We start from the raw sequence: 252,380 nt of genomic DNA on the forward strand, positions 1-252,380 counted from the left end.
TTCTTGAATGTTTCATATAGGTGCATCGAATGAATCACTGGTCATATATTGATACCACCTAGCACATGTTAATACGATAGCGAACTGAAAATTACTGGGTCTAGCACAAATATAGCGTTGAAATCAACAAAATGTCGGATTTTGTCTGTTGGTACATGTTTGTATAACTTCACATAATTCATTGTTTTAGACAGACAACATGATAAATTCACTCGAACACCGGAAAGATCTGTAAAGCGTCTGTTCCTTCATTTTCAACGAGTGAGAAATGAACAGCTGAATTCAAACGTGGCTGCATTTTCTTGACGATAATCTGCGTGAAAGAAGTCCCAACGTTGCAGCTGCAGACAAAAACATCGAGAAAGTGTACAGTGTGGCGCGTGTTTTGCATGATAGATGACAGTACGTACGGTTACGTCAGAAGAAAAATGGAATATAAATGATAAGGCTTCCTACTTGAGGGGTGCCGTATTAATTGAGCGCTGGCCAAAAATAAACGTCACAATGAATTTCTTAGCGATGTTTAGCCGTTTCAGAAATAATTCATCAAAGTGGTTACTGTGTATTAGATGTGGGGCTACCAATTCACGCCAGAGACGATCAGCAAACTAAACAGTCTACAGTATCTGGTAGCCCCGTACAAAAAAAAGTGAAGTCGATTATATCTGCCTCTAAGGTCACGGGCGGTGTTTTCTAGGAAGCAAAAATAAAACATAAAACAATAGCTATCAATTTTTATGTTCGTCCTGTTAACCAACAGGATGGAAAAATATACGTGAAGAGACCTGGACAGCTAAAGAAAAGGTAATTACAGACGCTTTTCAAATTTGTAAACTGAGGAAACTAAAATAACCTTTGTTGGGACAGTCATCCCATTAACCAGATTTAGCTCACAATGACTTTTACCTACTCCTGTATGTAGAAATACTTGTGGGTGGAACACTTTCTCAATCCAACGAAGAGTTACTGCCAGCCTGAGATCAGTACCTTGCAGATCTTCCAGAAACGCACATTGGGGTTAAATCTGATTATTGGAAAAACGTTGGTCTTAGTGCATTGAGTTAAAAGGGGGTTTCGTTTAAAAAGAAACGCGCGAATCATCTGTAAACAGTCTTTCACTGACAAACCGAGAACGTTGACCCATGCGTGAGTACAGTAGAAAGGTTTATATTTTTGCATATATCAATTTCCAAATTTCACAGCAGCAAGCAGCATGTGTGGTGTCACCGCAAGACACCACACTTGCTAGGTGGTAGCCTTTAAATCGGCCGCGGTCCGTTAGTATACGTCGGACCCGCGTGTCGCCACTATCAGTGATTGCAGACCGAGCGCCGTCACACGGCAGGTCTAGTCTAGAGAGACTCCCTAGCACTCGCCCCAGTTGTACAGCCGACTTTGCTAGCGATGGTTGACTGTCTACTTACGCTCTCATTTGCTGAGACGACAGTTTAGCATAGCCTTCAGCTACGTCATTTGCTACGACCTAGCAAGGCGACATATTCAGTTACTGTGAATGTATTCTAAACAAGATCATATTGTGAATCATGTACCGTGAAGAGCGACGTTCATCATTAATGGATTAAAGTTAAGTATCAAACTAATTACGTCCGCTTTCTGAATTCCAATTCCTTGTCATGTTCCAGACCTCACGTCAGTATAATTCTTCCCTCCCCTCGTAACACGGTGTTGGCTCTTCTGCCAAGACAACAGCACGGAGACTAAAAGTCTCGAAAAAATGCAAGGAACTCTACAACATGCAAGCTAAATTTGACACAGGATTGTTTTCAATTGGTTACGTGAACGCCTGCGCTAACCTGTCTGGTGACATCCCAGCCGTGTAAAGGCGCATATGCACAGCGGTGTCCGGACATTTGCCACACCGGACATTTGCCACGGTTTTACCTGCTCCGAAGGGTCGGGTCCCTTGTCCCCCCGCCCCTCCTCCTCCTCCTCCTCACTCGGCCGCCCAGTTTGCTTTCGAATTCCGAACGTGACATCAGTATGGAAGATATTACAACAAACAAAGGTTACGCGTATCTTAAACAGAGGGAATCTAAAGAAGGTGTTGTTACATGGATGTGTTTACCCCGAAAAGCGGATCATTGCACGGGAAAGCTGCTTTCGAGGAACGCAGAAGTGTTGAGCGTATTAGAACATCTCTGTGGACCACCTGACGATGCAGCTCTGAAAGTGAGAAAGCAAGTGGAAAGGGCGGAGAGAAAGTCTCGAGAAGAACACTACACAGTTATCGGAGATATGCGCGGATGAAATGGGAAATCTACATAATACAGTTTGTGACTTTGTTACAGTGATGCCTAATTCAGAATCTATGAAGAGAACCATGCGTCGTCGACGGAGTCAAGAGCGGGGGAACCAACAACAGCCTAAGAACTCTTATGAAATTGATCTTCATGAAGATCTATTAAAAATGGGTGATGGCAGTAGTTTTCTTCTGGAAGACTATCGATTAGAGGCGAGAATAATGATTTTTAGTGGAAGCAAAGGAAAAGAAATTTTAAAAACATGTGCACATTTTTTTATGGATGGAACATTTAAGAGATGCAGCAAGCAGTTTGTACAGACCTTCACCATACACGTAGACTTAGGTGGCCCGATTAAAGAAACAAACATTCTTCCTATTGTATTTGCAGTGCTCCCTAATAAGAAGAAAGACACATATGTTCGTCTGTTTCGTCTGATAAAACAGGCAGTGTCTGAGTGGTGTCCTAAACAAGTAAAGGTGGACTTTGAGGCAGCTGCGATATCGACCATTCATCAAGTTTTTCCCACAACTGAAATATATGGATTCTATTTCCATATGAAGAAGAGTTTATGGAGAAGAATTAAAGTTCTCGGTCTAACTGAGGAGTACCGCTAGAACGAGGATTTAAGACTTCACGTCAGCGTGTGTGCAGCGCTGGCAGTTGTAAAACCGGAGGACGTAAGCAATGGATGGATTGAGATTCATGCAGAAGCTCCTGATAACGGAAGGTTCTCTCATTTTCTTGACTACTTTGTGGATAACTGGCTATAGAATGAGGATATCGCAATAGAAACGTGGGACTGTTGCGGAAAAAGGCAACGAACGACGAATGCTGTTGAAGGGTGGTTCAAATGGTTCTGAGCACTATGGGACTCAACTACTGAGGTCATAAGTCCCCTAGAACTTAGAACTACTTAAACCTAACTAACCTAAGGACAACATACACATCTATGCCCGAGGCAGGATTCGAACCTGCGACCGTAGCGGTCGCGCGGTTCCAGACTGTAGCGCCAGAACCGCTCGGCCACCAGCGGCCAGCTGTTGAAGGGTGGCAAAACAAAATAAATAGTATTATTGGAAACCCTCACCCTAGAATCAACTATTTGGTGGAGTGCTTGAAAAAGGAAGCAGAGCTCACAAACTGCATGTACATGAAATTGGAAATGAATCTTGAAGGTAAGAAGAGGAAGAAGAAGTACTTGGAGCTGGACGACAGGATAGAGAGAATCGTAAAGAATTATGAAGAGACTGGCAACATTAGGCCTTGCTTGAAAGCCATTGCCCATATTCAGAAACTGGACTAAAATACGTTAAAAATGTATTAAAAGCTGTGAAGACCACTGAGTCCTCGCAGATTACTAAGATAAAATTATTAAAACATTGAAGCAGCATTATCGGAGCTAATATTAAGTTGTAATCGTAAATAGAGTGTACATTAGTTCAGCGTGTTTAGGCTGATTTTACACACGCCAGAATGGTAGATGGTCATTTATCATTTTCACGGTCCAAAGCCTGTGCAAAGTGTGATGCGAATCAGCCTTTAATGTAAAAATTTAAAAGTATTTCAAGCCTCACGAAAGTATCCCTATTGTTGTCACGTTAAGATAACTTTTTTCTACCTTCCAATATTATGGCCATACTATTAAATAATTGTGAGTTCTAAAATAATTTTCTGAAGCTTCAGAATCGCGGCTATCACCTAAAATATCATGGTTTGTAAACTGATAGTATACGCTTTTGTGAAAGAAAATGGGAACTTAACCTTTGAACTGCACCTAAAATTGACATCCCAAAACTGATCTGATCCTAAGGTTGACAATTTAGGCACCTCAAATATTTTTTTTATTTAAGTTTAGCTGCAAACATTTATACTAGATGTAAATCTACTTAAGTACATTTAAATATAGTCCTTTAAAAATTAAAATTTCTTACTAAATTGTTGATTATCTTTAAACAGGTCAGAAAAGTAAGGAGCTTACTACTGAAAATTAATTGTTACTAAAGAACATCAGAATCAAATGTATTAGACCTACTTTTCTTATACATTACAGACTTTTTGAAAAGATATTTGATCATTTCCTCTGTCACTGACAATGTAATTTCAGTTGCTTTGCAACACCAGGGATATCTACTCCTAAATTATGTTTCCAGCTGTTCTCATTTCGAATTCTGGAATATTTACTTCGTCTTCTTTGGTGAAGGAATTTCGAAAAATGCATTTACTAACTCCACTTTAGTGGCACTGTCTGCAGTAACATTACCATCGCCGTCGCGCAGTAAAGGTACTTACTGAGCCTTTCCGCTGGTTTATTTAACATGGGAGCAGTATCTCTTTGGATTTTCCGCCACATTTCTAGAGCGATTTTCGTTGTGGAAGCTATTAAATGCATCTCGCATTGAAATCCGCACCAAATTTCGAGCCTCAGTAAAACTTCACCCATCTTGGAGATTTTGCGTTCGTCTAAATTATACGTGCCTTTTGCGGTGCTCCTGCAACAGCTTTCTGTCGTGTTTTGTGTACCATGGGGGATCAGTTCCGTCTCTTATTAATTTATTTGGTATGAATATCTCGAGTGCTGTTGATACTATTGCTTTGAACTTAAGCCACATATGGTCTTAATTTACATAGTTTGGAAGGATTGGAGACTACCTCTTGGAAAGACGTCACCCGAATGTTTAGCTGCTTTTGTAAATAGATATATTTCGCGTTTAGTTGTGGTGAATTTTTTTTGTTACGGAAGTGAGCCTCACTACGACTGCGTGTTCACTAATTCCTGTATCCGTCGTGATGCTCAGGATTATTTGTGGCTAAGAGTTCAAGTGTGTTTTCGTAACCATTTACAAATGGTTCAAATGGCTCTGAGCACTATGGGACTTAACATCTGTGGTCATCAGTCCCCTAGAACTTAGAACTACTTAAACCTAACTAACCTAAGGACATCACACACATCCATGCCCGAGGCAGGATTCGAACCTGCGACCGTAGCAGTCGCGCGGTTCCGGACTGAGCGCCTAGAACCGCGAGACCACCGCCGCCGGCGTAACCATTTACAATTTGAATGGCCTCGTCAACTAATTGTTAAAAATAATTTTAAAAAAAGCATTTGAACAATTACGGAAGTTGTTTTCTATTTACAATAGGGTATGAAAATGTATATTTGTCGGTCCGCAGCTCGTGGTCGTGCGGTAGCGTTCTCGCTTCCCGCGCCCGGGTTCCCGGGTTCGATTCCCGGCGGGGTCAGGGATTTTCTCTGCCTCGTGATGACTGGGTGTTGTGTGATGTCCTTAGGTTGCTTAGGTTTAAGTAGTTCTAAGTTCTAGGGGACTGATGACCATAGATGTTAAGTCCCATAGTGCTCAGAGCCATTTTGTATTTTTGTCAACATGCGGAAGGTAGATTGAAGTAACTGTCAACTATAATTGTATGAGTAGGGTACCTATTTGTGATGAGACTCAAGTTTTCCTTTCTTTGAACTGTTCAGCAAGTGTTTCATGTGAGACAGTGGGTCGGTAAAAGGAGCCAGTTATTAATTTATTCCGGTTGTCGAATATAACCTCTGCCCATACTAAGTCACAGGAACTATCTGCTTCAAAATCGATTGTGAGCTTACATTATTTTTCCTTAAGTTGTCCTTCTTGTTTCTGTTGTAGTGCAGATAATTACAATTACGGCTTTTCCCTCCAGAACCTAAGATGCTTTCTCTGTGACCCTGTGAATACCAGAGCTAAACAATGTAGAACAACAATATACGTTACAAGCGTAACATTCTGTATTACTTCATTTCCTTATTTCTAACATTTTAAAATTGTAAGTCGACTTTAGATGACATGTCAATCATAGATGTTCTTATCTCTATTTAGTGAACGTGTTTTCAGTTACGTTTTGAACATTGTCCCGCTACACTTCATTAACTAATGTTTTTAGAGAGTAAATTAATATGGAGTACGTCGTTCTTCTTTTCAAACATTCACAAACCCATTTATTCTTTCCCTATTGTCTTTTGGGTATGCAGTTGTACTAATTAAAGTAGGCACAAATGCAGTGATCAGAAAGAAATGATTAGCGTACATTCGCATTCTCGTTTCATCGTGAAAGGAAGCTACCGTATAGACAGAGGAATCTATATTTATACTTGGCAGAACTAATTACATACTGACATAATCGTCGGTATTGCTTTCGTTTCCCAAAAGTTATAAATATTTCGATTTCGGAAAAGAAGCTCTGTATTTGGCCAAGATGTCGAAGAAGAAGGTCCCTTACGTACTGGTTGTATCGAGTAAGATGTGGAGACGGCGGTTTGAAAGCGGGCAGAGGTAGTGCGGGGAAGGGCGTCCCTTACCTGAGGGATCGCTAAAGCTACCTGGCGAAGGGGCATGTGTGGCAAATGTCCGGCGTTCATGCACAGCACGACCTACCTGCTGTCAACAGTAAATCCGACGCGGGTCGTGAATTCGGAGGTACACCCAGCAAACCATATGAAGCTCAGTAAGGGAAGACGAAGGCAAGTGTCCTCCACAAAAAATTAGTATTGAAATCTTACAAATTCGTGGTATGTTAAAAGTGGCGTTGAGGAAAACAACTGGACCCTGAATAAGCGCCTGCGGCGTATGAAATTTTTGTCGCTTCTTAACGTTTGTCTGCTTCCTCCAGAAACTGTCCGCATACTTACAGGCTGCATTAGATAACTAGACTGCTGGCTTAATATGACGGTTTAACAAATAGGAAAAAAGTACGTGCTTCCGGATACAGTAAGAAGTGCTGTGGGAACGCACACACCTTATTACTGTAGTACATCGCACGGTAGCGGTTAGAACACAGTGCACTGTTATTGTTGCAGCTGTGAGATAACTGGCTCTCGTTTGTGATTTACAAAGAGCGACTGAATAATTCTGTCGAAAATGAAAATTTTTGAAACTTGTTTATGACTTCGAAACTGGTAGTTCTACAAGCGAGCGTCCCCACGCAGGATACGGTAGTGCTGACGCTAATCCCTCTGGAATCAGTGTTGTAGTTTCCGTAGCGGTTTAGACTTTAAAGGTAGGTGTCTGGCGGCAGCTAGGGAGTACGAAGAGGCGGCACGGCCTCCGGCTCCTCGAGGGAGGGAACATCACGTGTTGACAGGCCGAAGACAAAGAGGGTGAGCCACCCGTGCCCACGCAGCCAGCTGCCTCACAGCAGCGGAGACTTAGACGACCCCGGCATGCCGCTGCATGCAGTGGCTCGTCAAATTAGTTAAACTGTTTTGTGCTTAAGTACTGAATGGTAGTAGAAATTGTCACTATTTTTATTCTCTTTATTTGATGGACTTCAGTTTTGATCTGCTGCCTACATGTTATAACAGGTCGTGTTACAGCTGTCATTACAAAATTTTAGATTATTGCACTTGTATTCAGCCCTGCAAAGTAACGTTACTATTGTTTATGTATCATGAAATTACAACTACGTTTCTTGTTGTAATAGTCAGTGTGTTAGTATAATACAGCTAAGTTAGAAGTATGCTACATGCTTAAATTATATTTCTACAGGGTGAAGAAAAATTCGCGCACTCGGACTTCGCCGCCAATTCCTCACATACTGACAGTACAAAATTGTCTCTCACAAAAGTTCGTACTGCGCATTTTTCGGGCAGTAAATGGACGTTAAAAAAATGGTTCAAATGGCTCTGAGCACTATGGGACTTAACATCTGAGGTTATCAGTCCCTAGAACTTAGAACTACTTAAACCTAACTAACCTAAGGACATCACACACGTCCATGCCCGAGGCAGGATTCGAACCTGCGACCATAGCGGTCGCGCGGTTCCAGACTGTAACGCCTAGTACCGCTCGGTCATATCGGCCGGCTAAATGGACGTTAAAGATCGGCAATCTGGCAACACTGTAATAACGTGTACGGTAACTATAACTACCTCTGTCAGAATATAGCAGTAGTGCTGTGCAGTTGATGCAGTGGAGAACATGCAGCAAGTCGAGGGTTCGATTCAGACTCGCGGATTACTGGTTTTTATTTGCTAAAAGTAGTCTGCGTGATACGGTATCCGGCTTCTTAATCGTCATACAGCGATTGCAGTGGGTCTTCGACAAAACATTTGCAATTACGTATACGAAAGCAGACATGGAAATACAATCGTTTTCATTGGTCAGCCTTTAAAGAAATGTCGTGGACGCGAATTGTTTCGCACCACTGCATCTACTCGATTCTAAACCTGTTTTCTGTGTACCCTCCCAATCTTAACGCGGTTTATTACCTACTTCGGAAAATACTGTTTTGTCTGACTGGACGATCTTACTACTTTTGCTGTTTCTATATCGAACTAGTTAACGCAAGTTGCTTGCTTCATTTAATCCAGTATGCTGGAAGACCATAAATTTTCCATTGTAGTTCAAGCTAAACTACGTGCAAACAAATTTAACTTACTTACACCAGGGAAACACGAAAATTTTTCAGCCTGGCTGTGAAATATTGAAAAAATGCACTCAGGTTCGTTATAGTCGACATTCAGTTCCCGCATTCGGAAGAACAACGATTCAAATCCTCATCTGGATATCTAGAACAAGGTTTTCCGTGTTTCCCTAAGTGGCTTAAGGAAAGTGGTAGCATTGATCCCCCGGAAAGAAAACCAGGACCATTCTCCTTACTCATCGTTCTCCAGCCTGTAACGACGTCATTGTCGCTTCGACTCTTCCTTCCTACCCCTCCTATCTCAATTCACTTTTTCCAACGGTTCCTCAGAGAGGATGTTCGGGCTAAATGGCTACAATATTTCTTCATTACTGACGAAAAGCAAGTTCCTGGCATGTACCCACGTGCCTGCATTCCACAGCAGTGAAGTGACTGCCTTCCATCTGCGTTAATATTTTGGGTCACGTTTTTGATTGGAAGCATATGAGCTGTAGCCCATCGTGATGGGTTTGTGAGAGAAAACTAATGAGCAGCTCTGTCCGTAATTACTCGTGTAAGACCCAGGCTTGGTCTTCGTACACCTCCGGTCGTATGAAAGCTAATTCACAGCCGAGATGGCATATTTTGGGACGCTAGCTTACGCTGAGACGCCGGCCGCTGTGGCCGTGCGGTTCTAGGCGCTCCAGTCCGGAGCCGCGCTGCTGCTACGGTCGCAGGTTCGAATCCTGCCTCGGGCATGGGTGTGTGTGATGTTCTTAGGTTAGTTAGGTTTAAGTAGTTCTAAGTTCTAGGGGACTGATGTCCACAGCAGTTGAGTCCCATAGTGCTCAGAGCCGTTTGAACCATTTTTTTACGCTGAGACTATCTTATGCGCTACCAGTGTGTATGAAATTTCTCTCTCTTATCGTTTATCCCGCCATACGGGTTCTGCTGTTTTTCATGATTTATAAAATTTATATCAATTTAACTATGTAGCCGGATGTCTTCCTGTCGCCGCGGTCGTCAGTTAACCTATGCAAGGGAAGTTTGCGCCATCTGACCATGAAACACACAAATTTTGTTCCGTGTCTTTTCAAATTTCATCTGTTGCGTTTCGCATTCTATTAGGCGTTGATTGCGGATGTGCCAAGCGTTTGCCTAAAAGAGCGGAGAAAACCTCTTTAAATCAACACTCAGACTGGCCGGTGTACTGGACCAACTGTCTTTAATCCATCGCGAGTATTCGATCGCGGTATGGGTCACCGCGAGCGTTAAGCTATACTACAAGGTCCAAGGTCACTAATGCGTATTTAACAATTACTGCAGAAACAAGATATTTGATGATTAAACTTGACGTATTATTATTATTATTTCTTTACTTTCTCAGACGTTAAGTCTGGTTGAGAATGGAAAGTGACGCGGACCTTGATCAAGCGTCACTTCCTATTAACTGTACGGTATGTGTTATATTGCATTTAGGAACTTTCGGGTAATTGAACATGTATCAATAATTACGGATTTCTGTAGTTGTATATATGTGTTTGGATGTAGCTGTATTGCATTGATGTACTGGTGGATATTGTGTGGTATGACTCCTGTAGTTGATACTATAATTGGTATGATGTCAACTTTATCCTGATGCCACATGTCTTTGACTTCCTCAGCCAGTTGGATGTATTTTTCAATTTTTTCTCCTGTTTTCTTTTGTATATTTGTTGTATTGGGTATGGATATTTCGATTAGTTGTGTTAATTTCTTCTTTTTATTGGTGAGTATGATGTCAGGTTTGTTATGTGGCGTTGTTTTATCTGTTATAATGGTTCTGTTCCAGTATAATTTGTATTCATCATTCTCCACTACATTTTGTGGTGCATACTTGTATGTAGGAACTTGTTGTTTTAAAAGTTTATGTTGTAAGGCAAGCTGTTGATGTATTATTTTTGCGACATTGTCATGTCTTCTGGGGTATTCTGTATTTGCTAGTATTGTACATCCGCTTGTGATGTGATCTACTGTTTCTATTTGTTGTTTACAAAGTCTGCATTTATCTGTTGTGGTATTGGGATCTTTAATAATATGCTTGCTGTAATACCTGGTGTTTATTGTTTGATCCTGTATTGCAATCATGAATCCTTCTGTCTCACTGTATATATTGCCTTTTCTTAGCCATGTGTTGGATGCGTCTTGATCGATGTGTGGCTGTGTTAGATGATACGGGTGCTTGCCATGAAGTGTTTTCTTTTTCCAATTTACTTTCTTCGTATCTGTTGATGTTATGTGGTCTAAAGGGTTGTAGAGGTGGTTATGAAATTGTAGTGGTGTAGCCGATGTATTTATATGAGTGATTGCTTTGTGTATTTTGCTAGTTTCTGCTCGTTCTATAAAGAATTTTCTTAAATTGTCTACCTGTCCATAATGTAGGTTTTTTATATCGATAAATCCCCTTCCTCCTTCCTTTCTGCTTAATGTGAATCTTTCTGTTGCTGAATGTATGTGATGTATTCTATATTTATGGCATTGTGATCGTGTAAGTGTATTGAGTGCTTCTAGGTCTGTGTTACTCCATTTCACTACTCCAAATGAGTAGGTCAATATTGGTATGGCATAAGTATTTATAGCTTTGGTCTTGTTTCTTGCTGTCAATTCTGTTTTCAGTATTTTTGTTAGTCTTTGTCTATATTTTCCTTTTAGTTCTTCTTTAATATTTGTATTATCTATTCCTATTTTTTGTCTGTATCCTAGATATTTATAGGCATCCGTTTTTTCCATCGCTTCTATGCAGTCGCTGTGGTTATCCAATATGTAATCTTCTTGTTTAGTGTGTTTTCCCTTGACTATGCTATTTTTCTTACATTTGTCTGTTCCAAAAGCCATACTTATATCATTGCTGAATACTTCTGTTATCTTTAGTAATTGGTTGAGTTGTTGATTTGTTGCTGCCAGTAGTTTTAGATCATCCATGTATAGCAAATGTGTGATTTTGTGTGGGTATGTTCCAGTAATATTGTATCCATAATTTGTATTATTTAGCATGTTGGATAGTGGGTTCAGAGCAAGGCAGAACCAGAAAGGACTTAATGAGTCTCCTTGGTATATTCCACGCTTAATCTGTATTGGCTGTGATGTGATATTATTTGAATTTGTTTGGATATTAAGAGTGGTTTTCCAATTTTTCATTACTATGTTTAGGAACTGTATCAATTTAGGATCTACTTTGTATATTTCCAATATTTGTAGTAACCATGAGTGGGGTACACTATCAAAAGCTTTTTGGTAATCAATGTATGCGTAGTGTAGCGACCTTTGTTTAGTTTTAGCTTGATATGTCACCTCTGCATCTATTATCAGTTGCTCTTTACATCCTCGTGCTCCTTTGCAACAGCCTTTTTGTTCTTCATTTATAATTTTGTTCTGTGTTGTATGTGTCATTAATTTCTGTTTAATGATTGAAGTTAATATTTTGTATATTGTTGGTAGGCATGTTATGGGGCGATATTTAGCTGGGTTCGCTGTGTCTGCTTGATCTTTAGGTTTCAGATAAGTTATTCCATGTGTAAGTGTATCAGGGAATGTGTGTGGGTCTGCAATGTAACTGTTAAATAATTTAGTTAGATGTGAATGTGTTGAGGTGAACTTCTTTAACCAGAAATTTGCTATTTTATCATTTCCAGCGGCTTTCCAATTGTGAGTAGAATTAATTGCTTGGGTGACTTCATGTTGCAAAATTATCACTTCAGGCATTTGTGGTATCATCTTGTATGTGTCTGTTTCTGCTTGTATCCACCGTGCATGCCTGTTATGTTGTACCGGGTTAGACCATATGTTGCTCCAGAAGTGTTCCATGTCTGTTATGTTTGGTGGATTGTTTATTTTAATGTGTGTGTTATCTATTGTCTGGTAAAATTTCTTTTGGTTTGTGTTGAATGTTTGGTTTTGTTTCCTTCTATTTTCACTTTTTTTGTATCTTCTGAGTCGTTTGGCTAATGCTTGTAATTTCTGCTTCTTTTCGTGTAATTGCTCGGTCGCTTCTTGTTGTGAGATTTTACCTAACCTTTTTCGTTTTTTTTCCGAGATTTCATTTCTTATAAATTGTGTTAGCTGTCCGATGTCTTTTCTCAGTTTTTCTATTCTGATCTGTAACCTGTGTTGCCATGCTGGTTTTGTGGGTTTCTTCTGTGTGTTGGTTGGTTCTGATCTCTGTCTAGTGTGTATATTTAGTGTAGTGAGTGCTCCTATATAAACCAGTAGTTGTAACTCTTCCATAGTTGTGTTTTCATTTATTTTGTTGTGTATGATTGTGTTGATAGTTTTTATTGTTGTTTCGACTTGTGGGTTATTTGGTGGTCTATGCAAGAATGGTCTTATGTCTGTATTTGTGTCTTTGTATTCTATATATGTTAGCTGAAATTTTTCTTCTATATTTAACATGTGTGTCACTTCGTGTTCTATTTGTGCTTGTTCTGGTGGCTGTCTTAAGATTTCGTTTTCCTCTGATTGTTTAATTGGTGCGTGTTGTTCTTTGTTTGTTTGCTCTGGGATGTTTGAGTCCATTACTGTATTTTCTTCTTCTTCTGATTGCACATTATTTTGTTCCAGTATTTGTTGTACTTGTTGTTTGATGTTTTCTAATTCTGACTGGGGTATCCTGTTATTTTTATTATTACACGGATCTGATCAGCTAGTCGTTGTTCTGTTAAAAAATTTAATTCTGGGTATCTGGTAATAAATGTTGTGTATACTTGTGATCTGTATCCAGTTGTGTTGGTTCCTAGGTTTGTTGCTTGGTAATAACAGAACATGAGGTGTCGATTAACTTCATCTGACCATCTCATCCTCTGTCTTTGTTTTCCTTCTAGGGTGGTTGCAGGAAGCATATCCTGCAAAACACTTCTATTTGGATTTAAATCATTTTCCAGTTGGCTAGCAGTGTCGTTACCATTGTGGGCGGGCATAGGGTTCAAGCGTCGTCCCCGACCATGACGGCGCTTGTCCGAGGCTTCTTTAGTTCTGTCCTGAACCAACTAATCACACTAAAGGGGGGTTAGCCCTATTAGTGGTTTGTTCTTTTCGTCGCCTTTTACGACTGGCAGAACATACCGGAGGCCTATTCTTTTCCCGGGCCTCCACGGGTTTTATTATTATTATTATTATTATTATTATTATTATTCTCATTATTGCATAACCAGTCATAACAGCCTCCTCCCCCCCCCCCCAAAAAAAAAAATTAACCCATTAAATGGATAATATTTATCCTCAACAATTCATATCTTCTGCTGCTACATATAATAACGTTCGAATCAAGAAGGAGATGGTGGTTTACGTTGGATTTATCATTTGCTCCAAATTCATTAAATTCTACCCCGCGAAGATGGAAGACTTTTCACCCTTCAAAAAACACAACAGAACGCTTAGTAGTACTTCCCTAGAATTCGTATCGCAACTTGAAACGATACTATCAATTCAGAAGTTCCATTCTAGTACTACACAAACCAATTGAGGTGCATGCTGAACTGCTCGGAGATTAGCGAGTAATAATCAGTAATAATGGAGTAATAAAAGTATTTTCTATAAACATTACCACACAGCTTCAATGTATTTAAAGAACGGTATCACGAAACCACCAAAAGTTGCTGTAATGTGGTTTTAGTCACAGACATATATTACGTCTAACAATAGTTATGTATTTTAACATACATGAAATATATTGTCGCGTCGGCACTTGGAGGAACATAAACATATTAAAAACTTAAATACACAGGATTAATGTCCCGCAATGCTTAGTTTATATTGCGTTGTGGACCGCCAGCGTGACTTGAAGTCATGTCCGTTGACTTACCACGCATTAAAAACTAAACTCCTCCCGAAGAGGTCACATGAGCCCAACGACCGACCGGCCGCCGTGTCGTCCTCAGCCCACAGGCGTCACTGGATGCGGATATGGAGGGGCATGTGGTCAGTACGCCGCTCTCCCGGCCGTATGTCAGTTTACGAGACCGGAGCCGCTACTTCTCAATCGAGTAGCTCCTCAGTTCGCCTCGCAAGGGCTGAGTGCACGCCGTTTGCCAACAGCGCTCGGCAAGTTCTAGTCCAGCCCGACAGCACTTACCTTCGGTGATCTGACAGGAACCGGTGTTAGCACTGCGGCAAGGCCGCTACCACACCATACCTCCAGGAGTAATACCGCTGTGCCTATGCAAAACATTGGAAAAATGGGACCTCTTCCTACGTCGCCGTCGTACTCGCCGACGATGGTCACGCGGGATGGTTGATAACCGAGGTTTTCCCTGAACAGAAGGTGTCGCCATTCATCTGTAGTCCGTGCTTCCCGGTCACGGCACCACCCCAAACGCAGCCGCTCGAGTTTCGGTACAAACGACGCACTACGCAGTGGACGATAATCCTGTAGCCCGACTGCTGCTGCTCCCCGACCTATGGTGTAGCACGACACAAACGTTTCAGGGAGTCCATTACATGTTCTCGGATGGCAGGCGCAGTAGTGAAGGGCATGCCGCGTGCTCGGTGTACACTACGGAGATCCTCCGTCGTAGTACTCAGATGTGATCGACCAAAGCCTTGGCGAGGAGAATGGCTGACCTCACGTTCCCATGAAGTCCAACATCGGTCCTTTGTCTTCCGGATACTGCACGATTCGACAAGCCGGCCAAATGGAGATCCACAATGAGACCCATTTAAAATTCCGTCGATTACTGATAACGACTACGCGTCATCTCCGAGTCCTTCGTAGTGATCGTACGACATATGACGCTGTTCGAGCCCCTTAGATAGCCTACTAGACTTGGTAACAACACCAATGCACTGTGGTAGCCGTACTACCCGTCACAGAGCATTGCAGCTCTAAACAGTTACATACCCGCTGCTGGTGTGTACGTGTACAAAGTTGTGTTCACATCCGATCGTGTCTTCTGGATGCTTTACTCTTTTGTCAAGTGGTGTATTTTCGGGCATGTCCCGAATAAGTGCGATAGAGTACTGCTGTTCATATTATAAGGGTATAAGTTGCAATTTCACGCGTTTTTAGAGGAAAATGTAGTAACATCCAGGTAAATCTCGAAAAATTTAGAGTCTCGTACTAAGAATGTCAGAGAACTGTAAAGTTGTGTATGTCATCAAATAATGTAGTCGCCTCTGAATATAAGATTAATACGTCACAACTAAGTGCATTCACAAGAGAGAATTTCTGGGAGTAATAATGCGTGCCGATATGAAGTGGAAAGGCCACAAAGACCCATAAATTAAGAGACTCAGCAAGTTTAGTTTAAAGGTACTTGTTACTGTTCTGCAAAGCGTTGCACCAGCCACAGTGCAGCCTCCACTACGAATGCTGCTCTCAAGGGTGAGGTAGCTGGTGTAAATCGCCCAGAATACTGTCAAGCGACTGAAAGCTCCTGTGAACGGATGTGTGTTGGTGTCTTCCTACAGTTATACGCCAGAAATGCCAAGGTACCGAAAGCGCTACCATCCCCTGTGAATACATAGAAAGAAAGATCCCTTATCATTTAGCTACAATATAGCAAGTCAGCAACTGGAAGCAGTTAATTCCATAAATTATCTGGGAGTAGGCATTAGGAGTGATTTAAAATGGAATGATCATATAAAGTTGATCGTCGGTAAAGCAGATGCCAGACTGAGATTCATTGGAAGAATCCTAAGGCAACGCAATCCGAAAACAAAGGAAGTAAGTTACAGTACATTTGTTCGTCCACTGCTTGAATACTGCTCACGAGTGTGGGATCCGTACCAGATAGGGTTGATAGAAGAGATAGAGAAGATCCAACGGAGAGCAGCGCGCTTCGTTACAGGATCATTTAGTAATCGCGAAAGCGTTACGGAGATGATAGATAAACTCCAGCGGAAGACTCTGCAGGACAGACACTCAGTAGCACGGTACGGGCTGTTGTTGAAGTTTCGAGAACATACCTTCACCGACGAGTCAAGCAGTATATTGCTCCCTCCTATGTAAATCTCGCGAAGAGACCATGAGGATAAAGTCAGAGAGGAGGCATACCGACAATCCTTTCCACGAACAATACGAGACTGGAATAGAAGGGATAACCGATAGAGCTCTCAAGGTAGCCTCCGACACACACCGTCAGGTGGCTCGCGGAGTATGGCTGTAGATGTACGAGGGCCGTTCAGAAAGTAAGCTCCGATCGGTCGCGAAATGGAAACGACTATGAAAATCCGATAAAGCTTTGCACAGATGTGTTGGGTAGTGTCTCTAGTATAACCCCAGTTAGCATCACGTCGCTCTTCTCATTTCTGAGCTCGCAGTGAGTGCGTAAAGATGTCTAGAAAATAGTGTCTGCCGCCAAGTACGAGGGCCTGGTGAGAAATTTCGCCTGAAGCTATGCAGCTAACATTACATAACTGTCGTGCTGTTTCTTCTTCAAGACAATTCTCAGCCGCATTCTGCAGGGGCAATGAAGATGCTCCTGCATCGTTTTCAAATGGAAATGTGAGATTACCCACAATACAGTCCGCAATTGTCTCCCCATGAGTTTCATCTCTGGTCACATGAACCGCTGTCTTTGAAGACAACATTTTGACACAGACAACGAGGTGTAGGCCAGCGTGGAGAATTGGCGGAAAGCACTGGCGGCTGCCTTCTATGATGAGGCTATTGAAAAGTTGGTACAACGCTATGACAAAAGTCTAAGTCAGAACGGCGACTACGTAGAGAAGTAGCTGAAAGGTGCAGCTAATTGTTACAAGTAAAACATTTCTGATGTTCACTGTGGTTTCAATTTGGCAATCAATCGGAGCTTACTTTCTGAACAGGCCTCGTAGATGTACTGTCTCCTGTTTAGGAAGCGCAAGATCTGTGACAAGTCGTCCACTCGAGTATGAGTGCCGTGTCGATTATAGGGCTAGGCGCGCTGAGCAGGGAATTCAGAGACCAGGAAGAACCCAGAGTGTTATATCCACCAAGTCCTAGCTACTGTCTTCCACTGAAGCAGAAACTGAGCTAGTAAGACTCACTTCACCTGTTGTGTTTGAATGCCTATCGAAACGATAAGTTGATGGGAAATGTAGTTTGTGTATTTATCACAGCAAACAAGAAAATTAAATCCACAGAGATAAAAATTCGAACTGTATGAGAGATTGTTTGAGTAATACTCAGTATCGAGGGTGGACATAAACTTATAACTTGGTCTCTTTATCGACTACCAGACTCACCCCCAGAAGTAACAGGAAACTTTAGAAGAAGCCGGCCCTAGGTGGCCGAGCGGTTCTAGGCGCTTCAGTCTACTGCTACGGTCGCAGGCTCGAATCCTGCCTCGGGCACGGATGTGTGTGATGTCCTTAGGTTGGTTAGGTTTACGTAGTTCTAAGTCTAGGGGACTGATGACCTCAGATGTTAAGTCCCATAGTGCTCAGAGCCATTTGAACTTTAGAAGAGACTTTAGTTCGCTAGTACGTAAGTTCCTCAACCATATTGTCATCATCGGAGGAGACTTTCATAGTCTGACAATCAATTGGGTGGGCATGACAAGACATCCTATGAAAAATAAGTAAATGCCTTCTCTGAGCAGTACCTCAGCTCGGAAGCCCACTAATGATGGAAATATATTGGATCTAGTAGCAACAAACAGACCTGACCACTTTGAGGATGTCCATATCGAAACTTGTATCAGTGACCGTGACGCATTTGCAACAACCGTGATTACCAAAGTTCAAAGAGCAACTTGAACCAGTAGAAACGTTTATATGTTCAGAAAATTAGATGAAGAGACACTTGTGTCATATCTCAGTGAGGAGCTTGAAACATGTAACTCTGGGCAGGATCATGTCGAAGAACTGTGCCTCAAATTTGAAATGATAGATAATTTATGTGTCAGTTAGAACAGTTCATGATGGGAAGGCCCTTCCATAGTATAAACTCACTGTGAAGAAACTTTCAAAGAAACATACCACTGCATACTAGGTAAAAAAAAAACAAATATAGAGATATGCTGCGTGAAACGAGCTTGGCTGTCAAGAGTGCCATGCGTGAAGGTATCAAAGGCTACAGGAGCAGATTCCAGTATTATCGAAAGATGTCACAAAATCCGAAGAAATTCTGGTCGCATGTAAAGGCCGTTAGTGATCCCAAAGTTAGTGTCCAGACACTTGTGGGTAAGACAAAAACTGAAACTGCGTGTAACGAAGCAAAAGCTGACATGCTGAACTCCAGTTTCAAATGTTACTTCACAAAAGAAAATCCAGGAGTATTGCCAAAAATGAAATACAGGATGAGTCAGGAGGAAAAAACTTCATATGGACGTATGCCCTATTCCGAACGGTTTCCGAGATAGAATACATTAATATCACTTTTGTACGTTTTTCTTGAATAACTCGAAAACCGCAACCTCCAGCGCAAACGTGTCGCAATACAGAATTAAACTATATTAAATTTCCTACAAAAAAAGTGCTACTCATTTTTTTCTTTAAAACTGATGGTTTATGCGAAGCGAGCGCGAGATTGTTGAAAAACTCGTTCGACGCGCATGCGCTGTAGCTTACTTAGTTTTTCTAGGTCAATTTGAGGTAGTTTCCCGACTCGATAGACCACAAGTGTCCCGTCTCAAACCTTGACATAAGGGAAGCACTCTCATAGATTATAGTGATTTTTAGATGTCGTCTTTTCCATTTTGTTCATCTCGTAATTGTTCCCTGATTAATGGGTACACAAAGCTTACATAAGTTAAGAGCAAACATTAGATGATTACATAACACAGGACAAAATACTTAAGCAAAGTGTTTTATACACTCATGTTCAGAAAAAACAGAACATCTTGAACTACTAGAGATAGGACGTTCGTATTCGCAGAGAACGATTAGCATTTCAACCACCTCGGTTCAGATGTGTCCTGTTGTCTAGTAGGCACAGGGTCCGCCGTGGGCCCTGATAACTTCTTCCATGCGTGATGGCATCGACGCGTATAAGGCGCGAATGGCGTCTTGTGGCATAGCCATCCATGCTGTATTCACATGGTCCCAAAGTTCATCTGTGGTGGCTGGCATTGGACCTCGAATGAAGTCGCCAGATATGTTAGTATATCAACGCGGACTGTCCAACGCGTGAACTCGCAGCACGTAGCACGGCGTAAGATCTGTGGTCGTAAAAACATTCTAGCCGACAGGGACCATTGCTGACTGTCACGCCCTGTCGATGATAATGGCCTTCAAATCCTACACGAATTTCCGCTGTCAATGAACCTAGGTCCATCTCAACCAGTATTCGATCAAACGTGGCGAAGGGAACTGTACCTACTTTATGGACATTTGGAGTCGGGTAACACGCAATACGCCAGTGCTCACAGCGGCTCATAAAGCCAAACTTCTTCAGTGGTCTAATTAACACAGAAGCTGGACGTTAGCTGACTGGAGGAGTCACGATTTTCCTCTTTTTTTCCAAATGATTCAAGGCCCCGAATGAACCGACGTCCGAATGAGGCGTTTAACAGGAAGTGGGTGCAGCTAGTAGTCGAGGGTAGAAGCGCTTTTGTGATCCTTTAGGGGCGTTTCTCGTACCATTTCCACGTTCAGGTTATCCCGAACATGTACGAGGATGTTTAAATAAACATTCTTGGTGACTGTTAGCCATTCTTCTACATGTCCATGATAAGTGTGTTGTTGGTCTTCCGGCCTTCAAGAATAAGATCAGCCGTGTTCACAGAGTTTGCACGAACTCTCAGGCGCTGTATCACTAAAGCAGCCAGCCTTAATCCCGTAGAACATCTCTGACTATTTTGAAAGGCGAGCGGAACGAAGCAGTCAACATTCTCACAATTTCGTAGCTCTGTGGAATCCACGAGGGTGTGCTGAAAAGTAATGCTTCCGAATTTTTGTATGTGAAAGCTCTTAAGGTTTTTTAAATAAAACAAAAGTTTTTAACATTCTGTATCTTTATTCATCATATGTACATAATTATTTCTCAACATAGTCACCCTGCCGATGAACATATTTCCCCCAATGAGAGACCATTTAGTTGATATCGTATTGTAGACTGACTTTGTTGACGGAGCGACTACTTCACCTCTGCTTGCACCGCTGCATCACTATCAAAGGAAGTCCTTGAAAGTGTTATTTAAGTTTTGGAAACAAATGAAAATCGGATGGGCCCAACTCGGAGCTGTATGGAGGATGATGGATGACAGGGAACCCAAGGCGTCGGATTGTTGCAGATGTCGCAGCGCTCGTGCATGGTCTGGCATTGGCATGCTGAAAGAGAGAGTGACCCATGTGTGGACAAACTTTTCGAATTCGAAACTTGATTACAGCGCGATGTTTCTCATGTTAGGTTACACATCGCCGTGGTACACGATAGCATTCGGAGCCCTCTAGCGGCAGAAAGCCGACCGATACTGAGAACAGAATAAAAAATTCGGAGGCGTTACTTTTCAGCACGTCCTCGTAATCGTCAATGAGTGGTCTGAGTTTGATGTCACATATCTGAAGACGTTTGTGGACCCTCTTGCTCGACGAACTTAGGCCATTAACATGGCCAGATACTGTGTTACGTGGTATTAGATTGATGTCTCCTGCGGTGATAATTTTTTTTTTACCAGTATGCTTATATTGATGTGAAAAGAATTTCATAATCTGTGGGAGAAAAAACAAATTTCTGGCAGTGCAGTTGTACGATGTATCATCAGCCTCAGTACCCAGAGATTTTCGGTTGGGCTTCTGTCGCTTTCATAGCCTCATTCAACATGAACAATTATGGACCTGGCGTTATTCCCTGAGGCATTGGGTAAATTACATCTGTGTTGTGGAAGACTATCCTTCCGGGATAGTTCCGAATTCACAACCGACTCGCACTGGTTTCGTGATGTGAAGGAAACGTGCCAAGCTGGGGACCCCGCGTGTGTGACTGCACAGCACTTAAGTCGGCTCGCTTTGTCCCCCCAGCTGCTAGCCGCTGGCGCATCATGCAAGGCCGGCGACGTGATATCTCGGCCACGATCAATACCCTGGCTTTTACGACGAAAGCGTCCGGTGCTTATTTTGGTGTTTAACGTCCTCTCCACGCCGAGGTAATCAGACACAAAATTTGTGCCCCGGAGGTTAAGGACGAGGCAATGAACGGTCCGCTGGCCTTAACTCTGACCGAGTTAGCGGCGCGCTGGACCCCGGAATTGAGTGTGACGTCCGGCTACGTAATTAATTCCGCGTGTAATCACGACTCATCTCGTACAGCAAGGTCGGCGCTCCGCGCTCGCACGAGCCCGCTTTCGCTTTTTAGCGTTCTCGGACGCCAGCAGGAGATGTGCTGTTCATTCGGTAATGGCTTTTTAGCTCGTCTAATCACGAGCCCGACGGCATCCTAATTTTGAGTCACACGAAGTGCGACATTTCCAGCTTCCTCATTACTACACCAGCAATTTCGACAGTAAGAAGGAGCCGTAAGCATTCTCGGACGCCGACAGGAGATGTGCAGTTCGTTCGGTAATAGCTTTTCAGCTCGTCTAATCACAAACTCGACGGTATCCTAATTTTGGGTCACACGAAGTGCGTAATTTCCAGCTTCCACATAATTGTACCAGCAATGTTGACACTATTGACAGTAATAAGGATCCGTAAGCACTGAGGTATATCGCACGTTGAAGGTTAATATTCATATAAATATGTTATTCTTTTAATTAAATATGAAAACAAGCGAAGTATTGGCTGAAATGGTAAGAATTAATCGCTACTTTGCCAAATAGAGCGAAATTACTGTGCACAGTCCAAGGGACGGCGCTGGGGGGTGTTGATGGGGGTTGTGACACCCTTCCCCACCCCCACCCCCACCCTCCGACCCCCGCCATTCTCAAGAACGATGACTAAATAGTCTCTAGACCAGTGTTCACAGTGGTAGTCAAAGGGAAGCACTGATGAAAGTGAGTCAACATTTCGGATTTATATCGTATAAAATATGACACTGCCAAAGGTATGACAGATTGTTCTGACTGTCTTGAAACAATTAAATTACATGTATTTCTCAAATTTTCAAATGGTGTTTTTCTTCAAACTGCTGAGTCTTGGAATTTGTACAAAAGCGATTTGCCATTGATTACACAAATTATTATTATTATTATTATTATTATTGTTATTTTTTTATTAATGCATCTGTGACACTTTAACAGTGAGAGTGACAGCAAATTATATATGGTCTGTGCGTGTGTGGGTGGTAGGGGGGGGGGCGGTGGGGGGTGAAGGGGGTCTGGGTAGCCATAATAAACTGCTGTTCCAGTCCTCAGAACCGAAACCGGAGTTCGCGCCGGCACCATCCTGTGAAATGTTCTACATCTACGTACGTGGGATAAGTCATAAATGATAAAATATATTTCGTGCATAGTGACACACTTTGAGGTGCAAACACAAAATTATCTTTCCCATGTTCCTGCGTACACTTAAATTTTATAAATCGTGAAATTGAAGGGAGCCCTCGGGAATTATGCGCTGAACTTGAGCACGTTGTAGTAGTCGATGCTTAGGGAAAGCGATACGGTTTTGTGTAACGCGCCGTGCGTCTGAATGCAAGCGAAGACAGAAACCTCTCTCTCTCTCTCTCTCTCTCTCTCTCTCTCTCTCTCTCACTCACTCACACATATATTGTCAGTGTAACACCATAATAATCAGTTTTTTACATAAATTTGCCACTGTTAGCAACAAGAATATTTTATACCTTATTTACACTTACTTATTTCCAATATATCTTTGCCAATTTAAACCTATCCAAATTCAGTGTTACGCTGTGTGCCAAGTACATTCCCAGCTCTGCACAGTTTATGTTCTATGGGCGGTACAACGTATATTAACAGTTTGCCGTTTGTAGCTGGAGTTGAAGGATGGATACGGAGAGCGGAGAGCATTCGCATACTGCGTGAATATGTCACAGCAGATTAGATGACGCCGAAAGCAGTGAAATTTTGTTGGTAACGATGGATTGAATTTGCACTGTTCTGGAGCTACGGCAAAAAAAGAGGGCAGCACCGCTGAATTTTTGAAGCCGCAAGAATTATTTGCAGAACGCCAGGAATTTTCGAGAGGATGTGCCCATAATTTCATCGACGGTATGATCTTTGAAGTGATTTCGGAGCGAGATATTTTGAGTATTTTCTGTTAATATGTTATCTGAAAAAGAAACAATAGCGCTTTTATGTTCTGCTTCATTTTCCTAGAGTGTATTAGATTAGGCGCAGTTCTCACAGATATGACAGTATATGACACGTTGCAATAAAGCTGGCGCCATACCATGGCTATACATGCGACACTCGTGTTCCTATAGGGACGAAACAAGTGAATAGTCTTGCATATGTTGCATCACTGCCAGGCTCGTCGCAGACAACTTCCAAATATGTCAGGTACTTACTCGAGACTGGAAAGGGGTATGGCTGTTCCCGTGTTAAAAACAATTTCAGTACGTTTGTTAAGGAGCGTTGTACGGACTGAAATGCAGCAAATGTAAACTGGCCAGCAACTACATTTTGTACTGCAAACTTTTCAAAATCTGCACAACGTTTTACTTAACTTCTAAGTAGCTCAATAACTAAGGGCAATGGTGAAAAGAAGAGCAGTTTATTATCAGTCTGTGAAATCAAACTATAATATGAAAATAGTCACTTTTTTATCGAATAGTTTCCTCAGAATATACTGCGCAACAGAATTGAAGGATTATCTCCCATTGCGACTCGTAAGTTTGAAACTTGGCTCAAAGGTATCTGCAACCTTCTTCTGTAATAGTGCAAAAGTTTAGCGCCCTGCGACGTCGCCCACGTACTCGACGACGCTTCAAACTGCAGACATCGACACATGCGGAAAAATTACAGAGCTCAGAAGGTCATGTGAGGTGTAACTTGGGTTAATGCTGTCACATTGGCGCCAAAGTTCACCAAAACCCTGACCAACGCCACCGTGGACATATTACACGGTGGGAAGGTCGTCACAGCCACTCTTGCCCACATTTCACCCCTTCTTTTGACGCCTCTGCGATAGAGATGAGAACCGCGACGCTCTGCGTTGAAATCACGCGGTTTTCTAATGAGTGGCCGAGGAAAACATTTCGGACACACCGCCACTCAGAATCTAAACGAAGAAGCCTCGTGCGGTGGTATAAATGGCGTCAACGAAACCATTCATTTCCTTGGGATGTTGATTCCTACACATTTCTCTTTTGGAAAAAGACAGTTCGAAGTGCGATGAGCAACAGAACGAAGTTCTTGGCAATCTGTGGCACTGTTGACACCTCCTGGGCGATTCAACCTTTCTCGACGGACGTCACGTGACTGAACGTGTTCTCGCGCCTTCTGAGTGCAGTGTGACCACAACTTTTGCTCTGGTGTACAGGGTGGAAGACTAGGGAAGGTTCAAAACAATATATGAACATGATATATGATACGAAGCAGCAAAGGGTGCTTACGGTTTATCTGTGCTCCTGTTTCACACCCTCCTGTGGCGACATCACACACGACTGCGACATTGACACATGGGTGAATGCAATGTCAAAGAGTCCCTTCAAGCCCCCTCCTCCCCCAGCCCCCTCCAGTTCGGCGATAGGCTCGGTGTCACCAATCCACATTTATTAAGAATTTTTAAAAACGGTCCTTCATAGAGAAAACCTGCAAATCAATCCTAGGCGTCTCGAGGGAGGCAACTGTCAACAGAGCTGTGTCAAGTGGTTGCCTACTTGCAGGTGCCTAGCATTACTTTGCAAGTTTTGTCTGTAAACGCACATTTTTAAAATTTTCAACAAATGTGGGCCGGAGCCACTGGGGGTTGCTGAACTGGGAGGTATAAGAAGGACCTTTTGCCATTTTATTCGTGCATGTTTCAGTGTCACACACCTCCGTTATCACTCCACAGGAAAGCGTGAAACAGAAACACTTAGAAAACATAAGAACACTTCGCTTCTTCGTATCACTTTCAAGATTCGTAGAATTGTTTTGAACGGTCCCTTGTGGTCCCACCCTGTATATCAGAGCAAAAACTGTGGTCTGAGTGCACTGCAAAGGGGTGGGGTCACACTGAATGAGGTTGTTATCCCACGATGTGCTTAGAGAAGGGCTGAAAAGTCAGGGATATGTCACCAGTATCATAGATTGTCAAGAACGTCTTTCTGTTGGTCGCCGCACTGCGAACTGTCGTTTTCCACAGCGACATGTGTGGGAGTAAACACGCCAAGGAAATAGGAGGTTTCGTTGAGGCGCTTTAGGCTACCTCCTGAGGCCTTCTCGTGTCGATTCTGAAGTGCAGTATGTCTGAAATGATTCCTGGGGCCACTCGTAAGAAAAGTGCGCGATTCTGACCGCCTTCCCAAAGGGGCGAGGGGCTGTGGCGACCTCCCACGTTTACGTTGGCACTGCAGAGAGTTGCTATTATATTTGGTGGTAATGTGACATCGTGAACCAAATTCACACATCACGTGAACTTGAGGTGTGGCGTTCTCTTGACACGTGTCGACACCTTGCCGATTTGAAGCGTCGTCAGCCGGCCGATGTGGCCGAGCGGTTCTAGGCGCTTCAGTCTGGAACCGCGCGACCGCTACGGTCGCAGGTTCGAATCCTACCTCGGGCATGGATGTGTGTGATGTCCTTAGGTCAGTTAGGTTTAAGTAGTTCTAAGTTCTAGGGGACTGATGACCTCAGATAGTAAGTCCCATAGTGCTCAGACCTATTTGAACCATTTGAAGCGTCGTCGAACGCTAAGGTGACGTCGTAGGGCGCCATGCTTTTGCACCAAATGTCAAACTTCGTTTGTTGCAATGAGAGTCAGTTATGGTTTTCGAAAAAGTAATCCTGTAATTTTCTGTAGCGCAGTGTAGAATGAGAAAGACTGCACAGCAGAGAACACACGGGAATCCCGAAACACTGGTTTTTAATTTTTTTTTACACGAAAAGTAGAAGTTTTACTGAGAAACTAAATACAAAGGCGGATGGTGCATTGCTTCATATACATAAATCAATTTTTAGGCAGAGCAGATGATTCGAAAAATTTCCCTCCCCGTGTATCTACGATAGAAACACGTGAAGCAACCAGCATTCCGTGTTGCACCGGACGATAAGACAGAGTGGCACCTGTGTTGTATAGTGGTTGTCACTGTGTGAACTAGTTAAGTCGTTTGAACTACGTTTCTACGCTCTCCACCGATGTAAGTAGCGTCTGCGTCGTCTCCGATCCACGTACGAGGGCGTGCTGAAAAGTAATGCCTCCGAATTTTATATTCTGTTCTCATGATCGGCTGAGGTATTACATGTCACGCATATTACTCGGTCGACTTTCCCACATCTCTGATGCAAGTTGCAAACCTCTGCTGCTAGAGGGCTCCGAATGGTAGCGTGTAACATTGCGGTGTGTAACAAAACTACGTCAGCACCAGAGAAACAGCGTGATGTAATCGAGTTCTTAACAGCAGAAAACGTGCCTCCAGTTAAAATTCCTAGGAGAATGAAAGCTGTATACGACAGAGGCCTGCGCGACCGTGGGCACGACAGCGGGGCGAGTTTGGACTCGCGCTGCCCGGCCAGCTGGTGAAGCCGCTACATCCCTGGACTGCTCGAGCCGGCCGACAGCCACGCACGAAACGAAACCTCTGTGGCCCGTTTGTAAGCAGTTTTTTAGTTCGCACATTATTTACCGATACAGTATTTCACCTTCGGTCTTATATTAAATTAATTGAAGGCTGTAACATCAGAAACAAAATGGTTCCTTAAACCTCCTCCGTTGCTTGTAATTGGTAAATTAATGTATTGTTACGTGCATGTGGAAAAACTTCGTACCTTACGACGCTGTAAAAGTAATTAATTTTACTAAAGGGTGTCCTACTAACTATCCAATTTTTGCAATACTATATGAGGAAATGGCAAGTTTTTAAAATTATTGACACACACACGGAAGTTAGGTGGTTATTTCGCAGCGAAACCGTTCTCATATTGTATGAATTTCATCATTCTTTTACCATTTACACCTTTCCGAAGGCGAAGTCTGGCTTCAGACTTGTTTATTTGGCACCTTTTTTTTTTTTTTTTTTTTTTTTTTTTTTTTTTTTTTTTTTTTTTTTTAAGAAATCGACAGTTTATTATTTCAGGGACCAAACACGAACCTTTGTACTGTGCAACACGGTATCGAATCGTTCATTAAAAAAAACTTACAGTTTGAGAAGTTTGTTTGAAATCCAGTCAAACTGAGCGCTTCGATACACTTTACGATTTGCTAGCTGAAATTCATCTTCCTCCCGACGAAACTTTCAAGAACATAATTACAGAACAATTGAAGGGACTTGAAAAAACTTCCATAGACTATTTCCCTGCTCTGTCTAGTAATAACAATCTGGTTCGCAATCTCTTGGAAGTACAAATGATTTTGGAATCTACACGAATTGTAAATTAAAGCGAGTTGTTTCTGGAAACTTCCAGTGATTTTAAGTCACAGAAAAAGTATATTCGTCATTGAAAAGTTTCTGGCTAATCTTAAATGCGAAACTCCCAATTCTATTGAATAAAGCGGTGATAACTTTATTACCTATCTCGTCCACTGGTATGTACGAAAATGATGTTCCTTCTGACTCTGATATAAAAAAGTAAATACAGAATGGAACTTGTCACCGAAAATAATTTGAGGCTGTCTAGTGTCTGTAACTTTCATGGTTGCTGACTTCTGAGTTATGTTCCATGTAAAGCAGGCGGATCCTTCTCACCGAATTCCAAAACAGGGTTCAGCGTGTTAATTCAATAATGAAACCTTGTAGGTTAAGTGGAAAATGTAAAATACCTTAATATTGCATACTAGACCTATCCCTTGTGCAACAGCCTTCATCAGCTCTGTGGCGGATACGACTGAAATGAAAACCATAAAAAGCATTGGGGCTATTAAACCACTTGCTTGGACTTCAGTTACTTGTCTGTTAAAGTACGTACGTTTCTTTATATGCCGGGGATTCGTATACATCAAACTTTTGTGAAAAGGGTCAAGGTCGAATAAGTTTAGGAACCACTGCTCTTAGATATCTGCAGAAATATACGACATCACATTTGTACTATAGAGCCACTAAGTTATCTGCTGGATGCAAAAATGTTTGTTAAAATTGAAACAAAGTAATAAAGGAACGCGAAAGCCAGACAAGGAAGACATACGAAGTTCACTTGAATTTACGTCTTTTCGCTACTATACGATCAGTCCTTTAGGACCTCAGTATTGATAAAATATTCACTCAGTAAATCTAGATAACTTCGCATTTACCTTGAAGTGCAGCACATCTGGAACGTGCTGCGGCAAAATCATACTCTTTTTAGCTACCGAAAATTGCTTCAGATTACGTGCCTGTGGTACTAGAAATAATGCAGCCAAATCGATATGTCTGCGTAAGTAGAAGAAACTAAAGATCAAGTCGGAAAACAATTTATTGCACTGTTCAATTAACCCAAACAAATTCTCCAAGTATAACACCAACACAAAACAGTGATCCGTCTTCGAATCACAACTACATACAAGAAAAATATAGAAAACTACTGAAATAATTTCCTACTAGTCTCCGCCAGAGACTTCTCCGATATACCAAACCCAATCCAGAGATCAGCGAGAAGATCCAAGCTGGGCTGCGGGGGCGGCAGCTATCCATCTCTGCTGGTGGTGGATGAACTGCCGATGTGTGTGTTTTTTTTTGTTTTTTTTTCTTTATTGTTATTTTAACACCTGAACAATCAGGTAGGCTGGCAGCGGCATGCTACGCCGCTCTTCAGCCATAGTGTTGACAATAACAGTATAATAATGGAGAATTAAAATGAACATAGTGACGGGCAAAAAATAGTGGTCACAGATACACAAAAAACACGGAGCCGTTCACACTCGACGATAACGACACTGAAAATACGTTGACACGGCGCACATAACACTGATGAATCCGACGGCACAAGTGAACGTAGAACCGTGACGGCAGACACTAAAAACACAAAACGACGTCACACACACAAGACACTGATGGCGATGATTTCTGGCGCGCGAAAGTCCACGTAGCGTGTGCGAGTCCGGGGACCTGCCAAGAGGGGAAGAAGGGTGAGGGGGGGTGGAGAGGGTGGAGAGGGGAGAACAAAGATGCCAATGGCTGAGGAGATGGGAGGAGGAGTGGAGGGACAGGGGAGGGGAGACCTGGGGGAGGAGTGGGGAGAAGGGGAGGAGGGACGGAGGGTGCCCAAAGGAACAGACACAGGAAGAGGGAGGGAGGATCAAAGTTGGTAGGAGGGGTAGATGGAGGGGAGGAGGACATCATCAGGGAGGGGGAGCTGGCGCAAGCCACCTTGGGAGAGGGTAAGGAGGGTGGAGAGATGGAGACCGGCTGGGACGTGGGAATACAGGCGCGGCAGCGGGCGGGGGCGGGAGAGGATGGGCGAGACAAGTGGGTGAGGAGGATCGAGTTTGCGGGAGGTGTACAGTATCCGTATCCTTTCAAGGAAAAGGAGGAAGTGGGGGAACGGAATGAGATCGTACAGGATCCGCGTGGGGGAGGGGATACGGATGTGATAGGCAAGGCGGAGAGCATGGTGTTCAAGGATTTGTAGGGATTTATAAAAGGTAGGGGGGGGGGCAGAGATCCAGGCCGGATGGCCGTAACAAAGGATAGGGCGGATGAGGGATTTATAGGTGTGGAGGATGGTGGAGGGGTCCAGACCCCACGTACGGCCGGAAAGGAGCTTGAGGAGACAGAGTCGGGAGCGTGCCTTGGCTTGGATTGTCCAGAGATGGGGAGTCCAGGAGAGGCGACGGTCGAGGGTGACGCCAAGGTACTTAAGGGTGGGAGTGAGGGCGATAGGACGGCCATAGATGGTGAGATAGAAATCAAGGAGGCGGAAGGAAGGGGTGGTTTTGCCTACAATGATCGCCTGGGTTTTGGAGGGATTGACCTTGAGCAACCACTGGTTGCACCAAGTGGTGAACCGGTCAAGATGGGATTGGAGAAGGTGTTGGGAGCGCTGCAGGGTGGGGGCAAGGGCAAGGAAGGCGGTGTCATCGGCAAACTGGAGGAGGTGGACGGGGGCTGACGGCGGCGGCATGTCCTCCGTGTACAAAAGGTACAGAAGGGGGGAGAGGACGGAGCCTTGGGGCACATCGGCGGAGGGGAAAAAGGTGTAGGAATCAGTGTTATGGATGGTGACGTAGGAAGGACGGTGGGAGAGAAAGGAACCGATCAGACGGACGTAGTTAATGGGAAGGACGAAGGTTTGGAGCTTGAAGAGGAGACCGGAATGCCATACGCGGTCATAAGCACGTTCGAGGTCCAGGGAGAGGAAGATGGCGGAGCGACGGGAATTAAGCTGTTCGGAAAGGAGATGAGTGAGGTGAAGGAGAAGGTCGTCGGAAGAGAAGGACGGGCGAAAGCCACACTGGGTAACGGGAAGGAGGCGGTGCTGGCGAAGATGCTGGTCGATGCGTCGGGTGAGGATAGATTCCAGGACCTTGCTGAAGACCGAGGTAAGGCTGATGGGACGGTAGGACGAGAAAGCGGACGGCGGTTTGCCAGGCTTAAGGAACATCAGCCCGATGTGTGGCCGAGCGCCGGCCTTTATAGCGCTTCGGCGGATGAGTACCTCGGAACTATTTTCCATCACGTGGTTTGACGTGTGAAAATAGTTCCGGGATCTGCAGCGACCTCTTCCTTATGTTTATGTGGGCCGGTAGTGGCCCCTGGTGTCTTTTCTGTGGTGGTGGTGGTGTTGTTGTGGTTGTTGTTGTGGCCGTTCATCAATATTGCCTGTCGGTTGTGTAGTGCTTCGGTGTGCCTGCGAGGCGGGCAACCGCGGCTGCAGGCTGTCAGTTTGGTTGCTGATACTGTAGGCGCCGTGATGTCTGGTGGAGAAGGTCACAGCACAAATAATCTGGCTTTATTTCAATTTTGTCGCTTAAGAGGTTCGTAGCGCGTGATTTCAGCAGTACTATTTCCTACAAGTGACTGACAGTATTGAGGTACACAGTCTTCCTAAAATACGGTCTCTTAACGGGCTCCGGAAAGCCCTGTCTTTCCAATGTTAAAATAGCGCTTATAAATTACATGTTTTCTCAGAAAGTGTTTGAGCTACGAGGTTGAAATTTTTACAGGTTATTTACTGGCGTATTGGCTACAATTTGACACGGGTATTTTTAAAAATTTGAATTCAGTTGTGAGAGATTAATTTTTTCTATTGTAATGAAAATTCACTATCTTTTGTGCCATTTTTGTTTATAAATTCAACAGTATAAAGGTTTTTAGGAAAAAGGTTGTGTTAAGTTACGCAGAAGGGACTGTGTAACATTTCCTGAAAATTTGAAACAAATTGGTTTGATAGATCCTGAGAAAACACGTCATTTGTATGAAAAAATAAAACTTTTGGGAATCGAGCGATGAAGTTTGGATTACCTTTTTAATGTATTCCAGTTCCACAGCGTGAATTATCTTCATCTCCTGCAAGCTCCTGCTCCTGTCTACTCTGGCTTGTATTTCTGGGCTATTTACAGCCCTTTAAGCAGCTGGAAGACGTTCCTTGTCTAAAGCAAGTATCGTTCGTACTATGTTGAAAGCTATCTTCATTCCTCTATTTCGAAATACTTTGCAATGAAAGTAGCAGCAGCATCATACACGTAAAAGTGAAGTGTTTCTATTCCAACAAACACAGTTTTGCGGCTTGTTGACCATATAAACACTGTTTACACTTTCACTGGGCTTTTGAGTTTTTCCATGGACACACTTTTTCAACAGTTCAGATGCTGCTAAGTCTGTGGAAATAGGTTTTATCACTTCCATTACCACATCAGGCAGACCATGTTTATGAGTGAACACTTCACCAGTTAGCAATACCCGTTGTAATTACACCAGCTATTTTCTCCTTTGGGACAGAAGTAATAATGGGGACTTTTATCAGTTGAAAAAGTGTGTGTTTTGCTTAATAGCTATTCCATGATAGTTCTGTATTTTGTCAATTACACTGTCAGTTAACGTTCCCTTCCCATGCAACCCTTTACCATCACTGAGTTTTTGTTTTTTGTACGAAGCTTTCAGTCGCCGAAGTCTTGATCCCATTCGTTTCTGTACGTGTCCAATACACCCAAATTTCTGCAGTGCAAGATCATCACAATAGGCTTCAGTTCTTGAATATGTTTGAAACTTTTAGAATCTGCGTCACCAAGGTATATCTAAAACTTTCCCTGTATGCGTGCTGGTGGCACATACTACACCATGATGAGATATGTGCCCCGTTTATGCCAGCTACCATCGAATGTAGCAGTCAAGTCTCTATTACCACTGTTTTCTATTGCTGCGTCTTCCACAGCTTTCTTCGTAGATTCTATACAGACATCTTCTACTTTAGACCCTACAAATCTGTTATAGTTCGTAAACTTGGTTGGGAGATTTGGAAGATTCCATCATGCCAACACATAAACAAATCTAATGTTGTGTTCATAGATTTTGCTACCAGTTTCTTCATTTGGAGTTACTGCAACACTGTTCCACAAGTTGGTCATGTGTGAACATTTACCATACATCAGTTCCATTTCACTGGCAATTCCTACGTGAGTTTGATTTTTTATAGAGAGTTCCAGACCGACGTCACTACTCTGAATACATCTTTTACAGTTTGCAAAAATTCCGTTGAGAACTGACGTATCAAATATTTCATTCACACTCGATTCGCCCATAAAACATTCATACATTTCACTAACTGAACCAAACTTCCTCTGCGAAGTACTTTCTTTCTCACTTTCATTGCAATGGGCAGGTGTACCATCAAGGTTAGGTTTACACACTTGGTTATCGTCTTTATTGTTTACGGTCATAACATCTACATTTGGCTTTCCAACATCTCTTCTTTCCTTAAAAGCCTTCAGAGAATTTCTAGTCACTTTACGTTTACCCGTGATTATCCTTCAACAAAATAGAGACTTCAATGAATATAATTCACTACGAATATTTTCAGGATTACATAAGAGTAAATAGAAATGAAACACACGACAATCGAGCGAGCGATATATATCGAACTATCACATATTAACCACAACATTTATTTTGTAACAGTTATTTTCTCTCACATCACTAACATGTACATGATGAGCATGTACATTCACGAGTACAACATTTGACAGCAGTTTAACAGCGCCATAGTGGGGCACGCCCATGCAGAACATATTTCAAAAATATTTTAAAAACAGTTGTAATCTTCTGAACTGAATATATTATATATCAATTGAAAGGGAAAAGTCTGTACATTTTTGAAATGCAAAAAAGTAAAAATTGAACATTTCATGATCTTGAACTTTTTCGGAACACCTTAATCCATTTCTCGGTGTTTAAGATATATAATCAAAAATTTAAATTTTATTTGTCTATACATGCGTCGTTTTACGTATATGTCCGCCGCATTCTCAGTACAGTGTTCTTGTAGCTGGTACACCCAATAAACTGCAGCGTCGGGCCACAGCTTCTATAGCCTTGGTAGCTTCTTCAAATACTTCGAGAAACTGAATTAATTTGTCATCTACCTGGTAATGCCAGTTCTCAAACAAGTGTGTTTTCCCGAAGTCTGGTAAAACTTGAGAAATTTGTTTATGCTGCCTAGATACGGATTTTAGCATGGCAAAGTATTCCAACGAGTATCAACGTGGTGCTTTACGGTAAACTGCACCCGCGAGTCGTTCATAATATGGCCACTTCTTTTTAAATAAGGTAAGGCATTTTCCGTTGCTTTCAACGATGTCAAACATTAGGACAATATTCTTGGAACCGTTTATTTTCAAGGGTGTGGCTTACAACAGTGCTAATGGAGTGGATGTTGCACGGAAGGCGACAATAGTTCGCAAGTACCTTTTTTACATTTTCCCCCTGATCGATAACGAACGTAACTCTCGACAGATGGCTTGTAACCATCCCTAACGTTCTCAGGTTACTTTCAGTTTCCTCCCGCATATTTGTAGCACTTTAATCCATATCAGATAGGAACACTGCAACAAACAAGACCCGATTTTTATGTTGCAACTCTCGCGAGATTGAACGTGTAATAAGAGTCAAATCAAGTGTTTTAGTGCGCACGTCTATCCACATGTCAGCTGTACATGGCACGCACCATCCTCCATATGCTGCAACACGTGGGGGACCATAGGCACGCGGCATTCGTCTGTAATTTTTTTTTCTTTTTGCAGTTCGAGAAATTGTTGATGGGTGAGGAAGCACGTCTGTTGTACTTGCAGTTGGGTACTGTGTTCATCTATCCAGCAGCGCCTGTGCAAGGTCGAGAAAGCCTCCTCCTGCAACTGCGCTGAACGGCCGCAGATCTCTTGCACACATTCTTACACACTTCACTGGGACAACAGATTTTACCCGGAAGAAACTACTACTACTGATATGATTAATAGGAGAAGCTTGGCAGGTACTGAAGTGTCGCAACAAAACCGGTACTGCCATCAAGGGAAGCTAATTACTTAAGTCACTACACAGTGCAAAACTTACAGATCTACATCTACATGATTACTCTGCAATTCACATTTAAGTGCTTGGCAGAGGGTTCATCGAACCACAATCATACTATCTCTCTACCATTCCACTCCCGAACAGCGCGCGGGAAAAACGGACACCTAAACCTTTCTGTTCGAGCTCTGATTTCTCTTATTTTATTTTGATGATCATTCCTACCTATGTAGGTTGGGCTCAACAAAATATTTTCGCATTCGGAAGAGAAAGTTGGTGACTGAAATTTCGTAAATAGATCTCGCCGCGACGAAAAACGTCTTTGCTGTAATGACTTCCATACCAACTCGCGTGTCATATCTGCCGCACTCTCTCCCCTATTACGTGATAATACAAAACGAGCTGCCCTTTTTTGCACCCTTTCCATGTCCTCCGTCCATCCCACACAACAATATTCTAACAGAGGACGAACGAGTGTAGTGTAAGCTGTCTCTTTAGTGGACTTGTTGCATCTTCTAAGTGTCCTGCCAATGAAACGCAGCCTTTGGCTCGCCTTCCCTACAGTATTATCTATGTGGTCTTTCCAACTGAAGTTGTTCGTAATTTTAACACCCAGGTACTTAGTTGAATTGACAGCCTTGAGAATTGTACTATTTATCGAGTAATCGAATTCCAACGGATTTCTTTTGGAACTCATGTGGATCACCTCACACTTTTCGTTATCTGCAGCTTGTGTAAAATTTTGTCATGCCGTGCTATATCCTGATTTCTTCAGACGAGTGTGGGTTCCCTCCTCCAGGTTCAGGAACACGACTTTTTTCTCCTCCGTACATTCTCTGATTCTTGGCCGTTAGGAGGACCTTTGTCTTTTGATCGGTATAATGTACGACAACCTAAGAGCGCTATGGAGAAAACCAAAACAATTGCAAATTGCTTACAGTCTAATCGCTTTAGTGTGTTGCGCTGAACTATCTGTGTAGGGCTACACTTCCCATTCCCAATGCTGTCTGTCACCTTGCTGAATAATAGGGATGAAAGGAATGGAAAGGAAACGGGATGGGAAAGAGGCAGGAAGAAAATAGCGACTCCCAGCCGCAGAGGGCATTGCTGCAATGCAACGGCGTGAGTTAAAACTTTGTGCCCGACCGGGACTCGAACCTAGATGCTCCGCTACTTTAGAACGGTTGCCGTAACTGCCTGGACCATCCGGACACGCTTTCCGTCAGACCAAATTTCGCAACTTCTCACTCGCTGCACCGCCACGACCCTCACCTACTAACCCCTATTCGCAGATTTTTGATTCCCGTCAGAGTTCGGTCGTCGGCTGGGCATCCGCACTGAAACGTTTTCATCAAACAGCCGCGCGTCCATACAAAAATACATATGAGTGGTATCTGTTCTATCGGACACGTCGTAGCTTGTAACTTTATTGAGACTTGATCGCCTGCGAAACCTGATACTGAACACCCGTGCACTCTTTCCTCCCGATTTCAGTTCTTAATACTAATTTTCCAGGTTGGTTGTAAATTTTTAATGCAGAGCTCATTTCAGTTACTTAGTCAAATTTGGTTCAAAATGGTTCAAATGGCTCTGAGCACTATGGGACTTAACATCTATGGTCATCAGTCCCCTAGAACTTAGAACTACTTAAACCTAACTAACCTAAGGACATCACACAACACCCAACCATCACGAGGCAGAGAAAATCCCTGACCCCGCCGGGAATCGAACCCGGGAACCCGGGCGTGGGAAGCGAGAACGCTACCGCACGACCACGAGCTGCGGGCAGTCAAATTTGGGCCTCTCCCATTGTTATGATTGTGGTGCGGTCCTTTTTGTTCACCCTTTGATGAACCGACGTCCACAATGACTGTTGAATTCACGTCTGAAGAATTGAGTCGGACGCCTCCAACACCACACCGTACGGCATCGTCTTCTTTGGGTTCCACTTGTTACAGTAAGTGGGGGGGGGGGGGGACAGGGTACAGGGTGTATGACCACTAGTCGTAAGCATCCAGTAACTCACCTCTAGCATTCCACACCACCCGAAAGACACTGCATCATCCCGGACGCTCCCGAATTGTATACAGCGCTTTGGTTTGAAAGAAACTCCGTCGAAACTGAGTGCAGCCGTTTTAATAGATTTTTACTGGGAGTTCGCTTACTATCTTCAGTTATTTTTAGTGGCATTTTCTGTTGTTTTAAGACTGTATCCACGTTTTGCGTACAGGACCCCAAAATGAATGATTCCACAGCTAAAGATGGAGTGCATATAGGGAAAGTATGCAAGTAATAAGGAGAGCAACGCACTCTTCTTGTCGCTAGTCCGCTTCGTATGAGAAGAGGAGCGTGCTCAGAGTTTGACAGAGCGTGTTTGTGTTGTGTTGCAGAGGGGACAGCCAACCAATGCTACGTGTGTGTGTCGCGGGAGTGGGAGACAGCTGCGTACGTCCGCTCCCGGCACAACACAAGCATCGAGCTCTGCGACAACTTCAGGGTTGGCGACAGCCGCTTCATCCGCAACTGTCAGCCGCCGTTCTTAGGATGCCTTACAACAATCAACGGTAATAACTACGGCACGTCTCTCTGCGTTCTACCCAATTTCCTTTCCTTATTTTTATTTATTTATCTATTTTACCTGTACTTTTACTTCTGCTAATGTTGCCACTAGTAGTGATATTAGTAATAAAAATAATAATAATAAGAAGAAGAAGAAGAAGAAGAAGAAAAATAGCATAGTCAAGGGAAAACACACTAAACAAGAAGATTACATATTGAATAACCACAGTGACTCCATAGAAGCGATGGAAAAAACAGATGCCTATAAATACCTAGGATACAGACAAAAGATAGCAATAGATAATACAAATATTAAAGAAGAACTAAAAGAAAAATATAGACAAAGACTAACAAAAATACTGAAAACAGAATTGACAGCAAGAAACAAGACAAAAGCTATAAATACTTATGCTATACCAATATTGACCTACTCATTTGGAGTAGTGAAATGGAGTAACACAGACCTAGAAGCACTAAATACACTTACACGTTCACAATGCCACAAATATAGAATACATCACATACATTCAGCAACAGAAAGATTCACATTAAGCAGAAAGGAAGGAGGAAGGGGATTCATCGACATAAGAAACCTACATTATGGACAGGTAGACAATTTAAGAAAATTCTTTATAGAACGAGCAGAAACTAGCAAAATACACAAAGCAATCACTCATATAAATACATCGGCTACACCACTGCAATTTCATAACCACTTCTACAACCCTTTAGATCACATAACATCAACAAATACGAAGAAAGGAAATCGGAAGGGGAAGGCACTACATAGCAAGCACCCGTATCATCTAACACAACCACACATCGATCAAGACGCATCCAACACATGGCTAAGAAAAGGCAATATATACAGTGAGACGGAAGGATTCATGATTGCAATACAGGATCAAACAATAAACACCAGATATTACAGTAAGCATATTATTAAAGATCCCAATACCACAACAGATAAATGCAGACTTTGCAAACAACAAATAGAAACAGTAGATCACATCACAAGCGGATGTACAATACTAGCAAATACAGAATACCCCAGAAGACATGACAATGTAGCAAAAATAATACATCAACAGCTTGCCTTACAACATAAACTTATAAAACAACACGTTTCCACATACAAGTATGCACCACAAAATGTACTGGAGAATGATGAATACAAATTATACTGGAACAGAACCATTATAACAGATAAAACAACACCACATAACAAACCTGACATCATACTCACCAATAAAAAGAAGAAATTAACACAACTAATCGAAAGATCCATACCCAATACAACAAATATACAAAAGAAAACAGGAGAAAAAATTGAAAAATACATCCAACTGGCTGAGGAAGTCAAGGACATGTGGCATCAGGATAAAGTTGACATTATACCAATTATAGTATCAACTACAGGAGTCATACCACACAATATCCACCAGTACATCAATGCAATACAGCTACATCCAAACTTATATATACAACTACAGAAATCTGTAATTATTGATACATGTTCAATTACCCGAAAGTTCCTAAATGCAATATAACATATACCATACAGTTAAAAGGAAGTGACGCTTGATCAAGGTCCGCGTCACTTTCCATTTTTAACCAGACTTAACGTCTGAGAAAGTAAAGAAATAATAATAATAATAAAGTGGTATATATATAAAAAATTATGGGTGAACAAAATAGATGCTTTCTTATATAGCTAGTTCTCGGGAAAGACAATTTAAGGAGACTGCTGAATGATGGAAGGGGGCGGGAAGGATTTGGGTTTTGATGGGAACGGCCGTTTCTGCCGTGTTGTTCACACAAGAGGAGACATGAGGGACAGTGTATGTTGATAAGACGGTAGAGAAGATAGAGGGTATGCGTATCTCTGCGCTTTTCAAAATGGTTCAAATGGCTCTGAGCACCATGGGATTTAACATCTGAGGTCGTCAGTCCCCTAGAACTTAGAACTACTTAAACCTAACAAACCTAAGGACATCACACACATCCATGCCCGAGGCAGTATTCGAATCTGCGACCGTAGCGGTCGCGCGGTTCCAGACTGAAGTCTGCGCTTTTCTGCACGCAGCACGGATAGCTGTGCATCTGATGGTGGAAACTGGTAAAAGACTCAAATATCACGGATATATCGAATACAGGCATTCACTACCAATTCCAGGCGCCGACAACTTCCCTGGGAAAGAGCATGCAGGATCACTGTCATCAGTAATTGGAAGTATAAGTGTTTGTACAAGTTTCGTTTTTCAGGTCAAGAGGGAGGAGCTTTCTATTTTTTTCTAGGGCATGGAGAGATGCTGATGCCTTCCTGCATGTTGTAGTTACGTTCTCAGTCCAGTTATGATTTCTGTTTATTATTACTCCTAGACTCTATGCTGGGGGAGATAAGTTGATATTTGTCCGACTTAGGATTAAAGATGGTAGGGATTCCCGATATTTTGGCCAAATGAGCCTAGAATGACCAACCAGTACCGCTTGGGTGCCCATTTTGTCCATTTTGATGGTGCACACATGTCGGTATTTAGATTCCCGATAGCTGTCTTCAGGTTTATTGGTTATGCATTTAGATACAACTGGAAGCTATCAACGTACATGTGGTATTTGCAGTTGGACAAAACTGATGACACATCATTGACATACAATGAATAGAGTAGAGGACCTAATATACCGGAGTTTTGGGGACTACCTCGCGGTTCTAGGCGCGCAGTCCGGAACCGTGTGACTGCTACGGTCGCAGGTTCGAATCCTGCCTCGGGCATGGATGTGTGTGATGTCCTTAGGTTAGTTAGGTTTAAGTAGTTCTAAGTTCTAGGGGACTGATGACCACAGCAGTTGAGTCCCATAGTGCTCAGAGCCATTTGAACCATTTTACCATACTACCCACCTCCACTGTGACTTCACGGTGCCGGACGTGACGCATTGCTGGCGAGACGTCAGGTATGAGCGAAACCATTGCACTGCACTTGGTGAGAAATTTAGGCAAGTAACACGTCGGAGTCGACAGTGTCAAACGCTTTGCTTAAGTCTAAGAAGCACATGACAGTCGCCTCCTGTCCATCCACGGAAAGCTTCAGGCCGTTTGTTACATTAATTTAAGTACTACAGTACATTTATGTACTCATAAACCAAGGAGTACATTAACTTCACTGCGTCATTGCATTCACTTACTTTACATAACAGTAAACGATTTTCGTCTATCATATAGATTAGCATGACTCTCTGGATGTCGAGACTCATGATAAATAGTCGAGGAGCGCAGGTCCAGGTCACCGGTGAACTAGAGGAGATGGAAGACATGCATTTTTCATCTATTTTGGGTCAACCACCTGCGACAAGAAAGTTCTGAAGATGAGATAAGAAGACGGATCACGCTAGGGCGCGTGGATCTGAAGAAATTGCCGAAACCTGGCAGAACAGAGCGATAATGAACAGACCAAAGAACCTGCTTGTTGGAACACTCGTGTTCTCCGTCTTCTGTTACGGTTACGAGAAGTTGGACCCATAAGACCAAGGACAAGCAGCGTATTGATGCATCCAGGCTTCGATTATGGCGCAGCACGCTGCGCATAAAATGGACAGAAATAATAACTGATGTCTTCATTACTGAGTAACTCAATGTATCCAGGTTCCGTAATCCTCGTGTCGACCTAAAAATTCTCCAATTCTTTGGCCATACTGGAAGACAATTTGGAGAAAATCTAGAAAAAATAATCGTGGAAGGAAAGACCGAGGGCACGAGACCGTGAGGGAAGAGCAGCGAACAGGTGTCGTACCAAAAATCACGAAGGTGCCCGCAAGGGTATCAGACGGATGCCATATTCCGGAAAGCGTTTGACTCGGTGCCCCACTGCAGACTCCTAACTAAGGTACGAGGATATGAGACTGGTTCCCAAATATGTGACTGGCTCGAAGACTTCTTAAGTAATAGAACCCAGTACGTTGTTCTCGATGGTGAGTGTTCATCGGAGGTGAGGGTATCATCTGAAGTGCCCCAAGGAAGTGTGGTAGGTCCGCTGTTGTTTTCTATCTACATAAATTATCTTTTGAATAGAGTGGATAGCAATGTTCGGCTGTTTGCTGATGATGCTCTGGTGTACGGAAAGGTGTCGCCGTTGAGTGACTGTAGGAGGATGCAAGATGACTTGGACAGGATTTGTGATTGGCGTAAAGAATGGCAGCTAACTCTAAATATAGATAAATGTAAATTAATGCAGATGAATAGGAAAAAGAATCCCGTAATGTTTGAATACTCCATTAGTAGTGTAGGAAGTGGGACAAGCATGTAATGGCAGTTGTGAGGAAGGCGGATAGTCGTCTTCGGTTCATTGGTAGAATTTTGGGAAGATGTGGTTCATCTGTAAAGGAGACCGTTTACAAAACACTAATACGACCTATTCTTGAGTACTGCTCGAGCGTTTGGGATCCCTATCAGGTCGCATTGAGGGAGGACATAAAAGCAATTCAGAGGCGGGCTGCTAGATTTGTTACTGGTAGGTTTGATCATCACGCGAGTGTTACGGAAATGCTTCTGGAACTCGAGTGGGAGTCTCTAGAGGAAAGGAGGCGTTCTTTTCGTGAATCGCTAATGAGGAAATTTAGAGAGCCAGCATTTGAGGCTGACTGCAGTACAATTTTACTGCCGCCAACTTCTACTTCGCGGAAAGACCACAAAGATAAGATAAGAGAGATTAGGGCTCGTACGGAGGCATATAGGCAGTCATTTTGCCCTCGTTCTGTTTGGGAGTGGAACAGGGAGAGAAGATGCTAATTGTCGTACGAGGTACCCTCCGCCACGCACCTTATGGTGGATTGCGGAGTATGTATGTAGATGTAGAAGATTTTACGCTCTAATACTACCAAAAAAAGATCAACATTAATAGTTTCCTGTGATCTCATGTGATTTGACACCGTGGGAAGTTTGAAATTTAGTTTAACATTTTGGCATAAATGTGACTATCAAGAATTGCACGCCAGTGTGTAGCCTGGTCTGCGACCAAATACTGACGACCGCAGGTCATCGTCTGACTTGGTGTCAACCGCCTCCATTAGCAAGGTTGTTAAACCGCTGCAGTCCCAGAAATCCAGTGTGAATCCTACTAGTGGAAGTAATTTTCGTGACCTGGAGGCTCCATTACAGTTCCTGTTCACGTGACTGGATGCAGGTCCCGGTATTCAGCCCCAAATCTCCCATCAGCATATCGCAAAAGATACGGTGTGTGAAGTTGTTGATTGTGATCCATCCGTCGAAACATGGGGTTCATGTCGGTGCCCGCTGTGGCATTGCAAAAGAGTTGCCTCCCTGTACCGTCTTTAGCCTCTTTATTTGTAAAGGTCTGTCTTGATCATATCAACTGTTTAATCTCCTCCCTTCCTGTAACTGTAAATATATATAATCACCTGTAACAACACAAAAAATAGGACACTAAATAAGCAGTAATCATAGACAAGCCCAAGATACAGATGCTAACATACTACTCTTGATGAAAAAAGGGAGACTTCCTTATACTATTGTTGTATCTAGTATGCAGTGTTAATTAGTGCTTTGCCAACATTGTTGTGTCACAAATCACAATGGAGCAATAGCTCTACATCAAGTGTTCCAGACGTTCTACAGAATGTTTTTAAGAATAGAAGAGAAAAGTGTGTGCAAAGGCTCCCTCGCACAACTGGGCGCCTGCCCTGGTTTGACTGAAATGCGAAACGCGGACAATTTTTTTCTGGAAAAAATTATCACGGGTTACGAGACTTGCTATTATCAAGACACACCTACCACAAAATGACAAACTGCAGAAATTCACATGAAGGGTCAAGCTCTGACGACATAATCGAGCCGTCCGAAGTGGCCGAGCGGTTCTAGGCGCTTCAGTCTGGAACCGCACGACCGCTACGGTCGCAGATTCGAATCCTGCCTCGGACATGGATGTGTGTGATGTCCTTAGGTTAGTTAGGTTCAACAAGTTCTAAGTGACTGATGACCTCAGAAGATAAGTCCCATAGTGCTCAAAGCCATTTGAACCATTTTTTTTCCTTTCTCAGTATTCTTATCTTATGCATCCTCCTTAAATTTCCTTTCCCCAGAACTCGCTGTATCAGAAAATATCTATTTTGTACATATATAAATTCTTTTTATGTCTGCCATTATCGATATTATCATTATCATTATTATTATTATTATTATTATTATTATTATTATTATTATTATCACTGTTAGTGGCAGCAACAACAGTAGCAAAAGTACTGTCAGTGTTAACTTTATTACTTCATAGTCAGTATTATTTGCACAGATTGTCTCTATAGACACGTAAATCATTTTAGTGCTACTTGTCATATTCAAATTATTATTTGTTAGGTAACTATGATATAAAAAGTTATTGTATGTATGAAATCCTAGTCCAAGTTAAGAAGCGCCCGATGGCGCTAATCAGATCAGGTTAAATAAATATATAAATAAAATTATTCACCATTTCCTGTAGCTGCTGAATGTAGCTACCTTTGCGATTAGGATGTTGTCCATTGTAAGTACAAGCAGCAGACTGAAACTCTTTTGCTTCACATACATTTGTTTCTTAATGTCGTAATGATTGATATTTTGAGTTACCTCAGGAGTATAGTATACTTTAACCCAAAATCGAGCGATCCGGGCTCTAACACAGGCTCTGCGATTGGGCCCAGAGGACCACATGATGCGAAGAGCCGCCGTGTCAACCTCTGCCATATAGCATCATCTGCATGCGGTATGCAGGTGCATATTACACGTAGCGTAGTGATTATGCCAACTATTACTATTGTATAAATATTTCACCTTCCATAACTTGTTTAATAATTTCGCTCAATTTATATCATGTTAATAACAGTCTATAAAGGCTTGACCTAAGATTAATACAGAATCACACCTACCATAAGGCTATAAGATTCAATTATGAATAAGTAGTGTAGCTATGTAACTAAATCTTTTTTTCATTTTGGGGACAGGCTCGCATGTTGCCAAGGTTGTTTCGACCACGCTGCAGAAGCAAGGCTGGGAAGGCTTGACACATCTTCCATATAGTACTCATATCTCCCCACGTGATTCCTATATTTTTGCACTTCTAAAGAAAGACATTCGTGGCCTTCAGTTTGCCTCGGTCGAAGAGATGCACGCCTTGGTACAAACGTAGTTCCGTAGACAACTTCGAACATTTCTCCATGAAGGCACTGACCGTCTTGTCTCACAGTGAGATAAGTAAATTAACAGTTGCGGCGATTACTTTTGAAATAAGTTTACTTACTTTTTTTCCATCTACCGCGTTTCCATGTGACTGCTCCTTATACAGGGTTAACTAAATACCTTTTTTCAAATTTTGAGGACACGTTCCTTACACCATTACAAGAAAAAAAATCCGGTAAACGAGGGCTCTAGAATGCATACCTTAAGAGCCATGAGCACTTTTTCATCTTCGATATTGTGAAACACATCTCTTTTACCGCACGCTCCTTGCCATCCGATTTTGAGAGGAGGCAGTATAAACGAAAACAAGAAAAAATGGCGTGTAAACGCGGTCTCTAAAACGCATATCTTAGGAGCTATAAGCACTTGTTCATCTTCACTGCTGTGAAACACACCTCTTTTACTGACCAAGTGTTGATACCTCTTAAGTTATGCATTTTAGAGCTCATATTTACTGGACTTTCTTTCTTGTTTCGTTCCATACTACCTCCTCCCAAAAGAAGGAAATCAAGGAGCGTGCGGTATAGCAGAAGATGAAAAAATGCTCGTGGCTCTTAAGGTACGCATTTTGGAACCAATATTTAGTGGACATTTTATTCTTGTTTTGGTGTAAGATGCCTGTGCTCAAAGTGTGTAAAGGGAATTTAGTGACTCCCTGTATAAGCACGGCACACTATGTAGGTACATGCACTTGCATTGTGTAGCCACAAACACGTATACAGTTTATTCTATTTTGCCTTGTTACTAATAGGCTTTCACTGTTACAGTATACCATACTTTTAGGAATCCCACTCCAGATCGCGTATTTGTCTTAGCTGTACGAAGTGTGTAGAGCATCATAGATAGCCATGTTAACCTCATGCGTTACAAATAATATTTCTACCCTATGTGGATAGTTCTTTTACCATATATTTCAGTTTCAATCCGCTTAACTATAAGCGTTCTGTTATATGTTTATATCCGACCGCATGCAAGTGACATATTTACACCACAGCATCTGAGTGTTTTATATGACCAACACAAGAAGAATACAGTCCTCCTCCTAAGGTTATTATAGGTTAATAGGTTTTACACACTGCTGAACAACACTATGTACCTAGAATATAGGCTATTTGGCCTTCTGACAATTATTACAATTTTTTTTTGCAGTTGAGACACTACGTATAGTTGATGTCTTGATAGTTGTAGTACTATACAGATCACACATACACAATGGGTGCTCGGAAATTTCCACTACAAACTTCTAGGATTTGTAGAGGGGAATGAGTACATAATATTTTGAATAGCAGCCCATGTCCGGAAAAGCACCATTTCCGTTCTACGACGGTTTCGGTCCAGATGTTTAAAGCATCCAGTTCTGCTTCGGGAACTGAACTAGGCGTGACGCAGTACAATTAGTAGATAACAATTCGAAAGGAAACATAACAAAACATCCATTTATCATTTAAGCAAATTTGTTTGTATTAACACTTAAATACAGCATGTTTACATTATTCGAAAACAAAAAAGAAACCCAGCATATTATAGGTACATAAAAGTACTGATCCATTACAACAGCGGCTCGATGTGGAGACCACCGACGTTGTTACAGACATTGTACCTACGAAGCGTGTTCTGGCACACACTCTCCATCCCACCTGGTGTCTCTTCAAGTTCTAGTGCAGCGGCCAGAGCTCCTGCCAGTTGATCCTCCTCTGTCTCTGCAGAAGTCTCGTAAATTAAACTTTGCATAAACTGCGATAAATGGATGTTTCGATATGTTTCCTTTCGAACTGTTACCTAAGAATTATACTGCCCCACGCCTAATTCAGTTCCTCAAGCAGAAGTGGATGAGTTAAACATAGAACGGAAACGGACATTGGTTCCTATTCAAAATATTAAGTACTTACTCCCCTCTATAAGTCATAGAAGTTTGTAACGGAAATTTCCGAACACCCTGTATGTAATGAAATATAGTTCAGTCTAATGCAGTTAACGTTTCATCATTTAAAATATAGATACAATGATGTTGTCTTTGGTATAGTACGATAAATGATACGTTTGCTGTATGTAGTAGCCTGAAGACAGTGGATTGTATTACCGAAACCGGTCGCTAATAAATAAAAACTGATACGTACAACATCGTTATTGAGCATAAATATAATAGCTGCTATCCCAGTGCCCACGAGGAGAAGGTTGCACGGTAATTTTAATCAGTCTCTATAACACCAGGCCTCGCTTCTCTTCTTCTATGATTTCTCGAAAAGCCCACGATTAAGTTCCGTACATGGACCTTACGAAATTCGTGCAGGAGCGAGGTAATTACGTCACTGCTGTTAAAATGCGTGTTCATAGTCGTAAATAGTCGAATGTGAGGGCCACTGTATGAGTCATGTATGAGACTAATGAGCCCCGCAGGCATTGGAAAGTGACACCTAGAAAAATATTTTTCCTCGTCTTACAGAATTTTGCAGATGGGAGCTTGCACTACAGAGGCAACCGTAAGGATGCCCCCACAACATGCAACGAGACAGCTGTTATAGGAAATGGGAAAATAGAAGCTCCAGTGATAAATAGTTATGAGTCAAAACATTATCACTATTACCCACCTCGGACATGAATGTTGTGTGCTGGTGACGCGGTAACGAGGGGAATCACATTCGTGGCCGGAGTCCACGCAGCGACGGTCGTTGGTCCGTAATAAAGCAGAATGAAATGGAATTATCGCATAGTATTGATAGCCGGGAGACCCCACCCGGGGTAGTTGGACCGCCGAGTTGTAAATCCTTTCAGGTGAGGCCACATTGGGCGGTTTACGTGTCCATGATGAGTAAACGATTGTGAGGGCATCACAACACCCAGTCCAACAGCGCACAAAATCTCCGACCCGGCCGGGAATCGAACCTGGGCACGTTGTATGGCAATCAGACGCACTGACCACTGAGCTAAAGAGGCGAGCCGGCCGGTGTGAGCGAGCGGTTCTAGGCGCTACAGTCTGGAACAGCACGACCGCTACGGTCGCAGATTCGAATCCTGCCTCGGGCATGGATGTATGTGATGTCCTTAGGTTAGTTAGGTTTAAGTAGTTCTAAGTTCTAGGGGACTGATGACCTCAGCAGTTAAGTCCCATAGTGCTCAGAGGCATTTGAACCATTTTTGAAGGAGGCGAACTGTAAAGCAGAATCATCGTGCCGTTCTCTGCACAGCTTGCTATGTCAGATATTAGGGCCCTAATGGGTGATATATCCGGACTAGCTGGATATAGAGACGTCAGGTACATGAAACTTCCCTTCGCGTAGAATCAACCCGCGGACTTTAAGGACGGCACCACTTTAAAAACAACAATAGCCCAACGAGCACGTCACATGCCCCCGTCGCGAACGCGCAGTTTACTCAAAGGTATACACAGGAATATAAACAGTACTTGAAGAAGTACAACCATCCCGCATCTAGCAAACATAGAATATCCAAAAAATGGTTCAAATGGCTCTGTGCACTATGCGACTTAACTTCTGAGGTCATCAGTCGCCTAGAACTTAGAACTAATTATACCTAACTAACCTAAAGACATCACACACACCCATACCAGAAGCAGGATTTGAACCTGCGACCGTAGCGGTCGCTCGGCTCCAGACTGTAGCGCCTCGAATATCCAAAAGATGAGCGGAACACCAAATTGGACGAGAATGCTGCAGGAAACAGAGAACTGGAAAAAAAACAAGACGCGTTCAACATCACGAGACGACACGGAATGATTCCGACTCACCTAGTGATTCCGAGGACTCTACATAGGTGGATCGGAAAACAGTGGGACCAATGAAGGGACAGCATATGAAAATATGGATTACCAGAATGAAACAGACGACAGAGAGCAACATTTGCAAGAAGTGGGAGGAAGGAAGATCCTCCGCCGGCCGCGGGTGGCCGAGCGGTTCTGGCGCTACAGTCTGGAACCGCGCGACCGCTACGGTCGCAGGTTCGAATCCTGCCTCGGGCATGGATGTGTGTGTTGTCCTTAGGTTAGTTAGGTTTAAGTAGTTCTAAGTTCTAGGGGACTTATGACCTCAGCAGTTGAGTCCCATAGTGCTCAGAGCCATTTGAACCATTTTTGAAGATCCTCCGCAAGAAGGCAGCACAGCGACTTCAAAAAGGAAGGAAAGAAGATTTACTTATTTATTTATTACATTATAGCCTGCTACCGGTAATTTAAACAAATCGTATTCATTGTTACGCAAGTTATTACTTTCAACAACAATATTTTTACTATATTATCTATCTTCAGCAAGTGTACTTTTATTTCTTGAAATAATCAGTAACCAACTGCACAAAAGAAATTTTATTTCTTTACCTGTGTCAGGCACCTAGTGCCCTTCTTCAGAAGGTTATAATCATCGCATTATTTGCATGCGTCAAACATAAGATGAATGGAACATATTGCAGCATTCCTGTGTTCCTCAATGACAATATATTCCTTAGTAAAATTGTGGTTGCAGCTCTTGAAAGTTTGTTTTGCTTTCATACGTACATGGTTCTTTGCACCTAGCTTGACGTTTAAATTTAGTATTTTATATATCTTTACTATGAACATTTTTATTTGTTACAATAATCTGATGTGTCGGCAGCTGGGCCAACACCTTGTAGATAGAGCTGGCTTAAAGGCACGCTAGACTAACGCAGACGGGCGTGAAGTACTGGAACAGGATACGTAATTAATGCTATGAAGAAAAGTACGTAGCTGGTATAATACTTATCTTTACTCATTCATTGTGGTACATCGCACAAAGAAGACTTTAATTACAATCACTGTAAGGCTAATGGCGCCTTGCTAGTTCGTGGCCATTAACTTAGCTGAAGGCTATTCTGTCTCTCGGCTAATGAGAGAGAAAGGCTTCGTACGTCTAGTCGCTAGCTCTGTCGTCCGTACAACTGGGCTGAGTTCGAGTCAGTCTCTCGAGACCTGACTTGTGGTGGCGCTAGGTTTGCGATCACACAGTGGCGACACGCGGGTCCGACATGTACTACAGGACCGCGGCCGATTTAAGCTACCACCTAGTACGTGTGGTGTCTGGCTGTGACACCACATTCCTCCCCCGCAAATCGGCGAACGGTCGTGAGATAAGGCTTCCGCCCGCCGTGGGGAGGACCCCATGTTGACGTATGCGATGAGGTGGGGAGCCTAACAACAGGCGAGGCTGTGCCACCCGCACCCGGCCATTCGGTCCGAGGGGAGCGAGGAAACGCCTGAAAACCTAGTCCAGGGTGCACGTCAACATGCGGTGTATGCGCCCGTAAAGAGACAGGAGGGGCTGAAGGGTCGACCTCCATGTGGTCGGAGAATCCGACGCGCGATGACGACATCTGGTCCGGAGTGGGCAAGAGTTCCATGGCGGAGGACAGCTGGTCACGGGAAGCGATCGGCGGCGCGTGACCCAGGGAGGCGCGCGGCGGCTGCAGCGAAGCGTCCACTGCGGGCGGCGCCGGAGGCGGCTGCGGCGGCGGCGCGACGCCATGAGGCAAAATGGAAGGCAGCGTCGGTAACACCTGGGGATGAGGCGAGCCAGTAGATGGGTCCCCAGGGCGCTGACCTGACGGCCCCGTCGCTGAAAGCAGACGGGGAGCGGCAGAACCCAGGCGACGACAGAGGCGCAGCTGATTGAGATGCCGACGCACCTCACCAGAGGCCCCCAAAACCAAATACATCGCGCGGCCGAGGCAGCGAAGAATGCGCCCTGCGAGCCAACGCCGTGAACCGCGATAGGTGCGATAGAAGACAACGTCGCCAGGAGCAAAAGCAGGAGTCTGCCGCTGCACAGGAACCTGATGCGGCGGATGCAGCAAAGACATCAAGGTTCGATGAGAACGACCATGGAGCAACTCAGCCGGCGAGCGACCATCGCGGGGCTGAGAGCGATACGAGGACAAAAAGAGCAATAATGCGTCCTCCCGAGAATGCGACTCTTTAAATTTCAACATCTGTGACTTGAAAGTCCGGACCAATCGTTCCGCGGCACCGTTTGACTGAGGCGAAAACGGCGCGGACGTCAGATGTTGAATACCATTGGCCTTGCAGAAGGACTGAAATTCTGCGGACATGAATTGTGGGCCATTGTCGGAAACAATAGACTGCGGAAGACCTTCAATGCAAAAGATAGCAGACAAGGCTTGGATTGTGGCAGAAGACGTCGTGGAAGACATCCGGACAACAAAAGGAAAATTACTGAAAGCATCGACCACAACCAACCAACGAACATTCCAGAATGGACCAGCAAAATCGATGTGCAAGCGTTGCCAAGGGGAAGTGGCTTTCGGCCATGCAAAGAATTTCCGCGGCGGTGCGGATTGTTGTTCGGCACACGCCACGCAAGAGGAGCACATATTCGTAATCGCAGCATCGATTCCGAACCAAGTACAGTGCTGACGAGCAAGTTGTTTCGTTCGCACTATACCCCAATGTCCTTGGTGAAGAAGCCGTAAGACAGAGGACTGTAACGAACGTGGGACCACGACTCGGGACTGATCATTATCAGAACGCAACAACAAAACACCACGTCGTACAAAAAGTCTCTCCTTGTGAGCAAAAAATCGGCGAACCAACGGATCCGCGATCCGTGACTTTGACAAGGGCCATTGCGTAGCAACAAAACGCAAAACAGTAGCAAGGACAGGGTCAGCAGCTGTGGCTGTAGCGACACGACGAAAATCAATCGGAAACGATTCGACCACGTCATCGGTTTCCGCATCAATGAACATGCAAGCAAGTTCGGAAGAATCGAATGCTTTATCCTCAGCAACAGGCAAACGGGACAACGCATCAGCGTTTCCGTGCTTAGCAGTGGACCGATACAAGATATCGTAGCGGTACTGCGAGAGAAAAATAGACCAGCGAATGAATTTCTGCGCCGTACGCGGAGGTACCGGCTTGTTCAGATGAAAAAGCGATGTCAAAGGTTTGTGGTCCGTGATGATGGTAAAGTGACGACCATACAAGAAATCGTGAAACTTAGTAACACCAAACATGAGAGCTAAAGCCTCTTTCTCTATCTGTGAATAATTTCTTTGCGCAGATGAGAGCAATTTTGACGCAAAGGCAATAGGGCGATCATGCGATCCATCTTTGTACGCAAGCACTGCACCGATCCCGAAATCCGATGCATCTACCATCAACAAAAGGGGTTTTCGGGGATCGAATGGCGTAAGGCAAGTATGTGAAAGCAACGCCGATTTCAACTGGCGAAAGGCGCGTTCGCATTCCGTCGTCCAGACGAACGGAACACCTTTACGGCGTAAGCGATGAAGCGGAGCTGAAATGGAAGAAGCATTGCGCAGAAATTTATGATAATAATTAATTTTCCCCAACACACTTTGCAGCTGTTTCAAGTCCTGCGGTGACGGCAAATCCTGTATGGCACGGAGGTGCTCTGGACTCGGATGTATTCCCTGGGCATTTATGACATGTCCCAGGTACGGCAAGTCACGAGCAAAAAACACACATTTGTCCTTCCTCAAGCGAAGACCATTTTGTCGCAAGACCTGAAGTAATGTTCGGAGATTTTGCAAATGTTCGGCTCCTGTCTTTCCGGAGATCACAATATCGTCCAGATAGTTCGCAGCAGTAGGGACCGACGCACAAACAGTTTGTAAATATTGCTGAAACAATGCAGGTGCGGACGCACACCCGAATGGCAGTCTTTTGAAGCGATACAAGCCAAGATGCGTGTTTGCCACCAAGACGCGCTGGGATTATTCGTCCACAGGTATTTGCAAGTACGCATCTGCTAGGTCCAACTTTGAAAAATATTTTCCCGGGCACAGTTTGTCAAAAAGATCTTCCGGGCGGGGCAAAGGAAAAGTTGCAGTCACAAGTTGTGGATTCACAGTTGCCTTGAAGTCCACACAAAGTCTCAATTTTCCGGAAGGTTTTGGCAAAATTACTAAGGGTGAGGCCCAGAGAGAAGCCTGCACACGTTCAAGTACACCTTGAGATTCTAAATCGTTTAATGTTCTTGCGACCTCATCACGCAATCCGTGGGGAACAATGCGCACTCTGAAAAACTTCGGTTGCACGTTCTCTTTCAGTTCCAAATGTGCTTCATAGTTCTTAGCGCAACCAAGGCCCGGTGCAAAAATGTCTGCAAATTCTTCACATAGACTAGAAACAGTGGCGGAAGGCACAGTCTGAATCACTGAGAGGACCTGATTTACTATAGACAAATTAAACAACTGAAATAAATCTAAACCAAACAAGTTCACTGCAGTAGAAGAACGAAGAACGTAAAATGACACAAGTTTTGTCTGTCCCTTGTATGTTGCAAGAAGGCTGCACTGTCCTAACACTGGTATTTTCTGGCCTGAGTAACTATTGAGCTGAACATTTGCGGCACGCAACGGAGGTTTGCCCAGTTGGTTGTACGTGTCGTGATTGAGCAATGAAACTGCAGCTCCGGTATCGAGCTGGAATGGTATCACTTTGCCTGCAAAGGCTAAGTCGACAAAAAGTTTATTGTCCTGCTGACGACAAAAGCGACTGTTTTGTGCAACTGGAACAGACACTGGGACAGAATCACGTGCGACGTGACGGGACTTCCGTTGACGTCGACGCACACTTTTTGTGGAATGAACACTGTCACCGGACGGGGTGGAATGAACTACATGAATATCCATGGGCGAAGGTTCACGAGCCTGAGTTTCCTTGGTTCGATTCTGGCGCGAAGCAAAGGGCCTGGAATTGGTGGGAGTGTCTGATCTGAGCTTTTTCTGGCAAACACTTTGGACATGTCCTTTCTTATGACAGTAAAAGCAAATAGCTTGGCGTGACGGGCAATTTTCACGCGAATGTCTAGTTGCACACCGCGGGCATGATTTCACTGCATTAGCTTGCTTACGCGGCGCACGTGTTTGCGAGCTAGGCTGCCGCTGCGCTGACGGGCGCGAGGGCCGCCTAGCGTCCCGTGCAGCGGGCCCGGCGGGCCGGTTAATGTGACACACTGCTGGCGAAGTTTCAAACGAGTCCTGAGCAAAGTCAAGTGTGTCTTGCCTATCCAATATGTCCAACACTTGTTGAAGGGAGGGATTAACTAGTTTCAAAATCTGTTCCCGTATGCGAACATCAGAAACGTTCTGTGCTATTGCATCACGCACCATAGTATCTGAATAAGGAAGTCCACATTCGCATTCAAACGCACACTCCCTAGTAAGTCCTTGCAATGTCGCAACCCACTCCCTATTAGTCTGACCGGCCATACGTTTTGTACGAAAGAACATATACCTTTTTGCAACGACATTTACTGTTTCCTTGAAATAGGCATCTAAAGCAGACAAAAGTTCTTCGTAGGACAGAGTGGCTACGTCGCGCCGGGGAAACAACTTCACTATCACTCGGTAGGTGGACACACCGACACAAGAAAGCAAAAACGGCTACCGCTCAGTACCTTGAATTCTGTAGGCTGCTAGATGGAAGTCGAACTGACGGGACCACTCTTGCCAGGTCTCTTGGGTTGCATCAAAGGGTCTGAATTGAGGTGCAACAGCATGTTGTGGCTGCGGTAGCGATGAAGCGGCGGCGGCCGCATCGGTGTGCAGCGCACGTTGACCCTGGACGAGCTGTCCAAGAGCATCCAATAACGCCTGCGTCTGCTGATTCTGCAAGCGATAAAATTCGGACAGTACATCTGGAGATTGTGGCGAAGCCATGACGCAAACAAATTAGGGCAAAGGAAAACACAAGATCCTTTGTAGACTCGTCGCCATGTGATGTGTCGGCAGCTGGGCCAACACCTTGTAGATAGAGGTGGCTTAAAGGCATGCTAGACTAACGCAGACGGGCGTGAAGTACTGGAACAGGATACGTAATTAATGCAATGAAGAAAAGTACGTAGCTGGTATAATACTTATCTTTACTCATTCATTGTGGTACATCGCACAAAGGAGACTTTAATTACAATCACTGTAAGGCTAATGGCGCCTTGCTAGTTCGTGGCCATTAACTTAGCTGAAGGCTATTCTGTCTCTCGGCTAATGAGAGAGAAAGGCTTCGTACATCTAGTCGCTAGCTCTGTCGTCCGTACAACTGGGCTGAGTTCGAGTCAGTCTCTCGAGACCTGCCTTGTGGTGGCGCTAGGTTTGCGATCACACAGTGGCGACACGCGGGTCCGACATGTACTACAGGACTGCGGCCGATTTAAGCTACCACCTAGCACGTGTGGTGTCTGGCTGTGACACCACATAATCAGCCACAAATTGCACAAAATCCTGTAGCGTTTCAGGCACTTAATGCCCTTCTTCAAAGGTTATAACTATCGCAATATTTGCGAGTGTTAAACTTAATATGTATGCAGCTTATTGCTGTGTTCCTCATTGGCGATACATTCCTTATTAAAATCAATGTGGTTGAATATTTCGAGGGCCTTCAGTTTCTTTCTCCCAAGTAGATGGTTCTTTGCATCTGCCTTGAAGTTAAAAAAATGGTTCAAATGGCTCTGAGCACTATGCGACGTAACTTCTGAGGTCATCAGTCGCCTAGAACTTAGAACTACTTAAACTTAACTAACCTAAGGACATCACACACATCCATGCCCGAAGCAGGATCCGAACCTGCGACCGTAGCAGTCGCGCGGTTCCAGGCTGTAGCGCCTAGAACCGTACGGCCACTCCAGCCGGCCCTTGAAGTTAAATTTATTATTTTATCCATATTTAGCAACTATTTCTATTCGTTGAAATATTCGGCAACCAGTTACAGAAAAGAAATTTTGTTCCTTTACCGGTTTCAGGACCTAATGGCTTTCTTCAAAAGGTTATAACTATGGCATTATTAGCGTGCGTCAAAAATAAGATGTATGCAGCATGTTCCTCTTGTCCTTAATGGCGATACATTCCATATTCAAAATGGCTCTGAGCACTATGGGACGTAACTTCTGAGGTCATCAGTCGCCTAGAACTTAGAACTACTTAAACTTAACTAACCTAAGGACACCACACACATCCATGCCCGAAGCAGGATCCGAACCTGCGACCGTAGCAGTCGAGCGGTTCTGGACTGACGCGCCTGGAACCGCTCGGCCACTTCGGCCGGCTTCCATATTCAAATTAATGTGGTTGGATATCTTGAGAGTATTCTGTTTGATTTTCCTGTAAAAGTAGATGATTCTTCGCGTCTGCCTTGACGTTAAATTTAGTATTTTATCCATCTTCGGCAAGTATGTTTCTGTTTGTTGAAATATTCAGCATCCAGTTGCACAGAAGAAATTCCATTCTTTACTGGTAGCGCCCTTCTTCAGAAGGTGATAATGATCGCATTATTAGCGAGAGTCAAAAATACACAGTTTTTTTTTCTATAGATCGGCAACTAATTGTATAATATACATTATTATACCCAACACAATACCACTTGCGATCACTATAACTTAATCTGCCGTTAATAAAATATATGCCTACTACAAAATCTGTGTCTACTACTATAATAATGTCAGTTCTGGTCTGTCACATTCCAAAATGCACTCCCTCGCTCCCCGTTCCGAGGCATACCCTGCTGGTTCCTTGGGTACTGCGGACTGAGCTGTGGTTACATCTGCTTTTTGACGACTCCATCGTTGCAGCGGTCAACTCCCCTGGTAGCATCGCTGCTGCTGGTGAGAAGTGTAGCCTCGCGCCAGCCAACATCGCCCCACTTCTGGTTCTTCGGGTGGAGAGACACGACACGCGCTGCGTTTCCACTCCGGTGTTGTCAGAATCGCCGTGCACGCGTGGCTGTTCGACTTCAAGTGGCTGTGAGCACTATGGGACTTAACATCTTAGGTCATCAGTCCCCTAGAACTTAGAACTACTTAAACCTAACTAACCTAAGGACATCACATACATCCATGCCCGAGGCAGGATTCGAACCTGCGACCGTAGCAGTCCCGCGGTACCGGACTGAAGTGCCTAGAACCGCACGGCCACCGCGGCCGGCTGTTCGACTTCCGCAAGTGTTGACCTCAGCTGTCTTCACTGCGTTGCTTCTCGATTTTCTGTCGCAACGTCTTGTAGTGGAGCAGACGAGGGTTGATTGATAAGTTAACTCGCTGTCCAGGCTTATCCTGAAGTAGCGTCGCAATATTGTCCAGGATCTGCTATTCTGTCTCACAATGCTCTATGTCCTTGCCATCGAGTCACCCAAGCTGATTCTTTATCTGCCGATTAGTATGAGCAACACTGGCATATAGCGGACATCCGCAGACACTATGCTCTGCCTTCATCACCACAGGCACATTCGGAGGTTTGTCTTCGACTATTTCGATGCCGGTAGCTGGTACAAGGCCCGTGACCGGCCAGGCCTCCTCTTGAAGCAATCAGGTGCCTCACTTCCAGTCTCTGTTCTATATTTTGGAGATAACCGTAGGTGCGCCTCGTTGCTTGGCCATCATCTCATCGTTTCTGACAGGTGAAAGATCCGGCTGCGAATTTGCTGTTTGCATGTAGCCCGTATTCCTATAAAATTCTGCGCTTCTTTGTATGTTCTTCCTTCAGGGAATACATCGCTGCTCTTTTTCGTATCTACAGATCGAGTGGACCTGCAACGCCTCAGCTGACACAGTACTAAAAGCTCCCGTCACCGAAATAGTATTCCGCGTTGCACCTTGTTAACTACCTGCGTTGCTACTATGAACAAAAGCACTCGCACAGTACCCCATGTTCGCAGTTAGGATGTCGTTATGATACGCTATTATTGCTTGCATTGGTAGTTTGAAATCGTAAAAGGCTAGCTAGTAACATTGTTCATCATTTCCCTGCTTCTCTTGCTCATTTCTTTAATATGTGCGCTACAATTTTGTCACTCGTCGAGGAAGACGCCTAGATACCTGGTGACGGACTTTCTCTGTATGAGCCTGTTGTTTATTTCATGATCGGGTCTCTTAAAAGATTTCCTTTCAATAAAACGCTACTGGCCATTAAAATTGCTACACCAACAAGAAATGCAGATGATAATAGGGTATTCATTGGACAAATATATTATACTGGAAGCGACATGTGATTACATTTTCACGCAATTTGGGTGCATAGATCCTGAGAAATCAGTACCCAGAACAACCACCTCTGGCCGTAATAACGCCCTTGATACACCGGGGCATTGACTCAAACAGAGCTTGGATGGCGTGTACAGGTACAGCTGCCCATGCAGCTTCAACACGATACCACAGTTCATCAAGAGTAGTGACTGGCATATTGTGACGAGCTAGTTGCTCGGCTACCATTGACCACACGTTTTCAATTGGTGAGAGATCTGGAGAATGTGCTGGCCAGGGCGGCAGTCGAACATTTTCTGTATCCAGAAAGGCCCGTACAGGACCTGCAACATGCGGTCGTGCAGTATCCTGCTGAAATGTAGGGTTTCGCAGGGATCGAATGAAGGGTCGAGCCACGGGTCGTAACACATCTGAAATGTAACGTCCACTGTTCAAAGTGCCGTCAATGCGAACAAGAGGTGACCGAGACATTTAACCAATGGCGCCCCATATGATTGTTGTCTTGCAAACGTCCCCATCTGTTGACTCAGGGATCGAGACGTGGCTGCACGATCCGTTACAGCCGTGCGGATAAGATGCCTGTCATCTCGACTGCTAGTGATACGAGGCCGTTGGAATCCAGCACGGCGTTCCGTATTACACTCCTCAACCCACCGATTCCATATTCTGCTAGCAGTCATGGATCCCGACCAACGCGAGCAGATAACTGCAATCGCGATAGGCTACAATCCGACCTTTATCAAAGTCGGAAACGTGATGGTACGCATTTCTCCTCCTTACATGAGGCAGCACAACAACGTTTCACCAACCAACACCGGTCAACTACTGTTTGTGTATGAGAAATCGGTTGGAAACTTTCCTCATGTCAGCACGTTGTAGGTGTCGCCACCGGTGCCAACCTTGTGTGAATGCTCTGAAAAGCTAATCATTTGCATATCACAGCATCGTCTTCGTGTCGGTTAAATTTCGCGTCTGTAGCACGTCATCTTCGTGGTGTAGCAATTTTAATGGCCATTAGTGTATCTTCGTGGTCTTTTCGGGCGCAGCAGACAGTTTAACTCCTAGGCACCAGTGATGTAATTGTTGAAGGGCTATGTTACATCCACTTACAGGATTAGCAAGGAAGACTAGAGCTAAGCACCAATTAACAACGAGTTTATTACAGACGGAGCACAAGCTCTGATTGTTTCAAGAAAGGGGAAGGAAATCGGCAGTGCCCTTTCAAAGGAAACATCCTGGCGTTTGCCTGGAGCGATTAAGGAAAACCTAAATCACGATGGTGGGACGCAGATTTGAACCATCGTCCTCCCGAATGCGAGGCCAGTGTACTAACCACGGCGCCGCCTCGTAAGGTCACGGAGACTAGAGATACAACAGAGTAGAAAAAAATCGTAACCCCAAACTAGTACGACAACTGCGGCAAGAAGCAGCGGATAACACAGCCTAATACCAAGTAAATGCTCAACTTTGCACGTTTCAGGGTAGCTTCAAAAATGGTTCAAATGGCTCTGAGCACTATGGGACTTAACATCTATGGTCATCAGTCCCCCAGAACTTGGAACTACTTAAACCTAACTAACCTAAGGACATCACACACATCCATGCCCGAGGCAGGATTCGAACCTGCGACGGAGCAGTCGCGCGGCTCCGGACTGAGCGCCTAGAACCGCTAGACCACCGTGGCCGGCTCAGCGTAGCTCCTCTTGTTTTATATCATGCCACGAACCTAATAATATGACGCGAGAACTCAAAAATACCATCAGCGGCAGCCTGCAGTATATACAAGGTGAACATTAATAAAAACGGCAAACTGCAAGAACGGATTCCTAACTGGAAGTCGCGGAAAAGGTCCGAAAATGCGCCGTTGCCACGTTAGATGGCGCTGACGAATTAAAGTTCCTCCAAGACGTGCCGCGTGTTCCTTTTGTGTAGCAGGCTGTGAGATTGACGCAGCGTACTGTAAGCAGCAGAATGGTCCGGTATTCATGTCGGGAACAAGCCGAGATGGTGCTCGTGTACGGCCAAGCAGATGCAAAGGGTAAGCAGCATGGTTATATCAAACCAAGTACCCTCACAGACACCAACCAAATCACACAACATTTCAAGCCCTTTTTGGGTGTTTGATCATGCGTCCTTTCAGACAGACGAACGTGCAGGGAGGCGGTGGACTGTCCGTATACGTACCAGATTTGGAGGACCAGTTTGTACCGGATAGTGAGACGAACCCTTATACAAGCTCCAGTCAAGTGGCCCGCCAACATGGTGTAAGCCAAAATACGATTATGTGTACCTTTCATGACAACCGCTACTATCCCAATCACCTCCAACGAGTGCATAACAGCAGCAGATTTCCATCTACAGGAAGGATTTTGTTGATGATTTTTGCACCAGACCAGCACAATTATGAGGTTTCTGTCATCAGTGTTTTTTTACCGCTGAAGCAACCGTTACCAGCACCGGCATCACCAATCTGCATGATCTTCATCTGTGGGCTACAGACAATCCTCGGGGAATGGTGAGGCGTCTCATCAGCATCGATTCAGCATCAGTGTGTGGGCAGGGATTGTTGACAACCACATACGGGGACCGTTTATTATTCCACAGCGCCTCAATGGAGGAACAGATACTGTCTCTGCTGCTTGAGAATGTTTCTTTAGCAATACGACAGGTTGTATGGTTTCTGCATGACGGAGCATCACCCCACTTTTGCATTATAGTTCGCCGACACTTCAACAACATCTCCAGACGTTGAACATGACTCGGAGGCACTGTAGTATGACATGCTAGATCACCGGGCTTAAACCTCTGGAATTATACTTCTGGGGGAGCTGAAAAACGTTGTGTATGCTGAACCAGCTCCTGATGTGCGGCCTCTCAACAGCGTGTTCACAACGCCTGTGACGCTGTTCGGGGAGAGGCCGAAACGTGCGAAAGAGTGCATAGCATATCATGGATGCCGCTTTGAACCTCTGCTGTGACGTGGATGCGATGCAGTTCCATACTGTATCCCGAGACAATTTTTTTGTCGTTGCACGTTTCTGGACACACGTTCATAGGACCTTCTCCCTCCGTTTCGAATCAAGAATCCGTCTGTGCAGTTTGTCGGTTTTATTAATGTTCATCCTGTATATCGAGGAGGCTGTATCAGACACTATGTGGACAACGTGGAAGGTTATAACGAGATGTTTAAATATTGTCAAGACACAAAGCATGCACTTCACTCCTGTGAAGACTCGTATAAAAACCTAAAGAAGTTGGTGCTGAAAGACTTACCACACGAGGCCAAAGACGAAGAAGTTAAGCAAGATCGAAGTGACAACTCGTCGACGTGCTAGGCGTCCACACTTCAAGCGCAGGGATCCAATTGCAGGGCTACTCAGCCTCAAACCTTACCAGATACTATGGCTGCTGACGCCGTTTATGCCGTCAGATATGTTCTGTAATGAGAGCACAAGACTACGCCCCACACAACGTGCCAGGTCTGTGCAAATGCTGCCAAATTAAACGCGTGCCACAAACTGTTGTTGGTTTCCAGCAAGATCATGATATATGAGAAGGAACATAACAGCAGGGACTGTCCAGTACCACAAGCCTCTGTCAAATGCGTAAACTGCTTGCAAAGTCACACAGCTTCCCACCTGCTACTCCCGAAGACGCATCTCGGACCGACTGAAGAGTTTCACTTATGCAATAGGGTCGGATACAGCACTGACAGGAGACAACGAAGGAGAGGAGGAATTGCCTGTCTTCCTTCGCCAGACAATTACTCACCAAGTCGAAAAGCTCTCTCATCTGCAACAACTGGAAGCAGCAGCAGTAATAGCGTGGACCAGGATGGGACCAATCAGTTTTACTGCGACCTACTGCCCGATTGCAGAAACAGGACATTCATCAAATAATAACTAGCTCAGACAAAGCCTTCGGAGGTGGTGATATCAATGCAAAGCGCTATTCGTGGACCTCCAGATGACTTAACCCCAAGGGACTACAATTAACAGGGTTGAAACAGCAGCTAGATATAGAAATGTGGAGTCCCGAGGAACTGAAGCGTATACTCGTTCCAACAGTGGGCAACAATTGTCCCGGTTTTAGATATTCCATTTACGAAGAACATCAGAAGAGATTCGGAACTGCAATAGATTGATGACCTTATATGAGACCACAATCCGGTCTTGTGCACTGTCCTTCGAGCTACCACGGTCCTAAAGCGGTGGATGTGCAAGAAAACAAATTGTGACCAGTTTCCAAGCTACCTCAATAACGACACTGTCCCACACTGGCCGTCAGCAACGCAGAAGATACAGACGCAGCAGCTGATTACCTAACTACCAGAATCAAAATGTCATATAAACTAGCGTCCATGACGACAGTCCACCATACTGTCCACGAAGACCCCTTACCACCGTTGCTCGAAGAACTAGGAAACCAAAACAGGCTGTGACAGGAAACGAGGAATCCCAGGTACTGGCGGACAATGCACCGCCTACAAAGGGAGCTACGAAGACGCCTCCCAGAAAAAAAGACATATATGTGGGAAGACTAAACGTCAACCTTTCGTAATGCAGACTAATGACAAATGGGGCTTGAAAAGAAGCTAAGAGCAGATAACGCCCCCAAAACTCCATTGCTTAAACCTCAAGCCCAATCCACATATCCCCTGGGACAAGCGGAAACCGTCCCCGCGACGTTTCAACCACAACTGGCCACGAAATTATTGGAACAAGAATACGAGTTCACAACGAACGAACTGGCGGAGCGCATCCGGGTCAACGAAACGCAGGCTCAGCCACAACCCTCAACGCCATCGGAAGTGAGAACTGTTTTCCGCGAGGTGAACAACACAAAGATGTCCGGCCCAGACAAGATCACAAATACGCAGCTCAAGAACTGTAAAATTTTACCATGAGTGAGAAGTGGGGGCTCTGTCGTAGGTTTGTGAGTAGTGGGTTACGGTGTGGGATTTGTTCAAAGTATTTTCATTGGGGGAAACGCAGTGGGGAAGCCAGTGGGCATTCTAGCGAGATCCTCTCCTGGGAATGCAGAATCTGTAGTAGAAATAAGTTGACAGAAGAGCAGAAGCGTAAGATATCTGCCCTTCAGGTGCAGTTACAACACGAAAAAGAGGAACTAGATAGGTTGAGGAGGGTGAAGGGTGGTGGAAGATGGGAACTGTCAGTTGGCAAGAAGGCAGCTAGGAAGAGGAGTTATTCAGACAGTTATACTTTGCGTATATGCAATAGATCTGACCAACTGTCAGAGTTGAGTGGAGAGGAGCCTCGTGCAGCTGTAGATGTAGGGAACATGCGGCAGTCCTCAGCAGTCAGGAGGCCTAGGTCAGTTGCAAAGCCTAACAAAAAGAAGAAGGTTCTGCTGCTAGGTAGTTCGCACAGTAGAGGTGTGGGCCAGCAGTTGCAGGAAGTGTTGGGGAGTGAGTACAAGGTCACCATCATTGTGAAGCCTAGTGCAGATTTGGCTCAAGTGACTGGCAGCATAGGGAATTTATGCAGGAATTTTACGAAGGAGGATCAGGTAGTGATAGTGGGTGGAGCAGGAAACAGTCTTGATAGGGAATATGATGTAGGTGGTGACCTGGTAAAGATAGCTACTCAAAGTAGTGGCACTAATTTGCATTTCGTGCAATTGTTTCATCATCATGATTAGCCTCATCTTAATGCGGCTGTTAGGCGCGTTAACAAGGGGCTGGGGAGGGCGCTGATGGCAGAGGGCATGGGTCACATCTCGGGGGTGCCAGTTGGGTCTATCAGTAGATCGGGTTTCACAAGGCATGGCCTGCGCCTCAGTAGGTATGGGAAGGGGAGGCTGGCAAAGCTTATAGGTGACAGTGCAGTGGGTGGTGGTGGTGGTGGTGGTGGTGGTGGTGGTGGTGGGATCACTCATGGAAAAATTCCTGTAGTAGTTGGTGTTAGAGGTGCACCTTTTTTAGATCGAGGTCAGCTGATAGGTATACCTGCTTAAAGGAAGTCCTTCTAACTAAGGGCTCACCTTCAGAGGATGTAATGTTTCCAAGTAGAGAAGGAATTAGCATATTTCATCAAAATATAAGAGGTATTAGAGATAAAGTTAGTGAACTACTTATAGATGTTGACTCTGAAATTATTGGTGTAACAGAGCACCACTTAAATAATTTGACAATTCAGAGGCTTCCTTTACCAGGATACGGATTAGCTGGCTGTTTTTCAAAGAGTTCCTTGTGGCGTGGGGGAATGGCGATGTACGTAAAAAACAGTACTCCATTTGAGTCCATAGACGTATCATTGCACTTCACTGAACAGGTATTTGAATGTTGTGCAGGGGCATTTGAATTTAGTGAAGTTAAACTTCTAATCGTTGTTGTTTGTAGGTCCCCTAACTCTGACTTCAGAGCATTTCTGTTCAAGCTAGATTCACTTTGTAAGAAGCACCAGAAATCAGTTATATGTGGTGACTTCAATATAAATTTTGTATATGATGGTGCAAGATAAAGGAATTTTGTAGATCTCCTAAATTCATATGATCTGATGCAGATTGTGCTTTTTCCAGCTAGGGTGCAGGGGAACAGTTGCACAGCCACAGGCAATTTTTTTTTATTCGTTCTTCATTACTAGATGGGCATTCTGTTAGTAAAAAAATGGCCTTTCCGACCATGATGCGCAAATTTTAATACTAAAAGGCTTTTGTACTCAAACAAATGTAACTTATAGTTATAAACTATCTAGGAAAGTTAATCCAACGGCAATAGAAAATTTTTTAAAACTCGTTAAGGAACAAGAGTGGTAGGAGGTTTATAGTGCCGATAACATAGATGACAAATATAATGTTTTCCTTAACACATTTCTCATGATCTTTGAGAGTTGCTTACCATTAGAACGTCCTAAACGGGGTATTAGCAGTAAAAGGCAGCCTGGGTGGCTGACTAGTGGGATAAGGGTATCATATAGAACAAAGCGGGAATTATATCAAAATGTTAGAAGTAGTCACAATCAAGCTACAGTTCCCCATTACAAAGAGTATTGTAAGGTGCTTAAAAATGTTATAAGGAATGCAGAGAGTATGTGGTGCGCAAGTAGAATTGCTAATTCACAGGATAAAATTAAAACTATATGGTCAGTTGTGAAGGAAGTGTCTGGCCAACAGCACAAGGTCGACGATGTAAAGTCAGTTCACAGTAAAAATATTTCTGTTACTGATAAATCAGATACACGTACAGTACTTAACAATCATTTTCTGAGCATTGCTGGTGAATTAAACAAAAATTTAGTTTCTACAAGGAATCATGTAACTTTCTTGGCAAATGCCTTTCCGAGATTGACGTCGGAAATACTTCTCTGTGATACAGACAAGAGGGAGATTGGGTCAATAATTAAATCACTGAAGACTAAGGACTCTCATGGTTATGATGGAGTACCTAGCACATGTTAGCCCTGTATTTAGCCATATTTGTAATTTTTCCGTTAGGAATGATCAGTTTTCTGAGCGATAAAAGTATTCAGTAGTAAAGCCACTTTATAAAACGGGAGAAAGGGATAATGTGGGTAATTTTAGACCTATTTCTATGCCATCAATGTTTGCTAAAGTTACTGAAAAGGCTGTGTATGTAAGGATAATGGATCATTTTATATCACACGATTTGCTCTCAGATGTACAGTTCGCCTTTAGAAGTCGTTTAACAATTGAAAATGCTATATTCTCTTTCCTCTGTGAGGCACTGGGTGGGTTAAACAAAAGGTTTCGAACGCTTGGCATATTTTTTGATTTAACTAAGGCGTTTGATTGTGTTGATCACAAAATATTGCTCTAGAAGTTGGACCATTACGGAATACGGGGAGTAGCTCACAATTAGTTCACCTCTTACTTTAGCAACAGGCAGCAAAATATCATTATTCACAATGTTGATAACGGCTGTGATGTGGGGTCTGAGTGGGGTACAGTCAAAGAGGGGGGGGGGGGGGGGGGGCAGGCATCAGTGGTGGGGCCACTCCTGTTTCTTATTTATATAAATGAATGATATGCCCTCTAGTATTACAGGTAACTCTAAAATATTTCTGTTTGCTGATGACACTAGCTTGGTAGTAAAGTATGTTGTGTGCAGCATTGGCTCGGTTTCGAATAGTGCAGTTCATGATCTAAGTTTCTAGAAAATAAACTAACGCTAAATCACAGTAAGACTCGGTTTTTACAATTTCTAACACACAATTCAACAAAACCTGACGTTTAAATTTCACAGAATGGGCATATGATTAGTGAAACTGAACAGTCGAAATTGCTAGGTGTTCAGGTAGACAGTAATGTGTCATGGAAAGCCCACGTCCAGGATCTTGTTCAAAGACTTAATGCTGCCATTTTTACTATTTGAACGGTATCTGAAGTGAGTGATCATTCGACGCGAAAATTAGTCTACTTTGCTTATGTTCATTCACTTATGTCGTATGGTATAATATTTTGGGGTAACTCTTCCCATTCTAAAAGGATATTTTTGGCTCAGAAACGGCCGGTTCGGGCAATAAGTGGTGTAAGTTCACGAACCTCTTGTCGATCCCTGTTCACGAGTCTCGGTATTGTGACATTGGCCTCTCAATATATATATTCCTTATTGTCATTTCTTGTTAACAATATTGCCGGCCGAAGTGGCCGTGCGGTTCTAGGCGCTGCAGTCTGGAACCGCGAGACCACTACGGTCGCAGGTTCGAATCCTGCCTCGGGCATGGATGTGTGTGATGTCCTTAGGTTAGTTAGGTTTAACTAGTTCTAAGTTCTAGGGGACTAATGACCTCAGAAGTTGAGTCCCATAGTGCTCAGAGCCATTTGAACCATTTGTTAACAATATTAGCTTATTCCCAAGAATTACCAACTCTCACTCTGTTAATACTCGGCAGAAATCAAACCTGCATTTGGACCGGACTTCCTTAACTCTTGTGCAGAAAGGTGTGCAGTATACTGCTGCATCCATTTTCAATAAGCTACCACTCGAATTCAAAAATCTTAGCAGTAATCAACCCGATTTCAAATCGAAACTGAAGTGTTTCCTCATGGGTCACTCCTTCTATTCAGTCGAGGAGTTCCTTGAAAAATTAAGCTGATTCTTGTTGTATTGTTGATTGTATTTACTTAAACTTATGGACTGACTTTTTTTGGGTTCATAAACATTTATTTTTATCTGTTATTACTTTTATGTTGTAATTTCAGGTACTGACACGTTCCATAGCCTTGGAGATTTGCTTCTCAATTTGGTCCTACAGAACTTGCGTGTAAATAAATAAATAAACATAGCCGCTAGTAGTACTGACCGGGATATACATTTCCTATATTTATCCCCTTTCTTTTAGGAGATCAATAAAGTTCGCTAGATATTTTTTATGTTTCAGTTCTGTTTGTTCATTAACAATTCGATTCCATGGGTGTAGTTTCAAGTTTTTACAAAATATTCGTTGTATGTCCTTTGCGTATATGGAATTTTTGTTGCATTTTATATTTTTTCTGCTCTGTGTTTTTGGTTTAGTAGGTGCATGTGAAATGTAGATTGATTGCTGTCACAGTTCCGGGTGCGTTCCTTGAACATTATTCTGAAATTTTTACCTGTTTGTCCGATGTAAAATTTGGTGCAACCGTTGCAAAGGATTTTGCAAATTGCTGGATTTGAGAAAATAGGGATTGTGACTTGTGTTTTTGTTTTCAAATTAATAATAATTTGAGCCTTTTGCAATGGTGTAATATACGTCGTAACATCGGAGACGTAAAGCAAAAATATTAATAAAATATACGCCAGCCATATACCTTTATACTATACCGCTGTATACTGAAACATAAACTAAACAACCATTAACCTAGAAATAAGCCACCTGCTTTTGTAGCATAATAATTTATTATGGCGTACGCTGTAGAACAAACAACTACGGACCCAGAGGTAAGCAATATACTTTCATGCAATGGGATGCAATGCACGCGTTCCCACGAAGCCTCGATAAACAATTATTTCCGAGAATGTGAAGGTCTTACAGATCAAAACCCTAGAAATTGCAAATTCTTTATTAGAGGCGTACCAAATATGGCTACGAAACTAAGATTAGATAAGAGTACAGCATTTCAGCGTTTTCAAAAATACCATACGGAAGCTGTGTCTGAGACTTAGCCAGTTAAACGCGCCTACACGACATACAGGTGACGGGCACAAAACAAATGTGTATGGCGGATCTAATGAGGAAACAGATTTACCCGAGAACGGACCTGAATCTCAACGCTCACAGAAAAATGCTGAGAAAGGGAATTCAGAGACATTGTACAACACTTCACCACAACACCGAAGAGGTCCGAGGGGCGGTTAGGCAACTACAACGTATCGGCATCACGGAATCTCGATCTAGGCACAGATATAAACGGCTAATAGGATTGCGGACCCTAAATTGGCCCTCATACTCTGCACCATAATGAAATTAGAAAAGAGCCTAAAGTTTCCTTAGATGCCGCAATAAAGTGCAGGAGCTTCACGCACAGAAAGAAGGGAAATCATTCTACCTACGATACGGGGATCTAATGTGGAAAGCCACTGAGATGAGCGACTTTGTAAAAGAGAAGGTCCTTATGGTTGGTTGATTGACCAAACAGCGAGGTCATCGGTCGCATCGGATTACGGAAAGATGCGGAAGGAAGTCGGCCGTGCCCTGTAGCAGGAATAACAGGGACTATCCAGGCATTTACCTGAAGTGATTTAGGGAAATCACGGAAACCCTAAATCGGGGGGGGGGGGGGGGCGGACATGGGTTTGAACCGTCGTCCTCCCGAATACAAGTCCAGTGTGCTAACCACTGCGCTGCCTCTGTCGGTGAAGATTATTACGGTCCGGCGCTATGAAACGAGCGTCTCGGAAACGGAGAAGCTGGTCAGGTGCTCGTGTGATACTGTCGTGAGCATTCATAGACAATGGTTGAAAGACCGTTGAACCACGACTACGCGACAAGGTGTTAGACGTCCACGCCTCATCACAGAATATGGCGGTCAGAGACTTGCACACACTGTAAAGCAGGATAGGCCACGATCTGTAGCAGGTCTGACGACAGAGTGCTATACCGGCTAGACAAAAGTGTTTTGGAACGCACCGTTCAGCGCCCATTACTGAATATTGGGTCTCCACAGCAGGCGACTCCTATGTGTTCCCATATTGAGCCAACGACGTCGTCATCACGATGGCAGTGGGCACTAGATCATCGAGACTGGGCTGTGGAACAATTCAAACGTACATCCTGTGAGGTTTCGGCATTGCAGCTGGATCATGTTGACTTGTTGCCACAATATTTCGACTCGCGATCGCCCAGCCATCCTCAGGTGAGTGTCCGCCACTGGAGACTGCCTGTTCCCCCCCCCCCCCCCTTTATTGTGATTTCAATTCCCCATCTGGGGCGGGCTGGCAGCAGCATAGGCGTTGCTCTTCAGCCTAGAGATGGTACAATTGTACAGGAGGACATTTAAACAAGGAAAAGGAAAAACATGGTTGAACATAGATAGAAACAAGGGGGAACATAATGGGAGAAAGCATACAAGAAAGGGTGACTGTACAATGGAGATAAATAACAAAAAATATTTTACACAAAAAACCACACATTGAGAGAATTTAAAAGACACAAGTCCAAGTATGGCAGGAGCGTAAAAAGTCTCAGAACAATTGAAACAGCCATGTGATTGGTGGCACCGCATGGAAAAACCATGGACAGCAAAACTATACACAAGTCGAGCACACAATTAAAAGCCACATCACTTGATGACAGTTTAGAACTGCACAGAACAGAACACTGATGCAGCACACTCGATGATGAATAAAAAACTGGGAGGATCTGGCAGGTGTGGGGATACGAGAGAGACTGGAATAGGGGAGGGGAAGGGGTGGTGGTAGATGGGAGGGAGAAGGAAAACAGAAGAGGAGGGAGTGCAGAGACTCCGGGGGATGGGGGGGGTGGAGGAGGAGAAACCGCTCAGGGAGGAGGGGATGGGAAAGGGGGGCCCTGGGGAGGGGGAGAAAACAAGGCTGCGCTAGAGTTGGTAAGAAGGGTAGACGTCATGGCAAAGTTCATCATCCAGGAGGAGGGGGTGCTGGAAATTGCCCTGATGAAGGATATGGAGTGTGTGGAGGTGGAGAGAGGGTGAGATACAGTGATAAAGGCGCGGTAACAGGCGGGGGGGGGGGGGGGGGGGGGTGGAGAGGAAGTGGGACACCAGGGGGTGCGATGGATCAAGCCTACAGACAGTGTAAAGGATGTGGATACGTTGGAGGAAAAGGAGGAGGTGGGGGATAGGGATGAGTTCATACAGGATCTGTGTGGGGAATGAAAGGTGGGTATGGAAGGCAAGGCGGGTATGGAAGGCAAGGCAGGGCAGATGGCGTTCTAGGATTTGGATCACCTTATAAAAGAGGGAGGGGGGTAGGAGAGGTGGGGTAGAGTAGATCTAGACAACACCATCATAACAAAGGATACGATGGATTATGGATTTGTAGGTGTGGAGGATGGTGGAAGGATGCAATCCCAGTGTCTGGCCAGACAGGATGGTCAGAAGATGAGGGTCCAGGTGAAGTGACAGTCAAGGATGAGGCCAAAGTATCTCAGGGTAGGGGTGAGCTGGATGGGATGACCATAAATGGTGAGGTAGAAATCATGGAGACTGAAGGAGTGGGTGATGCAGCCTATGATGATTGCCTTGGTCTTGCAGGGGTTGATACAATGAACCACTGGTCGCACCAAGTGGTGAACTGGTAAAAGTGGATTTGGAGGGTTCGTTGGGAGCATTGAAGGGTAGGATAGAGAGCAAGAAAGGCAGTGTCTTTAGCATATTGGAGGAGGTACACAGGCAGTGGTGGCTTGAGCAATATTGGCGGTGTACAGGAGATAGAGGAGAGGGGAGAGGATGGGGCCCTGGGGGACACCAACAGTGGGATAGAAGATACGGGAGTTGGTATTGTGGAGGGTGACATAGAAAGGACGGCGTGAGAGGCAGAAAGCGACCACATGGAAAAAACTGATAGGCAGGGCATAGGTTCGGATTTTAAAGAGGAGACCAGGATGCCACACACGGTTGTAAGCATTTTGGAGCTCGAGGGAAACAAAAATGGCGGAGCGACGGGCGTTAAGTTGGAGGGAGGGAAGGTGGACAAGTTTAAGGAGGTGGTGCTGATTAAGGTAGTGATGGATACAATGGGAGAGGATGGATTCGAAGACCTTATTGAAACGGAGGTGAGGCAGATGGGACATTAGAAAGAGGTGGCGGAAGGGAGTTTGAGGGTTTGAGGAACAAGAGGATGCAGGAAGTCTTCCAAAAGTCACGGTAAAAGCCAGTCGAGAGGATGCGTTGTATAAAGTGGCAAGGACAGTCCAGTAGGAAAAGGGGCGTTCTTAAAAGGGTTGAAAGCTGACATAGTCATGACCAAGAGCCATGTTGCATTTGGACTGGAGGATAAGTTTAATGTCTTGTGCTGTGATGGGAGTGTTGATCTTGGAGGGGTTAACTACCCCAAATACTGGAGACTGGAGCGAGTTGAGTGACCAAGGTATCGGAGTGTTCCATGATGGTGGGGAAAAGGAAATAATCAAAGTGGGGATCAAAAATGGTTCAAATGTCTCTGAGTACTATGGGACTTAACTTCTCAGGTCATCAGTTCCCTAGAAATTTACTTAAACCTAACTAACCTAAGGACATCACACACAGTCATGCCCGAGGCAGGACTCGAACCTGCGATCGTAGCGGTCGCGTAGTTCCAGACTATAGTGCCTAGAACAGCTCGGCCACTCCATCCGACAAAGTGGGGATCATCAGGGATGCAGAAGACTTCAGAAAGTTGGGAAGTGCGCTGATTGGCCTTACTGAGGTTGTCAGGAAGGGCATGGTCATTATGGAGAAGGGGATAATGGAGTGCAGAATGCGAACCAGTAAGGTGATGGAAGGCAGACCCATACTTGGTGGAGTTTATAGGGAGGGTGGCATTGAGTCATGTACAGGTCTGACGCAAGTCCCAGCGTTTCTTTGCTGTAATGAGGTTCCGAACATATCATTGTAGTTGTTGGTGGAGTATATCCCTGTCATGAGTGCACAGGAAGTAGCGATAGATTCAGTGGGGTTCATGGAGGAAGAGGATGGCCGTGGAGGGAGAGTGGGATGGTGGGGTGGGATGGCTGAAGTAGGGAGATGGGCCTCCTCAGAGTCAATAATGGTCTTCTGGAGGAAGGACGAGGAGTGAGTGATGTCGTTGGGATGGTAATAGGTAAGAGGGTGGCATTCGACCTGGGTGGCGATGGATTCCCAGTAGCCATCCCAGTTGGCACAACAGTAGTCATGGACTACGTTGGAAGGGGTTGCAGGGCGGGGAGCTGGAGGCGGGAGGTGAGCAGAGGTGATGGTGAGAATGATGCGAAGGTTGTCGCTAACTGTGGGGTAAGGGATGTCTATGGCAATACGGTGCTGGTGGGGAGGCTGGGGGGAAAGGTGTGTAGGTGGGAGTAGACAGCTAGGGAGGAGATGGGGCAATGGGTGAGTGGGGGGAGGAGTGGCGAGGTGTAAGGGGGGAGGACATAGGCAGCCCTCCAGTATGTGATAGTTGAAGTGGGGGAGGGGGAGATATAGATTACAGTAGTAGTGGTAGGTCTCATGGCAAAGTGTGGGGCCTACTAGCGACAGGTGTCGCTGAGGCATGAAGATGAGTTGAAAACGGAACCAAGGAACGTGGACAGGCAGGACAAGGAAAGGGGACGACGACAGTAACAGCAGGCGGCGATGGACGGACAGCTGGCAGCGATAGACAGACAGTAGGCGGCAACAGACAGTCAGCAGGCAGCGATGGACGGATGGACAGATAGCAGGCGGCGACAGATGGACAGAGAGCAGGCGCTGACAGACGGACGGGCAGCAGGTGGCGACAGACGGATGGACGAACGGACAGATGGACGGACAGACAGACAGCAGGCGACAATGGACGGACGACAGGCAGTAACAGATGGACAGACAGACGACAGGCGGCGATGGGTGGACTGCAGGCGCCAACGGACAGACAGCAGGTGGTGACGGACAGCAAGCGGCGGTGGAGAGACAGTGGGAAGACAACAGGCAGCGACGGACGAGCAGCAGGCGACGACAGACATAACAGCAGACGACAGCCAGCGAAGGAGAGGATCTTCGAAATTGGCAAATCAGGTCCGTGGGGGTAGCCCTAACAACTGTATTCTTCCGCTTGGAAGCTGAGGGTTTCCAACCCTCGAGATGTGACTGCTTGTTCACAATGTCAGCTTTATAGCAGAAATTGGTGCAGAAACGCATGCACATTGGTGGCCGTCACATGAGCGTCCCCTATCGAAATCCGCGCCCTCTGCAAATACTGTTCCATCTGTGGCGTGTAGGCACATGTGTACAGCTGAAACTACATGTCCGCTCTTTGTCGGAATGCGCGCTCGCGTCGCTAAAAACAAACATCAGATGTTTTCAGACATGTCACTATGAATAAAATGTTTTCTTTCAGAGGAAATTAAAGAGATCACTTCGTCCCTGGCCTTGTCCAGCTGAAAGCCATCTGTCGACTACTGGTGTTTGTTTTTAGACCCGCGAGCGCGCTTTTCGACAGAGGGCGGACATGAAGTCTTATCTTTATGCGTTCGCCTGCGCGCCACAGGTGGAACAGTATTTGCAGGTGTCTCGGATTTCGATAGAGGACGCTCCTGTGACGTCAGCCAATGCGCGTGCGTTTCCGCACCAGTTTTTGCTATAAAGCCGACACCGTGAACCAGCACTCTCCGACGTCAGTCAGCTTGGAGCCCTGACAGTGTTTACTTACGAGTACGTGCGCGTCGTTCGTTACGGTCACGAGTGCTGCTCAGTGTTGTTTAGTAGCAGTGTCTGAGTCAACGTTGATTTGTCTTTCGCCTTCTAAAGCACCATTGTTTTTTCGTACACATCCCATTGTACCAGGCAATTATAGGCGACATGCATTAGTAATTTTGTCTGCCAGGACCCTGGTTACGCCATTCGGGCAGAGGCAAAATATGAATAGGGCAAAGGACAGGAATCCGCGGCTAGGCGACACTTCCGCCGCTCCTTTGTGCGACAATGTGGTACCGGCAACTTGATGGTCGTCCTGGCAAGCTACCAGAGGCGCCAATACTGACACCACCCAGCGGGCTGAGGACTGAGTGCATCGAGCCTCCCCCCACAAGTTACCCGTAACCACTGACACTGATACTGATTCACGTGAACCCTGTCCACAGCCTCACATAAGGGACCGATCTTCCTCTTCGCCATCTGACAACTCCCTTGGCCGCCAGGTAATAGACATTTCACCCACTGCAATCAAGTCATGTTGGCCCGCAACACTGACACAACAACCGACCACCACATGGATACCCCATCAGGTGCTGTTTCGCCTACACCATCTCATTGGCCAAACAGGCCTTCTGGATACACCGACCCTGTCGGTCCTCTTCCCCCCCCCCCCCACTCGCGCCATTCACAGTGGCCATGATTCAGATTCAGATGCCCCCACACCTGGAGCAGCTGCACCTGTTGGTGCCATTGACCAGAACATCGATCTCTCTCCAGAACCTTCTCAGAATCCATCGCCACCACCTCCTACCATGATTTACAATCCCCTGAACTACATTAAACTGACCACTGAACTGCAATGCTTTATTGCAGACCAGCTGTTGGCAGTTTACCAGAAAGACCACGTCAAGTACTGTCTTGAGACAAAGGACGATTATCTCCAAGTCCTCAAGTTTGTGAAGTCGAGGGTTATGGACTACTACATCATCAGGCTTCTGGCGACAGACGAACAAAAATCGTCATCAAAGACCTTCGCTGCGAAGTTACAGAAGCAGACGTCAGGGATGAATTACTCCATCTCAATTTTCTGGACCCTTTGATCCATCAATACAAGAGGAGGGACCCTGAGACCCGTAAGTTAATCCCTATGCTCACCCATGTTGTCTCCCTTATTAGGAGAGAGTAATTCGAATGCACTTAACAAATCAGGTACCTTCTGTGCACCAAGGTGCATATTAAATCATATGAGAGCAGCAACGGCCCCTCCATCTGCCATAGGTATCAACATTTGCGACACACCAGCAATTATTGGTCACTGCCTTTTCCCTGTGTCAAGCGTGCCGGCTCACATGTGTCAGAAGCCTGCAAATTCCTGGCCTCAGAAAAACCCACGTGCGCCATCTGGCTTCCTGGAAAGGTTGCCCTATATACCAAAAGTCTATGAAGTCTTTCCACCCTCCAAGAAGGAAACCAGGTGCCTGCCGCATCTGTAACACAGGAGCCCCCTCTGGCTCCTGTCCCCTACGATTATTTGCCCTGCTGCAGTTCAGTCTACTCCTGCTCATCCGTCTCCTGTGGCGAACACCAACGCCCACCAAACAGAAAGACTGTCTGGAGCCTCCTCACGCCCCCTGTTGAAGTGCTACAGTCCTCCCTTGTAGCACCTACTCCATCAGTCACCACACCCACCCTTTCCCGCCACAGGGTCAAGCAGTCCACCCGGGATATTCCCCTAGTGGTGGAGACAGATGCTTCTTTCTAGGATAACATGAGAGAGATCCTCCAGCTCATCTCTCTCTGTTCTTGAAGCCCCACATCTTGGCTCAAAAGATCCATTGGTCGGAGGACGGGTTCACAAAGGTCATCGCCCTTGTTGGCGGGTTCAGTCAGATTTTGTTATAATGGCGAATCGCCCACCACACAACCATCAGCCCCATGGGGCTCTGTTTGTTTGTATTCTTAGTGCTAATGTCATTAAATGTATGAAGACTGAACTGTGTATCTTCCCCTACGACCACCACGTGGACATTTCACTTGTCTCAGAAACCCATCTGAAACCCGCAGACAATTTTCGTCTCTACAACATGGTTTGCAATTGTACTGACTGACTCCATCCCACAGGTTGGGGCACGACAATGTTCCTACATAAGACTCTCGTCCATAATTACTTTTGCTGCATCGTATTTGAGTCCTAACCTACCACTTCTTGAAGCAGACTTCTGCATGTTGACATCATTTAAAGAACTCATTGTTGGGACAGATCACAAGCACCCAGCTTGGCATTCTCACATTGCTAATCCCAAGGGCAGACCCCTCATTGAGCTGGATGATCCTCTAGCACTGTTGGTCTATGGTCCCCACACTCCCACCTATATACCAGTTCGTTCCAACTGCCAACCAGATGTTCTGGATCTGGCCATTTTCAAGAACATTCTGATACAGTTTTCATTGGAAACACTCCACGAACTGGCCTCCGACCATAACACTGTGCTCCTGCACCTTATCAACGTCACTCTCTCTTTAGACATCCGTTCTACCTTGAGCAGCATGCACTGAGACAAATTTTCCAGGATCCTCAACAATATCACTTTGCAAAGCCTTGACCTGCCAAGGCCTGCCAATCTGGTTAGTGCTGTTGGTTACCTAACCACAAAAATCCAGAAGCCATTGAAGGCCTCTACTTCTGATGTCCCAAGGGCTTTAACCCCACAGTATGACTTGCCTCCCCTACTTCTCAAACTGAAAATCCGGAGGAACTGCTACCGCAGGCGGTGAATACACTTTTGAGACCCTTGTGATAAGCATCACATGAGACGTCTCCAACGTAAATTCTGCCACTGCCTTGCTGATTCGAAAACATAACAATGTGAGGACAAGATGTCCGCCAACATAAATCAGAATGGGCTGTTGTCCAAGAGCTACAGCACTCCACAGTGAAGACCAACCATCCCATATGCACAGTGGATGGCTTCACTTATGATGCGCTCCATGTGGTTGAAACTCTGGCTGATGCATCTGAGGCCCAGAACCAATTGCTCTCCCAGGACCTTATGCCTGATAAACTCTAGCATGAATGCGATATTCTGGCGGACGTTAATGCTTTCAGACGAAGGCCATCTCTTTGTAGGCTTCACATTACATCCCCAGCGGAAGTCTAGCAAAAGCATGGGCAGTCGACTCCAGGTTTGGATGGCATCTTAAATGAACACCTCTGACAGCTCCCACACAAGCCTCTGGTCTTATTTCCCAACATCCTTAAACTTCTGTCTCACAACTGGCCTTCAATCTGCAGTGGACGTAGGTCAAAGTGATTGCCATCCCCAAGCCCTCGAAGGATCCTATGGTCCCTAATAACAACAGGCCCATTAACCTTCTGAATACCATGACAAAAGCTCCTAGAATTTTTGATCCTCACTACCTTTCCCAGCCATTTACTCAGCAAGGCAAATGCTCGAGCTTACGTCGCATGTTGATGGGTACCCCTCAAGGTTCTGTATAGTCTCCTATCCTCTATAACATTTATGTTAATTATATGCCAGTCATCCCACATTGCCATCTGGCTCAATACGCCGCTGATATGGCGCTCTATACGACCAGCCACAACATGAACCAGCTCATTACTCGTCTTCAGGGACAAGTGAACACAATAGTCACCTGGCATCATTCAAACAAGATTTCCCTCAATGCTGTCAACTTCACCAAACAGCGCCCAGTCCTCCACCACAACATCACTATTCCAGGCATCCAGTTTCCAAGATCCCCCAATACCAACTATCTAGGTGTCCGCAAGGATAAAAAGCTGCTCTTTCATCGATCTGCAGAATATGTCACCCAAAATGGACAGAAGCTGATAAGAGCGTTGTACCCACTCTTCAACAGCAGGGAACTAAACCTAGAAACCAAGCTCCGACTGTACCAGATGGTTTTCCACACTTCCCTCACCTATGGTTTCTCTGTGTGGACCACGATTAGTGCCTCCTTGATGCAGACTCTCAAATGCCTCCAGAATAAGGTGCTTCGGTGGAGCCTGCATGCCCCTCCCTCAGGAGGGTAATTACCCTCCATGAGGAAAGAAACATGGTAACGCTAAAGACGTTCATTGTAGGGAAGGCAAGGCGTCTCTATGACAAAGTGGAAGCCCTGGGCAACACGGTCACTGGCTTACACTATATTGGCACCACGACTCCCTGGCACGGGCACCGCCATCCTGTTCCTCTGACCATCCAAGAGGAATCAGATTCAGACCATGGCTAACGATAGCCCATTTATGGCCACTAATAAAGTATCAGTCTTGATACGACCACTCATTAAGTGTCGACCATCATATGACCACCAATACCAACACCTATGTAGTTGTGTTACCTATTGCCTGCTACCTTGAACTTCCACTGTCGGAGGGAGGTATAGGACTTCAGGCCTCACTGCCACACCTTCAACGTGCACTCCAATGATGTCATTGGAATGACGTCACTGTGGGATAGAACAATTTTATCCTTACACCAAAACAGTAAGACAGAGCCCACCGGTAATGCTGTCCCTCAACCTATCGCAAAAAAAGCACTCTCCAGTGGTGGACACTCACCTGGAGATAGCTGGACGAGTGCCATCCGAACTAGTGTGTCAAGAAGTCAACATGATCCGGGTGCAATCCCGAAACCTCATACACTACTCAGTACAGTGGGAAAACTTTAAGGATCAATTCAAACGTGTCACCAGGTCGGATAAATCACTATTCTTACCATATAAGGCCGATGGTCGCGTCTGGATACGCCATCACCCAGAAGAATGGCTGCTCCAAACATGCACCGCACCTCGGACTCTCACGTGGGTGGGGGGTGGGGGGGATGGGAGGAGGTGGCAGTATTATGCTGTGGGGAACATTCACCTGGGCTCCCATGACACCTGTGGTGGTAACCAAAGCCACCAAGAGAGCTGCGAATTATGTGAACATTATCGCAGTCTACCTGGATCCCTTCATGTTAGACGTCTTCCCCGATTGCGTTGGCATCTTCTAGCAGGATAGCTGTCGATATCATAAGACCATAATGGTGCCATAGCGGTTTGAGGAGCATGGTAGTGAACTCCAGTTGATGCCTTGCCCACCAAACTGGCCTGAATTAAACCCGACAGAATACATCTGGGACGCTATAGGGTGCGCCCACAAACAACCGGCCATTAATTTACGGGAACTGCGTGACCTGGCGTAGACATCAGATGCCACATTTCTACGGAAACCTGCAAAGGACTTTTCGAATCCATGGCACAGAATCACAGCTTTTTAACGTTCCAAAGGCGGATCAACACGCTACTAAGCAGGTGGTCATAATGCCTTCGCTGGTCAGAGTTCGTTCGTATACAGGGTGGTCTATTGATCGTGACCGGGCCAAATATCTCACAAAATAAACGTCAAACGAAAAAACTACAAAGAACGAAACTTGTCTAGCTTGAAGGAGGAAACCAGATGGCGCTATGGTTGGCCCGCTAGATGGCGCTGCCATAGGTCAAACGGATATCGACTGCGTTTCCTTTAAATAGGAACCCCCATTTTTGTTACGTATTCGTGTAGTAAGTAAAGAAATATGAATGTTTTAGTTGGACCACTTTTTTCGCTTTGTGATAGATGGAGCTGTAATAATCACAATCATATGACTCACAAGTTTAGACGAACATTTGGTAACAGGTAGATTTTTTAAATTAAAATGCAGAGCGTAGGTACGTTTGAACATTTTATTTCGGTTGTTCAAGTGGCTCTGAGCACTATGGGACTTAACTGCTGAGGTCACCAGTCCCCTAGAACTTAGAACTACTTAAACCTAACTAACCTAAGCACATCACACACATCCATGCCCGAGGCAGGATTCGAACCTGCGACCATAGCGGACGCGCGGTTCCAGACTGTAGCGCCTAGAACCGCTCGGCCACCTCGGCCGGCTTCGGTTGTTCCAATGTGATACATGTACCTTTGTGAACTTATCATTTCTGAGAACGCATGCTGTTACAGCGTGATTACCTGTAAATACCACATTAATGCAATAAATGCTCAAAATGATGTCCGTCAACCTCAATGCATTTGGCAATACGTGTAACGACATTCCTCTCTACAGCGAGGAATTCGCCTTCCGTAGTTTCCGCACATGCATTGACAATGCGCTGACGCATGTTGTCAGGCGTTGTCGGTGGATCACAATAGCAAATATCCTTCAACGTTCCCCACAGAAAGAAATCCGGGGACGACAGATCCGGTGAACGACGACCAATCCACCTGTCATGAAATATGCTATTCAATACCGCTTCAACCGCACGCGAGCTATGTGCCGGATATCCATCATGTTGGAAGTACATCTCCATTCTGTCATGCAGTGAAACATCTTGTAGTAACATCGGTAGAACATTACGTAGGAAATCAGCATACATTGCACCATTTAGATTACCATCGATAAAATGGGAGCCAATTATCCTTCCTCCCATAATGCCGCACCATACATTAACCCGCCAAGGTCGCAGCCATCGTGGATTTTCCGTTGCCCAATAATGCATATTATGCTGGTTTACGTTACCGCTGTTGGTGAATGACGCTTCGTCGCTAAATAGAACGCGTGCAAAAAATCTGTCATCGTCCCGTACTTTCTCTTGCGCCCAGTGGCAGAACTGTTCACGACGTTCAAAGTCGTTGTCATGCAATTCCTGGTGCATAGAAATATGGCACGGGTGCAATCGATGTCGATGTAGCATTGTCAACACCGATGTTTTTGAGATTCCCGATTCTCGCGCAATTTGTCTGCTACTGATGTGCGGATTAGCCGCGACAGCACCTAAAACACCTACTTGGCCATTATCATTTGTTGCAGGTCGTGGTTGACGTTTCACATGTGGCTGAACACTTCCTGTTTCCTTAAATAACGTAACTATCTGGCGAACGGTCCGAAGACTTGGATGATGATGTCCAGGATACCGAGCAGCATACATAGCACACCCCCGTTGGCCATTTTGATCACAATAGCCATACATCAACACGATATCGACCTTTTCCGCAATTGGTAAACGGTCCATTTTATACGGGTAATGTAGCACGAAGCAAATACCATCCGCACTGGCGGAATGTTACGTGATACCACATAATTATACGTTTGTGACTATTACAGCGCCATCTATCACAAAGCGAAACAAGTGGTCCAACTAAAACATTTATATTTCTTTACGTACTACACATTTAAAAAAACGCAGTTGACATCCGTTTGACCTATGGCAGCGCCATCTAGCGGGCCAACCATAGCGCCATCTGGTTTCCCCCTTCAAGCTAGACAAGTTTCGTTCATTGTAGTTTTTTCGTTTGATGCTTATTTCGTGAGATATTTGGTCCGGTCACTATCAATGAACCACCCTGTATATGTATGTGTTAACTGATTTGACATTAAAGCAGGAAATTAATCGACTGATGAGCAGTTAACAGGCAGATTTTCTGATTGATTAAAACTGTGCTCCAGTTCAGGATCCAGACTCTGGTCAACGCCTTTTCTGGGCAGTACTATCTGAGCTGTCGACTCGACTCATATTTTCTGTCTGTACCTCTTCCGAAGTCTTCTAAACACGACAGCCATTCTCCATAGCTTGCTGGACCTGCAGTACTAATACACGATATACGGGAGATAATGGCTTAGCCGTGGAGAAGCTGTTGTTTCCAAAGAAAATCAAATGCCCTATACACAGCCTTAATCTGTCAAAGTTTCATTATAGTGTAGACTCTAGTGGGATAATATTTTCTTTCATACAGCTGGGCAACTTAAAGTAATAGCCAATAGTCTCTTTTTCGCAATAACGAAACGAGTTCTCTTAATGTACCAGTAGTAATATTAATGTGATCTTTCAGGTTTTCTCGGCGTAACTGATTAATAGTTTGCTGCCGGTTACTCTGTCGAATTGCTTCCATTTAGTGCACAGTGTTTCGACGACTGACACAGCCGTCTTCTCGGATGCTACGAGTTTTACTGTTACGTGTACTCGCGCCTGGACGCCAACCATATTGTGAAATGTTGTTGATCTCAAGCCGATGGGATTTACGTTTCACGGAATAGCTGTGTAAGCACTGAAAAACAAAAGGGCTTCAAAGGGCGTAGTGGGAGTAGGGATTCGAACTCGGTTATAAATATCGGCGTGCGATCGACAATAGTTCACAATCTAGATCGAGCTCCAGGCAGCACGTACACGTAATAGCAAAACTCGCAGCGCCTTGAGAAGACGGCTGGGTCGGTCGTTGAAATAATGTGCATAAAATGGAAACAACAACTGGACAGAACTCGCAGAAGCTCGCTATTATTGAAGTTAATGCTCTGCGCTGTCTTCACTAACTGCTCACAACAGCTGATTTACCCTGTTATGGACCAATGAAAACTGGAAATCCATAAATTATTTGACTTCTTTACTAGCAATTGCCACATACTGTTTCTCACCAGTGATGTTCAAATGTGTGTGAAATCTTATGGGACTTAACTGCTAAGGTCATCAGTCCCTAGGCTTACACACTACTTAACCTAAATTATCCTAAGGATAGACACACACACCCATAGCAGGGAGGACTCGAACCTCCGCCGGGACCGGCCGAACAGTCCATGACTGCAGCGCCTAAGACCGCTCGGCTAATCCCTCACCAGTGATTATAAGCAACAATCTCACTATTCGTTCAGGTAATCGTACATCTGTCATGTTACATTTAGATACTACATGAATATCTAAACGAGGTGGACAGAGATCATGAAACTTTGCACTGACACATTTACTGGTAAAGCCTCGAAGATCGAGATACCTCCAGATCGGATTAATGTCGTCATACGACGAAGGCATAACTTTGAGTACAGCTGTATTCATTTAATTTATGGGTCATTGTGAAATGCTTTAAAATTTAACCGTTGATACACGATCTTTTATTCGAGAACTTTACACCACCACCTCTCTCCAATCAACCTACTTGTGCTCCGAAAGCAACTGTCAATCACGGTAGGATGTCCTGCAACACGATACGTGATGCAGTATGTGATTAGATGAAGATTTTACAGTGGAAAAGACAGCGTTTGTATTGAATTAAGCATCCAGAAACGTACATTAAGCTTGCAGTATCGTGTAGAATAGGTCAGTGCAAGCACTGACACCTTATATCCAGCGGATTTAGGTTGTATTCTCTGTGAGTTGTCCTTGTTTTAAACAATCAAAGGATATCAAAAGAACTTTCGTGAAGGTTACCATTTGGAGTTACGTTAATGTCAAAACCTCCTGAACCCCCCCTCCCCCCACCACCACCACCACCACCACCTCCCCTGAAGTCTAGAAGACAACGTGCAGCAGAAAATGTATTTATATCGTAGTACTGATTGGGCGCCAAACTTAATAGTACACGTGATATGCGGTATTTGTCTCAAAAATATTATCATTATGTACATTGCACCAGGTTTTCTCTGGTGTTTCTGAAACATTTACTATTTCGTTTTGCAATGTGAAGGAGTCAGCTCATTATGGGTTCCACGCAATGCCTTGTGTCAAAGAGAATATCGGTTTGTTTGTCTTGGAGGAGGAGGAGGAGAAGAAGAAGAAGAAGAAGAAGAAGAAAGAAACTTTACTTAAACCTTCTCGTCTCGTGTGCCCGATAACACTATGCACGAGCTCCAGTTTGTTGCTAATGGAGTACTGGTTATTCTTCGTGTTGTACTGTCCGCATTAACACATACTGTGGAACCGAATAACGCAGGGGAGTATTTTCATGTCACTCTATCAAACGAGAACATACTATTCCGCATAAATTTTATTTCTACGAAAAACAAACTTCGACACTAACAAGAAATTGACGAATCATTAGCGAAAATAATGGTGTTAAGCATGTGGCGTTACCTTCAGTTGCTAAGAATTTCCTCACTTACTGGTGGTCTTTGCGGAATAAAGTGTCTTATTAGCAAGTTTCTTTTCACGAGTGTATCGTCCCTTAGTTTTTGTGAGTTTCATTTTCTTGTGAATAACGGTAACGTACCGTGAATCTGATATCAGCAGAATCTGAATTCAGTGTGAAACTTATTAGGTAACATGTTTAGACATCGATGTTACATTTCCCGGTACTTCAGCACAAGAAACCGTACTATAAATGACGCGTTTAGGTTAGATATTTTATGCAGTGCACAGTTTCATAATACGCAAACCACCAAATATAGCATGTTAGCTTCACAGTCACTTAAATCAACATAGCACCTGTTCAGCCAACTACAGCTAAGTACCCGGGACTTCACGGAAACGTCACTGCTCCGTCGCGAAAACTCATTATGCCACAACTAAACACACATGAAAATCATCGAAAGCCACAATTTCAGAATTAAAAACGAAAACGGTAAGAGTGCAGTGAAGCCAACATGCCTCAACGATGGTTTCCGTATTTATAGCCTGCGTATTACGAAAATATACAGTTTAAATCATACACGGCATACTGTATCATATTATTTATAGCCATTTACCGACACCGACTTTTTAAAATGTTTCAAAGACTTTATACTAATCCTTTATGTGTGGGATTCAACAATAGCGACGTATTTGTAATGAGGTATGGATGAGGTATCGAATATATTGCTTCCCCCTACTTATACCACCCGAGGAGATCACGAATGTAAAATTAGAGAGATTAGAGCGCGCACGGAGGCTTTCAGACAGTCGTTCTTCCCGCGAACCATACGCGATTGGAACAGGAAAGGGAGGTAATGACAGTGGCACGTAAAGTGCCCTCCACCACACACCGTTGGGTGGCTTGCGGAGTATAAATGTAGATGTAGATGGATGACATGGAATCCGCGGAAACAGCTTCACCATGTCCGTGCAACCATAACGTTGTTAGTCTTGACATGACTTCCAGCCTTACGAAATCTGCGTATGCATATCGATAGCTTATTCCACTGTAAGTGACTGAGATCACTCTTACCAACAGCAGTTCTCACGTCACTGTTTAATTTTTGGTAACCGGTGAATTCGAGTTACTAAGTGTCTTGAAAGGAGGATATAAGATGAACATCAACAAAAGCAAAACGAGGATAATGGAATGTAGTCAAATTAAATCGGGTGATGCTGAGGGGATTAGATTAGGAAATGAGACACTTAAAGTAGTAAAGGAGTTTTGCTATTTAGGGAGTAAAATAACTGATGATGGTCGAAGTAGAGAGGATATAAAATGTAGACTGGCAATGGCAAGGAAATCGTTTCTGAAAAAGAGAAATTTGTTAACATCGAGTATAGATTTAAGTGTCAGGAAGTCGTTTCTGAAAGTATTTGTATGGAGTGTAGCCATGTATGGAGGTGAAACATGGACGATAACCAGTTTGGACAAGAAGAGAATAGAAGCTTTCGAAATATGGTGCTACAGAAGAATGCTGAAGATTAGATGGGTAGATCACGTAACTAATGAGGAGGTATTGAATAGGATTGGAGAGAAGAGAGGTTTGTGGCACAACTTGACTAGAAGAAGGGATCGGTTGGTAGGACATGTTTTAAGGCATCAAGGGATCACAAATTTAGCATTGGAGGGCAGCGTGGAGGGTAAAAATCGTAGAGGGAGACCAAGAGATCAATACACTAAGCAGATTCGGAAGGATGTAGGTTGCAGTAGGTACTGGGAGATGAAGAAGCTTGCACAGGATAGAGTAGCATGGAGAGCTGCATCAAACCAGTCTCAGAACTGAAGACCACAACAACAACAACATTATAATTATACAAAATCGTCTCTTCCCTCTGTAACTGACGTGTTGTCTGTTGGCGCCAACGTCATTCCCCTTCCTGTGGCAAAAAGGATAGATGAAAAAACGACTATCTATAAGTCTCTGTACGAGACCTAATTTCTCTTAACCTGTCTTCACGGTCCTTAGGCGAAATTTACATTGGTGGCAGTATAACCGCACAGCAGTCAACCGCAAATGACGGCTCTTGAAATTTTGTCGTTAGAGTTTCGCGGAAAGAAGGTTCTCTTCCCTCGAGGGCTACCCATTTTGGTTCACGAAGCATCTCCGTAATACACGCGTGTTGACCGAACCTGCCGGGAACAAATCTGGCAGCATACCTACAGAGTCTCTTGGGGCAAGAATAAATATCTGTCATTTGGTATAGGCAAATAAGCATAACAAAAGCTGTAAAACTTAATGCCATTTACTTAAAACGAGTATATGTGCACACAACAAAAATGTGCACCAGATATTGCTGCTTATCGGACTCATCATTAATTCCCAAAGTGGTCAGTATCGACCCCACGATTGTCTTCCCTCTCGGTGGAGCCACGCGGCCATCCAAAGCCGGGTCATCTTGGGATCGTAAGTTCTAGTGACCACCGCTGCCATCAATAGTATACAGTGGCTAAATTCTTGCTAAGTTTTTTTGCAGTTCACTGAAGGAACATTCATCTTCTCGTAGCCCTATTACACGACCTCGTTCTAACTTAGTGAGGTGTTGATAATGGCGTCTTTACCATCTTAGAGGAATTGTTGACTAACATCAACTCACAATGCCCAATCTCAAAGTTAACTACCGCTCAGGAGCGTTACAGCGTGTATTTAAAGCAAACTTGATTTGAATCCGCGACTGGTGCGAAATCTGAAAAGAAAGATGTCACCTTTCAGATGTAGAAACACGTCTACTAACTTTCTTCTATGTCGCACAACTCCTTCTTGGTGCTGCGATTTTTTTCTTCCTTCAGTGTATGTAGATCTAGGTGTAGATGAAATCAAAATAATTAATTGTAACCTCATTTTAAACTAAATCAATCAAATAGCTTTGTCCATGATTGTGGTGTGCGTATTGTAAGACCTTCGGTACACACACCATCAGATTATTGGACTTGTCGCTCAAACGAAGTAGGCGAGTGTCAGCAAGATGTCTCGTGGTCTTATCGTGGCGTGTTTATCTTCTGCCGTTAGGTCAGACGATAGAAATGCCACTTGCACGCTTAGAGTAGCAGATTGATGGTGACCAACTTTAAACAGAACTTGATTAATTTTCACACACATTTATTAAAATAATAAAAAGCATAGACATTACGTAACTTGTTTCTGGATGCTGTTTACAATTGACAATCTGAAGTTCCCTTGGTATTGGTATGTTAATCTTATTCGCACATATCTCTGATACTTGACGAAAGTGTCTATACATTTATCTTCATGGCTATGTACTGGAATATGGTAATCTTATTAGGTGCAGACTGAAACTTGACTATAGACTGGTACAGACTAATGCAGACTGGTACAGACTAATGCATACTGATACAGACTAATGCAGACTAGTACAGACTGGTGCAGACAAATGCAGACTACTGCAGACTAGTACAGACTGGTGCAGACAAATGCAGACTAATGCAGACTGACTAATCGGAGGTCTGTACACTCGTTATAATACCTCGAGCGTTCAAGTATCACTGCGCGAGTGTGATCCGCGAGGAGAAAAGGTTCTACGTTAGCAGCAATCTCATTGGCTGCGTTACATATTAATACGCGCATCGGCGGAAGCAGAATTTGGTCCGTCTCTAAAGCAGCGCGATCTCGTAGTGCGGAGACGGACGAGCGCTGCGCCTGCGCTGTTGTGCTTAGCGGGGCGCGCTCTAGTGGGAAAGTTGTGTGCGCGCTGACTACGCGGAACTATGTACACAACAATGATATCGCCGAGCGAGGTGGCGCAGTCGTTGGCACGCTGGACTCGCATTCAGAAGGACGACGGTTCAAACCCGCGTCCGTCCATCCTGCTTTAGGTTTCTGTGATTTCCCTAAATCGCTTCAGGCACAAGCCGGAATGGTTGCTTTGAAAGGACACGGCCGTCTCGCTTCCCCATCCTTATCTAATCCGAGCTTGTACTCCGTCTGTAATGCCCTCATTGTTGACGGGACGTTAAACACTGATCTCCTCCTTCACGATATCAGACGATCACTTTAAGAAAGCGTCCACAAATTACTAGGTCCAATGGACAAGTGACGAACAGTACCTTTATCCGAGCACGCCCACCCTATGTGCGGGGATAGGGAGATTCTAATTACCAACTGCCCATCTGTGCCCTGCAAAAACTTCTGTCTGAGGCCACTGACCAATCTCTCTAGTTTCAGCACTACCCATCTACAAGTTGCGGTGGCAATACTATACCACTGCTCTATGAAAATTCTGGACGTACCATAGCGAACTTAAAAATACTGGCATTCACTCATAAAGTGGGAAACAAAGCTTACTGTGCAAGGGAAAATACATAAACACAGATGCTTTTCTCTTGTCCGGAGGCTACGTGTTGCTGTGGCAGCGTAAAATAGACTTTCGCTGCCAGCATTCTAAGGCGCCAGGCGCATTCAGAAATGGATTCTATTGATCTGTTTCAAGGTGGTATCGTTAGAGGTGGACTAGAAGCTCTGCAAATTGTGAAGGATGAGGAAAGAAATCAGCCGTGTGCTTCCCAAATTGATCATTTAGACATTTGCCTCGAGGGATTTAGGGAAAGTAAGTAAATTATGAAATGGGTGGCCGGATGGAAATATGAACAGGTGTTGTTCCGAATACAAGTCCAGTGTCGTTAGCGCTCCGCCTCCTCACTCGGTTCCACTTATTCATAAGTAACAGCTGCATCCATTCTATGAATGCCTGACACAGATGTTCCGTACCTCAATCGGCAGAAACGGAACGTTTATAGGGTCAGTTCGTTGTCCGTTTGTCCGTCTAGCCCTTTTTCTCCCGAAAGGGTACACGTATTAACTTGAAATTTATGTCACATACTGAGGTCTATGGTCCCTTGGCGGTGTAAAACATTGAAGCTTCCAAGTCAATACAACCAAAAGATACGGCCATTTATGTCACATATTTTAATAATCGTAAACTCACTGATCAAAACCTGTAGGGTACTTACCCTTGGCCGAGAATCGTGAAATTAGGCAAATGTAAGATATCACAATTCAAGTAAAGGGAAAAAATCCGAAAATTATTAATTTGTAATTATATTACATTAAAAAAGATTTCATTTGTTATCCGACGTTAGACTTGAAATTGAAACAATTCTTCTGAATGCAAGTTCTGCATTCAGGCTGTCTTGGTCGCAACGGTGAAAGTCAAACATCAGGCAAGGATTGACTTTATTGCTCGTATGGCGCGTTTCGGATTTTATCCACCATCAGATCTCCAGGAACGGCTACTACACGGAGGTATGGTGTTTAAACGTGTGTGTGAAACGCCGTATTTAGTGAAGTAATCGCTCCTGAATATCTGATAATGGATAAATTCCTAAACGCGTCATATGAGCAATGAAGTCATTCCTTGCTTGGTTTTTGACTTCGGTCAGCTATCTCCGGCATGTCTTTATGTCACATTTATATTACTGAAATTAAAACATTCTCGAAAGCCTTGGAATCCCAGGGACCGATATCTTGCCAGTATCAATGTCGATAATAGGCAAAACTGGTCGAGATTCTCAATGTACTAACTATATACATAATCAAGTTTGCACAGAGCCCTCAGTGCGCGAGTCCTACTCCCACCTGCTGAATTTTTTCTGATTTAGAAATGTATGCATAATTCTGCAACAGATACTTTCAAACGCCTTCTGCAAGTATTGAAGGTGGTGAGTGTCTTAGCCACTGCGTCCCATCACTCGGTTTCAGAATGCAAGTCCGTTGCTATAAGCAGATATGTCACTTCGTTGAGTAGGAGATATATTGGTAAAGGTGATGACAGACTTTGGTGGAAAACGGTTACCAGAGTGAGCAACAGTCTGGTGCGCAGGTAGTTGATCTGGCCATGGAAAACTGGAGGAGGGGAAAAATTAAAAAGGGTGCAATTATGTAACACATATTTGTTAAGTGCTTTGGTCGTAGTAGGCCAATAAAACTGCATCTACATCTACATCTACATACATACTCCGCAATCCACCATACGGTGCGTGGCGGAGGGTACCTCGTACCACAACTAGCATCTTCTCTCCCTGTTCCACTCCCAAACAGAACGATGGAAAAATAACTACCTATATGCCTCTGTACGAGCCCTAATCTCTCTTATCTTATCTTTGTGGTCTTACCGCGAAAAATAAGTTGGCCGCAGTGAAATTGTACTGCAGTCAGCCTCAAATGCTGGTTCTCTAAATTTCCTCAGTAGCGATTCACGAAAAGAACGCCTCCTTTCCTCCAGAGACTCCCACCCGAGTCCCTGAAGCATTTCCGTAATACTCGCGTGATGATCAAACCTACCAGTAACAAATCTAGCAGCCCGCCTCTGAATTGCTTCTGTGTCCTCCCTCAATGCGACCTGATAGGGATCCCAAACGCTCGAGCAGTACTCAAGAATAGGTCGTATTAGTGTTTTATAAGCGGTCTCCTTTACAGATGAACCATATCTTCCCAAAATTCTACCAATGAACTGAAGACGACTATCCGCCTTCCCCACAACAGCCATTACATGCTTGTCCCACTTCATACCGCTCTGCAATGTTACGCCTAAATATTTAATCGACGTGACTGTGTCAAGCGCTACACTACTAATGGAGTATTCAAACATTACGGGATTCTTTTCCTTATTCATCTGCATTAATTTACATTTATCTATATTTCGACTTAGCTGCCATTCTTTACACCATTCACAAATCCTGTCCAAGTCATCTTGTATCCTCCTACAGTCACTCAACGACGACACCATCCCATACAAACCGAGCGAGGTGGCGCAGTGGTTAGCACACTGGACTCGCATTCGGGAGGACGACGATTCAATCCCGTCTCCGGCCATCCTGATTTAGGTTTTCCGTGATTTCCCTAAATCGCTTCAGGCAAATGCCGGGATGGTTCCTTCGAAAGGGCACGGCCGATTTCCTTCCCCATCCTTCCCTCACCCGAGCTTGCGCTCCGTCTCTAATGACCTCGTTGTCGACGGGACGTTAAACACTAATCTCCTCCTCCTCCATCCCATACACCACAGCATCATCAGTAAACAGCCGCACATTGCTATCCACCCTATCCAAACGATCATTTATGTAGATAGAAAACAACAGCGGACCTACCACACTTCCCTGGGGCACTCCATATGATACCCTCACCTCCGATGAACACTCACCATCGAGGACAACTTACTGGGCTCTATTACTTAAGAAGTCTTCGAGCCACTCACATATTTGGGAACCGATCCTATATGCTCGTACCTTAGGAGTCTGCAGTGGGGCACCGAGTCAAACGCTTTCCGGAAGTCAAGGAATATGGCATCCGTCTGATACCCTCCTTCCATGGTTCGCAAGATATCATGTGAAAAAAGGGCGAGTTGCGTTTCGCAGGAGCGATACTTTCTAAAGCCGTGCTGATACATGGACAGCAACTTCTCTGTCTCAAGGAAATTCATTATATTCGAACTGAGAATATGTTCGAGAATCCTGCAACAAACCGATGTTAAGGATATTGGTCTGTAATTTTGAGGATCCGTCCTTCTACCCTTCTTATATACAGGCGTCACCTGCGCTTTTTTTTCAGTCGCTCGGGACTTTACGTTGGGCAAGAGATTCGCGATAAATGCAAGCTAAGTAAGGAGCCAATGCAGTAGAGTACTCTCTTTAAAACCGAATTGGAATCTCATCAGGACCTGGCGATTTATTTATTTTCAACCCATTCAGCTGCTTCACAACCCCAGGGATGTCTATCACTATGTCCTCCATATGGGAATCTGTACGACACTCAGACGGCGGTATGTTTGTACGATCCTCCTGCGTGAAAGATTTCTCAAATGCTAAATTTAAAATTTCAGCTTTCGTTTTGCTGTCTTCCGTTGCCAGGCCAGACTGATCAGTGAGTGATTGGATGGAAGCCTTCGACCCGCTTACCGATTTTACGTAACACCAGAATTTCCTTGGGTTTTCAGCAAGATCTTTTGCTAAGGTAAGGTAAGACACTAGGAAGAGAAGCAAATATCGAAATTTTACGTATTGTGCGTATAAAATATAGTTCAAGAATATACAGGGTGTTTCCGTAAGAGCTTGCAAAAATTTAACAGGACATAGAAGATGCTCCACTGAACAATTTGAAGTAGGTGGCCTGGGGTCGGAAAAACCAGCTTAAGGAGATAATAGGAATAAAATCACATTTCTGTGTACGTTTTTACTTGCATTAGTTACAGATAACTGCAAGTACCATTACTGATACAATGAAGGCACCGTTTGTACTGTATCTTACAAAACGTGCTGAAGCTGACGACCATCAACCTGAATGCAAGCGTGACATCGGCCAACAAGATTCAGACGCACGCTGACAAATATCCCTGGTGTGCTTCGAATCTCATCACAGGCAGCTACAATTCTGACAACTAATTCCATCTCCTTATCCACTGGGGTCACATACACAAGCGACTTTAGATATCCTCATAGGAAATAATCAAGCGGATTCAGGTCAATGTGACCCTTGGTGCAAAGTCAATCACAAGAGTTGCACGGACTCATTGTGGGCGATATGGGTGTAATTGTTGTTCGTGGAGTACACGCACAAGCTTGTATGTGCAGCGCTCACTTCACGTGCACTACGTCGAGTACTTGCTCCACGCTCCAGCACCTCCGCTTCAAAATAGGGTGTGCGAGTGGTCCTCATGTTGCCACACCCATCGTTTCTTCTTCCCAATGAACCATTCTCCCGCATTCATCGATCGAGAGAAATAAACATTCGCCGTAATGGATGATGTTTGTTAGGAAATCGTTCCCTGTACAGCCTTTCAGCAGCGAGAGCATTGCAACGTACTTTCCCATCACAAGGTGCATGTGACTGAGTTCTGCGAAACTGTACCGGTACTGCTCCATCATATTGTACTGTACATCTCTGAATAGCATTGGGCCATGAATCGGTCTGTCGTTGATTTATAGTACATTCTGTCATGAGAAAATGTAAATACGATACGACAGAGCCACCTCGTTGACAAGCAAAGTAAACAAAACCCGCATCATGACTTCGAAGTAATAAGGCTACTCCTCCTTGTTTCCTCGCAGGAAATAAAGAATGTACATGTAAATAAACAGCGCAGTACATGTAAACTTGTACACATTTTAGTTGTAAATAAGCTGGAAAACAGTAATGCTGGACAAAGCAGTAGACAAGTTTACTTGCATATCTCCTTGAGCTGGCTTCTCCGACCCCAGGAGCATTCTCTACCTCCCTTTGCATTTTTGCACGTTCTTACGAAAACAGCCTGTATGATTAAATCTGTAGGTTATGTGTGGGGTGTACAGAATGCGGAATTTAGTTGGGAGAGCTGCCACCGCTGGCACCAATAAATGCCCTAAGCTATACTCCTGGAAATTGAAATAAGAACACCGTGAATTCATTGTCCCAGGAAGGGGAAACTTTATTGACACATTCCTGGGGTCAGATACATCACATGATCACACTGACAGAACCACAGGCACATAGACACAGGCAACAGAGCATGCACAATGTCGGCACTAGTACAGTGTATATCCACCTTTCGCAGCAATGCAGGCTGCTATTCTCCCATGGAGACGATAGTAGAGATGCTGGATGTAGTCCTGTGGAACGGCTTGCCATGCCATTTCCACCTGGCGCCTCAGTTGGACCAGCGTTCGTGCTGGACGTGCAGACCGCGTGAGACGACGCTTCATCCAGTCCCAAACATGCTCAATGGGGGACAGATCCGGAGATCATGCTGGCCAGGGTAGTTGACTTACACCTTCTAGAGCACGTTGGGTGGCACGGGATACATGCGGACGTGCATTGTCCTGTTGGAACAGCAAGTTCCCTTGCCGGTCTAGGAATGGTAGAACGATGGGTTCGATGACGGTTTGCATGTACCGTGCACTATTCAGTGTCCCCTCGACGATCACCAGTGGTGTACGGCCAGTGTAGGAGATCGCTCCCCACACCATGATGCCGGGTGTTGGCCCTGTGTGCCTCGGTCGTATGCAGTCCTGATTGTGGCGCTCACCTGCACGGCGCCAAACACGCATACGACCATCATTGGCACCAAGGCAGAAGCGACTCTCATCGCTGAAGACGACACGTCTCCATTCGTCCCTCCATTCACGCCTGTCGCGACACCACTGGAGGCGGGCTGCACGATGTTGGGGCGTGAGCGGAAGACGGCCTAACGGTGTGCGGGACCGTAGCCCAGCTTCATGGAGACGGTTGCGAATGGTCCTCGCCGATACCCCAGGAGCAACAGTGTCCCTAATTTGCTGGGAAGTGGCGGTGCGGTCCCCTACGGCACTGCGTAGGATCCTACGGTCTTGGCGTGCATCCGTGCGTCGCTGCGGTCCGGTCCCAGGTCGACGGGCACGTGCACCTTCCGCCGACCACTGGCGACAACATCGATGTACTGTGGAGACCTCCCGCCCCACGTGTTGAGCAATTCGGCGGTACGTCCACCCGGCCTCCCGCATGCCCACTATACGCCCTCGCTCAAAGTCCGTCAACTGCACATACGGTTCACGTCCACGCTGTCGCGGCATGCTACCAGTGTTAAAGACTGCGATGGAGCTCCGTATGCCACGGCAAACTGGCTGACACTGACGGCGGCGGTGCACAAATGCTGCGCAGCTAGCGCCATTCGACAGCCAACACCGCGGTTCCTGGTGTGTCCGCTGTGCCGTGCGTGTGATCATTGCTTGTACAGCCCTCTCGCAGTGTCCGGAGCAAGTATGGTGGGTCTGACACACCGGTGTCGATGTGTTCTTTTTTCCATTTCCAGGAGTGTATCTGGACATCGAGTGGCACTGAGCTTGAATGACAGATACGGGTACGTCATTCCATGCTGGCAACCCACGATGATAGGTATTCCACGGGTGAGGGATCTAGAGAACGTACTGGCTAGGGCAACAGTCGAACACCGTCTCTACTGAGGTAGGTCACGACAGCGCGGTCTGGAGTCAACTTGTTCAAGGATAACGTCCGATACCGAGCGAGGTGGCGCAGTGGTTAGACACTGGACTCGCATTCGGGAGGCCGACGGTTCAATCCCGCGTCCGGCCATCCTGATTTAGGTTTCCCGTGATTTCCCTAAACCGCTCCAGGCAAATGCCGGGATGGTTCCTTTGAAAGGGCACGGCCGACTTCGTTCCCCATCCTTCCCTAATCTGATGAGACCGATGACCTCACTGTTTGGTCTCTTCCCTCAAAAAAACGACCTGACGATAACGTCAGATAACTCAGATTCGGCACAGCCACCGGCGTTAAGGGGTTTTCCGATCTTGGAGCGTTATTTCATGCTCGTGTTTAACATTTTTCTCTGAAAAACATTTTTTCGTACAAAACTTTATCAACAAACAAAGGAACATATTCTAAATACTACGTAAATAATTTTTGGCCGTTTAATTGATGAGCCGAAGCAGCACAAAATGGCGGCCAAAATACCTCTGCGCGCAATGGGCAAATACACTGTTCGCACGATTAAGACTGAAGTAAAGGACTGCAATCAAAACGAATGTGCGTTATCAGAATTAAATTCTCTATGGCCTGAATCTCGAAAATTTCTTGAAGTGAATATTAAATTTCTTGAAGTGAATATTAAATTTCTTGAAGTGAATATTAAATTTCTTGAAGTGAATATTAAAATGGCGGCCGCTTGAAAACGTAGGTACTAAAATCGACCAATTTTGTTGCCTTTAAATGTAAATAAATAAGAAACATTACAAAAAATGTATTGATGTTTGAGGTTCATGCCAGAATTGCAAGTGTCCGTTTTATTAATTCCAAAACGGCATCCAGTTTTTTTGTAATCGTGCAAATGTGGTTAATGAACGCTATCTCGAGTAGAATGCATTTCAAGTTTTGAGTTCGACTTTTGTGTATATAACTTAAAACTTTTTCAACTTGCCATGAATCTGCTATTCCTGGGCAATGCAGTAAACCTTTTCTAAAGCACAAGTCCCTTTAGCCGCTGCTTGGAACGCGAGCCGGTCCGAACACTTGAGGCGTTTCTCGTCCATTTTCGTGACGAATGAGCAAACGATGGTGCCGATAAAGACTTCCATGACTTTCATCTTACGCACAATACCCTTAAATCTGTCGTTAAAACTGACACACTCCCGATTGTTAGATATCTGAACGACTTCTACACTCAAAAACACCTATTTTGGAGCATAAGTCCAAATTAATGAGTTGCGTGATTCATTGTTATTGTGCTTATAGGCGCCAAGGCATCTCTCCATCAAATTGTTGTCAGTCAGATGTTTGTACGCATCAACAATAGCTTCAGTAACTTGACTCCTCAGTGGTGGGTGACCAAAAGTATCTAGTGTCCCGTTCATCTCTGTCTGCATCCATTGAAACCAACTTGCAGAACAGTAACCATGCTGCGAACTGTCATTCGCTCAATTCCTGGGATAAAGTATCGCCGTAATCGCTTTTTTCATCTCACTTTTGTCTAAAGCATATACTTGAGACATCTGCTGGGCAGGTACAACACCTATATCGATATTTTCTTCGATGTAGAATGTTATAATAGCTTTATTGAGAAGAAGATATCGATCGGAGGCCCAAACGGCCCAAGTGCCGAGAGCGACTAGAGTTGGCGTATGTGAGCTTCCATTGAAGAATAATTACGCTACAAAATCCTTTCTATCACATATTCTTAAGACTAGGGGAAAGTTGCTATCGTTGGGCCGGCTCCATAGATGGGCCAGCTCAATTGCTCTGTGGACAGTGATAAAGGCACATCTAGCAATAATTAAGTGTGTCCCCTTTGTCAAAAGATTCGCCATCTTAGTGGAAAGTTTTTTCACGTAGACACGAAGCAACAGTGAAGAAAGGTATGCTTTTCACTATTTTCTTGTAAGATACAAATATTAATAGTTTAAGCGTCGGAGTGATGTGGTAATTAAACTTCTGCAGCCATCAGTGTAAAGCATGAGCAGTTCACACTGTTTCGCCATATTAGTAATATAAAGTTACGTGCTGTGAGCGGGGGCTAAATTGTGTTACACTATGCAATTTGAGTTGTCTTGAATGAGCCTCAGTAGGCCACTATGAAGGAAATTTAAGTAATGGTTTTCGTTATATCTTTTCTAATAGTTTATGTTTTAATAATCAATCAAATGTGCTTTTCTTCGAAGGCGATGTTTCTACCTCTAGCCTCCTCGGTTTCGAATACATGTTAATCGGTCTGAGATTAAAACAAAAAATTCCTAAAAAAGACATGAAATGTATTGACACTTAGTTGGACATGCGCAATATTTAACAGCTAATACGCTATACCCCATTCACTCATACTCCCTGGTCCAATGAAGGAAACCAGTCCCCTTGAGTGACCGATGACGCATGTTTCTATTTTTCGAATACAGGGTTATTACAAATGATTGAAGCGATTTCACAGCTCTACAATAACTTTATTATTTGAGATATTTTCACAATGCTTTGCACACACATACAAAAACTCAAAAAGTTTTTTTAGGCATTCACAAATGTTCGATATGTGCCCCTTTAGTGATTCGACAGACATCAAGCCGATAATCCACACTCGGCGCAGCATGTCCCCATCAATGAGTTCGAAAGCATCGTTGATGCGAGCTCGCAGTTCTGGCACGTTTCTTGGTAGAGGAGGTTTAAACACTGAATCTTTCACGTAACCCCACAGAAAGAAATCGCATGGGGTTAAGTCGGGAGAGCGTGGAGGCCATGACATGAATTGCTGATCATGATCTCCACCACGAACGATCCATCGGTTTTCCAATCTCCTGTTTAAGAAATGCCGAACATCATGATGGAAGTGCGGTGGAGCACCATCCTGTTGAAAGATGAAGTCAGCGCTGTCGGTCTCCAGTTGTGGCATGAGCCAATTTTCCAGCATGTCCAGATACACGTGTCCTGTAACGTTTTTTTCGCAGTAGAAAAGGGGCCCTAAACTTTAAACCGTGAGATTGCACAAAACACGTTAACTTTTGGTGAATTGCGAATTTGTTGCACGAATGCGTGAGGATTCTCTACCGCCCAGATTCGCACATTGTGTCTGTTCACTTCACCATTAAGAAAAAATGTTGCTTCATCACTGAAAACAAGTTTCGCACTGAACGCATCCTCTTCCATGAGCTGTTGCAACCGCGCCGAAAATTCAAAGCGTTTGACTTTGTCATAGGGCTTGTAGTAATTGTAAACGGTAAGGCTTCTGCTTTAGCCTTTTCCGCAAGATTTTCCAAACCGTCGGCTGTGGTACGTTTAGCTCCCTGCTTGCTTTATTCGTCGACTTCCGCGGGCTACGCGTGAAACTTGCCCGCACGCGTTCAACCGTTTCTTCGCTCACTGCAGGCCGACCCGTTGATTTCCCCTTACAGAGGCATCCAGAAGCTTTAAACTGCGCATACGATCGCCGAATGGAGTTAGCAGTTGGTGCATCTTTGTTGAACTTCGTCCTGAAGTGTCGTTGCACTGTTATGACTGACTGATGTGAGTGCATTTCAAGCACGACATACGCTTTCTCGGCTCCTGTCGCCATTTTGTCTGACTGCGCTCTCGAGCGCTCTGGCAGCAGAAACCTGAAGTGCGGCTTCAGCCGAACAAAACTTTATGAGTTTTTCTACGTATCTGTAGTGTGTCGTGACCATATGTCAATGAATGGAGCTACAGTGAATTTATGAAATCGCTTCAATCATTTGTAATAGCCCTGTATTTCATTAACAGTGAATTTTTATTACTTCTGTGTCTACTACAGTGAAAAGAAAGAGATAATATTCAAGTTACACTGAAAATAAAGTATTTATTGCAATGTCCGAGGACTTTATAACACATTTTCTTTGGGTTGTCCATCGATGGCAACATTCCCTCATTAGGAGTCAAAATCTCGAGACCGAAAACCCCCTACCACGTCAGAAACGTAACGGCGCTGTCCAAATTAGCAGATATGTAAACGAGTGGTGGTCGCATTATGTAACAAACAGCATCTCACACCATCCCAGCAATGCTGACACTGTATGACGATGATGACTGCAATGTGGAAACGTTCGTGCCACTCCAGCATCCAGAGTTGTGGCTGGGCGCACCCTCGTCTGTGCGCCTCTATGCAGCCGCGTCGAGGATTGCCACAACAATGGTCTCTGCGTTGGCAGTCCGTAGCGCTGCAAACGTCGAACTGTCCGTGTGGATACTCGTCTTCCAGCAAGACAGAGCATTCCGTGATCTGACCGCACAATCGAGCGAACAAACGTCTGTCGCCGTGTCGTGGAGCCGTTGAGATCATGTATGCCGTTAAGTATGATCCTAATGAACCAATGGATTACACATTCGCAAGGACGTCGTGTGACGCCGCCTAATGCGAGCAGCAACGATAAACCGCAATGACGATATGCCGCAATCATGCCACTGTTGAATTCCTTCTTCCACGATGTGGAACACGATTTTCTCACAAACAAACAATATTCATTTGTGATTTCTGAATGGGAAACTAGCTTTGTAATCTTTCCTTGTATACAGGAAATAGATGGCGTTATTCTGATCGACTTTGTGTAGTTGAGCTGAAATGCTAATCATTTTTATGTAGTACCCACTATGACATCTGTTGCATGCCACCTTCACGGTGCTCTAATTTCAATCGAAAGCAGTATTCTTGTCCTCCTCTATTCACTGAGTTTTCATGGTATGGTCATGCCGGAGACTAAGAAAATGAAAAAACACAACTAGGCTCGCACAATACTTGGGAAGCAGCAGAGACGTGTTGACCCATTGACTTACTAACACTTTTCCACATAGTCGACCGTATATTTACTATTCAAATTTACGAAAATCGGCATACTTTGTCTTACACACTTTTCTCAAAATTATACAATTTTTGATAGGAATTCTTTATAAATCTATCCTTGCCATTTATTGAGGTGATGAGGAGTGAAGGTAATACTGTTTGTTAGTGTGATAAACCCGGAAAAACACAGGCATGTGGAGCACCACGAGATATTTCTCACACTCGCATCGTGTGCAACTTTTCTTCTCCCTTGCTTTGAACACTACACAATTTCTGCTGGGTTGATGGGATTGGAGGGTATAAACCTAACAAAACTTGAAACGATTGCTTGTAACTCGCAAAATATCGAAAGAAATCGAGTGGTTTACGTACCACTAAATAAATCGATTTTCTCAGCTTCCAAAAGGTACATAACATGTCATGTCGCCTATTAACAGAGAGGAAGAAATACTAAGAAGAAGCTACAGCTGCTCGGCCCGCCTAAGAGCCGGACTTGAATCCTGCCGCCGGCTGTGAGCCGGGTTAACGAAACTAGAAACTTCGATCCATCTGAAAACACAGAAAATCTTCGTTCGCAACGATCGTGACTAACTTTATTAAATACAAGTTTGTTTTTCTTTTATTTCGTAAAATTTAATCAGCGGATTTTCAGACAATTTTGTCAGTGGCTATCTCTCTTTGTTTGAATTAAGTTCTACCAGCGTTGCTTTGTCAGAGTAAGAAGGAAACTCATTTCGTCTGTAAAAGTCGTTGCAGGAATATGTTTTCCAACGTAATATAATCAGGTTGTCAGTGCCTGTAATGAGCATAGAAACGGACGAGCTGTGTACAATTCCGAGCATACGCTGGATCTCGTCGTGTCGACACGGTTCACAGAATCACCGGCGACTTGCATTTTGTTTACAGAGCTGACGGCGGGGAGCCTCTTCGATCCACCGCCAAGTGACTCGTCCTTTCTTTTGTGTTTGTCCCTTCCTGTTTACGAAAGAGCATGTCTCTAGGCTGCGAGATATAATAACATAAATCTTCCTAGGAAATCATATTTCTGCGAGCCAAACATAATTGCTGTAATGACAACTTCCCCGAGAAGCCGCATACGGAAGAAAATTGAAGTTATTTCCTTGTCGAAGGATGAGTCGTAGGCATCGTACTTTCTACGATATTATTCATTCATTTACGGGCAGTCCATTGTGGCCTGGAGCCTAAATAAAAAGAATGTTTGAAAAATTAACTTTTAAAATCAGGTGTTTGCAGAATAGCAGACAAATCGAACGACAATAGTGAAGTTCTGAATACGAAACATAAAAAAGGAAGGGGGATTTAACGTCCCGACGAAGAGGAGGTTATTAGAAATGGAGTACAAAGTCGAGTTGTACGATGATGGGGAACGAAAGTGGCTGTTTTCCAACGAAAGGTGTGGGCCATATGCAATTTGAGGAATCCGTAGCCTACATTATCAGACGGCGATTTGAACCCTGTCTCTTCCGAAAAGGAGTCCATTACGTTAGCCACTACGCCTCCTCAGTCGGCGATTACGGGAACTGAGGCAGACCCTTTATTAAAAAAAATTCGAATAAATTAAATGGATTGCGGTACCCGTTCGTAAAGTGCATACATTTTGTGCCATATACATGACTACTCTTCCCCCATGAACCATGGACCTTGCCGTTGGTGGGGAGGCTTGCGTGCCTCAGCGATACAGATGGCCGTACCGTAGGTGCAACCACAACGGAGGGGTATCTGTTGAGAGGCCAGACAAACATGTGGTTCCTGAAGAGGGGCAGCAGCCTTTTCAGTAGTTGCAGGGGCAACAGTCTGGATGATTGACTGATCTGGCCTTGTAACATTAACCAAAACGGCCTTGCTGTGCTGGTACTGCGAACGGCTGAAAGCAAGGGGAAACTACAGCCGTAATTTTTCCCGAGGACATGCAGCTTTACTGTATCATTAAATGATGATGGCGTCCTCTTGGGTAAAATATTCCGGAGGTAAAATAGTCCCCCATTCGGATCTCCGGGCGGGGACTACTCAAGAGGACGTCGTTATCAGGAGAAAGAAAACTGGCATTCTACGGATCGGAGCGTGGAATGTCAGATCCCTTAATCGGGCAGGTAGGTTAGAAAATTTAAAAAGGGAAATGGATAGGTTAAAGTTAGATATAGTGGAAATTAGTGAAGTTCGGTGGCAGGAGGAACAAGACTTTTGGTCAGGTGATTACAGGGTTATAAATACAAAATCAAATAGGGGTAATGCAGGAGTAGGTTTAATAATGAATAAAAAAAATAGGAGTGCGGGTTAGCTACTACAAACAGCATAGTGAACGCATTATTGTGGCCAAGATAGACACAAAGCCCATGCCTACTACAGTAGTACAAGTTTATATGCCAACTAGCTCTGCAGATGATGAAGAAATTGATGAAATGTATGACGAGATAAAAGAAATTATTCAGGTAGTGAAGGGAGACGAAAATTTAATAGTCATGGGTGACTGGAATTCGTCAGTAGGAAAAGGGAGAGAAGGAAACATAGTAGGTGAATATGGATTGGGGGGAAGAAATGAAAGAGGAAGCCGCCTTGTAGAATTTTGCACAGAGCATAACTTAATCATAGCTAACACTTGGTTCAAGAATCATAAAAGAAGGTTGTATACCTGGAAGAATCCTGGAGATACTAATAGGTATCAGATAGATTATATAATGGTAAGACAGAGATTTAGGAACCAGGTTTTAAATTGTAAGACATTTCCAGGGGCAGATGTGGATTCTGACCACAATCTATTGGTTATGAACTGCAGATTGAAACTGAAGAAACTGCAAAAAGGTGGGAATTTAAGGAGATGGGACCTAGATAAACTGAAAGAACCAAAGGTTGTAGAGAGTTTCAGGGAGAGCATAAGGGAACAATTGACAGGAATGGGGGAAAGAAATAAAATAGAAGAAGAATGGGTAGCTCTGAGGGATGAAGTAGTGAAGGCAGCAGAGGATCAAGTAGGTAAAAAGACGAGGGCTAATAGAAATCCTTGGGTAACAGAAGAAATATTGAATTTAATTGATGAAAGGAGAAAATATAAAAATGCAGTAAATGAAGCAGGCAAAAACGAATACAAACGTATCAAAAATGAGATCGACAGAAAGTGCAAAATGGCTAAGCAGGGATGGCTAGAGGACAAATGTAAGGATGTAGAGGCTTGTCTCACTAGGGGTAAGATAGATACTGCTTACAGGAAAATTAAAGAGACCTTTGGAGAGAAGAGAACCACTTGTATGAATATCAAGAGCTCAGATGGCAACCCAGTTCTAAGCAAAGAAGGGAAGGCAGAAAGGTGGAAGGACTATATAGAGGGTTTATACAAGGGCGATGTACTTGAGGACAATATTATGGAAATGGAAGAGGATGTAGATGAAGATGAAATGGGAGATAAGATACTGCGTGAAGAGTTTGACAGAGCACTGAAAGACCTGAGTCGAAACAAGGCCCCAGGAGTAGACAACATTCCATTAGAACTACTGATGGCCTTGGGAGAACCAGTCATGACAAAACTCTACCATCTGGTGAGCAAGATGTATGAGACAGGCGAAATACCCACAGACTTCAAGAAGAATATAATAATTCCAATCCCAAAGAAATCAGGTGTTGACAGATGTGAAAATTACCGAACTATCAGTTTAATAAGTCACAGCTGCAAAATACTAACGCGAATTCTTTACAGACGAATGGAAAAACTGGTAGAAGCGGACCTCGGGGAAGATCAGTTTGGATTCCGTAGAAATGTTGGAACACGTGAGGCAATACTAACCTTACGACTTATCTTAGAAGAAAGATTAAGAAAAGGCAAACCTACGTTTCTAGCATTTGTAGACTTAGAGAAAGCTTTTGACAACGTTAACTGGAATACTCTCTTTCAAATTCTGAAAGTGGCAGGGGTAAAATACAGGGAGCGAAAGGCTATTTACAATTTGTACAGAAACCAGATGGCAGTTATAAGAGTCGAGGGGCATGAAAGGGAAGCAGTGGTTGGGAAAGGAGTGAGACAGGGTTGTAGCATCTCCCCGATGTTATTCAATCTGTATATTGAGCAAGCAGTAAAGGAAACAAAAGAAAAATTCGGAGTAGGTATTAAAATTCATGGAGAAGAAGTAAAAACTTTGAGGTTCGCCGATGACATTGTAATTCTGTCAGAGACAGCAAAAGACTTGCAAGAGCAGTTAAACGGAATGGACAGTGTCTTGAAAGGAGGATATAAGATGAACATCAACAAAAGCAAAACGAGGATAATGGAATGTAGTCAAATTAAATCGGGTGATGCTGAGGGGATTAGATTAGGAAATGAGACACTTAAAGTAGTAAAGGAGTTTTGCTATTTAGGGAGTAAAATAACTGATGATGGTCGAAGTAGAGAGGATATAAAATGTAGACTGGCAATGGCAAGGAAATCGTTTCTGAAGAAGAGAAATTTGTTAACATCGAGTATAGATTTAAGTGTCAGGAAGTCGTTTCTGAAAGTATTTGTATGGAGTGTAGCCATGTATGGAAGTGAAACATGGACGATAACTAGTGTGGACAAGAAGAGAATAGAAGCTTTCGAAATGTGGTGCTACAGAAGAATGCTGAAGATAAGGTGGGTAGATCACGTAACTAATGAGGAGGTATTGAATAGGATTGGGGAGAAGAGACGTTTGTGGCACAACTTGACTAGAAGAAGGGATCGGTTGGTAGGACATGTATTGAGGCATCAAGGGATCACAAATTTAGCATTGGAGGGCAGCGTGGAGGGTAAAAATCGTAGAGGGAGACCAAGAGATCAATACACTAAGCAGATTCGGAAGGATGTAGGTTGCAGTAGGTACTGGGAGATGAAGAAGCTTGCACAGGATAGAGTAGCATGGAGAGCTGCATCAAACCAGTCTCAGGACTGAAGACCACAACAACAACAACATGACTACTCTGCAGGTCACATAAACAGTAACAACAGAATGAGTCGGTCACGGGAGCCTAGTGATTTCAAATGATTCAAATGGCTCTGAGCACTATGGGACTCAACTGCTGAGGTCATTAGTCCCCTAGAACTTAGAACTAGTTAAACCTAACTAACCTAAGGACATCACAAACATCCATGCCCGAGGCAGGATTCGAACCTGCGACCGTAGCGGTCTTGCGGTTCCAGACTGCAGCGCCTTTAACCGCACGGCCACTTCGGCCGGCCCTAGTGATTTCCATCGTGGACTAATCATTGGGTGTCACGTGAGTAACAAATCCGCCAGGGACATTTCAACCTTTCTAAAGCTGCCCAAATCGAATGTAGGTGACTGTGAAGTGGAATTGCGAAGGAAGAACCACAGCTTAAACGTATACCAGGCAGATCTCATGTACTGACGGGCAGCGACCGTGGAGCATTGTGGTGGGTGGTTGCAAAAAATCGCACGAAAGCAGAGAAAGGAATCCAAAGTGCTAACACAATGACTGTGCGTACGCAATCAAAATGCATGGAACAATGATCGAGCAGCGTCTCATGAGCCACACATGTTTATAGTCAGTGCTAAGCTATGATTCAGTGAGGTTACTGGACAGAGGATGGCCGGCCGGGGTGGCCGAGCAGTTGTAGGCGCTACAGTCCTGCCTCGGGCATGGATGTGTGTGATGTGCTTAGGTTAGTTAAGTTTAAGTAGTTCTGTTCTAGGGAACTGATGACCTCAGAAGTTAAGTCCCATAGTGCTCAGTGCAATTTGAACCATTTTTTGACAGTGGATGACTCGAATCGAGTGTTTTGGAATGATGAATCACGCTATACACTGTGACGATCCGATGGAAGATTTTACGTTTGGCGAATGTCTCGAGAACATCCCCTGTCATCTTTTTTGTAGTGCCACCAATGAATAATGGAGGAAGTGGTGCTGCAGTATGGAGGTGTTTCCGTGTTATCGCACTTAAGGTAACGTGATATGAACACATTTTAAAGCATTGCGTACTGCGAACAGTGGGGGAACAGTTCTGAGATGATATTTGTATAAGCATGACAATGCAGCCACTCAGAAAGTAGCGTTTGTGAGGCAATGGTTTGTGGACAATAACATTCCAGAAATTGACAGCGCTGCCTAGAGGTCCGATCCGAGCCCAGTGGAACACGTTTGGTGTGAATTAGAACGTCGACTTCGCTCCAGACCGCAGTGTCTTATATCACTACCTTCTCTGGTTTCAGCTCTGGAGTAACAATGGGCTGCCAATCCTCCACAAACGCTGAAATACTTCTTTCAAAGTCTCATCATCAGAGTTTAAGTCGTCATAAAGGCGAAGGGAAGACACACCCCATATTAATGTCCATAATACGTAGGTACCCGGATAAGTTTGATCAGATAGTTTAATCCACTGTTGACATTTCACGACCGACTGTCAATGAGGGAGCATTCCTCGCCACAGGAACTTCCAGAAGTGTATTTAATGTATGGTACAGCTGGGTTTAGTGCCTGAGGATTCTCACAAGTGAGGCCTCTCGCTCCAGTGATAGTGTTTTCAGTTGGTACTACAGTGACCTCTGGACCGAAGAAAATTTGTCCATCTTAGAGTACCAAAAAATATTCTTTATCAATCTTTGGGCCGAAATTGTACAAGATCATACAGAGAAATGTTTCGTAATAGGATTCATCCAAACCGGGAGAAATTTATCTCCGTGAATAAAAACTTAAGAGAAACTACACACATCAAAAAAGTTTTGCATCACCCCGGTTCCCAAAACTCCTGAAGGCAGACGTTGACTGTGGATATTGTATCAGAGACACAGTCCCTTTGACTGCTCAGAGATGTCACTAAACCCACAGCCATGCATGAGCAGCGCCTATCAGGCAGATGGGGTCCGACAGCCGATCACTTCCAGTTATTCCACCAGGAAGGAGGTACACGGCTCGTGTTGTCTGTAGCTCAACCATGTCTAGACGGGCAGTACCGCGGCTCGATCGCGTCCGCATTGTTACTTTGTGCCAATAAGGGCTCTCAACAAGGGAAGGGTCCAGGCGTCTCGGAGTGAACCAAAGCTATGTTGTTCTGACATGGAGTAGATAGAGAGAGACAGGAACTGTCGATGACATGCCACACTCAGGCCGCCTAAGGGCCTACTACAGTGGATAATCGCCACCTACGGATTATGGCTCGGAGGAACCCTGACAGCAACGCCACCATGTTGAATAATGCTTTTCGTGCAGCCACAGGACGTCGTTTTACGACTTAAACTGTGCGCAATAGGCTGCATGACGAGCAACTTCACTCACGGCGTCCATGGCGAGGTCCATCTTTGCAACCTCGACACTATGTAGCGCAGTCCAAATAGGTCCAACAACATGCCGAATGGACCGCTCGGGATTGGCATCACGTTCTCTTCACCTATGAGTGTCGCATATGCCTTGAATCAGATAATCGTCGGAGACGTGTTTGGAGGCAACCCGGTCAGGCTGAACGCGTTAGACACACTGTCCAGCGAGTGAAGCAAGGTGGAGGTTCCCTGAAGTTTTGGGGTGGCATTATGTGGGGCCGACGTACGACGCTGGTGGTCATGGAAGGCGCCGTAACGGCTGCACGATACGTGAATGCCATCCTTCGACTGATAGTGCATCCATATCGGTAGCATATTGGCGAGGCACTCGTCTTCATGGACGACATCGTGCACATCTTGTGAATGACTTCCTTCACGATAAAGACATCGCTCGACTAGAGTGGCCGGCATGTTTTCCAGACGTGAACCCTATCGAACATACCTGGGGTAGACTGAAAAGGGCTGTTTATAGACTACGTGACCCACCAACCACTCGGAGGGATCTACGCCCAATCGCCGTTGAGGAGTAGAACAATCTGGACCAACAGTGCCTTGATGAACTTGTGAACACTACGCCACGACGAATACAGGCATGCATCAATGCTACTATGTTTTAGAGGTACCGGTGTGTAAAGCAACCTGGACCACCAACTCTGAAGGTCTCGCTGTATGGTGGTACAAAATGCAATGTGTGGTTTTCATGAGCAATAAAAAGGGCGGAAATGATGATTATGTTGATCTCTATTCCAATTTTCTGTACAGGTTCCAGAACTCTTGGAACCGAGGTGATGAAAAACTTTTGATGTGTGCAGTTCGTTCGAGCCACAGAGGAAAGGCCAAGGTTCTTGACAAAAAAATTTTCGAACAGAAGAATTTGAGATGTGTTCTGACCGGAAGGTCAATGCGTCACGTTTAGGCGTTGCGAGGTGTCGGCACTCATCTGCTGTAAGGTTAACGCCGAAAGCTGAGGTGGCTGTGTGTACTTACCATAGGGTAGACATGTACATGTACATGAAATGTTAGGGAAAAGAGAAATGCGTGGGAACCAACACTAAAGTTCAGTAGTTACGTAGTTTCTGTCTTTAAGTATAAGAAGCTATACAAGAATGGCGTAGGTCGTGCAGGGGCACTGTGCAAAAAATTCGAGTCCTACGAGAGGTATAGCGTTGCCAGTGCTCGCTGCGGAGAGGCGAGACGCGAAAATGCGAAGCTCTACATGAAATGACAGTTTCGGCGCACGTATGGCTGACACCGGGAGAACTCGGTTCAAAAAAGTTGCAACGTATGTGGGGTTTATTGTATAAATATCGATATATTGAAAAATATCTGTTGATAGTCTTAGTCGACCTTGAGTTGCTATCTGACTTAAGTTGGCTCTGTTTAAACGCGCGGTTATGCCCCCAGTATCATCTGCATCGAAATTATCATTACACTCTAATTATTAAACAAAAATATGGTGATTGCTAGCTACGAAATCAATAATGCGGTGATTAGCATATGATACCAAATTAAGATTTATTCAGAACAGGATGAGCAATATTTCTAGCATAACATGGCAATACAATACACTCGCTAACCTAACTAGCCTATCATTGGCACAAACTATCCTCTTTTCCTAACTACTTAAGTCAGCACTGAACCCGCAAGTCACTCTATTGCAGTTCTGCCTGAACGGACACAGACTCAGAGAGCGCCAGTCAAAGAGCTAGCGGAATACGAACTCATTTAGAATTACAGTGCCCTACTTTGCCTGATGATTGCTAATATCACCGTAATTCTCCGTGATGATTACGACGGTCGGCCCAGTCAACGTCGTGATGCCGTCTTTCCCGTGAGCGAGCTTTGCTTTAATCTCCAACGTGGACGTGGTTTGCGTCCGTAAACTCCTGTACGCAAGTGTTCAATTGCGGAGTCCGTCACTAGTCAATACTCAAGCTACTTGCACATATGCCAAGAGTAGTTGGTCGACTCAAGTGCGCGGCAGCAAAGGTACACTTTAGATTGCTTATGAACACCACATGTTTGTACAAATCTGTTTCTCTCCTCAGAGGAGCAGATAATGCTACGTGTGTGGAGTCATACGCTCTACACTATTCAGACTTGGAGAGTAACCACTGGATCAATGCCGGTAACTTCTCCAACCTACTTCTCTCCACGCTCTCCAAGCAGGGCAGCCAGACACCGCGACTGCTCTCCTCCACAGCCGACCCCAGAGTCGTCCTTCAGAGTTTTTGCAAACCTGGCCGTTCTTCGCCGCATGGATCCGTGCGCGTTGGTAGCCAATCACGACGCAGAATTTTCCCGCGGTTACTGTTGCCACCAAACTTTTAACACGTATCTCTACGCGCTCTGCGCCAATCCCGTCACAGTCTTCCGCAAATTTGCCACTGTGGCGCGAAATCGTCTTTCTCTCTTTCGCATATAGCTCCTTCTCGCTTCTTGTTGTGATGGCCCAGCCTCTCCGAACGTCTTTGGTGGTCTGAAGTGCCAGCCGACAAAGGGGTCCGGACGCGGCCATCCCGTTAGTTTGACATGACATAAACACCTTCCTTAGGGATTCCGGCCGTGTTCCAGCCTCTGAGGCCATCTCGTTAGTCTGACATGGCACACACAACTTCCTTTTCTGTGTCCATTCTCTCCTGCCGGTGGGCCAATTATCAATTATTATTCGGTGTATTAGTACTGATTTAGCATCATGTAAAGTGAAAAAACTGCTACCATACAAAGTACAGGGTGCTATAGGCAAGGATCTCTGTACATTATCGTACCCTGAGGTGGGGACTGTAGGCCAATTACACGTGACGGATTTCCGAAAGCATCACCTAACTATCCGGAGTATGTCCATCTCACTTCGTGTACCGCCGGGAGGGAGGGTTCCGTGACTTTTTGGTGTAAGAAACATACTGCCTCACAAAACAAGTGAAGCATCCAGAAGACATGGTCAGATGCCAACGTAACTTCATACACATAGACTCCATCGGCGCGTATGTAAATGATTAGAGTTGCAATTCTCTGTGACAGGAGGAACTGCCATTAGTGTATTTCGTGTTTAGTGTTGTTACCAAACCTGGTACAATATGTAATGGGTGTGTCAGGTATTGAGTGATTAATATGATGGTCATTCAGATCCAGCGTACTTGTGCGGAACAGCGTTATCAGCAGCTGACGTAATTTGAAATGGGCCTCATTGTTAACCTACTTTTAGCCACTTGGTGGAATCGTGCAGAATTCAGATTTTTGGGACATTCGGAGGTGACAATGGCCCGATGTTGGACTGCGCGGGAACGTGAGGGCACATACTCGTCATCAAGACTCCAGTCGACCACAAGGGAAGATCGCCAAGCACGTAGTACCCCGACACGTCTGTGCCTACCATCCGAGGACAAGAAATGTACTCCCTGCAGCGTTCTCTGTCATCCTGTATCGTTGCTTGGAGATTAGCAGCGGGGGGGGGGGGGGGGGGGAGGGGGGGGCAGGGAATTACCGTCCCATGCGTAGGTTGCTATCATTTTTTATTTTTTTATTATTGTTCACAATTTCGACATCTGTCACCTGGAATCCAATGCTGGTCGTATTTTCCTGTAGCTACAGAAAGTTGTATACGACTGTTATAAACATTCACTTCAATATTTGTAATTTAAGTACTTTCATCAACCAGTAAAACTAATTATAAAGGAAAGAGAAAAGTAATAAAATATGTAATGAAAAGGAAAACACACAAAATCCTTAAATCCTGATACTACATTTATTCATCATCTTCAGTACCATCGCAGTTCATAATCTTAACCCCTGAGAATTGTCACAGTGAAATAAGATACACTCCTGGAAATTGAAATAAGAACACTGAGAATTCATTGTCCCAGGAAGGGGAAACTTTATTGACACATTCCTGGGGTCAGATACATCACATGATCACACTGACAGAACCACAGGCACATAGACACAGGCAACAGAGCATGCACAATGTCGGCACTAGTACAGTGTATATCCACCTTTCGCAGCAATGCAGGCTGCTATTCTCCCATGGAGACGATCGTACAGATGCTGGATGTAGTCCTGTGGAACGGCTTGCCATGCCATTTCCACCTGGCGCCTCAGTTGGACCAGCGTTCGTGCTGGACGAGCAGACCGCGTGAGACGACGCTACATCCAGTCCCAAACATGCTCAATGGGGGACAGATCCGGATATCTTGCTGGCCAGGGTAGTTGACTTACACCTTCTAGAGCACGTTGGGTGGCACGGGATACATGCGGACGTGCATTGTCCTGTTCGAACAGCAAGTTCCCTTGCCGGTCTAGGAATGGTAGAACGATGGGTTCGATGACGGTTTGGATGTACCGTGCACTATTCAGTGTCCCCACGACGATCACCAGTGGTGTACGGCCAGTGTAGGAGATCGCTCCCCACACCATGATGCCGGGTGTTGGCCCTGTGTGCCTCGGTCGTATGCAGTCCTGATTGTGGCGCTCACCTGCACGGCGCCAAACACGCATACGACCATCATTGGCACCAAGGCAGAAGCGACTCTCATCGCTGAAGACGACACGTCTCCATTCGTCCCTCCATTCACGCCTGTCGCGACACCACTGGAGGCGGGCTGCACGATGTTGGGGCGTGAGCGGAAGACGGCCTAACGGTGTGCGGGACCGTAGCCCAGCTTCATGGAGACGGTTGCGAATGGTCCTCGCCGATACCCCAGGAGCAACAGTGTCCCTAATTTGCTGGGAAGTGGCGGTGCGGTCCCCTACGGCACTGCGTAGGATCCTACGGTCTTGGCGTGCATCCGTGCGTCGCTGCGGTCCGGTCCCAGGTCGACGGGCACGTGCACCTTCCGCCGACCACTGGCGACAACATCGATGTACTGTGGAGACCTCCCGCCCCACGTGTTGAGCAATTCGGCGGTACGTCCACCCGGCCTCCCGCATGCCCACTATACGCCCTCGCTCAAAGTCCGTCAACTGCACATACGGTTCACGTCCACGCTGTCGCGGCATGCTACCAGTGTTAAAGACTGCGATGGAGCTCCGTATGCCACGGCAAACTGGCTGACACTGACGGCGGCGGTGCACAAATGCTGCGCAGCTAGCGCCATTCGACGGCCAACACCGCGGTTCCTGGTGTGTCCGCTGTGCCGTGCGTGTGATCATTGCTTGTACAGCCCTCTCGCAGTGTCCGGAGCAAGTATGGTGGGTCTGACACACCGGTGTCAATGTGTTCTTTTTTCCATTTCCAGGAGTGTATATCCACTGCGTCTTGTAGTCCTCTGTGTAGAAATTAACTCTGGCGTCGGTGAATCCTCGGTGATATCCATTATCTCATTCACAGTATTTACTTCAGCATTATCACTTACAGTTGGCTTTGTCTTATAATTAAAATACTTTCTATGTTCGTTCCCAGATGTCTTCTTGCCTGCCTCGTTCACCAGGTGCCTATTGTCCTTGCCACTAACAACGTCAAGTAGCATACCAGTGCAACTTATGAGTCCGCAAATATTCATAGGCCGGACACTAGTACAATATGGTCCGTTGTGCCAATGTCACCATATGTACACATACAGGGTCGGACAATTCTTTATCTTGTATATACATTCAGGGAATAGTTCATGGCCTGTCAGACATCGAATCGTGCCTCCATATGAATTTACATGGTTCATAATCATCCTCTCCTTGTTGTTTGGAAATGTGCCATATGCTCTGTTGTAACATTGTTCCAGTCTCTCTGCCACATATGCACTTTCATTACTTTTGGTTCTCGTTTGATTGTTATTTCCTGACCCACAATTTCTCTCACCTTGGGAAGATTTCCTTTGCGAAGCCAGTACAGAACCCTCTCTACCTGACAGTAATGCGTGGTGGGCACATGCCTAGTGAGACTAATAGTGCCTCCACCGGTGTTTTCCCACTGGTTCCTGTGGGCCTCAGCAGCACACTGCTCTGTGTATGCCTAGGATTCACTTATCACGATTGTATCACAGATTGTGAACCCAGACGCTGGAGGCAAATCCTACAGTAGCAGAGAGGAATGCATCATGACACAGTCTAAGCTGTTGCAAATGGATCTTAAAGTCAATGGTGCCCAGTCTTGTCAATCTGTCTGTAGCTTCGGTAGCTTTCTGACATATCTGAGGGATACGTGAGAGAAAGTTTCCCTTCTCGACCAACACCACAATATAAACAGCTGCGTGTGGAGTGGTGCCATAGCGGGAAGCAAGTTCTGCTGATGAATGGCAGAGCGAGTGATAAACAACTGGTGCACAAGAGTGTTTAAAAGCTGTACGTTCAGAAAGTCGTAACTCTGTACTGTCAGAATTATGGTCCAAATTTTCGCGCTGGGTGGTTGGGGCTGGTATCTTGCAACTGTGTTTTTTCCCCTTAAAATATCAGATCAAATTGGTGATGTTCCCTTGTAAGCCCAACCGTCCTATATATTCTGTAACAGTTTAGTCTAGAAAACGTCACGATGCTGTAGCTAGAAGTCTATGGATTCGACAAGAAGGAAAAGGAGAGCGTTAATGCTTATAAAATTTTCGAATGACTTAAATCTAAAAATGTGCGTAAACTGCATCTTGAAATTTATTAAAAAAAACCTTAAGGAAGGTGCCATGATTTGAAAGCAGTTGACTATTAATCGTTTCCTAAACAACTGAAGCCTTTTTTACGTAATACTAGCTGTCTGGGTACGTATTTATTCCAATCTTCTGTTAGTCCAATTCCTCCTTCCCCCTCTCTCTGTTCATCTCCTGCTTCCCCCCCCTCTGTCCATCTTCTCCACCCACTCTCTCTCTCTCCATCTCCTCCACTCCTGCTTTCTGTCCATCTCCTTTGGCCCATCTCTCTGTTCATCTCATCCTACCGCCTCTCTGTCCATCTGCTCCTTCTCCCTTTGTCAATCTCCTCCTTCTCCCCCTCCTCCTACCCCTCTCTTTGTCCATCGCCTCCTACCCCTCTCTGTGTTCACATCCCACTCTCCCTGTCCATCTTCTCCTCCCCCCTCTCTCTCTCCCTCCTCTCTCTCTTCCTCACTTTCTCTCTCTCTCTCTCTCTCTCTCTCTTCCTCACTTTCTCTCTCTCTCTCTCTCTCTCTCTCTCTCTCTCTCTCTCTGTCCATCTCCCCTTCCCCATCTCTGTCCATTTCCTCCTCTTCGCTATCCATCTCTGTCTATTTCCCCCTCCCCTCTCGCTGCCCATTTCCTCCTCCCCCTATCTCTATCCATCTTCTTCTACACCTTCTCTCTCCACTTTATCACCTCTAGCCCAGTTGGAGGCTGGTAGTTCTTACCTCCACAGTATTCCTTTCCAGATTGTGACTAATATGTGTACTAAATTTGACTGCAAAGCATTCCAGTTGTTTAGGATAAGCTTTTTACAAATACATTTGCCCATGCCAAATATATTTCGCATATATTTAAAGTATTTCAAACCTATTTGTACACATTTTTCATCTGTCTCTCTAGCGGATTTCACCGTGCAGTTTCATTTTTACACAGCTCACTGTTTATTAGTTTCTTATATCGATGTGTCATACATTGATATAATATTGCAGATAAGTCCAGTGGTGTATGTGTTGTGGATTGGCAGGAGAGCCAACCCACGAATTTTAGAGGAAGCCGAAAGGCACGCGTTTAAGCTCACGCAGGCTGGCGTGAGGTCTGGAACAGGACAACGAATTTAGACTTCAGAAAAAAGGAGGTAACTGGTGGAATACTTAACTTTAATCCATTAATGTTGAACGTAGCTCTTGTCTGTACATTATTTACAATATCAATAGTAACTGAACATGGCGCCTTCCTAGGTCGTAGCAAATGACGTAGCTGAAGGCTATGCTAACTATCGTCTCGGCAAATGAGAGCGTATTTTGTCAGTGAACCATCGCTAGCAAAGTCGGTTGTACAACTGGGTCAAGTGCTAGGAAGTCTCTCTAGACCTGCCGTGTGGCGGCGCTCGGTCTGCAATCTCTGATAGTGGCGACACGCGGGTCCGACGTATACTAACGGACCGCGGCCGATTTAAAGGCTACCACCTAGCAAGTGTGGTGTCTGGCGGTGACACCACAGTATGTGTCAACTGTCGCCGGCCAGTGTGGCCGAGCGGTTCTAGGCGCGTCGGTCTGAAACCGCGCGACCGCTACGGTCGCAGGTTCGAATCCTGCCTCGGGCATGGATGTGTGTGATGTCCTTAGGTTAGTTAGGTTTAAGTAGTTATAAGTTCTAGGGGACTGATGACCTCAGATGTTAAGTCCCATAGTGCACGATGCGGTAGTTTTTCATGCATCTCTGTGATTATGACGTCATATCTCCTGAACTGTGAGCTGTACAATGATATATTTTTGCAGGTTCATTCAATGATGTACGTGAATAGCGTCTCCAAGTGTGTCGTGAATACAGTTGGTAGTAATGAAATAATCAATTAAAGCGTCATGCCAGATGCGGAAGTTTTACTGCACCAACGGCGAAAATGTAATGGCTCTGATGAGTACGATGGGACTTAACTTCTGAGGTCATCAGTCCCCTAGAACTTAGAATTACTTAAACCTAACTAACCTAAGGACACCACACACATCAATGCCCGAGGCAGGATTCGAACCTGCGACCGTAGCGGTCGCGCGTTTCCACACTGTAGCGCCTAGAACCGCTCGGCCACCCTGGCCGGCGGTGAAAAAACTTTTCCCTTCAGTCAATTCGTGGAGGTTGTTAGCGAGAAAAAGTTTCGTAAAGATTTGAAATTATGTGTTAAGTTTGTTACAAGTCACTAATACTCTCATTCTCAAATACTGCATGAATGAAGTATGAGTCGTATGCTACACTTCTATTTCACCCCCATCCTCACATCTTTGATAGGAAGGTGGTTCTTAACCCTGGAGCCATTCTTTTCAGACAGTAAGTGATATATGTACGAAGTTCGGCTGAAATCGGTCCAGTGGCTTAGGAGGAGATGTGGAACATATATATGTACAGCCATACATGCATACATTCGTACACTGAAGCGCCAAAGAAACTGGTATAAGCATGCACATTCAAATACAGATACATGTAAACAGGCAGAATACGGCGCTGCGGGCGGCAACGCCTGTATAAGACAACAAGTGTCTGGCGCAGTTGTTAGATCGGTTGCTGCTGCTACAATGGCAGGTTATCAAGATTTAAGTGAGTTTAAACCTGGTGTTATAGTTGGCACGCGAGCGATGGGACGCAGAAACTCCGAGGTAGCGATGAATTGCAACCCTTCCGCAGATTGTTGCAGAATTCAGTGCTGGGCCATCAACAAGTGTCAGTGTGCCAACCATTCAAAGAAACATCATCGATATGGGCTTTCGGAGCCGAAGGTCCACTCGTGTACCCTTCCTGACTGCACGACACAAAGCTTTACGCCTCGCCTGGCCCGTCAACAACGACATTGGACTGTTGATGACTGAAAACATGTTGCTTGGCCGGACGGGCCTCGTTTCAAATTGTATCGAGCGGATGGACGTGTACCGGTATGGAGACAACCTCATGAATCCATGGGAATATTCAAGCTGGTGGAGGCTCTGTATTGTTGTGGGGCGTGTGCAGTTGGAGTGATATGGGACCCCTAATAGGTCTAGATATGACTCTGACAGGTGACACGCACGTAAGCATCCTGTCTGATCACCTGCATCCATTCATGTCCACTGTGCGTTCCGATGGACTTGGGCAATTCCAGCATGACAATGCGTCACCCCACACGTCAATAATTGTTACAGAGTTTCTCCAGGAACACTCTTCTGAGTCTGAATACTTCCACTGGCCGCCAAACTCCCCAGACATGAACATTATTGAGCGTATTTGGTATGCCTTGCAAAGAGATGTTCAGAAGAGATCTCCACCCCCTCGTACTCTTACGGATTTATGGACAGCCCTGCAAGATTCAAGATACCATTTCCTTCCAGCTCTACTTCAGACTTTCGTCGAGTCCGTGTTGCGACACTTCTGCGTGCTAGCGGGGCACCTACACGGTCTTAGGCAGGTGTACCAGGTTCTTTGGCTCTTCAGTGTGTAATATGTATGGATTTCTTTTCAAGACACTATCGAATCCGTTCAACTATTCTTCCGAGTCGTTTGAGGTCTCTGAGTGAAAAACCCTCGAAGTTTTTACTTTTTCTCCTTGAACTTTAATTCTCTTTCAAGTTACCCACTTCGTTCCCTTTACTGCTTTAACCAAGTACAGATAGAATGAAACTGGGAATTGTCTATAACCGTGTCTCACTCCCATCTCAGCTATGATTTCCCTTCAATGTCCATCGACTCTTACAACTGCAATCTGGTATCTCAGCAAACTGTAAATAACCTTCCGCTCGCTGTATTTTATTATAGCTTCCCTGAAAATGTCAGAGTGCATTCCAGTCAACATTTCGAAAGCTTTACCTAAATATTCTTCTGATGCTGTAAATGGATGCTTGTCTTTTGTTAATCTGTCATCTAACAAGTAAACGTACCGAAAGGATACCCTTCGATTTTGATCGGCTTTCAATATATTGTAGTGTAGAGCAAAAATGAGAGACACGTATTTTTTTATACGTGCACATACGGCCGTTATGGGGGTGAAACACCCCCTTGAAAAAAAACTGAGTATAATATTTTTGAATGAATACCGTTGAAATGGGAACAGATACAAAAAGACACTTCAAATAAATGTTCTGTCGTTTTTAATGTACGCTACGACGTCGCACCCAAATTTATCGAGAAAGCCATTTATTTTCGAAATCCCCCCACACTTTTTTGTTTCTCATTTCGGCAAAAATGGTTCAAATGGCTGTGAGCACTACGGGACTTAACGCCTGAGGTCATCAGTCCCCTAGAACTTAGAACTACTTAAACCTAACTAACCTAAGGGCATCACACACATCCATGCCCGAGACAGGATTCGAACCTGCGACCGTAGCGGTCGCGCGGCTCCAGACTGTAGCGCCTAGAACCGCTCGGCCACTGCGGCCGGCCATTTCGACATTTGACTAATAGCGAAACGTATAGCATCGTTATTACTAAATTCAGTCATATATGATGAAGTGGTATACCAAAGACGCGTTTGACAGAAATAAGCTTAGAAATACACCCATATCGCTGTACGCGCGACCGATATATGTCGCCTTCAGTGCCAATTGTCGTGTCAGGTTGCTGAATAAGTATTTCCCAGATAAATACGTTCTAAATGTATACTACACATACATTGTTCTGTACATAAATTTTCTTGCAGTTTTATTTATCTTTTAATCGTGTGTTGTATTTGTGTTTTCTTTTTACATTTTCCGGTTTTTTTGTTGTAACATTTTAAGATTTAATTATTTTATATTTGAAAGTGTTTTTACATTATTGTTGTAGCTTTATTACAAACGTGTTCAATAATGAGAAAGTGCAGAATTGTTCGGGTAAAAAAATGCTAAAGGCACTTAGATTTTGTGCACGAAGCACAGGGAGTTTCGGAAAAAATTACTTTTTCGACAAATCTGGGTGCATCGTTGTAACGTACATTAAAAGGACAGAATTTTTATTTTGTATATGTCAACATTTCAACGGAATTCATTCCGAAACATTGAACTCAATTTTTTCAACATTTTGTTTCAACCCCTTAACGGCCGTACAAAAAAATTTGTGACTCTTACACTGAAGAGCCAAAGGAACTGGTACACCTGCCTAACATCGTTTAGGGCCTCCGTGAGCACACAGAAGTGCCTCAACACGACGTGGCGTGGACTCGACGAATGTGTGAAGTAGTGGATCATGGATGCTGCAGGGCTGTCCATAAATCCGTAAGAGTACGAGGGGGTGGAGATCTCTTCTGAACAGCACTTTGCAAGACATCCCAGATATGCTGAATAATGTTCATGTCTGGGAATTTTGGTGGCCAGTGGAAGTGTTTAAACTCAGAAGAGTGTTCCTGGAGAAACTCTGTAGCAATTCTGGACGTGTCGGATGCCGCATTGTCCTGCTGGAATTATCCAAGTCCGTCGGAATGCACAATGGACTTGGATGGATACAGGTGATCAGACAGGATGCTTACGTGCGTGTCATCTGTCAGTGTCGTAGCTAGACCTATTAGGGGTCCCATATCACTCCAACTGCACACGCCCCACAACATTACAGAGCCTCGACCATCTTGAACAGTCCCTTGCTGACATGCAGGGTCCATGGATTCATGAGGTTGTCTCAATACCCGAACACGTCCATCCGCTCGATACAATTTGAAACGAGACTCGTCCGACCAGCCAACATGTTTCTAGATATCGACAGTGCAGTGTCGGTGTTGACGGGCCCAGGCGAGGTGTAAAGCTTAGCGTCTTGCAGTCATCAAGTGTACACGAGTGGGCCTTCGGCTCCGAAAGCCCATATCGATGATGTTTCGTTGAATGGTTCTCACGCTGACACTTGTTGATGGCCCAGCATTGAAATCTGCAGCAATTTGCGGAAGTGTTTCACTTCCGTCACGTTGAACGGTTCTCTTCAGTCGTCGTTGGTACCGTTCTTGCAGGATCTTTTTCCGGCCGCGGCGACGTCGGGGATTTGATGTTTTACCGGATTACTGGTATTCACGGTACACTCGTGAAATGGTCGTACTTGAGAATCCACACTTCATTGCTACCTCGGAGATTCTGTGTCCCATCGCCCGTGCGCCCACTATAACACCACGTTCAAACTCACTTAAATGTTGATAACCTGCCATTTTATCAGCAGTAAGCAATCTAACAACTGTGCCAGACACTTGTCGTATATAGGCGTTGCCGACTGCAGCACCGTATTCTGCCTGTTTACATATCTCTGTATTTGAATACGCATGCCTATACCAATTTCTTCGGCGCTTCAGTGTATTTTGCTGTACACTAAAACATATTCAAAGTAGATCAAGATCTAAGTGTATCCCTTGGGTAGGTTTACTAGTATGATAAGTCTTAGCGTCAGTATTGTCTCACGTGTACCTACATTTCTCTGGTATCCAAAATGATCTTCCCCGAGGTCGCATTATACTAGCTTTTTCATTCTTCTGAAAATAATTCGTATCATTATATTGCTGCCACGACGTACTAGACTGATGACTCGGTAGAAATCTTACACCTCCCTTGTCTGGAATTAGAAATGGAAATGCCGTGTGGCTAGGGTGTCTCGTCGGGTAGACCATTCAAGTGGTGCAAGTCTTTCGAGTTGACGTCACTTCGGCGACTTGCGTGTCGATGGGGATGAAATGATGATAATAAGGACAACACAACACCCAGTCTCTGAGCGGAGAAAAACCTCCGACCCAGCCGGGAATCGAACCCGGGCCGTTAGGTATGACATTCCGTTGCTCTTACCACTTAGCTACCAGGGGTAAACTGTTTGGAATTGGAATTATTGCGTTCTTCTTGACGTCTGAGGGTGTTAGCCAGTCGTATCTCGCATACTAGGTGGAATAGTTTTGCTACGGCTGCCTATCCCAAGGAACTGAATAACTCTCCGGGAGTGTCTCTACTAGGGACCTTGATTCCACTTAGGTCTTTCAGTGCCCTGTTAAATTCTACTCGCAGTATCGAATCTCCCATCTCATCTTATACATAAAATAACATCTGTGATACTGCAAGGGCACGACAGCAGTTTTGATTTAATAAGTGCTTGCAGTATTTGCCTCATTACTTCTCTTCTCGACGCTCACATACCATACATAGCCTTTCCTGCTGTCTCTTCCAGGCCACAACACAGCTCGTCATTTTTAGCTCGGCGAAAACGACTGCATTTCATCTCTAGAAAGAATAACGTTCGAGACTGGCAAAATAAAAATATTTCGCCATCACGTTCATAAATAGCCGGCCGAAGTGGCCGTGCGGTTAAAGGCGCTGCAGTCTGGAACCGCAAGACCGCTACGGTCGCAGGTTCGAATCCTGCCTCGGGCATGGATGTTTGTGATGTCCTTAGGTTAGTTAGGTTTAACTAGTTCTAAGTTCTAGGGGACTAATGACCTCAGCAGTTGAGTCCCATAGTGCTCAGAGCCATTTCAACCACGTTCATAAATACCAGTAAAATTATGTTGTATTATCACCGTGACACACTCTCTCTAAATCAACACAATCCTTTCTCCTTCACATACTTTTTAATTGCAAGGTAACATTGGTACGACGTATTTCGACACCACAGTGTCTTTTTTTGGTGACTTAAATAAATAGTTTACATAGAACTAAAAGTATTGACAGCATATATTTTGTTTCTAATGCAATATTTTTCTGATAGAAGCTCGACAGTTCTTTTATGAAGTAATGTATTTGTTTTCTATCTCCTACCGTGTGGGCGTCACCGCTATAAACCCTAAATGACACAGTTAGCAAAACCACAGCTATTAAGACCAAAATACACCCACTAGCGGCATTTAATGGAATGAAAATTACTTATGCTGGTACTTCAAAAATTGTATCGTGATGCAGAAACACATCATGGCAGTCATAGATTCCCAATAAGAAGTAAACGAGCAAGAGAACATTGTACTGATTTAGTGAAATTTTCAAAAATCGTGTGGGCCATCTGTAGACCACGGTGCTTGTGCTTTCGTTGTGCTGTGGTTTGGTTAAGTTTCTTGTCAGTACCTTGAGTTTTTCTGTTAGGCCAGTACTTCTTCGTTTTCCTTATCTTGGATTCCTCGGACCATTTCCTAGTCTCACTGTGATTAACTTCCGTAAGGGATGTTAGGAATGTCTGATTTCAACAGCTATATGGCAGTTGCTCCTATTAATTATTTGTCTAATATGAAGTCCTACCAGGTCTTTCTCTGTCTGCTTGATCCACAGGGATCCAGCTGCTGTACCCTTCTTGGATAGTTTGAAGATCTTATAGGACAGCCTGTGAGGATCCTTTCTGTACAGGTGGCTATAGAAAGCTAGTCACCTTTTTATGATAGCATTGTTACGGTTTTTTTGGGTTGGTAGAGTTCACAATTGAGTTTGTATCGTCGTCTCCCATCTGGTAGGCACCTTAGCCCCACTATCTTCCGCAGGAATATCCTTTCTCGTAATTCGAGGATTCTCATTGAGGTCTTCTTGATTGGGGGTAGGCACTCTGCTAATTAGAAGACTGACGGTCTGACTACTGTGTCTGTTTGATATTCATCGATACATGTTCTGAGGCATACATTTGTCTGCAAACATAGTATGACCTACCTAGCTTGATTTTCCTTTATTCAAGAGCTACAGTTTCACTGAGAACATGTGGGACCTATTCTCCAAACTACTTTAGGGATTTCACTCTGCTGATATGCTTGGTAGCACTGATTCTCATCGTTCTAGAGACGTCCTTAATATTGGTAGTCTGCCCGATATTGATCAATACACCTGTTTTCTCTGTTATTATGATAACCCACGTAGATGAGAGTTCAATTTTCCACTTTTTCATTAACAATGAATTTCATTTGTGTGAATTAAAGTGTGCGAAGGACAATGAAGTCAGTTTTTTTTATTCTTTCTGCTTGTCAGGTTGAAAACTGATAGATTAATGTGCATCGCGCAAAAGCAAAAAAGACAAATACTTTTAAGCATCTGCCTTTTATCGTCCATCGAGTGAAATGGTCTCGTATTCGGGACTAGCGGGTTTCAAATTCACATTCAGACTTAAGTTTTCCATAATTTCCCCAAACTATATCAGACGATTGTCGATATGGATCGTGTTTGCCCTGTGTTATGCTTACTGCGAATACCGAAATATTTCCTCGGAGGAGGTCACGCAGATAGCCCGTGCCATCTATGCCAATGCGTGCCCCTGCTCCGTATCTAATCACCTAAACGTCGACTGTACCTTACACACTATTTTCCTTTTCTTGTTGTCTATTTGGATCGTTGTTCAAAACTGCAGTCGAATTCGTTCCCCATTCTTCTGTGCTGTAGCGAGCGTAAGAGCTTCTGTGTCGACAGGATAGCTGTCGCATGCATACAGAATCTGGCAAAAAGCGGAACGTTTCAAAATGTTTGTAATTTTGCAATCACTTTTGCCGTGCCGTGTGGCGTTCGGTAGCACACGTAGTACAAATGTACCTCTGTGCTTTTGTAATCGAGACGTGTTTCAAAAGTGACGGCTGTGCAGCGCGAACGCAGGACCAGTTTCGTTCTTGTTGTAACGTGACACTTAATGAAAAAGTTCCCATTCGCAATGCGATATTACTGTGCGTATAAAACTTGATCGGTCCGTCAGCGCGCAAGAGAAACCGCCACGAGATGGCTGAACTGACCGATGACGCAGTGTGACGTGTGCCAGCGAAGAATTACTGACGTTCCACGGGAAAGCAGCCTGTGTACAGGGTGATTCCATGCATACTAACAGTACAAAAACGTCTATAACGAAGTATCGTCCCGAGTTTATTTTCGGTAGAAAACAGACGCCAGGAAAGGTAATTTGGCAACGCTCTTAAATCACATGTACGACAAGTATCTTCATTCAGCACTGTTTAGCAGTGCAGCCGAGTTACTGAAGCGGGTACAATTTGGCGTTAGAATGCTCGAGTTAGAGAGTTTGATTCTGGATCAAGGTGTAACTCTTTTTATTTTATCCTTTTACTCTGCCTGACATGGTATTTGTCTTCTTATTTGTTATACAGCAATTTTTGCAGTTTTTATACAAAACATATACGATTATTTAATACTAACACAGAAATGAGAGTAAAATGAAAGGCATAGTATATTTAAAGTGTTACAACTTGTCACTCTTAGCCCGCATCTCGTGGTCGTGCGGTAGCGTTCTCGCTTCCCACGCCCGGGTTCCCGGGTTCGATTCCCGGCGGGGTCAGGGATTTTCTCTGCCTCGTGATGGCTGGGTGTTGTGTGCTGTCCTTAGGTTAGTTAGGTTTAAGTAGTTCTAAGTTCTAGGGGACTTATGACCACAGCAGTTGAGTCCCATAGTGCTCAGAGCCATTTGAACCATTTTTTTGTCACTCTTACTCAATGCTGTATGCATATTTAACATTTCCAAACAGATGAGTTAGGTAGTTATTTGTGTTCTATGACAGGGAATCTGTTTTTAACTGATCACTACTCTTCATGAATATCTCTGACATGATTGACCAATAACTCATATTGTCGGCGTTAAAAAAAACTGTTGTTGTGGGTTACGTATTGTTTAAAGACTAATGCATGCTACAATGTTATCTGATGGATCAAAAATAGAAAATAAAAAAAAGTTACACCTTCGCCTATAGTCCAACGCCGGTATTGAAAAACGCTGTTTACAAACCGGGCAGCTCCTCTACACAGTGCTGAATGAAGATACTTGTTGAGCATTCGCTTACAGTGTTGCCAGATTTCTTCACTGATTTCCTTTCTCTACTAAAATATGCACCGGACGAAATTTTCTTAGGGAACCTGTGTCGTATGAGTGCGCGCATTTTGGTTTACCATATACATACACTGCCTGCAAGGAAATGCGAAGCGCCCTGAAGGCGAGCAAGAAACGAAATGAAACTTCGAGGGTTGAGAGGGCATGTAATATTATTTCAGTGATTGCAAAAGCCGGCTGTTGTGGCCGAGCGGCTCTAGGCGCTTCAGCCTGGAACCGCGCGACCGAGCCGGCCGAAGTGGCCGTGCGGTTAAAGGCGCTGCAGTCTGGAACCGCAAGACCACTACGGTCGCAGGTTCGAATCCTGCCTCGGGCATGGATGTTTGTGATGTCCTTAGGTTAGTTAGGTTTAACTAGTTCTAAGTTCTAGGGGACTAATGACCTCAGCAGTTGAGTCCCATAGTGCTCAGAGCCATTTGAACCATTTGAACCGCGCGACCGCTACGGTCGCAGGTTCGAATCCTGCCTCGGACGTGGATGTGTGTGATGTCCTTAGGTTAGTTAGGTTTAAGTAGTTCTAAGTTCTAGGGGACTGATGACCTCAGATGTTAAGTCCCATAGTGCTCAGAGCCATTTGAACCATTTTTGATTGCAAAATCGAACCAAATTTGCGAAGAACTTAGTAGCATGAGCCTAGTTATAAATATGACGTTGCCCCGCCTGTGATTGAATGCAGTACAGTGATCCGATTGTGAATGCCGTTGCACCCCTCCTGAGCTAAGCTGGTCCACAACTCTTGCAACTGGTCCTCGATATCCTGGAGGCTGGCGCTGGGCCAGAGTTGACGTCTAAGCTGGTCCCACATATGTGCTATCGGAGACACATCTGGAGGTGTTGCTGGTCACGCAGACAGTTCAGAGAGCCACATGCCGCTTGTGGACGAGAGTTGTCCTGTTGAAAAATTTCGACCACTACTGTCGCATGAGAGATAACACGTGAGGATGCAGCATGTCCGTGACGTACGGTTGTGCCGCCAGATTTCCCGCAATTACCACCAGCCGTGACCTGTAGACCTATCCGATGGATCCCCACACCCTGACACCAGGAGTACCACTGCTGTGCCTGTCAGAAACATTGGAGGAATGGGATTTCGCACCAGGTCACCGCCATACTCGCCAACGATGGTCATCCGGTGTAGTGCAGGAGCGCATTTCATCTGTAGTCGTCGGCACACTGGACTCGCATACTGGAGAACGACGGGTTCAGACCCGCGACCGGCCATCCAGATTTAGGTTTTCCGTGATTTCCCTAAATCGCTCCAGGCAAATTCCGAGATAGTTCTCTTGAAACTGCAAGGCCAATTTCCTTCCCTGTCCTTGAAACAATCCAAGCTTATGCTCCGTCTGTAATGACCTAGATGTCGACGAGACATTAAATCAGTCTCCCTTCCTCCCTTCCTTCCTTCCTTCCTTCCTTTATCTGCAGTTCATGCTTCTCGGGCAAGGCACGACTTCAAATGCAGCCGCTTGTGTTGCTCTGTTAACAGAAACTTACGCGTGGGACGTAATTCCCTAGTGCGACTGCTGCTAGTCAGCAACCAATGGTGTGGGATGACACAGAATGTTACAGGGAGTCGATTACTTGGTAGCACAGATGCGAAGGAGTTGATGCACAATACGCCGATCCTGCCTTGTGGCCGGCCGAAACCTTGACGACGATTATGCCTGCTCTCGTGTTCCCAGGCAGTCCCACATCGCGCCACTGTCGCATTCGAGTGCCCTACAAATCTGGATATTGCGCAACTCGATCATCTGACCAAACGGAGACCCACAATGGGGATCCTTCCAGACTTTCTCAGTTTGTATCGAACTTACGGAAGTGAGACATAGTTTTTGAGCGGTTTTTACATTACAAGCCTAAGAGTTCCTCAGCTATCACTACAGAATTACTAGGTGCTGCAGGGATGTCCCGTCGACAGCGAGGTCGTTAGAGACGGAGCAGAAACTCGGATTATGGAAGAATGAGGAAGGAAATCTGCCGTGCCCTTTTCAAAGGAACCATCCCGGCATTTGCCTGGGGCGATTTAGGGGAATCACGGAGAGGCTTGTCGGAGGGGCATTTGAGCCGTCGTCCTCCCGAAGGCAAGTCCAGTGTGCTAACCACAGCGTCACCTCGCTCGGTAAAAGAAATGGAAATGGGTAGGACAAGTAATCAGGGGTGTGGATCGTGGATGGAGCACGGAAATTCTTTGTTTGATTCCAAGATATAATAAAAGACCGCGACGGCGGCCTAATGGATAGGTGGTGGGGGGATGACATTATAAAACGTGGATACATTTTTCTGCATATCGTAATTATAGCGCAGGCTGTGGGAGGCCTTTATCCAACAATATATGTCAGATGACTGATGATACGTTTATCTGTAGCTATTGCACTATTCTGTGATGATTATAAAGTGCACCGATTCTTTCGTATAACAATAGTTTTTAGAATAAGCACTAGCATGAAACAACTGTACTTAATAGTTGCACCTTCCTTTTGACGAGATTTTCCAATCTAAAATGTTCCAACTGCGGCGGGGCTGGGTCGGTCGTCTGCATTCTCTCTTTCACTTATTGGAAATCCACCTACCTCGATATGCTTCTTTCCGACGTCCCTTCACTCTGTAATAGCAGATACGTGCTAGGCAGTGTGAAGCAGCGTTGCTGAAACCACTGCCTAATACCTACCACACAGACGCCGCATAACTCGAGTTGAAAGTCAGTTCCTGAAAGTTCATATTTGGAAATCGGACGTTCGGAGGATGCAGTCTACTAGCAGAAAGCGTTTAAAATTAGATTGAATCTGCTTTTTATTCATATGGAAACACATGAATAGGCTATCAAGTCCATATTTAATATGGTAATGCTCTACCATTCGAAGTTCACTGTCTGTTCAACATAGTTTCACTCGAAAAGCAGCCAGAACTTTAGCAAGTCCGACCCGACTAATTTTCACGATCTACCAGTCACCGACCCACAACTATTCGCGAGATAAAACATTCAGTCATTTCAGTGGTCTTCTTTGAGAGAAGTGCTCCCCAAAGTATTTCGTACAGAGCACGAAACATGCCACGCGGAATTGTTACTACGACCAGAAAGTTCACACGCTCATAACTTTCAAATTATTTAGTTTAGAAACACCAAACTTTCATTAAAATATTCGTAACTCCAGTCACTTCAGCCACAAGGTATTCGAACCTCAATTAACTCACTATTTCTTCATTTTACAGAGTATTTTTACGGAGCTATCTAACATGATGTTATCCATAGGCCGGTTAGCGACTCTCTCGAACTACACTACTCACTGCCCACACCACTATATTCGCGCGGGAACAGCTTAATTCTAATTGGCTGTTGATCTAAACGACCAATCAGAATGTTCCTCCCAGATCATTCTCGCGGCAAAACTTGCCATATCCAATCAATAATCTGATAGTAATTAACGTCATTGAAACTTCAATTTCTAGTATATTGTTTAATCAAAATAAGCGAAGTACGAAATATTCTCCAAATTGGTAAGTGAACTTTTCCGCCTCTAACTTTCATTCTGGCTGCTTTTATACAAAGCAAGCTCACACCGACATACATCTGAATCATGGTTGCACCATAACTTTCCCATGGTCTGTTTCTACGAGGTTTTATGAAAAATGACATATTAAGATTTAACGTATGCCCCACATTCACTCTCTCAGTCATTCTCACGCACTCACACAACAAAATACAATCAAATAAAAATTTTGACCGATTTTTGTATTAAGTAATGCACAGTGACTAACGAGTTAGAAAAGAAAATTATAATTAATTGATTTTTATGCACTGGTAACTTTTTAACGGCTTCAAATGATAATGCAAGTCAATCTGTATTTGTTCCTAATTTGGTTTTAAAAAACAAGCGTTGGTTTTAGGACTTTTAGGTAATTTTCTTTATCTCCGGCACTATAATAAATAAACATCTGAAATTTTGACAGCATCAGTCCATTAATAACAAAAGGCTGTGTACCAAATTTGAACAAAATCGGATAATAACTAATATGTATTATTTAGGTTTGTAGAGGGTATGAATCTCCGTATTGACTGACTGTCACGCTATACAGTTTACACGGCAGGCAGCGTCAGCTGCGCTGTTAATAAAGCCACAAAAAAAACATAGCCATACTGCAGCCACCGTACCAAACGGATGCGTGCCTTACTGCAACGAACGTCATCTCGTAAAAACTTGCTACGTTACACCAGCGTTGCTAGTTTATCTTTAATTTGGTACTGAACTGTAAATTCATTACTGCCATATTGCAATTATGGCGAAATTACATATTTAATATTTTTCAACGTAGACTTTTTTTGGCAAACAGACACAAATGTGTTCTTGAAACGATACTGCAAGCAGTGCGGGATTTAGGAATAATAATATCTCGGCAAAAAGCGTAACCAGTTCCAAAATAACTAACGCCTGATAAATTTCGATATTTTGTTATTACTTTTTTTCGCAGTCGCACTGGTAATAGGGTTCAAATAGTCTCACCAAATTCGGACAACCAGTAGTCGCCGTTAGTATTTTTTTCGTTATCAAAGACGACATTTGCTCTAAGTGATGACTCTGGTTTTACTGCAATGTTTTGTAACTGTGCTCTTATGAAATTCTGCCAAGATAATATTATTGAATCGTGCACAGTGGATCAAAATAAGCTTATCCCGATGGCGGGCGTCGGAATGACCACAGTATGCATCTCTTCTGGATTTCATGGAATAAAAGATCAACTTTCAATAATTCACCAGTAATAACTACCCGTACGGTAACTGGAAAGTAAGTAAAATAAAATAATCTGTATCATTTTATATAAATCCACTTAAGAATTACATACTGTTACTAGTAACCGTGATCCAATAGATTTTTAGAAACGTCTCTTAATACAGGAACTAATAACTTCACTACACTCAAGTCGCCCTTGTTTCTGGGGAATGAATACACATTGATAAAACTTTATTAGTTCATCAGCACACCTTTTGCGAACACAAGTTTCGTATGTCCAAAACATTCCCATTTAACGAACACGTAGGCAAAAATCCTAACATCTCACGTAATTTTATGTATTGGTTTCCATTGCAGTCTACCAGTTTCCTATATGATGTTATCGGTGCTACGAAGTCTGGCATGACCGTTTTCCTGTTTGATTTTCATACCTTTCACCTCGACCCTTTAAACTGGTTATGCTTGTTTCCGCTTAGTCATTAATCAGTTCTCCAAATACCGCGATACGTTTTTATGCGTGTTCGTGAAACTTTCTGAAATATTGAGCTACAGCCCTTCTTCTTTCCTTCCTTGTTTAATGACTGACGTTGACGGTAGATTAAACCATAATCTTTTTTGTCCATTCAGTTTCCTTGGTATGCTAGGTCAGCTGTGTCGAATGAATGATTGTGATGGACTCTTATTTAGTATAGTATTAGGACTGTGTAAAATGATTAACAAATGTAAGTTAGTGATTGATACCAAGAGTTAACACATAGTCTGCAAGTACAAAGATGACTGCTGAACTTTAACTTATTGACAGTGTCACTCACCCTCGCTCCGAGATGCACTGTGCAAAGCTTCGTAATAACCTGAAACGCTGGAGTCCACTGTGATGATCAGGGACTACAAAAAAATGGCTCTGAGCACTATGGGACTCAACTGCTGAGGTCATTAGTCCCCTAGAACTTAGAACTAGTTAAACCTAACTAACCTAAGGACATCACAAACATCCATGCCCGAGGCAGGATTCGAACCTGCGACCGCAGCGGTCTTGCGGTTCCAGACTGCAGCGCCTTTAACCGCACGGCCACTTCGGCCGGCCCAGGGACTACAGTTTATTCTTTGTTGCCATAGTGCTGATGACTAAAGTTTCTTCCACCTGCAGAAATCGAACCAGCACCCTTCGAGTTGAGCGCTTCACCAACGTTGGCTATGGATGCGGGTAAGAAGGCTATCCAAGGCTATCACTTTTTCGTAATGGGTGTTCCTCACTTTAGCAGACGTATGAATATGACCACCTAAACGCTAACCCCCACCAACCCACATGTTCAGCCCAAAATAATGTAATAGGATGACCTTGTAAGTCGTGGTTTCTTCTAACATTTAAGTGTTGGATGCCTTCATTGGCTTTGTTTCCCTTTCCAACGGCCAGACATTATTACATCTGGTCTTTCTGCAGTAGCATTGTGTACGCTCTCCAGCGGTAATGCACAGAGAATCTTCACACGGCTACTTCCTGGTTCATATCATGTTCACAATGAATCTTTCACTCCATAACAGAGTGCAGTGAGTGCCGAACCGAGACTCGAACACAGTCCATTGTCGTGCCCGGACGATGCTATTGCCAATTGAGCTATCCAGAAACGTCTTTTAGCATGGTTTGCAGCCTAAATTCTTCCAGTATCTGTCTACTATTTTACGAACTCTATTAAAGTTCTTCTGCATTCTTTGCTGTAATCGCTCGTCTACTGCCATGGCACACAACACAGTTTTTTGCTGTCCAATTTAAGACTCCTATTGACTTTCTCCTTACTTTGTTGTCATGCCTTCAGGTTCCATGGTCCGACAGGATGTAAAGGCATTGCAATTTATTTCCTATTATCACAGAATTTGTCTTATTATTCTTCAGAAACAAAGTTTAATATCAATTTTTAAATTGTTAAACAATATTTACGAGATTTTAAACGTTCGTTAGAACCAACTACTACCATGTTACAAAAAATGTTACTAAATTGTGAAACTTTTTTGTAAGTAAAACACAATTAAAATTCCAGACTTACACATACCTAATTTCTTATCTGGTAACAAATACACCTAAAGCTATGACACAAATTTTACAAGGCTGTGGCACACATTTTTACAGTCAGAGGAATCAGCCAATAATCAACACGATACTCAAGTATTAGTAAGTACGTATTTCCCTCACCCACAGACTTTTAAATATATCGCGTGAAGTAAGTGAGCAAAGATACTGGTTGTGTTTCAGGCGCGATACTTAGTTCAAAGGAACTATTTGTTTCACTTGCCTAAATACTTTTGAGAAAATTCTCCACATTATGTGCAAAACAGCTGATAACTATGAGAACTGTGCCTGCAGACAATATTTGTGGATACGTTGCTGTAATTCTACACGACAAAGAGCAGAATTAAATGCAGACAAAAGGGTGAAGTGCATCAAAACTTTTAACTAACATGTCTTTCAAACCTCCGTAGGAATTTTCAAAAGGCGGTAGCGAACAATACCTACATAAGGATTTAACGACTATGAGCCACATAAAGGTTTAAATAGTGTGTTACCATAGTAGGGAGATGGGGTCACGACTCCAATTTTGATATCAAACTGATATGCAAATTGATTAATTTGATCAATTAATAACCCCCACCACCGCCAACCCCCGCCCAGACCACGCCCACTCCCGCCCTCACAATACGTCACGTGTTCTTCTCAGCCTGCAAGTGAGCCCAGCCCCCTCATCTCCGTCCTCCCCCCTTTGCCCCCCTCAACCAACACTATTGGTGGGAATTTCTAATTTTGGCCGGAATTTCGAATTTCGGTGGGAATTTATTTGTCCCACCCCATCTCCCAACTCGGGAATTGACGGGAAATTAAAATCGGCAGTACCCTTCCCGGGACTCGAACACTGCTCCTCCTGGGCGGAAAGCCCCAGTGTACACCCCTAACACAATTAAACCACCAGAGGCGCTTAGAATTGATGGGAAATTCAAAATGGCTGTGCCCTTTCCGGGACTCGAACACTGATTCCACTGGATGGAAAGCCCAAGTGCTCCCCCCACCCCACCCCTCCTCCCAACACATGGAAACTGTCCAGATGCAGGAGAGGAAGATTAGGTTAGTGTACTTTATTTATTGTGGTCGGGAAACTGACACAAAGATCAATCCTAATTACGTAATTAATCACAAAAATTGGGCCTAATTACACAGCTATATGCATAGCGGTTCACAAGGATGGGATAAAAGCGCAATACAGCTCAAAAGCTGACGATACCATACAACTGGTCTTATCCTACTGTGAAAAAATTTCGCAATAGTACTCGAAACTAGCGACAGACACACTCAAACTTTACCCTACACCTACAAGCTGGCGCTACAAAGGCAAGGGTGTAAGGTACTATCTTTATTCTTTTTGGTGGCAAATATAGCTGACGGGAGGCTGGTGCTGGACAGAGAGGAGTTTAAAAAGCGTATTACCTGTAAGCATACAGTATGTATTGCTGTTTAACATCAGAGGTCACTACAGATGCCTGCTCAAAAACCATCCTGCAGCCTAGGTAATCGAATCCAATACACGCTACCACAACTGATGGAAAAAAATGCGTCACAATTCCAATTACACTTCGAAATTGTCGTGAAAAAACCAGCACTCGTAATGTACGGGTCATAATGCAGCACATGTGCTGGGGAGTAACGGCCGACCAAAAAAACTGCAGAGTGCAGAGGGGATGGTAGTTGAACGTGCGTTCTTCTCCATGTAGACTCACAAACTGCCAAAAACCTGGGCCTTCTCACTTCTCCTCACGCCTCCCCCTCCCCCCCTTTACGATGCTCTGCCAAGCGTCTCGCGCCCCCGCTACCACCCTCTAAGGCCGCTGCCCTCTCTCAGCTTTCAGGCCACCTATTTAATGCGACGCTCCTACGCCTGCTCCTAGTCAACCAAACAATAGGAGATAAAAGGACAGCTGCCTCAAGTGCAACTTGTTCGTCTAAAATACAGCGACAGAGCCCCCATGCACTGCAGACGCGCCCCCGCTGCCGTTCCCTTTGCGCCACTCGCGATGCGGCATGACCTCAGACGACGGTCCTAGACAAGACAAAAGGGAAATTAAGTAGCATAACCCCACCCATCCGGAGCACGGTCCAGTTGGTCCGCAAAACTCGGCTTTCCACCATCTGGCTGTCGCCTTAAGGAGACGCTCCTATACCAACATTGTAGGAGATGAAAGGACAACCGCTTCAACCGCTTGTTCGTCTAAAATATAGCGAAAGAACCACCACACGCCGTCCCGCACCCCCTTCCAGATAGAGAGCAGCTGTGTCCGACGACCGCCACAGCAGACACCCCTACGACCCCTAGCCCGCAGCAGCTCGCCGTTCGGCAATGGAGAACAATTGTATTTGACGTTAATGCATCTATAACCAAGCATCTATTAAAAAAAGCAAAACACATCTGCGACCATAGTATATGTTCTCTTTCTACGAAAATAGATAAAGTCCATTTTTTTTAAAGTTTTGTGAGCAAAATCGGTATAGTTTTTACACTCGAGTGCAGTAGCACCTAATTATTTTGTGACGTCCAGCAAAGTGTACCGCCACCGATCACAAATGATCAGCAGAGATATACCCACCCTGAGAAAAATCAGAAAAAAATAAAAACTTCGTCTATTTTGATGCAAGAACTACCGATCACCGCAGAATGGCCTTCTTATTTCTAAACCGTCATCGGAGTACAGAAAAAGCGAGAATTTACACTCCAAAGAAAAATAAATCAATATTAAGCAATTTCTTCCAGCTTATGAACAAATTACACAAATAAACTGTGATGCACGTGTGTATTACAAACATTTGAGACAATCTTTCACGTCATTGGCACACATGTCAGAAAAATCACACATTCATTTTACGTTTGACAACAAGAAGCTATAATTCAAGAGAACGTAGCTGTTTTGTACATTGTGACAAGGCTCCTTTTACCAGTGCGATGTGCAATGCTATATCATACTAGTGTTTACTAAACAAATTAACAAATTCTGAGAGCTTGTCTTCTTACCCTGTGTAGCTGGGAGATTGAAATTACGCTAAAAGATATCGCCACAAAAAAAAACACGCTTGTCAACAATCATTCCGCGGTGCTCCAGCCATCTCTTCCTCCCGTCAGGTGGAATGTCATTGATATCAATTTGATAGGCTAATTAATTAAATTGATCATGAGAGTCACTTTGTATGGCGAGTAATTTTTCTTTCAGCAGTCAGATTACACTCACCAGCTAGGACAACTGGGAATCCATGGAGGGAACATTATGCTTCTTTCGAGGAACACTATTGAGAAATGATGGTTCAAATGGCTCTGAACACTATGGGACTTAACATCTGAGGTCATCAGTCCCTTAGAACTTAGAAATACTTAAACCTAACTAACCTAAGGACATCACACACATCCATGCCCGAGGTAGGATTCGAACCTGTGACCGTAGCGGTAGCACGGTTCCAGACTGAAGCGCCTAGAACCGCTCGGCCACAAACCGGCCGGCTTTGAGAAATGACATTTGAAGCTGACCACAGAGGGATTCTACAGCCTACAACATACATTTCGCATAAGAACTGCGCTATTAAAAAGCGATTATAACGCTTATGTTATCATCAACCTGCATAAAAAGCGGTCTCAAGTCTACAGGCACACACATACACACACACACACACACATACACACACACACACACACACACACACTCGAATCGCTGATAGTGTTACGCTTTCAGGTAGAAATGCCGTCTGCGATTTGGAATCGTCCTACTTCAATATGCTGTGATATCCTACGCATGTTTTTATTTTAATTTTTTTCCACCAATAAGACGCCAGTACCTCGTTTTATTTGTGATACCTCACGCGTGTTGTGAACAGCACCTTCCGGCGATGGTCAACACCGGAACAGTAATCATGTACATGACTGCAAAATGAAGGAACAATGGTTTTCGAAACGGAGCACCGAGACATCCGTTACACTTTCGATGGGAAGATGAGATTAACTCTACAGTAATCACCTTCGAATAGTTGCTAGCAGCAGCTGACACAGGTCTCTAAGTCATGGTTCAAATGGTTCAAATGGCTCTGAGCACTATGGGACTCAACTGCTGTGGTTATCAGTCCCCTAGAACTTAGAACTACTTAAACCTAACTAACCTAACGACATCACACACATCCATGCCCGAGGCAGGATTCGAACCTGCGACCGTAGCAGTCCCACGGTTCCGGACTGCGCTCCTAGAACCGCGAGACCACCGCGGCCGGCCTCTAAGTCATGGTAGAAAAACAAAGTGTATGGCGGTGATCACTGATTGAGTGTGTTACAACCGAAAAAAACAATGTATTAAACTGCTTATGAAGCAGAAATACAGGAACCCTCTAATGTGATTGATAGTGTGTTGGATATGGTCATTCTACAGTACAGGTGATGAAACTTTACACTGGTCGATCACAAACCACCTGCTCCAATAAACCAATACCTGTATATTGAATAGGATGGCCACATATGTTTGGGTGATAGACATGAATGCACCCTGAGAGACACAGATCTCCTTCGGACTACCTGTATATAGTTTGGAGATGCGTCGCAAAATCTTCGTCCTTCCTCCATGCCATGTATGATGTGTAGTCTTCCTAATTTTCCCAACAAGAAACACGACCGTAACTGCTCCTACTATCTCTTCTACTACGTGGCCTTACACAGTGTACACGGTTGGCAGAGCTATGACACCATGTTCCCATTTCCACCGAGTGGTCAAAACACGTTCCTGCCGCATTAGCTCACCTCGTCCTCTTTCCCCACAGGATGCAGAAGGTCTTACATATTGTACTCTCTGACTTCCCCACATGTCAGACTTAAACTAGGACAATCACATGGACTAAGCTGCAGGGAGGGCAGGGCAGAGACTTAGGAGCAGTTACAAGATGCAGAGGGACTGTCTAAAAACAACGCTGGAGTTCTTGGTGTATGGGATCCACAGCAGATAGTTTCGAAAAAAAAAGGGTGACTCGGTTCGTCGTACGAGAGTGGCACGAATGTGATCACCAGTGGCTGCAACCATTAAAAGACGTCTTTACAAGATACAATTTGCGTACGTGGTAGTATGCATAGACTTGATTCCAAATCGCAGACGGCATTTCTACCTGAAAGCGTAGCACTATCAGCGACTCTCGTGTGTGTGTGTGTGTGTGTGTGTGTGTGTGTGTGTGTGTGTGTTTGTGTTTCTTTGTGTGTGTGTGTGTGTGTGTGTGTGTGTGTGTGTGTGTGTGTGTGTTTGTCCCTGTAGAACCGAGCGAGGTGGCGCAGTGGTTAGCACACTGGACTCGCATTCGGGAGGACGACGGTTCAATCCCGTCTCCAGCCATCCTGATTTAGGTTTTCCGTGATTTCCCTAAATCCTTCCAGGCAAATGCCCGGATGGTTCCTTTGAAAGGGCACGGCCGATTTCCTTCCCAATCCTTCCCTAACCCGAGCTTGCGCTCCGTCTCTAATGACCTCGTTGTCGACGGGACGTTAAACACTAACCACCACCACCACCTGTCCCTGTAGAAGACTTAAGACCGCTTTTTATACAGGTTGATGGTAACATAAGCGTTATAATCGCTTTTTAATTACGCAGTTCTTATGCGAAATGTATGTTGTAGGCTGTAGAATCCTGTCAGCTTCAAATGTCATTACTCAATAGTGTTCCTCGAAAGGACATTGTGTTCGCTCCAGGAATTCCCAGTTGTCCTAGCTGGTGAGTGTAATCCGACTGCTGAAAAAATTACTCAGCATACAAAGTGACCTTGATGATCAATTTTATTAATTAGACGTGCCTCCTGACAGGTGAAAGAGATGGCACAGAATCAGTGTTACAAGCGTTTTTTCCTCTGCGGCGATATCTTTTAACGAAATTTCAATGTTCCAGCTAAACACCGCGAGACAGGCTCTCACGATTTTTTTCGTAAACGCTAGTATGATATAGCATCGCACATTGCACTGGTAAAAGGAGCCCTGTCATAGTGCACAAAACAGCTACGTTCTCTTGAATTATAGCTTCTTGTTGTCAAACGTAAAATGAATGTGTGATTTTTCTGACATGTGTGCCAATGACGTGAAAGATTGTCTCAAATGTTTGTAATACACACGTGCATCACAGTTTATTTACAGACACTGAACGCGAGAGACGCTCTCAGGTCGTGTAATTTGCTCAAAAAGGGGGGGGGGGGGCTCTTGAGGTGGTCGTGCTTTTATCTCCTACTGTGTTGGCGTAGGACCGTCTCCTTAAGGCGGCGGCCATGTAATGGAAAGATAAGTTTTGCGTTTCAACTGGACCCTCCTCGTGATGGGCGGAGTTATGCTACTTAATTTCCCTTTTGTGTAGTCATCGAAGGGCATGCCACATATCGCGAGTGGCGCAAAGGGAGCGGGAGCGGGGGCGCATCTGCGGTGCGTGGGGGCTCTGTCACTATATTTTAGACGAACAAGTTGTACTTGAGGTAGCCGTCCTTTTATCTCCTATTGTTTAGTTGACTAGGTGCAGGCACTAGGAGCGTCGCCTTAAGGCGGCGGCCAAATGGTTGAAAGCCGAGTGCGGGCAGTGGCATTAGAGGGTGGTAGCTGAGGTCCGAGACTCTCGGGGGAGCATCGTAGGTGGGGGGGGGGGGGGGGGAAGAGGAGGCGTGTGGGGAAGTGAGAAGGCCTTGGTTTCCGGCAGTTTGTGATTCTACATCGAAAAGAATGCACGTTCAACTACCACCCCCTCTGCATTCTGGAGTCTATTAGGACGATGATTTTCTCATAGTACATGTGCTGCATTATGACCCGTTCATTACGAGTGGTGGTTTTTCTCGACAATTTCGAAGTGTAATTAGAACTGTGACGCATTTTTTTCCATCAGTTGTGGTAGCGTGTATTGGCTTCAATTACCTAGGCTGCAAGATGGTTTTTGAGCAGGCATATGTAGCGAACTCTGACGCCAAACAGCAATACATACTGTACGCTTACAGGCGATACACTTTTTAAACTCCTCTCTGTCCAACTCCAGCACCTCGTCAGATGAACATATTTCCCACCAAACAGAATAAAGATAGTACCTTACACCCCTGCCTTTGTACCGCCAGCTTGTAGGTTTAGGGTAAAGTTTGAGTGTGTCTGTCGCTAATTTCGAGTGGTATTGCGAAATTTTTTCACAGCAGGATAAGACCAGTTGTATGGTATCGTCAGTTTTTGAGCTGTATTACGTTTTTATGCCGTCCTTGTGTAGCGCTATGCATATAGTTGTGTAATTAGGCTCGCTCTTTGTGGTTAATTACGTAATTAGGATCGGTATTTGCGTCAGTTTCCCGACCAAAATAAATAAAGTACACTAACGTAAACTTCCTCTACCGCATCTGCACAGTTTCCATGTGTTGGGGAGGGGGGGGGGGGGAGCACTTGGGCACTCTATCGAGTAGATTCAGGGTTCGAGTCCCAGAAAGGGCATAGCCATTTTTAATTTCCCGTCAATTCCAAGCGCCTCTGTGGGTTTAATTGTGTTGGGGGGGGGGGGGGGGGTACACTTAGGCTTTCTGACCAGGAGGACCAGTGTTCGAGTCCTGGAAAGTGTACTGCCGATTTTAATTTCCCGTCAATTCCCGGGTGAGGGGTGAGATGGGATGTCAGCACAGCCCTGGGACAAATAAATTCCCGCCAAAATTCGAAAATCCCACCAATAGTGTAAGTTGGGGGGTGGGGGGGGGGAGGGGGCTGCGGCACACGTGCAGGCTGAGAAAAACACGTGACGTCATCTGGGGGCGGGGTTGGGCGTGCTTGAGGCCAGGGGTGGGCTGGGGTGGGGGTGATTAATTGATCAATTTCATTAATTTGCATATCAATTTGATATCAGAAGTGGAGTCGGGACCCCATCTGCCTACTACTTATTACCAAGAGATTAAAAAGCTGTGTTTCAGCATCGGTATGGGAAAGAAAGTTGTATATCATAAAACTTCAGTCTTTGAAAGTGAAATACTATGTAAATGAGATGTAACTGGGTAGCTTTCCTCGAGAAAATGTTGGAAATAAAACGACGAGATACAACATAAAAACTTCATAGAGGAGTATCACTGGGGTAACGCTTGGAAAAATTCTCGAAAACGAAATGGAAGGACTTCATACTGCCCAGGTTCCCAGATATAGTTATTCCTGGTAAGATAGGCAGGAAGGAGTGGTCCAGTTAAACAGGTAGTTTTCCTGATATTTAAGCCTCTGTAATTGTTCCTGGACTGCCTGGTGCTTTTGGTATTTGTATTCAGCAGTGCTTGCAATGTCGTATACAGAAACGTTATTGCTCAACGTGTTAGAGTTACAGAAAGATTATCTGCGAAATCATTCTCACGTCGAATAGTTTCTCGTAAAAATGATAGCATTTGCGGACATTTGTATTTAGCTCATGGGGATGGATGGGTTTCTGAGTGGGCAGGAAAAATACAGAACATTACTTAATCCTCTTGGAATTTTTTCATATCGTTCGTGTCTATTGTAAAATAAATAAGCTGCTTGCTTCCCGAATAAATCGTCAGAGGTTTACAGAGTTTTACTGCAATGTTTTCAACCTTGCAAAAATGAAATATGAGGAACGTAGTGTGCAATCGAAAACACCTTCTTCTCCTGAACACCTACACATGCGTTATTTATTTGTTAATTTCTTCGACATTCGAATTCAAATGGCTCTGAGCACTATGGGACTTAACTTCTGAGGTCGTCAGTCCCATAGAACTTAGAACTATTAAACCTAACTAACCTAAGGACATCCCACACATCCATTCCCGAGGCAGGATTCGAACCTGCGACCATAGCGGTCGCGCGGTTCCAGACTGTAGCACCTAGAACCGCTCGGCCACCCCGGCCGGCGACATTCATTCGGATGATGTAGACATTTCGTTAGAAATTGTGGGAATATCATTATTAGAATAAACAGGAAATAACTTGGACGATTCCGTGAATTATAGTTTGAACGATGAGTGTTGTGCTAATTAAAGTCCAGGACATAAACTGGCTACCTTACAAACCCTAAGAAAACATGTGCAGTAATAGCTTTCAGTGACAAAGAAAAGGCCACAAATAGTTCGGGTAAACGAAAGGGGAACATACCACTTAATCTTATGGATGTGCAGAGGCAGTAAAATCTGAACATGAATTGTATAAATGGAAGAAGATTTTTACACGAAGTACGCAATATGCACCAAAATGAAACTCAGAAAAGTGTGAAAGAAGAACTGTTCGAAAAATTTAGAACTGCTCGTGAGAGTCAGAGATATAAGAGACTGGACGCTCTGAATTACAAGTGAGGTGAGCATTACTGATTTCCAGACTTCTTCGATCTGGTTAAACAGATATAGGAAACAGTGCGAGAAGGAATTCGCAGAAGTACGAATTTTACGTCCAGTAAACGTGTAGAGGAGATGTCGTTAATAGGTTATGCTATAGAGAGATTCGTAGCTGACGTGAAAACGAAGCCTTTTGTTTTCCCTGAAAACGCTGTGTAGAAAGCCAGTTAGTCAGATTTAGTGCAAGAACTGCGTGCTAACTTTATCATTTCAAGCGAAAAAAAGACGAGTCATTTGTGCGGTCAATGAATGCCGTGACACATTCATGTACAACAATACCAGTGACAAGTATCTGTGGATTACTATTTTCGCTGCTTTATAGTTGTATTCAGGAATTAGGACAATAATTAGGAAAACATTTAAAAAAAAGACGACTGTTGACTTGCAAAAATCTTGTAATCTATGACGCAAAATCTGGAAAAATGTGAGAGAATAATTTTTCAGTGTTACAACCCAAATGCCATTTTACCATTTGCAGAAAATAACTCATTGCTTTTCTTGGACTCTTGGCCTGGACATAAAGACACCTCTGTCTATAGGAGGACGACGTTAAGACTTTTAACATAATCTGGATTCCCTGGAAGCAACATTGTGATTCAATCTCTCAACAAAGAGAAATTTCAACAGTGTAATGGATTTTTCAGTAAATTGTCGGACAATATATTTTCCGACAGCTCTTTGCCATTTTATGTTTGTCACTGGAACAGTATTGGTAAACTTCAGTCATTTCTGCATTGTCAGTTTGCATTGCAATATTTTACAAATTTGATGAAATATGCCTGGTACGCAGTACAATATGCAGAACAACGACCGCAACTATTTCTTACTCCATTCCAGTTCTGCCTAAATAAAAATAACAATTACTGTGAAGTTCCTGAAGGCATAAATTTTTCTTTTATGAGATGTGCCTGGTGTAAGGCAAATGTTTGTTTTTACTCATCCAATAGACACATCGCATTTTTGTGAAGACTACGTGGAATAAACAAGGAATTGTTTCATTGTTAGTAAAATATACATTATTCAAAAACTATTGTAAGAACTGTCCTACAGGAATTGTTATAAAGTACTTAATGTCAAAAAATTAAAGTCCCGACTGATGGAAGTCGTCTGTAATGTAACATTGATTTTCTTTCCTCCGATAATCCTTGTGTAACAAATACATCTGCAACAGTTTAGTTGTCGATACGAACTGCAGGTTATTCAAAAAAATTAATTTGAGAAGTGTTCGGAATGGTTTAAGTGCTTAAAATTAGCCTGTGTGCACTTTGGATTTCGCACTACGCTGCTCTAAGTTCTCATGTCACGACTGCCTCTGCTTATTCGCCGGTCGCGCGCCAGCCAGGAAAATGCCAACGACAATGAGTTTTTAACAACGTGGGAATGTCGGATGAGGATAATTTCCATCTTAATGCATTTATTAATAAACTTTCGTTACTGGGCACCAGAAAATCCTTCTCAGCTACACCATCACCCACTGCTCAGCAATAACGCTGCCGTGTAGTGTTCCGTGTCATCGTATGGCTTAATAGGCCTGGAATTTAGTGGATTACTCCTACTACCTTTCATGAATATTAGTGTGACCTGTGCAACTTTCCAATCTTTGGATACGGATCTTTCGTAAAGCAAACGGTTATATATGACTGTTAAGTATGGAGCTATTGCATCATCATACACCGAGCGAGGTGGCGCAGTGGTTAGCACACTGGACTCGCATTCGGGAGGACGACGGTTCAATCCCGTCTCCGGCCATCCTGATTTAGTTTTTCCGTGATTTCCCTAAATCGTCTCAGGCAAATGCCGGGATGGTTCCTTTGAAAGGGCACGGCCGATTTCCTTCCCAATCCTTCCCTAACCCGAGCTTGCGCTCCGTCTCTAATGACCTCGTTGTCGACGGGACGTTAAACACTAAGACGAGAATGACCTTGCGACTACACTCACATCAGATCGGAACGTCAGCATGTTCTAAACCTTTGTTTCGGAAAAATTACAGTCATTTCTACAAATTATTGACTACGATTGGTTTCACCAAGAGGTGTCAACGTCACACACAGCACGAATATTGTACTCCAGTTGTTTGGCAACAGTATAATTTCGGGAAACTGTGTAATTCCATGGCCTCCCAGATCCACTCATCTGTCAGCGTGCGATTTCTTTTTGTGAGGTCACCTTAAAAACAAAGTGTATCGTAGTCGACGTGATACAATAAAAGGATGGAGAGCTAAGATCCGAGGAGCAATTGCCGAAATTCCTGTTGAAAACCACGCACACTTTATCTATGGAACTGCAGGAAAGTTAATGCAAAATTGGAGTCGTCTACAAATAAATTTTCTTTATGTATTCTTAAAATGCATGTTTCGTACTCGTAAATGAAATAAATAAATTTGTTTAAAAAATTTAATAACAGCATTTCATTTTTTCTGTTTTTTGTTTCTCCGAATCACTTTGTAGTCTATGAAAACCTAAAACGGAACGCGGGTTACCGTTTAAATCAGCCGCCGAGCAAGTTGGAACAGTGGTTAACTCACTGGACTAGCATTCGGAGGACGACGGTTCACACCCGCGCCCGACCATTCCGATTTAGGTTTCCCGTGATTTCCCTAAAGTGATGTGAATCAGGCGAATGCCGGGATGGTTCCTTTGAAAAGGCACGGCCGATTTCCTTCCCCGTCCTTGACACAATCCGAGCTTGTGCTCCGTCTCTAATGATCTCGATGTCGACGGGACGTTAAACCCAATCTTCTTTCCTTCCGTCCTTTTACATCAACCAACATCTTTTACATGTTGTAGGAGTTTGTAAGCTGGACATAGAAACGCGCCCTAGAGTCGATACAACTACGGCAGACTGAAAACTTCGAAGGTAGCTGAGGGCATGGCGGATTTATATGGTAGAATAAAGGAGAGGGGGATTAGGTTTTAAGGCCTGACGACGACGAGAACATTAAAGGCGAAGCATAAGCGCGGATTTGGGAAGGAAATCTGCTGTTATTGTTTTCAGACTTCAACTATCCCAGCACTTGCCATTTTAGAAAAACGAAGGAAAACATACAACTGTGTGGTCGGGTAGGGATTTAACCCCGGTTCTGCCGATGGCGAGCCCAGGTCCATCTCAGCGTCATCTCTGTATCTATCTCTACATCCATACTCCTAAACTGTATTATGGCTTGTGGCTAAGGGAACTTTTGATACCACTATATTTTGTCCGCTTTCCTGTTTCATCTACATCTACATCTACATGGATACTCTGCAAATCACATTTAAGTGCCTGGCAGAGGGTTCATCGAACCACCTTCACAATTCTATATTATTTCAATCTCGTATAGCGCGCGGAAAGAACGAACACCTATATCTTTCCGCACGAACTCTGATTTCCTTTATTTTATCGTGGTGATCGTTTCTCCCTATGTACGTCGACGTCAACAAAATATTTTTGCATTCGGCGGAGAAAGTTGGTGACTGGAACTTCGTGAGAAGATTCTGCTGCAAGGAAAAACGCCTTTGTTTTAATGATGTCCACCCCAAATCCTGTATCATTTCAGTGACACTCTCTCCTCTATTTCGTGATAATACAAAACGTGCTTCCCCTCTTTCAACGTTTTCCATGTACTCCGTCAATCTTATCTGGTAAGGACCCCACACAGCGCAGCAGTATTCTAAAAGAGGACGGACAAGCGTAGTGTAGGCAGTCTCCTTAGTAGATCTGTTACTGTCTGTCCTGCCAATAAAACGCAGTCTTCATTTAGCCTTCCCCACAACATTTTCTATGCGTTCCTTCCAGTTTAAGTTGCTCGTGATTGTAATTCCAAGGAATTTAGTTGAATTTACGGCCTTTAGATTTGACTGATTTATCGTGTAACCGAAGTTTAACGGGTTCCTTTTAGCACTTATGTGAATGACCTCACACTTTCCTTTATTTAGGGTCAATTGCCAATTTTCGCACCCATATATCTTTTCTAAATCGTTTTACAATTTGTTTTGATCTTCTGATAACTTTACTAGTCGATAAACGACAGCGTCATCTGCAAACAACCTAAGACGCTGCTCAGATTGTCTCCCAAATCGTTTATATACACTCCTGGAAATGGAAAAAAGAACACATTGACATTGGTGTGTCAGACCCACCATACTTGCTCCGGACACTGCGAGAGGGCTGTACAAGCAATGATCACACGCACGGCACAGCGGACACACCAGGAACCGCGGTGTTGGCCGTCGAATGGCGCTAGCTGCGCAGCATTTGTGCACCGCCGCCGTCAGTGTCAGCCAGTTTGCCGTGGCATACGGAGCTCCATCGCAGTCTTTAACACTGGTAGCATGCCGCGACAGCGTGGACGTGAACCGTATGTGCAGTTGACGGACTTTGAGCGAGGGCGTATAGTGGGCATGCGGGAGGCCGGGTGGACGTACCGCCGAATTGCTCAACACGTGGGGCGTGAGGTCTCCACAGTACATCGATGTTGTCGCCAGTGGTCGGCGGAAGGTGCACGTGCCCGTCGACCTGGGACCGGACCGCAGCGACGCACGGATGCACGCCAAGACCGTAGGATCCTACGCAGTGCCGTAGGGGACCGCACCGCCACTTCCCAGCAAATTAGGGACACTGTTGCTCCTGGGGTATCGGCGAGGACCATTCGCAACCGTCTCCATGAAGCTGGGCTACGGTCCCGCACACCGTTAGGCCGTCTTCCGCTCACGCCCCAACATCGTGCAGCCCGCCTCCAGTGGTGTCGCGACAGGCGTGAATGGAGGGACGAATGGAGACGTGTCGTCTTCAGCGATGAGAGTCGCTTCTGCCTTGGTGCCAATGATGGTCGTATGCGTGTTTGGCGCCGTGCAGGTGAGCGCCACAATCAGGACTGCATACGACCGAGGCACACAGGGCCAACACCCGACATCATGGTGTGGGGAGCGATCTCCTACACTGGCCGTACACCACTAGTGATCGTCGAGGGGACACTGAATAGTGCACGGTACATCCAAACCGTCATCGAACCCATCGTTCTACCATTCCTAGACCGGCAAGGGAACTTGCTGTTCCAACAGGACAATGCACGTCCGCATGTATCCCGTGCCACCCAACGTGCTCTAGAAGGTGTAAGTCAACTACCCTGGCCAGCAAGATCTCCGGATCTGTCCCCCATTGAGCATGTTTGGGACTGGATGAAGCGTCGTCTCACGCGGTCTGCACGTCCGGCACGAACGCTGGTCCAACTGAGGCGCCAGGTGGAAATGGCATGGCAAGCCGTTCCACAGGACTACATCCAGCATCTCTACGATCGTCTCCATGGGAGAATAGCAGCCTGCATTGCTGCGAAAGGTGGATATACACTGTACTAGTGCCGACATTGTGCATGCTCTGTTGCCTGTGTCTATGTGCCTGTGGTTCTGTCAGTGTGATCATGTGATGTATCTGACCCCAGGAATGTGTCAATAAAATTTCCCCTTCCTGGGACAATGAATTCACGGTGTTCTTATTTCAATTTCCAGGAGTGTAGATAAGGAACAGCAAAGGGCCTATAACACTACCATGGGGAAAGCCAGAAATCACTTCTGTTTTACTCGATGACTTTCCGTCAATTACTATAAACTCTGACCTCCCTGACAGGAAATCACGAATCCAGTCACATAGCTGAGACGATATTCCTTAATCACGCCATTTCACTGCAAGCTGCTTGTCTGGTACACTGTCAAAAGCTTTCCGGAAATCCAGAAATATGGAATCAATCTGAAATCCCTTGTCAGTAGCACTCAACACTTCATGCGAGTAAAGAGCTAGTTGTGTTTCACAATAGCGTTGTTTTCTAAATCCATGTTGACTGCGTGTCAATATACCGTTTTCTTCGAGGTAATTCATAATGTTCGAACACAATATATGTTCCAAAATCATGCTGCATATCGACGTTAATGACATGGGCCTGGAATTTAGTGGATTACTCCTACTACCTTTCATGAATATTAGTGTGACCTGTGCAACTTTCCAATCTTTGGATACGGATCTTTCGTAAAGCAAACGGTTGTATATGACTGTTAAGTATGGAGCTATTGCATCATCATACACCGAGCGAGGTGGCGCAGTGGTTAGCACACTGGACTCGCATTCGGGAGGACGACGGTTCAATCCCGTCTCCGGCCATCCTGATTTAGGTTTTCCGTGATTTCCCTAAATCGTTTCAGGCAAATGCCGGGATGGTTCCTTTGAAAGGGCACGGCCGATTTCCTTCCCAATCCTTCCCTAACCCGAGCTTGCGCTCCGTCTCTAATGACCTCGTTGTCGACGGGACGTTAAACACTAACCACCACCACCACCATCATCATACTCTGAAAGGAACCTAAATGGTATACAGTCTGAACCAGAAGACTTGCTTTTATTAAATGATTTATGTTGCTTCACTACTCCGAGGATATCTACTTCTACGTTACTTATGTTGGCAGCTGTTCTTCTTTAGAATTCTGGAACATATACTTCGTCTTCTTTGGTGAAGGAATTTCGGAAGGCTGTGTTTAGTAACTCTGCTTTGGCAGCACTGTCTTCAATAGTATCTCCATTGCTGTCGCGCAGAGAAGTCATTGACTGTGTCTTGCCGCTAGCATGCTTCACATACGATCAGAATCTCTTTGGATTTTCTCGCGGGTTTCGAGACAAAGTTTCATTGTGAAAACTATTATAAGCATCTCACATTGAAGTCCGCGCTAAATTTCGAGCTTGTGTAAAAGATCGCCAATCTTGGGGATTTTGCATCTGTTTAAATTTGGCATGTTTGTTTCGTTGTTTATGCAACAGTGTTCTGGCCCGTTTGGTGTACCAAGGGGCATCAGCTCCGTCGTTTGTTAATTTATTTGGTATAAATCTCTCAATTGCTGCCGATACTATTTCTCTGAATTCAACCCACATCTCGTCTACACTTCCATTGTTAAATTTTGAAGGAGTGGCGATTTTCTCTCAGGAAGGCGTCAAGTGAATTTTTTTCTGCTTTTTTGAATAGGTATATTTTTCGTTTATTTTTGGAGGATTTGGGGGTTACAATATTCAGTCTCGCTACGACAACCTTGTGTTCACTAATCCTTGTATCCGCTTTGATGCCCGTTATTACCTAAGGATTATTTGTTGCTAAGAGGTCAAATGTGTTTTCACAACCGTTTACTATTCGCGTGGGCTCATGAACTAACTGCTCGAAATAATTTTCAGAGAATGCGTTTAGCACAATTTTGGATGATGTTATATGCATACCTCCGGAATTAAACATGTATTTTCGCCAACATATCGAGGGTAAATTAAAGTCACCACCAACTGTAATCGTATGAGTCGGATACGTGTTTGAAATCAAACTCAAGTTTTCTTTGAACCTTTCAGCAATTGTGTGGTGTTACCGCTAGACACCACACTTGCTAGGTGGTAGCTTAAATCGGCCGCGGTCCATTAGTACATGTCGGACCCGCGTGTGGCCACTGTCAGGATCGCAGACCGAGCGCCACCACAAGGCAGGTCTCGAGAGACGGACTAGCACTCGTCCCAGTTGTACGGACGACATTGCTAGCGACTACACGTACGAAGCCTTTCTCTCATTTGCCGAGAGACAGTTAGAACAGCCTTCAGCTAAGTTAATGGCTACGACCTAGCAAGGCGCCATTTGTACCATTGCATGTACCTCAAGATAGGTTCAAATGGCTCTGAGCACTATGGGACTCAACTGCTGAGGTCATTAGTCCCCTAGAACTTAGAACTAGTTAAACCGAACTAACCTAAGGACATCACAAACATCCATGCCCGAGGCAGGATTCGAACCTGCGACCGTAGCGGTCTTGCGGTTCCAGACTGCAGCGCCTTTAACCGCGCGGCCACTTCGGCCGGCACCTCAAGATAGAGTCTCACTTGTATCATCCAGAATGCTGTATACCAAAGGACAATATAAAAGTTAAGTGTTCTAGTAGCTACGTTCTTTTCTTTATCACATTCATTACGAATCCTGTTCCAGACTTCGCGCCAGTCGGCGTGTGTGTACGTGTGCCCTTTCGGCTACTTCACTGTGGACTGGCTGCCTTAACAGTCCACTACAAATTGTATCATCCGAATTATTAGGTCGGTAAAAGGATCCAATTATTATTTTATTCCGGTTGCCAACAATGACCTCTTCCCATTCACGAACGGTGCCTGGGAAGGATATTTGTCGGTAAAGCTCCGTATGACATTCTAATTTTTCTGATTTGCTCGTCGCAATCATTTCGCTAGACGTATGTGGTAGGAAGTAATAAGTTACCTGACTCCTTTTGCTCTCTCGAAATTTCAACAATAAACCTCTCCTCTCTTGTATCGTCCGCCACTGGAGTTTGTTGAGCATCTGCGTGACACTCTAGCGCCGAAATAACGACCCCGTGACAAGACGCGCGGCTCCGCAGAGGGGCCGATGACCTCCCTGTTTGGTCTCCTCCCCCAAATCAACCAAACAGTCTTCAGTGGATCTTCTCTCTCTCTCTCTCTCTCTCTCTCTCTCTCTCCTATTAATCCAGCTTGGTAAAGGCCGCATACGGATGAACAACGCTCAATAAACGACTGAAAGAGTGTTTTGTAAGCCATTCCTTTCGTGGATGAATTACTTTTTTTCTAAGATCCCTACTATTAATCTCAGTCAGGCATCTACTTTTCCAGGGTGTCCCCTCAACCTAGAAACCGGGATATATCATAGAATTGTAAAACTCCGGGAAAACGTATGGAAAAATCAGGGATGTTTTAGTAATGTCATGCAAATCTCATGTAAAAGACGCTAACAAATTTGAACTGCGCTACTGGTAGCGAGTGGTGAAAACAAGAGTTTTGCCGAGTGGCAGACGAAAATATTGTGTACATGTGAGCCTTGCAGCCAGGTGGTGTCATGTGAAGCGAGATGTTTGTCCGGCAGCGCGACTGCCATCCGTTAGTTTTTTGAACCAGGTGACGTCACAAGGTGCGCAACAATGTGACTATGTTGTTGCATGCTGTGGCAGCCTTTTGGCTATACGCCAGTAAATTCATTTGGTGACATGTACTGCTGCGAGGTTGTGGGATGGTAACTCGCTCCAATGCTCTGAAGACGGCTATTTATAGCTCAAACTGCTATGTTCCTATCCTTCCCTAAACAAATCTACGATCGCTGTGCACAGTTGTCAATTGTGGAACCAAAGGTTATTGACAGTTTTTGATGGTCAAATCAGTTAATTTAATCTTATTTCAGGGTTCGATTTAAAATGTGTACATTTCATATCTTGAATATTTCTTGTCTGATATATTGCGCTTTATCTGGTGTATTGTAATTCACCAGCCCGCATCTCGTGGTCGTGCGGTTGCGTTCTCGCTTCCCGCGCCCGGGTTCCCGGGTTCGATTCCCGGCGGGGTCAGGGATTTTCTCTGCCTCGTGATGGCTGGGTGTTGTGTGATGTCCTTAGGTTAGTTAGGTTTAAGTAGTTCTAAGTTCTAGGGGACTGATGACCATAGATGTTAAGTCCCATAGTGCTCAGAGCCATTTGAACCATTTGTAATTCACCTTGCCATTTGGTGGTTCATTGAAATGTCAATCTGCCCGAATATGTTCGATATTTTCAGTTATGCATTAACATTTGAAACCAGCAATTTTTTTCCTAAAAAAGGCAATAAAAATATTGAATATCTGAAGCATCCTCAACATTCAGTTTCCACTCCTAAAAAGTCTATTCGGGAAAATATAATAAAACTCTGGAAAAGTCCTGGAAAAATCAGGAAATGTAATCAGCCAGTAGTGTCCACACTGTTTTCCTTCTATTTGTTTTATGCGGTCATTCCACTTCAGGGCGCTCCGGGTGATTTCTTGTAAGTATTTCACGGCAGTTACCGCTTCGGAAATTTGGAAATTTGTGGTAAGGACTATGGGACCAAACTGCTAAGGTCATCGGTCCCTAGGCTTACGCGCTACTTAATCTAACTTACACTAAGGACAACATACACACACACCCCTCCGACTGGGGGAGCCGCGCGAACCGCTACTAGACGTCTAGACCGCACGGCTACCCCGCGCGGCAGTAACCCGCGTCGAGTGATTTGTCGCAATTAATGCAATCGAACAACAGTGGGTCTCTTCACCTGTTTATGCGCAGTACGCTACATTTATTTACGTTCAGAGGCGATTGCCAGGCCCACACCAATCGATCCTATGCAGATATTTCTGCATTTCACTGCAATCGTTTGGCTACAATACGACCAGTTATTACTGTGTGAGTAAACTGCCGATGATATTGCTCCTACGGTAGGAATTTAAGCTGAGCGTGATCGTGTGTAATGGAAGGGAATCATACTAAGTTTCGTTACCTAAAAGATTATGTTTTGACAGGCAGCAGTAGTTAAGTTGAGGTGTACTGAACCTGTGTTATTCAACTTTTAAAGTGAAACTGCGGATGTGTAAATCAAAAGGTCGCCAGCCCAATTAGGAAAAATGATTCCATCAAAATGTAGTGTTAATCAAGATATCTAACTGCTATCTATAACTTGACTTTAATCTGGAATCTGTTTTAAAATTGGATACAAAGTAATGGCACATTCTAGCAAGTATTTGTAATGTAACTATTCATGAGTAACACACATAAAAGCTTAAAATGTCTTGGCAACAGACTATCTGTCACTAAAGTACACTGTCTGTTGCAAAGCAAGAAAGATAAAATTAGCCGGCCGCTGGTGGCCGAGCGGTTCTGGCGCTACAGTCTGGAACCGCGCGACCGCTACGGTCGCAGGTTCGAATCCTGCCTCGGGCATCGATGTGTGTGTTGTCCTTAGGTTAGTTAGGTTTAAGTAGTTCTAAGTTCTAGGGGACTTATGACCTCAGCAGTTGAGTCCCATAGTGCTCAGAGCCATTTGAACCATTTTTTTGAAAGATAAAATTCATTACACTGTGCTTCTTAATAAGGGAGGAGTACAGCTAAACTGGACAAGGCATGGCTTTAATACTTTGCTATAGTAAGACAGTAATATACAAATGATTATCAAACTGTTTTGCTAATTGATGTTATTACTATACGTTTTCAGAAGGAACATGTATGTGCTTGCATTATGCATAACACAAGTGAAACATGGGGGTCCTGTATCTGTCAGCGTCTTGCTAAATTGTAACCAGTTCTGTTTATAAGAACACAAATGTATTTGAATGACCACTACTCTTCATGAATACTTTCACTGGAAGAATTATTGAACTACTGGCTCAAGCTAAAGTAGGGCCCAGAAACTGTACTGTCAGCTAACTAAGTTTAGTACTGCTATTTCGAAACAGACACAATAAAGATACATACATAAGTGGAGACACAAGGATAAAAGCACTGTTACAAACCTGTAAAATGAAGAATAACAGATTAGGCTCTTTAATTGTAATAGTCAGCAAATACTTCTTATAACGACAAACATATTATGTTACTGTAATAGTGAGCAAAGTTTCTGATAAGAATGAAAATTAAATAACGTAATTAGGCCTTTTCCTTCACTAGATCTTTTGGAACTCTTTAACTATTCTCTTTTAGCGATCACATGGAGCATTTCATATCAAAGATTATCTGAACACTTGAGAGAATTAGAATTCCACTTTTGCAACAGCAGTGATTCTGTTGTTCATTAGTAATCGGACGCTCGCTTTTATTTTAGCTCTAGCTCTGTTCAGGTGAATGACCCGGGAATAAATCAGTGTTCTTAGCATACATTTTAAATTGAATTACGTATTATTTGCACGTTAAGCAGCTTACTGGCCCATGCAAATAAATACAATAGTAAACTTCACTTGAAGTGAAGATGGTGACTGTGGCGATCTTTTGTGGCACAAGTATGAAGTCATATATGAACATGGCTCTTGACGTAAAATAGCTCTGTAAATAATTTAGAGCAAACCAATAAATTCCGTGAGCTAGTAGCTAATATACATCCATATCCGAGGCATAATTATTCTAATCTTGCTACTATCATTGTCTCGTTTTGCACTCAGAATGTTCACCGTTTGCACGCTAGCCCCCTGTCTATTTCTCTGACAAAGACTTCTTACAGTACTTCGCTCCAAACCACCTTCATAGTTTCGTTGCTAAGGGAATTCCCTCCACGTTTTACATCTGTATAAGTCTACGTATCTTATTCATGAACCAGGTTTTTACATAACATTTAACATATTCAAATTATAAAAGAACATAGTTTTGAAAATTACATTCAAAATCAATTCTTGTAAAATAACTTAATAGAAAATAAGAACAATTAATTACACTTGTGATGTATCGAACGTGTTACATATCTTTGTAACCTCTCCAGTGAACTTTTAAGATCAGTCCGATGGTGCTACGTAAAGGATGAGACAATTCTACTGTGACCCTCTGGAAGAAAAAAATTGTTCAAAATGGCTCTGAGCACTATGGGACTCAACTGCTGTGGTCATCAGTCCCCTAGAACTTAGAACTACTTAAACCTAACTAACCTAAGGGCATCACACACATCCATGCCCGAGGCAGGATTCGAACCTGCGACCGTAGCAGTCGCACGGTTCCGGACTGCGCGCCTAGAACCGCGAGACCACCGCGGCCGGCCCTCTCTGGAAGACAAACGTCATACAATACATAATGAGCTAACTTTAGAATTCTGAGATTATGTTATCAATTTTCCTTGATCGTGTTCTGTCCGTAGTTGATACCCGGTGACACAGAACGCTACAGGTACTTATTAAATGAATTAAACACAAATATATTTATTTATCTATGTACAAAGACAAGCACGAGGGGATACCCAAAAAAAACCGGAATAGCATTGCCTTGGCCGGAGCTTGTGTAATTCGCATTTCTACCCCTAGGCACGCATAGCGCAACTCATTGCCAGTTCAGTGCCGTCTGTGTTGTCAACCTGGCTTATGGTGTTCAGCTGCAGCGATTGTTTTTGCTAGCGCTGTTTTGTTCTTGTTTCGGTTTTTATGACGGCAAGTTTAAGTGAACAACGTGCAACTGTGAAATTCGGTTTTTAACTCGGCAAAAATGCTGCTGAAACTTTTTAATGTTGAAAACAGCTTACCAAGATGACGCTTTAAGACATACTCAAGTGTACGAGTGGTCTGATCGATTTAAAAATGGCAACATGTCGATTGATGACAAACCTCGTTCAGGACGTCCATCAACTGCCTGAATCGACGAAGATGTTGAAAAAATTGTTTCCCCAGGTCAGACCATAAATCAAATCTTTTATTTGGAAGTTATAAGGAGACTGCACAGCAGCGTTCGTCAAAAAAGACCGGATTTGTGGCAGACAGGAGATTGGTTTTTCCACCATGACAACGTACCTGCACACACAGTCTTCTCTGTTAGACAGTTTTTGGCTAAAAATAGAACAGTTCCACTGCCCCACGCACCACACTCACCTGATCTGGCTCTACGTGACTTTTTCTTATTTCCACGCATGAAAAGGAGCATGTAAGGACACCTATTTGACTACTTTGAAGAAGTCAAGGGAAAAAAACGAGGGAGGAGCTGTCAGCCATTTCTACAGATGACTACAAAAAATGTTTCGAACAGTTGAAGCACCGGTGGGACAAATGTATTAGTTGTAATGGAGAGTATTTTGAAGGAGATAAGGTTGTTTTGTAAACAGTTTGAAAATATATGGCTTTTAAAAAAATAATTCCGTTTTTTTTTTTTTTTTTTTTTTTTTTTTTTTACCCCGTCGTACGTTATACATACATAACCTCGGTTTCTCGGTTGTATGTTCCACACTGATTCTCAATACTCTCAATCAGTGAACTGTCTGTACAGTAATGTTGCTCACTTGCTGTCAGTTTCATCACTGAATTGCCAGTACGCAGTTGTCTCAATGCAAGTCTTCCGGGAACTGGCGGGAGCTCGGAGAAGACGAGCGTACCGATACATTTCGAAACAGACAGGAGAAGCGCAGACCGCGTCCTCTGGTTGCAGCCGTAGCGCCACAGATACCAAGTAGGACTTATGATATTTTTAAAAATATTGGGGTTTAGGTATATCGATATTTAAAAATTATCGCTTTCATCCCTCGCTATATTGAAAAAATTATCGATGTACCCACGAAAGAAATATCGACGTACCGGCCTATAAAAATATCAGCTGCACATTGTAAATATACTGCCGGTTTTAGTGGTGTACATTTAAGTACTGGTTTATTATTAGATATTCTGTACATGGCGGTCTCGTAAACTGACAAAACGGTCGGGAGAGCGGTGTGCTGACCACATGCCCCTCCATATCCGCATCCAGTGACTCCTTTGGGCTGAGGATGACACGGCGGCCGGTCGGACCCTAGGGCCTACGTTGCCTGTTCGAACGGAGTTTAGATTTCATTCAGTACATCAACCAGCTAGCAGCCTGGTTATCCCGCTTACATCGAGAACTGAAAGAAAACGATGTATGTTCATGCTAGGCGATAACCACTTTGCTCAGAATAGTAACTGCATGTAAGTGACACAATAAAGGTGTCCGATGGGTCCGTCGTTCCGTTTCGTCACATATCGGATTTGGTCGGAACAATTCATGTCGATGGTTCAAATGGTTCAAATGGCTCTGAGCACTATGGGACTTAACATCTATGGTCATCAGTCCCGTAGAACTTAGAACTACTTAAACCTAACTAACCTAAGGACATCACACAACACCCAGCCATCACGAGGCAGAGAAAATCCCTGACCCCGCCGGGAATCGAACCCGGGAACCCGGGCGTGGGAAGCGAGAACGCTACCGCACGACCACGAGATGCGGGCAATTCATGTCGACATGCATGTTTTTTTTCACTTCTGCAAACGCTAGCGACCTATCAGTTGTAGTGTCGAAATTGCGTGGTGAAAATAAACGCCGCAGTTTCTGTTAGTAACATCGAGTGCATTCCCCCTCACAAGCCTTCGCCCACAGCAAAAACCAATCTTGTCATTTAGAGTTTTGTTCACGATTTTCAGCAACTGTTGTTGAAGAATGCCGATGCGAAGAAATAGCACACTGTTGCTTTTTAACGCAACTGGCGTGCTATTTCCTCCTTTGGAAATATTATTCATTGGAAGCGCCCCCCCCCCCCCCTTTTCACAGTGCAATCGGACTTCTTCTTTGTGCCATCTGTACTTGCTTCACACAGTCAAAGAGAAAGATTGGAGGTGAGGAAAGCTCAAAAAGTAGAAAGACTCCTTCACACACAGTAAATTATATTCTACTACAATTTCAAAAAAAAAAAAAAAATTCAAATATTTTATAATATAAACGTATATGCTCTAGATATTGCCATTTCGATATAGATGTATCGGGAGAAGTATTAGCGCTGACATATATCAATATTTTAAGGGAAAATATCGATATATCGATATTTGTTCAATCAGCCCTAATAGGAAGACGACGAGTCCTAGAGGGAACGACGTTCGCGGAGCCACTCTGGCCGCCTGTTTGAACGAGTCTTCTTCCGCGAGCGACTCGCGGCGCGCTGTGTTCAGGCGACAGAGACACTATTGATACCGCAGATCGTATAAGAGCCTACTAGATAGAATTCATTGAGACAATGAGCGGCCACAGTGAGGAGCAGTATGGGCGACTGCCCGTTTGTTGAAGCAGTGTCACTGTCCCGAACATATAATAAGCATTCTTAATTCAGATACGATGGGATAAAGAAACGAATAGCTCGCAGGACGCTACAGACTAATTTCATCTAAGAAAACTATATGCATTGTACAGCGTGACTCTGTACTGTGCCCGATCAAAATTATCCGGAGACCTATTAGAGGACTTTAATATGAGGCGTGTTCACCCATCAACTTCATGGAGGCTCGAACTATGCCGGCGATACTTTCAATGAGGTTTCTGGAGGAATGGTAGCCAATTCCCTCTCAAGAGCCGTAACCACAGAAGGTAGTGATGTCGGGCACTGCGGTCGGCGGGGAAGTCGACGTTCTAAGTCATCTTCCGTTTCAGGAATGTTATTGTGCGCAAGCAATTGCCTTCAGATGTTCCTTTATGACAGGATCCAAACAATCATCGTCTGCGAACTGTTCCTCTACTGTACACAGCACACAATGCTGTATAATGTGTTCAGATCGCAGCCACGGAAAACACCCACATATCGAAACACCACGTCCTCCATTCTTCACTGCACGTGGTATTAGGTAAGGTTCTCCAAGCATTCAACAAACCCAATCCCTTCCACCGGATTACCGGAGGTTCTAGCATGATTCGCCACCCGAAAGTACTCGTTTCGAGTCAACCACTGTCCGGCGGTGTCGCTCTTTACACCACCTCGAGCGGAACCCCGTCTCGTGTAAGCACTGGTCAACTCCGCATTAGATACGGGCTTCTGAATACTTTTGATCGCATGCTGTGCACTTAACACCAACCGTACAGACTAAATAAAGTCCTATTGCAAAGCGTATTGCAAATTTGGAAATATTAAATTTTCGCAACGAAAGAAATGGCTTCTGAAGCGCCTTGTATCTTATATTTAGAAGTGTTTTACAAGTAGCAGATGGAAATATAAATGTACACTACTGGCCATTAAAATTGCTACACCACGAAGATGACGTGCTACAGACGCGAAATTTAACCGACAGGAAGAAGATGCTGTGATATGCCAATGATTAGCGTTTCAGAGCATTAACACAAGGTTGGCGCCGGTGGCAACACCTACAACGTGCTGACATGAGGAAAGTTTCCAACCTATTTCACATACACAAACAGCAGTTGACCGGCGTTTCCGGGTGAAACGTTGTTGTGATGCCTCGTGTAAGGAGGAGAAATGCGTACCATCACGTTTCAGACTTTGATAAAGGTCGGATTGTAGCCTTTCGCGATTGCGGTTTATCGTATCGCGACATTGCTGCTCGCGTTGGTCGAGATCTTCTAGGCTCTGACCACTATGGGACTTAATATCTATGGTCATCAGTCCCCTAGAACTTAGAACTACTTAAACCTAACTAACATACGGACATCACACAACACACAGTCATCACGAGGCAGAGAAAATCCCTGACCCCGCCGGGAATCGAACCCGGGAACCCTGGCGTGGGTGGTCGAGATCCAATGACTGTTAGCAGAATATGGAATCGGTGGGTTCAGGAGGGCAATACGGAACGCCGTGCTGGATCCCAACGGCCTCGTATCACTAGCACTCGAAATGACAGGCATCTTATCCGCATAGCTCTAACGGATCGTGCAGCCACGTCTCGATCCCCGAGTCAACAGATGGGGACGTTTGCAAGACGACAACCATCTGTACGAACAGTTCGACGACGTTTGCAGCAGCATGGACTATCAGCTCGGAGACCGTGGCTGCGGTTACCCTTGACGCTGCATCACAGACAGGAGCGCCTACGATGGTGTACTCAACGACGAACCTGGGTGCACGAATGGCAAAACGTCATTTTTTTCGGATGAATCCAGGTTCTGTTTACAGCATCATGATGGTCGCATCCGTGTTTCGCGACATCGCTGTGAACGCGCATTGGAAGCGTGTATTCGTCATAGCCATACTGGCGTATCACCCAGCGGGATGGTATGGGGTGCCATTGGTTACACGTCTCGGTCACCTCTTGTTCGCATTGACGGCACTTTGAACTGTGGACGTTACATTTCAGATGTGTTACGACCCTTGGTTCTACCCTTCATTCGATCACTACTCTTGATGAACTGTGGTATCGTGTTGAAGCTGCATGGGTAGCTAGCTATACCTGTACAGGCCATCCAAGCTCTGACTCAACGCCCAGGCGTATCAAGGCCGTTATTACGGCCAGAGGTGGTTGTTCTGGGTAATCATTTCTCAGGATCTATGCACCCAAATTGCGTGAAAATGTAATCACATGTCAGTTCTAGTATAATATATTTGTCCAATGAATGCCCTTTTATCATCTGCATTTCTCCTTGGTGTAGCAATTTTAATGGCCAGTAGCGTATTTTTGCGAAAATTGGGTGAAAAAATCTACGTTGTAATTGAGATAGCGTCGATTAAATATAACGTTCGTTTTATGCAATAACCAATACCCAGTGTGAACTTGACCTGCGGAATGGCTCTGTTTTTTGCGGATTTTTGAAGTAGTCATGTTGTATGTGTTTCATTCTAAGGAATAAATTGGAATACCGTGTCATCATAAAATTCTTTGTACTGGGCGGTTCACTGCCAATGGAACTTCGACAAAAATTGCAGAAGTTTGTAAGAGGTTGCTCCGAGGTTAAGAAACGGACAGCAGAATTCAAACATGGCGCGACCACTCTCGAAGATGATCCTCACGAAGGAGGTCACAAACCTGAATCCAAACCGTAAGTGTTCACAATATGAGTGTACGAAGTAGCTGACCACACAGAAGTATGGCTCTGAGCACTATGGGACTCAACTGCTGTGGTTATCAGTCCCATAGAACTTAGAACTACTTAAACCTAACTAACCTAAGGACATCACACACATCCATGCCCGAGGCAGGATTCGAACCTGCGACCGTAGCAGTCGCACGGCTCCGGACTGCGCGCCTAGAACCGCGAGACCACCGCGGCCGGCCCACAGAAATATCGGAAGAATAAATACTGTACATTTTACGCTAAGAATTATCTATGAGAAAGCAGAATGCGAGATGAGTGCTGAATTTGTCGATTGCTGACTCAGAGCATATGCGAAAATTAATTTCTCAGAAGCAGATATGGCGTCTGCAAAAAATCCACCTCATTTTGGGTGTCATTGCGTCGTTACGGATGACACGTGGGCCGTAACGTGATGCACTAAACGATGTAGCAGATGAGCGGCCGGGAACCGTCTCACTGTTACAAAAGAGACGAAATGGATTTCATCTACCGAAAGTTTAGGCTACTGTTTTCTGGGATGCAAAGGAGGGACTTCCTATTCATTACCTTTTAAAAGGTAATATAATAACGAACTACTACTGCGTTCATTTTTCTGGACCCACTGGAGAACAATGTTAAGTAAGAAGAGGATTTGACTATGCAAGAAAAAGGATAAACAGGTCGATGCACCTACTTACAAAACTAAAGCTGTGACGGGCAAACTGAGAAATTTAAAGTACTAACTGTTGCAACATCCAAATTCTTCCAGATATTTGGCTCCTTCTGATTCCCATCTATTCCGACTGCTAAAGAAATTCGTGGCTGCGGAATGCTTTTTGTATATTGCAGCATCACACAACAGAGATGGAAGCTGCCCACTTGAAAAAAAACACTGGCCATTATTCATTGTACTAAAACAAAACTACTTCCAAAATACGGGACATTTCTGCATAAAAACGAAGACCTTCACCGTCCGGCTCAAAATTTTCACCTTACCGGCATATTTGAAGAGAGAGAAACAATACTTTTCGAGAAGCCAGCTACCCATTTTGTCTGAGGAAACTAGAAACATTGTACAGACAACTATGCACACCTACATAAAAAATACATTCGGAGAAAGGGAGTCTGTAGTGCGCGTTCTATGAGCGGTGAAGTAACCATTTTCCCCGGGAGCGGAATAGCTTCTGATGCCCACTGGTGTACACTCTGGTGTGCAAAGCTTAAGGAAGAAGAAACTTCCACATGTTGTGTCACTGACAAATAAGATAGCTCGCTGAAACTTGGACCAGCATAGAAAGAACTGCTACGGTATAGTACAGAAGGTAACTGCAATAAATACGCAATGACACGAACAGAAATGACACTTTTATTCGAAGACAATAATTACTCTGAAGACACCGCAATTCATCATGGTGACCCGGACATTACAAAAAAATCAGGACACGGTTGTTAATGGATTACGGTCACCACGGTCGGTAACGCATGCTCTGCAGCGAGTTCTGATGCTGGCCACAAGGTTGGTAAGGAATTCTTGTGGTAGAGCTTTCCATCGCTCCCCCCAGCGTGGTTGAAAACTTCTGGATGATCGCCACTGCATGTGGACATGCTGCAGTGCGTGTCCCCAACGTATCCCACACGTGCCCTGCGGGATTTATGTTGGGGAAACGGCAGGCCAGTCCATTCGCAGAATATCAAGTCATTCCAAGAGCTCTTCCTCCTGCGCTGTTGCTGTTGTAGCGGATTGTCATTCATAAAAACTAAGTCAGAGCCGAAGGTTCCCCTGAAAAGAACCACATGGGGGAGGAGTTCAGTGTCACAATAAAGCTGACCGGTCGGTATACCGTGTTCAAAGGTTTGGAGTTCAGTACGCCCCCGCAAAATTATACCTTCTCATACCATAACACCTGAATCACCAAAACGTCATTTTCGACATGGCGAGAGATCGGAACACAAATGCACCCAGGAACATTGTTGATCATGACCGTCTACAAAGTCTATAAAATTTAGAAAAATATAAATCATTAGAACATCGACCACAGACGACAATATCCAAGCAATCGAGGAACCCTTTATAAAGAATCGCAGCGTGACTATGTGGGCATTACTCGGAAGATACGCATCTCAATAATCAGTACTCATTCCATCGTCCGCAGTCGTCTACAGTATCGGAGACGGTGCATGCGCTGGGCTTCGGGATCACTCTCACCTGTACATACAGGAGCAAAGTCTACTTCTAGATCTACATCGATACTCCGCAAGCCATCATGCGTGGCGCAGGGTACCCTGTGCCACTGCTCATTTCCTTTCTGTTAAACTCGCAAATAGAGCGAGGGAAAAACGACTGTCAATGTGCCTCTGTACGATCCCTAATTTTTCGTATCTTATCTTCGGGGTCCTTATGCGCAATGTATGTTTGCGGCAATAGAATCGTTCGGAAGTCAGCTTCAAATGCCTGTTCTCTAAATTTTCTCAATAGCGTTTCGCGAAAAAAACGTCGTCCTCCCTCCAGGGATTCCTATTTGAGTTCCCGAAGCACCTCTGTAACACTTACGTGCTGTTCGAACCTACTGGTAACAAATCTAGCAGACCGCCTGTGAATTGCTTCGATGTCTTCCTTTAATCCGACTTGGTAAGGATCGCAAACACTCGAGCAGTACTCAAGAATGGGCCGCACCGACGTCCTATATGCGGTCTCTTTTACCGGTGAACCACTCGTTCCTAAAATTCGCTCAATAAATCGAAATCGACCCCTTCCCTACCACAGTTCTCACATGCTCGTTGACTGTGTCAAGCAGGATACTAGCAGTATTGTATCCGAACATCACAGGCTTCATCTTCCTACTCATACTCATTAACTTACATTTTTCCACATTTAGGGCTAGCTGCCATTCAGCACACCAACTGGAAATTTTACCTAAGTCGTCTTGTATCTTCCTACAGTAACTCAATTTCGACACCTTACCGTACACCATGGCATCATCAACCAACAACCGTACATTGCTGCCCACCCTGACCGCCAAACCATTTATACGAGGTGCGGCTAGAAAAAACCGGACTGATGCTGGAAAAAACATTTATTTACAATTATTTACAATTTCATGTTATCTCCTTCAATGTACTCTCCTCCTCGGTCTCTACACCGCTCCATACGAATTTTCCACTGTTCGTAGCAATGCTGCAGATCATTTTCGGTAAGTCCATACATTACTTCCGTCGCTTTTTCTTTTACTGCTTCAACAGTCTCAAATCTAGTTCGTTTCAAAGCTGACTTGACTTTAGGGAAAAGAAAAAAGTCACAGGGGGCCAAATCAGGTGAGTAGGGTGGATGATCTAAGATGGGAATGTTGTGTTTTACCAAAAACGTCTTCACTGACAACGCACTGTGAGCTGGGGCATTGTCTTGGTGAAGGATCCATGACTTTTTTCTCCACAAATCGTTCCGTTTTCTCCGTACTCGCTCACGTAGGGTGGCCAGGACGCTAATGTAGTAATGCTGATTCACTGTTTGTCCCTCTGGTACCCAATCAATGTGCACAATCCCTTTGATGTCAAAAAAAACAATCATCATTGCCTTGAATTTCGATTTTGACATTCGTGCTTTTTTTTGTCGTGGAGAACCAGGAGTTTTCCAATGCATCGATTGGCGTTTAGTTTCGGGATCGTAAGTAAAAAACCACGATTCATCGCAAGTAATAACATTTTGTAAGAAGGTGGGATCACTTTCAATGTTTTCCAGGATGTCAGAACAAACCATTCTTCGGCGTTCCTTCTGTTCAATTGTGAGACACTTTGGAACCATTTTTGAACACACTTTGTTCATGTTGAAACTTTCATGAAGAATCTGCCTAACACTTTCCTTGTCAACTCCTGTTAACTCAGACACTGCTCTGATTGTTAAACGGCGATCTTGTCGAACAAGTTTACCGATTTTTTCAATGTTTGCATCAGTTTTTGCTGACAATGGTCTGCCAGTGCGAGTGTCATCACTGGTGTCTTCGCGGCCATCTTTAAATCGTTTAAACCACTCAAACACTTGTGTTCGCGATAAACAATCATCGCCGTACACTTGTTGTAACATTACAAACGTTTCACTTGCAGATTTTCCTAGTTTGAAACAAAATTTGATGTTAACACGCTGTTCTTTCTGTACACTCAACATTTTCCGACGCACAGACAAAACGTCAACTACTTAAAACAGACGCCACGGGCAGACTGAGTGCAGGAGGCAGATGAAACTCGAGCAGTAGGCGGAGCGAGAGTCACGTGACAGGCCACGCGACTTTCAGCCTTATTGCATTCGTTTTATTGTTTCACCAGTACTAGTCCGGTTTTTTTCTAGCCACACCTCGTATATACAGAGAACAGCAGCGGTCCTATCACACTTCACGGGGGCTCCTGACGATACCCTTGGCTCTGATTAACGCTCGCCGTCGAGGTCAACATACTGGGTTATATTATAAAATGGTTCAAATGGCTCTGAGCACTATGGGACTTAACTTCTGAGGTCATCAGTCGCCTAGAACTTAGAACTAATTAAACCTAACTAACCTAAGGACATCACACACATCCATGCCCGAGGCAGGATTCGAACCTGTGACCGTAGCGGTCGCTCGGCTCCAGACTGTAGCGCCTAGAACCGCAAGGCCACTCCGGCCGGCGTTATATTATATAAAAAGTCTTCGAGCCACTCAGATATCTGTGAACTTATTACATATGCTCGTACCTTCGTTAACAGCCTGCAATGGGGCATTGTGTCAAATGGAGTCCGAAAATCTAGAAATATGGAATCTGTCTGTTGCCCTTAATCCATAGCCTATCACGTGAGAAAAGGGCAAGCTGAGTTTCGTACGAGCGATGCTTCCTAAAACCCTGGTGATTCGTGGACATAAGCTTTTCAGTGTCAAGGGAGTGTTCGAAATGAGAATATGTTCAAGGATTCTGCAGCAAACAGAAGTTAGGGACATCGGTCTGTAATTTTGCGGCTCCGCTCTTTTACCCTTCTTATATGCTGGAGTCACCTCTCGACTTGAGCGTTACTCCGTGGAAGGCAATGATTTCCTAAGCCGCATCATTACGGGCTATGAGACATGGGTACACATTTCACACCTGCAACAAAGGGCGAGCGTCTATGGGTTAGAGACACTGCCCTCTGGCCCCGCGGAAGGAATGCAAAGCTGCACCAACGACGGGCAAGGCTACGAGTGTGGAAAACTAAGCAAAGGTAATGTTCTACTGCACGACAGTGCAACAGTCCATACGGTGCACACAAGTTTTGCTTCAACATTTTCGATGGGAGGTTTGGAAATATCTGTCAATCTGGCACCTCCTATTGCTACTTTTTTTGTTTTATGTGGTTGTTCCGCCGGCCGGGGTGGCCGAGCGGTTCTAGGCGCTACAGTCTGGAACCGCGCGACCGCTACGGTCGCAGGTTCGAATCCTGCCTCGGGCATGGATGTGTGTGATATCCTTAGTTAGGTTTAAGTAGTTCTAAGTTCTAGGGGACTGATGACCTCAGAAGTTAAGTCCCATAGTGCTCAGAGCCATTTGAACCCTTTTTGTGTGTGTGTGTGTGTGTGTGTGTGTGTGTGTGTGTGTGTGTGTGTGGTTGTTCCACTTAAGGTCGCTCTGGATAGTTACTCCGATCTCGCACGGTGAGATTCCCATTTTTTCGTCAAGCTGGAAAAACGTCTGGAGGGAAAGAGATTTGCGACCGATGAGGACGTTCACACAGTGGCCCCATGACCGAGGAGCGGGTTTCTAACATCGAGGAATTCGACGATTTGTAGAACGTTCCACCTGTTGTTCGTAGAGACGTGGTGACTACGGTGAAAAATAGGGTCACGTATCTGTGTCACTTTGAACTGTAGTGCGAATTTCAATAAAAGTTGCTTGTTGTGCTGTAATAATGTGCAATTCACTTTTTGAAGTCCCCTTATAACGGTCCGAAAGTTATTCAGGAGATCTGCAAAAGATCTGAAGGAAGAATGGGTACTAATTGGGCCTGAGTACATCATAAAACTGGTTGGTAACATGTAGACCTAAGAGCGTTTGAAAGCGGTTATGAAGCACAAGGGATTTCCACAAAATATTGACCCCCAATACTGTTACAGCCTTCGAGAAAAATTATATCACCGAATATTAAAGAGGCTGCAGTGTCAAACTATGATATATTAAATAAACAATTGTCTCGCTGTGTTACGTCAGAAATTATATGCACAGTTTGCGGTTACAAGGAGAACTCTCGTTTCGCTTATTGAAATTTCATTTATTATTAAATCTATATATGAAATTAATACTCTACGACTAATACTGTGAAGTGGCTACATATTAGCGAAACCCACAGTAAATTAATTTTTACATTTTCATTTGTGATCTGTAAAACAATATTTTATGCCGGTGACAAATAATTAGGACATTAAAACGAATCTGCTCAATGCAACAGCAGGCATCTTCTACCAGTTGTACTCTTCCCGTTCTTGGTGGCAAGCCGTGCTCTACCCAGGGGATTAATACACTCCTGGAAATTGAAATAAGAACACCGTGAATTCATTGTCCCAGGAAGGGGAAACTTTATTGACACATTCCTGGGGTCAGATACATCACATGATCACACTGACAGAACCACAGGCACATAGACACAGGCAACAGAGCATGCACAATGTCGGCACTAGTACAGTGTATATCCACCTTTCGCAGCAATGCAGGCTGCTATTCTCCCATGGAGACGATCGTAGAGATGCTGGATGTAGTCCTGTGGAACGGCTTGCCATGCCATTTCCACCTGGCGCCTCAGTTGGACCAGCGTTCGTGCTGGACGTGCAGACCGCGTGAGACGACGCTTCATCCAGTCCCAAACATGCTCAATGGGGGACAGATCCGGAGATCTTGCTGGCCAGGGTAGTTGACTTACACCTTCTAGAGCACGTTGGGTGGCACGGGATACATGCGGACGTGCATTGTCCTGTTGGAACAGCAAGTTCCCTTGCCGGTCTAGGAATGGTAGAACGATGGGTTCGATGACGGTTTGGATGTACCGTGCACTATTCAGTGTCCCCTCGACCATCACCAGTGGTGTACGGCCAGTGTAGGAGATCGCTCCCCACACCATGATGCCGGGTGTTGGCCCTGTGTGCCTCGGTCGTATGCAGTCCTGATTGTGGCGCTCACCTGCACGGCGCCAAACACGCATACGACCATCATTGGCACCAAGGCAGAAGCGACTCTCATCGCTGAAGACGACACGTCTCCATTCGTCCCTCCATTCACGCCTGTCGCGACACCACTGGAGGCGGGCTGCACGATGTTGGGGCGTGAGCGGAAGACGGCCTAACGGTGTGCGGGACCGTAGCCCAGCTTCATGGAGACGGTTGCGAATGGTCCTCGCCGATACCCCAGGAGCAACAGTGTCCCTAATTTGCTGGGAAGTGGCGGTGCGGTCCCCTACGGCACTGCGTAGGATCCTACGGTCTTGGCGTGCATCCGTGCGTCGCTGCGGTCCGGTCCCAGGTCGACGGGCACGTGCACCTTCCGCCGACCACTGGCGACAACATCGATGTACTGTGGAGACCTCCCGCCCCACGTGTTGAGCAATTCGGCGGTACGTCCACCCGGCCTCCCGCATGCCCACTATACGCCCTCGCTCAAAGTCCGTCAACTGCACATACGGTTCACGTCCACGCTGTCGCGGCATGCTACCAGTGTTAAAGACTGCGATGGAGCTCCGTATGCCACGGCAAACTGGCTGACACTGACGGCGGCGGTGCACAAATGCTGCGCAGCTAGCGCCATTCGACGGCCAACACCGCGGATCCTGGTGTGTCCGCTGTGCCGTGCGTGTGATCATTGCTTGTACAGCCCTCTCGCAGTGTCCGGAGCAAGTATGGTGGGTCTGACACACCGGTGGCAATGTGTTCTTTTTTCCATTTCCAGGAGTGTATTTTGCCAGCATCGAGAGACAGTGTGGCGCATTTCTCAGCACGCCAGCGGCAGCAATCTAATAACGTGCGGTGTCACCGGCTCGGCGGTATTCGAGCTGCCTTCGGACCTCGGCGCAAATCAATCGCCCACTACTGAATTGGAAAATTCGACATTTATCGCAGCGCGCTAGTGAGCCGTGACTCTGCGAAATATGAAGGCCCGTGCGAGAGCACATCGGTTGAGCTGCGAAGTAAAGGGCAAGAGTTAATCACTACCGCGTACCCCTTAAGTAGCAAGGGCGTGGCAAACTGCTCAAAAAAATGTTTTGCACAACCCGTATGACTTGCACGGTCTGTGTTGTTCTTATCCGGTGCCGCACTCTTCATACCCTTGTGAGCACTGGAAATCGCTACAAACAGCCACCTCTGTAATGGAAGTAAAACTGCTTTCTCAGTGCAGAACACGTTGCGTCATAAATCGTGAACGAGACAAGGCGGCGTGTGTACTCTGTTCTTTCGGTCGTGATGCAGCAGTCTGTCAGGATGCTGGCTACTAGAAGCCAGTAACTATTATCGTGGATCGTGTTGGAGAGCCTCTACGCAATTTTGACAGCAGCTAGTGTTTACCATTTGAAGAAAAGTAGCTGAATAGCTACCACACGAACCTTCTCTAAGTGTGCAACTATAACGCCGAAGTCGATTTATTATGATGAGGGACAGGTCGAAATGGGACCTGCCTCCAAACACGACAGTTTGCCAATACACTGGATATGGCGTTCACTTGCCCATTTACTGTCTGAGGAGTTTGCCATTTCTGAATAGTGGAAGCAGACGTGATGGCAGGTACCGTCTAACAGTCGGCGCAGTCGAGATGACGCGCGGGATTAGCCGAGCGGTCTCAGGCGCGGGAGTCATGGACTGTGCGGCTGGTCCCGGCGGAGGTTCGAGTCCTCCCTCGGGCATAGGTGTGTGTGTTTGTCCTTAGGATAATTTAGGTTAAGTAGTGTGTAAGCTTAGGGACTGATGACCTTAGCAGCTAAGTCCCATAAGATTTCACAAACATTTGAACATTTGAATTTGAGTCGAGTGAAACTCGTTGTACTGCCCCGGAGAGGAGACAACACTGTGGAAGAATCTGGAGGTTTTGTCAAGACTGCGAAGACAAACTGCCGGCCATCCCGTGCTGTGGTGTCAGTTTGTGGTCTGCTTCCCACTCTTCTGCCCACTCACCCCACACACGTACCTGTGTTGTATTTTCATGTCCTGTACGAGAGGTACTCATATACACTGAAACGCCAAAGAAAGTGGTATAGGGATGCCTACTCAAATACAGCGATATGTAAACAGGCAGAATACGGCGCTGAGGTCGGCAACGCCTATATGAGACAATGATCTGGCGCAGTTGTTAGATCGGTTACTGCGGCTACAATGGCAGGTTATCAAGATTTAAGTGAGTTTGAATGTGGTGTTATAGTCGGCGCACGAACGATGGGAACAGCATCTCCGAGGTAACGATGGAGTGGGGAATTTCCCGTACAACCATTTCACAAATGTACCGTGAATATCAGGAATCCAGTAAAACATCAAATCTCCGACATCGCTGCGGCCGGAGTAAGATCCTGCAAGAACGGGACTAACGACGACCGAAGAGAGTCGTTTTACGTGACAGAAGTGCAGCCCTTCCCCAAATTGCTGCAGATTTCAATCCTGGGCCATCAACAAGTGTCAGCGTGCAAACCATTCAACGAAACATAATCGATATGGGCTTTCGGAGCCGAAGGCCCCCTCGTGTACACTTGAGGACTGCACGGATCTAAGCTTTACGAATCGCCTGGGCCCGTCAACACTGACATTGCACTGTTGATGACTGAAAACATGTTGCCTGGTCCGACGGGTCTCGCTTCAAATTGTATCGAGCGGTTGGACGTACGTGTACCGGTATGGAGACAGCCTCATGAATCCATGGGCCCTGCATGTCAGCAGGGGACGGTTCAAGCTGGTGGAGACTCTGTAATGTTTTGGGGCTGTGCAGTTGGAGTGATATGGGATCCCTGATAGGTCTAGATACGACTCTGACAGGTGACATGTACATAAGCATCCTGTCTGATCACCTGCATCCATTCATGTCCATTGTGCATTGCGACGGACTTGGGCAATTCTAGCAGGACAATGCGACGTCCCACACGTCCAGAACTGCTACAGAGTGGGGCCAGGATCACGCTTCTGAGTTTCAACACTTCTGCTGGCCACCAAACCCCCCAGACATGAACATTATTGAGCATATCTGGGATGTCGTGCAAAGTGCTGTTCAGAAGAGATCGCCTCCCCCTCGTAATCTTACGGATTTATGGACAGCCCTTCAGCATTCGTGATGTCAGTTCCCGCCAGCACTACTTCAGACGTTAGTGGAGTCCATACCACGTCGTATTGCGGCACAGCTGCGTGCTCGCTGGGGCCCTACACGATATTCGGCAAGTGCGCCAGTTTCTTTGGCTCTTCGGCCTAGTTTTAACTATCACCTCGAAAAAATAAAGTCACCTAATTATTTTTTTGTTACAGCTGTATGGCTGCTTTTCTAGTAAAAACTGAAATCTCCACGCCACAGTTTTGCAGGTACAGAAGCCAAAACAAAATGGTGGAGCCCATTGATGAAGTGTAATATCGTGCGGTATTTCATTTTCTGCATTCGAAGTAGGGCTCTTGATAAAATATCGATGCACTGATATTTTTCCATGAAATGTCGATATATGTTGCCGATACAAAATATCGATATATCTATATCAAAATAATAATATCGAGTGCCGAAATTTTTATTTTATATTATTTTTTTTCGAAATTTTCTGTAAATAATCGAAGTTGTTCTTTTGAAATTGTTGTAGAACATAATTTTCCTGTTACTGTGTGAAGGAGTCTTACTATTTTTAACCTTTCATCACGTCCAATCTTTCACTTCGACTGTGTGAAGCAAGTACCTTTGGCACAAAACAAGAAGAAGTCAGATTGCACTTGGAGGTGACGGTTGACAATTTTTAACGCAACTAGTCTGCTATTTCTTCATGTCGGCATTCTTCAAAAACAGTTGCTGAAAATTATGAACAAAAATGACCACATTCCAAAAGCCACAGTTGTCTTCTTAGTGTGCCATTTAATTGTCCACGTTTCACTTCCGTATAAGGCAACATAACAAATAAATACTTCTAAAACTCGTCATGCCTGCCGGAGTGGCCGAGCGGTTCTAGGCGCTACAGTCTGGAACCGCGAGACCGCTACGGTCGCAGGTTCGAATCCTGCCTCGGGCATGGATGTGTGTGATATCCTTTCGTTAGTTAGATTTAAGTAGTTCTAAGTTCTAGGGGACTGATGACCTCAGAAATTAAGTCCCATAGTGCTCAGAGCCATTTGAACCATTTTGAAAACCCGTCTTAACATCTAAATTTTTATCAAATGTTGTCATAAGGACACCAGATAAAAAATTAGTCACCTCCTTAAATCAGCACACAAACAGATTTGTGTTGAACTGGTGCTCGGCAGTCACGTGTCCCTCACCACTGACCTAAGTCATGCCAGTGAATTGCTGTGTGTACAGACACGTGATTGAGGCTCGAAACAGTTCAGAGAGGTAAGATAGAGGTCGGATGACTGTAGCCTGTCCTACACAACCAGCCCCCACCACGACTACCCTGTTGCATACCTACCTACCAAACACGTTTTCTAACGGCTGTAGAACGGAAGCGGTAGTTTTTTGGAGATGGGTTACCTATCCAAAATATTATCTACTCACTCCCTTCTACAAATCCTAGAATTTTGCTACGGGACTTCCCGAAAATCCTGTATACGCACCAGTACTGCATCACCGCAGGTAGACGCGTCGACGTAGAAATGTGACAGAATAGTAAAAAAGAGGACGCACAGAATGAAGCAGGCCAACTTGTTGGTCTATCGACGCGAATTGTCCAACGTTTCTTCAAGGAATGGTGTACCATTCGCAGCCGCGTAACTCGGAGTCGTAAAAAGGATCGTAATCGACAGGGACCAGGACCAGCGTCACCCCTTATCAATGACATTGGGTATCAAATCCTTGAGAAATTGCTGCTGTCAGTGAATACAGGTACACCACAACCAGTTTCCAACTGCACAGTTCGAAGAGAACTGCATGCAATGGACATTTGAGGCCGAACGCATAGCATAGAGCCACATTTCATAGCTTTACCTCTTCAGTGGTCAAACATCACAGAAACCGGACAGTAGGTTACTGGAGGCGTATTGTACAATCCGAGTAGTCGCAATTTTGCCTTTATTCAAAAGATGCAAGTCGTCGAGTGTATCGCACTGCGTGGATGGTTTAAGGAACACTCTAGCACCATACAGCACCTCTGCTAACTCGCTTAATGATCGGACGACTCGTAGGAATCAACATTCCCGCAATTTGATAGGTCTTCGGGTTATAATCGTCGAGGAGTGGGGCCGGCGTGCGTGTTAACGCGGCCGCTACCGGAGCGGTTAGGTATGCCAGCCCCAGATCGCATTGACGACGAGGGATCGGTGTGCAGGCCAGCGTGGATGCCGTTTTTAGGCGGCTTCCCTCCTACCACTAGATGAACACCGCGCTGTTTCCCATATTCAGTCTCAGATACACTTTCTCCCATATGCACACACAGTTTATTCTATACACAGACAGACTGGATCCACTGCTTCTGTCCTGGGAAGTGGAGAGGGATCTGTGACCTCAGCTGTTTGGGCTCCTTAAATATTGTATCCTGGCAGTGCCTAAGTTTTGACCGATGTACTTCTTTCTTTTCTCAGAAAAACACTATTGTCAGTCTCTAGTTTATATTCTTTTCAATTTTGCCGTTATCAGTTACTTTGATCCCCTATTAATAAAAATCGCCTACTATTCCTGGTGCCTCATTCCCTAATCCAGTTCCCTCAGGATCATCAAATTTCATTACATTACCCTTAATTTTAAATTATTGATGTTCACTTGATTACCTACACTGTCGGAAAAAATTACACCACCTTCGTGGGCTGTGTTCAGTGCCTTTACTTGACAGTAAAGTTTTCAAATTTATAGAAAACCAAAATTTCAACAAAAATTACTCAACGACATCTACTCTTAAGAAGAAATATGTATAAACAAAAACAAGTCAATCTGCGCTGCAAAAACGGTACGCAGAAATGTTTAACTGTTACACCGTCAACGATTAGATATGGAAGTACACTACTGGCCATTAAAATTGCTACACCAAGAAGAAATAAAGATGATAAACGGGTATTCATTTGATAAATATATTATACTAGAACGGACATGTGATTACATTTTCACGCAATTTGGGTGCATAGATCCTGAGAAATCAGTACCCAGAACAACCACCTCTGGCAGTAACAACGGCCTTGATACGCCTGGGCATTGAGTCAAACAGAGCTTGGATGGCGTGTACAGGTACAGCTGCCCATGCAGCTTCAACACGATACCACAGTTCATCGAAAGTAGTGACTGGAGTATTTTGACGAGCCAGTTGCTCGGCCGCCATTGACCAGACGTTTTCAATTGGTGAGAGATCGGGAGAATGTGCTGGCCAGGGCAGCAGTCGAACATTTCCTGTATCCAGAAAGGCCCGAACAGAACCTGCAACATGCGGTCGTGCATTATCCTGCTGAGATGTAGGGTTTCGCAGGGATCGAATGAAGGGTAGAGCCACAGGTCGTAACACATCTGAAATGTAACGTCCACTGTTCAAAGTGCCGTCAATGCGAACAAGAGGTGACAGAGACGTGTAAACAATGGCACCTCATACCATCCCGCCGGGTGATACGACATTATGGCGATGACGAATACACGCTTCCTATGTGCGTTCACCGCGATGTCGCCAAACACGGATGCGACCATCATGATGCTGTAAACAGAACCTGGATTCATCCGAAAAAATGACGTTTTGCCATTCGTGCACCCAGGTTCGTCTTTGAGTACACCATCGCAGGCGCTCCTGTCTGTGATGCAGCGTCAAGGGTAACCACAGCCATGGTCTCCGACCTGATAGTCCATGTTGCTGCAAACGTCGTCGAACTGTTCGTGCAGATGGTTGTTGTCTTGCAAACATCCCCATCTGTTGACTCAGGGATCGAGACGTGGCTGCACGATCCGTTACGGCCATGCGGATAAGATGCCTGTCATCTCGACTGCTAGTGATACGTGGCTTTTGGGATCCAGCACGGCGTTCCGTATTACCCTCCTGAACCCACCGATTCCATATTCTGCTCACAGTCATTGGATCTCGACCAACGCGAGCAGCAATGTCCCGATACCATAAACCGCAATCGCGATATGCTACAATCCGACCTTTATCAAAGTCGGAAACGTGATGGTACGCATTTCTCCTCCTTACACGAGGCATCACAACAACGTTTCACCAGGCAACGCCGGTCAACTGCTGTTTGTGTATGAGAAATCGGTTGGAAACTTTCCTCATGTGAGCACGTTGTAGGTGTCGCCACAGGCACCGACCTTGTGTGAATGCTCAGAAAAGCTAATTATTTGCATATCACAGCATCTTCTTCCTGTCGGCTAAATTTCGTGTCTGTAGCACGTCATCTTCGTGGTGTAGCAATTTTAATGGCCAGTAGTGTATATACTCGACACACTGTTCAAAACCAATCAGATGTATAAGGTAAAAATGGTATATACCAATAGTGCTGTATAACTGCAGATAGCTTGAAAGCGGCAATTCAGCCGAAATAAGCTTTTCGCCTAACTTTACAGCCCTCGAATAAAGCTTCAAAAAACAGCAGCTGAAACTAAGTGAAATTAAGCCTTTAATTAGTTTTATCATTTACACACTGATCTAGAGAATTTTCCCGACAAAGACAACTCAACCTATTCATTTATTACCCACAACATACAGGCACAACGCAATCTGACTGCTATAAGTGACAACATGACTTCCAATAATTAACACAAAAGAATATCCCTGAATTGCAAGAAATCCTAACAATAATTCAAAAAATATGAAATTAAATAAATATGACACTACCTCCAACTCTGTTAATTGCCTGAACTCATTTCAATCACGAAACCCATTTTCTTATATATAAATCACTTATCTCACAGAAAAGCTTCATAACACGAACTACAGCAGTTGCAGCAAGCAGCAACTACAGCCAGCTAAATAAAAAGATTCTGACTACTATAGACTCTGACTAGTAGGACGAATATTTTTAGCAAAAGAAAGATTTTGTTGAAGAGCAAACAATGTATTTAGAAAATTTTACCTTGTTCATGTGACAACCAGTTCCAAAAATTATATGATTGTCAATAATTCCACTGGCCAAATACTATCAACAACATCCATTATCCTACATTTCCTTCCGTCTCACTTTACAATGCATACGCTACCAACACAGAGTCTCCACTAAGAAAAACATGTCCATACACTTCTCTATCCACTCGCTAACTGCTAGTCCGTCCAACCACAGAATCTCTTGCCGAGAGCACAGAGCGCTGTCAGTGATATTAACACAGTCTGTAGCGCTGTTAACATACAAATAGGCTACTTACATAGCCCCCCTGCTCCCCTCAAAAAATTTTACGAAGTGTTTTGGGCAATGGTCAAGACTAAGTTGTTACAATTTTTTATGTTAACAATATCATATAGATCAGAAGCACTCAATGGTCAGTAATATGCTGATGGCCAATAAAGTAAAAATTCTCCTCACAGTCCCTAAAGACAGTCCTAATAATTCATCAGAAGAGAAGTCTGCACAAGTTTTACGCTCAAAGACTGAGCAGCATATGAAAATGCACAAGTAAGTAGTGGACAGCCATGCAGTCTTGAAGGAGTACTGTAGCCCTCCCCATGGAAACACAGTGCTGACTCTTCCCACAGAAGTATCAGTCGAAGTCTTGAAGAATATTGGTAGAATTGGTGGGTCACCACAGAGCAGACCCACTACAGTCTTAGTAGAGATTATGATAGTGGTGGGTCACCAAAGGTGGAGACCCACTGTAGTCCTTGTACAGATGGCCAGCAGCCATCCGTTGCGACTGTGCAGGTGCACAGTCACAATTGAAAAGTCTTGAGGATAATATAGCAAGTCCATGAGTTACTACAGTGTAATTAGTGTTGATGCATATTACAAGTCCCTAAACCACCACTTGTGCACTCACTAATATATATATATATATATATATATATATATATATATATATATATATATATATATTGCTATATTCTTACAACCAGCAATGCTGTTAACCAGTCTCTTGCTGAATTATCAACACATGTGCAAGCACTAACACAGTCATATAATCTCTGAGATTTGATACATATAGTATGACCAACAGACAAATGTTTGCAGTTAAAAGAATCACTACTATCTACCTAACTTGAAGAACTGGTGTCTATACAATTACAGTTTCACAGCATAAGAATACAATTAAATATGTAAAGAAAACATCATTATAGTAAATAACATGATAATACATTTGTAGTAATACAGGCTTTACAAAGAGGATATGAACAAGCGTGTATATGAGTATTACAGGAATTATGACATAAGTAAATAAATGAAAAATGAGAATATCAGTAGAAGCATAACAGAATAAATAATGTCTGAACATCTTCCTAAAGAAAAAAAATGATGCCAAAACATAGATTAGGTTTGAAGATAACAGTATTTCTCATCATAGTGAATGCATCCTAGTATTAGAAGGGAAAAAATTCTACCAAATTTATCTTATCATTTAAACACAAAGAGATTGGAAGAACCCAGAAACACAAGGGTGCACGTAAACATAGCGTAATAACACAAAAGGAAAGGATACGATCTGTTTGCAAGTGTATATGTGTCAAAGTATAAGTGTAACATTAGATACTGTGTGGGCCGCGCGGAATTAGTCGAGCGGTCTGAGGCGCTGCAGTCATGGACTGTGCGGCTGGTCCCGGCAGAGATTCGAGTCCTTCCTCGGGCATGGGTGTGTGTGTTTGTCCGTCGGATAATTTAGGTTAAGTAGCGTGTAAGCTTAGAGACTGATGACCTTAGCGGTTAAGTCCCATAAGATTTCACACACATTTTTTTTCCTCGACTTTCAACCAAAACTACTTCATTTCCAACAAAAACTGCATTTAATTCTCGTAAACGTCTCTTACTTCAACATTTGTTTCCACACAAAAAATTCTATCTAAGCATGCTATCTGATTTATACTTTCAACCAGTGCTTATACTTCCATATTTTTCTTACTTCATCATTTGTTTCAAAGAAGATCCTACCTAAACCTGTTGTCACTATACCCTACTTATATCTGTTCATTTCCTCTTTCAAAATAATTGTTCCTCATTATATAATAATATTTGGCCAGACCTTTTCCTAATAGCTTTTCAGTGCATTTCTTCCCAACTCATCAAAACCGATTCTTTTATATAGCATACCCTCTCTTAAGCTAACTTAAATCCACTGAGCTCAGAGTCATAAACTAGAAAACGAGCAGCACAAAAAATTTACACAAACAACGACAAAAATGCGAAGTGGCAAAGCAAACAGCATCATATCTAAACTAGAAAATCAAATGCAACATTACAATTAATGTAAGGCAATATGCAGCAAACAAGGAAAATAAATCAGTGGTAAAACTGGCTTAGCGCGGTTAAACAAAATTATATTCAGTAGGACACTGCCTGACAAATAGCAGCAGCAAATGCAATAACTTATACCTAAACATGGCAAAGCGCAATCAGAAAAAGTATTACACTAAAAACAGCAATGCAGATAAGGAAAATGTATGTGTAAGCTTACAATAAATCGCATGTGTGCATCTGTGATCATCGAAACTGTGCAAAGCACCAGCACAAGGAACAAGATCTATACTATCTCCCATGTTAAATGCAATGATTATATATCACATCTTAACACTAAAGTGGTGCACCACAACTTACTCTACCAAAAAAATTACAAAGTCTTTGAAAAGAAAATTATACATACAATTCTCGTTACTAGTCCCTTCTCCTTCTTATTGTTCTTTCCTTTCAAAGTGCTTTTTTAAAATATGAATCATAACATTATTATTTAATGGATCTGTTTATAAAGTGTTCACATTAGCATATGTATTGATCTTTATTTTATAAAACGAATAATGCAGGGCAGCTAGAAACCAGATATCAAATAAAATAAGCAAATATGTATAAAGCAAAAACATAAAAACATCATTACATAGCCATGTGGCGTTTTATAAGTCAGTAGAAATTCTCTCAACTCTCATAGAGAGACACTTGTCATAATCAGGTGTGTAAACGTAAGAAAATTTCTCATCAATTCATAAGCATTTCAGTAAGTAGCACAAAGTTCAAACTCCAAAGTGTAATCATATGTTTACAAGCAATCGTGTATGTCGTGTTTGTGGTGAGTTCTGCAAAGAAATGTCAATAGCGAGGTCAACAGTCTCTCTTTTCTGCAGCTATACGAGCACTTCTGGAAGTGCGGCGAGCTTCGAAGCGGCTACAACAAGCGGCTACGACAACAGTTTCAGCTACAGTTACAGTTTCATACAAATAAAAAATTTCACTGGTTGAAAAATTACAGGAGAATTGTATTTAAACGAAATCTCATCAATAACAGTGTCCAAAAATTTCCGTCAGCATTCTGATTCAAATGGTTCAAATGGCTCTGAGCACTATGGGACTCAACTGCTGAGGTCATTAGTCCCCTAGAACTTAGAACTAGTTAAACCTACCTAACCTAAGGACATCACAAACATCCATGCCCGAGGCAGGATTCGAACCTGCGACCGTAGCGGTCTTGCGGTTCCAGACTGCAGCGCCTTTAACCGCACGGCCACTTCGGCCGGCTCAGCATTCTGATACTCACATTCAAATATATACTCACTTTTCATATTGATCGTAACCAGGCTTGGACGTCATAATACACATCGTCGTCGTAATAATATCATCATAACACATCAATGAAATCTCAAAATCGTTGTAGCTTCCTTCAATAATCTCAAAACCTGTAAAAAAAATGCTCTCTGCTCGTTTCAATAGTGTCATCTACCTCAAACGTGCTTCAAAAATCATCACCACATATAATATACATCACTCAAATCTCTTGCAGTATCACAATGGTTCCGAAAATATATGTGAACAGTTCACAAAATGCAGACAAAGTACAATTTCATAAATGCGAAGTAATCCAACGGTGTAATTACCTAGATATGTGTCAGGGACATAGTAAAAATGTTCATTTCTCTCTGGTAAATGACCAGATAGATGTGTAATTCTGTGTTAGAGAAATATGGTACCGATGTATAAAACTGTATAAGCAAATACTATACCAGCTAGGGTTCCTTGCACTTGCCACTCACATGGTACACAAAGTAGGCGTACCATCATGAGAGATGATGTAATTATACCTCAAATCTTACAGATTAAAAGTGCAGAATGAAATGTATCACTGAGAACCTTCTCTGTATCAATGTAGTCAAAAAATATTTCTAATAATGATTCAAGTACAAAAAGTAATCACTCAAATGCGTGTCCTGTAGCAATAAACTGTACTTCTTGCTGTAAGAAAACTTCTGTCATTGCTTAACGGTAAAAATGTGCCAAGTTTCGTAGTTATCGTCGTTCATAAGCAGAGTTCTCCAAAAATCAATGTACTTACTCTGTCATATACAAAAGTAAAGTGCTAGGCGTATAAATGTCGTAGTTATTACGTTCATTTCCATGATCTTGAAAGTACTGTACTGTAACGTACTGTTGAGTTACTAAAATAACTCTCTCACTGTACCCAGGCCACAAAAGTCATTACCAAAACGTGTTTTGCTTTCCAGAAGAACATAGAAAAACTGTGCACACACAAAACAGATACAGCGTAAAAGCAATAATGAAAATTGTGCCACTCATAAGTAGTGTTGTAATATAATCGTGTAGCTGCCAAACAAACCAAATGCTGTGTCATCTGTGACCTCCCAGAAAGTACTTTAATTAAAACTGTCTTTTCAGGTAAACCAAAATGTTGCCGTAAACCTCATTAGCAGTATAATTATGTTCCAAGAATGTGAGCATTATAGTCGTGACATAATCGTGCAACAGACAAGCGAAAATGTACATACAATAAGACTGTGTCGTCTGTTCCCCGTAAAAGAGTACTCGTAAAATTACTGTGTTAATATGTTCCATAGCTTCTTGATTGGATAGTTGGCTTCAAAACATTGCTACATGCTAACAGTTTCTAAATGTGACAACACGTAATAGTAACGTGAAGAGAGAGAATTTTATAGCAAAGATTAAATCAGAAAGCAAATTATTTCTCAATAAACCATTTTACATGAGAAACGTGGTGTAATCCTTTACTTTTCTTGGTACGCAGAGTTTTAACTTCAACGCATTTATCATGCGGTACACGTCGGATCCCATAAGGGAGTCAAATGTTTCTTCTTATGTGACAATGAATGGGCTTTAATGAGAACTTTTTGACCAATGTGTAGTTTCTTTGTCGTACCGTGTAGTTTTCTCCTTTTGTCTACAGCAGAATTTATATTTCTAATAGCCAAATCAGTTATGTCTTTATGTCGAAGTTTACGTATACTCTACAGTACAAGAATATGTGGTAAAGCAGTAGAGTCACGAGGCATTTCATTCAGTATATTTTGAAATAAGTGTAAGTATCTGTCCCAATACTGGTGCTTCCTGTGACAATAAAGTCTGCAAAGCTTATTAATTTCTTTCATAATGCGTTCAGACGGGTTACAATGCAAAGAGTACAATGAAATAAAAGCAGGTTTGATTTTACGATTCCGAAGCATGCGTGACCAAATAACAGATCTGAATTGTGGTCTGGTATCTGAAATGACGTTGTCAATATGTCCAACTTCACGTCAGAAATTTTTTCCAAAGGCGTTGGATACAGAACGTCCAGTGGCTTTGCACAAAGGTGTGAAAGAAACAGATTTTGAAGTAAGTTTAACAGGAACGAGAACATACGAAAATCCATTCAATCTTTTAACAAGTGGTTCCAGAAGATCAACAGCAGCTAATTCTTTTAATCTAGTAGGAATAATAGGAAACAAAGGAACACGATGTCAGATGGTAGACGGATTAGCTTTCTGACAAAGTTCGTAAATAGACAAGACTCTTCTAGTTCTCTTTTCCATGTTGTTAAAATAACAAGTCGTATGAAGAATATGATAACATTTTCGTGGACCAAAATGTGCGTAGCTGAAATGAATGTACCAGAGGAGCTTATTAACAAAATCGTCAGGACTTCAAAGTACCCATAGCTTGTCATCAACAGTGCAACGTTCGAAGAGTATATTATCTCTAACCTGACAATAATGACGAATCTGCGTGTGTGTCTTTTCATGCCACTTACTTTTAATATCTTTCCAAATCGGATCCTTGTCTTGCTCATGAGCAATGGTCTTTAATGATGCAGTGACGAAGTTTTCAAAAGCTACGTTTTGAATGTAAAGCATACTGACATATTTCTCAAGGTTAGCTTCTGTGTTGCTTTTCTCAAGGCACGTGAAAGTGCGTCCGCAACAATGTTTTCCGTATCAGGTATGTAAACTATTGTGAAGAGAAATTCTTGCAGAAATAATGCCCAACGTTTCAACCTGTCATGATTTAATTTTGAAGACATAAGAAATTGCAATGTTCGATGATCACTATAAACTTTTACGTGTTTGCCAGAAAGAAAGAAACGAAATTTGTCAAATGCTCAAACGATAGCTAAAGCGTCCAATTCAGTGTCGGAAGAATTTTTCTCAGATTTTTTTAGCACGCGGCTGCAAAAGCGATGGCATTCTGAACAGTAATGTCATTTTCTATAGCTTTTTGAAATAAATGGACACGCAAGACAAGAGTCCGTGCCAAGACAGAAATCCTGTGACAGCTGGGTGAGCTAACGTTGGGCGCGTTAAGTAGCGCTTCTTTCAGAGAATCAAATTCCAACTCGGACGGCCGAGTTCCAAATAGTGTTTTTGCCAGTGAAAGAACAAAGTTTTGGAGTTATTAGAATTTGCATTTTCAGGAAATGACGGTAGAAATTCACGAGACCTAGAAAACTGCAAACTTGTCTTTTTGCGGAAGGAACAGGAATAGCTCGGATTGCTTTCAACTTTTCAGGATCCTGCTGAATGCCCCAAGAAGAAATAATGTGACCCAAAAACTTCACCTTTGTCTAACCGAATTCAGATTTTTCCAAGTTAACTGTAATTCCAGATTCAGCAAAAATAGGTAACAAACTGTTGAGGATACGATTATGTTGTTCCCAAGAGGCTTCTGCTATTAAAATATCGTCCACGTACGAGGTGATGTGTTGTTGTAAAAACTCAGGTAATATGGAATCTAGCCCACGAATTAATACTGCCGAAGAAATGTTCGAACCAAAAGGAAATTTCCGAAATTGATAACAAACGCCGAAACAAAGAAAAGCATTATATTTTCTATATTCCGGATTAAGTTCAGTTTGATAAAAGCTGGATCTGAGATCAATAGAAGACAACTCTTCTACGCCATTGAAATTTCGAAGAAGTCTACCTACGTTTGCGGCCTGTCTGTTTCAGGAATGATTATGGTATTTATTTGTCTAGAATCTACACTCCTGGAAATGGAAAAAAGAACACATTGACACCGGTGTGTCAGACCCACCATACTTGCTCCGGACACTGCGAGAGGGCTGTACAAGCAATGATCACACGCACGGCACAGCGGACACACCAGGAACCGCGGTGTTGGCCATCGAATGGCGCTAGCTGCGCAGCATTTGTGCACCGCCGCCGTCAGTGTCAGCCAGTTTGCCGTGGCATACGGAGCTCCATCGCAGTCTTTAACACTGGTAGCATGCCGCGACAGCGTGGACGTGAACCGTATGTGCAGTTGACGGACTTTGAGCGAGGGCGTATAGTGGGCATGCGGGAGGCCGGGTGGACGTACCGCCGAATTGCTCAACACGTGGGGCGTGAGGTCTCCACAGTACATCGATGTTGTCGCCAGTGGTCGGCGGAAGGTGCACGTGCCCGTCGACCTGGGACCGGACCGCAGCGACGCACGGATGCACGTCAAGACCGTAGGATCCTACGCAGTGCCGTAGGGGACCGCACCGCCACTTCCCAGCAAATTAGGGACACTGTTGCTCCTGGGGTATCGGCGAGGACCATTCGCAAGCGTCTCCATGAAGCTGGGCTACGGTCCCGCACACCGTTAGGCCGTCTTCCGCTCACGCCCCAACATCGTGCAGACCGCCTCCAGTGGTGTCGCGACAGGCGTGAATGGAGGGACGAATGGAGACGTGTCGTCTTCAGCGATGAGAGTCGCTTCTGCCTTGGTGCCAATGATGGTCGTATGCGTGTTTGGCGCCGTGCGGGTGAGCGCCACAATCAGGACTGCATACGACCGAGGCACACAGGGCCAACACCCGGCATCATGGTGTGGGGAGCGATCTCCTACACTGGCCGTACACCACTGGTGATCGTCGAGGGGACACTGAATAGTGCACGGTACATCCAAACCGTCATCGAACCCATCGTTCTACCATTCCTAGACCGGCAAGGGAACTTGCTGTTCCAACAGGACAATGCACGTCCGCATGTATCCCGTGCCACCCAACGTGCTCTAGAAGGTGTAAGTCAACTACCCTGGCCAGCAAGATATCCGGATCTGTCCCCCATTGAGCATGTTTGGGACTGGATGAAGCGTCGTCTCACGCGGTCTGCACGTCCAGCACGAACGCTGGTCCAACTGAGGCGCCAGGTGGAAATGGCATGGCAAGCCGTTCCACAGGACTACATCCAGCATCTCTACGATCGTCTCCATGGGAGAATAGCAGCCTGCATTGCTGCGAAAGGTGGATATACACTGTACTAGTGCCGACATTGTGCATGCTCTGTTGCCTGTATCTATGTGCCTGTGGTTCTGTCAGTGTGATCATGTGATGTATCTGACCCCAGGAATGTGTCAATAAAGTTTCCCCTTCCTGGGACAATGAATTCACGGTGTTCTTATTTCAATTTCCAGGAGTGTAATACAAACCTGATCGATCCGTTTTTCTTCTCAGCAACATGTAATGGATTATGTATTAGCTTACCACTGGTTCAATAATGCCCTCGTCAAGCATAGATTGACCACTACTGGCCATTAAAATTGCTACACCACGAAGATGACGTGCTACAGACGCGAAATTTAACCGACAGGAAGAAGATGCTGTGATATGCAAATGATTAGCTTTTCAGAGCATTCACACAAAATTGGCGCCGGTGGCGACACCTACAACGTGCTCACATGAGGAAAGTTTCCAACCGATTTCTCATACACAAACAGCAGTTGACCGGCGTTGCCTGGTGAAACTTTGTTGTGATGTCTCGTGTAAGGAGGAGAAATGCGTATCATCACGTTTCCGACTTTGATAAAGGTCGGTTTGTAGCCTATCGCGATTGCGGTTTATCGAATCGCGGCATTGCTGCTCGCGTTGGTCGAGATCCAATGACTGTGAGCAGAATATGGAATCGGTGGGTTCAGGAGGGTAATACGGAACGCCGTGCTGGATCCCAAAAGCCACGTATCACTAGCAGTCGAGATGACAGGCATCTTATCCTCATGGCCGTAACGGATCGTGCAGCCACGTCTCGATCCCTGAGTCAACAGATGGGGACGTCTGCAAGACAACAGCCATCTGCACGAACAGTTCGACGACGTTTGCAGCAGCATGGAATATCAGGTCGGAGACAATGGCTGCGGTTACCCTTGACGCTGCATCACAGACAGGAGCGCCTGCGATGGTGTACTCAAAGACGAACCTGGGTGCACGAATGGCAAAACGTCATTTTTTCGGATGAATCCAGATTCTGTTTACAGCATCATGATGGTCGCATCCATGGTTCAAAGGGCTCTGAGCATTATGGGACTTAACTGCTGTGGTCATCAGTCCCCAAGAACTTAGAACTACTTAAACCTAACTAACCTAAGGACATCACACTCATCCATGCCCGAGGCAAGCTTCGAACCTGCGACCGTAGCAGTTGCGCCGGTTCCAGTCTGTAGCGCCTAGAACCGCTCGGCCACCCCGGCCGGGTCGCATCCACGTTTGGCGACATCGCGGTGAACGCACATTGGAAGCGTGTATTTGTCATCACCATACTGGCGTATGGTATGGGGTGCCATTGGTATGGTATGGGGTGCCATTGGTTACACGTCTCGGGAACCTCTTGTTCGCATTGACGGCACTTTGAACAGTGGACGTTACATTTCAAACGTGTTACGACCCGTGGCTCTACCCTTCATTCGATCCCTGCGAAACCCTACATTTCAGCAGGATAATGCACGACCGCATGTTGCAGGTCCTGTACCGGCCTTTCTGGATACGGAAAAGGTTCGACTACTGCCCTGGCCAGCACATTCTCCAGATCTCTCACCAATTGAAAACGTCTGGTCAATGGTGGCCGAGCAACTGGCTCGTCAAAATACGCCAGTCACTACTCTTGATGAACTGTGGTATCGCGTTGAAGGTGCATGCCCAAGCTCTGTTTGACTCAATGCCCAGGCGTATCAAGGCCGTTATTACGGCCAGAGGTGATTGCTCTGGGTACTGATTTCTCAGGATCTATGCACCGAATTGCGTGAAAATGTAATCACATGTCAGTTGTAGTATAATATATTTGTCCAATGAATACCCGTTTATCATCTGCATTTCTTCTTGGTGTAGCAATTTTAATGGCTAGTAGTGTATTTCAGTTCTAAAATGGTCCCTATAATGTGCCGGAATTACGTATGCTCTGACGCAAAATTTTGTATGCCCACGAATACGAAATTTGTTCTGAAATCCTTTAATTGTTCCTGTTTCGTGAGTGAAAACTGTGGAATATGATTGTAAGATGTCTAAAAAGTCCTGCCTATCAGTGTCATTACAGTTCTCAATTGTTTGATTTTTTTCTGATTTAAAACGTTAGTATCTAATACGTCATCAGTATCATTCCTCTCAGTACTTGCAGAGTGATCATTAGTGTCAAATTCCGTCGAAAGTTCCAAACGGTGATTAGACAAAAGGTAAAGCCGATTGATTTCCTCGTCATGGTTTGGAAGCTAATCTTCAAATTTCAGAGCTGTTGACTTATGTTCTTTCTCTAAACATATTTCAGCGTCGTGAAAGTTTAAAATTGCTTTATACTTAATCAAAAAATCTACACCTACTATAATCTCCGTTGACAATAATGGAACAATAACAAAATTCATAAAAAGTCAGTGGCTTTGACAAGAGAATTCTAAGTTAGTTTGTTGGCGTACATCTACACTTTTTCCAGAAATTGCGCCTTGTAATTTAATCTTCCATAAAGGAAGAGTGGGGCAATCGTTCGATTTGTTGCATTTACTGAAAGCTATTTCACTAATTATCGAAATAGGCCTGCCGAAGTCATCTACTGCGCAAATTTTAAGTCATGTGTTGTAATGTGAATTACAGGATATGCAATATTGTTCTGTTTCATGTGGAAATGAGCGTATGGCGTCATTGGCCGGGAGGCCCCTTACGGGGCAGGTCCGGCCGCCTTGGTGCAGGTTTTATTACATTCGACGTCACATTGAGCGACCTGCGCGCCGGATGGGGATGAAACCATGATGAAGACGACATAACACCCAGTCCCTGAGCGGCGAAAATCCCCCATCCAGCCGGGAATCGAACCTGGGCCGGTAGGACGGCAATCCGTCACGCTGACCACTCAGCTATCGGGACCGACTCTGTTTCATGTCATGTTCCTGGAGTAATATGCCCCTAATATCTTCCATTTTCACATAATAGATAGTCATGGCAGCTACGTCGTCAGCTTCATAACTACGTTTTGTGGGTGCCTGCGGTGCAAGTCATTATCTATAATCTCTTTGTTGTCGCGCACGGTTACCAGGATTTGGAGGTCTAATGTCTACAATTTCAACTTGTCGAGAGGGCCCAGGCCTATTTGAATCACCCCAGTTCTGATTTAAATCAGATCTGTTGTCATTACTATAATGTCTGTCGTTTTGTCGGTAATTTCTGTAATTTCTTTCTTGTCGATTAAGTGGTGGAGGATTTCTCCCGGAACCGTAATTAGGAGATGGACTGTAGCGTCTCAAGTCATTTTGTCTCCCTTGATAATAATTATTCACGTTCCCATTTTGTCTATTTCTACCACGGAAATGTCATCTTTCTCTGTAATTATTGTTATTCTGCCAGTGGTTGTCATGTGGGTAGTGTCGTCACAAAATTGTGATGGATGTGACCAGTAATTGTTGTTGTTTCCCTGTTTTCGCATCATGCGATTGTCCGTATCTGTTTCCAGTTCTTGAAAATGTCCCTAAAAAGCTTCGATATCATCTTTACAACGTCCAGACAAAATAATATGTCTTAAGTGTTCAGGAAATTTAATTAAGCAAATGCGAATAAGTTCCGAGGGGCTGTACGGGTTTGACAAATACTGATTCTTGTGTAACATATCTTCAAAATATTTTACAGGGCTGGAAAATTCAGACAGTTCGAAATTCTTCATCATTATAATACTGTGTTTTATTCGATCTTGTTTAGCCTGAGACCAATGTGCAGAAAGGGAGGCGTGATAAAAATCACCTTCACTGTGACAGTCGCGAATAAGCGATCGCATTCTTACGGCAGGTTCATTTTCTAAATAGTCATTCAAATTCTTATCTATGCCCTAATGACCGATTAGGAGGGAAAAAATGAGAAAATTGATGTAGCCAAGCTTGTGAATGTATATCATTACTAGAATTCTCGAATGTTTTAAATTAACGCGTTGTGATGAAGAGCTTATAGTCGAAGTTCCAAAAATTATATGATTGCGAATAATTCCACTGGCCAAATACTACCACCAACAACATCCATCATCGTACATTTCCTTGCGTCTCACTTTATAATACATGTTCTACCAACACAGAGGCTCCTCTAAGAAAAACGTATCCATACACTTTCCTGTCCACTCGCTAACTGCTAGTCCGTCAAACCACAGAATCTCTTGCCGAGGGCTCAGAGCACTGTCAGCGATATTAACACAGTCTATAGCGCTTCCACCATACAAACAGGCTGCTTACACAGCGTTCTGGTATAATATGGCCAACGGCCTCGCCGCAGTGCTAACAACGGTTCCCGTCAGGTCACCGAAGTTAAGCGCTGTCTGGCTGGGCTAGCACATGGGTGCGTGACCATCCAGTCTGCCGAGAGCTGTTGGGTGGTTGATTTGGGGGAGGGGACCAAACAGCGCGGTTATCGGTACCATCGGATTAGCGAAGGATGGGGAAGGAAGTCGGCCGTGCCCTTTCAAAGGAACCATCCCGGAATTTGCCTGAAGCGTTTTAGGGAAATCACGGAAAATCTAAATCAGAATGGCCGTCGTCCTCCCGAAAGCGAGTCCAGGAGCGCTGTTAGCAAACGGGGTGCTCTCAGCCCTTGTGAGGTAAACTGAGGAGCTACTCGATTGATAAGTAGCGGCTCCGGTCTCGTAAACTGACATACGGCTGGGAGAGCGATGTGCTGACCACACGCCCCTCCGTATCAGCATCCAGTGACGCCTTTGGGCTGAGGATGACACGACGCCTGGTCGGTACCGCTGAGCTTTCGTGGCCTGTTTGGGCAGAGTTTTTCTGGTATAATAGACATAAAACACCTTTATGATCGTTCGCATGCGAGAATACACACCTCTGTTGCCGCCATTGTGTATTGATCCGAGTGATCGAGCACACTTTACTCTGACACCTGTGTTTCATTTTGTCTCAGTTTTCTATCATATACTAGTAGAATAAGTAGAATAATGAACGAACTACCATCTCACTTGTCAATAAAATGACCTTGTCCTCGAAGGTGTTGCAGTTTTTTCCGGCAGTATATTTTCAAGGCAGTAACCATTACGTTCAACTCCTCTCCCACATTCTATGCCACCTCTACTAGGATTACAATGTCATCGGCAAACACTGGCATTCTTTATTTCTGCTCCTTGGACTTTAAACCCGTTCCTGCACTGTTTTCTGTATGTACAAATTGAAAAACATGGGGGACGGATTTCAGCTCAGGCACACTCCCTTCTCTATTACTACGTCCCTACCATGTCCTTCAACTCGCGTAACTACACTCTGGTTTCTGCGCAAGCTACAGACCCCACTACGTGAAATGAACCCATAAATAAATATTGTTTCGGGTATGGTCACATAATACGGGTGTGTACCACCTACCTCTGTTAAGATTAGTCTTTCTGTTTGTTTGTAAAGTGAGAGTAGTGTTGCCTAGTTGGGTGAGAGAACATGAGGAACTGTTCAGATGCTTTTCCTAAATACACTGACGGAAAAAACTCGCAACACCAAAAAATAATTAATGTTGATTAATGAAATTTCTGAAGTACGTTTCCCTAGGTAACATACTTAAGTGACTAATATTGCAAGATCACAGATTAATGCAAGCGCGAGAGGCCGGCCGCAGTGGACGAGCGGTTCTAGGCGGTTCAGTCTGGAACCGCGCGACCGCTGCGGCCCCAGTTTCGAATCCTGCCTCGGGCATGGATGTGTGTGGTGCCCTTAGGTTAGTTAGGTTTAAGTAGCTCTAAGTTCTAGGGGACTGATGACCTCAGATGTTAAGTCCCATAGTGCTCAGAGCCATTTGAACCATTTGCAAGCGCGAGACAAGCCGTTTCAAATGTAAAATGCTGGTATATTAATAACCGGTGTAACCGCCAGAATGTTGAATGCGACTGCACTCTGGTTTCTGCGCAAGTACATGCATTGTGATGTACAGGTTCCGGATGTCAGTTTGTGGGACGGAGTTCCATGCCTGTTACACTTGGTCGGCTACAGGGGCGGTTAATGGCTTGGTTCAAATGGCTCTGAGCACTATGCGACTTAACTTCTGAGGTCATCAGTCGCCTAGAACTTAGGACTAATTAAACCTAACTAACCTAAGGACATCACGCACATCCATGCCCGAGGCAGGATTCGAACCTGCGACCGTTGCCGTCGTTCGGCTCCAGACTGTAGCGCCTAGAACCGCACGGCCACTCCGGCCGGCGGCGGTTAATGCTGTTCGTGGATGACACTGGAGTTACCGTCCGATGACGTCCTATATGTACTCGATTGGGGACAGATGTGGTGATCCAGCAGGCCAGGGCAACATGTCAACACTCAGTAGAGATGTTGGATTACAAAAGCGGTATGTGGACGAGCGTTATCCTTTTGGAAAACACCCACTGGAATGCTGTTTCTGAATGGCAGCACAACAGATCGAATCACCAGATTGACCTACAGATTTGCGTGGGATAACCATGAGAGTGTTCCCGCTGCCACACGAAATCGCACCCCAAACCGTAACTCTAGGTGTGGGTCCAGTGTGTCTTACACGCTAACAGTTTGGGTCCAGGCCCCCTACAGGTATCCTTCTAACTAATACACGGCCGTCACTGGCACGGTAGCAGAACCAGCATTCCATTTCGGAAATCGTTAGGGACTTCAGTATTACGAGATCCATATTGTCAACAGTGTGCCGAAAACACCAAATTTCAGGCATTGCCTCTCACCACGGACGATGCAGTGGTTGACGGCCTTCACTTAACGACCGAGAGCAGCGGCGTTTGCGTAGAGTTGTCAGTGCTGACAGGCAAGCAGCACTGCGTCAAATAACCGCAGAAATCAATGTGGACGTACGACGAATGTATCCGTTAGGACAGTGCTACGAAATTTGGCGTTTGTGGGCTGTGGCAACAGAAGACCGACGCGAGTGCCTTTGCTAAAAGTACGACATCGCCTTTAGCGCTTCTCCTGGGCTCGTGGCCGTATCTATTGGACCCTAGACTACTTTAAAATGGTGGCCTGATCAGATAAGTCCCGATTTCAGTTGATAAGAGCTGATGGTAGGCCAAGTTGTCAACACAGCACTGTCCAAGCTGGTGGTGGGGGCTGTGTTTACATGGAATGGACTGGGTCCTCTGGTCCAACTGAACGAACTGAGACCATGGGTTTCGAAAAAGACGATCGCGTGAAACCCAGCTCGCGCTATTCGTCCACGAGACTCAGAGGGCCATTTGCAGCCATTCGTGGGCTTCATGTTCCTAAACAACGATGGAATTTTTATGGATGACAATGCACCGTGTCAGCGGGCCGCAGTTATTCGCGACTGGTTTGAAGAGCATTCTTGACACTTCGAGCGAATGATTTGGCCACCCAGATCGCCCGACGTGAATCCGAACGAACATTTATTTGACATAATCGAGAAGTAAGTTCCTATACTGGCAACACTCTCGCAATTACGGACGGCTATAGAGGCAGCACGGCTCAGTATTTCTGCAGTGGGCTTCCAGCGACTTGTCAAGATCGTGCCACGTGGAGTTTCTGTACTACATCGGGCGAAAGGAGGTCCGATACGATATTTGCAGGTATCCCAGGACTTTTGTCAGCTCAGTGTACGGCGGTCTGGTCACCGTCGCTACTGGAACAGCTGAGCATAGCGGGTTTTTGCCGACCTTCCAGTGCATTCAGTAGACCCATACTCGAAGAGCATTTCGACCAGCTCTTCCTAAGTCCCCTGTCCGTATTGCTTGTATCACTGCTAACGTACAATTAACACAGAGTCAAAAACAAGCCAGAGACAAACCGGAGCTGTACTGAAGGCAAGCTTGAGGGAACAGTAAAGTGGGCGCTACTGTCGTCGATAACAAGTATCAGGAGTAGATGCGGATCCATGGTTCGCTTGTGGTTGGGGGTGAGGGCAGTTCGCAGTTTATTATTGTCGTCGTCGCCCATAATTTGTTAACATAAGTACAATGTATGTTGCTTTAGCATAACAGCCAAGAAATGACAAAATTATTCCACCTGGTGTGCAAGACGTATGAGACCGGTGTAATTCACATTATGTAATTGAAGGTGAAGGGGGAGAAAGGAAAGGAACTAATGATATCAGCTGCGTCGGGACTCTGTGACGAATCAGCGACGACGAGTAAAAATGTGTGTCAGACAGAGACTCGAACCCGGGATCGCCTGCTTACTAGGCAGTTGGCTGAACGACAGCTCCATGCAGATACAGCGTTTAGCAGAAATTCGCAGATAATATCGCTCCCTGGTCGACTCACATTCTCACCTACAGCCACTTGTCCACAGTCCCTGTCCACGTCCTTCACGCTCGCTAATTTAAGATTCCCGCTGGACGTCTAACGAAATGTGCATCCGAGCATCCGAAAGAGTAGACACCACACATTCAAAAAATGGTTCAAATGGCTCTGAGCACTATGCGACTTAACTTCTGAGGTCATCAGTCGCCTAGAACTTAGAACTTATTAAACCTAACTAACCTAAGGACATCACACACATCCATACCCGAAGCAGGATTCGAACCTGCGACCGTAGCGGTCGCTCGGCTCCAGACTGTAGCGCCTAGAACCGCTCGGCCACTCCGGCCGGCACACCACACATTCGTATGAAATACTCTCACACTTCAAGAAGAATGTAATAATTCCAATTATAAAGAAAACAGGTACTGACAAATGTGAATATTACCAAACTATTAGTTTAATAAGTCATGGTTGCAACATACTGACACCAATTGTTTGCAGAACAATGGAAAAAACTGGTAGAAGCCGACGTCGGGGGATATCAGCTTGGATTCCGAAGAAATTTAGGAACACGCAAACAATGCTGATCTACAAATTATCCTAGAGGACAAGTTAAGGATAGGCAAAACGTACGTTTATAACAGTTGTAGACTTGGATAAATGTATCTTTGAAATTTCGAAGGTAGCAGGGAGGGAAAGGTTGTCTACGAGAGGCATTCAAGAAACAATGCAACGTATTGTTCTCTCTGCCAATTCCGGTTTAAAAAAATTCGGAATTTGTTGTAAGACATCGTGGAATATTCCCGCTTCAGCCCTTGTAGTTTCATGAAGTTCCAACAGATGGCGGCACTATACGTAGCCTCCAAAATGGAGTCTGTAACGCAGGCGCCTTCCGTGTTTCTTTGGGTGGAAAACGAGAGCATCGCTGATATTCATAGGATCTTGCAGGGTGTCTACGGAGTTCTGGCAGTGGAGAAAAACACGGTGAGTCGTTGGGCGAGGCGTCTATCATCACCGCACCAAGGTCGCGCAAACCTGTCTGATCTCCCGCGTGCCGGCCAGCCACACACAGCTGTGACTCCTGAGTTGTTGGAACGTGCGGACACTCTCATTCGAGGTGACCGAAGGATCACACTCAAATACCTCGCTGTCATACTGGACGTCTTTGTTCGTACTGTTGACACATTAGTCCAGCAGTTGGGGTATTCATAGGTGTGTGCCCGCAGGGTTCCTCGCCAGCTAGCAGAAGACCCTAAAGAGAACGAAGGTCCATCTCTGCAGAATTACTTGTAACTAAGAGAGTGGGATATAATATGGCGTATTAGACTTCTGACAACAAAACTACCTGCTTTCAGAAAAAAGTCTTGCATTACTTACTGAATGTACCTCGTACAATTTGTACAGACAACTGAGCACAGTTATAAGAGTCGAGGGGCACGAAAAAAGGAAGCAGTGGTTGAGAGCGAGTTAGGTTTGTAGCCTACCCCCGATGTTATTCAATCAGTACTCTGAGCATGCAATAAAGGAAACAACAGAAAAATTTGGAGAAAGTATTAAACTTCAGGAAGAACAAATAAATACATTGAACATTGTATTTGTGTCAGAGACTGCAAAGGGTTTGAAACAGCAGCTGAACGGAATTGATAATTCTTTTTTGAGGGAGGGGGGGGGGGGGGGTATGGTAGGGAGGGGAGCGGCTTTCGGGACGTGCCATGCAGCCATCTCAACAGTGCAATGTCAGTTATGACGATAGGTGAGGACAATACAACACCCAGTCCCGGAGCAGAGAAAAGCTCCGATCCAGCCGAGAAACGAACACGGGCCCTTCGGTTAGCAGTCCGGAGGTCGCCAGATGTTCACAGTATGAAAATCGATGCTATATGGTATCTACAACAGCACACTTAACACAGTTGACCGTGTCACTAACCCCAGTGCGATGCAAATGGCGATCAGTGGGGATCAATTTATTTACGATTATATACGAAGAAGAGGCCATTGTCATGGAATGCACGGGTAGACCAACATCGTTCTACACTGTCTTACAGAGGAGCCGCGGTGACAATAGTTCTATTGGGATTGGGACGGACCACCTCATCCCAGCGGGCGAGCAAACACCGTGTCGTAGGTACCGGCCGCTGCAGTACGTCAGCGCACAAAAAGCTTACGGCAATCTAAAATTCTCTAGCGTGCCGCAGTTTAAAATTTAGAAGATGAACATCAACAGGCGCACAAACGTGAACAGCTGAGCCGTGAAAATATCTTACTCCCGAGTAACAATCAGAACCATGCGCCAAAGGTATAAAGCAGAAGGTTTGGTCTTGATGTCAGAGAGGCTGAGACCTCCGTGTGATACGTGGTTTGGTCGTGATCGCATAGCGCAACCTAAATACGAGACGTTTCCGCAAACTTCTGCAACCTTTTTGCCATCATCCCAAGGAACGGAAACAACTGGGGAATGTAAAACGGCTTACACAACACATAAGTATCGAAAAATGCGAACGCTTTGGAGAACTGTTGGCATCGTTCGTGTTACGGTAGGGCCCCCTAGATTTTGTCAATTACAGTTTTCCATGTAAGTGTCCTCATTTTAAAAGGGCAACGATCGGCAATGACCCCTAATGACGTATGCCGGTCCACAGTAATAGCCCACGGAACATCACCATCTCTCATTCAGCCGTGCACCAGAGACTCGACAATAATCATCGCCTTAAGCAACGAAAACTCCTCACTACGGCGGAGATCCACCACATCGTCGGCATATGCCGTAACCGTGAGGGCCCTGCCAGGAAGGGTCATTCCACGTAATTGAAATGAGAGATGGCGAAGCAATGGTTGCAGAGAGAGAACTAATAAAGATATCGATATTGGGCTGTCCTGTGGTACACTCCGACTAATCGCAATAGGCGGCGTCAGCTGACCATTAACAGGTCTCTTCCCCGCGTCATCCTGAAACACGTGGGAAATAACTGCATGAGCCTCAGGGGTAAGACCAAGTATCTCCAACACACGGAGTAAATAACTGCGAGAAACACGGTCAAATGCATCTTTAAAATCCAGAAAAGCAAGGACACAGTAAACAGAAATGACTACAGAAACTGAAATCATATACCGGTATTCCGCTACTGGAGTTAAAATCGATGTTCTCCAATCACGTTCGACAACAAAGAAGATAACCCGCTATTGATTGCCCTCGCAACAGTTTTGTAATCAGAATTAAGCAAAGTGAGAGGACGAAAAGAATCCACGTGACATGGCCAGAGTGTATCGGTATAAACAATATAGCTTTCCCCTGCATAACCTCGTTTAACGCAAACGTCGCACACGAGAGGGGCCAAAAGCGGATATGGAACTCTTTAGGGAGACCATCCGGACCAGGTGATTTACGGGAGGCAGAAGCAGCAAAAAGAGCAGACACCTTACCTGCCTGAAAGGCGACCAGAAATTCAACGTTCTGAGCAGGCGTGAACCTCTCACGAACATCACAGGGAAGGGGTCTCACATTGTCATCCAGCGTATATAGTTCCGCGTAATCTGGCAACTATATCACCCTGCGCTGTCAGTTGGCGACCTTCAGCACCTGTGAGAGACGTAATGAAGAAGCGTTGACGTAGCGACTGATGGCGAAGCGGGAGATACGAGGATGTCAGGCCCCTTCAACAAGCCACCGAGCTTTACATTGATCTGCAAACCCTCCATCTGATGCAACGTGAGCTGCTGCAGCTTTGCTTTAATACGTCGGACGTCTTGTAAACGTAAAGGGGCGTCACCCGCTCGTTCATACGGTTGCCGCTGACGAATCTAATCAAATTCGTAAGTTTTCTTAAAGTCCCTCGCTCGAGCTGCACAGTATGAAATTAAGGACTGACGGAGCTTCTGTTTTGCTGCATCTGTCCACCGATCAACAGCGAAGTATAACGCTCAGAGAAGCGGGAGCAGCGCTCCCACACGACGCCAATCACATCGTCCAGGGCGTTATCCGTGAGGTGGGAGACAAACAGCCTCAACTGAGTCCGAAATAGTTTCGCAGGTTGCCGTCCGAGATTTAGACTGGCTGCCACAGCACAGTGGTCGGAAAAGGAAACGGGGATAACGTCAACGGCGAGAATTCTATCACATAACCAATCAGATAAATAAAACCAGTCGAAACGACTACAAGAAGTGGCGGTAAAAAGCATATGCAATATTTCTGGTCGCACACGGCACGCAAACGCATCGAATGAACCAGTTCACTTAAATAACAACAAAAATTATACAGTGGCACTGATCGCTAGGACGTCAAACACAATTAAGAGCGCCAACTAACATGAGACATGGAGTCTTGCGCGCAAAATAGACAACTTCATCTTTGCAAAACAGAAAACGCGCCATTATACGATACGAACCAGGCGGTCCATACAGAATGAATATTAATAAAACCGACAAACAGCAAATATTTAAGCAAGCCCAAATGATTATTTACTACACACACTTTATGAGATGCTTCTTCCAGCGGTATTTGAAGATATGCGTCGCGCAAATCAATTTTCGAAAAATAGTGTCCAGCGCCTAATTCGTCCATGAGATCCTCTGGGCGTGGCAATGCATAAGTATCAGTTACAGTTTGTGGGTTGACTATAGACTTAAAGTCAACACAGAGGCAAATGCGACCTGAAGGATTGGGGAGCAAAACTAGTAGACTTGCCCACTGACTAGCTGACATGGTCGCAATAGCTCCGCTATCTTGCGGTTCTTTAAGTTCAGCTGCGACCTTGTGCCGTAATGCGATGGGAACGGTTCTGGCCCGACAAAACTTTACCTAAGCATTGTCATTCAGAGTAATATGTGCAACAAAATTGTTAGCTTTGCCTAAACACTCAGAAAAGAGTTCTGGGAATTCCTTTAGCAAGCTGCTACACTATCTTTGGCATTGACACTAACGACACATTTTCCTGAATGTTAAAGCTGAAACAATCAAAAGAATCAAGACCAAATATGTTCTCACACTCGCATCATTGTAGCACTGTTAAAGTCATTGCTCGCGTATGCGAGCGATATAAGGCAGGCAAAGTACATGTTCCGAGAACATACGTGTTAGATATGTGTTACGCGTCGAGCAGCGCGTGACCTTGATTGGAACTTAGAATTTTTCGCTGCCTCTGCTACAGCGTCCTATATATTTACTTAGCTCGTGTTGCAGAAAATGTGGTTTTGCTACTTCCGGTTGCGCAAGATAAGAGCTGATAAGGACTCGCTCGCCGCGCTGCTCGCGCGTTAGAGTCAGTCTTCCAGCAGCAGCCGACAGTGCAACAACACGAGCTCTAGTATTACTAGGCTCGTGTTGCCCAAAAATATATAGGTTAGGCGACTTAGGTTATGCGATTGTTCCTTATCAGTACTGTTATCGAGCGTTGTTCGCACGTTATTTTTAGGATTCTATTAGTTAGAGTTGGATTTGCTTGTCCATTATAAACCGTCAGTTGCGTGCTAGTTTTAGACAGGCGTGGGGAGCCTAACAGTTCATATGTGTGCCGATTTAGCAACTTGACAGAGACACCCACATCCAACTGAAATTTCACACGTTTCCCACAAATAAGTGAATGAACAAAAAGTTTGTTTGACTGGTGTATCAGTGAAGAAACTGCACGCTTGCTAGTTGTGTTAACGCCTGTTTTTTTTTTCCTTTATTGTTATTTAACACCTTACATAAGAGAGGCTGTCAGCAGCACGGTACGCTGCTCTTCAGCCACAGGTTTCAAAAAAGAAAAACAATGGAGACACAGAATATACAGAACATAATGGGGGACAAAAAACAGTAGTCACAGTAACGAAAAAACACGAAGCCGTTCACACGCGAAGACAACCAAAGAAACTGTTGGCACTGAACACGGACACTGATGATGGAGACGACATGTGAACGATGGAGCGTGGGCGGCGAAAAACATTGAGGCACAAACACGACGGCACACACACTAAACCGATGGCGACGATCTCCGGCGCGCGAATGTCCACTTAACGTGTACGAGTCCGGGGACCTGCCAAGAGGGGAAGAAGGTGGTGGGGGAGGGAGAGGGGAGTGCAGAGATGCCAATGGGAGGGGAGATGGGGGGAGGAATGAAGGTATGGGGGGTATGGGAAGCCCGAGGGAGGAGGGGGAGGAAGGGAGGAAGGGAGAGAGAAGGGAGAGAGGGTGCCCTGAGGAAAAAACACAGGAAGAGAGAGGGGAGGATCACAGTTGATAGGAGGGGTAGATGTAGGGGAGGAGGGCATCATCAGGGAGGGGGACCACCTTGGGAGAGGGTAAGGAATGTGGAGAGATGGAGAGCAGGTGGTATGTGGAAATACAGACGCGGCAGCGGGCGGAAGCGGGAGAGTATGGGAAAGACAAGCGGGTGAGGAGGATCGAGTTTACGGGAGGTGTAGAGGATCCGTATCCGTTCGAGGAAAAGGAGGAGGTGGGGGAATGGAATAAGGTCGTAGTTAACACCTGCTACAGATTTTGAATATACTGCATTAATGATATGGGCCTTGTGACGAGTTTTGTGAGTGGGAGGCATTCTTATGTTTGTTTCGCTGCAAACATATGGATTGTACATGTCCTTTCCTACTAAAAGCGTAAGACTGAGCTTGTCGGGAGGGGCAGTCTCGGCGTTTATGCCATGTGCAACAGCGACGGCAAGACTTAATTCTGTCTGCCTATGTAGCTACCTGTTTAGCGAACTGCTTACATGGCGCGGAAGGTTGTTCAATCGGCGTGGCTATCGCAAGCCGCCATGGAATGGGGCAATCGCAAACAAGGAACTCAACCCGACAAACAGCTCTGCTCAAATTTATGAGCCGACAGGGCACTGATCTAGTATTTGCACTACCTCCTGAATGATGGATCAGACTGTTTCGAAATCTGTTCTGTGAGTTTGACATCAGGTACATTGTACCTGATTGCATCAAACAACATTAGGTCTAAATATAAAGCACTGCAAGCACATTTAAATTCGCATTTTCTTGTCATACCCTGCAAATCTGTTACCCACTCGCGATAAGTTTGTTGTGACCATTTTTTTGCAATTAAAGAATTGATACCTAGCTGCTACCACATTCGCTTGTTGGTCATAATAGTTAGTTAACGAAACAATAACCTGGTCGTAACTAAGTTCACTCGGAGTGGCGTTAGGAAAGAGTTTTTGAATTAATCTGAACACTGCACTTCCTACTGTGGATAATAGACAGAGAAGTTTCACAGTACCTGCAACATTGCGGGCCAGTAGGTGTGCCTCAAATTGGTGTTCTTGTTCATAAAACTGTCCAAATGGTGGTATAGCAGCTGTAGCAGGTGGTGCTTGTTCTGTCGGCGCAGCGTTGGCCAGTAGCTGCTGCTCTGTATTGAGTAGTGCAGAAATCTGCTGCGTCTGAAACTGAACCATCTGCATTAGCTGTATGGCATCTAACGCTTGAGGCTGTGGCGCCTGAGCAGGGGGCGGGACAGGTGGGGTGGTAGTGTTGGAAGGCACAAATGCAATAAACAGACAAAAATATGTACAAAGAAATTTTCTGCAATGCCCTCCTGAAAACACGAATTAGCAAAAATGATAAGAAACTGTTAAAGCAACAAGCGCCCCTGCAAAGTAGAGACAAGAGAGAATTAAGGTGCCAGCAACGAACTTCCATGGCTGTCGGCACATAGTTCGTTTTGAGTTCCTCGTCGCCAAATGTGGGGTCCTACCTACTCGTCTCGTATAGGGTGCCTAAGGGGTTTTGCATTCTCGGAATGCTATACAACAATTCAAGCAAATAACATTAGTAGTTTTATTTCAGTAAAGCAGATTGACAATACTTAACTTTGGAATGACAATGGTGTCGCAAGCGATGGGCAACATGCAAACAAGTAATGATCTTCGCTATAATGTCCAAACAAGCAATGGATATGGATCACTAATAGCTGTTCTGCTAGGCCGTGCTCCTACTCCACTAATTTCTGCTGAGACTGGCAGGAGCGCCACTTTTTTTTTTTCTTTATTGTAATTTCATGCCTCGTAAGAGGCAGGCTGGCAGCGGCCTACATACGCCGCTCTTTGGCCAACAGAAAAACAGATTTAAACATGGAGACAGAAAAACAGACATACATGAATGGTAAAAACAGGAGACATACATAAGAAATGAAATGAAGGCGTTCACAGAAGGCACTGGTTGCACAAGCAGTTCACACGCGAACGGAGGAGCACACTGAAGGAGAACACTGACGCACTTAGACGAAGAGAACATTGTAGCACATTGTTTTTTTTTCCTTTATTGTATTTCAATACCCCATAGGGCGGGCTGGCAGCAGCATATGCGCTGCTCTTCAGCCAAAAGACATAAAACAAACAATAGAAGACATTTAAAAATAACAAAGGAGAAAACATGGTGAACATAGATACAGAAAAGGGGGAATATCATTGAAGACAATAGACTGTAAAATGGAGATAAAATCCGTAAAAAAGTAGCACACACAAAGAAAACCACACACAGGGACAATTAAAAGAACACAAGGCGCAACATGACCGGAGCATAAAAGTATCGATGGATGGCGTAGCACATAACAAACACTGACAGTAACACTAAGTATACGGCCAGCACACAATTAAAATCACACCTCTCAGCACACAGGAGAAGCAGCACTAAACACAACACTGACGTGGCACACTGACGATGATCAAAACGGAGAATCTGCCAGGCGCAATGAGATGGGCGAGAAGGGCTGAAGGGAGGGAGGGGAAGAGAGGGGGAGATGGGCGGGGTGGCGCCAGAGAGCGCCATGTAGGGAGGGATGTGGGAGGGAAAGAGGCAAGGATGGGGGCAGGGGCTCTGGGGGGGGAGGAGAAAATCCACTCTAGGGAGAAGGAGGGGAGAGGAAAAAAGGGGGCCCTGGGGAGGGGGGGGGGGGGGGAACAAGGCCAGGTTATAGTTGGAAGGAAGGCTATATGTCACAGTGAAGTTCATCATCCAGGAGGGGGAGCTGCTGGAAATTGCCCTGATGAAGGAGATGGAGGGTGTGGAGGTGGAGAGAGGGAGGGATACAGCGATAGAGGCGCGGCAACGGGTGGGGGATGGAGAGGAAGGAGGAAACCAGGGAATTGGGGGGCATCAAGTCTGCGGACAATGTAAAGGATGCGGAGATGTTGGAGGTACAGGAGGAGGTGGGGGAAGGGGATGAGTTCATACAGAAGACGTGTGGGAGAAGGAAGGCAGATATGGAAGGCAAGGCGGAGTGCATGGCGTTCAAGGATTTGGAGGGCCTTGTAAAAGCGGGTGAGCACATTGGTGAAAGAGCGGCGCTTATATTCACTTCGACCAGATGCCGCTCCTATCGTGGTGACGTCCTGATCAGCGCACTGTTGGCTGACGTCGTGCCACCGCCTTCTCTGGTCTTGCGTTCTTCCTCTTCGTTCCAGCACTTGTGGTTACGCCAGAACAAAATGGCCGTACGAGAAAATCTGCACTTCATTGCTACCTCAGAGATGCTATGTCCCATCGTTCGTGCGCTGACTATAACACCACGTTCAAACTCACTTAAATCTTGATAACCTTTCATTGTAGCAGCAGTAACCGATCTAATAACTGCGCCAGACACTTGTCTTATACAGGGCTATTACAAATGATTGAAGCGATTTCATAAATTCACTGTAGCTACATTCATTGACATATGGTCACGACACACTACAGATACGTAGAAAAACTCATAAAGTTTTATTCGGCTGAAGCTGCACTTCAGGTTTCTGCCGTCAGAGCGCTCGAGAGCGCAGTGAGACAAAATGGCGACAGGAGCCGAGAAAGCGTATGTCGTGCTTGAAATGCACTCACATCAGTCAGTCATAACAGTGCAACGACACTTCAGGACGAAGTTCAACAAAGATGCACCAACTGCTAACTCCATTCGGCGATCGTATGCGCAGTTTAAACTTCTGGATGCCTCTGTAAGGGGAAATCAACGGGTCGGCCTGCAGTGAGCGAAGAAACGGTTGAACGCGTGCGGGCAAGTTTCACGCGTAGCCCGCGGAAGTCGACGAATAAAGCAAGCAGGGAGCTAAACGTACCACAGCCGACGGTTTGGAAAATCTTACGGAAAAGGCTAAAGCAGAAGCCTTACCGTTTACAATTGCTACAAGCCCTATGACAAAGTCAAACGCAGCCGGCCGAAGTGGCCGTGCGGTTAAAGGCGCTGCAGTCTGGAACCGCAAGACCGCTACGGTCGCAGGTTCGAATCCTGCCTCGGGCATGGATGTTTGTGATGTCCTTAGGTTCGTTAGGTTTAACTAGTTCTAAGTTCTAGGGGACTAATGACCTCAGCAGTTGAGTCCCATAGTGCTCAGAGCCATTTGAACCATTTGAACCAAAGTCAAACGCTTTGAATTTTCGGCGCGGTTGCAACAGCTCATGGAAGAGGATGCGTTCAGTGCGAAACTTGCTTTCAGTGATGAAGCAACATTTTTTCTTAATGGTGAAGTGAACAGACATAATGTGCGAATCTGGGCGGTAGAGAATCCTCACGCATTCGTGCAGCAAATTCGCAATTCACCAAAAGTTAACGTGTTTTGTGCAATCTCACAGTTTAAAGTTTATGGCCCCTTTTTCGTCTGCGAAAAAAACGTTACAGGACACGTGTATCTGGACATGCTGGAAAATTGGCTCATGCCACAACTGGTGACCGACAGCGCCGACTTCATCTTTCAACAGGATGGTGCTCCACCGCACTTCCATCATGATGTTCGGCATTTCTTAAACAGGAGATTGGAAAACCGATGGATCGGTCGTGGTGGAGATCATGATCAGCAATTCATGTCATGGCCTCCACGCTCTCCCGACTTAACCCCATGCGATTTCATTCTGTGGGGTTATGTGAAAGATTCAGTGTTTAAACCTCCTCTACCAAGAAACGTGCCAGAACTGCGAGCTCGCATCAACGACACTTTCGAACTCATTGATGGGAACATGCTGCGCCGAGTGTGGGAGGAACTTGATTATCGGCTTGATGTCTGCCGAATCACTAAAGGGGCACATATCGAACATTTATGAATGCCTAAAAAACTTTTTGAGTTTTTGTATGTGTGTGCAAAGCATTGTGAAAATATCTCAAATAATAAAGTTATTGTAGAGCTGTGAAATCGCTTCAATCATTTGTAATAACCCTGTATAGGTGTTGCCGTATTCTGCCTATTTACATATCTCTGTATTTGAATACGCATGCCTATACCAGTTTCCTTGGCGCTTCAGTGTATAACCAAGTTGTAATATAGTTAATTTTTCGTGTAAAGTGGTTCTTCTAAAATGTATACGGTGTAATTTATTCCATACACGATTAATCGCCATACGCAGAGTATCATATTGTGAACGTTCTAGATATTTTCTTCTCGGGTTGCAATTTTGCGATATCCTCGAATCATCAAGAGAAGTGCGGTTGAGATTGAATTCAAATTCCCGTTTGTTAACTTTTGAAAATAAGGAACCAGACTCATTATAAACCTTCACCAATGCTGGCTATGAAATGTCCGAAATAAACATGCACAATAAAACTATTTCAAAAAGCCTTGAGACTAACCTATTCTAAGATTAATTTAAGACTTGACTACTATTGTACAATATTTACCAACATGAGAAAACATATTTTCTATAATATCAACGTCATCTCTATATTAGGAGAGATATTCTCTCGTTTAACTCGTAGGCTACATTATGTGATGCAACGTAGTTCGTATACACTCAAGTGTGTGTGCAATTGGGCATAGGAAGATAAATCAGACTTGAGTTTCTCCCTGACTTTCTAAGAGCATAAATTGTTACATCACTGTTGACTGAAAAAAAATGTGTTCAACGTTTATTCATTGAATGTTGAAGCTAGAATTTTTATCTGTGTTGCCAAACGAAATGTGTTCTTATGAATAGGACTTCTGCAAAAGCAAAGAGCGTTTTCACTCGTTTCGTTTTTCAGACATGTTCCAGCACTTACTTATTAGCTCCGTGTCTTTCATTTCATTATTATATGTCTTAATTGACTTTCATTTACGTTTTAAATTTGCAGGGTGGCAGTATTTGATAGACTCGTTGGTTTGAGAGCAAGTAATGTATGTCTTGTCAGATACCTTTTGTAAATGTAAATTCTTTTTTATAGATTTATCCATTTAATGTTTGGTGTTGCACCGTTGGCGTACAATAAGAAATGAACACGCTGTGCATTGCATTGAAGCCGGCGACACCATGTTAGTAGCCCCTAAACATTAGTATACTACTGTTTACAATTGCTTCTTGTTCTTAATTTCTGTCGTAACCACGCAACAGTTGTTTTAAATAGCAAATATTACAGTGCTTTCGTGAATAACACAGCGCCAGGAAAGCATTTTCAGCCGTTCTTCTGCTCTTAAAGGCATATTTGATCCAGTAATACGACACATTTGGCCTCGTTAATGTAAATTTCTTTTTGTTAAACGTTTCGAATAACCAGGCGCGAAGTATTTGATGTGAAATAGCTGATTTCGTAATCCAGCATTTTCCTTAAAAAAAACGGACGAAACTGAGGTTCCATCGATGTCCTCTTTCCAAAAATACTGAGAACATGTTTTGCTATGTCTGGACGGACTGCAGTATTTCCTTCTCACAGCATTCAACCAGAGCGCTCTTCGAGTTGTACTGATAGGAAATCTAAAGTTAAATTATAGAAATAAAACCACTACAGTAAAATTAACCAGCGTAACTAAAATTCATGTATATAAAAGAAAGTATCGCTTGAACGAGTCCACTGATAAATGAAATGTGAGTCCTGCACACTTTAGACTATAATCATAACGACCAGTACACCTGTAAATGATGCAAGTTGGTGTTTTTTTATCAAAACACTACGACCAGAAGCTAATGTTTGGCCGTACTAACATGATGGACGTCGGCGTCAAGTTTGTGAAGTCATGACAACTCCCGTTGTTATACCTCCACGATACTTTGGCCGTAGCGCAGACGTCACGTGGGCCCGTCCACTGACGCAAGAGCATCGGAGCTTGCCGGTCGCTCTCGCTAGATTTTCAAGCCTTTGAAGCACACCATCTATTAGTACAGTGGCATTGCCTCAGTTACATTTTGATTTGTATTGCTCCCTGGACTGTTTGTGTAGGCTTACAAAGACTTCTCTGCGCTTTAGACTTTGTTTACGGCTAGCCGCTCACTTCGTCAACTCCGCCTTCATTGATCTCAGGAACCGCATATTTTGTTCCACGAGTCTCTGCGCTGCCGCTAGTGCAAGTGATCGTAAACTGTGTTCTACCTACGCAGAGTAGGATAGAAATGCTGCATCTGCGCTATTGTTGTGACTTAATCAAAGATGGTTCAAATGGCTCTGAGCACTATGGGACTTAACATCTGAGGTCATCAGTCCCCTAGAACTTAGAACTACTTAAACCTAACTAACCTAAGGACATCACACACATCCATGCCCGAGGCACTATTCGAACCTGCGACCGTAGCAGCAGCGCGGTTCCGAACTGAAGCGCCTAGAACCGCTCGGCCACCGCGACCGGCTGACTTAATCAGTCAACAGCAACAATACCGCAAGTAAAGATTGTGTCTACCTTCCGTTACAAGACCTCATGAACGAAGACTGTGTGACGTCGTATTCCATTATTAACTTAAGTATCCTTAAGAGTAGTTTAACTGCCTAATCAGAAAGATTTACTTTTTTTCCTACTGTTTATTGGTTCTTTGCTTGCAGAGTGTGGGTATGTGGTCAAAGTCTAATTGTGTAATGTAGGTGAGTGTGATGAGTGCATTTAGAACATAGTGTCGCGTACGTGCAGTTGTGTCGAGTACATTGCGAAAGTATAGGCAGTGGGTGACAACTAGACTCTGGAGATAATACGAATTTTACTCTAACAACCTCTCCTCTGTTGGCGGCCAAAGGCTTGTGAGAAATTTCTTGCGTCATCAGGATGCGAACCAGTATAAAAGTGTGAGAACATATTTCTCAGTGATTCAGATCGCGAAACATTGGCCAGTATTGCCACATACCACCTTAGAATATAACGTGGCCCAAGAAATGTTAGAGCACAATCGGCTCAAACAACCTTTTCCTCCATTCGCATATCGAACGCAGACAGCATAAGCTGAGCATACGCTACTTGCTACGATCTATAAACGCGTCGTCGTGACCATTTCACGTTCATGGAACACAAGTAGTGCTGAAGTCGGGCTGCCTATCTCGCGCTGACTTCTCAAAATACTAATTTTGTGGCAGTACTATTGTAGCACTTATCATAATGTGGGCCTACCCATGTGCTGACAACTTTGTTTCGATTAGGCAACAGAAGTTTCGCTGAGAGGCAGTTACACACCTCTCATACAGTCCCGATCTCTCCCCACGCAATTTCCATACTTTTGGAGCCCTTAAGAAAGACACTCGTGACCATTGATTTGCATCGGAAGAAGAGGTGCACTCCTGGGTACAATTATGGTTCGATAAGCAGCCGCAGCCATTTTCCCATGAAGGCACTGACCGTCTTGTCTCACAGTGAGATAAATAGGTTAGCTGTTATGGAGTAAACAGTTTACTTACTTTTTACCAATCCGTCTCGGTTTTATTTGAGCATCCATTATAATTTCTTTTAAGATTTTTGTACCAAATGATTTCAGAAGCTCCGCGACAATTGCGTCTTCACCAGATGCTTTGCCGTTTTTTAACGTTCTCATTTGTCTAGCAGTTTCCTCTTCATTTCGCGCTAGTGAATGTGGATTGGTTTTTGTGAGAATTTCTGGTGTAAATATCTCTGGTATCTGTTGACTCAGAGCAGTTTAGAAGTTGTACATCTTCGTGTTCTCTTGGCGCAATGACTGCCCCATTAAATTTCGGGCGTGCAGAATAAGAAGTGGAATTTATGCGGCTGCAAGTCCGAAATTTAATGGAACAATTTGTAAGTTTTTCTTAATATTTACAGAGTTCTCGCAGTTCTCATGGTTGTTGAGTGCCAGTTGTCCATTTCCCTTCTTTAAGCAGAGATTTTACGGCTGGTAGCCATTTAGCTTCGTTTTGAAAGTTTTATAATAAAAAAATGAAAAAGCGGTAAAATGTTTTGTGAAATAATTTGTATAAAAGTAGGAAACATTGGACGCATCTTTGAATGATGCTCGAAGTCATGTACAGCAACGGTCAAAAACGCAAGCGATCTAACATTATAGCCCATTTTAAGTGCGGAAAGTTGTAGCCTCAGGAGTGCGTGTGTTTATGTTCTCTCTTACCAATACCTTCCAGATACTGATCCTAGACTCTGGAATAATACTTTAAAATTGATCCAAAGTGTAAAATCGAAACTTCAGTTTCATAACTAAGTAGTGATAGTTGTTTGTGAGACACTGCAATCCCCGTGTATACATCTGCTTGAGATATGTGCATGTCCAGCTAGGAACAATGCACCCTGTACCACTCTGTCATCAACGGTAAACACACGTGCCGCCCAGAGGTGTCTCGCATATGGGAGAAGCGTGATCATGCCTTGGAGCTCTGTGACATCAATATAACACTGACTGTATACTCGAAAATAGAAGAAACTTTCACCTGCAGTGAAGCGAGAGCGATGGTTCACACTGGCTCGTGTCTGGCGGTGGTCACGGCTGTGTCGGCACGCATGCCCCTGGAGTGTCTGTTCTCCTGTCCAGTTGCGTCAGCAACAGTGCCTAGGTGAACACGTATTTTGAGAGGAATTTCTCAGGTACCAAGTATGAAAGTGATGTCACTGCCTCATGCTTGAGGGCACCTGTGCATGGTTTGACAGCTGATGCCCGCATCACTTTCTGGGGCTGCAGGAACCCTCCTGTGCGGTCTCTGGACAGGGACTGGCGGGCGGTGCTTGTGCATGTTGATTGCGTGTCTGTTGCATTATTTCGCAAGTAGGTCTGTAGGCTGTGCTATGCATTATTTGGACAGTTTACGAGTTGATTTCGTGTCTGCACATCTGTGTATTGCATTATTTAGGAGGAGATTGCATGTCTGTACTGAAATTATTTCGATAATTTAGGAGTTTTTTGCGTGTCTGCAGAGCGTTATTTAGGAGTAATTTACAGGAGTGTGTTTTGTAATAGTGTGATATATACTTCATCCCTAAATAAATTGTTCCAAAATAAATAAAGTACACTCCTTCCTTACTCTCTCCAGCAGCCCAGCGCATTCTGAGTCATTTTCGCGCCATTTTCGCCCTCCAGGTCACCATCTTGGATTACGTCACGGGAGGGATGACAGCACCCTCTGGTGGCGGTACTGTGTACTTGGTCAGTTGGACGCTAGATGTCGTGGTGGAGACACTGCCTGCAAAATAAAGCCTGATGTGCAGCACAGGCAGATTCGTTTTCCCACCTTTTTCCCCCACCCCAGACCGCCATCTTGGGTTATGTCCTGGAATGGATGAGAGGACGCTCTGGACTGTGTACTATGTTAGTTGGACTCAGGATCCGATGGTAACCACACTTTTTCCTGCCATTTCCCCCAACCATCTTCGATTATGTCACGGAGTAGACGACAGCACTCTTTGGTGGCAGTAATGTGTACTAGGTCCAGACCTCGTGGTAAACACACTGTTTCCTACCAAAATCCGCCATCTTGGATAACAGTACTTGTGTCATCAGCTGATATCATGGCCGCCATCTTGGATTACGTCAAGGAACAGATGACAGCGCCCTCTGGTGGTGGTACTGTGTACTAGGTCAGTTGGGCTCTGGGCCTTGTGGCGAACACACTGGATGGCTGTAGTGCCTCAAATTATTTACATAAAGACTGGTGTATGATTGACGATTAGCAAGCGTGTTTGCAGAGTCTTTTGGTGGTTTGCAGGTCTGTAGGCTGTGTGGCGTGACGCCAAGCATGTCAGAGTGTGTGTTTTGTATAAGTGTAAAAATATACTATCTCTCGAAATCCGTCCCTAAATAAATTGTTCCAAAATAAATAACGTACACTCCTTTCTCTCTCCAGCAGCCCAGCACAGGCTGGGTCCTTTTCCCACCAATCCCTAGGAACAGGTGGCAGACAGGTGACAAAGGTTAGTGGAGGTAGCCCAACTGCCCTTTCTTTCCCGCCATTTTCTTAGGTTAGTAGAAATAGCCCAATTGACCTTTCTTTACCACCAAAATTCAAACTTGGCGCCAGTTCCTAGGATGAGGCGGCGGTCGGATGACTTAGGTTAGTGGAGGTAGCCCAGTGACCTATCTTCCCACGATATTCTTAGGTTAGTAGAGATAACTATGGTGTGATGCATTATCCTGTTGGAATTTGAACTTCCGGTCATTTTTCTGGGAGAAAAAATGGTTCAAATGGCTCTGAGCACTATGGGACTTAACTTCTGAGGTCATCAGTCCCATAGAACTTAGAACTACTTAAACCTAACTAACCTAAGGACATCACACACATCCATGCCTGAGGTAGGATTCGAACCTGCGAACGTAGTGGCTCGCGGATCCAGACTGTAGCGCCTAGAACCGCTCGGCCACCCCGGCCGGCTTTCTGGGAGACAGGAGGGGAGGAGGGTTAGGTTAGTGGAGGTTGCCCAATTGACCTATCTTCCCGCCAAAATCAGCCATCTTGTATGACGTCACAGCCGCCATTTTGGATGACTTCATGCACTTTTGCCAAGTCTACACGCCGCCATCTTGGGTGACGTCATCGCTACCATCTTGGATACATCTGGCAACAGTGCAAAGTGTGCCAGAACACCCTTGCCCCAATACTGAGGTGTTCTGCCCCCTACGATTCTTTCTCATGTGCATGATGCTGCGAGGGTAGTAATGAATATTAATGTCACAGCAAGTAAAGGTGGGGGTACAGGCGTAAGAGAACAACAACTGTGTTACAAACAAGGTTTTGGCCAATAGCAAGTCAAAAGAACTTGCTTTTGGTTGGTTCCTGGTCTGCGTATAAAAATCATACTCCTTTAGAGAAAACTATCCCTCCTAAAAAGTGTGTGGCGTTGCAGTTCATACCACCTGAAACGACTGGACAAGTTCTGCCTCTGGATGTTTGTTTTTCCTTGCCTGCAAAACATATTATCGCACTAATTGGAGCTACGCCATAAAGGATAACCAGTTTTGCGATAAGCTCAAGCTCCACAATAGACTATTTCGCATTCGGTTGCATGCCATCACATTCCATCATTTATCATCACCCTGTTACACTAATATGATTCTATATGCATTCTTAGAGAGTGGATACATAGCTGTACTTCCTGTATGGTTTGTAACTCCTAAGGAGTTCGCCTTCGATCTTGACGGTGCGAAACTTTGTGATCACTGTGATGCTCCATTTTTCATTCGGTGTCTATGGTGCTAGTTAATGGTTTATTTTGAACGTTTCTTGAATGTCGACAATGCCCATTTTGTGAAGTGTAATACAAACATCCCATCGAAGTTTGATCTCTGCACCTCCCAGACACTCATTTTCTGTCGCCCTCCTGATGCACATGGTGACTCATCAGCAGCTAATATTTTTCCTGTTGTGATTGTTAACACAAAGCTTTCAAATGAGCCTTACTAAAGATTAAGCATGCGACCTCGCATTCAACGGGTTGCTTGCAAACTAACAAGCATGGGTTAGGTAGTTTACAGTGGCGTTATAGGAACCATTCCAACATTTGCCTCAAGTAATTCAGGAAAACCACGATGGCCATATTGGGATTGTATGTCCATATTGCCGAATAAAAGGCCAGTCTGCCAACGGCAGTGACGCTTAGTTTCTTTCAGCCCAAGTATACAATACTTTTTTGCTTATGCATTCTTGTAAAGAAGTTATTTCAAAGTGCGTAAAACTAGTGCTTCAGCTAACACAGTACCACGACGATGACTTTTGGTTTGCAATTTGTGTGCCTTAACTTGCCTGAAAATGTCAGTGAGCATCTCCTCACAGTGAGTAATAGCCTGAGCTCAGAAAGAAGATACGTTTTAGTATTACCAATTGCAGAGCTCTGGTGTAATGTTTCCCAGAAATCTTATTGTTTACTTGAGTTACATGTTTTACTAAAGCCCTATTCAGTGTTATGTCAGTAATCCTTCACTCTACAGAATGTACTGATTAGCGGATTTTTTAAACTACATTTTTAGAGAAATTAATTTTGGTAGCCTCTTTGATCTCTCTGATTGCATGGAGTCTGCTACTTTTCCATGATGCCCTTCCTGTCGCCATGTGTCTTAACATAAGAAAGGGGATTCACGTGTGCCAGCTTTCGATGAATTGTATAAACTTTATTGTGTATGTATTCCATATTTCAGTTGATTGTGTGTTGTATCTCCTGGGGTAGAGATTGAGGATTGGCTCAGCATTTGCCTAAGCAAGCATGGGAAACCACCTAAAATCCACACTCGTGCTGGCTGCTGTACCAGAACAACACGTGGATGTGATTCGGGTTTGCCTCCCCTGCTGCCGTGCAAGCTAGCACGCTGCACGAGCAGGTCTCCTTAGTCACTTCATTGTACAATTTTAATACCTGGCAGAAAATAGTTTTATTTTTTTGTTTATTCTTCCTTGGGAAATGTAAATCTGTATCTTATCTCACAGTCATGGATAAATCTGGTAACATTGTATTCTTCAGGATTGTTAATGATTCAAGTCTTCATCGGCCCATCCAAATTAGGTTTTATTTCTGTGAGTTCCCTAAATTACTTAGGGTAAAGACATCTAAGTTTACATGACTACTCAGCGATTCACAGTTAAGTGCCTGCCAGAGGGCTCATCGAACCACTTTCGCAGTATTTCTGTACCGTTCTAGTCACTAATAGCGCACGGGAAAAACGAACACTTCAATCTTATCGAGCGAGCTCTGATTTCTCTAAACTTATTACAATGATCATTTCTCCCTATGTAGACAGGCGTTTTCAAAATATTTCCGCATTCGGAGGAGAACATTTGAGATTGAAATTTCGTGAGACGTTCTGGCCGTAAAGAAAAACCCCTTTGTTTTAGTGATTGCCACTCAATTCTCACAAGGGATGGCGATTATTCATGAAACTCCCGGTTTCAATTATATTGGTTTACTCGGACCGTTAAAATCGTTTACAACGACCAGTTTCTGAAATAAGCGATTTTCACTTTTTTTATTCCTATTATTTCCTGTAATAAACGTAGAAATCGAACAAAGACTGAAAAATTTTGACACTCTCAGATACATAGATTCAAAATACTCAATTAAATAGGCAGATAAAAGAAAATTTAGTCCGTCCACTTTCTGCTGCTTTTGTCGAAGAGTGATAAGTGATTGAATACGACAAAAAATCAGCAGTATTCTCCAATTGATTCTAATTTTTGAAACTCTGCTCAAAAATTGTGTTCTCATCGGGAGTCATACCACTATCTGGGCATTACGAATAGTCAGTGGTAATGGGTGAAAATAGACTGAAGAACTCTGTTTTTCGTCTTAATTTGTCCATTGTCGAGGGTTACAAGCAGATGAAGACGTATTACATAGGCAGCAGATCAGCTGTTTTCTATTTTTATTGTATACTATGAATGAATTACTAACAAGTTTTTAATTTATTACAGTTACCATAATTTCCTTCCTCTTTTATTATTTGACAGAAGTGGTAGACAAATCTTTAATCTTTTAAAGCAAACGCAGCATTGTACTCCATCGCACGTCACTTTGTAAAAATATTTCGAGGCTAGAGTTGGTGCCATTCTCCGGTGATGATAGGGAGAAACTACCGTATAGATCAGGTTGGGGCAAGTGTTGCACGTACACGTGTACCTTAATCCTATAACGCCCAACACCATTCCCTATAGTCCCAAAAATTTTTATTTCACCAAAGCCTCATATTATTGCTAATTTTCAGTATTTCATGTGTCACATTCTTTTGACATTTTCCACTCCAAAATTTTAATGTGACATATTTGTCACACTGGGCAATAGACAGCATTAAATATCGGATGGCAGGACATGTTGTTAAGATTATAATTCGATTTAATTTGTAAGTTCTAGTTCTGGAGTCTCCTTTATTCTCATTTTTATGGAATATTTTGTTTTGAAGAATGAAAATGTTAATAGCAGGTTAGTTTTTAAAGCATTTATTTATAATTATTACATATAGCATGAAGTAAATGACATTATTATTATACAACAGTAAATCATCATATATATCTCACTTCTGCACAGAATGGTTGTTATGTGCTATAAAACAGCAGCTGATTCACTTAAGATTACATTATGCAAAACTGTTAATTCCTTTTCACAGTAAAACACAAAGAAGCAACTGAAATTATTAGCCAACTCAGTTTGTCAGTTCTTATGTGTGAAATCTTCTGAAACAATTTCTATGTTTATTTAAGCACGAAAATACTTCACATTTTTCACGCGACGCGTATGATACCATCTTGATACATTTACTGCATCGTCCTCTTGTTTCCTTCCATATAGGCCAATTATCATACTTGTCCTTTTGGCAGTCTACAAATGGCAGAAGTCTTGTCGCAGCACTCTTCTTCTTTTTTGACATGTCATCTTTACTTGGGCATCTTCGGTTTGATTTGTCTTTCCCTGCCAATACTGGTCCACCCGCAATTTCTGCTTGGAACTTGCGCAATGGAATGTGTCATTCTTCAAGAAACTTGCAGTCATGGTATTTGAGCTTACTGTTGACTACCGCAACTGTAATTGTATGTAAGAAGATGTATCGATACCACCTCTTTGATTTTATGTGGTATTTGTATAGTCATCATAGTTTGTCCATCAGATCAATGCCACCCGTACAGATGTTGTAAGCTCTGATAACATCCAGTCTTGGGACCTGCACATATTCTCTTTGCGATCTATCCCATCTGCTTGCCTTATCCTGGGGGTCAACACCAACGAAAGATGACAGCAGAGTAACAAGTTTGTTGCCATACCATCTCACTACAATGAATCGCCCTGTGTGCTTTACTAGCCTTGCTATTGCTCCTCGTTCTTCAGCTTTCATGTCTTTTTCTTTGGGGAAGTCACAATCTTTCAGTCTGTTTGCTCTTACTTCTCCAATGGAATACATACCTCTATTCAACAGGTACAGAACAAGTATGTTCCTCATAAAAAAAGTTGTCGGCATGTAGCTTGAAATTGTGGTTTTCTAGCAATGTGTTTGTTAATTTTACGGCAGCTTCATATGCGAGCCCTTTCCCTGCTTTTCTCTTCCTTTTTACATTTTTCCTGATAAATGTAAGTCATATAAGTAGTCATAAGACCTTGCCCTATCCCGCATTTTGAATCCTCGCCTTATAGGTTATAAGGTGGCTATAATTTCGCACCTTACAAACACTCATCCACATACTTTGCCGTGATCTACAACCACATTAGGTATTATTTGATAGGTAGTACATCGTATATATGAATATTTAAAGGAGACTGACATTGTCACATACACCTTGTAAATAATTGTTAACGCTTATTGCATGAAAGGTGACGGAGTGTCTTTATTATCATGCTAGTAGAGGTTGGAACGACAGTGGAAATGAAACGGCAAACGGAACTCAAGCCCTCGGTGGAAGGCCCACAGGTGTGTTGGTCCTGCTTAAACACAAGAAATAGCAAGACGGACGTCGTAGCACCTAAGTGCTGGAGCACAATAGAGTCGCTACCGGCCAGTTTTGTAGCCGAACCGGAAGGATTATACTTCGGAAACGCTGAAAATCTTGGACGCAGGTGAGAGGAACGAAGAAGCGGCACCTCGGAAACCACGCAGGCTGGGTTATTTCCAAGGATTTTTACTCAGAAGCGTACCATTTTACGAGTATAGGTTTTCCCTCGCAAACTTTCCGCGCTGGACGACAAAAGACTAAAATATGGTTGGTCGGCGTTCGGAAGAATCTGCAGAGAGGGACAATATTCCGTGGTTTCGGGAATATGATTCGTTTTTGGAATTAAGATGGTGGGGAGCCGAGCCTTGCTGGGAGGCCAGCGGTGGAGAGAAGGTCTTCCGTTGTGAGCGCCCGTGTGTAACGGTCGCTCGACATCAGCTTTTCTTGGTACAGACGGACTTCACTGTACTGTTGCAAACCTATACGATTGTGGACGTCACCTCTCGGTTGGAAGTCGTCGTTGTGTACGCAGTGTTCAGTACTTGAGAGCACTTCCTCTGCCTATACTTACGTTTAGACTTTATCTGAACGCCGTCCTTGTGGTTGGGAGTTCGCGTTTCTCGTCTGTAGAACACAAAGAGGAGAAGACGGTGTTAGAGTATATTAGTCAGAGAACCGCCTTCTGGCGTCCTAGTGTTTGAAAGAGTTTTATTTTGTGGCTGGAGTTCTTCCATCGACGCAGACGTGTACGAGAACCAGCACGCCGACGCACCAGACGGGGTACATACGGTGATATTGCAAATTGCTTCGGATTATTAGGGCTATAAAAGCTAAACAGCTGTGATCACGTTAAGTTTATTTCCACTGAGGTTTCACACCACCGTAGATCATCTTTGAAAGTAGTGTCTTCTAGTGTTTGGTACGTAGATGATGTCAGTCATGTCGCGTTATTGATTATAGACCGCGCAGTCATAATAAGGGGCAGAGTTGGGCAATTGATTGGTAATTTTACGTAGGAGTTAGGAAACGTAAACTTTATAATATAAAGGTTTTTTCTAATCTACAATAAATATATAAGCAGGAACAACGTTTATCATTTAGTAGAATTAGTTGCCTTCATTATTCATTTATGTTTAGATGGAAATTTATAGAATTAAGAGATCCTAAGATCTGCTTCAGGGGATAGTCAGACAGCGCCAAATCTTCATTTTTAGCGTTTATTAATTTCCGTTGCGTTGCGCACATTCATTTTACACCCGCCTGGAGTAGCATCTTGGAAGGTTTGTTTTTGCATAAATTGTTTCATGGTGCTTCTGGCTTTAAAAGTTCATCGAAACTGTGGTGTTCTTCTGAAACTTATTTCAAACAATTTTTTTCTGAACTGATTCAGCCATGGTCGAATTTTCCAGAGCTTATCATTAGTTTTAGTTTCATAAGTTGCTAATAAATTGTTTTCGAAGTCGAGAACACTCGACGGTTTTTCAAATCCATTTCGTACAGTATCGTTACAAATCAATGGGTGGGCCATGTGGGTCTCCCAGTAGCAGCGAATGCTACGCATTTGAGCAAGTCCCATTCTCAGGTACATGTCTAACATTTGTTTGAGTTTCGACATTTTTGTGTTCACTGTTGCTCCGGTCTTTATTTCATTGTTCTATCAAGTTGTGGTTCAAAAGACTCTAAGCACTATGGGACTTAACATCTGAGGTCATCAGTCAAAAAATGGTTCAAACGGCTCTGAGCACTATGCGACTTAACGTCTGAGGTCATCAGTCGCCTAGAACTTAGAACTAATTAAACCTAACTAACCTAAGGGCATCACACACATCCATGCCCGAGGCAGGATTCGAACCTACGACCGTAGCGGTCGCTCGGCTCCAGACTGTAGCGCTTAGAACCGCACGGCCACTCCGGCCGGCGGTCATCAGTCCCCTAGACTTAGAACTACTTAAACTTAATTAACCTAAGGACATCACACACATCCATGCCAGAGGCAAGATTCGAACCTGCGACCGTAGCGGTCGCGCAGTTCCAGACTGAAGCGCCTAGAACCGCTAGGTCACAGCGGCCGGCCCACAGTAGTCTGTCAAACTTTTCTACAACATTGTCCCCTGTATGGACTCTTCATCTTCTTCAGCTAAACAACCTTCAGTATCATTTTCAGCAAAAATGGAATATTAGGGGATACTTGTTCGGCCGGCCGGAGTGGCCGCGCGGTTCTAGGCGCTACAGTGTATTAGTCAGAGGTCTGCCATCTGCCGTCCTAGTGTTTGAAAGAGTTTTATTTTGTGGCTGGAGTTCTTCCATCGACGCAGACGTGTACGAGAACTTTACATGAAAAATAGTAAGTTTTAAAGTTATTTAAGCATTTTGGAGTCATATGATCAACATTAGAAGCCCGAAAACTGGACTCTCGATAACTCGACACTCTGGGAATCTCGAGAAGCCTGACATATTTTTTGGCTTTGAAAAAAGAAACAAAACATAAACACGCACGGTATTTTCTTAAAAAGCTAATTTAATTTACAGTAATGATCATGCTTATAGACTTTTACAGAGCAGTGAATATATAACTCTGAAAAGACTGAAATTATATTTTAAAAAATCCTAAACTATCATTAAAACAGTAAAACATAAAATATTGGTGTCGCACAGTAATAGCACTTTGATTAATAAGTGAAATAGCTAATTTTGCATGGCAATAAGGACGTAAAAAGAAATAAGTCTTGAATTGTAACATTGACTCAAGGTAGCCCGCAAATTTGTAACCTGCCTCTATTTTGTCCTCTGTAGAAAATGTTTCAAAAAACTCTAGAAGTTCTTCAAAGTTTTTCAATATTCTCAAGATACTAGAAGCTCGCATAGTCCATCGAGTCGGGCAAAGGGGTCGCAGACCAGCTTGGTCGTTGGTGCTCTCACAGCTTATTCTTCTGAAAAGTCCCATCATTTTGTTGGATTCCGTTACAGTGTTTATTGAGTCCTTGGCTAAAGCCATAATATCCCTCATAGACGTAAGATGGCGGAGACTGTCTACAACTGCCAAGTCTAAACTGTGAGCAGTGCAGTGCACATAACGTGCTTTTGCCTGTATCTCCAAAACTAACTTTTTTAGTCCTTTGATCTTACCTCTCATATTCGAGGCACCATCGTAGCACTGTCCTTTTAAGTTATCCATTGACAAATGGAGACGAGCAAAAACGTCTTTGAAAATACTAAACAGAGTTTGTGATTCAGTGTCGGGGGTCTCGTATAAGCCAATAAAGTCTTCATTGATGATTAAGGAATCATCGACAGTACGAATGCAAAATGACACTTGTTCGTGAATCGAAGAATCACTTGTTTTGTCAACCATAATAGAAAAATGTTCTTGACTTTCTCAATACAGACTTTCCTAGTAGATCAATGATCTCGTTTTGAATATCTTTAAACTCAGGTATGTCATTCTTTCGGAGTTCCAACAATTGAAACAAATTTGAGTTTATATCTTCGTGCCCTCTAATTTATAGTCCTTGTCGGCATAGAAACTGCACGGTAGTAAAAATTGTCTCAAGAGCTAAACGGCCTTTCTTCATATCATTATCTAACTGTTCATTCAATTGGGAGGTCACACTTTTGTTAGTGATAGAGTTTAGTTTCGAACACCTTCTTTATGCGTTAACGTATTTTCATTAAGACTGAGTTTTTCCAAAACCTTTTTCCAGTTAGAAAAGCCTACGGAAGTAAATGCATCTTTTTTTTTTCTTTTAAGAAAATTGTAATAGATTTTTAGCATCTGCCTCTTTGCAGGTTTTGCAAAAAACTTTTTCGGTAGATGCTTCATATTCTAGCCATGTATATTTGATCAACCAAGAGTTCTGAAATGATCTTCCCGTACCGGATTGTCCATGTTTCGGCTGTGATCGCTTCTCGCCTGAAGACGGCGAAGCAATTGACGACAATAATTATTGGAGGTTGACTTGCAGTATCATCAGCTTCCAAGCGCGCCTTTTTGGTAACAGATTTATCCATTGCAAACTTAATTCACAATACACTAAGAGACTAAAGTAAACGAATAAAATATAGTCATATAAAATAGTCCACTAGACACTAAAGTCAGAACACTAGACACCTCTGCCGGCCGGGGTGGCCGAGCGGTTCTAGGCGCTACAGTCTGGAACCGTGCGACCGCCACGGTCGCAGGTTCGAATCCTGCCTCGGGCATGGGTGTGTGTGATGTCCTTAGGTTAGTTAGGTCAGCAGCGGTCAGATGAAACTACCTTGGTGCGCTTTGTCCGCAGCACTGATTCATATGAACGCCATCAGAGATTGCTAGGGCGTCATTAACAGATGTGTCACAGCAATTCAAATCCGGTGTGACGCAGGGCACTAGACGGCTGTGCAACGACACACTGCAACAAGAGCAATGTTGTCTCAGCAATGCTGTACAATGGCATGTGTTAGTTGCTCGTTTCTGCCGGCATTGTTATTAAAATATCACTGATCGTTTTTCCCATTCTCTATAATAACACACTATTTCAATGCAAATTTTACTAATAATAATTACTCCTTGTTTTTAAAAAAAATGTTTATTTAAAAACGAATAACTGTAGCACTGCTGCTATGGCTAACGGATATTTCGGTATTTCTCTCGGTTATTAGCAAAAAATAAAAAGCATCTGTTATAACCGAGACCAAAGAAATACCGAAAAATATCGGTATCGGTTCAAATCGAAATTTTTCTGTTCTATTTAGTACTCATGTGGATGACTTCCACTTTCCATTATGGGCAATTGTCACTTTTCGTTCCATACATCGTGTCTAAATCATTTTGCAATTGGTTTTGATTTTGTGATGACTTTGTTAGATGATGAATGACAGCATCATGTGCAAACAATGTAAGATGGCTCCTCAGAGTGCCTAGAAGTCGTGTAGCCTATACAGACTAGGAGCAGCAGAGGCCTTGCAACACTTACATGGGAACCTCAGGTGTCACTTCTGGTTTACTCGATGACTTTTCATCAATTACTACGAACTGTGATCCTTCCAAGAGGAAATCACGAAGTCGCACTACTGAGACGATACTTCAACTTGATTATAAGCCTCCGGGAGGAACGGTATCAAAAGCTTTTGGAAATCTAGAAATATGAAATCAGTTTGAGATTCTCTGTCGATAGCACTCATTACTTCGCGAGAGTAAATAGCTAGTTGTGTTTCACAAGAAAGATGTTTTCTGAATCCGTACTGACTGTGTGTCAATAGATCATTTTCCTCGAGGTGATTCATAATGTTAAAAAAAAAAAAAAAAACAGTCTATGTTCCAAAATCCAACTGCAAATCGACGTGAATGAAATGGGTCTATAGTTCATCGAATTATTCCAACTTCCTTTCTTGAGTATTGCTGTGACCTGTGCAAGGGCGACCATATGATGGTTTGTTGGGAAGGGCCTAGACCTGGGGGTATTGAGTATTTTTAAAAATTTAGAAGACGAATGCCGACTTGTAGCCATTAAAAAAAGTCCCATTTCTGGCCCTGTTAAAACCTGCGTAATAATGATTTTCCAATCATTTTCCAGAAAAAAACACATGTCTACATTATATTTTTTCCTTTCCCTGAGTGCTAAGAGATGAAGGGGTGGCCTCACGGCCTCCCATTGCCTCCGGATATGGGCGCCCTTGGACCTGTACAACTTCCCAGTCTTTGTGTACGGATCTTTCGTCGTCGGCACGGTAGCTCAGCGTGTTCGGTCAGAGAGCTGGTTGGCCTCTGTAAAAACGAACTTCAACGGATGTTATGTGACTTCCGCAACGACCAAACACACAAAAAGTGGCTAGCGTTGCTGCCTTTGTATCACAGGTCCCGGGTTCGATTCCCGTCAGGGTTGGGGATTTTTCTCTACCTGGGGACAGGGTGTTTGTGTTGTCCTCATCATTTCATTATCTTCATCGTCATTCGTGACAGTGGCTTGGACTGTGTACAAATTGGACTGCGTAAAAATTGGGGTTTTGTACGGGCGCTGATGACCGCTCGCGCCCCACAAACCAAACATCATCATCAACGTAATTGAGCTGTCAGGTTTCGTCTTATTTTTAAAAAATTTTGGCTAACATGGACGGAGTGGTCTTTGGTACAGCGGAGGATAAGTAGAAATATTAGAATGAAGCTGTTTACACCTCGTGTAACTCAAGAGAAATAGCGATTGTGCTGACTAAATCATAAATTGTAACACCTGTTTTCCAGTCGCCATATTTAACTGGGCTAGCAAATCCGTTTCACGCCGTAACATGTAAACGCGACAAAACGGTTTCCGAAATCCGTTTTTGTCTTCCGGAAGATGTGTCGCATGTAAACGTTGTGATAGCAGAATACGTTTAAGTCGTTTTGCTACACCGAGGATATCTATGTCTAAGTTACTCATGTTGGCAACAGTTCTTAATTCGAATACTGGGATATTTATTTCATCGTCTCTGACAAAGTAATTTTGGAAAACTATATTTAGTAATTCCGCTTTAGTGGTCCTGTCCTCGGTAACATCACCGTTGCTATCGCGGAGTGAAGGTATTGGCTTAATTAAGGATGACCCATTTCAATTCAGCACCCAAATGCTCAACCGCCTTAAGCCTGGTTGACTTACATTTGGTTTTTCACATCAGGCTTGACCAACAATGCTTTGTAAATCGCATTAGAGTGTCAGCTGATATGAAATAAAATTTTCTCATGTAGATTATAACTTTTCCATGAATCTGAAGAGATTATATCATCTTAGCTATATACATGTGTCTGTACTATTTTAACATAACTGTTTCTAGCCAGAGGTGATTTGAGAAAGTCTTCTCTGTGTCTGGAGTATTTACTTGACAAAGTTCCAACATGACACAGTATAGTTACATTACTTTCTCTAGGTTGTACTTAGCAATCTTTACTGTCTCTTAATTATTTCTAGCATTTAATTTACAACTTGTGAGATACTAAAAGGTATCAGATAGATTATATAATGGTAAGACAGAGATTTAGGAACCAGGTTTTAAATTGTAGGACATTTCCAGGGGCAGATGTGGACTCTGACCAAATCTATTGGTTATGAACTGTAGATTAAAACTGAAGAAATTGCAAAAAGGTGGGAATTTAAGGAGATGGGACCTGGATAAACTGACTAAACCAGAGGTTGTACAGAGTTTCAGGGAGAGCATAAGGGAACAATTGACAGGAATTGGGGAAAGAAATACAGTAGAAGGCGAATGGGTAGCTTTGAGGGATGAAGTAGTGCAGGCAGCAGAGGATCAAGTAGGTAAAAAGACGAGGGCTAGTAGAAATCCTTGGGTAACAAAATATATATTGAATTTAATTGATGAAAGGAAAAAATATAAAAATGCAGTAAATGAAGCAGGCAAAAAGGAATACAAACGTCTCAAAAATGAGATCGACAGGAAGTGCAAAATGGCTAAGCAGGCATGGCTAGAGAACAAATGTAAGGATGTAGAGGCTTATCTCACTAGGGGTAAGATAGATACAGCCTACAGGAAAATTAAAGAGACCTTTGGAGAAAAGAGAGCCACTTGTATGAATATCAAGAGCTCAGATGGCAACCCAGTTCTAAGCAAAGAAGGTAAGGCAGAAAGGTGGAAGGAGTATATAGAGGGTCTATACAAGGGCGATGTACTTGAGGACAATATTATGGAAATGGAAGAGGATGTAGATGAAGATGAAATGGGAGATACGATACTGCGTGAAGAGTTTGACAGAGCACTGAAAGACCTGAGTCAAAACAAGGCCCCCGGAGTAGACAACATTCCATTGGAACTACTGACGGCCTTGGGAGAGCCAGTCCTGACAAAACTCTACCATCTGGTGAGCAAGATGTATGAAACAGGCAAAATACCCTCAGACTTCAAGAAGAATATAATAATTCCAAACCCAAAGAAAGCAGGTGTTGACAGATGTGAAAATTACCGAACTATCAGTTTAATAAGTCACAGCTGCAAAATACTAACGCAAATTATTTACAGACGAATGGAAAAACTGGTAGAAGCCGACCACGGGGAAGATCAGTTTGGATTCTGTAGAAATGTTGGAACATGTGAGGCAATACTGACCTTACGACTTATCTTAGAAGAAAGATTAAGGAAAGGCAAACCTACGTTTCTAGCATTTGTAGACTTAGAAAAAAAGCTTTTGACAATGTTGACTGGAATACTCTCTTTCAAATTCTAAAGGTGGCAGGGGTAAAATACAGGGAGCGAAAGGCTATTTACAATTTGTACAGAAGCCAGATGGCAGTTATAAGAGTCGAGGGGCATGAAAGGGAAGCAGTGGTTGTGAAGGGAGTGAGACAGGGTTGTAGCCTCTCCCTGATGTTATTCAACCTGTATATTGAGCAAGCAGTAAATGAAACAAAAGAAAAATTCGGAGTAGGTATTAAAATCCAGGGAGAAGAAATAACTACTTTGAGGTTCGCCGATGACATTGTAATTCTGTCAGAGACAGCAAAGGACTTGGAAGAGCAGTTGAATGGAATGGACAGTGTCTTGAAAGGAGGATATAAGATGAACACCAACGAAAGCAAAACGAGGATAATGGAATGTAGTCAAATTAAGTCGGGTGATGCTGAGGGAATTAGATTAGGAAATGAGACACTTAAAGTAGTAAAGGAGTTTTGCTATTTGGGGAGCAAAATAACTGATGATGGTCGAAGTAGAGAGGATATAAAATGTAAACTGGCAATGGCAAGGAGAGCGTTTCTGAAGAAGAGAAATTTGTTATCATCGAGTATAGATTTAAGTGTCAGGAAGTCGTTTCTGAAAGTATTTGTATGGAGTGTAGCATTGTATGGAAGTGAAACATGGACAATAAATAGTTTGGACAAGAAGAGAATAGAAGCTTTCGAAATGTGGTGCTACTGAAGAATGTTGAAGATTAGATGGGTAGATCACATAACTAATGAGGAGGTATTGAATAGAATTGGGGAGAAGAGGAGTTTGTGGCACAACTTGACTAGAAGATGGGATCGGTTGGTAGGACATGTTCTGAGACATCGAGGCATCACCAGTTTAGCATTGGAGGGCAGCGTGGAGGGTAAAAATCGTAGAGGGAGACCAAGAGATGAATACACTAAGCAGATTCAGAAGGATGTAGGTTGCAGTAGGTACTGGGAGATGAAGGAGCTTGCACAGGATAGATTAGCATGGAGAGCTGCATCAAACCAGTCTCAGCGCTGAAGACCACAACAACAATAACTAGAAAAATCACAGTGATGTCCCAGATTTTGAAATAAATAACATTTTTCTATAGAGATAGTGATTGACTTTTTAACTATACACTTAATACATTCTTTGACACAATTGCAGAAAATGTTTTATGTCATTAACCAATATTGGCCACCATTGGCAATCCTCAGAATGATTGAAACCAACAACAGATAGTCGCTAAGTAATGCCTGAGAGTGACATATCCACTGACCACCACTGTTTTGATGATACCAAATCATGACCAATGCTGGTTAATGACATTAAACATTTTCTTTGAGTTTATCAAAAAAATGTTAAGTTTACAGTGTCTCAGTTGTGAGCTGTGGGCTTTCTAAAAAAACTTGCAATTTTGTTTTAATTAATTTCTTTATTTAACCTGATCTGATTAGAGCCATCAGGCTCTCTCTTACACTGGATCGCGCTAGGTAACAAATTGGGTAATAAATTGCAAGTTTTGACCATACTACATAACCAAATACTATGAAAATCCGTATTTCCAATATTTATCACATCTTCTATCAGATGATGTAAGCAAAATAAAATAGGTTGTATAATTCATTTTATTTTTATTTTTTTGCTCAGCATTCTGGTGAGCTGTGTACAGGTAACTGCTTGTACACATAGTGGCATAGAAGAAGATCCAGTGACCTGTTCCTCATGAAGCAGTTTCCCAGTCTTAAGACTAATACAGAGACACATTGCATTCGATTTGAAAAATGCTAACAATCTTTGTATCATAAAAATGCTTCTAGCATACAGTTCAGGTATTCTTTATTTACATTTTCAAGCAACTAGACAACAATTGGCCTTTATTGCCCACAGTAAACAAGAACATGGCTGCATGGTGATAAAATTATAGGGATGGCAGAGTCTTACAAGTTATCAAAAGAATTAATAATTATTTTACATACACCTCAATCACAGTACAGCTGATTAATATAGCTGCACTAATTTTAAATGTGATTAATTCATTGGTTACAGAAAAATCAAGATGATGATTTTTGTATTGTCTCACTTACTAGAGTTCCAAATTGCCAGTGGTACAACTATTTTCCATACAATTCACATTGTGTTAATAATCAACTAGTTTTTGCTCTGTTTCATGTACACAGTTCACATGCAGTTATCTTATGACTCTGTTGGTGGTGGACATTTAGGAGTGTAATTTTTTCTGGGGACAAAATATGTAATATCACTGACTTATTTATTTAGTCTATGGTGGAGTACATGGTATTGTTATACATTATGATACTGGTATAAAACAATAACACTAATGAAAAACAGATTAAACAAAGAGTTAAAATACAACTATAATGCTACTTAATTACAATATTTTGATATTTCATCAAAAGAGTTGATGTTCTGCATCAAACCAATCTTTGGGCTGAAGGCCACAACCACAACAATGTAAGAATTAAAAGCACTCAAGTTCTTCAGTTGTGTACTGTGAATTTTGCAGAATTAAAACAGAATTATTAACAAACAACAGTTCTTGCTATTGACTTCAGTGAAAGTTATGTGAAGAAGATACACAGAACAGTAACTTTTTATCTTATAACGTGATTTGTTTGTATTTATTGTCATTCAGTTCTTACTAGAATTTTTAAAAATGCCTTACATTGCATATCCAGTTAAAACAATTTTCCCAACAACTTGACTGACAAGGATGGTATATACTGTTTCAGGAAAACAGATAACCCGTCAGTGCAGTGAGGACAGCTGGCAAGAATGTCACAATTTGAATGGAGTTCACTATTGTTACTGTCAGGACTCACTGTGTAATGGCAACCTCGAGGAAACATATGCTGACCTGGGATCCCTCACGGATGATGATGACTATGCTTCAATTATTGAAGGCAGTGGTGGTGGTGATGGAAACATAGAATACGTTTATACCCCTGTAGAGACAACTGAAAGCAAAGAGCAGTCACTTGCTTGTGCTATTATCCCATCATTTTGGTTCTGTTTTTTCTTAAATTTGGCAGCAGCCATTTTCCGTTAAGTATTTATCCAACTCTCTTCTCTATCATTATTAACCCTGACAAACCACAGTCCCACTACTTCAACAATGTTGCAACATATTCCATATGCCAATTATAGACATGTTATATGTAATATAACCCTGTAGAGTCACACCTTACAGCAACCCAGTAGGAACCCCAATAAATGTAGTCAGTGAAATGGTGACAATTGAAAAACCAGAATCATCTTATTTAGTAGTTTAAAACCGCTATAAATGAATTCTCAAGAAATATTAAATGTTGTGTGAAAAAATTTGCCCATAAACAAAATATAAACATACATCCCTTAGCAACACAGAACATGAATGGCTTCTGCATTATTTTTTGTTCCACTAATTATGTCCCCACATGTCTGACAAGACTTTGTCTTTTTTTTCTGAATTTCTTTTCTCCTTCTTTTGATTTTAGTTCTTAGGAAATCTAGTTTTCAACCACCTTTCTTCTAGAAACAGCCATAGCTCTCATTATTTGCACAACATTACAATGCTGTCATTTTCCTGGCATTTGCCTCTTATAGGTATATAATAAAGTCAGTTAAAATTCACTCATCATTGATGTCTACTGACCCCTCTGATGAAAGTTCTTGGTCAATTGAAGAATAGTAAAGTATGTCTATTATAGCAAATTATCAAGTCCAAATATGATGTATATGACCTTTCAAAGTCCCTGTAAACAAATTTCATGCTGTACAAAACAAAGTTGTATACAAAAAATTTATTAAGTAATGCATACATTAATTATATAAATGTCACTGTTATTGGTGTGGCTATCATATCTCACAGAATTAGCCACCTGTTACCAAAGAATGTAGAGGTAAATTTTAGTGTGAACATGTGTCTGTGATATTTATTTTTAACTTTTTATCACTGTCTGCTAATAACAAATACTAATGTTCTAGATTATATGATTTATCCACCAGGGATCTCATTTAATTTTCATGCAATATATTCTATAAGCAAAAGACATTTATTTCTAATGCAATTACTAATCTATCTTTCTGTGATCTCAGTACGAAAAATTTCATACAAAAATGAACTTGCCTCAAATTTACTTGGTGAACTGGAGAACTATTGTCACTATTGTTGGTAACTTCTAGAGAACAAAGAAAACTACAAAAAGCCCCATTATTGACTAATAAAAATGGCCCATGACATCTAAAATATATTTTTGTCTAGCTTTGTCTGAGGGCTACTTATATTAAAATTACAATGAAATAATACTAATATATTTTCATGGTTAAATGGTCCCTTTGTACGTTTTTTGATCTGTATGATTGGAGATCTATGCCTTTGCAATAGTAAAGTAAGCAGCAACATTCTGAAGGCCATATTGCATGAGCCTGATCTCATAAATTATGTGCCTTCATTCACTACCGTTCCATCATTTGTATGGACAGAAACATGCTCAGTTATAATAATATGACTCTCACATTAGCATTTCAGATACAAAGAACAGATGCTCAATTTCTTTAGATAGTTGTAAAATTTCGTCCAGTTCATAGTCATCAATATACCTGTATATTTCTCCAAACATACTCCATGTATAACAACTATAGCAGCACACTGTAGTGCTCTGAAAATGTCTGTCTCTCAGATATTGTCTTCATTACATCAAAACTTGGCTATAGTTGTTATACTAAGACTTCTTTTCTACTTCGGAGAAATTGTACTATTTATGTTTCAGCATAACATTTCATTGTGAAATAAAATTTCTATGCTGTTGTTAAGAACTACAAAATGTTGACATAGTTTGGTAACCTAGATCATTCTTGGATACGAGTCATGTGTCTATATAAAATTGGCAAATCTGATCAGAACAGATGGCCCTTTACAAATATTGTGCTCTGTCTACAAGAAATTTTTTTCCTACAAGAAGCTCAAGCAGTAACTAGCTAGAATTCTTCCAATGTCTTTTTAGTTCTTGAAATGAAAGGTTGCCCCAGTTGGCAATTATACTCTTGTAAAGCTGTTGCTCTGAGCAGGAAAAAAGTATACTACCCTCTCATTACCTTAATTTCTTTCTGTCAAATCTATAGCTTCAGCCTATTCTTTTTTTCATCATTCCATGAAATTTAAGTTCAGTTCAGTGCATCATATTCTTCAATTTCATTGCTGTTCTTCCTCCATTCCCCTATGTTCCCTGGTGGTACCTGTCAATCACATACTTACCTCAGCTATATATCCTGGAAGTTGTAACTTGTCATCACATAACAACTTATAGTTTGGATCAAATGAAATTCTTCATTTTTAAATGTTAAACTGTAGCCCGTTATGTACCCAGTGTTAGTAATCTTCCATCAAAAGCATACGAGAGATTGTATTGTCACTTTATAGCTGTTATTCAAGACACAAAAAAATTAGTCATTAGTTACCAGTGGACATGGATTTATATCAGTGGGGCAAGTTGATAATTTGTGTCAGACTGAGATTTGAATCTGGGTCTCCTGTTTACTTGGCAAATGTGCTGACCACTATGCATCCGGACACACTGGTCACCACAATCGAGTGGGCTACCCTAGCTCACCTCCCATCAGATCCAAATTCTCAACTTATACCACGCACCAATGATGTAGTGCCCCTGCTCACTAGCCTCATTACTAGCATCTTACCAGTTCCCGTAAGAGTTCGAGCTTGGTGCGCATCTGCACTGAAGGGATCATTGCTGTCATCACCATAATTGTATGTGACACCAGATGTTCAGGGTGAGCACAAAGTCTTGCGCTGATTATAAAAATTTATAACAGAATAACTGTTTGACATAATAAATTACATTTGATGCCATTACATAGCTTAGTGTTACTAGTTTTTTTTAAGACCACTTATGTTAGTAAACCTCAACATGTGCTCCCCTGGTAGCTCGGAGAATGTTGAGGCGGTATCCCAGTTCCTGTCAGGTGTTTTGTAACATGTGTTCTGTCACAGTACCCACAGCTGCTTGTATCCTAGCCTTCAGTTTGTCGACATCAGCAACTGGTGTGATGAAGACTCTGTCCTTGGTATAGCCCCACAAAAAAAGTCAAGGGTCGTAATGTCTGGAGAGCAGGGTGGCCAGGGTGTTGGACCATTCCTTCCAATCCACCGTTCCGGACATTACTCCCCTCTCCAGACATTACACCCCTTTACTTTTTTTTTCTGGGGCTATACCAAGGACAGAGTCTTCATCACACCAGTTGTTGATGTTGATGAACTGAAGGCTAGGATACAACCTGCTGTGGGTACTGTGACAGAACACACGTTACGAAACACCTAGCGGGAACTGGAATACCGCCTTGACATTCTCTGAGCTACCAAGGGAGCACATGTTGAGGTTTACTAACGTAAGTGGTCTTTTTTTTAAAAAAAAAAAAAACTAGTAACACTAACCTGTGTAACGGCATCAAATGTAAATTATTATGTAAAACAGTTATTCTGTAATAAATTGTTATAATCAGGGCAAAACTTTGTGCTCACCATGTATAGTTACCATGATGGCTGCCAATGATCCTTTCAGTGCAGATGCCCGCCAAGCTTGAACTCTTACAGGAATTGGCAACATCCCATGAGTAATGAGGCTAATGAGCAGGGCCATTACATCAGTAGTGTGTGGTATATGTTGAGAAATTGGATCTGGTGGGAGATGAGCTAGGGTAGTCCTTGTGGTTGTGGTGATAACTGTGTCTGGATGGTGTAGTGCTCAGCAGGAGCCCTGGTTTGCATCCCAGTCTGGCACAAGTTTTCAACTTGCCCTATTGACATAAATCAATTCCCTAATGTCTTTAATTCCTTTGTGTCTTGATTCATATTGACTGCAGGATCAAAATGATGTCTGTTCTTTTCAAAATGATGTCTGTTCTTTCAGACATGTCCAAAGGAACAGACACCATATATATTATAGCTATTATGTGATTAAATACTAAAACATTTGCTCAAGTCACTATATATTAGTTTTTCATTGTGTTAAATTTACTGATGAATTCCCCTAACAGATTTATTAAAATTAAATCTGTCACTGTGCTTAATTTTCATTTAGGGTTTTGTATACAAAACTGTCTCATAAGAAATGCTCCATCAGTTAACTAACATCATTTTACATGTTGTTTTGTCTTAACTGCACTGAAAATACAAGCAGTTAGCTAATGTAAATTATGTACCATCATCATACCATGAATTTAATCTTAGAATCCAGCATAACAATTTGACAGTTGATTCAGCAGTATTCAGTAACACCTTAACATTTGCATAAAATGTGAAAGTATTCAAAGTGAAAGAAAGAAGAAGATAAGCCCAGCAGTTTTCTACAGAAAAATTACTTCATGAAATATGCACATAGGTATATTGGCATTGTTGGGGTGCTTCAAAAATGAATGTGTAGATTCTATGAACACTTACAACATTTTGGGAGAGCTTTATGTACCCAGTACTGTAGATGCTGATCTCCAGTTGTAATGCAAAAACTACATTGCACTGGTATGTTACTAAAATAAAAATGGACTAATATTTTAATACGCTTTTTAAGGAGCCCAATTAAAACTATTTGCACGTATGGGACCTAAGATTTAGAGTGAACAAACCTCCATCTCTCTGAATTAAGCTATCTTTGTCAACATTTAAATATTAATTGGTCACCAGGAATTTTTTAAAAAATAGAAAAGTCATTTTTTCACCATTTTTAACTGTAGAACATGTCATTAAAATATAAGTGTTATGACTAGATTTCAAATATTGATGCAGAAGATGAATACATTTTTCCGATTTCCTACAGTATTTACTTTTAAATCTATCAGACACCTGACGATCAGCACTGTGATAATCCACCCCTAACAGACATGAATGAAATAATTAGAAAAAGAGAGAGAATACACTCCTGCTGGTTACTTCCTCTTCTTTTTTCTTTTCAAATCCAGGATATATGAAATTACTGTCATTCACTGATGTCTCAAAAGAAGTGTAAAATTTGTGTGGAAAAGAACAAAATCATAACTCCTTGTTATCTGCCTAGGGAATTAAGTTTCATGTTTTTAAGTACAAACTGTTAAGTATACTTTATTGTTATTGTAATTTTATGGTTACTATTATTACTGTCATCATCATCACCACCACCACCACCACCACCACCACCACCACCAATACAATCATCACCTTTACAAATGAAGATTTTGTTATTGCATCAGTCATGCCACAATGGTGTTGAATGTTTAATACAATTTGTGTGAAAGTTCACAAAACCCTAGAGTAAATGGTATTTAGGATTCAGAGCCTTTGGTTTGATGTTCTTGATCTGTAATGTGAAAAACACATCACCCTGAATAAGTTTTCATTTATCATACAAATATCTGCAATCCGAATACTGCTGTTGCATGTCCTTGGGTTATATTTGTATTTTGAGTGCTGTGTTCAGAATGTTTGTTTTATGTAAGTATACCATAAGATTTAAATTGAATACCACAACAATAATGAAACTGAATGTCTAAATGTATACTTCAACTATGTACCAAAATCAATAAAGGAAATTCATAAGTGTATGATAAATAAAGACTACACTGCAAGTCTTAGTAAATGAATCCCGTATTACATTTCCAGACTTACAATAGGTAATCACTCATGTCCTGGCATGATGTTACAGGCTCAAACTGAGTTAGTACTAATATGGGTTAAATTAAAGGAGATTAGTAATAAACACAACGGATTCAGAGTGAAGAATGATCAGTACTCAGTTAACAAGTAGACTCTTAACCTCTGATGGCAACATCTTCAGACTTGACTTCTCCGTGTAGTAATTCTTCTTCTGCAACAAAATATAAAGACGCTGATGAGTGCAGTTTTCAGCTACTTTTGGTTGTTATAGTTAAACTTAAAAGTTCTCTTCTGAAACATTTTGCCAACGTATTCTTTTATGTTAATGTGACATTAAAAAAGAAGAATAAGCAGATACAAAATCCAGACAGTAACACTCTTATTAGTGTCACTAGCATCAGCTAGTGGTTTTATTGTCATCTCAGCAGTGATCACTTCCGTTGAAGGAATGCTTCATAGTTTTGGATCCACCTACCAAAATATTTCCGTAACATGGCGAACAGACTAAGTGGACTGTAGGTAATGCCTATTTATGAGAAATGTTTCAATGATTTTGCAGTTTAAACTTAAATGGATACAAGGCAAGTAGCAATCATAAAACAATCGACTTGTTGTCATCCATTGATGTTGAACATTTAAGAATTCTCAGACAAACAAATGAACTGGAAACTATAGTGCATGTACTGTAACAAGTAAAACAGAGGAAAAAAATTTAAACTGAAACAAATTACTAAATAATTAGGTTCTCCTTTTGGTGCAATTAATAATATAAGTATTGTTTTTGAAGTAGTGGCATTTACTGTCTATTGAATTACTATTTTAATAGTTTTATGGTGTACATGGAGGTGAAGATAAAAGTGATTCAAGCAGTTTTGGGACTTGAAAACCAATTTTGTGCAGGACCAGAACAAAAGTACGATGTATGTAAACAAAAGAAAAACATTTTGTCTTCTTCAAAAGGTAGTGTTATCAGAACTACATTTAATGTAGAAACATAATAGTGATAACAAGAGCTTCAAAATTCAACAAGATAACAGCTGCAATAAAGAGGAATGCTAATGAATAATAAAACATTTAACACCCAAATAAAAAACCAAATGTAATATTTTCATACACGATTAATCGTTCATCACTATAGTCTCTGACAAATTTATCCATTGCAGGTGAAAAATTTATATACTGCACCTCAGTCAAGGGAGAATTTCAGAACTTGCATATAAAATGTGTCTTCTTGAAGAAAGAATCCCAGCATGTATCAGAAGGGAAATTGCAAAAAATTTATATCAAATAATCAGATGGGAATTTAACGTATTGACTGGCAAGTAGCCAATGGCAGCCACAGGAGATGGCTTTGCTGCGCACCAGCAGTCAATGTGTTAAAACCCACAACATCTTAACGTAAACCCAGTATCTCATATATTGCCCTAATTCTTAAAATGGCTTCATGTCTTCTTGCAGGATTAATTGGTGAAATGTTCATAATTATGTGCATATCATTTGAAAAGTAGTACGATATATTGTTAAGTACTGTCAGCTACCTGTGGAAAGTAGTAAAATCTACAGAAAAATATTGGGACATGCCACAGATACAGTCAGGAATAAAATTGATGAAATGTCTTCCTACAACATTTCCTGTTTCACACTACAAATCTCTGCAATAACATTAATTCCCCTTTGTAGACACTTAACAGGACTTATTTTATTATATCATTCCCTACTTTAATAAGAAATTTTAGTTGTATGAAGCAACTTGTACTGTAATTACCTTTAGCAATTTCTATGTCCCTCGATGTATTTATTTACATTAATTGTCAAGTGCTTCCATGTAACTTAGCGCTATGGTGGAATATTCTACATTTTTCTTTTACTTGCAGCCAAGCTGCAGGCAATGTGTCGAATGTCTAACAGTATTGTGGGGGAGACTATGTGAGTGACAACACAGGACACTGTTGCAATGGATAACTGTAGAAGTGGAAGGATGTGAATGGGTTACACATAGCTTACTTCTCTCCCTTCACCACCAAAAATCTGGTAATGCCAGTCTCATCCACCTTTAGGGATTGAACCAGCTACTTTCTGGTTTGGAGTCACACTGTTAAATGTTTTTTTAATCTTGACCACAGAGGTGACTATATTTATTCTAAAGATGTCATGTAACTAGTGTATGTAGTTTAAAATTAATTATGGCATACTACAAGAAACGGAAAAAACCTCTGGCAATAACATTTGTAGATTTTAAGAAGGCATATGACTGTCTCCACAGACCTTCAGTATTAAAAATTTTAAGAAATCTAGGACTCCATCCAAAACTAATTAAAATAATACAACTCACTCTAACCAACAACAAATCAAAAGTGAAGTTTAGAGGAGAAATTTCGGAACCATTCCTCATAAAAACAGGCTTAAGACAAGGTGACTGCCTATCACCATTACTTTTCAACTGTGCACTGGAATACATAATGAGAGAATGGTACAAGGACAATCCAAAGAGGATAAGAATTGGAAGTGCAAAAGATGATATTAGCTTAAACTGCTTGGGATTCGCTGATGATCTTGCTCTCCTAGCCAACACCGTTCAAGAAGCCAGGCAACAAGTGAAATCACTACAAGAAATAGCAGAGAAAGTAGGCCTTAGAATATCATTTGAAAAAACGGAGATTATGCTAACTGATCCACCACTTGCAAACAAAATTACAATAGGAGAACAGGAAATCAAAATTGTTGATAAATTTAAATATTTAGGCGAAATAATAACACACAATCTAAATGAGAAGCCATCATGGCAAAATAGAATAAAAAAACTGAACAATGCAAATTACATTACCAAAACTACATACAGCAAAAAAAGCCTATCTATAGATGCAAAATTAAAACACTAAAACAGTTACACAACCAGAAATAACATATACAGCTGAAACTATCTTCAAAACAACTAATACAGCAGAAATTGACAGAATACTAAAAATAGAAGGAAGAATAATTAGGACATGTATAAATAAACAGTATAAAATAAATGGACATTGGAGAATAGCATCAAATGAAACAGTATATAAGAAAATAGAACCAGTCATGAGCACAATCAGGAAGAAACTCATCTCATTCTTTGGACATCTGATGAGAACTCCAGAAAACAGAATTAGTAAAAAAAATAATACAAAAATTGTGGAATAGCAAGAGCGACATTAAATGGATCACAGAAATTAAGGAAGATATAAAAGAACTTCAAATTACAGTAGATGACCTAAAAAACAAGACAGAGAAAACCAGAATACTGCAAGACCCGCAAACCAGACTACAAATGAAAATCAATAAAAGGAGTACAGGAAGAGTTGTCTCAGATGAAGAAAGAAAGAAAATATCTGAAAGAATGAAGAAATATTGGGCAGACAGAAGAGCAAAACACCTTTCATATAAGAATAGCCTCTAATAATTATATTACCTAAATATCATATTCAGTTATTGTCGAACCAAATTGTATCCCTGTGTGACAACTTGTTTAGAACTTTGTATTTTTGACTACAGTGGTCCAATGAAGGCCATAAAATAAATAATAATAATAATGACTTCCAATCACATTACTACCATCAATGTGCTTAAACTTCATAGAATGTGTTCTATGAAGTTCTGATATTCAAGCTAAATAAAAGTAATAACTACTACTTTCTTGCAAATGAATGGGTAGCAGTCACAGGTTTTCCCATTAGATGAGGTAGCAGTTTATCCATATAGCACACATTTTTTAAAAAACGAAACTGCAAATACAGTGTATGAATATTCAAACCTTTCAAGAACACATTAATTGTAATTTTACTTCATTAAACCATGTTTTACATACACCAAATTAGCACAATAGTTTATTAATATGGTCTGTTCCACTCTGGTGTGCTATAAATTATATAAACTTCCCTCACAATACTTCTGACAGAAACTTTTTGCTTTACGTTGTTGATAAAGCTCACCTAAAAATCTTTTGTTCATATAATTTCACAGCAAATAACGTAGGCCACTAATCAAAAAGTCAGACAACCAGAATACTTCCAAAGTCTGACAGCTACTTGTTTCAATTAAGGTTAGTGATAATCTAGCTCACACAGTCAGGTTCTTGTGATACACCGTGTGCTTGTCTATGATATTTCAACTTGTATCAATAACTTTTTGTGCATACTTAACTGTTTACTCCATTCAGATACACCACTGTACCATCAAATGTTGTAGTTTTAGCTATAGAGTATCGGAAACTAAATAGCATGTACAGTATATCAGGCTTTCTCAACTGGTGTGTTGTGAAGTTTTGATTGTGACCTTACCTTACCAGAGAAAGTTCGTTCTATCTAACAAATATTAAATTTGTAAGTTCATAATAAAACACATTTGACTTTTTAACTTGAGCTACAGTCAGTATAAAGACAGTCTGTAGAAGTAGGCACTTGCAGTGGTAAGCAACTGTCAGTTTTGCTTGCCAGTAATTCAGGTAATAGTAAAAACCTGGAACAATGGTCACTCTACTCTTCCCACATTGTGGAAACCAGACTAAGAATGCTGATGACTTCATCAGGTTCAGTACAGAGAGCCTAAGTAGGTAAAGATTAAGAAAATGATTTTAAAGTTTACGACGGAGAGATATGTTGTTTGTAAAAGTTGAACAAATAAAATTTTTGGGCTTGGGTCAGTAATGCTCCAGCTACAAGTAATTGTCATTCTCTTCAAAATTAATGAGTACTCAGCCTACATCATGAATACAGTGCTACATGTTTACAATACAAATACAGTATGACTATTTACAATTATTTTCCACACATAGGATTCAAAATCTAATTGCTTGCATTTTGCTACCAGTTGTTTATGCTATGGTAATTCATTTCTTTTATGTAAATATTTTTGGATTAAAGAAGACCACTCCACAGAAAGCAATTCTGATAGGAAAAGTGAACTAGAAGTGTTGTTAACAACTTATAACTTAGCACAAGAAAGAATTACTCCAAAAGCTAGCAAATTTTCTTTCCTTTTTTGTACGGCTATCGACAACTCGATGCTTCTGTTTTTTGATGTGTGGTCTCCTTTAATCCAAAAGTATTTATATTCTACCAGAACTTTCCTACAATATTTACCTCTTTTATATTTGTTTCTGTAAGTTTTTTCCTCTTCCCTTCCCATTTTACACTCATCACTAATCACCTTCATCAGATTTGGCACTGGACTAAAACAACTCTTCTCATGAAGTTTTTCCATCTGGTAGTGGGAATAAAGAGGTGTAATACTAGTATAACCTGACTGAGATTCTATGTGTATGAAAGGATCAAAAAAATAATAAAAACTAAACTAAAATTCTTCTTCACAGCTAAAAATTTCTTGAAAATTGAAATATTCTTGGAGGAAAAATCATTCATGAAAATCTAGAAACTGAGTAGTTCCTTGAACAGAGTGTGTTGATGAGTCCTGATTATGGTGCAAACAGTTCCTTCTTAAGGAATTTCTGGAATGGTTTCTCTCATTTCTGGCCAATATTATCTTGCATTAGCCATTGTAGTTTCAGTCTGTTTGATCACTATGACTATTCTCATGTCCACGGAGGTGGTATTCACATCTCTCCTTGAGCAGCAGCAGGCTCTCAGTATTGCTATCATAAATTTGTCGGCCATTTTGACTGTGCAAGCTTGTCTGCATCAATATGCCCATGACCTATTCCACCTTATGATGATGTGGCTGAGGACTGGGAGGTTTACAAGGAGCTGCTTTAGCAACATATCCTTGCTCTTGGTGCCACTGATACAAGTATGTGTAAGGCTTTGTTCTTTTCTTGGATTTCCCCTTGGATTTACTGTTGTGCCAATTAGCCCCACTCCAGGAACCAACATCACTTTCATTGTGTGTAATGTGTAAATTGTTGTCCAAGTATCACTAAGTGCACACATGTCATTGCAGTGGGTGTTGAGTTCTATCGTTGTCAGAAACAGCCTCACTAGGCCTCCCGGGCTCACGCGGCCAAACTCCACAGCCTCAGTCGCAAGTGTCAGTCTGTTACCAATGCTCGTCATCATTCCTATGCTGATTCTATTGTCCATGATGCTATCATTCGGTTGGTTCCTGACAAGCAGGTGCATCAACATGTACTACAGTCTAAGAATCCGTCTTTGACTGAAGTGTTAAATGTTGCTTACTCTTTCAAGGTGATCGTATTGAGGCTTGATGTGACATCACTGCAGTGGCTTCTGTTCCTGATCAGCAGGCACCTGTTACCCTCAGTGGGAGGAAGATGTAGCAGCCATACAAATTCGACCTCCATGCCGTACTGGACACCAAAGTGCCAAACAACAACAACAACAACAACAACAACCACAGCAGTGGCAGCGCACCCATCTTGCCGATATTGTTTCATGAAACGTGACAGGGCCACATACCCTAAGCAGTGGGTGACTTGTAACAATTATAGAAAAAAAGCACATACAGTGTATGTGTTTCATTTCTAGCCTTCTCCTGCAGATATGGACATGGATGTTAATTGTGTGTCTCCAGTGCTTATTAATAACAACAAATTGTTTATTGAAGTGTGGAAGTGTGAGTGATGGACAAATTCCACCGGGTCCAGCTGTGAAATTGCTGAAATCACGAACTTATGTGGACTTGGGATCTCAGGTGTTTTCTCTAGTAACTCCATGTTCAGTGAGTTACAACAGGCAGCATGTTTCAGTTCTGTGGCAATTTATGGTTCCCATTGTGTTTAAGTCTGTGGTTTGTTCCCTGACTTTTCTGGTAGTAGATGATGCTGGTGACGACAATTTCTTTGGTCGGGATGCTTCCAGTGCCTTTAGTTTTCCCACTGTGGATGCAGTGCACTTCGTTTCCAATTAGGTCCCTTACCAGCAGTTAGATTCTCTGTGTTCTGAGTTCTTGCTTCTCTCCCTCTCTCTCTCTCTCTCTCTCTCTCTCCCTCTCCCTCTCCCTCTCTTCCCTGGATGGGTTAAGCTGTGCCACAACATTTATGGCCCAAATTACCCGGAAACCTATGGCCCAGCCAAGCTTTTTCTGTGCATGCCTATTCCAGTGGCCGTGCATGATCAGATGAAATCGGAATTGGACAGGCTGACATCACTGAGGGTCATCAGCACTTTGAGGTTTGTGCATGTGAACTTCAGCTAGATAATGTTGTGTTGATATTAGCAACAGTGTACAGGTCTCCACTAGGAGATTGGGAGCTATTCATAAAAAAGTTTGACTCCCTATTATGCTGTCTGTCAGACAAAAAGAAGTTATTAATCTGTGGTGATTTCAATGTTAACTTTCTAAGCAATTCTGGTAGGAAAAGTGAACTAGAAGTGTTGTTAACAACATATAACTTAGAATCAGTGATCAATTTCCCTACACGTATAGCTCAGGACAGTAGTACTCTAATAGATAATGTATTTGTACAGCAAGAGGATGTAGAACAAACACATGCTTTCCCTGTGGTAAATGGATTATCTGAACATGATGCACAACTGATTAAGTTACAAAATCTAACAGGGTGTACACTTCAGAAACCATTAAGTAAAAGTGTGAGGGTGCTCAACCCGGTATCTATAGATCACTTCAGAGAAAGTTTAGGAAATGTAAACTGGGAAGATATATATAATGAGCCAAATGCTAATGATAAATGCAGCATATTCCTTGGTAAATTTATATCCCTTTTTGAACATTGCTTTGCAAAGAAAATTACTAAATGTAACACCACAAACTTTTCAAAGAAACCTTGGATTACTACAGGTATTAAAGTGTCTTCAGAAAGAAAAAGAAAACTGTATGAGACGGCAAGAACTAGTAAACATCCAGTAGTGGATTTACACTATAAAAATTATTGTAACATACTGAGAAAAGTTGTAAGGAAATCAAGAAATATGTATGTTAGAGAAGAAATTAACAACTTCAGCAATAAAATCAAATCAATATGGAATGTTGTTAGAAGGGAGACAGGAAAAGTAACCACTGGGGTATGGTAGTATTACTGTTACAGAGAATGAGACCATCTTAACCAACAGTACACAGGTAGCCAATGTATTTAACAATCACTTCTTAAGTGTAGGAGAAAAAATTGGTGAGAATAGTTCAGAAGAAAAAGCCAGGCAGTACATGGAAGAGTCAGTTTTGAAAAATTTTAGTCAGATTAAGTTTCATCTAACAACCTCTTGTGAAATAAGGAAAACTATTAAATCTTTTAAAAATAAATATTCTGTTGGAGTAGATGACATCTCTAACAAGTTATTAAAACAATGTGGAGCAATTACAGCTGACGTTTTGAATCACATATGTAATGCATCACTGACTCAGGGTATTTTTTCCAGACAGGTTAAAATATGCCATTGTCAGGCCTCTCTACAAAAAGTGGGAAACCACAGATGTCAATAATTACCGGCCAGTATCCTTGCTGACAGCATTTTCAAAAATATTTGAGAAAGTAATGTACTCAAGAGTGGTTAGCCATCTCACCAGTAATGGAATACTTAGTAAATCACAATTCGGATTTCAGAAATGCTGTTCCACTGAGACAGCAATTTACAATTTTACTGTCCGCATAATAGAGTCTTTAAATAGTAAAATGTCACCAGTAGGAATATTCTGTGACTTATCCAAAGCATTTGATTGTGTGAACCACGACATTATGTTAGAGAAATTACAATTCTATGGTATAAATGGAACAGAATATGAGTGGTTTAAGTCATATCTACAGAACAGGAAGCAAAAAGTCTCTTTATATGCTTCAAGTGATTCAAAGGAGTTTGTCACTTCATCTAACTGGGGTGAAATTACATTAGGTGTTCCACAAGGTTCGATCATGGGTCCCCTCCTGTTCTTGATATATGCGAATGAGCTCCCTTCTTATGTGAAACAAGATGCTGAACTGACACTGTTTGCTGATGATACAAGCATAATTATTAATCTAGTAAAAGAAATTCAGATAGAAAATGATACAAATAAGGTCTTTGGAAAAGTCATTAATTGGTTTTCTGCGAATGGGCTTGTTCTGAACTTTGAAAAAACACAGTACATCCAATTTTCTGCTGCAAAAAGTATAATTCCTTCAATAAACATAACACATTAAAAGAAGTCAGTAGTCAGGGTAGAGCATACTAAGTTTTTTGGTGTACATATAGATGAGAATCTTAATTGGAAAATTCATATTTTGGATCTCCTAAAGCGACTAGGTTCAGCAACTTTTGCAATCAGAATAATTGCCAATTTTGAGGATGTAAAAATTAGTATACTAACATACTTTGCATACTTCCATTCTCAGATGTCATGCGGAATAATATTCTGGGGCAACTCAACACTTAGGCAAAAGGTATTCACTGCTCAAAAGAAAGTAGTTAGAATAATGTGTGGGGTTCATAGTCGCACATCTTGTTGGCATCTGTTTGAAAGGTTAGGAATTCTTACAACTGCTTCACAGTACATTTACTCAGTAATGAAATTTTTTCTCAACAACATGGACAAGTTTAAAATCAACAGCGACATTCATGATTACAATACCAGAAAAAAGAAAGACCTACACTATCCATTACTTAACCTATCTTTGACACAGAAAGGGGTAAAATATGCTGCTATAAAATTTTTTGATAAATTACCAGATGAAATAAAATGTCTAAACAGCAGTAATAGTTTCAAAAACAAATTGAAATCATACCTCCTTGACAACTCCTTCTATACCATAGGTGAATTCTTGAATATGAGTAAATAAATCTGGAGATATATTATATGCATTTTGATCATTTAAGGAAATGGGACAGATAATAGAAATATTTAGGTATAACACTATAACGTGAAAAACTTTTCTCCTGTGTGCATTTCCTGGCATATGACACGTTCCACATCATAACGGTTTTTCCATGCTATTGATCAATGGAACACATAACTAACTAACTAACACACTGTCTATTACATCAAGTGAGTGGTCTACCTCCTCATGATTGTTAAAAAACTGAATGGTCAGCTTCACCTCTGCGGTGGCTTTAAAGTTTCCATTAATGCTTAATCCACATCCCGTTCAGTGTGGCTATCTATCCAGCTATTTTTTAGCATTTTTTGGAACAAATGACAGCGTCCATTCCAGGACACATTAACTATCTCAATGACATCTTCATAAAGGGTGCATCCATGGAAGAGCATTTATGCAACTTATGCTCCTTGTTCACAGACCTACATACTGTAGGGTTGAAGTGCAACTTGGCCGGATCACCCATTTTCCACCTACCCATTGTGTATTTGGGCTTCCAGGTTTATTGGGATGGTCACAGCTCTGCCTCGCCCTTACAGTGTCAAAGAACTCTAAGGACTTTTAAGGAAAATTGCCCTCTATGACAAAGTCATTCCAGGTACAGCTGTGTTGGCCCATTCTCTCCATGAAATGCTCCCCAAGGACATGCATTTTCACTCTTTAGAAATCTAAATTGCATTATGCTCCTTGTGTGGCTGTCTTTCATTCTGGCCACAACCTAGAGTTTGCTACAGCCATCTCTTAGTATGGACTCGGGGCTGATCTAGCACATCGTTATGAAGATGGTTTCGAATGTTTGATAGCTTATGCATAAAAATGATCAACTCCACTCAGCAGTGCTACTCCTGAGTTGAAAATGAAGCACTTGCTCAATAAGTTTCATGTGTTCTTATATGGGTCTAAGTCCCACCTCATCACGAACCACAAGCCCTTTGTTTCATTGTTTAATCCTTCTGCCTCATTGTTCATCAAAGCAGTACATTGACTCCTGCATTGGGCCTTGTTTTTGTCTCACTACAATGATGAAATACATTTTTTGCCTACCGCACAGCGTCCCAATGCCAATTCACTGTTCTGGCTCCCAATGGTGCTGGATCCTACTTGTGATCAGGATGAGCTCCTTTGTTTACACTTAGACACTGATGCTCAATATACAGTGGAAGGGTTTTCTATAACAGGCTCTGGGATCACTGGTGCCATTGCTGTCAGTCTGTCCTGTCAACATGTGTTTTGGCCTGGCATCGGTAGTGACATGGTGCATCTTGTTGTGACCTGCTCTCACTGTGCTATGCAACAGGTGGTGCTGAGGATGACACTATCTCCATGGCCTGCACCACAGCATCCATGGGAATGTGTCCATGTCGATTTCATGGGACCGTCTCTGAATTCTTACTGATTATTGGTTGTTGTTGCTTTCTCTAAATTTCCATACATTATCCGTTGTACTTCCACGTCAGTCACGGCTACATTTCAGGCCCTCTCAAAAAATTTTTCTATTGAAGGATTGCCTAATATGCTTGTGCCAGATAATGATCCACAGTTTATGTCTCAGACCTTCCACGGTCTCTGTACCTGTCAAGGCATTCACCACAATGGCTCCTCCTTTCCATCCCGACTCTTAACAGCAAAGCGGAATGGCTCATCCACACATCGAACGTTCAAATGAAGAAGTACATCACGGACTCTTCCACAGATGATGCCTCGACACACTTCTTGAGTTCCTACGATTTATGCCAGTGGAATCATCCTCTATATAAAGAGAGTGCAACCAGCGCTCCCTCTCAGACAGTGTTCTACTGCTTATTGTACTGTTTCTATTTTTGTTGCTCACTTGAATGTGGATCAATAAACTTTTGTTCTTAATGGCCGCACTGTTGGTTGTATCTCGCATTATGACAAAAGCAATTCCCCTGATGTGTGGATTCTTCATGCACCTTTGTATTATTACACAACAAAAATGTTCAAATGTGTGTGAATTCATAAGGGACTAAACTGCTGAGGTCATCGGTCCCTGTTACACAGCAGAATACTAATTAAGTGAGGAATAAAATTTTGTTGAAATCAAATGGGATGACACTAAGTGGAGCACACCCATCAAGTCTTCAGTGATGGCATAACCAAAGACACACTCGGAAGAGCCAAAGTACAAACAAGCAAGGAGCTCATTGCCTCTGAAAGTGTGTCAGGAACAACTGACTCAGCACCTTGACAACAGTGCACAGTAGACACAGCACGTAAATGGGGCTGTGTGTCGTAACTACACCTAGGGACATCTACATCTACATGGTTACTCTGAAGTTCACAATTAAGTGCCTGGCAAAGGGTTCATCGAACACCTTTCAAGCTATTTATCTACCGATCCATGCTCTAACATGTGAGAAAAACAAATGGTTAAATCTTTCTGTGCCAGCTCAGATTTCTCTTAGTTTATGACGACGATCATTTCTCCCAAGGTAAGCGAGCCCCAACAAAATATTTTCACACTCTGAGGAGAAAGTCGGTGATTTAAATTTCATGAAAGAATACTGTTGCAATGAAAAATGCTTTGTTTTGATGATTGTCACCCCAGTTTCCGTATTGTATCTGTGGCACACTCTACTATTTCGCGATAATAGAAATTGAGCTGTCCTCCTTTGAACTATCTGATACGGATCCCACACTGCATAGCAATACTCCAGAAAAAGGTGGGTGGACAAGTGTGTGTAAGTGGTTTCTTTAGTAGACCTGTTGCATTTTCTAAGTACTCTGCCAGTAAATCGAAGTCTGTGGTTTGCTTTCCTAGCAACATTATTTATGTGATCATTCCAATTTAAATTATTCATAATTGTAATCCATAAGCATTCAGTTGAATTTCCAGCCTTTGGATTTGTGTGATTTATTACATAACTGAGATTAGAGGATTCCTTTTAGTACTCATGTGGATGGCTTCTCAATTTTAATAATGAGTCAATTGTCACTTTTCACATCATACAGATATCTTGTCTAAATCATTTTGTATTGATTTTGATCATCTAATGACTTTACAGGATGGTAAAAATCAGCATCATTTGCAAAGAATCTCAGAGGGCTACTTAGATTCTCTCTTAAATTGTTTATGTAGGTTAGGAACAGCAGAGGGCCTGTAACACTTGGGGAATGCCAGACATCACTTCAGCTTTTTCAGTCAATTACTATGAACTGTGACCTTTGTGATGAAAAATCATGAATGCAGTCACACAACTGAGATGATACTCCCCAAGCATGTGAGGGGTTGTGGGGCTGGTGTCAAAAGCCTTCCGGAAATCTAAAAATATGGAATTAATTTGACATCTAATGTTAATAGCACTCATTACTTTATGAGAATAAAGAGCTAGTTGTGTTTCAGGAGAACAATTTTTTCTGAATCCGTGTTGGCTATTTGTCAATAAATCATTTTCTTGAGATAATTCATAATGTTTGAATATTGTACGTGTTCCAAAATCCTACTACAAATCAACGTTAGTGATACAGGTCTGTAATTCATCAAATTATTCCTATTTCCTTTCCTCAGTATTGGTGTGATTTGAGCAACTTTCTAGTCTTTCAGTATGGAACGTTCGATGAGTAAGCATATCTATACTACATCAGAATACTCTGAAAGGTACTGGACTGGTATACCATCTGTACTGGAGGCCTTTCCTTTATTAAGTGATTTAAGCTGATTCTCTACACTGAGAATACCTGCTTCTAAGATACTCATATTGACACTTGTTCTTGATTCAAACTCTGGAATAGTTACCATGTCTTCTTCAGTGAAGTTATTTCAGAAAACAGTGTTTAGTAACTGTGTTTTGGTGGCACTTTCATCAGTATCATCATCATTGTTATTCCACAATGAAGGGATCATCATCAATGTTATTGCACAATGAAGGTATTGATTGTGTCTTGCCATTGGTGTACTGTACTTACTACCATAATGTCTATGGGTTTTCTTTCAGATTTCGAGACAGAGTTTCGTTGTTGAAACTATTAAAAGCATCTGATATTTCTTTGAATTTAAACTGCATCTTATCTACACTGACATAGTCAGATTGGATGGAGGTAAGAGTTAGGAAGATGTCAAGTGAATTTTTATCTACTTTTTTTTTTAAATAGATGTATTTTGTGTTTATTTTTGGTGGGTTTGGACGTTACAGTATTAGTTCTCACTACAACAGTAATCCCTGTATTAATCACGATTTGCTCAGTATTGTACTTTGCTAAGAGATCAAGTAAGTTTTCGCAACCATTTACAAATTGAGTGAGCTCCTGAACTAATTGTTCAAAACAATTTTCTGAGAAAACATTTAGTACCACTTTGGACAACATTTTATGCCTACCAAAATATAATTGTATGAATGGGGTACTTATTTGAAATGAGAATTTTGGAGCTATGTTGAATCAGAAGGATGCACTTGAAAGTGACATTGTTTAGATCACAAGAACCTGCAGACCTATCAAAGTTTTGGATAACTGTAGGTTAGAGTACTTATCGCCAACTAGGTGCTAGTATTGTAATTTACTGGGTCATGAATTAATGTGCACTAATGCAGTGCTAGTAACGTGTGAAACTTGTAAAAGGCTTGGCCATGAAGTACCATCAGTGCAGTGAGCACTGCTGGGCCATGACATATAGGACAGTCTAATGTAGTTGTTTCTGGTTATTGATATTGTGTCAGTGTACTGGGTTTCCACTTTTTCTGTAGTATAACCAAAAATGGAAGTTACACAATGACCAGAAACACGTGCAGCCACTTTAAGTGAGGGTACTGAAGTTTTGAAAGTTCAGGTAGCCAGATTACTTCAGGATAAAGCACAATTAAGCCAGGTTAGTGAATGGGTGAAGAGGGAACTAGAAGTTTTATGTGCTGCAACTGGGCTGAAGCAATCCCACGGATGGGATACAATGATCTTAGTGAACACACCTGTCCCGGCCATCGATCCTGCAGCAGCTAGTCTTGTTACACCTTTTTCTGGGGAAAAAATCCAATAATGTATCAGCCTTTCTGGATGCTGTGAGGGAAGCATCTCGGTTAGGGAATTGGTCTGATGCAACATGTCTTTCTATGGCTAAGTTATGGTTAATGGGTGACACTAAAATGCATGTCACATGCCATGAAAGACTGAGTAAAATACAGACATTTGACCAGCTGGTTAAAGGACTCACCCAGTGCTATCATAGGAAAACTAGCGCCAGATTTTTCATGGAAAAAATCATGGGATTAATACAGAAGCACAATGAGTCAGTAGAGGCATTCTCTGGTAGAATTTGTAATGTCAACTTGCAGACTTACAAAATGATACACAGTGCAAGGACAGACAGAATCCTCTTGTGGGAAGCAGTGAATGGCACCTTGGATGTATTCATAAGGGGCATTTCAGTGGATAGGTCATGACAATTTAGGATGGATCCTAGTGATATGGTGCGGTTAAAGGCGCTGCAGTCTGGAACCGCAAGACCGCTACGGTCGCAGGTTCGAATCCTGCCTCGGGCATGGATGTTTGTGATGTCCTTAGGTTAGTTAGGTTTAACTAGTTCTAAGTTCTAGGGGACTAATGACCTCAGAAGTTGAGTCCCATAGTGCTCAGAGCCATTTGAACCATTTTGAACCTAGTGATATGTCCTCAGCTATCAGGATTTCCATGGAGATAGATAAGATAGATATTGCAACTCAGAAACAGAGTGACCATCACGTCTTCTCCTCTGGCATCAAATGTGGATGAGGAGACCACACGATGATGCAATGTCACCTGCCACAGTGCTTTGAATGTAGTGAGATAGGGGTTAAAGTGTATGACAGCAAAAGTGAAAAGCAGGATAAGTACAATAAAAAGAAGCATTAGTTAAATGGTGTCTCGACCATTGAAGGTAGTTTCTAGTAAAACAATATGATGCAAAGACGTGTGCATAGACAGATTGTTGCTTGGTTGGTGCAGGAAAATAAGGAACTGAAGTTCTTGGTAGAAACAGCTCACATGTGTCAGTAATTTGTCTGGACCTCTTTGGTAGGCAGAGATTTCAGTCTCCATGGTATAGTTTATGTGGAGTGGGTAACAATGAGGTGGAATTATTGGGGCAATACTGCTCACTTTTAGCATTGGGGCTGAAAGGCTTAAGGAGCATATTGAGGTGTTGCCACAAGTTGGTAAGAGGTACTCTGCAATTCTCAGACTTGATTTTCTTGATGAACACCGCATTATAATTTATTTTTTGTGATGTACAATTGAACTCAGTGGAACTTTGTTTCTGCTAGGTGACAGAGCTGCTAGTGAAACAACGTCGCAAAATGCGCCTGTCACGAAGGTGTTACCAACTAAACTGTGTTCACATTCGCTTAAAGGTAATTTGCAAGATAACATACCAGCAGGTAAAGGGAAATTGATCTGGGTTAATGTAGATATGGTCTTACCAAGGGAATTGTTGGGCATGTAGAACTATCAACCTGCAATGAAGAGTTAGGTAAGTACCACTGAATGATGCTCAGGAGCTTAGTACACATACAGATATAAATGGATAAGTTATGGTTCCCATTAATTTGGGCAATTTTAGCATGGATGAGGTTAGTTTGCCAAAGGTTCTAATGGTTACCAGTCTGAGTGTCTTGGAGTAAGATGATATTGATAGGTCAGGTGATGACCGTTGCCACAAGCATGTTGTTAGTCATTCTGCACTACATGATAAAGTTAAACACTTCTAAGGAAAAGATAAGCAACATCTCTATGTATATGAAGCCATACAGTGTCCTAAAACATTTACAAATACTGATGGAGGAATTAATTGACCAGCAGTAGGCTGATGGAATCACTGAGCATAATGATAGCCCCTGGGGTGCAAACATTGTCATCGCGTCCAAAAAATCATCAGATGGTACCAAGAAGTAAAGATCCTATTGTGAGTATCGCTACCTAAAAGTAAGGACCGACACTGATACATATCCCATGTCAAACGTAATGGAAGCACTCAACAATGTGTGTCAATGTAAATATTTCTTGACCATGGATTTGAAGAATGGTTACTGCCAGTTTGAAGTAGTTCCAGAAGACTGGCCAAAGACAGCTTTTACAACACCATGGGAACATTACCAATAACAAAGGATGCTATTTGGCTTAAAAAGGCAACATTTCTGAGAATCTTGGATGGAGTGTTTCAGGGATTCAAACCCAAAAGATATACGGTTTATCTTGATGACATAATTGTATTTTCAAAAGATATGGAAGAACCCACGAAATGACTAGTAGTAGTTTTTAAAGGACTACAGGCAATAGACTTAATACACAGTGCTGATAAGTTCCATTTCACTAAAACAGAAGTAAACTATCTAGGGCGTGTAATTAGCCAGGAAGGAGTAAAAACTGATCCATGGCTGTTGTCAGCAGTTTGTGATTTTGTACCGTTGCAGACTACAGAGCAGGTACAGTCATTCTTAGGCCTCTGTAATTATAGTAGGAAGTTTCTGAGGGATGATGGACAAATTGGCAAGCCCCTGAATCGTCTATTAGGAAGAGAAGTGAAATTTGAATGGTCAGTAGAATGTCAAGCCACATTCAAGAAATTAAAACATGCTTTGGTATCGAGTCCTGTGTTGGTATTTCCTAACTTTGAGCAAAAGTTCATCCTATTGTGTGATGTGAGTAATATGGCATTTGGTTGTGTTTTTAGCCAAATTGTGACTAATAGAGCATGTCCAATGGCTCATGCATTGAGGCACTTGAACAAGGCAGAACGCAACTATTCTGCGACAGAAAAAGAAATGTTATGCACTAATGCAGACATGCTAAGCAGGAAAATTGAAGCTTTGCAGGCACTAGGCAAAAGCTGTCAGAGTTGCAAAAGGTACAAGTGGCTGACATAGACTGTTGGGCTTTTAGGTCATAGCCAGTTTTTTATACACATCAGCTTGCGGTGCAGACGTATGAAGTGTGGACAATGTATGGTGGTTCCAGATCCTTCAGAAATGAAGTATCGTAACAGGCTCATGACCACCAAGTGGTGGCTCATGGGGGGATGTAGAATGACAGATAGACATGTAGCCGAAAAGCTTTGGCGGAGGACCAGAAGGCAAGATGTTGAACAATATATGAAAGACTGTGTGCCATTTGCACAAAGAGTAGATCTTAGTCAGCAGTGTATGTCATTGCAAAAGTTGCCAGAAACAACAAAATACTTTGAAATGCTCGGTTTGGATATTCTTGGACCATTAAATAGGATTTCAGCTGGAAATAAGTATATTCTGATGATAATGGACCACTTTTCCCAGTTCGTAGCAATGATTGTGATTCTGGACCAGTGAGTGAGCCCATTCACAAACATGATGGTTAATAACTGGATACTAACATTTGACGTCCCTGATACTTTAATTACAGGCCAGGGTACAAATTTTATGCCAGACTTCTTGAAGTGGTTGTGTCACCTGCTTCGTATCTGAAAACATTGACTAGTCCTTTCCAACCACAAGCAAATGGATGTACCAAGAGCGTCCATTGCACAATTTTGAAAATGTTGAGTCATCATGTAAATAGTCAGCATGATAACTGGCACCTGTACCTTGAATACATCATCTCAGTGTATAATTCTAAAGTACAAATGGGCACATGTCCTTCACCATACAAGGCTGTATACAGTAGAGGGATGTCATCTCCTTTCAAGATTGTGAAACCTAAAGTAGGTGCTAATTAGGATTCAGTGAAAAAGTTCACAAAATGGTTAAGAGAAGGTTGGCAGAAGGTCAAACAAGGGCACTCGAACATCAGGAACAGATGGGGCAATGTACAGGAAAATTGCCACAAAAAAATGGCTCTGAGCGCTATGGGACTTAACTTCTGAGGTCATCAGTACCCTAGAACTTAGAACTACTTAAACCTAACTAACCTAAGGATATCACACACATCCATGCCCGAGGCAGGATTCGAACCTGCGACCGTGGCAGTCACACGGTTCCAGACTGTAGTGCCTAGAACCGCATGGCCACTCTGGCCGGCAAAATTGCCACAATATCAAATGGTACAGTGGGTTTTAGTAACAGACCCTTATACATTAAAAGCGTGAACAAAAAAGTTTTTAACTAAGCATGGGAACCATATCAAGAGAGAGAAATTACATCACCAGTAAATGTGAAGATGCAGCTTCCTGACGACATCATCCGTTACAGTTACAGTGAACATGGGGCCATTGGAATTCGACCGTTGATCACTGAAAACGTGTTGGCTGTTTCGGTATATCACATTTTTGCTACACTAGGTCGATGGTCGTCTCCATAAACGCCATCATTGAGGTGAATGACAGGTCGAAATGGAATGCAGGCTGGTGGGAGCAGGATTGTGTTAAGGGAGATATTCTCCTGCACTTGCATAGGACCTGTGGTAGTAATTGAAAACACACTGACAGCTGCAAACCACCTGCATTCCTTCATGCTTGATGTCTTTCCTAATGGCAGTGTCATCTTTCAGCAGTATCCATGTCTCAGAGCCCAAACCATGTTACTGTGGTTTGAGGAGCATTATAGTGAACTCATGTTGATGTCTCAGCAAGCAGATTCATCTGAGGTAAATCCTATGGAACCCATCTGAATCACTGTTGGGCACCATCAATGCATATGCAAATCAGCAGCCCATTATTTGTGAATTACATTACCTGTGCGTAGACATACAATTCCACAAACCTACCGAGCGAGGTGGCGCAGTGGTTAGACACTGGACTCGCATTCGGGAGGACGACGGTTCAATCCCGCGTCCGGCCATCCTGATTTAGGTTTTCCGTGATTTCCCTAAATCACTCCAGGCAAATGCCGGGATGGTTCCTCTGAAAGGGCACGGCCGACTTCCTTCCCCATCCTTCCCTAATTCGATGAGACCGATGACCACGCTGTCTGGTCTCCTTCCCCAAACAACCAACCAACCAACCAACCACAAACCTACCAACAAACTGTCCAATTCTCGATATGCAGAATCAGTGGTGAATTTCGTTCAAAAGATGGACAGACAAGCTATTAAGCAGGTGGTCATAATGTTTAGGCTCATCAGTGTATGTCTGGAGTAATACCTTTTTGAGGGTACAGAAACTTACACTAGGCTATTCAAGTAATCTACAAAATGCACTATCTGCATGGTGAAAAATTATAATGGACTTTCCACAAGGGTTGAAATATGATCCCATCATCACTGTTTATCATTTTATTTGAACCTGGTAGCCAAATTAATTCTTTTTGTACATGATGTAATTATTGCTGTCAAGTTGACTACAGGAATCAAATGAGAAAATGCCAAATTATGTTTTATGAAACTTGTTGACCGGTTTTGCACAAACCAGTTAGCCTCAAACTTCAGAAATAATCAGATCATCCAGTTTTGTGCTGCCAACAATACCTCACTTACTAAGTAGTGTTAACAATAATTAAGGCAGAAAATTCTAAGTTCTTGGGTGTGCACAACGCTGAAAACAAAGTGGAAAGTCATACTGTAAATCTGCACAAACATGTGGGCTGAATTACTTTTGATATAAGATAAATTGCCAACTTTAAGGAAACAAAAATAAGAAAGTTAACATATTTTGTGTATTTGCATTCAGCAATTGTTTTACAGGACAATAACTTGGGGTAACTTCTAAACAAAAAGTTTGCAGCACTCAGTAGAATTACATGTGGGGTCTGTACATATTGTAAGCATCTAATTATCCAGAGGGAACTATACAGTAAAATCACAAAGCATACCTGTTGACAACATCTGTAGTCAACAATTCATTTGAGTTTGACAGATATTCACAACTATAGTGAAATTTTTGCCATAAAATTCTTTGACTATCTACCCATAGCAAAAAAAGTTTAAGAGATGTCAGAAGCTATTTTAAGCACAAACTGAAGTTGTTTCTCTTTAGCTCCTCTACTATATATCATTTCTTTAATAATAAAAAAAATGAAATCTCAACAAACATGAAAAGTAACTCACAACTGGCCATATAAATATACATATTATTTAAAAGTTTGTGAGGTTTTTCCAGATTAACATGTTTAACAAAGTAATGTTTATAATACAATCTATTGGCCACAAAACTAGCAATGAAAATCTATGAAGTGCCTTTCATGAGACAATGAAAAATGTTACAATAATGATTGAACTAAATAAATTCTCTCCAAGGTAGCTATGCCACAGTGAGCTTAAACAAAATAAAATTACATTAGATTTGGATGAAATCATATGAATCATGGGCTTCACATACTTGTCTCCACTGCACAGTCACTTTTAACTGGAAATGACCCGCAGGCAGAACCAAGGGTGCTAAGGAAACTCATGAAAAGTTCACTTTGCAGACTGTACTCTGATAGCCCTTGGAAAAGCAGACACAGCCAGATATAAGACAATTGAAATTCATTCCAACACTGCTTTCCTCTACTGTATTAAGTAGCCTGTTCAAGAAGTGGTAGTTGTGGTCTCCAGTCCAAAGACTGGTTTGATACAGCTCTCCATGCTACTCTATCCTGGGAAGGCCTCTTCCTGTCCGAATAACTACTGCAAACTACATCCTTCTGAATCTGCTTACTGCATTCATCTCTTCGTCTCCCGCTACAATTTTTACCCCCCTCCCCTCCACACAAGCTTCCTTCTGGTACTAAATTGGTGATCCCTTGGTGTTTTAGAATGTGTCCTACCCCTCCTTCTAGTCAGGTTGTGCCACAAATTTTTGTGTGATCTACCCATCTAATCTTCACCAGTCCTTTGCAGCACCACATTCCAAAAGCTTCTATTCTCGTCTTGTCTAAACTGTTTATTGTCAGTGTTTCACTTCCATACATGGCTACACTCCAGACAAATACTTTCTGAAAATACTTCCTAAGACTTAAACCTATACTCAATATTAACAAATTTCTCCTCTTTAGAAATGCTTTTCTTGCCATTTCCAGCCTACATTTTATATCCTCTTTACTTCAACCATCATTAGTTATTTTGCTGCCCAAGTAGCAAAACACAGCTACTACTTTAAGTGTCTCTTTTCATAACTTAATTCCCTCATCATCATCATTTTGCTTTTGTTGATTTTTATCTTATATCCTCCTTCCAAGACACTGTCCATTCCATTCAACTCCTCTTCCAAGTCATTTACTGTCTCTGACAGAATTAAAATCTCATTGGCAAACCTCAAAGTTTTTGTTTCTTCTCCCTGGACTTTAATTCCTAATCCAAATTTTTATTTTGTTTCCTTTACTGCTTGCACAATATAGAGATTGAATAACATCGGGGATAGGCTACAACCCTGTCTCACTCAAGTTCTCAACCACTGCTTCCCTTTCACGCCCCTCGACTTTTTACAACAGCCATACGGTTTCTGCACAAACTGTAAATAATATTTTGCTCCCTGCATTTTTCTGCCAATTTCAGTTAAAAAAATGTGGAATTTTCTGCAGGACATTGTGGAATATTCCCATTTCAGCCCGTATAGTTTCATGAAGTTTCGATATGTGGCAGCACTATACATAGTATTCAAAATGGTGTCCATAACAGAGGGGCATTCCAAACAGAGAGCTATCATTTAGTTTCTTTCGGTGGAAAACCAGAGCATCACAGATATTCATAGGCATTTTCAGAATGTCTGTGGAGACCTGGCATTGAACAAAAGCACAGAGAGTGGTGGGTGTGGCATGTCATCATCACAATAAGATCACGCAAACCTGTCCGATCTCTCACGCGTTGGCCGGCTGCACACAGCTGCGACTCCTGTAATGTTGGAACGTGCAAATACTGTCATTCAAGTTGATCGACATATCACAATCAACACCTCTGTTGGTAGTGCTGACACAATTGTCCATCAGTCGGGGTACCCAAAGGTGTGTGCCCACTAGGTTTCTTGTCGCTTAACAGAAGACCGTAACGAACAATGAAGGGCCATTTGTGCATAACTGTTTGCACGTTACAAGGCTGATAGTGACAACCTCCTGTAAAACTTCACCAAAGGTGAAGGTGCATCACTTCGTACTGGAAACGAACAGCAATTCATGGAGTGGTACGACACCACCTCTCCTCGACAGAAAGAGTTCAAGGATGCATCATCAGCTGGTAAAGGCATGGCGACAATATTCTAGAACTCTGAAGGGATTATTCTGTTTCATGTTCTCCCTCAGAGTGTAACGTTCAATTCTGAAGTGTATTGTGCTAACCTCAGGAAACTGAAGAAAAT

General features: G+C 43.4%; 1 long non-coding RNA gene across 1 annotated transcript; it reads left to right on the top strand.

The window, feature by feature from the left end:
- The first annotated feature begins 37,446 nt into the window (after positions 1 to 37,446).
- LOC126247977 (uncharacterized) lies at positions 37,447 to 227,249 on the top strand. The gene is made up of 2 exons (XR_007545394.1): positions 37,447 to 37,619; positions 223,586 to 227,249. It is a non-coding gene; the product is annotated as an uncharacterized LOC126247977 (long non-coding RNA).
- Positions 227,250 to 252,380: the final 25,131 nt, after the last annotated feature.

Source organism: Schistocerca nitens, chromosome 3 (genome assembly GCF_023898315.1).
Source record: "Schistocerca nitens isolate TAMUIC-IGC-003100 chromosome 3, iqSchNite1.1, whole genome shotgun sequence".
Classification (NCBI taxonomy): domain Eukaryota; kingdom Metazoa; phylum Arthropoda; class Insecta; order Orthoptera; family Acrididae; genus Schistocerca; species Schistocerca nitens.